This window comes from Malaclemys terrapin, chromosome 13 (genome assembly GCF_027887155.1).
Source record: "Malaclemys terrapin pileata isolate rMalTer1 chromosome 13, rMalTer1.hap1, whole genome shotgun sequence".
Lineage (NCBI taxonomy): Eukaryota > Metazoa > Chordata > Testudines > Emydidae > Malaclemys > Malaclemys terrapin.
Genome location: NC_071517.1, coordinates 6,166,155 through 6,394,535, shown reverse-complemented (window position 1 = coordinate 6,394,535; position 228,381 = coordinate 6,166,155). Strand labels below are relative to the sequence as shown.

Sequence of the window (228,381 nt, the reverse complement as noted above, 5' to 3'; positions counted from 1 at the left end):
TGGCACCTCAGTTGTTAAAGGCAGGTAAGCCTTTACTTGTGTTATCAGTGGATTTTCGTTTCCACCAATTTTGAAATAATCAATCCACACAGGATATTCATTACATCTCTGCTTTCATTATATTTTTAAAGTTTGGCACATATTTGATGACAATCACTAGGGATAAAACTATGGAAAAGGCCAAAAGACTTCAGTGGGGCCAAGATTTCACCCTAAATCTTAAATGGATAAATATTTCTTTTTCAAATGACAATATTTTTAAAAATTAAATGTTTGTTTGTTTGTATTTAAATACTATGACACAGGCACCAGAATTTCTCCCTCTACATAAAAAGAAAGTGTATTTCCAGACTCCATTTTCAAAGAGTTTTAGTTTGAAATATTTAAAGGAGGTGTAAAGGTACCTTATTCCACTAACACAGGGAGTGCCACAGAATGCAGAAAACATGGCTGAGAAATGGTGAGCGAAAGCAGAAAAATGACTTGTGCCCCAGTTGACTCTTTCTATGCAGGCACAATGTATTTAACTCCATTTTATTTTTGGAAATAAAGAGAAAGTGTGTGTGTGTGTGTGGGGGGGGGGTGTGTGTGACCAGACAGCAAATGTGAAAAATTGGGCCGGGGGTGGGGGGTAATAGGAGCCTATATAAGAAAAAGACCCAAAATTGGGATTGTCCATCTGGTCACCCTATGTGTATGAGAGACTGAGTGAAGGGAAATCTTGTAAGGATTAAGTGGTTTATGCATAGGGAAGGTAACCATGGATGACAAATTCACTAGAACCTCTATTCCCATGTGTAACATGAATATTCTCCTCAGCCAGGATTTTCAGGCTGAGAGGGTTTGAACGTTGGGGAAGAAGTTTGATTTTAAATGTCTCACTGAAAGAGAGCAAAATGCTTCCTCTCAAAAGGCTGTATGCAGTACAGTTGTAAGCCCTGTTGGTCCCAGGATATTAGAGAGACAAGGTGGGTGAGGTAATATCACAGAAGTTGGTCCAATAAAAGATACTTCCTCACCCACCTTGTCCCCTCACACAAAGAACATGCTTTAAACCAACAACACTAATCACTCTGCTTTCAAATGACTCTCCAGATGAGTGAGACTTTGTAGATCTGCTGGAGGTGCAGGGCTAAAGATTTCTCCAATACCCAGTAGCAGAAGAGCCGTTTCTGGTTCTGTCTGCGTGGGTCATAGGCAGCAGGAAAAAATATCGCTCCCTTTTGTTGTGTCTGCCCGCAGCCACCTGAGTGCTGCCGGCAAACAGCTGCACGTGTGCAGACGAATTGCTCTGGAGTGGGCTGGAAAGCAATCGGCTCCACCCACGGGGATAGCAGTCAGACTGGGGCGGGAGGGGCAGGGCCTCTCGCTCACACACGTGTCACGGGCTGTGCAGCGGGGAAGATTAAACATGGCAGGCTGCTCTCTGTACACCAGTGAGTGCACCAATCTTTATTTTGGCTGTGTGGGGTGTTTGATTTTGCTGGTGGTGGTGTGCCAGCCTCTTTAAACCTGTTTGCATTATAGAATTTAGTGGCATGAACTGTGAACCTTGTTTTGTATCTGGGAGGGGGCATAATGTGGCCTAGGAGCAGATGCGGCCTGTGTATCTTTGTACAGTAATGTGTTTGGGGCTGCCAGATCTCTGAAGGTGCAGAGGAGAGCAGAACGGAAGCTGTGGTTATAGTTGATAAACTCACTGTGCGTGTGTGTGTGTGTGTGTGTGTGTGAAGGTAAGGGGAGGATGGGGGAGATTCGTAAGCATATCTCATGGTTGATGGATATTTATTTGTGATGATATACACCTCTACCCCGATAGAACGCTGTCCTCGGGAGCCAAAAAATCTTACCGCATTATAGGTGAAACCGTGTTATATTGAACTTGCTTTGATCCACCGGAGTGTGAAGCCCCATCCCCCCGGAGCACTGCTTTACCGCGTGATATCCAAATTTGTATTATATCGAGGTAGAGGTGTATGTGTAATTGAGGTGGAATCCAGATCCTGCCTTGTAAGACACGGCTGCGCTAGTGTGGGGAGGGGGTGCAGAGAGTGGCTTCTCTCCCATTCCCACACACCCGTTGAGCAGCAGGGCAGGAAACCCACTCAGGATGTAGGCCCTATTAATGCACCATCCTGGACACCGCTATCTTACAGAGGTGTAATCTGCTGCTTCAGTGAGTGTTGCCAGGTGCCCCGCTCCTTGTACCTATGCTGCAGTGTGCAGCAAGAGCTGCGTATTGCTTCTTCTCAGAGAAGCAGTAAGGTGTGCCCCACTCTACATTCACCCTGGCACTTCATGAGCCAGCCTGCCCTGCACTGTTAAGATGACAGAGGAGGCCCCTTATGTGAGGCCAGCACTGTCATACCCCTGAGCATGGCTCAAGATAGAGAGGGCAGGATTTGGCTTTAGGCCTTGTCCACACAGGGGACTTATTCTGGAATAAGGTAGGGTGTGAATTCAAAGCACAGTCTGGAATAGATATCCACTACTACAGTCGATTTCCTGTTGTAGACAAACCCTTAGATGTGACCCTTATATGTCTGGCCAGTTGCCAGTGCAGCGCATGGTGTCTTAAAGGATATATAGGGAAAAAAAATCCAGCAACAGAAACCTACTGGGGAAGGATTTCTGTGATTTGGACCAAATGCTGCAATCTTTATCCAGGCAAAATCTTAATTGACTAGTGGGATTGACTTCTTAATTGACTTCTCCTGAGTGAGGATGTCAGGGTCAGGTCTTGTGATGGTTTGCAGGATTTACCTTATTATTACTTTGCATCTTATCAGTATGTTCATTCATCTCTCTGGGTGCACATTATTCACTAAGGTTGAACACCCTGTTAAACTGTCCTTCTTTATAATGTGTAAATGAGGCCTGAAACAACCCTCCTCTCTGGTCTCTTAGTTCCGGTCTTGTCTACTCTGGTCAGTTGGATGACAGGTTCATTATGACATCAGATACCAAGAAAGCGACATCTAATGGGGAATTGTTAATTTTTTATTTTTTTGGTGTCCGGACATGACATTACTAATATTTTGATGGGGGAAAAAAATGTAAAACCTCATCTTTCAGGCCTTATTTATATATCATACAGGATACAAACACTTTTTTTTTCCCTTCTGCAAGTTACCTTATGTAACTTCCTTTATCTGAAGATATATGGATGACATTGGACCCAATGAACCAGACAACTGCAAGAGAGGTTATTTTATAGTCATGGTTGAAAGAAACAAATTGTATAAATGAACTAACTTAACTTGCAGATATAGTGTCCGAGTCTCCGTCTTGCACCTTTAGTAATTTGGACCAGTGCAAAGTGGATGTAAAATGTTACCAAATAAGAATGGTTGTGTTTTTACCCCACTTTGCTCTGGTTTAAATGACTACATACAGAACAAAAGAGAATCTGCCCCATGTGATCAAATGGAATTACTTTAAATTGAGGTGTGTGTGGGGGGGGAAGTTAACTCAGGAAAAAAAATGTTGGGGGGGAGGGATAACTCAGTGGTTTGAGCATTGCCCTGCTAAACCTAGGGTTGTGAGTTCAAGCCTTGAGAGGGCCATTTAGGGATCTGGGGCAAAAATCTTTCAGGTATGGTATTTAGTTGGGGTTGGTCCTGCTTTGAGCAGGGGGTTGGACTAGATGACCTCCTGAGGTCTCTTCCAACCCTGATATTTTCAGATTCTATAGTGGAAGTCACCAGATGGCAGTTACCGTTTAACAAGTTCTTTTTCTTAGCAAATGTGCAATCTCTGATATAGTTTTGTGATGCACGTTCTTTTTGGGGACTCTGTTGCAAATAGCATGTTTACTGTCTAGCTTAATCTAAACAGTTCATTCTTGTGGCAGAGTTGCTTCCTGAAAACTGGCCATTGGTGTTGAAACTGGGATTTTTGAAAGAGGTTTGCCTGCATGCTGTTTGTGATCACCCTTTGTTCCAGGACTGATGTTTTATTTATACTATATACAAGTCACACTAAGAAAGGGCCACTGATTTCTCCTCCAGTGAATAAATAGTACTTACTGCCCACTTTCATGCTATGAGCTAGTAATTAAATAGGGAGTTGTGAGAGGGAATGGGGAGAATTGGATTAAATTAATATAAGAACCAGGCTTTTGCAGAGGAGAAAGTTAATGCCTCAGGAAGTGTTATGGCCCTGTGCAATTTAGTTTTACTTTTGAGGCACCAGGCAGTTGCTTTGTAATATAACACACATTCTTCTCTATTCACTGAGACAGTATAATAATTACATGATTGCTTAGATATGATGATGATGATGTTCCTCAAATGTGTATATGTTATCAAAGCACACTTACCTGTCAGAATGATGCACTGATTATAGCCCAGAGTACAGTGGTACAAATTTTACAAGAGCACCAGTTCTCATTTCAGGTCAGTGTTAATCCACCCTCTTACACGCAACCAATATAAAAGAATTCACGGTTGCTCAATCCACTGGGTAAACACGGTCCTTCAATCTCAGCAAGCTGCATGTGATAGCAATGCACTCCTGAAAGCCTTTCTAAAGAGGGAATCATAATAATCAAGCCTTTTATTCACAAGGCTGTGTGTTACTTTTTGCGAGGTTACTACAGGACAACTAGAAGCACAGCACTGGAGATCTGGAAATTAAAGGGGCAAAAAGTGTTTTGTTTTTCAAAAAACTTTATTGTAAAACTCAGTATTTTATATCACTTCCAGACTTCACTAAATACATTACAGAACAAACCAGCAAATCCTGTTTTGAACGCGTTAAAGCCTGCTTTTGGGGGTCTTTTGTGCGCATATGCATGCGAACATACACGTGCCTGCTCATGCTATGGACAAACAGAAACTTATTGTGCAGCCATTTATAGACATTATTATTGAATCTGTATTGGAAATCCTTGTAAAAAAGTGACAGTAGAACCTCGTTAATCTGCAGAACAGGTAGTTTTCTCACACACACAACCTGGCAGCCTCTCCCACTTCTAAACAAGTTTATAATAGCAAAGTGCTGTAGTGAGGTCTCATATTACTAAGACTTCATTAAATTTTACAATTATATTCTACAGTACATTTACCAGCATGCCAGAAACATTAGCATAAATTAAAAATAAACATTTACAAAAATAAATACAGTTTTGTGAGGTGGTATTGTGTTTGTTCACTTACCCGCTAACTCACAAAATCTAGTCATGTACAGTGGATCTTCCAGTCAGTCATTCATGCAATTTAGCGAGGTTCTGCTGTACATGATAAAGTGCTGAAGGCATATTAAAAAACAAAAAACAAACAAAAAAACCAACAACTGCAGCATAGTCTCACTAGTTCTCAGGCAGTAACAATGGATTGCTATAGCCACTTTGCTGCAGGAATGTGTTTTTTTTGGACATCTAAGACAGTTTAAACAAAGACACCTTCCTAAAGAGAGGAGTTTTATACAGATTGTCCCACATTTCTATGGCTGATAAAATACACAGCCATGTTAGCATAGCAGTTAATATACAGTGCCACTTCCACTTCAATACAGAAACTTGTCAAGATGTATGCGTACTAAGAACCAAACAAACTTTTTACTTGTCCCCCTGAGTTGCCGAGTGGCATAATAATGCATAAAGGAATCTACCAAAATAAGAGTGAGTGAACAGCCAGTTTGTTGTCTTTCAGAATTCCCTTCTTTACAGGTAATAAAACAGGAAACACAATAAGGACCCAATTCTGCTGTCACTGAAGTGAGTGGCAAAAAACTCACTGACTTCAGTGGGAACAAGGTAGGGCCCAGTGTGATGATTTTCTTTCCATTGTAGAAGACCAGTTATTTGATGCCTACAGAAGAGGAAGAACACACTGATTGTATTCTAATAATGTAAATGGTTACTGGTAATGGCCAAGTGCCTTTACTATTTAATATTAGCTGTACTGACTTTATTCATGTTAATTCAGTAGTGCTGCAAAGATTCCTTTCTGTGCAGCTGTGGTAAGTGAAAGTTACAGGTCTGTTTAGGAGCTAATCCTACAGGACCAGATCCCCAGCTAGTGTTATTCAGTGGAGCTATGTCAGTTTACACCAACTGAGGCTATGACCTACACAGTCTATTAAAAGATGGATAGTATCTCGCATTCAGTCTACCACAGAATTATTTTAAGAGCCCAGTTGTCTAAGACCACCATAGTAAAATCAGGCAGCATTCACAACAACTTGTGATTTTTCAAAACAAAACTGAGTTTACAAGATAAGCATTGAAAGGATTGATGCAAAGAGGTAAAAAGGTTTTCTGCTGAATCGAGATACTTTCTCTCTCCAATTCAAAGTATTTATCTGATAGCCTTTAACAATCCTAGAATAACTTAAAAAAATAATAAATACTGGTTTAAATTAAAGACAGTACATCTTGCTAGCAACAGGAAACTATTCTTAGGATGCTAGTTTGTAGAGAAATAACTTTATAGTGAAATAGCTGCAGTAATAACTGGCCATAAAAATAAGTGGTAACCTCCAACTTCCCAGCATTTACAAAATTCAAGTTAACTAAAAACCAATTTACCAATAATTCTACTTTAGCCTACCCTACTGCCCCCATATCTTCTTACGATGATCTGAAACAAGAGTCCATGTTCTTCTGATGGAAAACTCAAGAGTTCAAATTATGTTTATTTATTAAATAAATTATTCTGCATTATTTATTCTGTTGATTGAATAAGATGTACAGTTTGGGAAGCCTGCCAGGCAATCAAAGATTGTAACCTAATAGATTTAGTTGTAGGGGTCACTTCTGATTTTCTTTCATACAACTTTGTTTTCCCACTTAAGAGCAGTAGAACTTTTAGGTGTCACGTATTAGGAAAGCAGAAATGTGAATCACATCTCTTCATGTGAGACAGGAGTATTCTTATGTAGCTAGCCATGCATGGCCATCTCTCATATGGAACCTACCATTGCTGGTTTAAAAAAATAAAAGCAATCTTTCCAAAATAATAGTTGTTGATGGCAATTTTTTCACATTAAAATGTTGCATTCCCTTTGAAGTATAGTTTTAGAACATGGAGCAGAGCTGACTTGTTTTCCCCAGATTTAACACAGAGTGTACTGGATTTATAAGGACCGGATTTTTTATGCTATGCTGTCACAGCTTCTTACTGAATCATCTGTTTTTCCAAGATCCGTTTCAATAAAGTCATCTGGTATGTCTTGTAAAGCTTCCGATACATTTTCTTCTAAGCCCTGCTTCTGACCTTGACACAGTACGGTCTTGCATGGTCTTACTAAGGACAGGAACACAGCACCCAGTACCATGCCAGCAGCACAGGAGTAGAATGCTGATCTGTAGTTCTGTGTCACGTCCACTAGCACACCTATGGAGGAAGCATTTTAAATCCATTAAAAATCAAAATAATATCTCACACATCATTTTCCTGCCCATCCCATTACCTCAAAACTACCACCCCTCCCAACTTTTCGATATAGTTGCCACTGTATTTGTAGGATATTGCAACTTGAAGATACAGGTACTGGTAATCAGCTAACCAACCATTACAGGTACCTTTTTAAGCCTTAAAATATCAAGGGTCAACTTAATACATATTTAACTGACATCTGCCAATACAGGCCTGACTTATTTTGCAGGGGGTCTGGCTAGAAGGCACTGTATAGATGAGTCATTTTCATGGGTATATTTCATTAAAACCTAGAAAGAATGCCAGTTTTAGGATTCTAACTGGAACAGGGTAGCAGTGCTGTATTTTCCTTCCTTCAGGCTCTTCTATAGAGGATGCCTCATCTCCAAGACACTGCCGTCCTGCCTGGCAGCAACTTTCTTCCAGCTCAAGAGGGTTGGATGGGACATTGCTTGGAGACTTCCACTATTTTTCCTAATTCAGTCAGAAAGGTTGTTCTAAAGAGGTATAAGGTATTCTTGCCTTCCCATCCAGGCACAGGATCCTAACCCATTGCAACATGGTTATTAGGAAGAGGCCTCAATAATAATAGTAGCTGATTGCAGCTATTCAAAACGGTACATAGTTTAAAGTTACCTGCAAGGGGTGGTCCAGCCAACCCAGCTAAACTTTGAATGAAGACATATACTCCAGCTGCAGAAGCCATCCTGTCAATACCAGCCACGTCCTCTTCGGCTAACATTGGAATGTGTGTGCCCGCTACAGTTCCAAGCATGAACCCAAAAAATATGCTACATATCAGCAATCCCCAAAATCCATAGGCAAGAGGGAAGGCAAACAGAGCTATGGAGAGCAGAATGACACATATGAGTTCAATGTAAATCTTGCGGATAGGCTTCTTGTTGAGAACCCAACCGGCACTAATTCTTCCAAAGACTTCAGCAATGGCCATTGCAGACAATATGTATGCAGAACGATCCTTATCGATACCAAGACTGATGCTGAGAGGAATGATGTAGAGTGACGGAGCAAAGAATCCCAGAGTAGCAAATAGACCAAAAAGTGCGTAACAAATAAAGCCGTGGTCTTTCATCACAGAGAAGTCCAGTAGTTGGATTTTTGGTTCTTTCAGGGAGCTGCTAGCTTCATCAAGCATCTGTATGGTTTCCTTTGGTTCTTCACTTTTCAGCTCTGCTTTGGTGTTTCCAGGCACACTGCTGAGTGAGGTAGATACTTCTACTCCTGAGTCAATTGAATCTATTGAGGTGCGTGTTTGCTTATTTTCAAGCATGTACTTAGTCTCTGTATGCGCTTCTGTTGGTAATACTTTCACTTCTTCCTGTGCTTGGATAATAATAGGTCGCAGCAGTGATCCACAGATAACAATGCCTAACTGTAGCACCCCAACAATCAGGAGACTGTATCGCCAACCAATCTGCTCCTTCAAAGAGGTGATAGCTGGGGAAATGGGGAGCAGAGAAGAAATTATAAAACAATAACAGGAAGCCTTCAAAATTTAAAACAAAGCAAACAAACATACACATTAAAAAAATAATCAAAGTTATTGGGTCAAACTCTGCTCCATCTAAAGTCAGTAGGGTCCTAAGTGTCTCAAATTAGGCACCTAAAAATTAGTGGCCACTTTTGAAAGTACAGCTTACTCGAGATCACTCACTGGCTCCAAGTCAGAATTCCAGAGTCCCAGTTTTAGGCTCAGTCTACATTGGCTAGTATTTAGAGTCTGACCTGTAGTAACTATGGGCTTTCCCCTCTCTTCTCTGGTAAACAGTCTTTTCAGACATTTCTTAACTGGCGTGGGCTGGCAGCAGGGCCAGCTCCAGGGTTTTTGCCGCCCCAAGCGGGAAAAAGAAAAAAAAAAAAGCCACGATCGGTGCGTCATTCTTCGGCGGCAATTCAGTGGCAGGTCCTTCCCTCCGAGAGGGACTGAGGGACTCGCCGCTGACTTGCTGCCGAAGAGCCGGACATGCCGCCCCTGCTTGCTGTGCTGGTGCCTGGAGCCAGCCCTGGCTGGCAGGCACTTTGCCCAGCAGGGAGCAAGTAGGTATTATTTTTAATGAGTGTGCGTGAACTCAGTTTTAAAGTTTCCTTTCCTTTCTGACCCCATCCTGAAGCCAGTTAGTAAGGGGGAAGTTTTTTCTCTATTCAAACTGTGTGCTGGTGCTTACATACAAGCCTTTCATTACAAGGGTTTCTTTAGCTGAAAATGAGTATTTTGCATTAACTGAAGGCAGACCACACCAGCAGACTGCATCAGTAGAGAAATGGCAGGTTTCTTCTACTGGCACTTTTCAGAATAGCTAAATGACAGGAAGCAAAGATGATGGGGAGTGGGTTTCCAGAAAGTACGGTACTAGGAAAGAACTTCCTCTTCTTATGGAATTCTAGGAAGGCCTCATACAATTCACTCTCCCAAGACCTTGGGGTTGGGTTTCACATGACACATACTCTGAAAGATTAGTGAAGATAGAGATTGAGGGTGACTCCAGTTACAGCCCATGCTATAAAGTAGCCATGGTAACTACCCTGCCTTATTTTTAGCTTGCCAGAGCTGTACAGAGAACCTACCAGATGGGGTATCAGTGTAGTTTACCCTGTTCGGCCAGCAGAGACTGAGACTAAAAAGCCAAGCCTCTCCCCCAACATTGATTTTTTTTCTTGCCAATAATAACAGAGGGGCAGATTGATCCCCTATGACCTAACACCATGCAGGAGATAGGTTTTCTTCTGCATTCTTAGGCAGAGGAAGGCAGCAGAAGGCTAGGGACAGTTGTCCAAGAGACCTTGTGTCTCCTTGTAGCTCTGGGTTCCTGGCACATCCCCACGAACTCCAATTTCAGTGAAAGTTAATAAGACATGTTATTGTCTTGTGACCAGAATAATTAGGATCTAAACTTAATCCTATGCAGGAGACAGGCATTTAAGCTGTTTTCTCCAAAAATTCCACGGGGACTAATTTTGAAGTCCTTACTCAGGCAGTGTCTTCAAAAGGACTTGTACCCTCGTAAGGACAGCACTGGCCCAGAAACTACAAGTGTCAATGAAATCAATATAGTTGTGATTAAGGCGTCAGCTTATGTAAGAATCAGGCTCTCATTTGGTCGGTAGGAGGATCACACAATGTATTGCTTACGTACACTTGTGTTTACAATATTTTGGTCTTATATACCTGGCGCAAAAGAGAAGACAGCAAAACATTCTCCTGTGGATGCCACTGCAGTGACCAGTGAACGCCGTTTGTCAAAATACTGTGACAAAATGGTGACAGTCGGGAGGAAAGACAGACAGTATCCCAAGCCTGTGAATAAATGCCAAAAATTGTCATGACAATGAGGTGGTGAAATTGTGGGATCAATTCTGCCAACTAAGTAATTCACCTAGGGTAAAATAGAATGACCTAGCATAGCCAAAACCCACTAGATCCTGCTTCCTACTCCCAAATAACTAGGAATTTCCAAAGATCATTTATTTAGTTACTAGTTTGTCTGTGGTGCTCATCACCCTGGTGTCAGAGCACTTCATGGACAATAGCTTTATCTTTAAAACACCCTGGCCATGTTGGCAAGTATCATTATCCCCAATTTACAGATGGAGAACTGAGCTACATAGAGTCAAAGGCTCAATTCTGGCAAGGTGCTGTGCACCTTCAGCTTCCACTGAAGTCATAGGTATGCCCCCTCTACCAACTCTATGGCTGTGAAAAACGTGTCATGGACCGTGAAATCTGGTCATGTGTGTGCTTCTACCCTGTACTATACAGATTTCATGGGGGAGACCCGCATTTCTAAAACTGAGGGTCCTGACCCAAAAGAGTCCTGACCAAAAACGGAGACTCCTGCGGGGGTGGGTGGGGACTGTATTGCCACCCTTACTTCTACGCTGCCTTCAGAGCTGGGTGGCCGGAGAGCGGCAGCTGCTGACCAAGGGCCCAGCTCTGCAGGCGACAGCACAGAAGTAAGGGTGGCAATATCATACCAGGCCATCCTTACTTCTGCGCTGCTGCTGGCGGCGGCTCTGCCTTCAGAGCTGGGCTCCCAGCCAGCAACCGCCGCTCTCCAGCTGCCCAGCTCTGAAGGTAGCGATGCCATCAGCAGCAGCACAGAAGTAATGATAGCAGTACCACAACCTCCTTCTACAAGAACCTTGTGACCCCTCCCTCGGCCCCACAACTCCTTTTTGGGTCAGGACCCCTACGATTACAACACAGGGGAATTTCGGATTTAAATAGCTGAAATCATGAAATTTATGATTTTTAAAATCCTAGGACCATGAAATTGACCAGTTTTGACCGTGAATTTGGTAGGGTCCTAGTCATAGGGAATTGACCGTCGTCAGCACATCTACAGGATCATTTGACAATTTTCAGGATCAAGCCCCAGGTGACCTGGCCTAGGTCACAGAGGAAGTGTGAGGCAGAGGCCGGAAAACAAACCCAGCTCTCCAGAGTCTCAGTTCAGTGACTTAAGCACAAGCTCCTCCTTCCTCTCTGGAAAGGGAAATAATTTCACAAGAGCCTGGAATGGGACTCTTCACAGCAAGGCAAGTGACTTTGGTGTGATAACAATACTCAGAAATCTTCCAGAAGATTTCATGTGCTCTTTGCAAAGCTAAGTAGTGGCTTTTATACACACACAAAAACGGAATTATTTTATATATCAAGTGTACACACGGGCTTTGGAAAATATAGACATTGATGCCTATGAGATCTTAAAATGCAATTCGCCCCCTTGACATCCCCTTTCCCCCTCCCCCTCAAAAAACCCCAAAACAAAACAGGGCAAGAGTTTTGTGGGAGAGTTTGAAAAGAAATCAGTTTTGAAGTGGTTGACACAGGCAGTCTTTGTGAAAGAAAGGGGTTTTAAGGAGAAATATGAAGAGGAGATGGTTTGTTGAATGAGAAATGGGAGATGGTTCCAAGTGTAGGTGGCAGCTTGAAAAACAACCAACAAGAAACAGCCGGCAAAAGATGAAAGGAACAGCAAGGAAGCAGGATTGGGAGGAGCATAAGGAGTAAGACGAAGAGTCATTTAAAAAAAAAAAAAAAAAAAAAAATTAATCCAGTTTAGAATAACGGAATCCTAAGTTGTGTTTGCGGGAAACTTCACCAGTAGACGGAGTATCTGAGAGATGTGGAAGTAACTCACCAGAAATTAGGCCAATTGTGATATACATCTCGACAACTGTGCGTGCAAAGGAGGCTGTGACCATTCCAATACTGATCAGTATACCTCCGACCATCACCACAAGACCGTGACCAAAACGGTTACTCAGGACTGTAGACAAGGGAGCTGCATTGGGGGGACAAAAGTGCATAAAGCATGACAGTAATTTGTAAAACTCCTGTCGTCTCGGATCCCTTCTCCCCATTTTCTCCTCCTTTTATCCCTCTAGTCACGCTGGCGCTCTTCTTTGCTCCATGTCAGTCTACTCCCACACCCCTGCTACTCTATGCGCCCTTCCCCAAGCATTTTATACCCAGCGAGAGATCTTGCAGCCTGAAATAAATACTGTAGCTGAAATCTTGGCCCCGCTGAAGTCAAAACTCCCACTTCAATGGGCCACAATGTCACCTTTCGTGCTTTTATAGCACTTACCAGCTGTATATGGCAAGTCACTTTACAAAACTACAAAAGTTTGGTGCTCATCATTATCCATCCCCCAGGTTTACGGAAACGGAGATGCCGAGAAGTTAAATGACTTGTCCAAGCTCACAAAAGCAGAGACATGTATAGAGCCCAGTTCATCCCAGGCCCTGTCTGTGGTGGTTCAGATTGAGAATGCAGAAGTGAGTTGTGGATGTAGCAGAGAGGAAGAAAGGGAACTGATGAGTAGAGTGGGGGATGGGATGTTGAATGACTTACCTGCTCGTTTCCTTGCTCTTCATGGTTTGTGATAGTGGGATATGCAGGTTGTCAACCATAGATAGCTCAGAGGAGGGGGGAGTATATATACCAAGTGTGATGTGAATGTGTGTAAGTCCCAGTATTTATATGGGTGCACCAATGACATGAACACAGACCCTGAATAATTTTCAGTTCAAACTGAAGATGTACTGTGCACTTACCTGTAAAAGTTAGTACAAACACACATATTGAAATTATCCACGATATCCTGCTGTTGGTTTCATCAAAGCTTTCCATCAAATCAGTAAAGAAGACTCCAAATGATTTTATAATACCGTATGTAAGTGCTTCCACAACAAAGAAAGCAAAAGCAACAGTCCATCCCCATCCTCCATCAGGCACTTTAGTATAAACATTTGGGGTGGTACACGACATTTTTATAGCTTTGACAGTCATTCTTAATCTGGAATAGAGGGAAAAAATAAGACATCTTTTTAAATTCATTTTTTACAAAGTCTAATAATTGCAACATCACAGAAAAATATTGGGGAGGAGAGTCGCTTTCTCGCTCTGAGATTAAACACAGGGGACTCAGGTAGAAGTTTCTCTTTTCTAGGATGAGATAGGAGTGGGCCCTTTGAATCAAGAACCAGAAACTCATCACTCAGCATCAGGACAAGCGGTCCCAATCAGCAAAACTAGAGATTAAAAGCAGTCATCTGAGTTAAATGCAGATGGGATACAATTCAGGAAAAAATCCATAGGCGAGCTCCAGAGGGCTCATGAAATGAGACAGACTTCGGAGCAATGCCCCACCAATCACGTTTTTCTAACTTGCTGACGTTGAACAAAAAGGAAAGCAGTAGAGGGAGGATGAGACTTCCATCCTGCACTTCCTCAAGGACCTCTTCGCTGTCTCAGCCCAAAGCTTCAACACAGCTCCACATGGTTTTTGCAGAGCTGGTTAGTTACGTAAATCAGCTAGAGGCTATTTTTTTCCTGTGGCTTTTAAAACCATGAAATGCTTTCCTGAGCACACATAGTGGCTGCTAAGATTCCAGGAAAGAGAGTGGAGTGGCTTGTATCATCAAAGACATAAAGACAGGGGGAAAAACCCTCTGTTTCCTTCACCTCTTCCAGCTTGGTGGTTTGAGCATTAGCCTGCTAAACGTAGGGTTGTGAGTTCAATCCTCAAGGGGGGCTATTTGGGGTAAAATCAGTACTTGGTCCTGCTAGTGAGGGCAAGTGGCTGGACTTGATGAGCTTTCAGGGTCCCTTCTGATTCTATGAGATCGGTACATCTCCATGTATTTGGAGGTGGGTTCAGCCCCTAGTGGTTCTTGGGGCTAGGAAACATTGGTCTACTTCTGAAGCTTTTTTCCCCTGGTAAGAAGGATTTGTTAGGATCAGTTTGTCTGATGCTGAGGGAGTTAAAGGTTCTGCAAAACAGAAAGACCAAATTGCTTCAGCATGATGGACTGAACTTACAGCAATAATAAAGGAGGGCACTGAACACACTATAAAGGAAAACCACGTGTCCCCTTACCACAAGGCTCAGTCATGATGACATGCCGGAGATTGCTGTTTAGTGCTCAGTGAAACACCCAATCATGCATCCAGTGACTTCACGCTCACCACTAATCCCATCTGCAGGCTAGGACTGGCATACACATGTCAAATAAGTCCTATTGTTAACAACACTGCATGGTTTTCTGGAGTGTTTTAATACCATACAGGATATTAAGTTAGGCCCAAATCAGCCTGGTGTAACTCTGTTGACATCAGTGGAGTTACACCAGGGATAAATGTGGCCCATTAGCTTTTAAAAGTACTGAAATACTATGTCAAAAAACAAATGGACAGAAAAAGACCCCAAAACCCACACAACCCAGGGTTAATCTTAGTCTCCAATAGTGTTTTCTGAAAACTGGCCTTGTAGTGGGTGTGACAGCACCAATATGAGTCATGGAGTCCCTGTTGCCAGCTAACCAGAGTAGGTCAAGACTCCATTTTATTTTGTAAGTCTTCAATATACACAAGTGCAAAGGGTCACTTCTCTTTCTGGGGTTCCCACTAAAAACCAAGGCCCTATGTCAGAACAATCATCCCACTAGCTGAGGAGGGCTAAGACCTGTGCTTCTGAGTACGCTGGGCAGAGAGGTATGAGAGATGTCATGGTCTACACTAGGGGATGGCCCTGTCACACACCTGCTGTGTGACCTTGGGCAAGTCACCTTCTCTCTCTATGCCTATTTCCCTTCCCACCCTTTCTCTGTCTTTTCTAGTTAGGGCTTGTCTCTACTATGGAGGCTACAGCACTGTAGCTATGCCTCTGTAACCCCATAGTGTAGATGCATGCTACAGTGACGGAAGCGGGTTTTCCATCATGGTAGGATCTCTACCTAGGTTGATGGAAGCATTCTTCTGTTAACCTAGCTCAGGGGTGGGCAAACTACTGCCCGGGGGCCTCCTCCAGCCTTCCAGACATTTTAATCTGTCCCTCGAGTTCCCGTCGGGAAGCGGTGTCCGGGGCTTGCCCTGCTCTGGCGCTCCAGCCGGGGAGCAGTGTCCGGGGCTTGTCCCACTCTGCACGGCTCCTGGAAGCAGCAGCATGTCCCCTCTCTGGCTCCTACGCATAGGGGCAGCCAGGGGGCTCTGCACGCTGCCCCCGCAGCTCCCATTGGCCAGGAACCGTGACCAATGGGAGCTGCAAGGGTGGAATCTGTGGATGGGGCAACTTGCCTGGCCGCGCCTCCGTGTAGGAGCTGGATGGGGGACATGCCGCTGCTTCTGGGAGTTGCTTGAGGCAAGTGCCGCCCGGAGCCTGCACTCCCAAACCCCTGCCCCATCCCTGATCCCCCTCCTGCCCTCAAACCCCTCAGTCCCAGTCCAGAGCACTCTTTTGCACCCCCAACCCCTCATCCCCAGCCCAGAGCCTGCAGCCCCAGCTGGAGCCCTCACCCCTTCCCGCACCCCAGCCCCCAATTTTGTGAGCATTCACGGCCCGCCATACAATTTCCATACCCAGATGTGGCCCTCGGGCCAAAAAAGTTTGCCCACCCCTGACCTAGCTGCATCTACCACCGGGGTTAGGAGCAATGAAGCTATGTCAATTTAGGCCTTAAGTATAGACAATGCATTAAATTGTAAATTCTCTCTTATTAGGCTCTCTCTTACTATGTACCTCTTACTGTATAGTGCTCAGAACAATGGGACCCAAAACACTAGCACTAACCTTGGATCTTGAACTATTCCCAGCTGGGTGCTTTATCCCTGCTCTGCTATTCCCAGCCCCTAAATCTTTACACAATAATGTTTTCCTTCCCCCATTTTCTACCTGAGTTGCTTTAAAACATCCAGAAAGATTCCTTGGGCTTTTCCCAAATGAATCTGTTAGGCTGAAATTAGCATTCAAGACCTAAGTTTAGAATTCAAGGATGAATTTCAAATAGAGATACTGACACACCCTTTAAGTGTAACAGAAATCTGTATGTATGGCATACTCTTTGCTAGACTGTGGGCTTATTCATTAAAAGCCGTTCCATTCGATCATGTCAATACTCATTCAGGACATGCTCTTAGGTATATTAAAATGTACTTCAAGATTCCTTACGGAAAGGATAGAAAAAGCTGCCGCAGGGCATTTGACACAGGTCCCTAACCAATTTACAAGTTCTCGTTTTTTGACGATGCTTAAGAATTTACAGTTTTGCCCCTTGAAACGAGTCCCATAGGGATAACACGGACTCCTGGAAACTGAAGAGTAAACCTGGGCTAGGAGGCATGTTGTCTACACAAATTGTAACTTTTCCTACTTGGCTGAAGAGACTGCAGTAGGGCATGTTTGTGCTGAAAGACTTGGCAACTTAAAGAAAATGACCTGCCTTCTTTGGTTAAGCACAAAGGGTCAAATCCATTCATGTTGTAACTCAACAAGTACACAATAGTGACTGTACACACAAAGACCAAATTCCTTACAGCTACCTAGAAATGGCAATTAAAAATGATGTATTTCTAGCTTTCTGAACAGAAGACAGTCCGTGCCCAGCGTAATTCACAATTAGGGAAACTCTCATAGGGATTGTGTATTTCAGAGATGCTATAGCAAGTCTCTTGTGGAAAGTGTCTTTCACCTTGATGCTGTGTTGAATGAACATTGATATGTTATTGTTTTTTGTAAAGGTATTGTACAAAGTTACTGTATATATTTCTCCGATCATACTGCTGTTCTCATTATTTAAATCCAGCCAGAGAAAACTGGTTGAAGTTACTTGTTCTCAGAGGGCACTATATCAAATAACAGCAGCATCCTAAACCTTCTATAAAACAGGGATTGGGAATAGGAACTGAAAATGAATCTTAATAACTTAGGGCAAACTTCTGCTGTCTAGCCACACGGTGGAATAGAATGCTGGCGTTCCACTCTTCCCCCTTCAGTAGAACACTTGGATCCACCTGGCAGGTTTTACCAATATTGTGTCCTCCCAAAGCATGCAGAACCCTCCCTGCTCCGGATCTCCATGCTGCTTCATCTGCTCTCCAAAGGCACTGGGGACCCTCTCCAAAGTAGACATGATTCAACAAAGCATTGGATGATGTGTTCCCGTCCATTCAACATTTAAAGCCCATGCTGATGTCCTACTGACCTCCGTGAGATTAAAACACACTTCAATGCTTTGCTGACTAAGAATTGGGTTGAGCGCGTGCTTAGCTTTATGGCTCTACTTTGCTGATTTGGAACTTGCCCTCACCAGAAAGCAGATCATTAGCGTCCAAATATCGCTCCAAAGTTTGTTTGAAAGAATCTTGATCCCTCAGCAGTGGGGGCACTAGGAATACAGACCGGTGTGCAAATCTGGGGCACTACACATGTCATAAATAATGGAAGAAATGAGTGAGAGACACTAAAAGAAAAAAGAACAGAAGTACTTGTGGCACCTTAGAGACCAACAAATTTATTTATTTGAGCATAAGCTTTCGTGGGCTACTAATTTGTTAGTCTCCAAGGTGCCGCAAGGACTCCTGTTCCTTTTGCGGATACAGACTAACTCGGCTGCTACTCTGAAACTAAAAGAAAAGCAGTTTTGAAATATACAACCAAGTTCCTTTAAAAAAAAATAAATCTATAGATCACGAAGGACCGCAGCAAAAATTATCTGGGTGCAAAAATAAATTAAATTAATTAATTTAAAAAAAAAAAAAAAAAAAAAGCGCTCCTGGTTCCTAAAAGTGAGGTAGGGAAATGTAGTGCGGGGGGCGATTTTCGGCATCACTTTCTGAAGGTTTAAGCAGTTACCAGGGGGCCTGCGGCAGCGCTGGCGAGGGGCGCCAGCTGTTCCCTGGTCACGGATGCTCCTGGTTACAGGAATAAAGAACGGCCACAAGGCAACAAACTTTGAAGCATAAATCTCACTTACCGGGTTTGCTGCTGCTGGGAGGAGGGCAGGCGGGACCCCCCCACGACACAGCGGGGTGCAGGCGAGCTCAGCAGCGGATCGGCAGCATGGTGAGGGAGCAGGGGGCTGGCTGGAGCAGGAGCCCCCCAAGGCGGGGAAGGGGCTGGGGAGGGCAGCCGGGCAGGGACCCCTGTGCAGGGGAGGGGCTGTGGCTGGAGAAGGGGAGGGGGAGAGAGGCGCTAGCCCCACTCGGAGCAGGGCTAGGGTCTGTGCCCGGCTGCTGCCCCCCCCCGGCCGGGCTGCCCCCCCCAGCGCCTTGCTCCGGCGGCTGCCCGTCCCCTTCTCCTGCCCGGGCGGCGGCTGCTGTCCCCCCTCTGCTCACTTCCCAGCTTTATATAGACCGGCTCGAGCCGGTCTCTGCCGGCGGACCCGGCGCGCGCGGCAGCGCCATGTGCGCGCCGGGCCCGGCTCGCAGCAGCCGCTCCAGCCCGGCGTGCGCTGCAGGGAGGGGGGCGCGGGGGTGCGCGCTGGGGAGGCGGGGCTGCCGCCCAGAGCCAGTGTGCGAGCTGCGGGGGGGTGGGGGGGAGAGTGCATCCTCGTCCTGGGGCTGCCGCTGTCACCCCCAATACCCCACACCCAAGGGGGTGACCCTCCCCTGAAACCTTGACTCTGCTCCCCCCCCCACCAACAGGTGTCCTGCCTCTGCGGTGCACGCCCCAGGGTGTCCCTCTCCTCCCCCCAGTACCCCTCCCCACAATCCCCGCGATCCTTTGCATTCCCCCCCTCCTCTTTAAGGACTAGCCCGGACCTGGCAGAGGTGATGGCCCCTGGGCCCCCCGCCCTGGCCCAAGCCAGGGGATGCTCTCCCGCCGGGGCTCGGCCGGGCCACCCAAGCGAACGGCAGAGGCGCAGCCGGCCTTCAAAACCAACCTCGCCAGAAGAGGGGCTGCGAGAAAGGCTGCGTTTCCTGCTCCTTCCCATAGCCCCGATGAGGCCATTATTATTGGGACTGGGCCCCGCTGGCTTGCTTAGGGGAGGGGGGCGGCCGTGCATTTCACCGGCCCGCGACTGGGATGCAGGCACCTGCTGGACTCAACCTTCAGCCTCCTACAAGCTGGAGTCCAGAGGCCGCTCCGGGGAGACGTGGCCACACATTCCCCGTAGACCCCCGAAAGAAACCCGACAGGATTCCCGGCTGGCCCCCAGCCACGCTCCTAGCGCTACCGCCGGTTGATGCCCGGCTGGGACCCGTGTGCGCTGTACCCTGCGATGTGATTTCAGCACCAGGCACCCCCGAGCAAAGGCGCCCGCTGCAGACAAAGCAGCCCGCCCGCCGCTGCAAAGGGGTCGCGGCAGGGGAGGAGGGGGCTGCTCGCGCCCCCCGTGCTAGGTGTCTCCTCCCCCCCCTCCCCCCCGCCGGCGGCCCCGCGCTCCCCGGGGAGAGGAAACCCTGGAAGCGCCGCCTCGCGCTCGGGTCCCCGGCGGGCGCGAGCCCGACCGCAGCAGCAGCAGCATCCTCCGGCTCGGTGGCGCGAGCGCGTCCCAGGTTCAAGCTCGTGCAGCTGCCACGGACTGGAGCTGGTCCGGGCAGAACAGGTTTCTGCCAGTTTGGGTGTGTGTGTGTGTGTGTGTGTGTGTGGCGGCTGGGTGTGAGACTGACTCCCCGCCGGAAGCGGAGCGCTGCTTGCTGCAATGGGCCGTGACGATGGCTGCAGGCGCCGGCCGGCGTTGCCTGGCAGAAGCATCCCCCCGAGGGAAGAGCCAAGCGCCTGGGGCGCCCCCGGAGTCAGCAGTGCGCAACCGGCACCCCTGAACCTGCCGGAGCCGGCTCCGTTGGAGTTGGGTGGTGTTTTTTCTGAATTGTGTGGGCAGGAAGGCTGGGGATGAACCACGCTCCTGCCGCTTCTCCTTGTTCGGCAACAAACCCGGCCGTGCCCGATTGTTATGCAAATTTCCCCGCTTTGCTCCCTGACTCCCAATTCCGGGCTGGAAAAAAAAAAAGATATTTTATTCGCCTGCCCGGGCCGAAACTACAATCATTCGCCTTCTGCGGCGGGGTGGGGGGGAGGTGGGGGTGTAAATCTTACTGCGTGGAAAAGAGGGGGTGATTTTGCTAATGCTGACGCGCTTTTAAGTGTGGAGGAACCGGAAGAGAAAGGGTTAACTTGTCACCCGTGCTGCGTTTAAGGGACTCGGTCTGTAGGCAGAGTCGCGTTTTATTTAGCGTGTAGCCAAAACGGATTGACGAATGGGAGCGATTCTTGGCTTTGTGGGGCGCTCAGTTCATCCTGCAGCCTCCCATTCAGCCGGTCAAGTCCTGCACCGTTTTGGAGGGTCAGTGTTGCATCCTGTTTGTTTAGAGAAGGGCCCTTCCTCTCTGTGTGGAAAGGAGACAGAAGGGAGAAGTGTGTAAAGCAAAGGAAGCAATGGGTCCCCCCCTCCACACACACACACACACACACACACACACACTCTCTCTCTCTCTCTCTCTCTCTCTGTTTGCAGCCTTAGGTACTGCTGGCATTCCACTAAAGCACTGCTTGCTTTGAGACAGCTGCAGCCAACATTTTCTTTAATTCCCAAATACACTTGGCATGTGCAGTTTAGAAAGACATGCAAGACAGGACCCTATGGATCGTGCGTGTGACAGTGCAAAACAGCAGTCCCGGCCTGCCATAAGGCAGCAGAACTGGAGGAGGGAATGTGGTAAGCTGCTCTTTTAATAATAACGCTTAGCCCCTGCAAGTGCTGCATCTTCCCAGGACTATACAGTCACTCATTAATTATTTTTAACCACTATTTTGGGCGGCCAACCGGAGCCTGAGAAGGAGCCAGAGTTTACCAATGTACATTGCCAAAGAGCCACAGTAATATGTCAACAGCCCCACATCAGCTCCCCTCATTCCAACCTGCAGCGCCTCCTGCCCGCCAGCAGCCCCACCAATCAGTGCCTCCTGCTCCCTCCCCATGCCTCTCGCCCGCCTGTTACGTGGTACTCAGGAGGCTCTGGTGGGGAGGGGGGAAGAGCGAGGGCATGGCAGGCTCTGAAGAAGGGGTGGAGTGGGGGCAGGGCCTGGTGCAGAGCAGGGGGTTGAGCACTGAGCACTCACCTTCACATTGGAAAGTTAGCATCTATCGCTCCAGCCCTGGAGTCAGTGCCTCTGCAAGGAGCTGCATATTAACCTATGAAGAGCCGCGTGCGGTTCCGGAGCCACAGGTTGGCCATCCCTGGACTATTTCCTTTCCTTTTTAGTGCCACAATAATGGTAGGTCTCTTTTTGCAGCCTTAACAAACAAACTAAAAGCCTGAGTGCGGATTTCACTTTTAAACACTATAAAAAATAGTTAATTGTTAATTGTTTTAAAGCTTTCCCTTGGTTTTCATGTAAAAAAAAAAAGTGATCTGGTCATAAAATAGGTAGGACAGCCCATCTTACAAATAGTATTGTTTGTTTGTTTGTTTGTGTTATTGTAGCTCTTTGGAGCCCTAGTCATGGAGCAAGACCCTCTTGTGCGAGGTGCTGTACAAACACAGAACAAACTGTCCCAAAGAGCTTAGCTGCTTTGAACTTTAAACAGGATGTGGACACGACGGAAACATGTTTGTTGGTCTCAGTCCAGTTGCCCAAAGAACCATCTGACAGGTGCACTGGTCATGAACTTAGATGATACCCTCAAAGCAGAGTCAAAAGGTTGAATGGACCATTGAGACTGAGACACATTGCTGGGTGTAACCCTCACCCTGCTACGGCCCAAACGTGGATACAGCGTGTGACAAAGACCCAAATGAAGAATGCAACAAAATTATCCATGTAAGAAACATAAAATGCCTCATGGTTCCTTCTGTGGAGCTGTAGCTCCCAAACTTTTTCATGCTGTGACCTCCTTTGGGCTCACGTCAGATAACGTGACCTCGAGGGGTCTGAGAGGTGATGGTGGGGTTTGAGAATTAAAGGCTTGAAAAACAGGTTCTGCCCCTGGCGGAGCGGGGGGTTTGCAGAGCGAGCCCACCTTGTGCTCACCTGGGAATGGTAGCTCCTGTCCCGCAGGGGCTGGCTGTGCGTGGGTCCCCATTCTGGGCATTGCAACCTGGTCCCTGCTGTGTGGGTTTGTGTCACAGCACCACGCAGGTTTGGCCTGGCCCCTCTAATTTGAGTGAGTGGCGTTGTGAGTCCGTGCACCATGAGCAAGGCCGTAACACCTGGAACAGGGAGTTGAGCCCAGCCAGCCCTGCAAGACGGGAGCCTCTTCAACTGGGACATATTCTGGTTTTCTTACATTTTCTTTTTTTTCCTCTTTTTTTAACATCTCGCCATCCCCTGGCACCCTTTTGCAACCCTTTCTAGGAGTCGCAACACACAGGTTGGGAAATGCTACTGTAGAGTAAATAACTCTGTAACCTCAGCTCCACGGTTCTTTATTCCATAATTTTCAGAATAAAGTGAGGGGAAACCACATTTTTGTGGAATGAGGGTAACCTTGGGACTAAAATGTGAGACTTTCCTCCAAACCAGGATCATTGGCAGGTATGTTGCTGAGCCGTATGAGGAGACATGCACTGATTCTACTTATGTTGGTTCTACTTGTTCTGTGGCTAAACAGAATGCTTGAATCCTAGCAGCTGCCCGGTCTGGCATCTTGTGCCAGCATTCAGATTTTGCTTTCTAAGTTAACTTGGTTGATGATGTGATGAGCTTTCCTGACTCAAAAAGGTCCATTCTTTGGAGTCTGTCTCCAAAGAAGTTTGTGTTTCAGGCTGTTATTTAGCTTCTGGAAAAAGAACCTTTTGGGCTTGAAAAATTATTGGTAGCCCCAGTTAAAAGAGTCACATTATGTACCTTGTGAACCCATGGAGGTATTCGGTGCTTTGTTCTCTAAGTGCACCTACTGTGTACTTGATAAAATCAGATTCTGGTTCTTCTCTTTTTTTTAATTTCAACATCCCTCTACACACATGCATTTTTTGTGAACTTAAAGCAGGGCTCGTGTTCTGGATTCTTGAGCCTTGCACCATTAATCCTTGCTGTTTGTGTTTAAATTCACTGACTCTTGCCCACTTGTAACAGATTTAATTTTTTTATTAAAGCTAATGTTAAAAAAATCATATAATACATAGGTTGTCTGTACATCTGGGTCTAGTGCTTAGATTATCCACAAATACATCTGCATCTGAAGTGAGGTTCTTACCCACGAAAGCTTATGCTCCCAATACTTCTGTTAGTCTCAAAGGTGCCACAGGACCCTCTGTTGCTTTTCACAAATACAAAGTTTGTTTTTAAAAGTCATATGATACATAGAGTACAGCAATAACCCAAATTTAGGTGAATAGATTTAACAGTACAGTTTAGGTATTAGAATCTGAATACTCGGGTATCATTCTGAAAAGTGCACAGAGATTTGGTTGTGGAAAGCAAAATATATCAATGAGTGGAGATTGTCCCTCAGTAATTGAGAATTAGGTAGGTTGTCCCTTTAGAAAATACAATCCATGAGGAAAGTATTTCAGTGACTTTCCTGATCGCGCTTCTCATCAGCACGCCAGCTCATCCCTCCTGGTATTGCCGATGTCCGGTGATGTGTTCTATGTAGATGTCCCTCGACCACCTGATGACGTCCGACACCATGAGTTGCCGCATCAGCTGAGCATAGCGTTGACCAATTCCGCATTCTCTCAGCTCTCACTCGTTACTGGGGTCCCATGCGCCCAAGGCTCCGACAGTCAGTCCGTGTGTCTGAACCTGGTAACTCTTAGCTCTCAAGGTTTCGGCCAAAGGGGCGTATTTCTCCATCTTTCGAGTTTGGTGATCGTGGAAGGCCGGGGTCCTGTTCTTGAAGGGCACTGTGACGTCTACCATGATGATCTTCTTCCAGTCCTCATTGGTGATGACGATGACCGGTTGCAATTGGCTGTCGGTTCTGGGGATGGTGGAGTTTATGGCAACCTTCCCCAGGGGTGGCGGGACGGGTCTGGCCAGGCGATCTTGAATGGCGTTGGGTCGCAGCTGCCAGGCTCTGAAATGGGGCTTGCAGCTACACAGGACGTGGGGTAGGAGTACTTCATTCAGACCACAATGGGGTATAAAACCATATCTTGTTTGCTCTGCTGTACTTATGGACTGTGGAAACTTGCCACATTGCCATGGTAATATAAAACTATAACACACAAATAACTCTGCCTAGTTCAAATGGGACTCAGAAGAACTTTAAGGAATCTGGTTTATAAACTTTCAAAAATTAGGAAATAAATCAAGATCTTTGTTCAGTTCTTAAGTCATTCTGCTCATTTCATCTCATATGGCATGTATAATTTCTCAGTGGGTAAAGGCCTCCGGAGTCCCTGTCACCCAGATCGGGGGTAGTAAATGATCTCTCTCTCTCACACACACACACACACATACACACACACACACACACAGAGGTATATGTTATTGAGAAACAATCTGAGCCTTCTTTAACTTCAGTTGGCAACTCAGGGAACTCCCCTTAACTTTCAATTGGCAACTAACTCTCATTGACTTCAAAGAGCATAGCCTCTGAAGACATCAGCATATGTCCCATCCTCTGTAATTCCGCTTTACTAAAAACCTTTGTGTGAAAAGGACCTTTCTGAAGAGTTCATGGCCCTATCCTCCACCCATTCACCCTGTTGGTTACAGTGCAAGTAGTTTTGAGGCAGTGGAAAAGATGTGTGGCTCCAGATGAGAAAATAACATGCTAGTGTTCTTAGAATAAAGAACAAAGAAAGAATATAGGGCTACCACCTTTCCTTTGGGCAAAGCTTGAATGTAGCCCTGTCCTTGTCTGGCCTCTCGGTTGATTGAACTCTTCCTTGCTCATCCATCTGTCCTTTTCCACACACGTCTGCCTTCCTCCTCCGCCCCCCATTTCTGCTCATTTCCTTTGCTCTCCTTAATAGTTTTCCTCCCACTTTATTTTGCAGAGTGTTATTCATGGAACTGTTCACACTTTGCAGGTTGTTGCATACTGTGTATTTGTAGCTGTGTCAGTCCCTCTCACCAACTGGAGGTGCTCCAATAAAAGATTATTGTCTCACCCTCCTTGTCTCACACTTCACGGAGGGCAATGAGGGAAAACAAGGAGGCATTGGCAAGGGAGATGTGCAGTTTTGGGTGAGGTCTGAGGATGATGGAGAGAAGGAAGGCTGTACCAGATTGCAGCAGCTGTAGCGGGGCAGGCTCTTGCACCAGCTGTGGTGAGAGATAGTGCACAATGTGATGTAGGAGAAACAGGAAGGGGAGGTGAGAGAGAGAGGTGGTCTTTTGAGCAGGCTGGAGAAGCTTCTTGGGTAATTTTGAAGGCAGGTGAGCAAATAAAATGAATTGGATGCTGACGTGGCCGGGGAGGCAGTTGAGTTGTTTGGAGATGGGGGTGTTGTGGGAAGGTGGGCAACAGCGTTCAGCACTGGCTGGTGTCTGGCAAAAGGGCAGTTCATTTACGACCGTGAGGTGTCTTTGGCTCCTAGTCCTTCCTCGCCTGGTTCATCCCACCCAACCCAGCTCCTCCTCTCCACTCTGAATTCCCTCCCGGGGATCCTCTAGTTCCCCCTGTGGTGGGGAGCGCTCCTACCGCGTCACCAGTTCAGCACCTCACTCTACGGTTTGCCCATGTGCTTCAGGCCAGTCAAAGGGCCTGCTCAGCCCCAGGGTTCCCACACAATGGCTTGGAAACCAGGGGACTCGGGCTAAGGAATACACGCTACCTCTCTGATTTAAACTTCCTTTGGGGCTACTGACCCACATTCGCTCCACATGTGCCCTGCGGTCTGAGGTTTAGTAGTGGAGATGGTCAGTCGCTGAGGCCTTTGGGACTGACATCGGGGGACTCACCGAGCAGGTTCAGAAAAGCCTCTCTCTGTGCTTTAAACGGGCAGATTCTTCCATAGCTGGCTGATCAGGCGCCCAGTTCAAAGGGGTCACGTTGTCGGGTTGGTGGGTTCTGGCTGACAGCTCCATTCTCCAGGCCAGTCTGGAATTGTGTAGAGATTAGCTCACCGGGGCCCAAAGACTCATTCTCTCCAGAGCAGACTGAAGACAATTTAATGGATACAGTTTTCTATACAGGTAAAAAAATAAAGACCATACAGACATTTCCTGCTCTCCCCTCTGGCTATGCCCAGCCTGCTTGGATTTACTTTACGGTGGGCATTAATTAGTCACATCACAGCATAGCTTCTCTTCTGAGGGGGGGATACTTGAAATGACCTCACTATTAAAATAGTGTTCAAGAACCATTTATTGCAGTGTAGGCCTGGTTTGTGGGCGGCATTTCTCTCTCCTAGTAGAAACTGAAGGATGCTGCATAAAGACATCTTTATAATTTCCGCCTTTTTAAAGCCTTCTGATGCCTTGCCACTGAATTGTGCAGGGATGGACAAGCTCAGCAGTGGCTTTAGGCTTCCATACACTCAGCGTGTTACAGTGGCAACCGTACAGCGGCCGCCCCGTGTGCTTAAACATGCAGTCTTCAGATATGCAACCTCAGGCAGGCTGGTGTGCAAACATCCGGCATACGGCAGTTAAAGAAAGAATTATGTTCAAACAATGCGGAGTGACGTATTTTTAGATAGTCAAGGAAATCTCAAGCTCGGATAGCCAGCTGCAGCACCCAGAATTCAGTAACTGTCCTGGTCTCGTTTTGAAGAGAGTGGAGTTTCGGTCCTCTGGAAGTCCTGCAGTGGTTCTTAGGAGTCACTGTGGCAGGTGAATTTGCTGCTGGGTTGCAGAGGGGAGGGATAGCTCAGTGGTTTGCGCATTGGCCTGCTAAACCCAGGGTTGTGAGTTTACTCCTTGAGGGGGCCACTTAGGGATTGGGGCAAAATCAGTACTTGGTTCTGCTAGTGAAGGCAGGGGGCTGGACTCAATTACCTGTCCCTTCCAGTTCTAGGAGATAGATAGAATATCTTTATTTATTTTGAACTGGCGAGACACCCCTCCCCTCTCTTGCCTCTGAACAATTGTTTTCTCAGCCGGGGGCTCTGATTCAACAAAGCACATAAGCATGTGCTTGAGTGTACCCAAACCTACTAAGCAAAGCACTGAAGCCCGTGCTTAAATCCCATTGAAGGCAATGGGAAAAGCACATGCTGTAGTACTTTGCTGAATATGGAGTTTGCATGACTCGTTGTTGGTCAGGATGACAGGGCAGGGAAAACTTGGCATAGCTTATCTGCCACGTGGGCAGGTCTAGGTTTCTTTGTACTTTGTTCCACATCTCCGTTAATGGCCTTTGAGGGTTTATGTGCTCTGCAACTGGGAGCAAGTCTCCCATCTGGGGTGGATAGACACGTGCTAGCTCCGCTCAAGCTAGTGCACTAAAAATGGCAGTGTGGACTTTGTGTCATGGGCTGGCTGCCTGAGAACATCCCCAGAGGGCTCTGAACTCGGGTGGCTAGCTCCCGCTGCCACCTGTGCCACAACGGCCACATGACTATTTTGAGCTCGTTAGCTCCATCATAGCTAGTGCCTTTCTGCCTACCGCAGCTATGGGCATGTTCCCAGCTGCAGTGTAGACATACCCTGAGAGCTCAGAGGATCAAGCAATTTGATCAGACACGAATGCACAGACGTAGGCCTCAAATGACCTTTTCCTTTTCAATTAGAGAGAAGACAGTGTTCTTTGAAAATGGTTCGGATTGTTTGTGTTAGCCATGTTATACCCGCTTACCTCCCTACAATAAATCGAAACATCCGGCCAAAGTTCAGGCTCCCTCTCGGATGGCTGGCGGCGCAGTTAGTTTGGTCAGGCAGGGGTGTGGCATTGTATTATTGTGGTAGGTCACTCATGCTAGAGATGTGCCAGGCAAAGCCGTAAGCTCTTTTATTAGCAGGAAGTATCCAACCAGCAGGGTTTGTTTTTCATATATACCATTTTAAAAGATACCTTGCTTGGGCATTTTCAGCTAGGAGTGCCAGCGCACGTTTTGCACCCTTATGGCACAAAAGGACACTTTTTCACAGGCTGTTACTCTGAAATGAAGATTAGGCTCTTTCTCATGATGGTCAGTTTTACTTTGCTTGCTTACCTTACTGTGCTATTAGACTGGGAAGACTGGTGTGCATGTGGCGAGGATGTAATGTGCATGGAGAGTTTCTGCAAAGCAGGTAGACAGCATGGCCCCCATCCTACAAGTTACTCTATGCAGATCGAGAGGTAACAGAGTCCCGCACTGGGCCTCACTAGGCCCATTGATGTGAATGGCGAGCATATACGGGTGCTGGGTTCTCGTGTATGGAGTGACCTGCAGGATCAGGTCCTAAGATCCTAGAAGTTTGAGATGGTAAATACGAGACTATTGAATGGACAAGGCAAGATACAGTGCCCCGATAGAGGATGGATCCATTTAAACTGATAGCATACTTGATCTCATTCTGAAGGCTGAGAAGATGTGAGTTGTTTGGAGGCCAGGAAAAATGTCAGAGGTCAAGGTGATGAGCTATTGCTTCTGGGATGGGGGAGCATAGCCTGGCTGCAGCCTTCTGGGTCAGCTGGGGCTGGATAAATCAGGGGCCCAAATGACCTTTCCCTCAACTGAATCTAAAGCTGAAAAAGTTTAGATAAGGGGCATCCTCCCTGCTCCTCCCACTCCGTCTCCTTGACCTCAAACAGGATCTCCACACTTTGCTCCATGACATCCCCTTTCCATCATGATGACTTCTCCCAGGAGGCTTCCTGGCCTCTTTCCCTTTCAGAGCCACCCCATCAGACACTCCTCTACACCCCCAGACTGCAGGGATTGGAAATAATGGGGTCTCAGTCTGTCTGCATCTTCTGAATAGCCTTGCTTTGTGTGTCAAATCAGAATGTCAGTGTGATTTGTTTTCCGGTGTGTTTAGTAGGGCTTTCTGAACAGCTTTGAACAAACTACATTTCTTGGTTCAGTCCTTTTACAATAGTATCAGTGTGCTCTTCCCCTCTGATGAGTACAGGCACTGTTTCCAATAAGGACTCCAATATAGTTTAAGAATTGGGTATGGTAGAAGAGGCGATTTGCGAGTGTGACCAGGTTTCCCATGGACTTTTAAAAAAGTGGTTACAAAATCCTCAAGCTATCTAAAAAAAACGCCCATTTAAAAAAAACCTGACTGTAGCAGTTTTGAAGGGTGTTAGAACCTGCATTGGAGACCAGAGCCTTCTGTCCGTAGAACAGGTCTATCCACAGCAGCCTTGGTGTCAACTTCCCCCAGCACTGAGCTGCCAATGTGCCACCCTGCTCTGTAGGGAACACCCTTGGAAGGGACCATGGGTGAAAGGGGAGTCAAGAAGGGACAGGATTCCGCTGTCAGCTGCTTCCGTGTAAATCTAGAGTCACTGTACTTAAGTTAGTGGAATACTCCACATTTACGCCAGTGTAAACGAGATCAGAATCAGTTGTTTTTTTGTGTAGTGGACACTTGCCCATTATTGGGAATTGGAAGAGGGACACCAGCTTATTTCATCTCGACCCACAACCAGCCTGCACAGGCTAATAACTTTCAGTCGCTGCTGCTTTGAACCCCAATCTTCCAAACACGCAGGCCAGGTTTACACTAGATACTTTTCCCGGGATAATAATGTCGATTAGGATGTGATTCTCTACAGCGTTTGTAAAATGGCAAAAAACTCTAGTGTAGATACAGTAATACTGACAAAAAAAGTCCTTTTGCTGGGATAGCTTATTTTGTTTGGGGAATGGCATAAGCTGTATTGGCAAAAGAATTTTTCTGCTGGTATGAGCTGTGTCTCCACTAGGAGGGTTTGCTAGTACAATACAGTACCAGCGTAGCTATACCAGCAAAGCCTTTCTAGTGTAGACATGTTTCTGGGGTCACGGGATTACATGAGAATGTCAGCTTTCTTTTTTTGTTTTTAAATAAAAGCATAAGTCTCTAGCCCTCGTCACCTTTGTCCAGCTTGTCCTTGTCCATCCCTCCACGAATGCAAGTCGACACCACACCATTCTATTTCATTGCGAGCATGTTCTTTCCATTTTTGGCCAAAGAGTTTTATCATGAGACCGGCCCAGCGCATTTTCGGTCTGCCCAGCGGTCGCTTGTGATCTCTGGGGATCCAGTCACTGATGCGGGTTGTCCACTTATTGTCTTGCCTGCAGACTACATGACCTGTCCATCTCTGCTTTGCGTCGTACATTGCCTGAACTACATCCGTCACCTCTGTATGCCTTCTGATCTCATTCGGTATATGATCACGGAGTGTTGGTGTGGGGGTGAACGGGGTTTGACAGCGAAATACGGTGGAGCATATTCTCTGGCAGGTTTTACCAAGCCGAGAAGGTGTCAAGCTAGCGTCCAGGGTAGTACGGAGTCCGACTGTACCTCTTTTACTCTAGGGTAGCCCGGCCAAAGTGGAGGGGTACCGCAGCTACAGGGCACAAGGGCTGGCACCCCGAATGCACTGCAGCAAAATTCTCCTGCCAAACAAGCCACATAAAAGCAGAATAAACCAGGAAACCGAGCACACTCATGCGTCGGCCTGACCATCGCTCACAACTTGGGGTAGCACAGGACAAAAACCAGAAAATGGCTAAATAGTCCAACAATTTGTTGCAAGTCACAACACAAGCCTAGCCCTCATGCTTGTGGAAAAAGCTTGAAAAAGTGATCCCTAAAAGCTCAAAATCCAGAAAGCAAATAATAAGAACCCCTTCTCCCCATTTATTAATTTTTAAAATCTTGTGATTTCAAAGCCCGTCTCAAGATTCTGGAACGCTTGGTGTTTGCACTTGGAGGTTACGCCATGGGGAACTGTTCATAGTAGCAAATGCGACACCTGATAGTGTTTGCTGGATCAATCCCTTGGGCTGGATTGGAACCAGAGTCATCTTATGAAAAGATTATAAGAATTGGTTTATTTTATTCCGGGAATATTTTTTTTTCAATGAAAGTTGGCAAACTTTATGGGATGTTTCTCTATGTACACAAGGCAATATTTAAAGAGGTCTGCAGTGTACGGCAGCTTTCACCTGAGAAAAGAAAGTATCCTATCCCTACTTATTTCAGAGGCTTCCCTTTTCATTAGGAGAAAAAAAAGTACTAACTAAAACAACCAATCCAGCATTGAACTTTCATCAATGGAGAAACTTTCATCATCGGAGAAACGTTCATCAACGGAGCCCTGCAGGAAACAATTTGGGCTCATTCATTCAAAACCTTCTTTCTGAAGGAATTCTGCCCCCATAAGTCTGTTTCACTACAATGGGAATTCTGTCTGGAAACGAAGGAAATTTAGTACCAATCTAATCTAGCTCTCTGTCTGATATAGGTTCTTTTTGGTAGTGTAATACATGAGGGAATGACTGTGGTTTTGTGGTTAATGCACACACATGGAAGTCAGGACTCCTGAGGTCTATTCTTGGCTCAGGCAGTGGCTTGTGTGTGATCCTGGACAAATCACTTAGACTGTCTGTGCATCTGGAGGGCTGTTCTGTACCTCACACACTTCATTAGTGAATGTCTGTAAAGAGCTTTGAGAGCCTCAGATGAAAGGTGTTAAATAACTTCACAAGGTTATATTTATTATGATGATTTTTTATTACAAGTGAGAAGACTAAAGAAAGATGCTGATCTGAACTGAAGCCCTAAGACTTTTAAAACTTAATAATGAATTTGACTGGGAAATTATGACTTATTTCCCACTGCCAACTGCTGAATTCTTGACCTACACGTGGTGTTTGTTTTGTTTTCTCTCGTTTTACCCTGCATCTCATGGTCCTTTTGTTTTTTATTATTCATTTATTTACTCTTCCTTTGAGTTTATCTAGGTCATTCTTAATTTTGTTGCCCTCCTCAGTTGTGTTGACTGACCCTCAAGTTTTGTATTATCAGCTGCACATTCTTTTCTCAAGGGCATTGATACACAACTGGAAACATCTGTCATAATACTGGCCCTAGCTGGACTAAGCTAGCTTGCTCCGTCTGCTTCAAGCCGCTGATACTCAGTGCTCTCTGCATTTGATATTAAAGCCAGTTCTTTGCCCATTCGAATGTCTCATCCTCGGATATCATTCTTATTGTCCTTGCAGATTAAGCTTGTGCTGATGGTTTTGTATAATTAGCCTGAAGGCTTGTAAATTATATGAGCTTCCTGCCACCTCATTTCTTGTTACTGTCTCATGAAATTCACACCGATTTCTTAGGCATCAGCTCCTTTTTTGTAAATCTTGGCTGATTAGTTTAGTTAAATCGTAACTTTCAACATGTTCCCCAACTATAACTCTGGGCAGTTTCTCTAGACAGCCCTACAGGCATTTGGTCCCTTAGTTCTGCCTTACATGCCTTCCTATAGCCACCTTGGACCAAATCTGCCCCCAGCTACCACCCTGCAAGCACACTGATTTCCGTGACGGTCCATCAGCACACAGCCACTACATCAGCTTCTCTCCAGCCTCTCCTGCCCTGCCCTGTATTTCTGAGACCAACACTGCTCTCCGGGCACTAGATTCTGACACCCTTACTCATATAGAGAACTCCTTGAGTTCAACAGGACTACTCTTGGGATAAGCTGCTATTCCAGATGAGGAAGCGTGTCATGTTCTGGTTCAGTATGAGGAGTGGGCCTATGCAGTGTAAATAAGGTTTAATTTTTAAAATTGAGTTTTACTAAGTGACCTTAGTCCTTGTAAATTATTAAAAAATGTGGAAAGTCTGCACATAAATCCTATCTGCCTGTTTGCAGTCTGCAATGCAGATTAATAACACCCCATGACATAAGAACATAAGAATCGCCATACTGGGTCAGACCAATGGTCCATCTATCCCAGAATCCTGTCTTCCAACAGTGACCAGTACCAGATATTCAGAGGGAATGAACAGAACAGGGCAATTAACAAGTGATCTATCCCCTGTCTTCCAGTCCCAGCTACTAGCAGTCAGATGTTTAGAAATACCCAGATAATGGGGTTGCGTTCCTGACCATCTTGGCTAATAGCCATTGATGGACCTATCCTGCAGGAACTTATCTAATTCTTTTTTGGACGCATGACCTCATGCTCAAAGATCAAATCTGAGATCACATTGCAAATCTAGGCAAAATTACTTCTCCAGTGATCTTTAATTCATAATTGTATAAGAAGTCAGGCTTGATTGTTTATACAATCAGAGTCTGTAGGTTTGATATGGGGTGATTAGGGAAAATGGGCACGGCCTTTGTTTCCAGGCATTGGAGTAGTTATCAGTTGAGTTACAGCAACCTTAAATTTGACAGCAAAATTGCAACTGCTGTGTTTGAAAAGCAAAGGAAATGTCTTGCAATAGAAAAACAATTCTTATGCTCACTAGGATTAGGGTCTAAAAGCTTAACTCTTTCCAGTGCTAATTGTCTCTTGTTTTTCTTGCACAGGAACATTTGCTGTAATGTAAAGGTGTCCCCCTTATGGAATTCAAAGAACAGTTCGACATCATTTAACGTCAACTTTTGTCTAGTCTTTTGAAGAATGGGCATCATCACTTTACAAGGCCAAATAGAGAATTCTCCTGTAAACACCAGTAATCTAAATTGCAGACTTCCTGGGACTAAGTAATTTATAAAATTGGATGCCGTACGGACAATTTGTAATCAGGATAAAGAAGCTTGGGAAAAACAAGTAAACCGTTTTTATATATTGATAAGACGTTATTTTAATTGCATATTTAGCAAAACCCCACAATTATTAAATGACAATATGATTATTGTGACTTCCTACAAGATCTCACTTAGCATGTCAGCTGTTTGCAAATGGAAAAGAGAGAGGAAGATTATGGTTCAGTCGATCTCCAAAGGATCAAAAGTCAATACCGCAGTTTTGTAACTCGTCTCTTCAGCACCATCCAAAGATGTGAAATTTGCTTCGCTGCAGAATCCTAGGGCTGCTTTGGGTGGCAATAAACAACTGACTCACGTCTGAGGAAAGCACGACAATGGGAGTTCTCAAATGAGCGTGCGGCAGGAATAGGCCACCACCACCTACTCACTCACACTAAAGGTCTCCAGGAGGCGTTCTCCTGACACCATGGAGATTCTGTTCCTGAAAATGCTTTTGCTGCTGGCTGGCTGTTTAGTTGGGCTCTTCTATCACCTCTCAGATCTTTGGGTGGGTGAGAAGAGAACAGTTCAGAACAAGCCGAATTTCATAGTCATTTTGGCAGATGATGTTGGATGGGGGGACCTTGGGGCCAACTGGGCAGAAACCAAGGACACTCCTAATTTGGATCAGATGGCTGCAGAAGGAATGAGGTAAGCCTCAAAGAGGCGTCTGTCTATTTCTGAGTCTTCCATTTACCTGTTGTGTGATACCAAATGGCAGGTGGGCAACAGGAAAATGGACAGAGGTTCTCACTAGTTCTTAACAACAACAGTAAGTGCCAGTGTATCCTGTCTGAGATCCATGTGAGAAACATGCTCTGGACTACCTGTGGTCAAATTCATCCCTATGCTGAGACACTCCCTCCCTCCACCCCCACGGAGGGATGTGCGTTACTTACATCACATATGCCCTCAAAATAGCAAGAGCAGGGATCTAGCGCCACCAATGGGGTGTGGCTGGGCAGGACACTGTGGGGGCCCTGCCTGCTACAGTGGCCTGTAGGATGAAGGTCCAAAAGATACTGCACCTGCCTCAGAATTAGGCAGATTCCCCATGAGTTGGTTGGAGGGGAGGGGAGGGTGGTTAAAGTCCAGGAAGCTGAATCAGGAGCTCTGGGCTCTATTCCCAGCTCTGGGTGACCTTGGGCAGTATCTTTGTCCATCCCGTGCCTCAGTTTCCCTCTCAGCAAGATAGGGATAATAATGCTCCCTTACCTCACACAGAGGTTGCAAGGCTGAGCTTTAAGGCTGGCATTTTCCAAGGGGCCTTGGTGGGTTTGGAGATGGGAACCTAGCTTCCATAGGCCTCATTGACAGTTCCAGCTTTAGTGTCTGTTAAACCACTGAGATCTCCAAAAGAAGGGGTGATACAAGTGCACAGTATCCTTCTTATTTATGGCATTGGTCTGCAGGCAGCAGCAAGCCCAAAAGGTGCAGGTGGTGACCCAAGAAAGAGTTCCTGAACAAGCATTAGGACTGCCTTGGAAAACTTGCCCAGATGCACAGGAAATCAGTGAACATAGCATCACTGTTTAGAACTCTGGTTGTTTGCAACGTGTTTGTTCTTCATGCTGTCTGTGGTTAACTTCAGCCAGTGTGGCAGAGAACCTGGGTTCTGACAACCTAGGAACAGCTGATAGACAAATATTTGCATGAACTAATTGCCTAGTAGTAAAGACTTTTCTTCATTTCAGCAAATATTTAGAAGCAGGTCCTGGTTCAAATAAACGAGTCTTGTCTTTAAGGACATGGATAAATACAAATTATGGTAATCGCGGAGGAAATCATACCATGTCTTTTTGTGTAGAACCCAGAGAGAAATCTCAGCTGGAAAATGATTTTAATATTCCTTTTAACCGGGATATACAATGCATTGTAACAATAACCCTGAGCATCTACATAGAGCTTTACATTTTCAACGTTGTTCCTAAACATTAACTATTTAATATGTGGCCAGGATTAGGTTACAAGAATGCACAATTTATTCTCTTGCCAGTTTATTAACTCCTGTTTTAGAAAAGTTATTGTAGTGGTGTTGTGGTCGTCCCGCTCCCTGTGGGTCACTTCACTAGGAATTGGCATCATGGCCCTTCCAGCCTTTGTAACAGGGTGGGACCCCAAATAGTCAATAGGGATTAGACCCTCAGGCAGGGCTGGGCTAATGAGTAGTCTGTAGGCTCAGGCCTGTAATCAGGCAGCACAATGAAGCAGTCTATGAGCTCTAACCCTTAGGCAGGGGAGAGCTAGCAAGCACTCTATGGTGGGGAGTCTGCCACCCCAGGGGTAGGGGGGCAGAAGCCCGCCCGCCTACACTGCATCCCAGCCCAGGGCACTAACACTGGCGGGGTGTCCTGCCACTGGGTCAGCAGGGGTCCTCCCGCAACACGCTGACTGGCTGGTAAGCCACAACACCACCAAACTGAAGTCTGGTTTCCCTGGGCTACTTTCTACCAGAGTTCCAGATCGGGCTCCGTGGTCTCAGCATCCTCCGCTTCATCGGGGTACTCAGCTGCCGGCAGTCCCACTGGCTCCTTCCCGGCTTCGGTCCTCTCCAGGGCCAAGGTGCACTTGGCTTGGCCGCAGGGTCAGCGGGCTGCAGCCAGCACGGCACGTTTGTCTCCTTCTCTGGCTCGGCTAGGGGCTCCGCCTTTTGTACTTCTTGCCCCGCCTCTCAACTTTCGGTGGGAGGGTCAAGCCTGGCCTGACTCCGCCCACCCGGGCAGAGAGAGTAGTTCCTCCTCCTCTGGCATGGAGAGAGGCCACACCGCTTCACTACTGTTATAAAACCGCATATTTCAAGGTTTAAATCACCCACTCTCATTATTTAGGGATTAGGGTGAGACCTTCATGGGGGCATTTCACATCTTCCTATTGTAGGGTCCTTGTGCCCTCCTCTGGAGCATCTGGTTCTGCCCCTGGTTGGGACAGGATTCTGAACTCTGTGGACAATTCCAGTCTAGCTCCTATATGAGATAGAAAAAGCCTCCTAGATCAGGTACTGTAGTTCTGTAGTTCGCCTCCCTTCTCCCCAGCACTGCTAGATTGTTCCCTGGGATATATTTTCTAGTGCTTTGTCCTTTTGAGGTTCTTACCTAGGATTTCAGTCCCGCTGGGTATTTGGCAGTTGGTGCATGGAACTGTGCGGAGCTGGGGCTGCTCAGAGAATGATTTCCTAGAATTAGATGGAGAAACCTGACTGATGGAGCGGGTGTGAGGTTAAACAGAAGTGGGACAACCACCTCAGATCAAGGCAGGCTGAGGAGAAGTGCTGGCTGTGTGAGAAAGGCCTCAGAAAACTGTATCAGGTCCTTGGTACAGGGGGAAGTTGGTTCTAGCGGTGGGGAATCGACAATAGAATTTAAGGAATTGACCCAGCTGTGTATTCCAGACAAGACAAGTGTCTCACAATGCTGTTGTGGGTGTGAGGAGAATGGTCTGACTGTGAAGATACAAAGTAGGGAAGTGGTGGGCCTGATATTTAAGGACTGAAATGTCCAGGGCCAGCCTGAAAAACGCATCTGCACTTGTGCATCTGATTGCTTGTGCCTCGCTAGGAACCCCCTCCCTTCCCCTTGGGCGAGAGCTGTGCCCACATCACCGCCAGGCTGGGTCACAGCACTTCCCTGTCTTTGAATGGAGAACCAAGAGAGAGGCTCCAGCTGGTACCCAATGCAGCTGCCCACTTCCTCTAGAGTATAAGTTGTGGTGAGCACATCAAGTCCACTTCTGCCACCAGGTCGGGGCATTGGTCCTCCTCTTCAAAGCAGTTAATGGAGCAGCTCCCCACTGCATTAGAGAGCACAGTTCCATCGATGAACTGCCGAGACAGTTGCCCTCCTTTGGAACAATGCAGATCATGAAACGCGTGAAAGCCAGTGACAAATCCGTCTCATTTGAAGGGCTCTGGTTATGGATGAATCTGGAGTCGGATGGGCTTTAGGGAACTCTGTAGAACCTTCCCACTTGATAAAAGTGTCTCCACCATATAATCACAGTGATGTTCCCAGCATCAAACGCTCCCTGTTCCAGCTTCTTCCACCAACCACACTCTACTCCCAGCACAGTTTACTGTGCCCGAAGAGGGAGAAGAGCAAGAGACACCATGACATCCACTCAGGGCTTCACTGTTCCCAACTTCCTATGTGCAGAAGATGCTTAAACGCTAAGGGAATGGGTGGCAGTTTGAAACCCATATAGCTTCAGGGTAGTTTGAAGAACTCAGCTATCTTCAGGCAGCTGGGCAGCTCACTGGCCGCTAACATGTACAATATGGTCATTTGCACTTGTGGCAAGTGAATGGCAATCCCGCGTATGTTTGGTTGCTGCCCTGGGCTCCTCGGACAAAGCCCAGCATGTGGGAGCATGTCAGTTTTTGCCAGCTAGCGGGGGTCATTTTTGCAGCTTTTTGTCAGACGTTCCAATCACAAATCCTAAGGTACGTTCCGCCTCTCTCTCTTCTAGATTTGTGGATTTTCATTCTGCTGCATCCACTTGCTCCCCATCCCGTGCCTCCCTGCTCACAGGAAGGCTCGGCATTCGCAATGGAGTGACCCACAACTTTGCTGTCACGTCAGTGGGTGGCCTCCCCCTCAATGAGACTACGTTAGCTGAGGTTCTGAAGGAAGCAGGATACATCACTGCGGTAATAGGTAATGAATGCATTGCAGAAAGCTCACTACTGTTCTGGTTTGCAGGTTATCCTGTAGATAATGGTAGATGGGGCTTGGGGCATAGGTGCTGGAACAGAGGTGCTGGGGGTGGCAGCCCCTGGCTTGAAGTGGTTTCCATTATACACAGTTTGGTTCAATGGCTCTCAGTTTCCCCCTCTATAAAGATTGTTCCAACACCCCTGCTCAAGGGACACAGGATGGACCATGGAGCTAATTCGTTGGCTCAGATCCAACCCACGCAGGGAATGGCTGCAAGTGATTATTACCACTTAGGTTGTACACTCTTGGGGGTGGGGACTGTGTCTGTCTCTGTGGTCTGTGCAGCATCTTGCACACCTGACCTTGCTGGGGGCTTTGGAGTGCTACTGTAATAGAAGCATTAAATAACGGTGGAAGCTGTTCAGTGGCGGGAGCTTGAGCATCACGTCTATGTCATGAGAAACATCATCTCATTTGGCACTAAATGACTAGCTCCCTTGCTGGCAGTCACAGCAGCTAAGACAAACCTTGAAATAGGCCATGAAGACTGACTCTTCATTCACCTCTAGGATTGGTCCCTTCTGGGTTAGCGTTGAGGCATGTTGGCAGAACGGTTCAAGCTGCCCCTGGACTATTCGGCCAATATATATTCTCCAGTGCACTTTCTGCATCTATCTATCTATCTATCTATTTCTTCAATATTGTGAAAATATATACAGGCGCCCATCCTCCGCTTGGGAGTCTTTTCCCTACATTGAAACCCATGCATTCATTAAAGAGGAACTTAAAGGATAATTTTTTTCTGACTTTTCACTTTTTCTCCCTCTCTTTTTGCAGTTCTATGATGTTTTTTAAAAATTGCCTTTTTAAATGTGGGTGTTTACATCATGATGTGAACTAAACTTTTGGCTCCCTCCAGAATTTCAATGTGTGAATTGTTTAACTTTAGAAGAGTGTTTTTTTCCTACATATAGTAACTTTTAATCGAAATATTAACATGCCGAACAGTTCTGTGCCCACAGACCCAAATATTCCTTGATATAATACCCTGTGCTAGCATGAAAAGCTATGTTATGTGTTGTGTCCATGGTTTCGAACTCCCTACTGCAAGCATATGGAGCGCTGTCCCAACTTCCAAGGGAGTCATTCTAGTGTATCAGATCAGTCATCTGTGGATAATGCGTAAAACACACTTTCATTCAGAGCCGTTAAAATGCAATGAAAGAAAGTCACAAAACCCAAGAAATTCAGTTAGTTATATGTAGATTTTGCCATTTCTTTACATTGACTTACATGCAAAATCATTCTTTGACTTCAAAGGATGTTTTGCATGCAAAATTACGGCTGGATATGGTCCAGAATAGCTAAAGCTTCATAATTAAACTGTTGGTGATCATGTTGGGCCAAATTGTGGCAGAGCCTAAGAATATAGTGCTTGATCTTTGAAAACACATATGTGGCAGTTCAGAGGAGGAAGCCAAGAATGGATCATTCAGAACCTCTTAGAATGTCTTGTCTTTGAAAACTGAATGTCTGGCAGAACCGTGGTAAGGGCTTAAGGATGAGCGAGACTCGAGAAAACGTAACAATTGTTTTATGAAATTCCTCTGAGATCGAACACCTTTATGGAATGGAACCCTTGGCAAAGTGGCACGCTTTAAACGGGACCTGCAAAGACAGCGACTCTTGTTGCTGGATTAAAACGTCAGGCCCTGGACACTGTATGTAATTACTAGTACCTACACAGTTTTCCTTCTGAAACGACTTCCTATTGCTTCCATGCAGGTAAATGGCACCTCGGGCACAGCGGCCTCTATCATCCCAACTTTCGTGGTAAGATTTTGTTGTAAAACCCAGCAAGTGTTTTTGTTTCCCACCGTCCCTTTCTCTTTTTAAACCCATTCTTCTCCTTCCTGGTAACTGCCCTCAGAGAGGGAGGAGCAAGCGAGGAGCAGGCTCCTCTGTCAGTCCCCCTGTAGGTCATTAGTCTGAGGGATACTGCAGGAGGCCATGCGCTGCTCTGTCCGCAGCCAGAGGAGTTCTGCTGCACAGGAGACTCTGCAACCCCTGCCCACTCCCACAACAGCAGAAGGGGTTGGTGGGGTGGCCAGTGACTTGAATTCCCTGTGGAAGGAGTAGCTCTAGTTATTGGGTGGGAATGCCCGTTGCCCAGCTCCCATGGGCTTGCAGAGAGGGGGCGCAGTCTATGAGGTGTGAATTCCTTTTGGTAGCCGAGGTGGAGTAGGGGATATGTGTGCTCTGGATCTCCCTGTGTTTAAGTTCACACCCAGGGCTGCTCCCACAGGGGTTGGTAGAGTTATCTCTGGGGTGGAGTTGACCCAAGTCTTCACTTGGAGGAAAGTCCAGCATTACTGTCAATTTATCTTTAGAATAGAGTCCCTCTTATTGTGCTATTTACTCGGTCCAGCCCTCCATTAACTCAATATTGGAGCCCTTTAAAAAGAGGACCATGTTGGGAAAAAACCCACAGGAAAGTACAAACGATGAAGTCTCAATGGATCCTCGTCCTGTTATAAAATGAGCTAGATCCCCGAACCTTCAGTCAGACCCCCATGGAGCCCCATGGGCGTGAGCATTCACCTGCATGGTTCAGGGGGCTACGCCGCTGTTTTGCCTAGAACCGACCCCGTTCCCATCCTTGAGTTTGTAAACTCAGCGGGAGCAACTGTGTAAACAGTGGATAACAGGCAAACGGCCATAGCAGGCCGCCGCGGACACACTCACGCGCTCGTTTGGATCCCAGGTTTTGACTGTTACTTCGGGATCCCCTACAGTCACGACATGGGTTGTACTGACACCCCAGGCTACAACCTCCCTCCCTGTCCGGCATGCCCTCGACACTCTGCAGCCACAAGGTACAGCTTCTCCGGTGGGGTGGAATGGAGTCTGGGCTTTGATGGGAGCGGGGGTGATCAAAGGCATCTCCCTTGTGCTAAATGTCAGAGCTGAATGGAAAACGTTTTCTCATGGATCCCAGGAACAGAGAAATTGGCAGGGGTTGTAAAGGTGAAGGGTTTGGAATGAATGTTCGCCGGGGTCTCCTCTCCCCTTGCTCTGCCCCAGAGGGGACCATCCCCTCTCACCCTGCAGTGTGTATAAAACACAGCAGGTTTGGGGGGCCAGACTGGTCCCCTGGATCCCTTTCACTCTCCTCCTCTGGCATCACAGCACTGCTCCCCCAGGCCAAGGAAACCCTGAGGAACCTGTCAATGCTCCTTCATGCACCAGCCAGAGGAGGTAACCAGAGAGCAAGACGAGGGGCCCTGGCCGGCTCCTGCTGAAGTCAGAGACCAAACGGGGTCCATGGGAGGGAAGTGGTTAAGACACTTGTCTGTGACACAGGAGATCTGGGCTCAGTTCCTGGCTCTGCCCCAGACACTGCCCCCCGCCCCGATCTTGGGTAAGTCTCTCAGTCTGTCTGTGCCTCAGTTCCCATTGTTGAGACCATAAGCTCTCCAGGGACTGTCCCTTACTGAGTGTCCATCCAGCAAGGGGCCCTGAGCTAGGCTGGAGCCTCCCGGTGGTAACAAAAATGTGTTCGCTCTCCCACAATGGGAGGGGATAGTGAGGGGCTGGGTTCAGATCCCCTCCAGGTCTGTCTGTCTCACATGTGCGGCCAAACCCGAGAGAGATGAGGCTTGATTTCTGGTGCAAGGGAAATAACTGAGACTGGGCCACATTGCGAATGGACCCCACTGAGGTCAGGGCACAAGCAGGCCTGCTTCCTTCATTCAGAAAGCCTCCCTTGTGACTAACGGGGTCTCTTGGTTTCTCTCCAGCAGCCATGGGAGAGATTGTTACACCAAGGTGGCTCTTCCTCTCTTTGAAAACATCACCATCATCCAACAGCCTGTGAACCTCGCTGGCTTGGCTGCAGAGTATGCAGAAAAAGCAACTCAGTTCATCCAGCGCGCAAGGTAAGGCTGCTCCCCAAGACACCCCTTTGCAGCTCTCTCTCTGCGGAGTTTGGGGCAATGTCCAAATATTGGTAGCATCCTGCTACTGCTACCAGTTACTCTGTTAGCTCAAGTGGCCGAGGTCTGCAGGGTCGGTCTAAACATCCGAACCCTGCTGACGGCCTGCGGAGCGGTAAGTAAGATTTCACATGGTGGAACTGCAGTTTTTGTAGTTCACTTTTTTAAACCCCTAGGTAATTGCACACGAAAAACAAAATTAAAATAACGTTATGGTTGCAAAGTCAAGCACTCATAGGTTAGGATATGCCCAAAATAGGATTGTCTGTGCAACCTTAATTTGATCCCCTTGTGCATGTGCATTATGATACAGTCTTTAATAACACGGTCACATACTAATTTTTTCCCTCAGGATCCTTCCTCATTCAGTGCCCAGGGTGGACACTGCTCTGGGGATGGATCAGGGCTGTGTAGGGAAGCAGACTGTCCGGTGTTGGACCCCTGCCTCGTTGGTAGCAGAAGTTGGAAGGTGTGTAGCGAATGAGGCATATTGTAGGAAGAGAAAAAATAGTCTCATGATTAATGTAGCTGAACGTTGCCCTGGAGAACTGGATTCTATCCCTGCCTCTGCTACAGAGTTCCTGTGTGATGCTGGGCAAGCCGCTCACACCAGACTTTTCATAGGCGGTCACTAACCGTGTGTTCCTCATTTTATGGCTGGCGGACTTGAGAGCCTGTGAAAATAAATTGTGTAATGCATGGGAAGCATTCACATACTCTAGAAGAGCCCATTATTGATGCTATCTTCAGAGCAGGGTTTGAACGGCGTTCAGTAAATGAGCCATATGGAGCGATGCGGATAAAATAAAATATTGAATAACTGCTCAGTCCGGGGGCACTGTCCATCCTGTGCACTGACCGAGGCAGGGGTCCGGTGGAAAAAATAGTGTGTGACCACGTAATTAAAGCCTGTATCATTATGCGTATGCACAAGGGGCTTGAATTAAGCTTGCCTAGGCAATCTGAATTCTGGCATTTCCTAACTTTAGAGTCTTTGACTTGGCAACTGTAATATTCTTTTAATAGAGTTGTTGTTACTCCCGAGGGAATTCTGTGCCAGAAAATTAAAAATTATGCGAACAATATTTTAAAATTCTGCAACATTCTGCAAATTGTATTTGTCAGTAAATAACTGTGGCTCCAGCATGGCAGTGGGGAGCACAGGCCACTGGCTGCATTGAGGTGGGAGATCACCCTGAAGCCCCCACCTCCCCCAGTACTCAGCAGTGAGGCTGCACCTGACCCTGACACAGTGCAAGGGCTGGGCCTGCCCCAGAAACACCCCGGGGCCCTGTCCCTCTGCATCAGGTGCACCAGGTGTGGGTGGGCCGGCTCAGCCCAGCAGGATCCAAGTGTGGAGGGGCTTAGTGTGGGGGGGATCCAGGTGTGGGGTGAGAGGTTTTTGTGTGGGGCAGTCTGGATGCAGGCGGCTCAGTGGGAGATCTGGATGAACAGGGGCTCGTTGGGGGGTTCTGGGTGCAGGGGCAGTGGGACTCTGCTGGGGATCCAGGTGAAGGTGGATGGGACTCAGCAGAGGGGGGTCTGGGGAGATGGAGCTCGGTGGGGGGGTCTGGCTGTGGGGGGGTCCAAGTGCTGGAAGAGTGTGGCTAGATGGGGTGAGGGTCCAGGTGCAGCTGGTTGGGGATCAGTGGGGTGGGGGGGCTCGGCGGGAGGGTCCAGGTGTAGGGGGTTAGGGCTTGTCAGGGTGCAGGTTTGATGGGCCTTCTTAAGGGGGGAGCCCCAGCTGCTGCCGAGAGGATGCCACATGCCGGGCTCCTACTTCCCCCTTCGATTCCCCTATCCCCCTTCTTCCCCATCTCATCCCACTGCCCCATGCCCCACCCCCCTCCCTTCACGCCCACATTCCCCTCCCCCTGCCCTATTCCACCCCCTTTCCTTCCCCACCACCCCGTCACCCCCCTTCCCTCCTGGCACTCACTGTTGCCCAGGAAACGGGAAGGCTCCCAGCACACAGAAGGGAAGCACGACTGGCTCTAGGACCCAGGAGGTGGTGTTCAGCTGCAGAGTCAGCAGCGCCTAGAGGCAGCCTCCTTCAGGTGGGCAGCTCTGCGCTCGCAGAGATGGTGGGAGGGAGGGGCATGTAACCCCATGTGCCCCCCCCCATGCCTCACCTCTGTTTGGTGGGGCAATCCCCCCCAAACTGCACCCATGGTCGCCCCCCCCCCCCTCCCCCACGTGGCTTCCCTTTGCTTCCCTGCCGTTTTCGGCAGGGAAGCACGGGAATTCTGCGGAGGTCTGTGTGCGCGCAGTCATGCAGAATCCCCCCAGGGGGATGTTGTGTGTATAATTTCCTAGGTTTTTGAAACAGCAAATGGCATCATGTGAAATCATACGGCTCCCTAGATGGGTAATCAGCAGGGTTACAATCAGATGCACGGCACAGTCCTTTGCCACTTGAGCTAACGGACTAACCGACGGCAGCAGTAGGTTGTCCTCCACTATGGGGGATGGGGCACACCCTTTGCCACCTGGTTTCGCAGCGGTTTGCTGCCAGCAGAGGAATAGTGGAGACTCAGGAATCTTGGGTTCCATTCCAGGTTCTGGAGGGGAGTTTGTTTAGTCGTCACAGACTTTGCCGTTCTGACCCAGCTTGACCCTTTCTGCCCTCTGGTATTTCTGAGAGCTGAGTTTGGCATAGCCATGGGAACTGAGTTTGCATTTCTGTTGCTGATGCCAGACTAGTTGATGATACCATCTCACTGTCCCAGAGTTAACAGGAGCGTAGCAGTGAGAGTTTGCAGGACTGGAGTCTTAGGCCCAGATCCCCAGAGGTATTTAGGATCCTAACTCTTATTGAAATATGGGAGTTAGCCACCAACGTACCTATGTGAAACTGAACCTTAGTGTGTCATCAGAGTGAGCGGACCTCCCTCTGAATATGGACAGGGAGTGGATCTGTGGAGTAGAAAATTTCTGTGGAGTCACTTTTCAAAGCACTCTTCAAGGGGGAAAAGGCGGCTAGCCATGAAAGAATGCTCTGCAGGGCTCGTAGTAAAAGTGCTGCTGTCTTCAGGGCATCTCCTGTGCAGGGGCCATGTGTGCTTACAGGTAAGATTTTTTGGAAAGGTCCAGTCTTTTAATCTGTCTTTACGTAACAGACATATTGAGGGCCAGGCTGCATTCTGAGAGCACGGGGGGCTTAGCCACACGTGCTATGAAATCAACATTAACTGGGGAAGCACAGGAAAGGGAAGGTTGTTACTGGACCAAATACTGCAGTTCTTAAGGCCCGATTCTGTTCCCCTCCCAAAATTCCCATTGGTGTCATTCAGAGTGAGGTTCTCCTCAGTTCCCACATAAGCAAAGCTCCCAGTGAGTGCAGTGCGGGTTCATAGAAATTAGAGGTGGAACGGGCCTTTGTAGAGTCCATCCTGCAGGGGCTAGCGCAGGGCTTTGTCCAGGCCAACCAACGTCAACATTCCCCTCGGGTCTCTCCAAAGAGCTGAGGGCACCTCACAGGATCAGGCCCTGAAAGACTCCTGCAAGTGGCCTGATCCCCTTAGGAGCCCAGTCCTCAGTCTGTTAGATCTCCCCACTAGGACATGGCTTAGTGAGGTCTCCCTTTTTTCACCGCACCCCTCTGCCCTCACCGCCTCCCAGGCAAGTCCCACAGCCCAGTGGAGATGCTGGGCCAGGGTCACCTATATGCTCTGACTACTTTGAGCCACTCCAGTGATCAAAGAAGCCTCATTTAACCAGCCAGGAGCGATGGGTTTACAGCTACTTTGAGGCCCTGGAGAGGAGTTCACTGGTGAAGGTGGCCCTGGGCTAAGGTGCTCTCCAGAGGAAGAGAGCTGCGCTTTTGTCCTAGTTAACAGAACCCCATTCTGAGACCCAGCAAAGGATGAGAGATGTAACAGGGGAGACTGCAGGCAGGAGAGAAGGAAGCTACCAGCAGGAGTTAACCAGACACAGCTGCCCTGCTTTCCCTCTGGGAGAAGAGCGGGCATCTCATGCATTGGGAGCCACTGATGGTGAACAGGTGGCTCCTATTCCCCCTAATTAAAGGGGCCCTCCAGAAGGAGATGGGTGGGGGAGAGAGACCAGGGGAAATGTTTATCAGGCTGGGTGAGAGAGGGGAGCAGTCTATTGCTGTGTGTTTGTGCTGGGGGGGAGGATATGTTGTTTGCAGAGCAGGCTCTGTGAAAAGGGAAGTTTTTCTTTTGAGATGCAAAAGCCTGGTGTGATTCTCAGAGTTTAATCCAGCCCAAACTGTGGGGCTTCTGCAGAGCTCTGGGTTGCAGGAGAATTCCTCTTGGGAGGAGTGATGGCTCCCAGCACTAAATAGCTGCCTCATATCTGCGATAAGGGCTGTTGTTTGTATCTGGTAGGACTCTGTTGGGGGGGGAGAGTGTGGCTGATGGAGCATCTTTTGAAAGGGGGCAGTGTATAGCGTGTGGGCTGGGTGGACCACGGGCAGGACCCAGCTCCTCCCCACAGTATCGATAGAGTCTAGAACTACAGCAGGGCTAGATTCACATAGTGTTTGAACTCCCGTCTCTCTCCCACTCAGGCATCTGTGCAGGGCTGGTGACAGCTGAACTGCAGGGTCCCATGCTGCTGCCAGTGTAAGTGAGCTTGGCTCAAGGCCCCTAAGTGGGGGGCTGAGAAGGCCCGTACCATTCACTGATCTCAGAACATAGAGTTAGGGCCTGATTCTCTGTTGCGATAAGGCCCCTTTGCCCTGCTTGGATACTATAAAGGTGCTTTAAAGATGTAAGCAGCCCCCTGAGAATCTCCCTTCAACGGGGAGCCTCCCTGGCTGGTGTGTAATTAGTGAAAGGGCTGTAAACCAGCTCTGTTTCCCAATCCCTGGCGCAGGGAGAATCATAGATTATCAGGGCTGGAAGGGACCTCAGGAGGTTCTAGTCCAGCCCGCTGCTCAAAGCAGGACCAATCCCCAACTAAATCATCCCAGCCAGGGCTTTGTCAAGCCCGACCTTAAAAACCTCTAAGGAAGGAGATTCCACCACCTCCCTAGGTAACCCATTCCAGTGCTTCACCACCCTCCTAGTGAAAAAGTGTTTCTTAATATCCAACCTAGACCTCCCCCACTGTAACTTGAGACCATTGCTCCTTGTTCTGTCATCTGCCACCACTGAAAACAGTCTAGATCCATCCCCTTTGGATCCCCCTTTCAGGTAGTTGAAAGCAGCTATCAAATCTCCCCTCACTTTTCTCTTCTGCAGACTAAAGAATCCCAGTTCCCTCAGCCTCTCCTCATAAGTCATGTGCTCCAGCCCCCTGATCATTTTTGTTGAATGTCAGGGATGTAGCTAGAGTATGCTGCTCTGTGGCTGGAATACATTACGCTATGGCTTATCTCTGCTTCACAGGGGCCATGGGAAACAGAACATGAGTTGGAGCAGCCCTGGGACTGCTCTAGCTTATATCCGAGGCCAGACAGGACTCTGCGTGGCCCCCGGATATGGAGTATGTAAAGGTGGCTTAAAGCTATCCCTTGGGGCAGCCCACTCCATACCCGTGAGTAACTGAGAATCAGGCCCAGAGTTTTCTGAGAAGAAGAGGGGGATTTTTGATCCTTTGACACTCACATAAGAAGAACCAAAACAGGACTTAGAAATGACATCCCACTTCCTGACCTGAGCTTGGAAAACCAAACTGAGCAATTCCCAGCATCACCAGGCCTTTAACAGGGGGCAAGGACATGAGGAGCAAACTCCAGATTATCAGAGCTGTTGGAGTGCAAGAGCAAGCCCAGCTTGTCAGGGGTTAAATGCTATATTTGGGGGGCATTTAAGCTCTGCCCATGGACTGTGCTTTTGAAATCACTTGTTTGCTGTCAAGCTGACAGCCCTTGAGAAGGGAACTTTTTTCTTCTCCCTTCAGCTGGGACAGCGTACTGGGATGTGGGAAGATTGATGATGTAGACGAAAAGGATACCAGTGTCTGCTGGGACAGATATATATATATTTAGCAGCGTATTGTCTAGCCAGCCAAGATCAATGGATGCAGAGGTGTCTTCAGTGGCCTAGTAGTTTGCAAAACACATGATTGAAATGTGAATTTGGGGTTCACATTCCTTTGCTTCTTTCTGAAAAATGATCTAGGAGCGATGCTAGAGAGTGCACTCTCCTTGAAAGCATTTGCACTGGTCTTTGAAATCATTCCTTGCCCTGGCAGCTCACAGGGTCGTAGATCTAGAAAACCACATCCTTCTGATTACCATCTTGGTTTTTCTCCTTCCTTACTCCAGTTGCTAAAATCATTTGCAACTCCTAGTTCATAGCCTACATGCTATTCACAGATAAAACAGGAGTGACCAGGAGCATGGCTGTGTCCCGAGCCGAGTGTAAAACCAGCCTCTCTTCCCAGGCTTTCCCATGACCGCACTCTCCATCCCATCAGCTCAGTCCCCAAACACAAACTGCAGCCCTGCTTCGTGGTGCCTGCTGGGGAAAAGAGAGGGAAAGCCAGCATCTCTTCTGTAATGGGAGGGGCTCAGGTATGATAGCGACAGAAGCCGGAGAGGTACCTAGATCAGAGTCACTTCCACTTTGCTGGGTCTGGATGTGCCCAAGCTGTAGGACAGTGGAGGGTCTGACCCTAAAGCTTTATACCATTTTAAGTGGGATAAAACATTGGCTTCTAATGCTGGTGGTTCTGGTGACAGTGGCAGCTGAACTCATATTTGGAATTCAAGCAGAAACCCCCCCTCCATCCAGATGGATTGTAATTTGGATGCTGTGACTTTAAGGTCCACTTTGAAATGAAATGAATGGAGATATCCCATCTCCTAGAACTGGAAGGGCCCTTGAAAGGTCATTGAGTCCAGCCCCCTGCCTTCACTAGCAGGACCAGGTACTGATTTTGCCCCAGATCCCCAAGTGGCCCCCTCAAGGATTGAACTCACAACCCTGGGTTTAGCAGGCCAATGCTCAAACCATTGAGCTATCCCTCCCCCCTTTATCCTGGCTTGTTAGGGTTAAGGTAACAGAAAGCCAGGCTTCCTCCATTTCCTAAGGTATTTAGAGCGTTTCTTTCTTGCCGTGGTGACTTGTGAGAAACTAAGCCTTAAAACCAGCACTGACCCAGGACTGACTATCGCAAGTCCCAAGGCAAAGATCAGAGTCGCTCCCGGTTCCTATTGTCCATCAGTTTTCCACTGTCACTTTTACAGACCAGCTTTCTGCATGGTGTGAGGCTGGGCAGATGCTAAGTAGTCATCAAACAGACACGGCTGCAGAGCCTAATTCAAAAGAGCACTCGAGTGCGGAGTTCAGCTGTGTGTGGCAGATCTCATCTTTCTCCCACTGAACCAAAGGGAGTCTGGCCATTGACTTCAGTCAGAGCAGGGTGTGGCCTTCTACAGGGATTGGAAAGGGGATTTATGCCACGTGCAGCTAGCCCCTTTCTGTGTAGTGAGACCCAGAGCGTTCTGGTCCTGGTAGCATGGGCTGGCCCTGAATCTGATTCTCTTCATACCGGATCAGCTGCTGGGGCAGGATTAAACACCCCTGAGTCAGAGCTGGAGGCTAGGTTCCTCTGTATCCTGCCAGGGCACGAGGAGAAAGCAAATCTGTGTCCCAGAAGCTATGGAACTGCTGGCTGCAGTTGATACTGCCCCACAAGCTGCCAGTGTCTCTGGGGATGAAAAAGGGGATCCTAAAACCATCCCACTGCCCTTGAACAAGCTGACATGGCTGGCGTCCTATTGATGTGCACCAAGAAGAGCCTGTCGGTTCAGCGCTAGGCCTGCCTCACTCGTCAGTGACAAACTCTGAGCCTGAACTCTGACCAGCCTCAGATTGTGTTATCTAAACCAGGGAGTGGTGGTATTGACGCACCTTAAACCTGTATTTTCCAGGGCAGTTTCTGCCCTGAGTTACCTCTGTGCTAATCTGTTTTTTATCTATCACCTTGGTACCCAGCCCTCATTGGAATCCTGGCGTGAGAGTAACTAGAATCTGCTACAGTACTGGTCTTGCCTTGTATCTGCACCCATTTAGGAGCACAGATACCACAAACTGGGGCTTGCTTGTGCACGTACTTAACCCCCAGCTGGTTCACATGCATCGGGGGGCCTGTGCAAAAACATGGGTGCCCTTGGGAAGGCTTGTCCCTGAATTGCTGCCCTGATCCCATGTGACTGTTTTAGAAGCAGCTGCACTGTGCATGGTCATACACACGCAGGGTTAACAGAAAAGCTTTTAAAGCAATTTCTAGCTATTTGGGGGAAATGTTTCACTATCTGCTGAGAACTGGATTAAACAGGTTGCTGTTCACGGAGGCAGAGTCCAGTTTGGCTGCTGCTGCTTAACTGTTGAATAGTTTAGTTTGCTATAGTTCTTCTTTGCCTGACTCTCTCACATTGCTAGACAATGACAGAACACGAGGTGCATCTGCTATACTTTGTTTAGCTAGATGTGTCAAGGCTGAGCAGCTCAAGGCAGTGAGATTCATCCAGGGACACAGAACCAAGGGAACGTGAGGTACAAAATCAAAGGATTTTATTCTAAAAGCCCCACCCATGAGTTATGGATTAAACGATATAAGTTTTATATATATATTTTTTTGCAGAATCATCATGGAGTGTGGATGCAAAAGGCAACCAGGATTCACAGCTGAGTGGACTGGGGATGAATCCGGTTATTTCTGGATTTCTTCCCCACCTCCTATTAGAAACATTGTACTCCTGCTGTTTGGGCCAGATCCAAACATGCTCCCTCATGCAAAACTCCCATTGCAATCAGCGGGCCAAATTATTAACATTATTATGTGTGTTGAGGTAACACCTAGAAGCCCCAGACCTGGGTGCCATTGTGCAAGGCACTGTACAAACACAGAACAAAAAGATCTGCTCCTAAGATCTTGATTTACTTCCACCACTTCCCTAGATATGAAGTCAAGGGAACCATGAACATACTTTTTGCTGAAAGGGTGAATAGTTTCGGGTGAAATTTTGCTGCAGTGTTGTCCCTGGGTTTGCAGAGATTGGCTTGAGACAGACTCTAGAAAAGCATTCAGAAAACGGGGTCCTATTGAGTAGAGTGTCCAGGTGTGGGTGTGTGAAAATGGTGGTATTCTCCTCAAATTCAATTTAGACCCCGCTCAGAGTAGCTGGGCTGGGTCTGTGAAAACGATTGGCACTGAAGCAGTTAACAACGCTGATGCTGAAATTGTCCTTACTTAACGTTTTAAAGGTTGATACCCTGTTGAAATAAAGGGACAGTTCCTATCTTTCCCCTGAGCTTTTGTTTCAGACTCTCTGCAATCTCAGGTTGCATCACACCACATAGAGAAAGTGATTTTTCCCCCCACAGCAGTAATGGCTAGAAACATACATGCATATTTTAATTAAAGCTAAATTTTGTACAGGAATGTAACAGCCCAGCAACTAAGTGCAATAGGGTGTGACACTTTGGCTGGCTCCAGCTAGGCTGTGGAATAAAAAGGCTATTCAGGGAGCTTTAGGATTGACTGATGTTTTTGCTCGATGTGGGAGACATCCTCTAGGCAAAGGAAGGAAACATAGGCCGCAGAGTCGAAATGTGCTCTGCTGGAATCATGGTAGCATCGTAATTCTTTTAAAATTTGATCAGGCTGCAATGATAAGACCCTGGTTCGGCAGCAGACTTGCAGGGCTGGGAATTAGCGAGGCAGACTGCAGTGTCCTTCGGTGACTTCCAGCCCTTTGTTTGACGCGTGCGCGCACACACACGCGTCACTGGGATGACCCAGTTCCTCCCGATCACTTGTCATCCCATCCTTCCCTTCACAGGGCCCTGCGGAAGAGCGGGCCTCTTTTGAGGAGATAAATATAGCCCGTAAACAAGAAAACAGGATGTGTCCACGGGTGATTTAAAAACAAAATTCAAGGGGGGACGATCAGCAGCCCTCCGGTTTGTTCAATAACAGGATCCTTCTCTAAACATGCCTGGTGAAAAGTTGAATGCCCGCAGTTTGCAGTTCTGAGACACCACTGTGCAGCCGACGTGGTTGTTTCCCTCTGTTTTAATCCTTTTAAATTACTTCCTGATGCAGTGGGGTCCGGATCTTACCTTGGATTTCTGCAGGGGAATGAAAACAAAGGGAAAAACAGTAGATCGCAAAGCACGTGGCAGTCCCGGTCGTACAGATGGGAAACTGAGGCACAGAGAGGCCAATGACTTGCTTATGGTGACACAGGGAGTCTGGGGTGAAGCAGGAAGTTGAACCTGGGGCTCCCAAGTCTTACGCTCGTGGCCTAACCTCGTTATCATCCTCCTTCTTAGGTGGCCCCAGAATCTCTTGAAGGGGAGGAGAGTTGAGCCTCCCTTCAAAACTCTGTAATTCCCCTCACCCTTAACTCTGCAGGCTTGGGGTCTGGTGGGGTTGGGGGGCAGAGCCGTGGGTATTCCCGCTGAGGCTGAGGTTCGCGGGGTCCTGGTGACAGAACGGCCCTCTCCTACGCAGGACTGACCATTGGAGGGAAAACTCCCACCATCACCCTAGCATGGTACAGCTCCACCAAGCGGGGGCGCTAGTGTGCAGCATCAGCCCCCATGCCGCCTAGGCTTGCTCAGAGCAGGGTAAGAGGATGTGGAGGTAGGAACAGCAGTGCCTGGCCTAGGCTAGCACTCCCGCTCTAGCTAACGCTGATAGAGCTCCGGGAGCTGCAGCCAGAGACTTCCCTCAGATTGTCTGTGCTGGCAAGGCCCTCGCTGTGGCCCCTTTGGGTCAGGTTTGTGGCATGTTGACGGGGACGGTGGAGGAAGCTTGCCTTGCGGCTGCTGAACCTGTTCTCTGGATCGCTGGGGACTGCAGGCAGCCAGGAAGGAGAACTAGGCCTGGAAGGCAGCCAAGCAGCGAGTGCATCTGACTGCCAAGAAATGAGCTTAGGAAGTGAAATCGGGGCGAGAAAACAGCCCCCGCGCTCCCGGGTTCCTCAGGCTGGGCCAGGAGCGGTGGTGGATGCAGCGGGCGCTTAGCAACTGGGGGAAAAGCAAATAAAATTCTGGGATACGTGAACAGCGCCAGGGAAAAACTGACTCTCGCCCAGTGACAGGAAAGAATGAGGCTGGGCTTGGGACTTCGTGCAGCTGCTCGACTCCAGGGCAGGTGCCGAGGCTGCTTGAACCCACCTGGGAGGCAGGTTTGCTGGTCTCTTCCTTGTGCTTCGCCTCTCACGTAGATTTTATCTGCAGAAAAGCCAGTGACCCTTTTACATCCCTCCCCCTCCCAGTCTGCTTATGTTGAAGGTGGGAGGGCAGGCGGGACTGATCCAGCCAGGGTCAGAAGCTGGCGTCTGAAGCGTGAATCCAGGCGTGCAGCCCCTGCTACACCTTCCCAGAGGCAGGTGCAGAAAGGTGGGTGAGGCCGACCCTCTGCCCTGGCCCTGTTTGGGAATCCAACGCTGCTGTCTGTGCTAGGCGCCCTCAGTCTCTGGTGCTCTGCTTGGGCCCTGCCCCATGGCATGAGAGAAAGTCTGCTTCCCCTCCATGCACCTACAGGCTGGGTGCTCGCCAGCCCTTATAAACGGGTCCTCCTCCTGGGCGTCACTGCCTGCCATGTTTATTACTGCGCCAACCGTAGCCTGCGCTTGCTCTGATTATTGGCCCTAGGCGAGTGGGGAGATTTACAGGCCTGGGGGGTGAATTACCTGACAGCTGACTGGGTGACTTTGGACTTAGCAATTTGCCTAGAACTGCCTTTGGACCGAAGGACTGGAGATGAGGGGGAGAGCCTGGCCTCTGGATAAGAAAGAGATGCTGCCTGGGGTAGCGTGTGTACTAAACCTGAGGTAGAGAGACCCCTCTGTATCACGTCTCCTATCTCGTTTGCTTGTTCCTGCAGGGGAGGGACAGATCCTGTTTCCTTCATGTGACTTCTCCTGTTAGCCCCCAGCTCCCTGTCCTATGCTCCAAGCACTTCTCCTCCCTCGCAGGGGTCCAGCACCGCCGTGCCCTGGTGCAGGCTGGATTCCCAGCTCGGAGCTCTCTCCTCCCAAGCTGCAGGTGCTGAGAGTCCTGGGAGCAAGGTGCTGAGCTCCAGGATGAGGGGCTGTGTGCGTGGTAGAAAGGGCTAAGAGTGTCGTCTTTGATTTGCCACAGCAGGTTCTGTCTAACCTTCCTCAGCTGCGAAAACGGAGGCCCATGAGGTGAAGCCACAAGGCTCCAGCTGAGTTCAAGGCCCCATTGTGCTAGGCGCTGTACAAACTCAGAGTGAGCTAGTCTCTCCCCCAGGGAGCTCACAATGGTAATAGGTAAGGCAGGCGGACGGTGGGAGGGGGAAGGGAGGCACCCAGCAGTGAAGTGACTTGCCCAAGGGTCCCCGGTGTATCTGTGACAGAGCCAGAATCGACACCAGATCTCCTGGGTAAAAGTGCAGTGCCCCACCCACTGGTGGTCTTCTGTAAAAGTTCCTTCCGCATTAGAGACTGTGGAAAACCTTTCCCCCTGGCCTGGCTGCCCAGGCTCTCCCCCCCCTCCCCCCGCCTCACACCTTTCTCATAACCAGCGTGCTAAACACATTTCCCATGTTTCCTGTCTAGTGAAAGTGGACGCCCGTTCTTCCTATACCTAGCGCTGGCCCATATGCACGTGCCCTTGGTCCTCGCTCAGCCTCCCTCCAGCTCCTCGTTCCCTGAGCCATACCGAGCCAGCCTGAGGGAGATGGATGCCCTGGTGGGACGGATAAAGGACAAAGTTGACGGCTGCGGGAAGGAAAACACATTCCTTTGGTTCACAGGTGAAGCAATAAAACCAGCTGCAGTAACAGCAGAGCATCTCGATAACTGACATTTACATACTGCTGGGATCCGCAGGCAAGGCGAGGGGTGAGCGGGAGCCACGTGCAAATGGGACGCTGTCTTAGGGACAGCCCTAGCATTGTGTTAGGGCTGAAGTGGGGCTTAATTTGGGAGAGAGGAGGACTTGTTCACAGCCTCTGCACAGGGGGTTGAATCTCATCTTCCATGAACTCTGCTCCTTTGTATTCATCTGCGCTAAACAGTATTAAAGCCACAGGCCAACCTCTGCTCTCAGTTATTCTGGTGTGAACTGGGAGCTGCGGCACCGGGGTCAGTGGAGTTTCACCGGTGTAACCGAGAGCAGGATCTCTACGGGTTGTGTTTCTTCCATTCCTATTATCCTGCCTGTCTCACGTTCCCCTGCCATTTTTGTTGAGTCCCCTTCCCTGGCCCTTCTGTCGAGCAAGGCGAACCAGCGTAGGACAGCCCTGTGTAAGCCAGAATATCGGGGGGCGACAACAGGGGTGGGGAATAAACCCCTCCTGGCCAAGTGGGCTTTCAGGGAGATGGGGAGCAATGGACAAGAGGAGCTGCAGGCACAATATGGACTGAGGAGGTTTGGTCGGTTGCATGCCCAGAGCAATACTCAAAGCTGGATTGTGGAAAATGCTGAATGGTGCCTGGCCTCAGGTGAGACCCAGGAGACACCACTGAGAGCGACACGGTTACTCTGAGGAACTGGCTCTCAGGCCCACCCTGAAACTTGGGGGACTCCTCTCCCCTTTAAAATTGGGGGTGTGGGGAATGGGGGCCAGGATCCCCAGAGAGTTTCCTCTGGATTCTCCTGTTGGTCAGGACCTGCCTGAGGTGCTGGTCCACTGGCACTCAGATACCGTGCAGATGGGGGGCTGTAAATTTGCCAGGATAGGTCAGACTCACCCGCCTTGGGGGTTGCTAGGGAGGCTGGACTCCCCCACCTGCTTTATAGGCAGGGTTTGGGCCTCACAGGCCTGTGCTGCTCTGTCAGACTCGGCGACGATCCCTTCTGTCAGGCAACTTGTTTTCCAACCGTCTCCACACCCCCCGCCCTCCCCAGGCTGCCCCACTTCAGGCGGGCGGATGAACCTGGACATCCGTGTCTACAAATTAAACCTCAAATCCCCGTTAATTAAAAAACCCAAATCCGCTCTTGCTGAGACGCCTCCCTAATGAGGATGTCTTGCTTCACTGCCATTCCGATGACAGGAACAGCTCTGCGGCTCATTAACGCCAAATTGCTCTTGTCCCCCCTCCCCCGTCTTAGACTCAGTCTCCTGAGTGGAAGTTCAGCCCCCTTGAGAAAACATGGCCCTGTTATTTGGAAATAACCTCCATTGTCAGCCGTTCAGTCAGTCCTCATTCAAGCGCCTGCCGAGGTAAAAAGCCGTCAGGTGCTGCAGAGGAGGAGAGCAGGGGATTGGTTGCCTCTTTAAAGGGCCTATGAGCTCCCCCATGGGGAGAAAATATCATCCGCAGCAGCTCCCCACTTCCCCCCAAACATCAGGGGGCTCTGTCCACCCACATTGAGAGAGGCCACCAGACAATCTGCTCCGTGGAAGCTGTGTGAGATTGGGCCATCCTCACTCAGTTTCCCAGGTGAAAATCAAAGTAACGCTTCGTTTTGATGGAGCTGATCCGAGTTTATGTCCTAGGGACGGAGGCTAGCTTCTCTCCCATGGTCTTCATGGTCTGACTCGTTCGCTGTGTTTCAGTCCAACTTGTCTGTGTCAGGCTGTTACTCACTAAGATGTTTCTCTCTCCTCCAGGAGACAACGGCCCTTGGGCTCAGAAGTGCGAGCTTGCAGGGAGCGTGGGCCCGTTCTCCGGGGCATGGCAAAGGCAACGAGGTAAACGATGAGGCTGCTCGCAAAGCTGTTAGCATCTTGGTAGCCATCACATGTGACCTGCTGGGAGCTGGGAGGGACCTGCTCCTGGAAGGCCCTTGTTCAAATCTGGCCACCAAGCAGAAGGGAGAGATAGGACACTTCCCTGCCTCTGGCAGAGTTCACTACCAGCTGTCTGGCTACTGCTGCACCAGCTCTGCCATGGATTGATTTACCTGCGGAGCTCCAATTTCTGAAGAGCAAATTTCTTGCCTTTAGAATGGACCAGCTAGTACTAAATGGCAGGTGTTTCCCCAAAATGTCACGGGGCATCTGGCTGAATTAAGGCTGGGGCCCTGGACACATGCCCATGGAGCCTCCTGGTCCCTCCCCCATGCATGGCCCTACCCCTTCTTATGGAAGCAGCAGCCTTCAGATGACTGGAGAAGTTTGCGCCTCTTGGAGCTATTGGTCTTAGGCTGTCTGCAGACTCAGGCAGGTATTGTTCACACATGGCTCATCTTTCAAGCTTTTCTCTTGTTGCACAATAGTTACAAACATAATTTTTTAACTGACAGCCCCTAGGTCTGGGCCTATAGTGTGATATACTTTAGCTTCTAGAGAGATATAAAACTATAATCTGGCCCTGACGGAGAAGGATGCTGTGAGATGCATATAAAAGGTCTTCAAGTCCACCCAGCTCTTGAGAAAAGAACAGGAGTACTTGTGGCACCTTAGAGACTAACACATTTATTTGAGCATAAGCTTTCGTGGGCTACAGCTTATGCTCAAATAAATGTGTTAATCTCTAAGGTGCCACAAGTACTCCTGTTCTTTTTGCGGATACAGACTAACACGGCTGCTACTCTGAAGCCAGCTCTTGAGGTGACCCAAGCTGAGACCTGGGCTCTGACTGTGCTGAGAATTAATTTAGAGCTTGGATTTTAATGTCCTGGAAGTGCTGAATTCCCACTGACTTCCGTAGGGGTTCAGGGTGCTCTGTGTTTCTGGAAATCAGGCCTGTAAGTGTGTGTCCTTGTAAGCCCTAAAATCTAACTGTACGGAGGTGGGGTTTTAGTATTTGCTGTCTCCAGCGGAGCCATCTGTGTGGTGGCTTTGATTATTTACACGCAAGCAGCCCAAAGTCTCCAGCATGACTCAGGCTTTTCCCGCTTCTGCTTGTGTTACGCACTGTGAATGTGTGTCGGGTTACATTTCCCCATTTGCTCCAGGACGGAAGGGGAGGGGGCAGCGGAGGGAGGCAGCATCTCTTTCCTCATCTGTTTCCTGACATCTTCCAAATATAGTAGAGGTCCGGAGGAAACTGATGTGGGATTCCGAGAAAAGGTGGCTGTGGGGCTGGCCAGCCAAACAAGGGGTACTCCCTTTTCCTGGCATCTTTTTGCAATTCTTGCTTGGTTATTTTTTTATACTTTTTTTTTCTCTCCCCTTCTCCACCTCCCAAAAATCAGCAAATCGGGATTGTATTCTCTTCTGACCTAATAAAAAAATAAATCTTTAGCAACAACCCAACACACCTATGAGCAACCAAGCCTATGATAACAACAGGCAGCCTAGCACCCACTCGCAACGCTACAAGAACAAACCAGGGCTAGCAACTCACTGCTCATAGACAACCCTACAGATCAGACCTCACAGAAAGGGGAGAAAGTCCATAAGGATATAGAAACACCTGTCAGGAGCAGTGATTTTTAAAATCCCTCTAGGTTCCTTCTTAAACTTAATGCAAAAAACGAATATTTACAGATATTTCCAAGTGCCTCTCATATCTTTGTTCTATAGCATCTCAATCCTATAGGTGCTGATCTCTATTCTATTGCCTCAGGTCTCTTTTGTGGTCTTATGCATGTGGTTTGCCTATCCGGACAACCCCAGAGTATGTGATCTGTCTGCCTGTTTTAGACTGCCGCCCATCACTGCAATACCTGAGCACCTACCATATAAAATCAGTCCCTGCTGGACTTCATGGTGTCTCTGCTACTTCTCCCTCTTTGGGCTCAAATCTCTGCTTGGGAGAGGGTGTTTGTGGGATTTTTTTGGGTAGAGGTTTAGGGGAACCAGGGAGGCTGTCCGTGTTGTGAGTGTCATTCCTGTGGTGACAAGGCTTTTTATATGGGTTGGGTGAGGCCTGAAACTAGCTGGCGAGTTTACAAAAGAACATTGGTTATTAATGAAAGCACTTTTCAAGCAACTTGGCTTTTCCTTAGGCCCTGATCCAAATCCCAGGAGTTTTTCTAGGGACTTTGATGGGCTTTAGATTAGGCCCTTCCTGAGGGAGAATAGCAATACTGCAGTCTTGGCTTTTTCCCACCCTCTTCGTGAGCTCTGCACAGCAGAATAAAAACTTTGCCTCTCCTCTGCAGCAGCCCCCAAACCTGTCTCCCCATCTCTGGCTGGTTGGACCCTTAGCTGTTACACCCTGGAAGGGCTGGTACTGTAAGGAACCCTGATGTGTCCAAGGCGATGCAGTTGACACGAGGAGGCGCTGGAGGTGTGTTGAATTTGCCATGGAAGGAAGCAGCAGACCCACCATCACCCCTCCCAGGCATATGGGGACGGTGTCCCCCGGCACGGTTCCCTCTGTTTTGTACCTCGCCTGGGAGTCGCACTGAAAGGGGGAGCAGTGCCGTTTCCCCGCTGGAAACGTCCTAGTTTTTGACCTATTGTTGGGATGGATTTGTTATTACTTGCAAGAGAATGTTCTGTACTATCTGGTGTCAAGTTTTTGTAGAAAGCATTGGCCTTTGTAATTTGATGGCATCACACAATTGTGCAACCTTTATCACTGAGAAAAATCCATGTGGATTTTTTTGTTTTGTTTTGCTTCAGCGTAGTGTTTACTACTGAAAAGGTCACCCTGAGCTTGTCAAAAGGCTGCTCTGGCTTCCTGTGTAACTAAACACACCCCAGTACGTGGTATAGGTAGCACAGCTAGTGAATATTCCTTTGACTCTCTCTTGCTGCCGGCTATGAGTCATTATGGGTTTGTATACGAATCACTTGACCTTACTGTGTCTCAGTTAACCCAGCTGTAACTTGGTACAAGCGAAACCTTATTTAAAAAATACAAGGGCCTCTTTTTATTTGGACTATGGACGGTCAAATTAAAAATCTGGGACAGAGGCTGATTTAAGCCATAGATGACTGTACATAGCACATAGTTTCATATTTGAGGTCCTTCAGAACTCTTGGGTGATACCATCTGGTCCTGGTGACTTATTTAGGCTAGAGCTCTAACCACTGGATTATATTTCCTCCCTGGCTAGAGGTAGACCCAGGTTTGTTGGGAAATGAACTAGTGGGTAATTAAGAGTAGGGGAAATTGTTTGTGATGTGGTCAGAAGGGAGTTAGTTTAAAGGTGCAGGCCTGGCAGGTATGTGTTTGTATGTATATTTCAGCAATCTGGAGGGTGCAGCTTTCATGTACTGGAGTTGTTTCCAGTTGGTACTGTACAAACACACGCATGTACACCCCGCCCCTGTAGCCAGCCCATGAGGCCTGCACATAGAAACAAAACCAAATCAGCAGTAACCGCAAGCTAAACATTTCTCTGTGTGTTAGATTCTCACACAAATCAAAGGCGTATGGAAATAGTGTTCCCCAGCTACATGTCTTGTGAAACCAGCTCTGCGATTTTTCTATTGCTCATCAAAACAGATGAGAAGTAAAAGGTACTGTTAGGAACTTTAGTCTGGAGGGGACCTCCGGGTCATCGAATCCATTTTCCAACCCCAAATCTTTGTTAAAAAGGGCAAAAGTGGGAAATCCAACTAACTTTTCTCTCTCCTCCTGCTCTAAAAAAAGAACTCTGTAAGCTTAAAACCCCCAAACGTTGGAAGGACTCAAAATGTACAGGATTAAGCCATGCATGGGTCTAGTGCTGGCCCAGGGTGAATTTCATCCTAAAGAAACTGGGGGGCTGGGAGGAAGCTACTCTTTGAATTCACTTCGCTGCAGGATTTTTTTTTTCCTGACACGGCTTCACATTTCTGATGCAATCCTCCTGCTTTGTAATTTGTTTAGTATCCGTGACTCTGAATAATTCCTTTACTTTGTATCAGGGGAGGTTTGGGTTAACAAAAAGCTCCCGTGAGAAGGGCCACTGTGAGTATACCTGTCTGTCTTCCAGGTGGGAGTGCAGCCAAGCAAACGACCTGGGAAGGGGGACATCGTGTTCCGGCGCTGGCTTATTGGCCTGGCAGGATCCCTGCAAACGTGACGAGCGCTGCACTGTTGAGGTAGGAGGACAAAACTTTTTTGTTTTCCCTAGGTGAGGTCTAATGATCTAAGCACAGGACTGGGAGCCTGCATCAGGAGGCCTGGATCTTACATAGTCTTTCTCCCAAGCAGGTAATGGGCTTTCAGGGCATGAGCTAAACTGCTGGCCTTTCTGCTTTAAACACTGGGAAGCAAACCACGATCTGTCGGCTTGGTCCTGACGGATGAGCCTTTGCTCAATGGCTCAGAGGGAGGTAGAGGAAAATCCAGGATCGCTGCCAGCGTGCCTGCGGGGGGATGTTCCTGCCTGACCTCAAGCTGGGCTGTGGATAAAACTGTGTATCGTGCGGCATTGGTGGAATCCAAGTCTTTGTCCTTCTCTTAGTGAGGGCCAGCCCGGCGAACCCTGCCAGGACAGCCTGAGGCAAAACATTCCAAGGATTAATCCCCCTTACAGGGAAGAAAGGAATTGTGATTATACACAAAAGCTGTGCTCCAACTGATCAGAGCAACTGTTTGCCTAGCCTGGTCCCCTGTCACGGAGTGGGGTGGGGGAGAGGTAGCCAGGACTGGATGCTCTAGGAAAGAGTGTAAAGCCCACATCCGCAGTTACCGAACGCATTGCAGCTCTGAGTGGGAAAGGGAGAGACTGCTGCTTTTACGTCTACCAGACCCAGTCCAGCAGGTTTGACAGCGATAACTCTAGGAAGCTGCCAGAGTTTCAGGGCGCACAGTTGTGGCTGGATTAGAGAAGGAGGGGGCTGAAGGGCACTTGCAGACTCTCAGAAATACCCAGTTCCAGATTTTTGTTGTTGTTAACGATGAAATTCTCCAGTCCCGCACAGCCCCAGGGGCGGGCAATCTAGCTTCATGCACTATCCCGTGAAACCCACTGACCATGCTGGGGGCAGCAAACAGCACTACAGTGCAACTACTCTGGTCTGGAGCCTGGGGTAACGTGGCACCCAGATCTGTGGGTTCTCGGTCACTAGACTGACATGAGCCCAGATCCATAGAGACCTGCGCGGATGCAAGATTTGTATCTGCATCTGATCCGCAATCTGCTAACATGGTCCGTGGATATCTGTGGATCTAAAGCAGATATCTGCAGATCTGCAGGACTCTACCGGTCTAGTGCCTCTAGCCTGGCCTGCATCCAGTTATCTCCTATGCACTGACGGGGAGTCAGTGTTGGACAAGGAAATTTAAGTACCACAAACTCTGAAGAGGTTTAAATAACTTCAGACCAACAAAAGGCAGGATGTTGCAAGTGAAGGGCTGACTGCTTGTCTTTGAGGAACTCCACTCACCGGCCACATCCGGTGGTGACGCACATGGTGGTGACGTAAATCAACATCTCAATAAATGGGCATTAGTGAATGTCAATCACACACTGGGGGGAAAGGGCAGGACAGTTGTAGGAAAAGTGGGAATATATACAATGATGTTGAACAAAGTGGAGCCCTGGGATTTTGTAGCCCGTCTAACGGATTGGGTACAGGGCCAAGTTATCCCGAAGCTGTGGGGTTTTATACCTGACATTCATGCCAGTTAAAGGCACACCATTGGGAGCCTTGGGGACTGAAGGTGTAGCAGAGACTACAGCAGTGCCAGCTTTCCTCCTCCTCCCCCTTCCCCAGGAGCGATTTTCCCTGGGGGTAACCGGAGAGTTTGATTTCTCAGGCTCTCTTATTTGCAGGCGCCTCTGGCCGGACTGCCGACAAGGACACTGATTCATGTCTCATCGAATGCGGGACACCCAAGTCAGCTAGGGACTGAGACCACCAGGCAGATATGAGTGGGTGATAATCTTTGTCATTACCAATCAGGAAGGGCTCTATACTGGTGACCTGCCTGTGAGGCTCTCTGACACTCACCCTCAAAACTGTGCAGGTTGTTTACTGTCCAGATTTCTTTTTCCCCGTGACATGTCAGCAATGGATTCCATCCCGTTCCCCTAGCCTGTCCTCTGATCCCTCAATAGCTTGTTTTGGAAGCAGCTTTTCGTACAGAATCTGATGCAGATAGTTTCACAGAAAGGTCACCTTTGTTTTCCCAGCGCTGCAGGGTATTTCTTTTTGCCGTCATTAAACCAATAGGAATCCACCTCCAGGAAATCTGGCAGAGATGGAGCACTCTTATCGGCTGAATTGCTGATGTGTCCTCTCTCAGGTTAGAGAGGTAGTGCAGCCTGCTGCTCTGAATTTTTGCCCCAACACGACCACTGGCTCACCCTGGGGCTTGGGCCCACACCCAAAGGCAGTCTTTTCCAGTTGTGGCCTCTGCTCTTAGGTGCCTCTCTAGGTACTTATGGGCCCCTCATCACAGGGGCATCCAAGCACATGGTAATCACTAATGGATATTATCCTCACTCACCCCTGCGAGGAAGGGCTGAGGATGTTCTCCCTATTGTACAGAGGAGAAACTGAGGCCCAGAGAGACTAAGTGACTTGCCCAAGGTCACACAGGAAGTCTGTGACTAAGCCAGGAATTGAATTGGTGTCTCCTGAGTCCCAGTCCAGGCAACTGTAAAGCCCCCAGAAGATGCAAAGCTGGTGTGTCCAGGACTTTTACTCTTCCCTGACTGCAGGAGCCCAGGGTAGGGGGCATGGTGTGGCACTTCTACCACGGCCCAGAGGGCCTGTTGCAATCGGGGGGGACATTACGAGCCCTTGTGGCTATTCTGATCTGTGCTGCAGGCTGAGCTGACACCTGTCAGGCCCAGTATAGGGTTCTCACTAGCTACACTCCCCATCAATCCCTATGCCCACCCCAGATTGGTGCAGGAATTAACTCTCCTCCCCTGCGCCTTATACTGAGACATAGTTACTCCAGCTGGAGATGTGGGTGCTTTGAACATCTGAAAACAAGGCACTCAGGGTCTCAGGCTGATGAATAAAGCAGCTCATCCAATCTGGGCATTCAGAATTAGTGGATGCTTTTGGAAATGTTGGCCTCAGTCCTTCTTCGCCACCATTTCCTCCTCCTGTTAAACCTTCTTCGCTGCACAGCGGTGTGGCCGAGATTCATTAGCTAACATCTGTGCAGCATGCCATGTATTGCTGTCCCCTGCCCTGGCAAGGGCATGGTCCCAAGGACCGTCCGGATGGGTCTTTCCCATCTCTTGTTCCTGTGATCCCAACTGGCATTGGAGAGCGTAGGTGCCACCTGAAATGATCACCCTGAAGGAAGGGAGGATGCAACACGCCAAGTCCAGGAAATGCAAGCGGCTGGCTACATTGTGAAAGAGACACGCCTGTGTAACTCCAGTCTCTCCGTCAGGGCTGCTGATGCAACCAGCACTACATGCTGCTGGGAAAGACTCCGCATGCTGTTGGGAGCAGATGGAGCGTTCCTGTGGAGTTGTGAGCGATGGATCTGAGTGCAGGGGGAAGGTGCACGGGGTGAAATGTCCAGCCCCAATTAAAGCAGTCAGGGTAAAGGCTTTGCGCCCATTGGGGAAGAAGCCAAGCAGCATTTTTGTGCGACGGGGAAACCTCTTTGTGGATGAAGGTTGCCCCTCACCCTCAAACGATGGTGATGCAGAAGGCCTTTGTGGGGTGATGTTTGGAGGCGCACGTGGAGTGTAATCTCTTAAAGAACTGATCCTGCAGCCTCTACATGCAGAGAGCTCCCATTTACGTTGATATGGGCACTTTGCTGGCATAAGCCCGGCAGGGTTGGACCCTTTATGGATTACACTGTAGAAGCGCCTTCAAATTCCTTGGGCTGGCTTCGGAATGGCCTGCACTGCGTCTGTGCTCTGTGTGGCTATCCTGGGGAGAGCAGTGCTGAGCGAGGCTTGCAGGAAGCCCAGGTCAGTGGGCAGCAGGGCACAGAGCCACGGAAAGCAAGTCAGAACTGAACAGAAACATGCCGATGCACTCTGTGTTCTTTTACACACACTGTCCTCCTGCGTGCCAGTGCAAACGTGCTGCTACTAGCTTGTTTCCACTGAAATCTGTCGTGTCTAACTGTTTTGCTTAATGATATTTAACTAGTAAAGCCTGTCGTGCCTTTGCCATTCTCCTCACTAGTCAAAAGTAGGGCCTTGAAGTAGGTCACTGGGATGAATAAGAAGCAAATTGCACCATCATTTATTACACACTCTCGGCAAAATTCTGCAGATTGAGCAAAGCTATTCTGCAGTATTTTTTGCAGGGACTGGTGTGCGTCTTGCTTAATAGCTCTGCGTTGTATCATCAGCAAAATATGGTTTGAGGTGGATTTAAAGAGCAAGGCATTGACTGTCGTGATGTCATCTAGGATCCTTCTGAGCTACTTGCTGCTCCGCTTCATTGATTTTTTTAAAATATTCATCCTGGTTCTTGCCCTACAACGAGCTGGAAGAAATACCTGTAGTGTCAGAACGTCCAGTGTTGTTCAAATAGACGTCGACCCTAAGCAGAAAGTTTGAATGGCTTTATTTACCCACAGGTCTCCTTATGAGTGGTTGCTATGTAGGCAAAAGCATCTTCCTCTTTCAGGACTGCCATGTTTTCCCAGCTTTACTTCTGAGATTCATCCTCTTGCACCACATTGGCCTTCACACAACTCTTGGAAGGTCACAAATGCACATTCACCTAGAGAGATTTGGTCTCCAGTGTACTAAATTGTCAGGCTTCTTAGCCAAGGAAGTGAGTTTTGTGTTTTGGATGTTGCCATCCCAGGGAAGGAGGTGCCATCCCTTATATTTATTGCAGGCACCTTCAAAATACCAAAGGTAACTTGACACAAGAGCTAAAGTGCAAATTGTTAACCCTTTCAGTCTCGAGCTGACCCCAGGCAGAGTTGTTGCAGTGTATTTATGCTGGTTGACCTGGCCGGGGAGTGGTTCGTGGCTGGAGTTTCGTCAACGGTCTTAGAAGCCTCTTCTTCCCTTGATATGCACGTCCAGCTCGTGTCTTTCTGGCTCAGCAGTCAGCGAACTCTGAATCCTGAGATGCCAGCTAAGAAAGAGCTCTTGTGTTCGAGCTGAAGACCTGGAACATTGACAGAAAAGATGAATTGTCATCAAAGGTTCTGTTACAGCATGAAACCTCCTGACATCTGTGATCTGCACTTCATATCTGCAGGGGATACTGGAACATGATACCCCCGGAGAACTCTGAAATCTTCATGATCAAAAGCCAGTCACAGGGGAGACTGCTCACAGGGGGATGGGGAAAGAGATTGACAGCAACAGCTGGAGCCACAGTGTCACATGGAACATAGAGCGTAGGAATAAGGGCGTTACGAACTCGAAGCTTGGCTCCCATTCAAGGCTCACCAAACTGGGTGAGCCTGAGCTGTGTTATGGAATAACCCCAGGCGTGTGTGGTTTCAAGACAGATCGCACTAGCCCTGAGTTTAGACTGTAAACTCTTTAGAGCAGAGTTTTATGAGTTTGCCCGGTACCTAGCATGATGGGGGCCTATGAGCACTCCTATGTAAATATTAAATCATCCTGCAAAGGCATTTGCCTGTGAGGCCATGAAGGTCCCTTTGCAGAATTGGAACCATGGTTAGGAGCTGTGACTGGGTGAAATGTGGTTGTTTCTAGCATGGCCAATGGGTCTGATGTGCCCCTCTCACATATCCCTCTTTTCTCCCCTTACACAATCCCTGAGTCTCTGATCATTTCCACCAGCCTGGCTGCTGTTTCCAACCCATTTTTGGCATGACAGCTTGCCATGGTTCTAAGAGGTAATGCTAAGAGCCAGATTCTGAGAGGTGCAGAGCATGTGCAGCTCGCCTGGCCAGTAGGGGAGCTGCAAGCAGGGGACAGCCTCGGGGTTGGCTCAGTGGGAGCCGTAGGCCACGTCTACACTACGGGCGTTGTGGCAGCGTAGCTACAGCACCGTGACCCCATGCAGCGATGGAAGGGGGTTTTCCGTTGGTGTAGGAACACCACCTCCCCTAGCAACTGTTGCTAGGTTGATGGAACCTTGTTGGCCTGGTGGGATTCCCCCGGGGATGAGGCCTGAGTGTTCTCTGTTTGGAGCCTGACTTATTTAACAGCCTCTTCACTTGCCTCACCCATCAGCCAGCCTCTAGGAGAGGGCGTTAGACTAAGCCTGCCTTTCTGCTCTGCTCAGCGTTGTTTGGCCGCTCGGTCTCTTAGCAGCCGGAGAAATAAGAGCTTCAAGTTCCTCTGTTTCCAACTCACGCAGCTGGGATAGTACCAGTGGGCCCAGGCCAGAAGTGCTCTCTCAGGCAAAACTCCCGTTATGGCCAGTCGTGCTCCTTGACTTCCGTGGGAGTGTTGGTTGAGTCAGGAGTTCAGGCCTGGGCCCCATAATACCCGGCAGCCTTACTGCTGCTTGGCATGGCACTTCTGCTCCAGCCCAAAGCACAATAGTAGTAATCCACCTCCCGGTGCCTCTGTGAGACAGGCACGTTGTAGGGTTGTTTTGCCTTCCTCAGGCCTGGTAAGCTAAGAAGCAGGTTCAGCTAGTTACCTGAGATCGCACGGAGTCAGCAGCAGAACTCAGAGCTCCTGCCACTGGGGTTTGTGTCTGATCAGTGGAACGTGCCCCCCGCTAATGTTTGCTTCCTAAAACAGAGGTGTTACCCGCCTGGCTCGGCCCAGCTGCCTGGAGGTCCAAGAGGCCGAAGGAGCTCTTCCCACCCTGGCAAACTCCGTCATACGTCTTAAGTGCTGTGACTGGGACAGAGACCTTTCTTCATTTCCAGCAAGCAGGGAGTTGCCATCCTGTTCAGGTGCCTTAGGCATGCAGGGGATAAGAGCCTTTCCCAGGCTGCTGTTCCAGGGCTGGGAGTTACTTGTTCTTGTATCCAATCTCCTTTAACGCCGCAAGAATAAACCCCTGAGGAGGAGAATGTGCTGATGAAAGAGGTGCTTTCATTGCTGATCCACACTGCTAGTTCACGCCAGCGATGGAAGCCCTGTGCCCCGACACTCGCAGCCTTCTTGTAACTCTTGTGGGAGCCTAGCGTAAGGGGCCTTCTCAAAGCTACTTGCGAGAGGTTTCGGAGTCAAAGGAGCACAGGCTACAGTTTTCATAGGGTCCCAAACTCCCAGCTACCATGGAAAGTCAATGGGAGTTAAGTGCCTAACTCCTTTAGCCCTTTTTAAAACCCCAAGCCCCAGTGCTTCTTACCGAAGCAGGTCATGAACACTGCTGAGTTCTTACCTGGTTGTTTTCATCTGCAGATCTTGAAGTACTTTTAAACATGAAATGTTTCTCCTCTCCTTGTGCACATGGTCCAGGGATCTCTGGGGAATGTCACTGACATCCTGTTTCCTTTATAAGGGATGGGGGGCTGCCCTGGGAGGACACATCTATCCCCAAAGTTGGTGCGTAGCTTGTTTTGACCATCGTAGATTGCCTGATGCTCACGTTCACAGGCAGCTATGGTGGCTGTCCACTCCAGAGGACGTAGGAATCATACATGGCCCTCGTGGGAGTGCATTCATATTTGTGCCAACAACTGGGAGGATTAGAAGGGAAGCAGAGCTACAGAAAGTGAGGGTTAGAGGAGGGGAAACAGAGATGCAGAGAGCTGGATTTGCCCCTGATCTCACTGGAGTTGTGCCTGCTTATGACAGTGGTGAATTTGGCCTGGAAAGTGTAAGTGACTTCCCCAAGGCTACACAAGAAGTCAGTATCAGAGCCAAGAGCTCAGGAGTTCCTGGTCCCAATCCCATGCTCAGTCCCATCCCATCAGACCATGTTCATGTACAATCAGCACGGTAAAAGCTGGCTGCAGTCCACAAACAGCAGGCAGAAACTCTCGCCCTTCCCGTTCCTGGCCTTATGGGTCTATACGGTGCAGCTCTTGGGTGGCAGGATGCCTGTTCCTCTCTGTGTGCCACACTCTTAGCAGGAGCTTAGTACGTGGAGTAACCAGGAATTAGCCCAGAGCAGTATTTTGTGGCTGAGCTGTAAACCCCTGAAAAGAGAGGATGATGGTGGAAATGCTGACGGCTTTTCGGTATAAGTGCACAAAACAGCACTGCTCTCATTTTCCAGTCTGGTTTCTATGGCTCCGGTGTGCGATGCATAAGTGAGACCACATGTTCCTAGGTTACAGGATCTGCTGTGACTGGAGTGAAAAGTGACTGAGTTAGCACTTTCCCTTCACAGGGTAACTTGGCACCTTCCGGGGGGACTTTGTAAAGGGTTATGCGGCCCTGCCACAACTGCAGTATCTCTGGCCAGCTTCCTCTTTGATGTGGACTCCCAGGTATCCGAGAACCTGGAGGCCCAAAGGATGAACTAGGGGATGAACTAGGAGTTAAGGCATGGCCTGGCACTTGGAAGCATTGGGGTTCAAATCCCACCTGATTATCGTGCGCACTGTGGTAGCACCTAGGTGCTGTACAAACACAGGACAAAAAGACCCTCCCTGCCCCAGGAAGCATCTCTGCCACAGACGCTCTATGTGACCATAGGTTTCCATCTGTGATGATAATGCTTCCTCACCTCACTTGAGTGACGTGAGGACAAATTGATCGAGGATCGTGCGGTGCTTAGATGCTACAGAGGTGAGGAGGCCCAATACGTACCTCGGGAGAAACCATGTTCCCTAGGCAGCTCCAGCCCCGTTCTACAGGGCTGCTGGGCAAAGCCCATCTTGACCCATTCTCCCATATTTTAGTAGTGAAATTGTTCAGCGTGTCCTGTTGCTGTGGGGGCACAGACCTCTGAGCTCTTTCCAGCTACTGTGTCCTTTGGCAGATTGATTTGTGTAAGACGTGCTGGCTCTTCTCATGCACACGTACTCACTAGCCTAAAAATATGCTAATCAATATGGGATATAAGGCAATTGTGTCTCCCATACAGAGCATGTACAGGGGGAGGGATAGCTCAGTGGTTTGAGGACTAGCCTACTAAACCCAGGGTTCTGAGTTCAATCCTTGAGGGGGCCAGCTAGGGCTCTGGGGCAAAAAAAATAGTTGGGGATTGGTTCTGCTCTGAGCAGGGGGTTGGACTAGATGACCTCCTGAGGTCCCTTCCAACCCTGATATTCTATGATTCAATTCTACGATTCATGCCCACAGCAAGCGGTGCCTCACGTTACCAGAGCTCTTTCATTAAACATGCAGAGGCTAGGGATTCTGGCAGGCTTCTTGGTTGGGTGCCCTTACCCACAAATGCCATTAGCTTTGGTAAGCAGCAGGATTGAACTGCAGCGCTGCCCCAGCATCCGGGCCCAGAGGGCCCCGACATTACTGTAGGCCTGGGAAGGGCTCGCTGGGGACAAGCTCAAGTTCTTTTGCTCCAAGCTCAGGGGTGTGGATGGGATTTTAATGATTTTAATTTCATGTTTTAATGAAACCTTCCTCTCTGCTCCAGCACCACAGACATTTTCCCCACCTTGGTGTCCCTGGCAAAGGCAAGCCTGCCTCCTAACAGGCGCTTTGATGGTTCAGACATGTCTGAGATTCTCTTCGGGCAGTCGCACCAAGGGCACAAGGTATGTAGTGGACTCTCTTCAACGTTCAGCTGCAGGGGGAGTTACAAACACCACTTCAGTGAGGGTTAATTGTTCCTTGTGCATGCGAGCATTACCATCGGTGCAGTCACGGTGGGAATGCTGCTGTAGACAGGCTGACGCCACTTTAACCACTGTGTCATGTGGGCATGCACTGGTACAATGGTACAAATTCTACCTTGGTCACAGCTTCCTTAGGGGTGTGGTTTTACTGGCTGGGTGCAGTGGAGTGCAGAGGGCTAGTTAGGGAATGAACAGTAGATTCATGATGCTATCTCCCAGACTCCCTTCCCAGCTCATTTTGAGGTCTTACATAAATTGGTTCTGATGGGTCTCAGGTCTGACATCACATGACAGGACTCCATATTACCAGCTGCCCAACATTACTTGGCATCATTCAAGAGAGATCTGAAGTTGAGCTAGCCTGGAATCTGAGTTGCCTGTTCACTCAAGACAAAGTGGTCTCTTCAGGGCACTGCTGAGATTGCCGGGAGCTGGAGGAAGGGTTGGAGAAGAATATCCGATGGCTTGATTTTATTTGTAGTACACAATAGTAGCACTGAGAGGTCTCAACTGAGATTCCAGGCATTATACAGACACACAGTGAGATACAGTCGCTGCCCCCAAGAGCTTATCATGTAAGTAGACAAGAGAGACCAACATGAGAGGCGATAGTGGACTTGCTTGAAGTCACACAGCGCATTAGTGGACAAGCCAGAAATAGAACCCAGGTCTCCTGGCTCCCAAGCCTGGCTACCGACTGGACCACACTCCATTAGCAGCAAGATGGCAGTTACAAATTAACCTTACCAGATTTGGAACTGCACGTTTCTGTGGGCTCCTCTGGCATTTCCCAGCTTGGCCAGAATGTCACAGACTGGATTTCATGGGGGCGGGGCAAGGCAGGGTAGAAAAGATTTTTTAAAAAGAGGAGTTAAAACTTGATTTGTAAGCTGAGCAGCTCGGTTAGCGGGAGTGTGTGGCCCATCAATGTGGCATTACGGGCCAACGTGCACCTGTCCTGCTGGACAGCACTCACCTGGCTCCATGTGTCACTGAAGTCATCGGGAGCTGCGTGTGAGTATCCGAGAACCGGAACTTGGCCCTTGACCCATTCCTTTTATGCTTTGTAGTTGACCTGTCAGATCTAGGGTTACCATATTTTGTGCCTCCAAATGGAGGACACTCCACAGGGCCCCGGCCCCGCCCCCCGCCCCGCCCCCGCCCCAACTCCGCCCCCTCCCCAAAGTCTCCGCCCCCTCCCCTGCTTCCCGCGAACACTTAATTCGCGGGAAGCCTGAAGCAGGTAAGGGGGAAGAGGTGCGGGCCAGGCTGGCCCCCCCAGCGGCTCCAGCCTGGGTCGGCTCGGGCCCTGGGGTGCCAGCCCCGGCCGACCACCCCCGGCCCGCCCAGCACTGCCGGCCGGCCCCCGGCGGCCCGGCGCACCCCCCGGCCCCGCGACCCCGGACCGGCTCCCGGCCTGGCGCACCCCCGCGGCTCCCGGCCCGGCGCACCCCCACGGCCCCGGACCGGCTCCCGGCCCGGCCCGGCGCACCCCTGCGGCTCCGCAGCCCGGCGCACCCCCCGGCCCCGCGATCCCGGCCCGGCCCCCCGGCCCGGCGCACCCCCCGGCCCCGCGATCCCGGCCCGGCCCCCCGGCCCGGCGCACCCCCGCGGCTCCGCGACCCCGGCCCCGCGGCCCGGCGCACCCCCCGGCCCCGCGATCGCGGCCCGGCCCCCCGGCCCGGCGCACCCCCTCGGCTCCGCGACCCCGGCCCGGCGCACCCCCGCGGCTCCCCGGCCCGGTGCACCCCCCGGCCCCGCGACCCCAGCCCGGCTCCCGGCCCGGCTCCACGGCCCGGCGCGGCCCCGCGGACCCCCCAGCGGCCCGGCCCAGCGCACCCCCCAGTGGCCCAGCCCCTCGGGCCCGGACCGGCTCCCGGCACCGCGCCCCCTGCTCCCCGCCCGGCCCTGCGCCGCGACCCCGGCCCGGCCCCGCACCGGCCCCGGCCAAAGAGGCCCCGGCCGAGCCCTCCATCCCTCCCTCCCGATTTTCCCGGACATGCCCGGCTTTTGGGGATTTCCCCCCGGACGGGGATTTGAGCCCCCAAAAGCCGGACATGTCCGGGAAAATCCGGACGTATGGTAACCCTAGTCAGATCTTTCTCCCTGTGCATTTTATAGCTGAGATGCAGTGACAAGAACACCATCCCGTTTGGTATTTGGGTCTCTGTAGCACTAGAATTAGAGATAAATAAAAATCCCAGGCACTTGAAGCCAGTAGCGTCTGTCTTGATTTGACAAACAGGGTCATGATTAAGCTCCAATTTGTTCTCAGCCCTGGCTTGAACAACATGCCCATTATCAATTTGTAAGTAGGGCAGCCAGTCCCGTATCCTGCAGCTTTCAGTCCACATGACAATAGGACCTATTCACAGCTCCCTAACGCATGAGAAATGCAGTTAGCAGGACAGCCATTACACGGACACATTTTCAGAGCGTTACACAAGATTTTGGCTGCAGGACTCCAATGGCCTTTAATGAGCATCCCACATCTAAAATCTTGCTCTTTGCTTTGAAAGTCTGCCCTGCTGGGAGCTTCTCAATCTGGCTCCCGGTAGGGATTTTGGATTTGCTCTCCGAGTCCATTGCGTGTTTGGTATTTAATATTTTTTATGGAACCCTTTGTTGAATCCTAAGATAAACGACGGAGGTGGGGGAGATATGGCAAAAGCCCATTTGGCTGTGTGAGTTTTGATGGACCTTATTATAATCAGTTTGTAGTGATGGCCACTGTGAAACACTACAGTTAGCAGAGCATGTCCAGTACTTAAGCAATAGTCAGGGAATTAACCATCTTGAGCGGTTCTTCGTCCAACAGTGGCTGAAAGCCTCCAGGCAATTCCAGAGAAATATAATAGTCATGATAAATGAGCATGGGCTTGGAGATCTGCTAGCAGAGCTGCCACGTTCCATCATGGGAATTTCCAAAAGTGTGGGGAGAGGAAATTGAAGGGGGCGTAAGAGGCTGCGGGTGGGTCACAAAGAAGAAATGGTAGACAGGCAGTCCATAGTGGGTCAGGGGAACCACAGACTGCAGGGCAATAGAGAATGTAGTGCTGGCTCAGGGTAGCAGTGCTGCAGGACAACAGAGAGTGCGGTGCTGGCTTGGGGGTAATACAGAGCACCCTGCTGGGTCAGGGCAGCGGCACTGGGCCTGCTGGCTACTGGGCAGTGCTACAGAGAACTGCCCGGGAATGTTGGCACCCGAAGGAATAAGTTACATTTTGACCTTAAGCCCTAGATTGTCATAACAGCAGCAAATATTGAAAGGTTGCATTGGGTACTAATGTAGTTTGACTGTTGTCTCCCGTTTACCGCCACTAGAGCTCTGATGTGCCCCATCTGTGGTTACTCACTGATTAATTACTCACTCCTGCCTCAAACCACTTGTGTTCCTGAGAGAGCCTGCGGACTCCTAGCCATTCCGGACAGGAAATTGGGATGGGCTGGGAAACTGTTGTGTTTTCAGCTCCTTTCCCTGCCTGCACAGGGCTGGCCCCTATGCTGCATTTTGCTGTGCTTTGTCCTGCCCTGTTCTGAATATCCCCATGGAGACGGAAGGCCTTGGCTATGTGGCCTTTCAAATGATCAGCTTGTGTCTTTTGACCACTCCCTTAAAGGTGAGCAGGCTTTGTAATTCTCCCCCGAGGATCATAGGGGGTGAATTAACCCTGTCAGGGCCAGACCCTCCCTGGGTTTAGGAAACTGTTTGGTTAAATGTGGGGCAAACAGTAGCTTGCTATTTCTAGGACAAGGACAACCTTTCAGCCAGTTTGGGGCTCAGCTCTCTGCCTTTTGTAACCAGGGAATGCTGTTGCCATATCCAGTGTGTTCTCTGCCTGCGAACTAGACCCTGGTGCACTCCTGAACCATAGTCCAAACCAGCAGCCCCACCAGATGTGTTTGAAGTTGCCTGGCTCTCCATCCTTCAGCCAGCTGAGACTTGAGTTGTTCCCGCCAACTTGATACCTTTGGTCTGGTGTGTGTGCTACGCCTTGCGGAGAGAGTCTGTCAAAGCAATCCAGCGCCTCGGAGCTTGTGCATTATATTCTAATAAGGGCACATCCATGGGTCAGCAATCACTTGGCCTTGTGCCTCCCAACACACTCACGCTGGGGCGCTGATTGCATTTCTGCTGTACCTCCCTGCTGAGTGCATATAGCCAAGTACTTTGCAATGAGAATCTACTCCCTTTTATCTTGTATTTGTGAGCTAGTGATAGCAAAACTGCCTTTGATGTTACAGGCTTTTCCTTGACACAAATCCTCTCTGAACCAGTTCCTTTTTTTTTTTTTTTTTTTTTTGCAGCATCTGATTTATGCACAGTTCTGGCAGCTGATTGGGGTGGTTGTTTTTATTTGGGAGGCAGTTTGCTGACTGCAATGGCTGTACATCTCCTCGCATTATCTCACTTAGCTAGCCTTTGCTTTCCACTCCAACCGCACCTGTATTCACTAGTAGTACCACCTATGCTGGCCCTGGAACTGCAGCCAGTGTCCTGTTTTGAATAAAGTTTGTTAGCAATAAAAACAAATCATACGAAATGTATCGTAAATACAAGCACTAGGCAAATAGGCTTTCTTCAGTAGATTAATGTCGAAGGAATGTTCCTGATACCTGCTCAGTAATAGAAACATACTAAGTAGTTTAGTTCAAACTTAAAATGATCAGTTTTTTTTTTAAATAATAAAGTCATGAATCACTAGATATGTAACATACCTAGTAGTAAAGCTTTGCAATTCTCTAGACTAGAGCCATTCATCAGAGGGCTTCAGTTAAGATGAGCCATTTACCTGTGCAGTAAAAATTGTAATAGACGTTTTAGAGATGAAAACAACAAGGAGTCCGGTGGCACCTTAAAGACTGACAGATTTATTTGGGCATAAGCTTTCGTGGGTAAAAAACCTCATTTCTTCAGATGCATGGAGTGAGAATTACAGATACAGGCACAGATATATGTGGCACATGAAGAGAAGGGAGTTACCTCACCTTTAGAGATGGTTAACCTGAGTATAACGATACCGGCAAACGTTTCCAGTGTAGACAAGGCCATATACTTGTAGAGCTTATTCCTCTTCCTGCATAGGAATAAGCTATACTGGTATATGGCACCTTTGTACTGATGTGATGGCATCCATGCTAGTCAGTGCACCACGTTCACGCCACCGCTATAGTTAAATCAGTACGACTTGTGTGTGTAGGCGAGACCTAATTTTAAGCATGTAAAGAGATCCACTGGTCTTGATTCTCATTTATGCTAAGGGATTGTCTGCACACTGGGGTAACGTGCTGACAGAGATGTGCTGTCTAAAACACACTAACGTGTTGCACATTAATTAGTCCATGTAGACCCTGCTGGTGCACTTTAACACAATGTTCTTTGGAACAGCACTACATTAAGCACACTAGGGAATCGTTAGTTCGCACCAGCAGGATCAATAGGGAACAATTAATGCTGTACGTTAGTGTGCTTTAGAAATCACACCCCTGTACAGCGCATTATTCCACCATGAAGACAAGCCCTAAGGCCAGTTTATGCTGTCCAGCTACGTTAAAGGGGCGTGAATGTATTATTAACTCCCACTTCAAGGCTTGTTCGTGCTAACAAAGCAGTGTACAGTGGCCTCAGTGTACGTGGTCATTTTTACAGGAAAAAAATATTTCTGATTACATTTTCTGGTTTTTTTTAACAACAAAAAACAGAACTCCAAACCTGTTTTGTTTTCTTAAACCAAAAACCAGTCCCATAAACAGTTTTGAAAAGTGAAAAGTTGTTGAAAAACGGGGGGGGTTGGTGGGAAATGTACAGGAAACACCTATGAAAACAAAGCAAACCAACGGTTTGTAACATTTCCCAGCAAAACTTGGCATTTTTTGTGTAAACCACATTATTCCTTCATTAGTAGTGGCTGTGTTCATTTATCTGGCTTTTGCCCTGATAGATAACACATGGATGTAAAATCCCAGGGCATCAAAAAAGATGACAGTTCATAAAATGGGAATAGGAATCAGGGTCCATAAATTCAACAGACATCAAAGTGATTTCAGAAAGAAGTGCTCCGTTTGGGAAGTGAACAGGACCTAAACACAAACGCCAATTGGAATTATTACTGTGGGTGGGAGAATAATGTACATTTGAATTCAGTCACGTTGTCTTGGGGAGTCTAGGAAACAGAGAATAGCTCTTGAAACCATTGCCAGATTCTCTTTTGATTGCAGGTTGGTGTGGATCCTCCACGTTTTTCATATGCATAGGGTTCTTTGAATAAAAGCCAGCCAAATGTTAGACAAATGCCATATCTGATCAGATCAGTGGTTCAACCAGTCCAGTAGCCCGTCTCTGACAGTGTTCAACCAGGTGCTTCAGAAGGCGTAGAACCTTCATAAGAAACGGATATGCAATAATATGGTCATAGGGAGAGGTCCTTCCTGGCCTCAAGCAGTTATTGGTTGGCTTATAGCCTGAAGCATGAGGGTTTAGATCCTTTATACATTCGTATAATATCTAATGAAACTGCATGATGAAGTTGGTCTAATATCTAATTCTGTTCAAATATCTGATCCTCCAAAGCTCTTTCTGCATCTTGTAGCAGTGCTTCTGACAGATTAGTTATATATTACAGTAAAAAGCATTTAACTGTGTCTGGAGATTTTTTTTAACCTTCTAATTTTCTTGGGTGAAGTTTTCTTCCCCTCCCTCTTGTGTGGCTGGATACATAATTTCTATAGTGAAGGGGAGCAGTAAATACTGTAGGTGGAAGCTCAAGCGTTGATCATGTCTGATGGGAAGAGGGGGGTTGAAGTTTTAGAGACACTATAAGATACTCCAAGGATGATATGGGCCTGACCCAGCCATCTGCTGTCAATAGGGCCATGTCTATACTATAGGGACTGGTATAAACCCATAGCTTAGCTTACCGCTTATGACAGAAGTGGTTTTTCCCTGAGTGATGGTAGCTTGCTTGACAGAAGAATGTAGCTGCATCTACACCGAGGGGAAGGACAGCATAACTACAGTGCTTTGGGGTGCGGGTTTTTCACACTCCTAAACACAGTAGCTGAGTTGAACCTTTCCCTGTTGCTGGAGCCTTTCCCTGTGGTGGGGAAAGGCTCTGGCAGTGGGACACTACACCGCTAAAAATAGCGGTGTAGACGGGGGAGCGCTGCTTGGGTGCGTAGAGAACCGTGTCAGATACGTACCTGGGTACATACCCTAAGGTTCTGGCACTCTCCTAAGCTGTTTACACTGCTGTTTATATCTGTGCTGGGGGCTGTACTCTACACAGCACTATTAGGAGTATAGGCTTGCTGCCTTATGGACTCCAGATCCTGGCCCTGAAGGGGTGGCCTTGGGTAAAGAATGTTCTGTTTGGTTGGGAAAGAAGAAAGGGCAGGGTAGATGAAAAACAGCATTTCTGTGACCTGCGCTGGCCTGAGGAGAAGGCTCAGAGTGCTGATTGGCTCCTCCTGAGGGGCTGTCACTTGTTTCCATTGTATTTTACTGAAATAGCAGCTCTTCAACAACATATTTTTCTGTCTCCCCCTCGTGCTCTTTTCTTCAGACAGGCTGGGGCCTGCAAAAGACCAGCATTAATCAGCATTCCAGAGCCTGAGCGCTAAAGCTCTCCTGGTAACAGCGTTCCAAAGGCGGCTTAGCAGAACCAGAAAGGCTGACTGTGAGGATTTGGAGCACTCGTAAGCAGTTTAATATAAAGGCTCCAATGATGGTACCCAGCCAGGCAGGATACCATGGCGATGAGGGCCACAGAAATACCTAGAGGTCATGGTAATCCCAGCTCCCGAGGCTGCTCGGAGAGCAGTGCGCTGGAAGGATGCTAGATCCTATGAGCATCTACACTTCCCCCTGCATCTCTGGGGAGATTGTTGCTTTTGTGTCGGTTCTATGATGACACCAACCGAGCTGCTAGGATAGCAGGAGCTTGTGCTGGAGGCTAGCTTCACTGCACTGCTCCTGTTTTCCCCTTCCCACCTACCTGAACCTTTTCCAACCAGCAGGTCTGGCTACTCGGGGGTTTGTGGGGGTAGGTTTGTTTTCAGCTCTGCTGCTGAGTCACTGTGTGACCTTGGGAGGTTGCTTAGCCTCACCGTGCCTCAGTTTCTCCTGTGTAAAATGTCATCAGTAATTGTTTGTCAGACACTTTGAGATCTTTGCCTGAAAGGTGCCAGATATGGGCAGAGTATACCATCTCCATGGGAGTCCTATAGGACATGAAATCAGGCCTGCCTGCTTTGAGCTCCAGTATGTGCAAACTTCTCAGCTATAGATAGTAAAAAAGAGACAGCTATTCTACCTCACTGCTACCTGCCCTGAGAACGACACACCAGCTGTAAAGCATGTTGTTTGAAGAAGCTCCCCGTTGACAATGTCGTCTCAAAGTGCCACTATGTGGTCTCCTTTCCCTTTTTTGGGACACGAGGGCAGACACCTCGCTGGTGTGTTATAGCTCTATGAACCTCTGGGATGGCTTCTCGCTCCATAAAAGCCCTTCAAGCTGGGACAATAAGGGCTTTTGCAAAGAGAAGACCAGACGTTGAGTCAAAGGGAGTTAAACACACGGAGTAGACACTGCCCAGTCAGACCCAGTCTCTGTTATATTCTCCACCTGGAACCTGCATACGAAAATGTTAAGATCCTGCTTTTTCCTCGGGGCGGGGGGGATATAGTAGCCAATCTCTGAAAATGGAAAAATGTTCTCAAGGTTAATTTTTAGTTTGAATATGGGGGCCGTGCTGCCTGCCCCACAAGCCTGAGAGTGCTGGTTCCCCACCCCCCACCCCGCCATGTTGTACGGTCCGGTGACAGCGGGAACACCTGCTAAGTAATCGGCTCGCTGATCAGCTGTGAACGTTGCTGCTAAACTTGGCGCGACAGCTGCCTCCATCTCCAGCAGATGTTTCTAATTTTTAGCCCAACGGAAACTTTATGAATCACTTCAACTCCTTCCCAGGGAGGAAACCTCTTGTGATTCATCCCCCTCTGGGACCGCGGGGTTCCAAGCGGAGATTATCTGACAGACTGACCCACCAAGCTCACGTGGCTCTGTCATTTTATTTTGCCTCCAGGGGACCATCCAGTACGGATTCAGGGTGTCATAAAGATTGAACTAGACATAATCCACCCCACCTCCCTCTCACTCCTTGTCACCTTAAACTCCCCTTAATGCGTCTCTCGGTGTTTGTGAAGGGAGACTTCCTTACAATGGAACGAGTGACTCAGTGGAGATGAACTGTGCTGTTCCAGGGCATGATTTCAGAGTACAGCCTCTGCTTCACAAGAGACATGAAGTCATTATGAACTTGTGGCTTGGTTGCTGGCCCCACAGAGCTGTAAAGGTCTCTTAGATGTCCCTGCCACTAGCTGAGCTGTCATAATAGCAGGAAGGACCAGCATGCTCCTGGTTCTCATAGAGTCAGACTGGAGAGGGTTCACAGGGAAAGTTACAGTAGAACAGAGGGTGACCAGATGTCCCGATTTTATAGGGACAATCCCCATTGTTGGGTCTTTCTTATTTCCTATTACCCCCCGCTCCCTGTCCCCATTTTTCACATTTGCTGTCTGGTCACCCTAGTAGAACATGAGCTTGTGTTTGCTAAACACATTCCATACACTAGCCCCAAATGTTCTGCTGCTTCTCTCCGAAAGGCCTTGGTACTAGACAGTCCGGTTCATGGAACGGGGCTGGTATCGGAGCAGAAAACTCAGAGTAGTTAACTTTAGTGGCATGAAACCAGGGCAGATTCTGTAGGACTGTATTGAAAACTAACAGCTGCATTGAGGCAGGGACAGAATGAGGTCGCTGTTAAAGCCGATCATGTTTTCAGCCAAGCAGGAGTGATGCAGTGGGCGCAGGTTGCCCTGTTGAGTTGCAGTTTCGATCAGGTCCAGCTACACTGCTATTGTTGGAACACAGACAAGCTCACAGTAGGTCTTTAGTGTTGTGCCATCACCTAAAGAAACAGAAGTGTGTTAGCAACCCTTCCAAGGAGCTGCTACATTCCGGCTCATCATATTCATTCTAGCATTGACACCCTGTTAATGACGAGATGGGAAAACGCGAGTGATTTGGCAAAATGGTTGATCAGATCTCTAGTGCACAATTAGTGCCCGTCAGTTGTTCATCAGGGAAGGAAATGGACTCCAAGGTCCCTGCCTCAGGGAACAGGATAGAAGAGAAAAGGCGAGAAAGGGCGAATAAAAAACATCTTAGGAACCAGACCCAGTGTCTTACCTTGGCAAGCAGATCTCTCACGGCATGACATAGGCAAGCCCTACTCTGTCACCAGGGGGTTGAAGCAAAGAAACATCAATGGCTCTTACTGTTCCATAGCAGAATTTTGCTTCCAAAGCATGCTTGATCCTCAAGACTTGCAATCTGGTGGGAAAGCAGAGTGCCTGCCTCTGCAAGCACAGGCTGGTCTCTGGGGCTGTGGCAGAGCTCAGGGCAGGAACAGATAAAATCTTACCTGGTATCCCCTAACTTGTTGCCTTCTTTTCTTCCTTTAGACATTGTTTCACCCCAATAGTGGAGCAGCTGGAAAGGACGGAGAGATAAAAGCACTACGGCTGGCACAATACAAGGCATTTTACACTACAGGTATAGTCTGTTTGAATTTAGGAAAAGCCCCTTATCCAAAGGCCTGGGTGCCCTGGGGGAGGGATTTAAAAATCCAGGCAGATTGGTACAAACAAGCACAAATCCAGGAGCCTCCCGCAAACCAGAAGATGAATCAAATCCTTGCCCCAGCCACGGGTCCCTCCCCTGCAGGCTTCGTGGCCCAGAGTTGGTGACCTTCAGGGCAGCTTCAGACCAAGGGGAGTGTGAATTCCAAAGCTGAGGATGCCTCCCAGAGAATGTGCTGACAGCAGCTTCCTCTCTCAGCCCCAGATTCAGCAAGGCCCCTCGGCACGCGGCTTCAGTGGGGCAAGCCATGTGCTTTAAGGTAGGCATATGCTGCAGTGCTTTTTTGAGTCAGGACCTGGAACGAGGGCTTTAGCTACTGCACCTCTGATGGTCACGACGACTGCTGGTGGTGACCTCTGGAGACAAAGCTGGGAAGCGGACACCCAGAGCACTTCCACAAAAGTTACAGAGGAAGGATCCTGATGTGAGAGGACAGCCAGAGGAATGACATGCTCCTCTGCAGCCCTCTGGACATGCTTAGGTTCCCTTAACCTCAGCGGGTGGATGATTAAAATGGGACCCTCACGCCAACTTCAGAACTGCACACAATTCCACTGCTCCTGTTCATAACATTTGGCTTTTTCTGAGGCATCTCTGATGTAGTATGTAGCCCCTACAGAGCAGGTGCCTTCCCTGCCAGGGTCTCTGCTTACCAGCAGCATTGGACCTCCTCATGTTCCTCTTCATTTTGTTTCCTTTATTTTTAACCTTCGGTCATTTAGCCTTCTTGTGGCTATTCTTGTGTCTCTGTGTTGCCCTGTGCTTCTTGATTCCCTTTTAGAGCAGCCCACAAGACACCTTCCTATCCTCCCCTTGCCTGTAGAGCTTGCAAAAGCTATAATTTCATAACTGGGTCAAACTCGGGTCAGCCCATGCAAACCAATGCACAACCTTGCTGGAGGGTTTCAACCACAGCTGCAGTCTCCATTGGATTTACAGGGTTTCTGAGCTATAATTACTGAAGGCTGTCATGCTAGTACTGTTTGCCAGAGATCAGCAAGCCCTAGGACTGTCACTTCATATAACATAGCTCCCTGTCCTTCCTCTGGTGCGATTCCTAAAGAGCAGGCAGTCACATTTACAGAGGTTTCCGATACAGCACCACTGCACAGTAAATGTTGCTAGGCAGGACTTTCCTTAGCCTATCACTGGAATAATCCAGGTAGATCTCAAAGCTTTTCCGTCTGCTGCTAGGTTGTTAAGCCATGTCCAGCAATGTGGTAGCGACTGTAGGTATAAGAGGTTAGACCTACACTAGAAACTCACTGATCTCCTTTGCTTGTGAGTAACTCATTTGCCATAGTTATATCAGTTAGCCTAGGACCCTGGCACCCTTTGGTAACAGAAGTACCTGCTGCATGTGTTCAGGCTGCTACATCTGCTGGAAACTAAGGACACTGCAGCAGGGATGGCTGCCAGGGGACTTCAGAGTTTTTCTCTGGGTTTCCATTCCAGGCGGGGCGAAAGCCTGTGACGGAAGCATAGGGCTAGAAGAGCATCACCAACCGCCGCTCATTTTTAATCTGGATCAAGACATTCAAGAGCAGGTGCCTCTGGACGTGAAGGCTGGCGAGTATCAGGCTGTGCTACCTGCGATAACCAGGGCTCTGACAGACTTTCTTCAGGATATTGCAACAGACAACGTCTCAACAGCGGATTACTCCCATGATCCAGCAGCGACACCCTGCTGCAATCCACAGCACATAGTTTGCCGATGTCAGGTTAGCTGCTCTAGCTGTAACAGGGAGCCGTAGACAAGAGTTTCACACTGAATCGGCTAGCAGGTCAGTCTGTGCCGTTCTAACTGTGCTGTTTGCAAATAAATCTGATGCCGTCTAGGCCAGCTCGAAGGACTAGCGTATCAGTGTGTAGCTACCGGTGGCACGGACAGCAGATGTGGTTCTCTTTGCGCAGTCTTTAGAACAGTGTAGCCACGTTGCATCCCTTTGAGACACTATGAGTGGAGTGTTCTGGAAAGATCACCTTCTCTGCTCCTGCATGAAGAGGGGATGAAGAGCTGGTAGATCTAGATCAGTAGTTCTCACACTTACCACTGTGGGCCACATCCAATACTACCTACCTGAATGGCCTGTATGGATGTCACATCGGCCACAGCTCTGTGCTGAATGGGCTGCAAGCGGCCCGCAGGTTGAGAACCACTGATCTAGATTGTGGTTGGGGGGCGGGGAGGAAGAAGGGGGAAATGTTCTTCATGGGCTTGCTAGGTGACAGAGGTGGTTCTTGGGTCAAAGCCCTTGTCTATGGTATTGCCCCCTGCCTGTACCTTGGAGGAGAATTGCTACAAAAGATGAACCTGCATGTCACTTGCCCCTCTGTGATCTGAAACTGGCCTTGAAGGGGACATGATGTGAGGGGAGAGGATGAGCCCAGGGGAGCGTAGATAGGGAGGAAGGGGGCCCAGGAAGCAGTGGATTAAACCTTTGTACATATGGCGTTGGCCTATGTAGAGGCCCTGAGATCTGTTGGAGGACACCCCCCACTATTCCTGGGGAGGTGAGGGGTAATCTTTACCCCCTCTGACAGCACACGGTGGTCACTCCTGTCTCTAGGTGGGTTTTTCCATCTAGGGTTAAACCAGTATGGGATTTACATGACACTGAGATGAAGACAGTGGCCCAGCTCTGTATCCTAGGGACAGGGGAAGTGCAGGGAGAACTGACCTCCTCCTAGAGATTTAAACAGCTGACGACAAGTAGTAAGGCCAACCCCCATCCTTGCCTCCCAGGATTTCTTACCCATATTTACAAAAGGCTCCCGCTTAGAATAATGCCCTGTACTTCCAGGGCAACTTGCGCCTCTGAGGATCTCACAGCACTTTGCCAAGATGGGCAAGTGTCAGCTCAGCTTGACAGGATTCCTCTAGCACAGCATGCTGTCCCTGCCCTGGTGTCAGGGCATTTGGGGATGGCTGGGGGGGGGGGGGGGTGAAAGGGGCGGAGCCAGAGCATGATGCCCTCCTGCAATCTCGACTACTAAAGGAGCTCCTTGGGAGCTGTTATCTACTGGCACAAGGCAGCGCAGCCCGGAGACCAACCTGGTGCCTGGCAGTTCCCTGAATGGTGCTGGAAAGCCCCAATGCTCCCTCCTTTCCCAGGCTGTTCTGGCACATCTGGGCCATTATCTCCATGTTATAAATGGGGAATCCCAGGCAAAAGTTACGTGAATCCCCCAAGGTTGCAGTAGGTTAGCGTCACAGCAGCAAACAGAGACCACAGATCACACGTCCTGGACAACGCTCCTGAAGCCAGAAGGGGTTGGGCAGGGTTGTAAGTCAGTCCAGGTTCAGCAAGAGCAGCAGCCGTCTTGAGTCTCAATTCCCGTCTCTAACAACGATGCCCTTCGCTCCCAAAATCGTATTGTTTGAAACAAACCAGTCAGCGGGCAGCTGAAGGCAACCGGCGACGATTCACAAACAGCAGAAACCAAAACTAGGAGCAGTTCCACTAATAAACCTGAATCAAGACTGACATCCGCAGGGCCCCCCAGAGAACAGCAAGAACTCCCACACCGAGCAGCCACTGACATATGACGACTTTATTACTAGTCTTCTGGTAGAGCTCAAACATAATAAATGGGGAGATTTCCCCCTAATATCACTGCAAAAATACTCTGCATGGATAAAATAGTATGTATATACTGTACAAAGACATAGTTTAATAGACTTTATACACATAAAACAGCATAAATTAGAAAAGGGAAACCGATGTATAGAAAATTCAGGTTACATACAAATTTGGTCAGGTTAGCATTTACAACGGGGTTTTAATGTCTCCTTTGTTAAATACAGCACTGTGCATGCAGTACATTTATACCACTCCCATATCCCATGTCAAACACAGGGCCAGAGGGGTGAGGTAACCACTTGAACATACTGTTGTAAAAGCAATGCAGCACCTCTGGTTATTCGCCCTGTTGTAGGCACCCACAAATCCGTTCTTCCACACTGCTGGGTTTTTCCAAACCACCTCCCAGCGCCTGTCCCGAATCCTGAGGTTGGCGTCTCATCATGACCTCTTCACTTTGCCCGGGTGACCTCCACGGCACAAGATTATCTACCAAAATCAAAACAGAACTGCCTTACTTTTCCCAGCAACAGGCCGTTAAGCAGGGTGCATCGCAGAAGGCTTTGCACACGTGCAATGGAGAAGACACCATGCAGTGTTTTACTTTCTGGTCAATGGGAGTTGTGTTTGCCCTACGTGTATAGGTTCGTGACAGTGTGTCCCTTATCCAGCTGCCATCGCATTCAGAACACAGATTAAAAACAGACAAAGCATGCAGGCTACGTGTCAGCTCTTAACTCCGGTAACAGAATACAGCAGCTTCCTCAGGACACCGGCAGGAAATACACAATGGCAAGGACTTTTAACTAGCTACTTCATACTAGCACCGCACACAAGCCACAACAAGGGGACCAAAGATCTCTGGGCAAGAACCTCACCTTCTTATGGAAAAACCTGGGGTGGGGCTGTGCTCCCCCACCCGCTACCCTCAGAAGGGTTCTTCTGCTCTATGGAGACTCCACCCAGCAGCTAATGTGTTCTGCACAGTGCACAGATGCCTGCTGGGCTAGATCATCCCCCAGCTCCTACTACAACGACCTCCATCTTGGGCTGAGTTGCAGAGACATTGAACGCTAGAAGGTGCAAAATGCCAGCCATACTTCCATAGAAGCTTCCCACCAAGAAGGAGCATTATTAACACACAGTTCCACAGAGGCACTTTTGCTCTTTGTTACCGCAGGTAGCAACTATAAAGAAATATAGCCCAAAATTCATAGTAGTGCCGAATGTCTACGTAGCAGAGTTAGTATGCTTAAAACGACGGAAGGCCAACATTGAAAACAAACACCGTGACCTAGGCAAGCACTGGTAACATGCAACACAAGCGTGGCTGCAATATTTTCACTTCGGGCGTACCAAAATATCAGTTGTTTAGACAGCTTGGAACCTGTGGTAAATAATGCTTTCGGCACCAATCCTCAGCAGTATCTCCACCTACTTTGGCATAGCAAGGCTGATCAATACAAGGCTCCCTGTTTTAATTATAGGTAAGTTCTGTTCCTTGGCAACAGGGTCCTAGCTCACTGCAAACTTACCTAGTGCATAGCTCTCACCTGCACCTGTTGCTAAGCCGTTCCTGGTTTACACAGCTGCAATGTCACCTTTATTCTGCCCTAGGGACTAAGCTACTTTGTGCTAAGCAAGGTTTGTTAACTCTCTGATGATCATGATTAGACCTTCATCCACAACTCATGCTAGTACACTGCGTCCATTACAGGAAGCTCTTTTCTAGCACTGAACTGACTCAAATGAAACCTGAAGCTAGTAAAGTAAAGACACAGGGAAATACTGACTGCAACAGGCTTTCGAACCAGCCTCTTCCTTATTGGCCATGCAGGAATACTGGGGTGTGTATTGCAATGGGCAAACATTCACCAAAGCCTCTAAGAGCCGCTCAGGAATCCAAATTGCAGCAAACAGGTGGTAGGTGGATATGGCCCATTGTAAGGATCTGTTTTCTCACTGCTATTGACCATGCTCGTTGCTGGGCATGCACACAGGAGCCATATGCTCACAGCGGCAGCAGTGTGCTTCAGCTGCCCGCCCTTTTGTACTGGCCACTCAAGTGTCATTACATCTGGAGGTAACAGAACCAAAGGTCCTGAGCATGGAAGCCATTTTAAAGGCTCCTTTTGCGTTTCAGTCCTAAGCCCTGGGTTCCATCAAATAACTGATCGCTCTGCAATCTCTAGCCGGAGTTCAGAAAACGCCTCTGACGAAATTCCCTCTTGCTATCAGGCTCCATCTTAACATTCTGGATATGAGATTCTTTGGTTCTCAGCATGTGTAGGAGAATCCAACAGAAATGTAACCGTGCGTGACACCCCTGCATTAGAGCTCTGTAGGCAGGCTTTACATTCTGCACAGATCCTCTTTCCTGTTGCATTCTGTGGGCCTTTGCAGAGATTTCTATGGCATGTATATTTCATTTCGATTGAAGCTGCTCTATAGATTTCATCCTTCTCGCTAATAAATGCTTGCTCAATCCTAAAGGACTCGTCCATAAAACCTCATGACCACACTATCGCTTTAGAACATTCAGAAAACCACCTTGTGATCATGGTGTCCTGAAGAAGCTGCAATGAATTCTGAAAGGCTACTTCGGCTATGTGGCCAAAATCACATCAGCATTAAACTCAGGTGTAAAGTGCATACATCAACAATTACTTGGGCTCCTGGAAAGCTCCTATGGAATACTGACTGCCATATAGCAGGTCACTAGCATAGGTAAGCAGAAGTCACAGCTGGAATTTGTGCAGCTGTGTGTGGCCAGAACCATGTGAACATTTAAAACTGGACCTGTACATAGAATAAATAAGGTGGGTTCATTCCTCCCCTCCCAGGATTTCTGGTCCTCCCAGCAAGTCAGCATTCTGCAGGGATCAAGTATTGACTTCAGTGCTTCCTTCTCGAGACATCAATCTTAGGGAACTATGCTGCCAGCCGTTACTGTAGTATCTGTGCTATTGATTTTATGAGGAAAATGCTAAGTCCCTAAGTGGACTTCACAGAATCAAGTCCACTCCTATCACTGAAAGTGAAATAGGTGATTAACCTTGTTCTCCAAGTCACTACCAGTTTCAATAGCTCCCAGCAACATGGGTATCATCCAAACAACTTCTAGTTGCGGTCAGATTTTAAAATCAACACAGGTCCTCGGGCTTTTTATCTCCTCCTCTCACTGAGATCTGGCCTGGCCCTTCCCTTGTTAAGTGGCACCTTTCTATTGCCAGCAACAGGCTCTGGGTCAGATCCAAGCTATGGCACCTTTAATACTAATGATTTAGTCACATTAAGCAGTGATTGAATTCAGTAGAAGGAAGAGTATTTAAAAACCAGAGGAACAACAGGATACTACTGTATGTTGCTCCTTCCACAAAATTGTGTCCAAATACAAAGCGTAATGAGTCGAGCTGGCTGGGTGGGGACAATTCCACTTTGCAACAACTCTCAAGGTTTCAGAATTTGTTTTCGTTCCAAACCCTTTCAAACATTTTCTGGAAACAGAAATGGGTTGAAATATCTGTTTTTGGATTGGAAAGATCAGGCTTGGATTCTGATCTCTAGTCAAAAGTGACCAGAATGTCCACCCTGGGACCCAGAAACCTTTCTGTTGAAAACCTCGTCGAAATCAATACATCTCCAAACATCAAAGTGTTCCAACCAGCCTTACTTATAAGCAGCACAGTGTAAGTAAATGCTGCACTAGCAACTGGAAACTTCAGCAGCAAGGAGGAAAAACGAAGTTCTAAGTCCAAATGCTTCATCTGGAAGCTCCTACTGCTAGGTCAGGGCAGAGAGGCCTGTTTTGGGAAGTAAGTCACACACGTAAGTTGTTCTGTCAAGTTAATTACATCACAAGGTTTTGACAGATCAAAGTCCATTTAATAAAGGGCCTGTTGGTGGACAGCAGGGGTTTTGGGCTGCTTTCATACAATCCAATCACAGCAGGCAAACTCACGTCAGCATATCCGCTCAGCTCCTGCTTGTTGGCACTTGCTTGTCCCTAGGACACACACTCAAGTGCAGGTTTCTTGGAAACAAGCACAGGAAGTGTGTGTGGGCTCCACTCCTTCTAGAACATTGGCTTCAGCACCCCAGGGGTCAATATGGAATGATTAAAGGGGAAACACTTCAAACTAAATACCCTGAATAGGAAGCCAATGGGGAAAAGAGAAAATGGTCATGCCAGGTTTCAAATCAATTATGTTGCAGACAACGGAATGGAACTGTATAATCCATGGCCGTGTCATGCACAGTTCTGAACTAAAGCAGTGAGTTTCATGAGTTCTGCAGCTGGCTAGCTTGCTTTTATATAGCCTTCTACAGCAGTAGATCTCAACATGCTTTAGAGTATCACTAAACCCTAAGGAGTCCGGTGGCACCTTAAAGTCTAAAAGATTTATTTGGGCATAAGCTTTCATGGGTAAAAAAACCTCACTTCTTCACTGTCCTTCAGACAGCCCACCAACCTGAAGCAAATACTCACCAGCAACTACACATCACAGAAACACTAACCCAGGAACCAATCCCTGTAGCAAACCTCATTGCCTACTCGGTCCCCAGATCTACTCTAGCGACACCATCAGAGGACCCAACCACACCATCACCTGCATGTCTACGAATGTGATATATGCCATCATGTGCCAGCAATGTACCTCTGTTATGTACATTGGCCAAACCGGACAGTCTCTACGTAAAAGAATGAATGGACACAAATCCGACATCAGGAATGGTAACATACAAAAGCTAGTAGGTGAACACTTCAACCTCCCTGGACATTCTATAACAGATTTAAAAGTAGCTATACTTGAACAAAAAAACTTCAGAAACAGACTTCAACAAGAAATAGCAGAACTAAAATTTATTTGCAAATTTAACACCATTAATTGGGCTTGAATAGGGCCTGGGAGTGGCTGGCTCATTACAGAAGCAGCTTTGCCTCTCCTGGAATTGACACCTCCTCATCTATTATTGGGAGTGGACCACATCCACCCTGATTGAATTGGCCCTGTGTTGACAGGGCCAATTCGATCAGGTTCTCCACTTGTGAGGTAACTCCCTTCTTTTCATGTCAGTATATAATGCCTGCATCTGTAACTTTCACTCTATGCATCCGAAGAAGTGAGGTTTTTACCCACGAAAGCTTATGCCCAAATAAATCTGTTAGTCTTTAAGGTGCCACTGGACTCCTTGTTGTTTTTGTGGATACAGACTAACACGGCTACCCCCTGATACTTGACACTAAACCCTAGTCAACTTTGAAAATCTCAGGACGTGACCCACAATTGGTGGCTGAGACCCTAAGGGCATGGCTACACTCGAAACTCCAAAGCGCTGCCGCCGGAGCGCTCCCGTGGCAGTGCTTTGAAGTGTGTGTGTGGTCGTGGCACCAGCGCTGGGAGAGCTCTCTCCCAACGCTGCAGGTACTCCACCTCCCCGAGGGGATTAGCTTACAGCGCTGTAACTTGCTGCGCTCAGGGGGGTGTTTTCACCCCCCTGAGCGAGAAACTTGCAGCGCTGTAAAGTGCCAGTGTAACCTTAGCCTAAGATAGTTTTTACTTGGTCCTTACTCAGGCAAAACTTCCACTGAAGATGGGTGAGGACCGAGTAAAGGGCTCAAGATTCTGTCCACGGTAAATTGCCGCAACAATTTAGTCAAGTCAAAGTGTCCTGGTGTATTAGTGTGTTACCATTATGGAGAGGCTGCTAACTACTAGAAATTATTACTGCAGGTAATCAACATCTGCCCTCTCCAGTGTTAAGCAAACAACATGGTAAGTGTTTGGATACTAGATCACAGAGCTGGAGAGACACTGCCAGGTTCAAAGTCAGTTTTTAAAAGCAAAAATGTCCTTACCTCTGGTGACTAATGCTGATGATTGTTAAAAGATTGGAAATGGATTTTAAATTCTAGTACGCTTGGCCCCATTTGGGCTGGAGGGTTGGGCTTTTTCCAGAGGCAGCGGAAACTCACTGTGAATTGGGGTCGTGGGGCAGCCGCTCAGAGGTGCTCTACATGGGGAGCAGGGGGAAGTCAAGGCCAGTGCGGGGAAGTTGAGGGGTCAGGTAAAGATTGGGGAGTGGGATGGGTGCTCTGCACAGGGAGCTACTCAGACTCAACGGTGTGTGCGCGTGGTGTGTTCCTGCCTGGATCCTGGGTCCTGCTCTCACCTGCTTCCCTCCCTACCACCCCTCATGCATGTGTGCATGGTATAGAGAACGCCCTGCCAGGGTGGAAGCACACATCAGCCTCACCCCCCACCCAATATTTCCATTGTGGAGGCGTTAGCCCCCTTTGCCCCTCTGATTCCGCAGCCCCTGGGACTTTTTGCATTTCACTCAGCTTGGGAATGAAAAGATGGCTCACTTTTACTTTTGTTCTGGTCACTTCAGGTTGCAGCTGCACCAGCCCAACGCTGGGATATGTTTGCACTGAAAATACTGCTGGGGGGTGGGGGGGGGGATAATTTTTTTGTTAAAAATGCTGCCGTCGTCGCAGTTAAAGCTATTTCTATTAATATGAGAGACGGGCTCAAGATTTAAAGGTCAGATCCAGATTCAAACTTCACCCACATTTGTAGGTGCTTAATTTCTGGGAATTTGCTTGGCCCTCTCTCTAATTAATGTTAGGATTTGTAGGCTGAACCCCCATCCCTAGCGGCCACAGCTGTGGGCATAAACTACCTGGCGGTGTCCCTGTAACATAGTTGTTATAGGCTTGATAATGGATCGGGTTAGAGAAAGGGAACATCATCTTTTCTGTGAGAAGTTAATACTTTCTTCTTAGCATGAGGGCTGTACTGCCGTTTTAGGGACTCCTAATGCTCACAGGAGGGAATTCATTCTCGTCATCGAGACGCACTGGTCCGGTTGCAAATTCGTGCTCTGGGATAACCTCTCCTCGCAGGGCACCCCCATCTTCTGAGTAACCTGTAGAAATAAAGAAAGGCAAAAGACTAAGGACAAATGAATCCAAGAAGCTCAGAGCTGAGCAGGTAGAGACACCATCTTCTCACTGCATTTGAGCTCAGAGCTGGTTTCTGCAGCAGTTTGGCAAAGTAGCCGGGGGACCGGGGGGTGTGGTCTTTGCCAGCAGTAGCCTGGGGAACAGATTCAGGCATTAGCGTCTGCAAAATAAGTTTTCTGCTTCCCACCACAGGCAAACCAAGAGGGGCTTGGATAATTTGCTGCAGTAACTTTAACAGCCATGCAGATATGAGTCATTCATACAGAAGACCTGGAAGAACTCAAAGATGTGGCATTTGTTTCTGTAGGATGCACGAAAGAAAGAGGCTTAACGAAGAAATCAGTTTCAACAGTAAACTAGATCTCATGCTATACAGACTAAGGTCCAGGGAAATGATCACGCCAGCTTGTGTTCCCAAAGAGTGAAAGAGTTTAAACTGTAATGCTTTATTACTATTTCACTGTCTTTTTGTTTCTTCAATTATGACAACCAAATAATCTAGCTTAAAGTACATTTGCATCTTGCAGCAATAAAAGAGAAGATCCTGTAAAAGGACCTTTGTAGAGGACGTATTTCTGCTCTCAGTGGATATGTGCAACTTCCACTGAATATTAACAGAAGTTGTGCCCGAGTGCATGGAGAGATGCACACCCACCCCTGCAAACTCACTCTCCCTGGCATGCATTCTGCATAAGGAAAGGAAGCAGACTGCTTGATGCTAACAAACTGCTAAGGAATCACGCTCCACGTTTTGGTAAAAGCTTGTCAGAGACTTTGGTCTTGCTGATTTATTCCCAAGAATTAGAAACCTGAAATATTGCTGTGTGTTTTTAATTAGGATTATTTCTGATCACCTTAGATCCAATGTTCTGCAAGGCAGCTGTCATGATGGAATAATTCATTTTAAACTGGGGAGGAGATGTGTTAAAGGTGACTGAGTCCATTAGAGCAAGCCCAGGTCCCTCTAATAAAAATCTTGTTCTATTGTCTAGTGTGTATGCAAATCTTGACACGAGGAAGTATAAGAGGGCAGTCACCCCCTGGACTCCTGCACCATTTTAGAGCTAGTTTCTGTACGAAGAGGCAAAGTGGTTTCAATAGAAGCTGCCGAAGAGGCAAAGTGGTTTCAACAGACTCTGTAGCGATCCCGACGCAGTACCATGGAGATCGGGCTTTTTATGAACAACCACCGTCTCAATGGTTGGACACAGATCTGACAACTATTATCAGTAACAAATTGTAATGCAAGTGAGGATAGAGCTACTGCTCTTTCCAGCGGAACTGCAGCATAATTTTGATCATTATTAATCATGCTTAGCACTTAGCTAGTGCTCCCTACTTTCAAAGCGTTGTATCACTTTGATGACCGAAAGTTAAGTAAGTATTAGCCAATTCATCATTAGGACGCCCCTGTGAAGTAGGAAAACAATATGTGGGTTTTTTTGCAGTAAACTGACGGTAATCAGTTTGTCTCACTCCTGAAAAATCAAAAGACCAGACTCTTTAGAGCCAAGAATGATTTCCTCAACATGTCACTTACTTACACTGTTTAGGGTTCTTGGACATACAGCACAGATCCCTGGCTACAAGCAAGGATGGACCACAAGTTCAGATCTGGAGAGCGTTCAAAGCTCTGAACAGGGAGAATCTATAAAGGGTGTGGTGGTTATTCCAGAGAAGGGTGGGGAAAAGACACATGGATTTACAGACCTAGGTGCTGCCACAGGGCTCAATGCTACAAATGAGTAGGGTGAGTAATATTGAATATTTATACAGTGCTTTTAATATTCAGAGCTCTTTGAAATACACTGTGTAGCTCCACAGATTTATCATTATTAAACCTCACAACACACCCGGGCCAGATTTATTTTACAGATGGTGTCATCTGACGCAAGGAGGTTAAGGGCTTGTCTACATTACCCACTGGATCGACGGGCAGTGATTGATCCAGCGGGTGGGGGGGGTTGATTTATCGCGTCTAGTCTAGATGCGATAAATCGACCACCGAGCGCTCTCCCGTTGACTCCGGTACTCCACCGGAGCGAGAGACGCAGGCAGTCAACGGGGGAGCATCAGCTGTCAATTTACCACAGTGAAGACACCGCGGTGAGTAGATCTTAGTATGCTGACTTCAGCTACGTTATTCACGTAGCTGAAGTTGCGTAACTTAGATCACCATCCCCCCCGCAGTGTAGACCAGGCCTAAGTGACTAGCTCAAGGCTACAGAGGGAGTCATTATTGGAGAGGAAATTCAAATGTAGATGTTCCCGATGCCCTCTCCTGTGCTCAGCTCACTAGAGCAACCCTCTGCCTCATGCATACATGAGCACTGGCATTTCAGAATTGGTGACCATAATAAAAAACACGGGGTGTGGGGAAGGACACCACCATGGAACTTACAACGAACTCGATTGCAATGAAAGTCCATCCTGTAGTTGGAGGCATGCAGGAGGGCCCTGAGAGACCCAAAGGGCACTGTGTGAGCATAAGGATTAGCCTGGGTGGACCTGATAGCAGGAACAGGGTGATGGTGAAGCAGAACAAAACATCCCAAGTCATTTCAATGGGCTGCAACATGGAAAGTGCAGTGCCAGGGAAGCTTCTCAGCGATGCTCTGCTGTGAAAAATTCTGACTTTGCTCCAAGAAGCTTTCACCTGGTCACCCTTGCAGAGGGGCAAGCCCAGCTCACCTGGTCACCCTTGCAGAGATGCCAGCCCCTGGGGCAAGCCCAGCTCACCTGGTCACCCTTGCAGAGATGCCAGCCCCTGGGGCAAGCCCAGCTCACCTGGTCACCCTTGCAGAGGGGCAAGCCCAGCTCACCTGGCATGGATGAAGATGAAGGCATCGTACTTGGTCGGGCTACGGTTGCTGCGTAAGACTGAGGTAATGGAGGCCGGAGGTCATTTTCTTTGTTCTCATCCGTCTTTCCCGAGCCGAGCAGGCTAATTGTTTTGAAGCAAGAGAAGGAATAAGAGTTAGGCTTGATCCTGTCCACGCCCCTCCTCTGCAGCAGTTCTAACAATGCCCCGGTACAGGTCACAGTGATGGATAATGAGCTTCTAAGTAACATACTCATCCAAAGTTTCTGTGAGAGGCCAACCTTGCTACAGAAACCTTAGGAGCTCACAGAAACAAGGAAACCAAACATGAACCTGAAACGGCCCATCTGGGGCCTGCGCTATGCATTGTCACTGATGTGTGAATTAGCCAGGCACGCTGGAGCATACGCCCCCGAGTGCACCGCGTCCCCACTCCTCTGCCTACCTCCCAGCGCTTCCCCAGTTGTTTGGCAGCGTTAGCACGCTCCGGTAGGGAGGGGGAGGAGCAGGAACATGGCATGCTCAGGGGAGGAGGTGGGGCCGGGGTGGGGATTTGGGGAAGGAGTTGGAATAGGGGCAGGGAAGGGGGGTGTGTGTGGGGCAGGGACTTTGGGGAAGGGTTGGAATGGGGGCAGGGAGGGGGCGGGGCCTCATGGAAGGGGTGGAGTGGGGGCAGGGCCAGGGGCGGGAGTGAGGGGTCGAGCACCCACAGGAAAGCGGGGAAGTCGGCACCTATGATTAAAACAATCTCACAGGAGAAGACTGCACTCTGCCAGACGGCTATTTGTGTTTATGGGAGCTCCCTGTATTGCCTTGCACTATCACTCCTCCCGGATCGGTTCTAGAGCACCAGAGGGGCAGTACTCCTGCCTCTCCGGCGCACGGACCACGTTCTCCAGCCAGAGGATCGGATTGCAGTGGATGTACTTTGGCTTTGGTGGTAGAAGATCAGGGCCTCAGAATTTCAGAGATGAACAAACCTCTCCAAAGAGGTGGGCTGCAAATGTCCCCCATCCAAAAGCAGAGCAGCTCCAGGCTGAGATTTTCGCAAAGCGGCTAGTGATTGTGAGGCCTGGATGTTGGGGTGCTCAGCTGGAGACACCTGAAGGGGCAAGAAGTGCCTAGCATCTGCCCTTTGGGCATCAGACTCCTTCAAAGAGTCTCAGGTTGAGCACCCAAAATCACTAGTCACTTTTGAATTCCTGGTGTCTCGTTTTCCTTAGGATGAAGTTTCCCTTTTTAAAGATTGGTCCTTGCATCAGCCAGGCCCAGCGGCTCAGAGCACCTGTGAGGCGCTTACCTGTGTTTCTTAATTAAGACGCACTCTCCTCCATCTTGAGGGTCTAGGTTGTAGATGTAAAGGTGTCCGTCTGATGTTGTAACTAACAGTCGTGGCAGCTTCTGAATCCTAATAAGAAATGAAGGGATGGATCTCTGTGCTAGCAGGGCACTGTGGGAGGAATGCGGAGCTGGGCGGCTCCACCAGGGGCGCTTGCCTGCCCTTCAAGTGGTAGCACATGGAATTACAGCCATGGCCAGGGTCTGACTGCTATCCTCACATACATACCTCGCACATTCCCGCTGCCCTAGATCCCCCATGATGGGCAGTGCACACCCTGCACTGGAGCAGAGAGACAAGGAGCTAAAGCCCTGCAAGTGAGGCCAGGCATGGGGCGTGCCCGACCCCATCCAACCCGGGTTACCTGTAGTGTAGACATAGCCTTAAAGGGTCCACTCACGGGTTTGCATTGGTTTAACTAACCAATGCAGATAGGTAAGTAGACAAGACCTAAGTGATCACCCAAAGTTAAGGAAGGGCTGTGCAGATGACCTAATCTGTACCTCCACCTTTGCCTGCCATATCCCTTGAGCGGACTGTCGTAGGTAACCTATGTGCAGTAAATGCACCTTCAACAAGCTAATACACCCCCCGTTCTCTGCCTGTGACACATCAGGAAACAATCCAGTTGTGTTGTGTGTCTGCAGCACCCTTTGCCAGCTGATGGGGTGAAGAGAATGCAGATGTTCCAACCTACGTGGAGAGCGTGCAGATGTTCCGTTGTCCAGAGAAGTTCAAGCGCACAGTGGCAAAGGCTCGGTCCTGGTTCATCATGTCCGACACTTGAGCAGGGAGGTAGTTGGTAGCAGCCATAAACATCTTTCCCATGTAACCACTCCAGGTGGGAGGCTCTTCTGGACGGCTGGGAATAATCAAACACCAGTCACTGAGGCTATATGCAGTAGCTACCACAACTAGCATCAACAAAACAACATAGACCAGAGCTAGTTAAAATTTACATACAAATTAAAACAACCCTACAGGCCTCTTCCTTTTGCCAGTTGAATCACAGGAGTTCCCTCAACAGTCTTTGCATAACCCCCCTTACCAAATACCCATGACTTGCTTGCACCAAGAGAAAAATGTCCTGCTGATAACTTGTGCAAACCCTCCACCCCCCATTCCCGCCAGAGAATGACTTGCAGGATTGGAGTGTTAGATATGGCCAGTAAAATGGAACCTGCTTTAATGCAGGCTTGCTAAAGCGTAATTCAAACGGACCAGCCCAGACAGAAAATCTACTCCCCCACCTTCGCTCCAGGGAGGATCATGGGAAAAAATTAACACATTACTCGCCTGTCCAAAAACCAAAACAAGTTACTTTCCATGGGCGGCGGGTGACCTGGCCACTGGGGGAGGCTAGTCCTCGGCCCCTCCCCTTGTGTCCAAGGCCCCGTCCCTCCCTCTCCCCTTCTGCCCCTGCAAGAGCCTAGAGCACCCCCACCGCAGTCCCAGTTCCAGCCCCAGCGCTGGGTGGCACGGTCACAGTGCCCCCAGCCCCGGTGCCAGGCAGACAGCGCTGCCCCAGCACCAGCTGCCAAGCCCTTGCGGGAGGCAGGCCAGCCAGCCCCAGCCCCATCCAGCCTGGGCCAGGGCAGAGCACCAGGAACTGCAGGAGGGGAGTCTGGGGTGGGGGGTGTAGCGTGGGCAGGTCATGCCAGGCTGTTTGTGGGGGCACAGCCTCCCCCAGCCTATGATACTCACCGCCCATGTTACTTTCCCTGCGTGAGTAGAGTTTTGCAAGGTTCACTTGAACAGGGGGCACTTAGAACCAAGGGCCTGTGAGGCTTTAGGGGCATGCAAAGGGGCCAGTTAGCCTGGCTAGCTCAGTTCTGGCCTGTTGTAAGTGGGTGCAACTCCTATTGACTTCAGTGGGATTCCAGTGCTTATTACTAGCCTTGAATATGGTCTGTTCTAGATGACTGGATTTGGAAGCTACCTCTTCTATAGCTATTTTCACCAGTAGATCTCCAAGTGCTTTACAGACAGTACAGCATTTACAGGTATCATTAGCTCCTGTATACAGAGGGGGAAACCGAGGCACAGAGCGATGACGTGATTTGCCCAAGGTCACCCAGCAGGCCAGTGGCAGTGCTAGGAACAGAACCCCAAGTCGCCTGAGTCCCAAACCAGTGCTCTGTCCAGTAGGCCACACTGCCCCTCCACAGCTTGATTTAAAACTGCACTGGTCCCATCAGATCTGCATGGGGAATGTGTCTCCAAGGATGGTCCTCCTGCTGGCGGGCGATGCCAGTCAGAGAGCACTATGGAGCCCGCAATGTGAGAACCCCGACCCTTATGGCAACATGCAGACAGCCTGTTGTATGGCAGGGAAGCTGTCCTCACACCGTGCTGGTCTGTACAGACAGCTTCTATGGGAACTGCAACACCAAGCCCTCTCTGCAGACCGCAGGGGAAAGGCCTCATTTGCAACCTCTGCCCTGAAGGCCGCCTCAGAGCAGATCCTCGGCGACGGATTAGCAGTGCTTTTCTATTCAGATTTAAACATTCCCCTTGCTGGGGCCGACGCTTGCAGCCAACGTGTTCCTGCAGTGGATTCATCTAGGGTACCAGCTGGGGCAGCAAGTTGTAACAAGAAGTGCCCACAGGTGGTGGAAATGCTTCCAGCAGGCAAACTCCATGAACTTGATGGCCAGCTAATCACTTTGCTGCCTGTGGTGGGACCCTTCTCCCTGCGTCCGGCCACAAGCACAGAGCAGCTCCTTAGCAACGCTGCTTGGATTTGCCATAGCAACTCCGACGTCAGCAGCATCCTGCCGAGAGGGGGGGACCTTGCTGGATACGGCCAGACACTGGCAGGGAGGGCGGGAAGCTAGAGGTGAGCCTGGGGTGCTGACATCACTTGCCAGCCAAAGGCAGGAGAGAGCAGAGAGCTCTTCCAAGCAGCAAGTCCCTCAGGCTATTAAGCCAAAAGGACAGTTTGCTGCCAGTGTTACGGAAGGAAAAGCACGAGGCCTCGTTCATGCTAACAGTGACGTGTGCTCGTTCCCCTCTGGGGCACGTGGCTTAGCTCAGAGCCTCTCACCTGTCAGTGGTATGTTCCAGTTTAAAGATGTGCACGGTCTCGGTGTTACTCGAAGCACACAGGAACTGCGAGTCCATACTGAACACGAGAGAGCTGATGTTCACGTACCTAGGGCAGAGAAAACAAAGGGCCCGTCACCAAATGGCGCACAACCAAAAGGGACACACCGCAGCAGCCACACCCGGCCATCTGTAAATCCTCTCCACTGACGGAAGAAGACGCAGAGACTGGTGATCTGGTGAGACATTTTGCCCAAGTAGGCCCTGCCTACGCTGCCAGGGAAGCCCCGTTAGCAATGTTTTAGCACGAACCATGATTTTGGCTGGAGTGGAGCCCTAGAGTGGAGACGTGGCCTTGCCCCGTTACTAGGGCAGGAGCAGCAGAAGCTCCCTAAAAGTGAGGGGGCCACTGGCACCTGAACCGCAGCCCCGCCCCCTGGGCTGCCCCTTCCCGAGGCCCCACCCCAGCATTGCCCCTTCCCCCCAAACCCCTCTTTCCCCCCCACTCGCTCCTCCCCACCCTCTCTCTCCCATCACTCGCCCTTACAGCCGGTAAAAAGTGACAAAGCCATGGCCGCCTGCCCTCCCCCGTTCCGGCGCCCCGTACTAGGGTTACAGAGGAGCGGCATGGTGCCTCTCTGGAAACTGCCAAGAGCGACAGGGCTACGTAGGCTCCTCTCCCAGCCACACAACACCGGATGACGGAAGGCAAGAGGTGGGACAGTCTTGTGGCATGAGGTGGTGCTGTCATGGGGGAGGCAAAGAGTGCTCAGAGCTGCTCTATTTACTGCCCAGAGGAAAGGGGATGCCCCTTGCTTTCACCAGCGATTTCTGAGGCCTGGTCTATGCAGATTTTGTACCAGCAGAACTATACTGGTCAGGGTACACATATAGTTATCCTGGTACAATCCCTCGTATGGATGCAGTTATCCCCGGATAAAGAGGCCTTACAGCTGTAGAGCTTATTCTTCTTTCCATACAAGAATGAGCTATGCTGGTATAGTTAAGCAGTAGGCCTTTCTAGTGTCAGCAAGGCCTTAATAGTGGAGAAGAATCCAAAGACGTGATTCAAACTTCTTCTGAGCCCGGCATTGGATGATTCAGATGCACGTTAGCTAGCTCTACAGGGCTGATTTCCTGGTGCCTTACAGGGCAAGTCTATGCTACAAAATTAAGCTGACCCAAGTCACGTTGACGTACAGCCACCGCAGTAATTAAATCGCTTTGCTCCTTGTGTCGGCGGTGCACGTCCTCGCCATGAACGCTTGCACCAATTTAACTGTCAGTGTGCGGCATTGTGGGACAGCTTCTGAAAGTCAATGTAAGCAGCCCAGTGTCTACACTGACACTGCGTCACCCTAACTACATTGACCTAAGCGCTACGCCTCTCGCGGAGATGGAGTTAAGTAAGTGGAGTGAGCGAGTTACACCAGCGGGAGCTACATTTTAGTGTGGATGCTTACAGAGTTAGGTCGATGTAAGCTGCCTTATCTTGACCTACCTGTAGCCTAGACCAGGGCACGGTCATTTACCTCTAGACAATGTGGGCATAAAACCCAACCGAATCAGAACGGGTAGCTTTTTAGCACCCACTTAGCCCAGGCAAAGTGAGAATCAGATCTCTGTAGAATGGTATAACTATTGTAACTTCATTTCTCAGGGCTAGTCTACACTACCCGCCCGGATCGGCGGGTAGAAATCGATCTCTCGGGGATCAATTTATCATGTCTCATCTAGACGGATAAATCGATCCCCGAATCGACGCGTGTACTCCACCAGCGCAGGTAGGAATAAGCACCGTCAACGGGGGAGCCATGGCGGTCGATTTGCCGCCGTCCTCACAGCGGGGTAAGTCAAATAGGATATGTCGAATTCAGCTACCTGTATAATCTCCACTTGAAAGGAAAGATTAGAGTCAATGTGTCCAGTTTGCCTCCAATTCTCTGGAATCACCCAGTTCTGCAAGCAATTGAACTGTGTCACTCAGCTCGCCAGAAGCAAAAGAACACAGCACTATCACGTTCCTATAGAAGGACAGTAACATATGCCGAAGCTGCCAAGGTCCTACATGGTCAAGAATGTCTGCAGTGAGAATGTATTTAACGTGCTGTTACTTGATCCCTTTGCATACTTGTCAACAATTTTAAGGAGTGAACCGACCTCTTCATTCCTCTTCTGAATTCGTAGAGTTTTTGCCCATCAGGTACGGAAAATACACGAATGACAGTGCCCTGTAAAAATGCAGGATAAAGGTCATGCAGAAAGCAGGGCGAACAGAAACATGCCCCTTCCTCAATGCTTTCTCTGGGGAGTTCAGAACATGCAAACGCCATTTCCACCTTCCCACCCAAGGATCGGTGCAAAGCAAAAAATCAAATCTCTTCCTCACAACTGCGTTTCTTTCATTTGTTCTCCCCCAGCTCCCTTCCTCCCCTCAATCAATACTAGAGCTTCACTGTCACGAAACAGAGACAGATACCACTTCCCATAGAACAAACAATCTAATCCAAATACTGGATTGCTCTGCGGATCTTCCGCAAACCTGCAAACCCACAAGCATTAAGGAGAGTGTTCACAGTGGGCTTTTCACTCACTTTTTCTGAAGCGCTTGCTAACTTCGATCCTGTGGAGTTGAAGGTTATTGCAGCGAGGGGCCCATCGTGGGCAGGAATTGTACAGACTGTTCTCTGTTGGTAAAAAGGTAACAGGAGTGTAAACCTCCCGCCTGCTATCTGGTGGCACATTCCATACCCAATTACACTTGATTCGTAGAGGTCCCTTAAGTGCCTTTTGAGCTTAGTGCTAAATCCAGGAGGTATCTCATGCTTCCTTCCACCTTACCCCCAGTTTTCCTCCTACCACAGCCACCATGTTACAAAAGCAAGTTTGGGCCTGATTCCAAGTACTGCCAACACTTACAATTCCTCTGGCAGTTATGGGTGCTTAGCACATCTCAAAATCAGGCCACAATGTAGTGATTGCCCTCCTACCCTTCTCCTTTGATGCTTGGCACCTGCCTGGGCAAAAGCAGCCCTGAACTCTGGGGACAGTTCATTCTCTGCAGAACTTTTAATATTACAAGACAATACCGATTCCTGGGATTTTATCCCAAGGAAACCCTGGCAAGGGAGGACCGGGGACTTGCTAATAATTCTCACTATACGCCACTCACCGAGCAGCTTAAGTTGCTCACTGGCTCTTCTCTATCTGCCCTCTAGCTCCTTTCATGATGACACATTTCTCCCGGGTCACTACATTCAGGAGGTTCATGAAGGTTGCTCTCCTTACCAAGGCACTAGTCCATGAATATACAGATCTTAAATTCAGTACTTTTGCTCTGGGCACGTGTCAGATAATTAGTTTAACTACGTGCCGTGTCCGGATGAGCAGGCGTGGAGAAGACCCCAAAGCTTAGTGGTCGATTTCTGTGCAGTATGGTTATGTGGACTTTCTTGTCTCTCGCTCTCTCTCTTTTATTAAAAGAGCTCAGGTGGGCATTTCTGTAGCGGTCTTTGTTTATCAACACAGATTATTTTCTGTCCATGGCAGTATCCACATGTCTATGCCCTGAAATCCTCTAGTCACTTCACACCTACCAAATTATTTCCGTCGTAAAACACAATCTCCCCAATAGTCGCGCTGCCAGGGTACGCCAAGTAGGAGTTGGAATGGTTGATAGAAAGTGCACATAAACCTAGCAAGGCATGAAGGCAAAGAAAAATGCTGTCAGGTATAGGGTGAGCACACACAATAAAAACGGAATGGTTACAGTCCGCAACAGAAACGCTGGATTTTCAAATCCAGAGGAGGAGTGTCCAGTCACACGCAACATATGGGCTTTCCCTAAGAGTGGGTTGGAAATCACTAGGAAATTCCTCGACTCTGGTGACACCTACTGGCACGCGACGGTAGGGCTGATAACCCTCCAAGATGCTTTTAAAGGATTCTTTCTTAGAGGTCAATATTGGGTCCAGTTTCTCCCCCTTCATCTGAATGACCACCCTTGAGAATGGAGAGAATAAATCACTTGCAACATTTCAAAGGGCTCTCTCTAGCTACGTCCTTATCCCTCACACCCACTAATGGGTTTTAGTCTCACCACCCCACTGAACAATAGAGAAGCAGCATCCCCTTTTTACAGATGGGGCACAGGGTAACTAAGTGAGTTGCCCCAGCGCACATGGGAAGTCTGTCGCTGAGCTGACAACTGAATCTAGATCTTGAGTCCCAATCTAGTGCCCCATCCACTAGACCATCTTTCCTACCCTCATGTGAGTTTCAGGGGTAGCTGAAGTAACAGGTCTTCATTTCCCTTTTGGGTGCCTACGAGCCTGTTCTCAGGGCTGGCTGCAGCGCTTGCAGGACCTTGTGCAGAGTACGCCACATGGCATGCCAGCCCATCTCACGTGCCACCTCTTGGGGGAGTGTCTGGCTGCAGGACAGGAGCCCAGATGCTTATCAGATGGTAACAGGGTTCATTCTAGGATACTGCACACTCGGCCTATGGCCCATCCCTGCCTGCTCTGCCCATGTACTGAAATGAACCTCGGTTCTTTCCAGAGCCAATGCTGTCACCTTCAAACACACACTGCAGCTGCTGTTAGAACGTAGGGGACTGCTGGCCTTGCAAGAACATGGATTTCTGATTTAGTGGGTTTGTAAAACCTAACGGAGCACTGCTAGGAAGGTGCCACATGTGGGGGGACCCTGTGGAGTTAGAGGCTATTTGAGATCCGGCCAGCTTGTGTGCTCAGCTCTCCAAACAGGAAATGCACCTCCCCCCACACACACTTCATGGGGCCGGTCATGCCAGGATACTGCCTTGGCAAATGCCCAACAGCAGTGCAGAATTAGTTCCAGCTAGTGTTTCAGATCATTGTTTATAACTGAAAAAAAGCCCCGGCGCTACAACAGCATCCAATAACCTGAGATATCCCTTTATCAATCTAGGGTATTTATACAGTGCTAGTCACTGCTCTGCCTTGGACTGAGGTGAGCTGCAGCCATATAAACTTGGCAGCAGTGGGAAAAACATTTAAAATAATACAAGGCAGCTGATAAAGCCTGAACAGTGTGATTTGGGGGGGGGTAAGAGGGGAGGAAATGAGATCAAGGATACACCAGAGACTTTTTAATAATAAATGCAGATAAAAGGCCAAAGAGACAAGGAACGAGTTCCCTCAAAAGGAAGGCCTTGGCTATCGGTCATTACCGTTTAAAGGCAACCACGGAGAATGTTCAGTGTAACCGTTTCCTGTCAGGCTGGAGATGACACAGGATCTAGAGAATTTTCAAGCTTAAGAAGCGGAGTTCTGAGTCAATCGTGCCCCGCTACAGGCCTGTCTGGAAGACTCAAACAGGAAACCAGGCCAGGGAAAGGTAAGAATACAAATATACAGAGCTGACCTCTTTAAGGCACAAAGAGCAGCCCAGCCACCGAGGTAGATGTGCAACTTGTCCGATTTCTCCTTCCTACGGTGCAGAGTATTCACACTACACAGTGAAGAGCTCCCAAACTAAGCAAACATGGGCCCAGAATCTGGGTGCCGCTCAGGATGGGCAGACGTGGCTAGCTCCTTGCTACCTCAGGGACTGTCAGACTCCAGGGATCCGTCCAGTCCTTAGCATAACTGAACAGGCTGAGGGTGCACAAAGGGGCTGCAGGAGTCAGGGGAAGACTAGTTTGACTTAAATTGAAATTGAACTGTGCTGTTAGTTTCATAAACCAGAACCCACGAAGGGGCGTTATTTGATACAGGAGAGCCTTGATGCATTTACTGGATCCACAAGGGGGAAATTGAAGCAGAGGCCAGGCCTGATGCTACAGTCCCTGAGAGAGAGGAGGGAAACAAAAATCAGAGATGGGCTGAGTTCAAGTCTCCAGGCAATATGGCTCTTCCCAGCCCAGGGAAAGTTCAACAAGAGAACAGCCTGTTGGAAGAGGCTTCCCTGTGAGAGCAGAATGTCCTGCCAGGGTCAATGTACTGCAGCCATCCCACAGCTGAGCAACTGACATCACTGGTAAAAATGCAATTGGCCTAATTACAACTCCCCACGGACACGATCTCGTAGCCTTCGAATGGATCTGAGCATCGTGAACTTCCTGCCCCTGGCCCAGATTCAGTCGGGGGCTTTGGGGGACTCGTTAACCTTCCTGCCCCAGTTTCCCCCGTCTGCAGAATAGGGCTGTATTCCCTCTCCTCCCTCGCAGTGGTGGCCAGAGAGGACTTGTTAGCAGCCTGTAAAGCTCTTGGGAGATGGAGATCACTCAGTGCGCTAAGTGCTGGTAGCACTCCAATGACCAAGGGTGGCTCCCTCGGGCACATGAAAACCACAGTCAGACTCACCCTCGCTGGGCATTTACCTGTGCTGAGGAAGCTGCCAAAACGTTACTGAGAAGGCAGCACTAATCAGATGCAACCTTCCTCTCTGTGGAACTACGGCAGGAAACGTTGTTTCACCAACACTTGGTTGCAGTGAGTTTGTGGAGAGAGTTATTGAGAGCATTTCCCCTCCAGCTCAAGGACATGGGCTATATATGGTTTGCTGTATGCGGCAAACCCTCTCTTGATGCCTTCATCAATATACTGACTGACTGCCCTGGCGTCTCAGATAATCCATGTTATCATCACGTGCTGTCGCTTTTGAAACACGACGATGACCCTTTCCGGCTACTAGAGAGCAGCAGCATGCCTGGGTGTTTGTGTCCCTTGGGGGATTTTTTTTTTAAATATCATTAAATTATATGTGAATCTTTAGTATGTTTAATCCTCAGCAAGAGACCATCTGTGAAGAGACTGAAGTAGGTCACTCTGGAGGGCCAGACGCTGTGTCCCCGGAAAGCCAAGGAGCCCGGCATTTGTTCCATGGAGATGAATTGCATCAGTGACTCGACAATGAGAGAGGCCACAATCCATCACTGTGATATCGGAACAGTGTACAGAGGTACCCACCTTAAGCAGCCACTGCAGACTACCCTCCCACCACCATAATAAATCGTTGGCTACTGGATGTAGAGCTGGATTTCCCCTAAGGAGGACAGGAGGGGATTCAGCTGAGGGAAGCTAGGTGGGTTCTGCTGCTGCCTACCCTCCCTTGAGGTTGCCACGGGCAAGGAATGGCATTAAGTTGGGGCCAGGCTCCACGGGAGCTCTTCTGGCAGACGCTGCTCAGAGAGATGAACTGAATTAGTGCAGTACCTAGGCATCCTGGCCACACCCCACTCCCCGCCCAGCACTGTACACTTTTGGGGCTGGCCCCATGCAGGTCCCTGGCAGAGGAGTAGTTGCAAGGACTTTCCACCACGGTAAACACCTCTCGGGCTGCCACAGGCCTCTGTTAGGGTCTACACTGGCCTGGAGAGAATCTGGGCCACGATTCTCCATCTATAATCAAGTGTCAAGCTACAAGACCCCATGTGGAGATGCAGAGCTATTCTGCTGACTCACCCTGGCAGCAAAAGCAACTGGGTCTCATTTGCACAGGAACACAAAAGGCTGGGAGCATCTCTGAAGTAAGACAGCTAGAAGAAAGAGCAGGGAGTCCTGAAGGGAGAAATTCTAATCTTCCCATTCAGGAAGGATCTCATAGGGTGAAGTCTAAGTATGGTCCTGCCTTAAGACTTTGTTACTTTATCTAAAAATAAAGGCAAATTCCAGAAAGGTTAAGATGTGGGAGAGGAGAGCATCAAGGCCACCTGATTGTATGGCTGAATTAAATTATACTGGGAATTTTAGAGATGCTTTTAAGTGGTTGCTTGAGACAGAACGTTATCTGCTTGAGGTCAGCTATGGAAGAGATTTTGGTGTAGGCTGGATCCTGGGGTTAGAGCAGTTAGACGTGTCAGTTATACATGCAGCCTGGATGCTGTACCTCCAAGGTCCTCAGCTAAACACCTAATACTCAGAGAACAAAATCCCTTTCCTTTTACCATAACTCATGTCAGAGTGTCGATCGTAGCCAACCCATGTTTGGGAATTTAAAGGCAGCCATGTATTATACAATCTACAACAAGGGTGTTGCAGTGAGATAAATGCAGTTAGACCGAGTCCTAGCAGTGTTGCCAGAGTCCTTCAGTGAAGTTATTTCCTCGTAACTTGGTGCAGTTCACCCATTCAGCTGTGCACCCTCTCCACCCCTGGTTCCCGCTCCCCCAGCTCTGCATTGCTGGGACAAGGCTCCTCTCACACGTACAGGTCACTGGTGATATTTACTTTCTTCAGTGCATTTCTGAATTCTCAACACTAAACTAAATGTGTTAGTAAGAATGCCGACACTGGCTTGATTTAAATTCTTACAGCGAAGTTTCAGATCTGTGGAGCTCTCTGCAGAACACCCGGCTCGTCATTAGTTTCCTTTGATCCCATCTCCTTTGCTTACCTGTTGTATTCGGAGGGGTATCCAGGATTGTCTTCAAAAGCTTCATGTCCTTAATGTTATGAATATAAATCGACTCCTCCAGGCAAACAATCAGCCTCTGCAACAACACAGTTGACAGGTACACAACCACAACTTGTTAACCCTCCCCCTACACACACCAAACATGTCAGCAGGTGCCAGTTACATTTGTCTTTCACAGCAGAGTTCACACTTTCACTCAGGCCCTTGCCATCAGAGAGAGTTACCAGGCATCTCTGAACTCCAAAATGGATCAGAGAGGCGAAGATCTTCCTCTCAAATCCCTTGCAATTGAGAAGCCCTCGGTTTTGCACCACATGACTGCAAAGAACTGCCTGCATTTGGAACCAAGATTAGACCCCCAATCTTTTTTGCCTTGATTTTATGAGAGAGCGGATTTTAAAGAGCACTTGCAAATGTACAGTGCTGTGCGAATGCTAGGGATTATCTGGGTGCAGCCTTAACCATGGGCATGAGGATGGTTTCATAACCCCACAGAGTTTCATTCCTTCCCCACCCCAACCAGGCTTTTCCTTTTAACATTTCTCTCTTTGTGGCTTCTTTAGTAGCAGGACACTTTACGATCATAAAAATTGGAGGGGAAAGAGGCTGTTAGATCCCTTCTAGTCTATTTCCTCCACAGCGTGGCATTGCTCCCTACAATACACTCACTCTAACTTTGTCCAATCAAGGGATGAGGCTCCCACCGCTTCCAAAAGACGCGCCTGCCACTCATGGGTGCCTTTTAACTTGGAATCAGGGAGCAGGAATCCATCTTCTGCTCCCCGCTCCATGGCTGTCCATGGCATAGCCAACTGCATTCAAGTTCCGACTAGGGGACACGCATTACAGAGTGGCTGATTTGCTCAGGCGGAACACTTTATCTTGGCAGTAGGATACAGTAGGATAGCTAATGTGATCTGCACCATCTCCATCTGATGGTGCTGTCCTTCCACTCACCCACCTGGCCTGAAAACACTTCCAATACTGATTGCCAGGAACACATGAATTCCTCAAAGCTGTTTCTACTGCTGTCATGATGTTAACATTAGGGCCCCGATCACTCAGCACCGTGCCTCAAAACAGTGGCACTGTAATCAGACATTTGTCCCCAATGTATTCTGCACTGATGAGTAACAGAGAGGGAGCTCTAGGCAGCTGAGGGTCTATTTTCAGAAGAACTGAGCACCTGCAGCTCCCCCCAGCATCAACAGAAATGGCAGGTACTCAGCCTCTCTGAAAATCTGGCACTAAAAGGCGAGGCCAGAACCCTTCAGACTTGGGTGTCTGCAACTATAGGTGCTTCCATCCCTTTGGCCATCAGGTCACTTATTTAAGGTCTACATATGGATCTTAGTGACTCACTTTAGACACCCACGTTTGAAAACTTTGGCCTCGGTGTGTAACTACAGGCTCAACCAACGCTACTTGAAATCAAAGCCTTCTTATAAGAGAAGCTTCTATTTTTGTTAACCACAGCAGCCAATGCTTTGTTTCCCCAAACCATTTAGGATTTCCAGGGAGGTTTACATTTAGCATAATTTCAGTGGCACTTTCCAAAAGAACAGCCCTCAACTTTATAACAGAGACTTGAAAATAAAATGTGTTAAGTGTATGGTATGCAAAGGCATCTCAAGGCTTCACAGAGTTCTACAATACAATGCTGTTGAGATACAGGTAGAGAGAAGCAGAGGGAGAGACGTGTGTGTGGTGGGGAGAATGAAAATAGGTTTTCAGATGCGAGATGGAGTGTCCGAGGGGCAGGTGACAGGAGCTGTGGACGAGAAATTTCCTGCACCAAGAGGAACAAGATCCTAGCAAAAACAAGGAGTCTGATGGCACCTTAAAGACTAACAGATTTATTTGGGCATAAGCTTTCGTGAGTAAAAACCTCACTTCTTCGGATGCATAGAGTGAAAGTGCACTCTATGCATCCGAAGAAGTGAGGTTTTTACTCACGAAAGCTTATGCCCAAATAAATCTGTTAGTCTTCAAGGTGCCACCAGACTCCTTGTTGTTTTTGTAGATACAGACTAACACGGCTACCCCCTGATACTTAAGATCCTAGCAAGGCAGACACCAGGTGAGCGGCGGGAGCAGGGAGGGAGGCCTGAACAAGTCCATGGAGAGTTTCAGACAAAAGGCCTAATTCTTCATTGCCCTGCCCCTTGAGCAGACAACACTAGCACCAAATGCAACCGGATGAGACTGGGCATGTTTGCCTTTCACTTTGCACTGGTGTAAAGCACTGCACAAGGGCCAGGTAATGGAGAGCTGGGCCCAAGGAGGGCAGGTTTGAGCGGCTGAAATGGATGAGGAGCTAGTGGAGGCGTTTGCACTTTTTGCTCAGATGCTGGGGGATGGTGCCTTAGAACTGTGTAGTAATTCCTGGGGTGAGGGAGGCGGAACCATCATCAATACAACCTACATTATGTAGAATGCATCACTTCTGTTGCTTACTGCTCCATTGCACTTTCCTCTACGCTTTCATTTAGACACCAACAAACAGACTAGTTATCTTGACCTGCACACTGAGAAGGAACGAGTGTCCTTCTGTTAAGTACATCAAAAGGATTCGGCAGCAGGACTGCAGCCAAGAAGAGATCCAAGGAAAACACAGGGAATTTTCATTAAAATACAAACACTGCTTCTCGCTAGTCAAAAGCACAAACCCCTGCTCCAGCATAAAAAAAGAAAAAATCTTGTTTTTCACCATGTGCAAGTAATAACAGGGCTGGAAATAAAGTGTTTCCATGAATCAACAGCAATTGAGAGTCTAATTCAAATGAATTCTTTGGTTTGAATAACAAAGATTTTCCACTAAGAGATCAAATCAAAAGACAAAACTGTTTGCCCAAAGAGATCTGTTCTTATTTAAACTTCCATGGCTGACAGTGATTCTCTGACTTGGATGGGTTTCACACTATGATGGACTTTCTCCAGTGCAGTATGGTTTCCATACTCAGGTCCAAGACAAGGGTTTTCAGAGTAACACAGTGAATGCATAACCTGATCTCCAGCAGATTAACTCGCAAGAGGGGATAGATTAGTCCCCTGAAGTCAGAGTTACACCACAGATAAATTTGGCCCAGGTTGTACTGATTTCATGCTGCAGTGCATGGAAATAAAATGCATTCATACTGAGGGAGCTGGGCCACCTTGTCTCCAGTATTTAGAGACATTTTTGTGCACGATCTCTCAGATATTTGGGTAAGCCTGCGATTCTGTCATACAGCATCCTGCAAACACTCTAGATGAATCTGCTTCACACATTTTTAGGAGACAAGGTGGGGGAGGCAATATCTTTCATTGGACCAACGTCTCTTGGTGAGAGAGACAAGCTTTCAAAGACAAGCTCTATGCAAGCTTGAAAGTTTGTTTCTCTCTCACCAACAGAAGTTGGTCCAACAGCAAATACCACCTCACCACCTTGTCTCCCTAATATCTGGAACCAGCATGGCTACAACACTGTATACGCATTTTAATGACAGCTGATGTGAAATAAACGGTTATGCCCAATGGCAAACATGAGAGGGTGTGCGTTATCATTCCCTAGGTATGGAAGAGCTCTCATCCCATGTGACAAGTACCCTCCCGTGCCTTCAAAACTCCCTTTTGCTTATTTCTCCTGCACTGACCTGGTACGGTCTGTTCTCCAGTGCTGGGTCATAACCATTTTGTATTGCACCCACCTGGGCTAGAGCATTAGCTTCTCAGGACAGTGACCTTATCACTAGAATAATGCAGCTCTTCCCTCAGATTCGTGTCTGACATTTACACCATCTATCTATGGTGTCTGAGCACCTCAGTCTTTAATGTATTTAACCTCATAACCCCCCTGGGAGACAGGACAGTGCGATTACGCTCAATTTATAGCTCGGGGACTAAGGCACAGGAAGACCAAGTGACTTGCCCAAGGTCACAAGCAATGAACCTGGGTCTGCCAAGTCCCAAGCTAGTGCCCTAACCACTGTACCACCCTTCCTTTCCATGGCATCCTTCTGTTCCATGAGACTGCACAGGGGAGTGAGCGCCACCAAACTGAACATTGAGCTCCTAGAACTACACTGACATTTGCAATACATAAATCAGAACTCCAACGGAAGTGATGATTTTACCAGCTACTCTTACCTGCCACAATACATTTCAGTGAAGAAATTAATTTAGTTCAAAGTTAATTACAGTATAGCACAAGCTATAGGGATCAAACAAAACTTTACTGGAAACTCAAGACAGGGCTTGCCTGTTGGAGATGCTTACTGCAGATTTCACTATTGCTAACCTAGAAACAGTTGATTATATACAATTATACAGTCTGTTTATTTTTGTATTGTAATATACTCCACTCTTTATAACCTATCGTGTATTTGGGAAGAGATTATGGAAAAAGAAGACTTTAAATCCTAAAAAATAACAACAGAGCCGCTAGGATACAGGGTAAGTGCAGTGGACATTCAAAGCTTTCCTCAGCATGACTCAGGAAACACAGTGAGGCTATGGGCTGCTAATGAATGCTATTTGAGACATTAGCCTTCAGGTGAAGCCCCACCGTTCAAATTACACTCAGGGTTGTGTTATTAACTTTGACTACGTTATCTGTGACAAAGATGCCACTGTAGGTCAGAAGCCAGAGCACGGCATTCAGGGAGAAGATGTGGTAGAAAAAGAGTTTACATGCCTTTGGAGCATGCGATTGTGTTTAATCAGAACAGCTTCGTTTAACTGTTTACTGCTAATTTATCATCTTCCAATTCAAAGCTCACCAGCAACCTTTGGCCATGACCTAGCATCCCATCCCACATGGCGTTATTGTAAGGAAATGTAGGAAGGAACGTATTTAAAACATACATTTCACTAAGGGACATGCCTGAGCCATATTCAGAGGGGATGCAAGTTATGTGTTGTTAAGTGGATGTAACTGAGTGACAGAGTCTAAGGGCTAAAGTAGTTCAAGAAGTAGATCACCTGTGGGTACCAGTGGGTGTGAAAATGCCTCTCTGACCTCTCTTTTTTGCACAGAGGAAAGTGTAAGGCTAAAGGAAAAGGAAGAACCTCACAGAAGTCAATGGAGCGAGAATGACCTAAAACCAGAGCGACGGAACGCAGAGTCGGGCCTATTGCGTTTAGACTTAGTTGACTATTATCGTATATTCATGCATGAGTAATCGATGCCCTTACCTGCCGATTCAGCCGGATGGACAGGATGTTGCTGGAATAGCTATAGTTGCAGATCTCCGTCCCTTTTTTGAAGTGATAGACGTTCATTTGCCGAGGCTTGGTGTGACTCACCACGACCACCAGGCTGCTGGAGAAGAGGCGCTCCACGATGTAAACATCCGGGATTTCATCTGCTCAGCCAAAAGAAAGTGAGGCGGCTGCTTTCATCTTGGGTCTGGCTCTTTAAGAGTCAAATCCCCCATGCATTGAGCCTAGCTCAGGAGCTGAAGGGTTTAGTGCTTAGTCATGGAGTTCTGCTTTTATTAACGATTACCCTTCCTTGGCATGGCTGCATCTAGGCCTTCTGCTGGGGGGTGCACTGGGCCCAGACAGGAAGGGGTTGATTGGTCTTTCCTTTGGGGACAGGAACCTAGTGCCTGCAATACCTGCCACAAATGACTGACCTCCCTTGGGCCCTCCAGCTGTAATTAATCAAGAGGGAACAGGATATAGAGGGGAATGAGCCCTGCCTCCCAGGTGTTGACCTTAATCCAGGGAAATACATGCCCTGGGAGGGAGCTAGAGAAGCTCCTTACAGGGGTAGAGATGAATCTGTGAGCGGACAGATCAGGACTCCCTGAGACATGGGACAAGCAGGGCATAGACTTATTTCCTGTAAGTACATGCTGCACTGTTCTGGGCTCCCTGAGGAAGGGGATGGCCTAAAGGAAAATAAGACATAGGATATTCTCTTCCTCCCCAACCCCCCAGTGGCCATGGGCCATCATGGTACTTTGGCTGACTTTCTGTAAATAGAGAACAGTGGTTCTCAAACTTTTGTACTGGTGACCGCCTTTCACACAGCAAGCCTCTGAGTGTGACCCCCACCCCATACGTTAAAAACACTTTTTAATATATTTAACATCATTATAAATGCTGGAGGCAAAGCGGGGTTTGGGGTGGAGGCTGACAGCTCGTGATCCCCCAGGTAATAACCTAGTGACCCCCTGAGGGGTCCCAGCCCCCAGTTTGAGAACCCCTGATATAGAGGGCTCTTTCTCTTACTACCACAACCCTTCCTCCCCAATACACCCAGATAACCTGGGAGAAGTTCCTCCTTTTTCACTCTAGCTGAAGGCAGCGAATATTCTACATGATCCCTGCACTGACCCACACGGAGGGCAGGCCTATGCTAGCTCCAATCTTGTTTAAATGCTATTCTTGTGCTTGACCTGGATTACAATATTTTAAGTGGGGTGTAAAAACAACAGGCAACTCTGGAGATAGCAAGGTTCTAGTATGGGCTCTCTAACTAGCATGGATCAGGATTGTCCCCCTAAAGTATGCCAGCCAGCCTAACATTGTCACTTATACCATTTGGGGGACCCTGTTACAACAGTGTAGTCTGTGACGCTATTAGGACACTCTTCCAGCTGCCAGTGTTAGTGGAACCAAACTGTGTTTCTGAAGGCTGCAGAAATCTAAGATTATAGCCCGTTTCGGGAACACTGTGAGGTTCCAGCTATGCTGTGAGACTGAAATATCTCTCTATCAGTTGGGACTACCAAGTTTCTAGGAGGTGGCCCCCAATCTGGTTGACAAAATAGTATAATTTGACATAGGCCACCCAAGGCCGTATGTAGGACTTCAAGGTCTTAAACCAAGTTGGCTGATCTATTTGGCAGATCAGCATGCATAAGGCTACATTGTGTTCTAACAAGGTTAAAGGGCTTTAGCAGAGCATCTAGGTTAGAGCATTTTTTAAATCTAACCGATAATGTAGTTTGATCTTAGCAAACAAAACTGCATTATATACAGTTTGGCAACAAAAAAGCTGCTCATCAGAGTCAAGCCCCTTGCAGATAGGGATAGCTCAGTGGTTTGAGCATTGGCCTGCTACACCCAAGGTTGTGAGCTCAATCCTTGAGGGGGCCACTTAGGGATCTGGGGCAAAAATCTGTCAAGGATGGTACTTGGTCCTGCTGTGACGGCAGGGGGCTGGACTCAATGACCTTTCAAGGTCCCTTCCAGTTCTATGAGATAGGTATATCTCCATATAAATAAGATGGGTCCCTAAAAGAGAAATCCTGGTAGCATACCTTATTCTTAATATCAAATTCAGGTAGACGGCTGAAGTTTCGTGCCTGAAACTTACTGATCCTAAAGGAAGTATTTGCATTTAAGTCGTCTTGTGTCTGCAACTCAAACTTGGTTGTATTGAGCTAACCTATAGGAACTGAGATATGAAACCAGAAAGCAAGACTGACTAGTGTCTGCTCTTCATGCAGTCTGAACAACGGAAAGCGTGAACTAACAACCTAATGGTGAAAAGTGAATTGGCTCTTAAATGCTCAGGTCTAATACCAGTGTAGGTTAAGAATGTGTTTCCAATTGACTGTTTTCTTTTTTTAACCTGACAACGTCCCTTTAAACAGAGCGGTAACTAGCACAGCTCTACTCCAATGAGGATACAGTAGAGGCAGGTACCATCTGTGCTATAGGTAGGAAAGCTAACCAAATGAATTGCTCCTTTGAGGCAGATCACAAGTGCAGTAATAAAAACTAAAGCCTATCATCCAATATCCTGCTGCCCCAAGACAAAACAGACTTACTGTTTTCATGGACTTGGTCCAACTGTTCCACAGAACTTAGGGAGAAAAGCCTGTATCCAGTTTTGGTTCCGATGGCCAGGGAGCTTCAAGAGACAAAATGTGTGCTGATTAGTTTATAGTGTACTGCTCTAATCTTGAAACCACTGAGTATCATTGAAAAATTAGTAGATCCTAATACAATGCATCATTTACAGGGAGCCACTCCCCTGGTCATATATGCAAATTTCAACCCAAAGCAGATACAACTGTCCACCCCAGTAGCTGGGGTTTTTTCTGACTGTTGGGTGCACACAACAGGGTGCCTTAATAGCAATTTGCATGTGAGGCTGATTAATTAACATTTGTAAAGCTAATGCAGAATACCTTGAGAGGATTCAATAATCCTATTTCACAGCAGGAAAAAACTAAAGTATACTGGGGCCATACCCTGCCATCTGGCTTTTAAGTGAAGTCCCTACTAACTTCCTTGATAAATTAATGATTATCAACTATATTAACTTGAGCATCATTACTAAAGCTGTGTGAGAACTTCCATACATACAAAAAATCTCCAAAGCCTGCTAGGGGGAGGGAAAGGGAATAATATACTTGTTAGGCTACCAATAAAGACTTCTAGCCAGCAGAAGCAAGACCCTTCTCTGACTCCAATGCATCTAAGATGAGAGACTGTCTTTAGATGTCTATCTAGAAATACTGGAGTTTTGGGAGGGCTGTGTAGGCCTCTCTGGTTTGCTTGCTGCCTCCAGGACACCCAGAAAGATAATGATGCACCAGAGTATGTAGAAGAGTATGTGTGCAAAGTGCTGGCTTATTCTTTCCATGCAGACTTGTTCTAGCCAGATCTTGGCTAAGGTCATTGTCAACATCTAAGTTTAAATCAGCAACCAGTTTAGAACATCACAGACCAAGGGAGAACAGTGAAGTATTTGTACAGTGTAGCCACATCAGAAGCACATCACCAACTCCATCCAAGCACTCTTTGTTCAAAGGCTTAGTAACTGGAAATGTACAATAGCAGCGCAAATGTAACAATAGAACTCATTTCTTTCAAAATCTCTGTAGAAATATTGGTATCTATACCTTCCTTGAGTACATAAATAAGGATATCTTAGCAACTGACTTTGGTCTTGTAGTAAAGGGCAAGTGAACTGGTAGAACGCAGCCCATGTCTCTTAAAGTGAAACTTCTCTTAAGTGACCACCCAAGGACCCAGTAAAAGTTGCTCTTTAGTAGACAGTCAAACCACAGGTTAAGCAAAACTGTATTTGACACTATTTAATGGAGCTAGCTACTTTATTAGAAGAATTGCCAAGAAAGCTCCCTCTTTGGGGGTGCCCCATGCAGGGACAGCTACTGGTGATTGGTACCAGACATTTACCAAGAACCAAGGCCTACCCTTGATGGCAGATATCCAGTTAACTGCAGAATAGATCATTCAGTTCTCCTGCAAGCTACAGTTCTAGCAACACGTTCCGTTTTCCATAAATACCTATGCATAAGAATACATCCACTCGTGGATTAAACCACTAGGAAAACCAACCGCCCCACTCCTGCAAAACTTGTTATGCTATTTGCAATAGGTTTGAGCTACTTAGGGAGACTCATGGTTGAGATGGATTATTAAATACTAGGAATACTGTTCACATTTTTGCCTCTTCTAAAATGTATTGGAGACTATGCTCAAGTCTAGCGGCTACAAAAGCAGACTGTTAGACCTAGGCTTTATTTCAGCCTTATATTTAACTCACTAGGTGAAGTTGGCAGAGACACTTGCTGTGCCTTGGTTTCCCTATCTGTAAATTGGAGATAGTATTCACCCTGCCTTGGAAAGCAGTGAGATCACCCATGGAAGCTTCACTTAGCATGCTACCACACAAGTCATCGTGCCAAGAAATAGTTCATAACTGAACAACTATTTAAATGCCCATTTTGCCAATAAACGTGCACTGAATGGCTCTAAGAAAAAAGCAGGGGCAAAAACTAAGGCTCACATAATCTCTATAGGTTTCAGAGTAACAGCCGTGTTAGTCTGTATCCGCAAAAAGAAGAACAGGAGTACTTGTGGCACCTTAGAGACTAACAAATTTATTAGAGCATAAGCTTTCGTGGACTACAGCCCACTTCTTCGGATGCATATAGAATGGAACATATATTGAACATATAATCTCTATAGGCATCCAGATGCTGCCATTACAGCTCTGCACAGTTAATATCAATGTAGCTCATGACCAGCCAAGCCCTGAATGCACAACAGTGACACTAAGTGAGGAAAGCACAAACTGGTAAAGCAGGAAGTGTGATGTGAGATGGGATTAAACTCCAGTGCCCTAACTATATCAGATTGCGAAGGGCACAATCATATGTTGTGTCATGTAGGCACTCACCCATACAACCATGCTTTGTGCACTGCCACAGACACATGGCCCTGGGTGTGTAACAAGTATACTGTGCAAGGAGTTCAACTTTCTATTCCCTCAGCTAGAATGTACATAATTGGGCAGCATGAGGGGCCCGATCCCACGAAATGCCTTGTCGCCAATGTGCAAGAACCTTAGGGTGCCCAGCACCTTGCACGACTGGGCCCAACACAAGAAGTGGTTTGGCTCTACAAGAAGGAAGGCTGCTTGTACTGAAAGCGAGAGGGGAGCTGAATTGGAGTGAACTTGCATGCCAACAGCCAGATATCCCCATGGGCCGAGGCTCAAACATGGGCCAGATGAATATTATTGGTACAGAAAACTTCAGCAACAGCACTGACAGCTGTGGCACAACCGACCCTTTCTATAAGCTCAGTGTTCAGGCTCTGCCGTGCTGGGGCCAACTCTTTCTCAACAGAAGAGCTGCTCCTGTGTGGGACAGAAACTGAGTTGATGGGACCCGGCACAAGCTGGAAAGCCGGAGAGGCAGCAACAATCAGCTAAAGCCCAGCCTGGTTAGTCAGACTCAAGGCTGCCAGGACCAGCTTGAATTGGCCTGGAAACCGCAGGTACATGAGCCAGCCAGGGAGACACAGCTGCCTCTTTGTTCCCGTTCCAGGGCAGCTGCCCTGCCACAGGGCCAAGCAGGGGGATCTCCCTCCCCTCCTCTGGGGACAAGTCAGGGCCAGTGCCCTAGCCCGGATGGCTCTCTTCCCCTGCCCCATTCTCTCCTTTATCCCCACCTGACTCCTGCCCTCCACCGTATCCGCTGCACGCCTCCAGCCTTCTTCCTCCCCTTCCCCCATCCCATCTCCACCGAGTCCCCTGCACGCCTCCTTCCTTCATTCTCTCTCTCTCCTTCCCCCCTTCTTCTTCCCCTCCCCATCTCTGCAAGTCCCCTGCACACCTTGGGCCTTATAGATTCATAGATTCTAGGACTGGAAGGGACCTCGAGAGGTCATCGAGTCCAGTCCCCTGCCCGCATGGCAGGACCACCTTCATTCTCTCCTTCCCCTCCTCTTCTCTCCCCCCCATCCCCTCTCCTTCCTCCCCTTTTTTTCTCCCTCCCCATCTCCACCAAGTTCCCTGCATACCTCCTTCCGTCCTTCTCTCTCTCTCCTTCCCCTCCCCATCTCTGCGAGTCCCCTGCACATCGCGGGCCTTCATTCTCTCCATCCCCTCTTCTTCTTCCTCCCTCCCCATCTCCACCAAGTCCCCTGCATTCTCTTCTTCCCCTCCTCTTCTTCCTCCTCCCCTCCCCCCTTTCCTTCTTCCTCCCCTCCCCATCCCCTCTCCTTCCTCCCCTTCTCCTTTTCTTCCTCCCTCCCCATCTCCACCGAGTCCCCTGCACTCCTCCCTCCTCTTCCCCCTTTCTTCTTCTTCCCCTCCCCATCCCCTTGCCCATCTCCACGAGTCCCCTGCACCCCTCGGGCCTTCATTCTCTGCTTCTCCTCCTCTTCCTCCTCCTCCCCTTCCCCTTTTCTTCCTCCCTCCCCATCTCCACCAAGTCCCCTGCATTCTCCCCTTCCCCCCTTTCCTTCTTCCTCCCCTCCCCCATCCCCTCTCCTTCCTCCCCTTCCCCCCTTCTTCCTCCCTCCCCATCTCCACCGCGTCCCCTGCATTCTCTCCTTCCCCTCCTCTTCTTCCTCCTTCCCTCCCCCCCTTTCCTTCTTCCTCCCCTCCCCCATCCCCTCTCCTTCCTCCCCTTCCCCTTCTTCTTCCTCTCTCCCTCCCCATCTCCACCGCCCGCCTCCCCCGGCCCGCCGGCCGCGCCTACGTGCAGTCCTGGTTGTAGGAGAAGCAGCTCAGCGCCTCGGGCCCCGCGGCTTCGGCCGGGCCGGCTCCAGCTCCAGCTCCAGCTGCGGCCTCCATGGGCGGCGCGCGGACGCCCGGGCCTCGCTCGCGCTCCGGCCTCGCTGGCTCCCCGCGGGCCCGGCCAGCCGCCACAACAACAGCTGGAGCCCCCGGCGGGCGGGGCCGCACCCGCGTGAGGCCTCCTATTGGCCAACGGGAGTTCGGACCAGCCACCCCGCCCGCCGCCGGTCTGGATTCGGCCTATCGCGTGCGTGTCTGGAGGGGGAGGGCGGGGCAAAGGAGGAACGCCCCGCCCCTTCGGCCAACAGGGCTGGCTGTGATTGGCTAGAGGAGAGGAGCGGCTGCCTATGGCCACGTGGTTGTGTTGTGGTTGCATCAGACGGGACTCCTGACAGATGTGATGTGGGGGGGAGGGGTTGGGGCAGGGAACAGCTGGAAGGGAGGGAACAGCTGGGCTGGGCCCTAACCCCTCCTGGCTGCCGGCTAGCTAAGATGAGTGCCTTGGACTGCTTGGATTATATCTATATATTAACTAAAAAGAAGAACAGGAGTACTTGTGGCACCTTAGAGACTAACAAATTTATTTCAGCATAAGCTTTCGTGGACTACAGCCCACTTCTTAATTCTGTACTTCCCCTTCCCATGCACCAAGCCTTTAGCAATTAATGTCCCAACCAAAATCGGGCCCCTCCATTGTGCTAGGCACTGTACAAACATATAGTAAGCCAGCCCAGATCTGGAAGAGCTCCTGATCTTGCAAAGACTGAAGTGTGGGCTTGACTTACTACCCTCAAATAGTCCCTCTAAAGTCAATGGGAGTAGTTGAAGTGACTAGACCCAGACAAATAAAGGGCAGGAGAAAGGGAGTAATACTTTGTTCTACATTTCGCTAAGGCACAGAGAGATCTGTGGCAGATCTGAGAAGCAAACCCAGAGCTCCTGAGTCCCAGTCCACTGCCTTAAAACAAGCTCATCCTTTCCCATCATATAAGTAATCCCTAATACTTTAAAGTCCTTGGATGAAAGGTGCTGTAGAACTGCCAAGTGTTTTGCGAACCTTGTGGCCCAAGCCCACCAGCACTCATACAATGTGAATAACTTTAGTCGAGCAACCAGTCCTTCTGAAATTGTGTAGGAATGAACCTATTCATGCCACACGTAGGTCCAAGACTATTAATTAGAAAACACCAAGAAAAAGGAAAACATGCTCCTAAATCACAAATGTTCTAAAAGTTAATATAACTAAACTAACGGTTAAGTAAACAAGTGTATTGAAACTTGAGGGCAGATCCTGCAAACCCTTAATTAGATGAGTAATCCTCATGTGAGTGCTAAAGTCAATGGGAACGCTGTATGTGTAAGGATAACATCAGAGTATTTGTTGTAGGTACGTGATCATACGGCTATAGGACATGGCTCTGATCCTGTAAAGGGATCCACAGAGTCCCACCAAAGTCAGTTGGACTCCATGTGGACATAAGTATCTACCTGGATGAATCCCTTTTCACAGGATCTAGGCCCTTGTTATAGAAATCTCTTTTGTTCCAGTATTTTAGAATTAAAGACCCACAAACATGTCAGGATTATCAGTCTCTGGCAAAGTGCGTATTTTAGGGAAAGTGTTTCTGTTAAAACAAATAGTTCCAAATTAACCCTATTTCTGAGCTCATACTGACATGGGTTTGGTCCTCAGTCCAGTGAAGTTGATGGCACATGGTTCTAATGCACAATGCAATGTGACTAAGTGATTAAGGGTATGTCTACACTAGGAACACTACAGCGGCATAGCTGCAGCCTTGCAATGTAGACACTTACCACAGTGATGATGGAAGAATTCTTCCCTCGACCTAGCAGTATCTACACTGGGGCTTAGGCAGGGGTGAAAGTAATATGAAACACTTACCGGTACAGGGGCCCGGCTTTGGGCCCCCAGAAGGGGCAGGGCCTCTGGTGGAAGAGATGGGGCCTCGGGTGAAAGGAGCGGGGCTGGAGATCAGCCTACCCCAGCCAGTCCATCCGCACTGCCTGGCCCATGCCGCTCGGGCCAGGTGATTTAAAAGGGCCTGGGGCTCCAGCTGCTGCCACAGTAGCAGTGGCCGGGAGCCCCGGGCCCTTTTAAATCACTGGCCTTGGGGCAGCTGACCCTTTTGCCCCCCATCGGTGGCCTTGCCGGTAAGGTCCTGCTGGTAGGGTCCCTACTGGCATGGCCGCCAACGGGGAGGCAAAAGGGGCCGTGTACAGGCCGGTACTGGCTTCTTATCGGTATGCCATACCAGCCCCTACCAGCCTACTTGCACCTCTGGGCTTAGGTTGACTTAATGACATCACACACAGAGTGAAATTTTTCACAGCCCTGAGAGATGTTTTAGGCTGAACTAACTTTTGTAGTCAAGTATCAAATCGGTAGCTGTGTTAGTCTGTATCCACAAAAACAATGAGGAGTCCGGTGACACCTTAAAGACTAACAGATTTATTTGGTCATAAACTTTCGCAGGTAAAAAACACTTCTTCAGATGCAGGTTTTTTTAACTTTGTAGTATAGAACTAATTTGCAAACATATCGGGGGAACAGTTGAAATTAAGAGATTTGCAGGAAAACACTTCTATTAATATTAAACCTTTTAAAAACAAAATGTAAAAGCTGGTCTTATATTACCTGCTATTGTCCATAAAGTTCAAGCAGTGCTTGTTGATGAAATATTAATGTCCAAAGAAGAGTCGAACCTGAACAGATGAACGTCATGCCTATTTTAAGGAATTTTGTCTGATTAGCCCCTATAATTGAAAGCGTGCTGTTTGGGGTAGTAATAATAAAATTACCCATAGACAGGTTTTTAAAATCCAGCCACAAGAGCAACTGAGACTTGTGTAATACAAGTTGTAACCATACTTATATTTTGCCATCCAACACTGTTGCAACAGTATTGACCAATGTTCTTTGCAACTAGCTGCCTACAGCTAGTATTTAACCTCTGTGGTGAAGACATACTATGCTCCCCTTAATGAAGGGAGTGTTGGAAAATACCACGAACTCTGAACAAACATCAAACATAGCTGAGTCAGACTTAAGGCAAGGGTTTTTGATAGATTGTTTTTGGAGATTAGGGGCTGTGTCAGAGATGCAGGGCTAACAGCGCTCTGGCCCCCTTTCTGGCCTCTGAGTGCACCCATCACCAGTGTTGAGCCTTTACCTTTCTTTGGGTGTGTAATCATACGATTCTTCCATTCTTAGACTGGGTGCTGGGCTACAGTACCCTTTGTGTCGACCATGCTCACCCAGTAGGTCTGACTGGGTATTGGTTCTTGTCATTTTGCCCTTTGGGAGCTTGTGATCAGTGGAGTAGTGACCCAAACCAGCTTTCTTTAAACAGAGCATAGGAAAAAAAGATTTTAAAACAACAAAAGGTCTACATGCATTCTTATCTAGAGTCTCCCTGTCCTCCCGATGGGGACCCCAGTAGATCTAACTTCCCTCAGGGCTCCACTCAGCAAGCTCTGGGATCTTATTCTCTAAAACTCGTCTCTGTCCTTGAAGGAGGATGTGTCTCTTTAAACCCTTTGTTAGTCTCTAAGGTGCCACAAGTACTCCTGTTCTTCTTTTAAACCCTTTGAGATTCTTAGATCCTCCTTTCCACAGGGTCCAAGCTGCTTCTGGAGAAACTGGTCTGGCATGTGACGTTGCACTCCATATGTTTTATGGAAATATGCTTATGAGTGTGACTATGATGCAACTGGAATATGCTTTATGCAAAAGGTCTCTTGTAAGGTATCATCAGGGCCGGCTCTAACTTTTTTGCTGCCCCAAGCAGCAAAAAAAAGCGACGCCCTGCTGAGCCCCCCCGCTGAGCGCCGCGCCGCGCTGCCGGAACCCCCCCCAAGCGCCGCGCCCCGCGCTGCCCCCCCGCCAAGCCCCGCGCCGCCGGAACCCCCCCGAGCGCCGTGTCCCGCACCGCCCCCCCCGCCGAGCCCCGCGCCGCCGGAGTCCGCCTCCCCCCCCCGCCGAGCGCCGCGCCGCCGGAACCCCTCCCTGAGCGCTGTGCCCTGCGCCGGCCCCCCCTGCCGAGCGCCGCGTCGCTGGAGCGCTCCCCCGCGCCCCCGCCACCCAAAGATTGGCCGCCCCTTACCAGGTGCCGCCCCAAGCATATGCTTGGTTGCCTGGTGCCTGGAGCCGGCCCTGGGTATCATAACGAAGGTTATAACCTACTGAATATATTCCTCCTATTTGTATCATTTTTGTATCTGAAGCTAGAAATATGAAGTATAACTCTGAGGTCCTCTTGTAATTATGCAAAGTGTGGGCCATTAATGGTGGTTTAGAATCTTGATGGCTCCCATTGACTAACACAATTGGTTGTTAATGGCTCTGTTTTCTTGCAAACCTTCTTGTGTATGGGGGGGGGAGGGCCTCCCTGGAAGAATGGAGGCTGGGGGTCTTACAGTGACATGTGACCATGTCACATGATACTGGAATCCATCTTAAATCTGGTACTTTTCCATTTAGAAGGAGGGATGGGGACCCAGAGAGACAAAAGATTCCCACCTTGTGCCAAAGCTATAAAAGGGGGTGGACAGGAGAAAGGGGTCCCAGTCATGAGAATACTCCTGTTTACCCCCTAAGACGTCTGCTGAAACTAACAAGGACTGTACCAGGGGAAAGGATTGGGCCCAGACTCGGAAGGAGTCTAATCTGTGAAAGAAGCGTATTGGAACATCTCTGAGGGTGAGATATTATTACCTATAATCAGTTTCTTAATGTATTAGGCTTAGAACAAAGTAAGTCACCAGGCAAAATAAAACAAAACATGCAAGTCTATCTGTTATTACTTGAAACCACGTAAATCCTACTTTTTATACTTAATAAAATCACTTTTGTTTATTAATGAACCCAGAGTAAGTGATTAATACCTGGGGGAGCAAACAGCTGTGCATATCTCTCTATCAGTGTTATAGAGGGTGGACAATTTATGAGTTTACGCTTTATACAGAGTAAAGCGGATTTATTTGGGGTTTGGATCCCATTGGGAACTGGGTGTTTGGGTGCTGGAGAGGTAACCTGCTGAGTTTTTTTCAGTTAAAGCCTGCAGCTTTGGGGGCGTGGTTCAGGCCCTGAGTCTGTGTTGCAGCAGGCTAGCATGTCTGGCTCAACAAGGCAGGGTTCTAGAGACCCAAGCTGGCAGGGAAAATGGGCTCAGAGGTAATTTCAGCATGTCAGGTGACAGTCCCAAGGGGGTCCCTGTGACCGAACCTGTCACATGGCAGGCCCAGCAGAGGGTCCCATTATATCATCAAAGTGGATGGTGCTTGTGTAGTCTGTCAAATGTTTGCTGAGGAGGGTATATATGGATCCAGCCCTTTCCTGAGTTTCCTACAATCCTGCTATTAAATTAATTCAACATACGCATACAGTAAACATTACAACAACCACAATATTCACAAATTATTACAGGCAACTTAAAATCTGTCACAGCCTGATTTCTTTGTTTCTTTCTTTCTTTGTTTCTTTCTTTCTTTGTTTCTTTCTTTCTTTGTTTCTTTCTTTCTTTCTAACAAAAGCCATGTTGAAAAATTCTGTACTATAGTTTCAACCAATTTACCTGGCTTTCAATTTAATCTTATAGGTTTATAATTGCCAGGATTGCTCCGGAGCCTTTTAAAAAGTTGACGTTACAATAGCTATGCACCAGTCACTTGGTACAGAGGCTGATTTAAACGATAGGTTACATATCAGTTAGTCATTCTGCAATTTCGTATTTGAGTTCCTTCAGAACTCTTGACTATCATCTGATCCTGGTGACTTATTACTGTTTAATTTATCAATTTGTTTCTAAACCTCCTTTACTGACACCTCAGTCTGGGATAGTTCCTCAGATTTGTCACCTAAAAAGAATGGCTCAGGTGTTGGAATGGCTCACAGCCTCTGCAATGAAGACTAATGCAAAGAAGTCCTTTAGCTTCTCTGCAATGGCCTTGTTTTCCTTGAATGCTCCTTTAGTGCCTCGATTGTCCAGTGGCCCTACTGATCGTTTGGCAGGCTTCCTGCTTCTGATGTACTTAAAAAAAATTTTGCTGTTAGTTTTTGTGGGGTTTTTTTGGTAGCTGCTCTTCAAATTCTCTTTTGGCCTGCCTAATTATACTTTTACTCTTGACTTGCCAGAGTTTATGCTCTTTTCTATTTTCCTCAGTAAGAACTGACATCCAACTTTTAAAAGCAGTCTTTTTGTCTCTAACCTCCTTTACTCTGTTTAGGCATTTTTTTGGTCCTCTGTTTTGTAATTTAGATATACATATAGTTTGAGCCTCTATTATGGTGTTTTTAAAAAACTTCCATGCAGCTTGCAGGCATTTCACTCTTGTGACTGTTCCTTTTAATTTCCATTTAACTCGCCTCCTCATTTACGCATCGTCCCCCTTTTTGAAGTTAAATGCTACTGTCGTGGGTTTCTCTGTTATTCCCCCCCCCCGCCCCCGCACACACACACCAAGGATGTTATATTTAATTATGTTATGGTTGCTATTACCAAGTGATTCAGCTATATTCTCCTCTTGGACCAGATCTTGTGCGCCATTTAGAACTAAATCAAGAATTGCCTCACCTGTTCTGGGTTCCAGGACTAGCTTCTCCAAGAAACAGGCATTAATGGTGTCTAGAAATTTAATCTCTGCATTCCATCCTGAGGTGACATGTTCCCACTCAATCTGGGGATAGTTGAACTCCCCCATTATTCGTGAGTTGTCTGTCTTCCGTAGCCTTTGCAATCTCCCTGAGTATTTCACAATCACCACAATCCATCCTGGTCAGGTGGTTGGTAGCATATTCCTACTACTATACTAGTCAAGCATGGTTGGTCTATCCATATAGAGATTCTATGTACTGTTTGATTCATTTAAGATTTTTCCTATATTTGACTATGCTTTCTTTCATATGCAGGCAACTGTGTTTGCAAATTGTTAACAGATGTGTAAGTGGTCATTGTGCACACAATCACCAGACTGATGTGTGTAGTCACCCTTAATGCATGCACAATTAAATGAATAATTTTCTGCACATAGCTGTGTATGTCTTATCCTGAAAATCAAGCCATACGTGTCTAAGATGAATGAAATGGAGAAAGCCATGAAGGCAATTCTATTGTTCAAATCTTTCAAAGTCTTAGTAACACAGTTGAAGACTTTATGTTTGCCCTAAGAGAGGTCTGATGGTGCAGGAAGGATTCAGCTACAGATGTTTACAGCGTCCCTTTATTTCTGGGATTATTTCTTAGAGGAAACATTGGCTCTCTTGCATTTTTGCTAGCTTTCTGATGACGAGTCAAGAAAAACCGTTATAGCATGTCAACATAGAAAGACCAGTCACACTAAAGAAAACACGTTATACATAGAAGTGTGGCATATATAGGTCTGATTCTCCTCCCCTTACTTTACCCTGGTGTAAATCAGAAATAACTCCATTGAAGTGAAGGGACTTAATCAGCTGCAAAATTGGTGTTATGTGAGTGGAGAAGCAGGCCCTATGCTGCTTTTTATCAAGGCATGGGGCTTGAAGCCAGTGGTGTTTGTCTCTGAATGCATCACTCCATGGGACTTTTCCTCTGCTAACACTTCACTTTGATGGCTGGGGGGAAAAACCTGTTTAGAATCTTCCCCCTTTCTGACAGCGAGTACTGCCTCAAGGGCTTACTAGACAGCAGGCTGCATTTCTAGTAGCTCCCATAAAGCTATCTTCATACTATCCTCAGTCCATCTGCAGAGATCTGACAAAACAATTAGGATTAAAACCTTATGTTTCTGCGCATAAAATGTCCCCTTTATCGACCCAGGGTTAGGAAGAAATTTCCCCTGGGGGAGGGTATTCTAGAATCGTGCAGTTTCTTGCACCTTTCTCTGAAGCATCTAGTATTGGCCACTGGCAGCTCCAGAATACTGGACAAGACAAATCCTGGGTTTGAATGGGGTGGCACTTCATGTGTTCCTACAGCTCCCATTGATTTGAGTGGGAGCTGCATATGTCGATCGAGGCCAACATACGACCCTTAGAAAATGCATATCGGGTAATCATGAAAATAATTATAAGTGCTGAAGACAGAAATTACATGGTAAATGATCGTTGGGTCCATCCTCCTGCAAGGCCAGCAGGGACCACTGTGATCTTCCCCAAAATAATTCCTGTTTGGACTAGAACATATGTTTTAGAAAAACAGCTGCCGACGGTGTAGCATCACTTTGCAGACTCTTTCATAACCAGAAGGCCACAGAGTGTGAATGGTTGCAAATGCCAGAGAAAAGTTTCTAACCATAGTATCTTATATGTCTTCACTACCGATTGGCGGGCAGAGATCGATCCAGCTGGGTTCGATTTATCGTGTCTAGTCTAGACGCGATAAATCGACTCCCAAGCGCTCTCCCGTCGACTCCTGTACTCCAGTGCCACGAGAGGTGCGGGCGGAGTCGACGGGGGAGCGGCAGCAGTCGACTCACCGTGGCGAAGACACCGCGGTAAGTCGATCTAAGTACGTCGACTTCAGCTATCTTATTCATGTAGCTGAAGTTGCGTAACTTAGATCGATCCCCCCTCCAGTGTAGACCAGGCCTTAGACTGTGGCATGGCTTCCTTGAGGAGTGCTGGGAACCCCAGCAGTAGGCAGCGCTTAATTTGTAATGGAAGCGGTGCTGGCGTTCAAGTGATTACGTACTAGGGCTCAAGCAATTTTTTTACATTCATAATCGATGCAGCAAGCCCAGATGTACTGGGGCTATGAACTGCCAAGCCTAGAGGTGCCGGGGCTCAGCTGTGGCAGTAATTAAGCACTGGCACTAGGGAAACTTAAAACTAGATTGGACAAAGCAGTAGAGAATATACCGTAGGAGCATTTTGCATTTGTTTCCAGGAGCTAGACTAAACAGGACATCAAAAGTCTCTTCCATCTCTCTGATCGCATGTGCGAGGGAAACACTCAAATGATATCAGGTATCAGAGGAGTAGCCGTGTTAGTCTGCATCTGAAGAAGTGAGGTTCTTACCCACGAAAGCTTATGCTCCCAATACTTCTGTTAGTCTCAAAGGTGCCACAGGACCCTCTGTTGCTTTTTACTCAAATGATACAAACTCTGCCATTTAAAATCAATGTATTGTTAACCTTGTAACTTCTATTCCTGTTTATGGCCCATGTTTATATAAATCGTTCCATGGCTTTGAAAAAATACCAAATCTAGAACTAAATTGGTCTTGTTCATTGTGTCTTTACCTGTATGGCCCAGATCACCAATGCTCCATCTACACCAGTGCTGCTAAACTTGGTCATGCTGGAATCTGTTCCAAAATAGACACGCTGCTGACTTAATTTTGCAACGAAAAAACAAAGAATGTTTTCAACCCATTAATATTAGACTCCAAGCAGTCATCTCTGAAAAATCTGACTGCTATTTCTTCCTCCAAAGCAACAGCTGCCTCAGAAAAGACCCCGTATGCTGGGCCAGCACAGAGTCTGAAATTGCCTCTCACCCCTGGAGGTGCCTTGTCCAGTGTAGGACAGAAGAACAGTAGCTGTATGTACCCTGCCATTGTCTGTGCTGCACCTCTTTGGTGGAGAGTTCATTCACTTTCTGGAGTAATTAAAAAAAATGACACGAAGTAATTCTCAATCCCAAATCAGAACTATATGAACTCTGCAATCAGGTAGGAAACACAGGTTTGCTACACTTTGTAAATATGACCTGAAATCTGACAAATCAGGAGGCCTGGCTGTATTGGAAAATGGATAGTTCAGGTTTGTGACAGTACAATGTGGTGATCAGTCCATGACTCGGTTGTTTGGATCCAGTGTACTGTGTATCCAATGGAGCGGATGGACAGCTTGCACAGAAGAGCTTAGTGCTGGAGTTACTGTGAGAACTGACTTGTCTCCCTAGTTTAGGAGAGTGGGCAGATTCAGACCCAGTGGAAGCAGGAGTTAAGAATGGGTGTTCAGAGCTGCACAAAGGAAGCCATTTGCAGTGCATATACCAAGCTTTATGGAGCTTATTTTACAAAACCCAGAAATGGTGTTATGTATTGGAGTGCCATCTACTGGCAATTCATATCTATAGTAGATTACATAAATACAAACCATAGAACGTACTAATAATATGAGTAACTCGACCGAATGACTAGAGTTGCAGATGCATGCAAGTGATCTGAATTTGACCCAAGGTCTCTCCGGTTAGGATTGATGATACTTCACTGAGCCCACCGATTAAAAAAGGGGTATCACTTCCAATGTAGCTATTGCTTTGACCTATTTTTTACCTCAGATATTGACCTAAACCAGATTGTGAAGCCTTTACTCCCTTTTAAAAAGAAGTTACTTGCACAAGTAATCCTTCTGAAGCTAATGTGGTTACTTGGGTGAATAATTGCTCACCAGTCTGGCCCTGTGTTTTTGTTAATTAGATTAATGTGCTAAATCTTGCAGTCCTTAATGTGGTTACTTGGGTGAATAACTTTTCACCAGTAACTGTGTTTTTGTGAATTAGATTAATGTGCTAAATCTTGCAGTCCTTATTCAGGCAAAACTCTCCTGTCTTTGAGTGAGAACCACAAGGTCACACCCAGCCATGGTGAGTACTTCCCACCTGATGCTGTTCTGGTGAAGGGTGTCTAACCCAGAATCCTTGTTTTCCTTGGTGGCTTTCTTATTCGGGTTGAAGAAATATTGCATCACTGTCAAATTCCTCTTGCTGCTTTGCTTCTGGAAGTCAACTTTCCCAATGAGCTGCAGGTTGTCTGGGTTTGTGTATGAAAACAGACAGGGGCTGCAATCATGACCATGGAGGGAAGGAAGACAATTGCAGCCGTATGTCGTTGGTCCTTGGCTTTAGCACTTGCTGAGGTGAGGGTCGTTACTCTTCTGAGATTACAGTGGTAATAATGGACCAAATCCTGATGTTCTTACTTGGTGATGGCATTGTCCTTACTCAAGCAACACTTCCGCTGGGGGACATCAATGGGAGTGTTGCCCACATAAGAATGTTAGGATTTAGCCCAATAATCGCTCCCCACCAAACGATGTCCACCTCTGTATGGGAGGGTGGTGAGCAGCCAGCATGCCAAGCAAGAGGGGAGAGGAAAGTTTCTGGCTAACAACAGCAGCGCGTACTCCCTTTTATGAAGAGCACCGTGGGCTCTCTTGTGTCCATGCTGAACAGACACATCGTCTGGTGGCTATTTTTTCTTTTAAGGTCTCCTCTAAAAGGGATCCTACCTCCACAACAAATGACATTGAATGCCATTTCTTTACCTTGCAAAGATGAAGAGCCGAGTGTGTAGGGATGCCAGAGACTCTAAGCATTCAAAACCTGACAAAGAGCCATCCCCGCCATTACAGTCCCAAGATGAACCTACCCTCCTCTCCTTTTTCTAAGAATCAAATGGACAAGACCTTCTTGGAGTGGTTGTGACAGCTTGATAGATATTTCGGAACTGATGTTTAGACCTAGACTTCTGCATCAGCTCAGCCCTATATCCTTTTGAAGATAGATAAATCATGTAGGTTTGATGAGGAGACCTTAGAAACTAAGACCCTTTGTGTTTTCTAGACACTGAGCATTCTATGATGGCTGTTTTCATAAGAGTAGGACTTTGCCCATATATCTTTGGCCAGAATTTCTCCTTCCTTGTCTAGTGAATGGCTATCTGTCTGGTGGTTGTTCTCAATCCAGGGATGGCTTCATTTCAGTGGTGGTGTGATCCCTAGATGCCAAGAGTCTGATCTTGAGGGGCGCTGGACACTTCAACTCCCATGGACTTCAAAAGGAGCCGAGGATGCTCAGCACCTGGTAGGATCAGGCCCCTCAATGTTTGAACAATGAAGACTGTACAGTGATAACATTTTTTTGTGGAAGGGGTTTGGCTGTCCAGCAAATGTCTCTGCACAGAGACTCCCACCTATGTTAGAAAAGAAAAAAGGGTGTTTTGGAAATGGCATCAAACATGTATTGTAAATAAACTTACAGCAGCAACTACTTGGTTCTCATTCAGAACCATCACACAGAGGAATGGAAGGAAGGTGGTTTTCAGCTGGATCTACACTGCAATAAAACCACCGCGGCTGGCCAGTGTCAACTGATGGGGTTCCTGGGGGTCAGACTCAAAGTTATAAAATTGCCGTGTAGATGATCAGGCTTCGGCTGGAGCCAGGGCTCTGGGACCCCTGGTGGTGGAAGGGTCCCGGCCAGAGCCTGGGCTTCAGCCCGAGCCTAAATGTCTACGCTACAATTTTATAGCCCAGCAGCACAAGCCCTGCAAGCCTGGTCAGCTGACATGGGCCAACTGTGGGTATTACTTTGTGTACGTCTACACTGCAATAAATCGGAAAGATGCAGACACTGTATTAGTGTGGGAAGGGGAATAAGCTAAAGAAATAGAGTTTAACATCAGTTGTATGGTCAGGGAAACTAAATGTGGAACACCAAAGTGGGAAGTTATCAATAAACCATTTTAAGAGTTATACTCCCTTAGAACAAAGGCAAGAGTCAGCTTCTGTTTTTAGTAGACTCTTAGGCCTGGTCTACACTTAATAATTAGATTGACCTAAGTAAATTATTCAGGGCTATGTCTTGCCCGGAGCGCTGTCGTTAGCTTGACCTAACCTCTGGTATAGAGGTGGCAACTTCAGTAGAAGAATTCTTCCATTGAGCTAGACGCTGCCTCGCAGAGAAGTGGATTAATTACACAGATGGTAAAAACCCCTTCCATTGATGTAGGAAGCACCTACAATACAGCAGCACAACTGCAGTACCTTAGACCAGCTCTACATTAAACACTGAGGGCAGGTCTACATTATAGGATTAAGTTGACCTAAGTTACGCAACTCCAGCTACATGAATAACATAGCGGGAGTCGACGTAGCTTAGGTCGACTTACTGCAGTGTCTACACCACACTGTGTCGATGAGAGACACTCTCCCGTCGACTTCCCTTACTCTTCTCGTTCTGGTGGAGTACTGGAGTCAATGGGAGAGCTATCTACAGTTGATTTAGTGGGTCTTCACTAGACCTTCTAAATCGACCCCTGGTGGATCGATCGCAGCAGTGTCGGGTAAGTGTAGACATACCCGTACTTTGGTATCATTGCATTGCTCAGGGGTGTGAAAATCCACGCCCCTGGAGTGACTTAGTTATACCGACCGTAACCCCCGGTGTAGATAGCGCTATGTTGGCGGGAGAGCATCTTGATGCAGCTGTGCCACTGTAACGCTTCTCGCGAAGGTGGAGTTATTAAGCCAACGGGAGAGCTCTCTCCTCTTGGCTTAGAGCATCTTCACCAGAAACGTTACAGTGGCACAACTGCATTGGTGCAGCCACACCGATTCAAGTTTGTAGCGTAGACCTGCCCTTAGTTGTGCCATGCTGTAAAGGCTGTAGCGTAGACATGGCGTGAGCCTGATTGATTAGATTAAAAGAAAGGTATTCCTCCTGAACTTCCCGGCGAAGTACTGAATTCTTGTGCTAACCTTATAAATTGATTTACTAACTTCTTGTCATAATTTGCGAGCCAAATAAATGGAACCATTGATCTAGTTACTGAGATTCAAATTGTAACCTTGATTTGATCATTGCATTGTGTTTTATTGGATTAGTTTAGGGAAATTAGAGATAAATTAGTTAGTATAGAACAGGCCTATGTCTCTAAGAAATTAAGCCCGTATAACTATGTCACTCAGGGGTGTGAAAAATCCACAGCCCTGAGCGACGCAGTTAAACTGACCTAAGCCCCGGCATGGACGCCACGAGGTCAATGAGAGAATTATCCCATCTCTTGGGGAGGTGGGTTACCTACTCTGCCAGGAGAATCCCTTCCATGGGCATAGGTAGCATCTTCACTGAAGCGCTGTAGCGGTGGCAGATTTTAAGTGTAGACAAGCTCATATAAATGCTTAGCTTTATATTTGTTTATTTGAATAAATCCTTAAAAAGCACACTAGACTGGTTCCTGTCTCAAAACTTCAATGTGGGGAGACAACCTATTTAGAGGTAAAGGTAAATACACTGAGTAGCTTCTGGACATGTATATTTGGTTAAAATCCTATTACCACTACCCCTTGGCCCATCCTTCTGCTTCAGAAGTACCACTACACTGAGGATTAAAAGGGTATACTTCCCTCCTGCTGCATATGGTTTGTATTCAGTCTCGGCACACAAACAAGGAGCCAGCTGTCAGTTCAAAGGCTGAGGTTTTGTTTTTGTTTTTGAAAGAGACATCTTGGAGAGTTGTAAAAATGTCTACAATGTTTGTGTCTAAGGTGGGGGAAAGTACAGAAATCACTCGAGCCTGCAGCCAGTAAAATGTTATTTGGATGCCAATCTAGACTAAGTATAGTGGATCAGATTGACTTCTTGATGTGTTTACTCCGCCACCTGTTGTTAAGAGTCAAGCACACAGGAAGAATAAATACGTGGGAAGTTTGGGGCATATAACTCTGCAGTGAAGCTGTTCTGTGAATGACATTTCCCAGAGTGCTTGCGTTCCAACTGTTAGGGAAGTTGGGATCCTTTTAGTGAAATTATTTACAGTCCACTGAAAAAACAAACCCGGGTAACTAGATCACATTTGTTTCAGGAAAATAAGTTAATGGCTGCTACACACTCTCTCGTCCCATTAAAATTGGCTTGCTTCAGTACAAACTGACAGGGTGGGAGAATCACATTTGCAGATGCTGAAGCAGCAGATGAACTGTTTGAGTTGCTTTGGGATTGTAGAAGTACGAAGTAATACAGCCCCATGTGAATTATAAAGAAGGCAAGACCTGTGGGGTGATCTAGTCCAGCCCCCTGCCCCTGGAGGACTGTTCCTTACAGGGTCTTTTTCGGATGCTTTGCAATACTGTCTTCGATCTACCTGCCATCCTGGAGTATTTCATAAAGGGCTTAAACACGTGAGCACTTATTACTGCATGTCTGCATACTCTACCCAGAGCCACTGAAATTCATGAGACTCTGTCTGAGTAGACATATGCATGATAATACCAGGAAATATTTTCAGGAGTGTTCTTATAACTAGCTTATTTTTATATATATATATATATATGCATCCGAAGAAGTGGGCTGTAGTCCACGAAAGCTTATGCTCTAATAAATTTGTTAGTCTCTAAGGTGCCACAAGTACTCCTGTTCTTTTTGTGGATACAGACTAACATGGCTGCTACTCTGAAACCTTCTTATAACTAGCTGATTTACAAGTAATACCCAGGAATTTTTTCACCCTCCACTGAATTGCAGCAATAGCAGGGGTGCAACACGGCAGCCGTTTAACAGAGCTCAGCAACAATGTACAGCATCTTAATGTAGAGGAAGGGAAGAATATTGTATCCAGCTGAAATTGCAGGAGGAGCGTTAAGCAGGCAGAATGCAACTACTCAAGCGGGATTTAGCCAGGGCACCCTGGCTTTTTCAGAAAGTGTCACGGACTCTTTGGTGACATAAAAATAAAGGTGCTCAATTTCATACCTCAAGTCGAGGATGGCACCTCCAACAGCACTATACTCCCTAGTGCTATGTCAGATCACTGGCTTTGTATTGAGTCAGAGGGGAAAAGTGCAACCACTGCTCCTTGATGTGTGTTTCTTCGAAATCCCCTATCTCAGAACTGTACTACCCCATACCTGCAGAGCTTGTGAGATCTGATAGTACTGCGGTTCAAGATGGCAAGGCCTGCAGGCACGGATGACTTACTTGAGGGGGGTTTTAACTTAGATTAAAGATTGTGCATTTCAAAGAGTTGTCTCTGCTCTCTGTGTTTTGGGCTTCCCAGTCATTTTCTTTCTCAAAGTAACATGTGGAAATGATTTTAGATCCACTGCCCAAAGCAAACTTCTCCAGTGGGACCATTTCACACAAGTGGCAGCGCGATTCAGACGCAGAAGTTGGCTTCCATATGCCATCCTTCAGGGTCCATGAATATGCATTTCAGTTCACAGTGCAGGGCACAAGGCGGTTAGAGTTGGGAATTACTTGTCACATCACACATCTACTGACATCAGTTCTCACTCTGTATCTTGACTACCCAATACATGGCTCTTTGTCACAAGACCTCAGTACAATATGAAGCAATCTATGAACGAGATGTAAGATTATTATAATATTTTGCCCTTCTACAGTGTCCTTCAACCAGTGCTCTTTGCAAACATAAACTGAGCACCACTACACATCGGTTGTGGTAGGCATTATTATAATCATCATGTAGATAGGTAAACGGAGGCACAAGAGTTAACCATGTCAAAGTTTGCACAGCAAATCAACTGTAAAGCAAAATCTCTCTTCCCTGACCTTACCTCCCATCTTGATTAATGAAACCTCTTTACCTCTGGTATCACCAACATCCACATCACCTCCACAGTATGCAAAGTACAGCTTCTTAAAGAAATACTTTTCCTGGCCTGCCAATCTGACCACATTCCCCTCATTCTCCCTCCAAATCCATGCACTGACTCTGCCTTCGTTCTCCACCACATCAATGTTAAACTTTTTGTTCTCCTTTTCCAAGGCCCTTCATAACTCTGTCCTGTCTATTTCTCTGCCCTTGTCTCTTACCATGTTGCACCACCAATGTTATTCATAATGCCCCATGTGTCTTCTTTTCCCACAACAATCTTCGCATGGAACTCCTTCCTAGAGCTGGTCTTCAAAGTCCAGACCCTCTAGTTTAAATTCTTCCTGATTGCTGCGATGATTCATATATTCCAAGGCCAGAAGGACCATTGGGATCATCTAGTCTGATCTCCTGTATCAATTCAGGCCATCAAACTTCCCCAAAACAACATCTGGATCATAACATTTAGAAAGACATTCAAGCTTGATTTAAAAATTGCTAATAATGGAGAGTCCACCGCGACCCTGGGTAAATTGTTTCAATGGTTAATTACCCTCATTGTTACAAATGTACACCTTATTTCCAGTTTGATTTTGTCTGGTTTCAACTTTCAACCATGGAATAATATTATATCTTTCTCCACTAGATTAATAATCCCATTACCAAATATTTGTTCTTGATATAGGTACTTATAAATGGTGACCAACTCACCCTTAACCTTCTCTTTAAGCTAAAAAGATTAGGGTGACCAGACAGCAAGTGTGAAAAATCAGGACAGGGGATGGGAGGTAATAAGAGAGGCATAAGAAAAAGACCCCAAAATTGGGACTGTGCCTATAAAATCGGGACATCTGGTCACCCTAAAACAGATTGAGCTCCTTCTCTACCATTATAAGGCAGGGGTCAGCAACCTTTGGCACCCGGTTCATTAGGGTAAAGCCACTGGCGGGCTGGGCCGGTTTGTTTATCTGGAGTGTCCGCAGGCACGGAATCCCGCAGCTCCCACTGGCTGCGGTTCACCGTTCCCGACCAATGGGAGCTGTGGGAAGCAGTGGGTAGCACGTCCCTTGGCCCACGCCGCTTCCCACAGCTTCCATTGACCGGGAACGGCGAACCGCGGCCAGTGGGAGCTGCGGGGCTCCGTGCCTGCCTGCCAGCAGTTTTACCCTGATGGGCTGGGTGCCAAAGGTTGCCGATCCCTGCTGTAAGGCATGTTTGCTAAACATTTTCATGGCTCTTCTCTGAACCCTCTCCAATTTTTCAACATTCTTGAATTATGTACATCAGAACTGGATGCAGTATGCCAGCACCAGTGCAAAATACAGAGGTAAAATAATCTCTTTGTTCCTACTCGAGATCTCCTTGTTTATGCATTCAGGGATTGCATTTAGCCCTTTTGGCCACAGCATTGCTCTGGAAGCTGATTATCCATCACGACCCCAAATCTTTCTCCGAGTCACTGCTTCTCGGGATAGAGTCCTTCATCCTGTAAGTATGGCCTATGTTCTTTTTCCGTATGTGTATACAATTACATTTAGTGGTATTAAAACGCATTTTGTTTGCTTGCGTCCAGTTTACCAAGCGATCCAGATCGCTTTGTGTCATATTTTATCTAACACAAGGTCGCAATAACGTCTCTCACAGTTCTTTCCCACTCGCCTCACACAATTCTCGCTTCTACAAGTCTTGCGTTATTAGGGTTACGGCTAGCCTGACTCTTGTTCACAGAAAGGACTGTTTGCATTGAAATCCCCGTCAGTTCTTGCTCTACTTTGACAGTCAGTAACTTGTCCTCTTCATTATTTACCACTCCTCCAATTTTTGTGTCATCTGCAAATTTTATCAGTGATGATTTTATGTTTTCTTTCAGGTCATTGAGAAAAATGTTTAATAGCACAGGGGTCAAGAACCAATACATGCTTCCATGATAGTATTCATCCTCTGTAGGCTTTATAGTTGCCCTCTGGTAAAAAAGGGAGACAGAGCTGGAACACAAGTTTTGTGGAAGTTTGTATCTGTTCTAGTTGTTTTATAATATACACTATAATAAACACTTCTTGTTTAAGACTTATTGTGAGTCCATGTATCAAGGGAAAGGCCAGCTTCTACTGCAGCCCCCATAAGAAGTGCATCATCATAGTTTTAATAATAGTACACCCTTCCCCCCGCCCCATGCTCCATGACTCTCATGTCTTCACTGAGTAACTGTGTCATCACATTGCTGTAACCCCATCCCTTCCTCCCCATCACCACCTTTTGGTCACTTTCCCTGTCATGTCTAAATTAGAATGTAAGCTCTTTGGGGCAGGGCACTTCTCTTTTCTGAGCTGCAAGGCACTCAACGCACCATTGGGTGCCATAAAATAATAACTAATTAAATGCTTCCCCATGGCAAAATTGTGTCCTAAATGTACACAGTGATTAACAAGGTTTCCCTGAAGCACTTGATGGTAGTAGAGGGTGTGGAGAGATCATTGGGGAGGAGAGTAGGAAAGGAGGGAGGAATGTATCTGACTAAGAGAAGTGCAGCACACTAGGGGAGCATTTGATGAATGACAAATGGGTACTTAAATTAAATTAACGGAGATATCCTATCTCCTAGAACTGAAGGGACCTAGAAAGGTCATCGAGTCCAGCCCCCTGCCTTCACTAGCAGGACCAAGTACTGATTTTGCCCCAGATCCCTAAGTGGCCCCCTCAAGGATTGAACTCACAACTCTGGGTCAAACCACTGAGCTATCCCTCCCCTGGGATAAGGCTGTTCCAAGCATTGGAGGCTGCACAGAAGAAGGAAAAAGCTGACAGCAGGAAAAAGAGATCAAAAGGTGAGTAAGAAGAGGGGGCTGGGAGGAGTTTAGGGAGTGAGGGAAGAGGAGGAAGAGAAGGAAAGGAGTAGAGGAGAATGCCAAGCAGATATCTTGTAGGACACTGAAGGTGAGGATAAGGAGCCTGATTCTGATGTATGAAAAGACAGGATACCAATGGTGGTGTGGTTGAAGAGGGTGATGTGGTCAGAAAGACAGGAAAGGAGGGTGATATTAGCAGCTGCATTTTGGACAGGCAGCAGCTGCTGTCTAAAGGGGAATCTGACGGTTTACTGTATACACATAATAGCAGAGCAAAGTGCAAAACCTGATGGGCAGAAAGACTTCAAAGTACATAAAGTACCCAGCTCTGGCTGTGGTATCTTCCCTCCATATCTCAGCTCCTCCGCGCATTGGGAATTTAGCCCCTTTCGCTGCCATGAACTACGGCTGCTACCTTTTCACCTTTGTATGGCCAAGACTCCGCTCCCAGTCTGGGTTTACCCCTTTGTCGGGCTCTTTCCCAGCAGGCTTTCTTGTGGTAGCAGGTCATTTAAATCTAAAAGAGACAACCAGCACTACACCGAAGTGACTGAGCTGCACCTGTCTGGGGCAGGCTGAATCTCCTTCCTTTACAGCTAATATTTCAGCTCCGGAGGATGTGGCACATCATCCCAGCCCCTTCAGTTCTCTCGGTAGGAGGCTGCCAGGGAGGTCAGTTTCAGTGGTGTGGGTGTGAGGAAGCTCGGAGGGAACCAGAGAGAGAGAGAAAGGGAGGAAGGACCAGTTCTACTGATCTGCAATTGGATTCATTGCTGTAAAGTTTTGCTTTCGGTTCCCTCACTTCACTGTTATTAGAGCATGACAAAAATGCAACTAATGTACGGAGGCAACTGGAGACTTGGAGTAACTCTACTGATGTTCGTGGGGTTTCACCAGGGATGAGTTTGGCTCTTGATGTCTGGCTGTAGCAGTGTCCTCTGAGTCAGCAGAATTAATAGATGGATAGATTCTAAGGCCAGAAGGGACCACTGTGATCATCTAATCTGACTTTCTGTATAACACAGGCCATTGAACTAATCCCTCCAGAAAGTCCAGCCCTCGTGCAACATTCCTAGACAACAACTAGAACAATTAGCCCCATGAGATCCTTTTAAGTCACATACACTCGCCGAGTGTACATCACCGCGTGATTCACAGTCCCTGGGAATTCATCCGATCTCCTTCAGGCTGAGACCCTGTTCTGGCACTTACCAATCTGGAAATGTGAATGTTCCACAGCCCAGTTCATTTTATGGCTGTAACCATGTTAGGGAGTGAGGGAAGAGGAGGACAAGAAGGAAAGGAGTAGAGGAGAATGCCAAGCAGATATCTTGTAGGACACTGAAGGTGAAGATAAGGAGCCTGATTCTGATGTATGAAAAGACAGGATACCAATGGTGGTGTGGTTGAAGAGGGTGATGTGGTCAGAAAGACAGGAAAGTAGGGTGATATTAGCAGCTGCATTTTGGACAGGCAGCAGCTGCTGTCTAAAGAGGAATCTGATGGTTTACAACAGTGCTAAAGCACGATTGTGGCTAGAAGGGTTCTAGCAAGATTCCCCCTTTCTCTGTCTGTAAGCCATCCTATAACTGAGCTATAGACAGTCCCCTCCACAGAGCAGGAGAGGAGCTGAGAACTGAGCTAGCAAAACCATGCTAGAAGGCCTAGCTTCACCGGAGCTAGAACCACAGTAAATGTAACCACGCTGCTCACAAGGCTGCAGCTAAAATCATTCAGCAACATCCATGCAGCACCATTTCCCCCCACAACCTCATGTCAGCGGAGTTGGCCTCTCTGTACCTACCATGCAGCACAGCCATGCTTGCAGCTGTACGTTCTGGGGGGAAACCTGGGTAGCTTTCCCATACTACCGCAGCCATTACCTAGGAAGCATCACTGACAGTGATCTAAGTTATTTCCTTCATAATACTATTGCATTATTATGTGATTATACACTTACAGAAAGGTTCACAACCACACTGCTAGGAACTGTATATGACGCATGTTGTGAACGCACTCAAGTCAAGTGCAGGCTCAGCATATTACTACCTAGTTACCAACTTGGGGTAGCGTAGTCTCTGAAGTGGGAGAGAGTATTAGCATGTGTTTATAACAGGGTTCTCAAGACCTGTTGACACTGCAAATAGGAGCAAAGCAGGGGATCTGCTTCAAGGTTTTCAAGACGTACCATGTGCCCATGGATATGTCTGAGGGTTTAGCATGGTTGTGGAGGACACTTAACATTGCATCTATGCTACAAACTAAAATCAGGTTGTAACTAGGTCCCCCGACTCTGTGTACATGAAGCTTTAAAACTCTGCTACAACAATGGTGTTGAAACACAAATGTCACTTGGATGGTTTTGACTGCAATATGGATAGACTCTAACGGAGTTTTTTCTTTCAGGTGATTTGAGAAACAGCCTTCAGAAGAGTCAGCACATGATTGGCAGGTATTTGGGAGGAATATGGAAATTTAATTCACACAGAGAAGGCTCTAAGGAATTGTATTCAAGGTGCAGCTGCATCAAAAGCTCTTAACAGAAGGGAGCTCAGATTAGCATTGCAAGGATGTCCTTACAAATCCCAGAGTATTCTGCTCCATGTATTACATACAATACTTCAGCACCTTTGATCTATGACTGCAGTATGATGGAGTGGTTTGCATCATTCCTGTAGAATACTGTCAGGCCTTGGCTACACTGTCAATTCACAGCGCTGCACTTGCTGCGCTCAGGGGTGTGAAAAAACACCCCCCCTGAGCGCAGCGAGTGCAGCGCTGTAAAGCTGCCGTGGCAGCGCTGTGAATCCGTGAGTGTAGCCAAGGCCTCAGTTTTCCTTGATAAGAGAGTGCTGCGAGACAAATTTTAGATCTTTGTTCTAGGCATGGCAGGATATGGGCTCTATTCCAAAACTGTACAAGGACATGTCCAAACAGACAGTGACGCAATGTGTCAACAGCTGAAAGCCAGAAAAATAGAACAAAGTACAGCTGTTTGCAGGGATACGTGTAAGATTTTTCAGTTTAACTAGGGAAAAAAACTATAATTAAAGCATTAAGTGGATTTGACATTCACTAATAATGCTCAACATCAATAGCACTTCACAAACACTAAGGACTCCTCACAGCTTACATAAAGAGATGGGCTTGAACTGTGACGTTCAGCTCCTGCTTGGGATCTAGCTCTGAAATTCTCCAAAGTTTGGTGGGGCCAGTTTTTCCAATTAACCTGTTACAGAGAGCTGCTTGAGTAACGAAGCTGAGAACTCCAAAGGTCAAAGGATTTGAACCAGGGAGCTGGGCTGGGCCTGTCTCTTATATCTGTAAGCAGATCTAAACTGTTTTTTTTTTTAAATGTGAGAAATAGTAAGAAAGTAAGAGAAACCTAAAAGAAACAACACTGAGGCATGTTGTCGAGGGCTTGAAAAGTGACAGTGGAAGCATTAGCAGTTTGGGATGACAAAGGTCACACGTACGTTATACTCCAATTCTTGGTGCATTTAGATTTGTAGGGCACAACATAAATGGCTTCAATAGAATTAAACGAGAGATGAATTTTCAGCCTAAACATTCTCAAGCAATTGCAGCAAAGGTAATGTTCCTATTTATATAGAAATCAGCAGACTGAGGACCAACGTTCATTTCTTATTTTCTCGGTCTTTTTCCATTACATGTGGCATGCATCAACCTACCCGAATTTTGAGAACTTGAGCAATTGCTTGGAAGCTTTAACCATACACAACTAACAAATCCAAACAGTGAATCTCAGATGATAAAGATCTGAAATTGTTTTATGAATGTTTTAAAAAGCAACTGAGACATTCATAGCAGATACTGAATCACTAATTACACCCTGCAGCTTTAAACAAGAAGATGCTAGCAGCAAGGTCGTTTCTAGCAGTAGAGTTGATGTTATTTCTAGGGTGCTCACCACCTTGGTATTTAGGCTTCCACAAAAGGATGCTTAATTCTGAGAATTCACTCCCCCTTGATACAATAGTGCCTGAATTTGTTGACTATCAGACCATGTTGCAAAGCCTAAGTATTTTTCTGGGCTTCTCCAGTGGATCCGGCCTGTGGCGATGGGTGGTGGGCCAACTGGTTGATTGGGAGACTTCTTATTTTGGAAGGTCTTGCGAGTGCATAGTCCTTTTTGGAACCAATTCTGGTACAATTTAGTGCTGTGCAGACTTCCCTACATCTCCGCAAATGCAGTTGAAGCATGACCCACCCTATGCCTGCTACATCGGAGATGAACCTATTCTGGGGTGTTTTCTCCTCTCCTCCCAGACAAAGGATGAAGCTGCTCAATTCATTTCCATTGGAACCCAATGTAGGATAAGAAAACAGGGGAGGAAGACTGTAAGGGCCCAGTGCTGATGTCCTTAGCCACCGCTTACAGACCTGGTATCCAATCTATACTTGATCCTGAGTCTGGCACCCAGCTCCCTACCTCTCAGCCTGCCAAGGCCCAAATGTGGGATGCAATCTATGACAAAGTCAAAAACGGAGACAAAATTATACATGCAGCAAATGCATAGTGGCGTAGGAGTGATTCCTTCGGTGTGAGTGATTCTGCCTAGAGCCTCAGCTACAGGAGTCTAAATTTCTGATGTTAATGATTCAGATAGGGCACTGAAGTGAGACACAGCAGACCTAGACTCCATGGCCCACGGTGTGATCTCCGGTAAGTCACTTCACAGCTACTTACCTCAGTTTACCCAGCAGTAAAGTGAGGATAACGATACCCCCTTTCTAAAGAACTTTGATTGACACTGTAATTTAATTTGACAGATGAAAAGCTGGACAATAGTGAGAAAGGCTGCCGGGGGAAACACCACAAAAGTGATGTGGGACACTGGGAACTTTGGGACTAAAATGAGTGACCTCCTTTGAATCCAGGGACCCAGAGGTACGTCAAGCCTGAACCAAGCCCTTAGGGCCTGGGCCTGGACCTGGTGCAGCCCATATCCACTCCAACCTGCTTATACTCAGCCACAAGACTCACACCTGGTGCAGGCTCAGCCAACTAATGCCCCTCACAGCCCATTCCCAGCCCTAGTTCCCAGGGCCTATATCTAACCCCGGCCCAACCCAGCCTGCCTCTAATGTCCCATGCTCAGCCCTTACTGGGCCCTCAAAACCCATACTGAGCTCAGCCCACGCCTGGTTCCCAGAGCCCGTATCTAGCCCCAGCCCAGCCTGGCTCTCATCCCCAGCCCAGCCCGTGTTTGGATCTCAGGACCTGTACCCTCGGGCCAAGTGCTTAGCCAAGGACATGGGCCCTGTGCCCAGCCTGTCCCTCGTCCCCAGCCCAGCATCTCAGGGGCTTGTGTCCAGCCCCAATCCTCATCCCAAGCCCAGTCCAGGCCCGGTCTTCACATCCCATTCCCTGTGCCTGGCCCTTGGGGCTCGTACCCAGCCCGGATCCAGGGCCCCGTGCCCAGCCCGGCCCGTGCACGGCCCTTGGGGCTCGTGCCCAGCCCGGATCCAGGGCCCTGTGCCCAGCCTGGCCATGCCAATGCATGGCCCTTGGAGCTCGTACCCAGCCCGGATCCGGGGTCCTGTGCCCAGCCCGGCCAGGCTCATGCATGGCCCTTGGGGCTCGTACCCAGTCCAGATCCATGGCCCTGTACCCAGCCCGGCCATGCCCGTGCATGGCCCTTGGGGCTCGTACCCAGCCCGGATCCGGGGCCCCGTGCCCATCCCGGCCAGGCCCGTGCATGGCCCTTGGGGCTCGTGCCCAGCCCGGATCCGGGGGCCGTGCATGGCCCTTGGGGCTCGATCCCAGCCCGGATCCGGGGCCCCGTGCCCATCCCGGCCAGGCCCGTGCATGGCCCTTGGGGCTCGTGCCCAGCCCGGATCCGGGGCCCTGTACCGAGCCCGGCCATGCCCGTGCATGGCCCTTGGGGCTCGATCCCAGCCCGGATCCGGGCCCCTGTGCCCAGCCTGGCCATGCCCGTGCATGGCCCTTGGGGCTCGTACCCAGCCCGGATCCGGGGCCCTGTGCCCAGCCCGGATCCGGGGGCCGTGCATGGCCCTTGGGGCTCGTACCCAGCCGGGATCCGGGGCCCCATGCCCAGCCCGTGCATGGCCCTTGGGGCTCGTACCCAGCCCGGATCCGGGGCCCTGTGCCCAGCCCGGATCCGGGGGCCGTGCATGGCCCTTGGGGCTCGTACCCAGCCGGGATCCGGGGCCCCATGCCCAGCCCGTGCATGGCCCTTGGGGCTCGTACCCAGCCCGGATCCGGGGCCCTGTGCCCAGCCCGGATCCGGGGGCCGTGCATGGCCCTTGGGGCTCGTACCCAGCCGGGATCCGGGGCCCCATGCCCAGCCCGTGCATGGCCCTTGGGGCTCGTACCCAGCCCGGATCCGGGGCCCCTGTGCCCAGCCCGGCCAGGCACGTGCATGGCCCTTGGGGCTCGTACCCAGCCCGGATCCGGGCCCCTGTGCCCAGCACGTGCTGGGCCCTCGTGCCCCGACCGGCCCCGGCCCGCGCCGCCCACCACGTCCCTTCCCGTGGAGCGGGCGGGCGGTAGCACCCCGGGGGAGGCTGGAGCACGAGGCGGGGCGGGGCGGGGCGCTCCTTAAAGGAGAGGAGGCGGCTGGGCAAGGCAGACCCCTGAGGGCGGGGCGGGTTGCGGAGCCTTTCCACAGGGAGCAGAGCGGGGAGGACAGAACCGGGCGCCGTGGTCCCTTTAAGCGGGAGGCGAGGAATGTGTCGGCGGCTCCTTTCAGACGCTGACGGAGCGGCGCGTCCCCTTTAAGGTTACCGGGGTGACGGCTCGCAGTGAGAGCGAGGCGCATTGACGTCAGGTTGGCAGGCGATTGGCTGAGGTCGCTGGTTTCCGGTGGGAGCCGCCGCCGCCGAGATCAACGCCGAGGCCGGAGTCCGGGTCGGGGGCACGGGGCTGAGAGAGGCCGAGGGAGCCGCCCGGACCCCGCGGTGAGTCCGGGCCCCCGGGTCCCGCCTCGCCCCGGGAGGCTGCTGGGCGGGAGCAGGCCCCGGGGAGAGGCCGCTGGCCCCCTGGGGGAGCACGTCCGGAGCGGCGGGAGGCCTGGGGCCGTGGGCGAGGAGGCGGGACGCGGGCGGGGATGCCGCGCGGGGCGGGGGCGTGGAAGGCCCGGGGGACGGGGCGCCTGGGGCCGAGGAAGCCCCCGGGGGAGGGCAGCGCACTGATGGGGGAGGGGAGGAGAAGGGGGGCGCTGGTGGCGGGGCGATCTAGGGGGTGGGGGGGGAGAGCACTGGTGGGAGGTATGACCGGGGGGGGGGCGAGGAAGGCCTGGAGTGGGGGAGGGCACTGGTGGTGGTGGGGCACCCAGGAGGTGGGGGAGGAGGGCAGGGCACTGGTGGGGCCCCCAGGAGGAGGGCACTGGGCAGGGCCTTGTTTGGGGGGGGGGGGGAGATCTGCGGGAGGCTGGGGCTGGGAGCAGTACAGCGGAGGTATGGTGTTCTGGCCTTGTCTGGGAGCATGAGAATTGGGGGAGGTTTGCTATGTGTGTTTTGCGTGGGGTGGGGGAATCTTCACCCCCTGCGTGCACGTGCAGAAAGAGGAGGTTTAAATTTATTGACCCGCACCCCTGAATGTGAATCCTGCCTTATCTGATCCCTGGGAGAGGATCCCTGCCTCCTGCAGGGAATCAGACTTGGCAGGGTTACCTTTTTCCACCTGAGTTGCAGGGACCCCAAGTTGGGGTAATTTGAAAGGAGGTTCCTTTATGTGCCGCACCGAACCCAGCCAATAAACCACAGGGCTGCCAAAGTTTTCTTTCACTGAAAGTGAGAAGGTATTATGGGAAAATGTTTAGCTTTGCAGGGTTTACATTGGATGCTTCAATAAAACGTTAAAAATCCATCACCTTTCTGAAAAGGATTTTTGCAAAGATTTTCAGTGAGACACTTCAAATTTTACTTTTTTAAATCTTTCTCCTTCAGACTGTTGCTGCTTATAAACCCAAAACTAATCTCCGAATGAGGGAATCTCCCTCACAAATGGATGAGGCTAATATTTCAGCTGCTGTTTGGGGGGATTCCCTCACCCCATGTGAGGAGCTTATTTTGTGGTTTGAATATATTCTGGTTGTTCTTCACATCAGGGTTCCATGTAGAGGCTTCAATTTTGGCACTGGAGATTGAACTAAAAATTAGAGATGGGATCAAGGTCCAAAATTTGGATCAGGATTTGTAACTCCCTGAAGTATGGGGTTGTTTAGGTTCTCATAGTAAAGTCATTGCAATTGCGTATGGTGGCTTTTTTTTTAATAAGTTTTATTGTTACAAAATGTAGAAAGTTCAAGGAAAAAATAGGGCTGGCTTGCTTGCTATGTACTCTATTGGCATTGTTTTTTCACAGTAGTCTCTTTCAGCCACTAGCGACTCATGCTTGCTGTCTATCAGCATCATGATGCTTTTTCCATAGACTCTAATTTGCGGGCTGTCATGGAGCCACAAAGTTACTCTTGGACATTTAATTAGGCTACTTATTGACCTTCAGCATGCAAGTTGTCAAAACAAAAGGGGTAACTGTAGAACTTTCAGGCAGCCTTTTCTCAGTGTAAACCACATGTGTGTGTTGCATAAACACTACAATGTAGCTGCTTCTCTACTCACTTTTGTTGAGATACCTCACAAGAATGCAACCTGTTTGAAGTGTTCTATTCCAAATTAACTTTAGTCCTCCTATAATCTCTAGTAGCACATTTCAAAGGAGCAGTAGTTAGTTATATTGACTATATTGCTGTGTTTGTCAATCTCGTGCCTCAATGGAAAAACGTGTGTAATAGAACTGTAGCACTTGGATTTTTGCAGTGACTGTTCAGATATTAAACGTGCAACTTATTTTTTGTCTAAATTTTTTTTTCCCTCCCAAAAGCAGATATTGGGATCAGCACACTTCATTATAAATTCTCTACATATCCACAGCTGTCCCTATCTGTGCCCCAGGTAACTTTCTTTACATGTGTTTTTATGTAACCTTTGAAAATGCCTTTTTATACATATTTTTACTTTTCTCTGTTAACCTTTTTTGACAGCAACTTGCATAAACAAAAATTGGATAAAGTAACACTTATGGAAATTTTTACACACTGGAAGTTATGCTGCTAATAAATCCTATTAAGATCTGGCATTGTATGTAATGTTTTGAAATCGAATAGTTCTAATTACTGTGAGCATACTTCAGAATTAAGTGTTTTAGACTAAATGTCACCCCATTTTAGTTACTTTGAAGTAAAGAGCATCTCCATTGGGCAAACATCTGTATTTCCATGGCTTCTATTAGCTGTTAATGGCTACAATTACCAGGGAGCTGACTTTTGCTGTTATCTTAAGTGTCACCATACTTCAAATATTTTTAAAACTTGCCTCTGTGGTGTGAGAGGGACTTCACTGGGGCAGGAAATCTGGGCTATAATTGACAGCCTATGCCCACATGAGTCCATGTCTTCCAGAATGCTCCGGGGGCCAGGGTTGCTGAGTTTCATTCAGCAGGGGAGCGGGGGTTGGGAGTGCGGGGGGAACCTCTGCTCCTGTTGGGCCTGTGGGAATTTCTGTGGAGCAACCCAAGGTTCCCACTTCCTCCTAGATGCCAAGTACATCACCTCTCTGCATTGCTGGGCCAGAGCACAGACTTGGGAATTGAACATTTATTTTAATTAGTAGCCCTGCAGGTAAGTTAGGGGTTTCTTAAAGCAAGATCACTGCAACAAAAGTTAATATGAAGCATAGCTAGGCAGCATGTCAGCTGGATTATCCTAGTTCTCCATGTAGTTCATATAACTTTTTTTTTCTTAAACAGCAGCAATGGCCGCCTCTAGCAGTAATACCAGTGAGGAGGAGCGTAGCCTCAGAGAATGTGAACTCTATGTCCAAAAACACAACATCCAGCAGCTTCTGAAGGACTGCATTGTACAGCTATGTACAGTCCGACCCGAGAGACCCATGGGATTCCTCAGGGAATATTTTGAAAGATTGGAGAAGGTAAAAATAAGTCTGTGGTGCCGGGGAGGAGAATACATTTATTTAGTCTCTCTCATAGTTACTTAAAATAAAGACTGAGATTCAGATTTGACCAATATTTTTTTATTAGTAGTTTAAGTTTGAAACTGAAGCAAGGTATTTGTTTGGAAAAGAAAGTGTCTTTTCTATAGCTAAATGCAAGTTGCTCACTAGTGAAAAGCATCCCTATAGCAACCAAAAGTATGCCCATATGATTGGGGGGGGGGGAGAAACTAGTAAGGAAACCGATTCAAGTTGGCTACTGAAAATAAAATCTGTCAGTTTGGTACTGGGGTCAATAGTGGGACATATGGCCTGATTTATGATGACCTAAATGATTAAATTTATTTTTATGTACAGCCCTGAAGTATTTTAGTGACGGGCATTCAACTTTTATATTGAGGCTAATTAATTTTCTATAGTGAGTTGTAGATATAATATTGATGAGGGGGGAAAAATGGTAATCCTAGCCAGACTTGTTCATTGACTTTCCTCTTGTACTTCAACTGAGACTTGTACCCATATTTCAGATAGGTAAACTTGTCTTTGCTTTCTGTCCTGAACTCAGTGTTTCTGTTAAATGGCTGGTACATTCTGTCCCAGAGGTGAGCTAAATGATTCTTGCACACACCTTGTGTGAAGTACTCTGGGCTCCTTGTGCATGGAAAACACTGTGTAAATATGATCCTCACATTCCAGTGTCCGCTTTTGAAACGAAGACTAGCCTCATTGAGTAATTCATTACGTAGTTCTTCTATCTGAACATCTTTACAGTAGCATTTTTATGTAAGGTGTGATTAAGGGCAAAACTTGGTGTAACTGATCTTTTCTACCAGCATATTTATATCTAGTACTTTTCTGTTGCTGGTTACTATCTGATATTCTGCATCTGCAAACCAATAGTCTTTGGTAAGTACTGTGGTGGCTATTGCTGTCACTTCACGTTATGTTCAGTTGCAGGCACTCTTCTCATTATTTGGATTCTGTAAATCCATATGTATGTTTTTCTCCTTATTCGAATTCATTTTTCCTAATAGTTTTTCCCCTCTGTACTTCAGTCTGTCGAATAGCGTAGGTCAAACAGCATACAAACTGTGGCATCTGCCTTATGATTCCATCATGCAGACCACTGTTTAATTATTGGATCCATCAGTGAATGCTGCAGACTTTAATACAAACTCTACTATTGGACACAATATCTGAAGAAAAACATCCCTTGTTTTGTGGCCAAGAACTGGGATAGACTTGTGTCCAACTTCCTACATTTTTAACTTGAATGTGTAGTTGTATCTTCAAGAACGGTCTCCATAAAATGCCTTTAGCAAACTACCCAACTCCTGTAAAGTTCACTGATTGTCAGTGTGGGGTTTGAGTTACTCTAATCACAAATAGATCCTAAATTCTGCATTTCAACACTTTTTAGTGTAACTATTTTGAATATTGCAAAATAATTACCTTTTATTGCATTTAGTTCACAGTATATAGCTAGAATAACTACTGGGACGTAAAAGGGGAAAAGACAAATGTTTCTGTGTAGTAGGCTAACATGCAGCGAATGCAATATTTAACCTGATAAAAGAAGTTCAAATTCCTTTTTAGTAAGACAACCGGTCCTGCTAGCTCTGTACTTAAGTGAATGTATTCGTCCATGTTGAAATAACTCAAGAAGGTTTTTTTGTTTCAAATGTAATAAGCTGTATTCACTCTGAGTCCAAACCTGTAAGAAGGTTGAAAATAATAGTCATTCAATATTTTTACATTTTCCCCTAAATGGATTTTTGTAAATTTCAGTAAAGGTCCTTTAGTACTATCAAAGATAAATCATCATATATAATGTTAACTGATTCTAGTGCAATCACTGTATTTTATTTATTTATTTATCTCTCTCATCTCAAATGAAAGCATGATATGAATTTAAACACTTTGCTTGTCTTGAAGTCTATTTTTATATGCAGACTTGTATTTAAAAAAACAAAAAAAGTACTCTTCTCTAACGAGTTTCATCCATTGGGCCCACGGATTCTAAACTTGGCCTTAGTCTAACCAGGTGTCATAACGCCTAAATAGCTATCAAATAACAGGTCAGCAAAGATTTAGTCTAGCACAGGATGTCCTCTGACATCTGTGGCTGAAGAGCACAAGTGCTAAGCACTATTATTAATCACCTTCAACTTCTGGGTGAGTGAAGAGATTTGTGAAGGAATGTGGCTTTTGGATCTTAAGTTCTGTTTTGTCAGAGATGCATCTTGACCTATCTGTTGATATACCCCCGTAACCCTGTTAAATGGGGGAAGATAGAGGCTGCTGTGGCAATATGGACAAAAAACATACTAGTAAGAAACATTACTTTAAAAATTGAGGCTAAATATATAGCTGAAGTAAAGATCACTGTTCAGCTCTTCCTTTCTGTAGTTCTATATTTTCTGATTACCTCTTCCACATGATGTATCTCTAACCATGATTCATTATTTTACATCTTAAAAAATTAGCTTCCATCTGTTTGAAAAAATCCGTGTCAAAACTTTTTATTTATTTTATTTATTTATATATATAAAATTTATTTTAAAATTCCTGCGTCCATCTTATCTATAGGAATTCAAGCCTTTCTTCCTCCTATAAAAGTAATTTGGTGAAGAATGCTTCCATATGAACGAAACTACTACACTTTAAATAAAATGTCCATGTAGTTGGTCAATGTGTGGCAGACTAAGACTTTTTGTGTGTGTTCTACTCTGCAAACATGTGACTTACTTAACACCAGTGAAGAATAATAAGTTACTAGCTACACAATGCTGTGCCTGGCCTCATACTCTGGCTTATGAGCTGTAGAAGCTTTGTGTAGATAATGCAAAGGTCACTACTACAGTCCATTAGGTAATTGTTAAAAAATGGGCATAACTGTCCATGGGGAGAAGTACACTTTTTAAAAAAAAATACTGTCAATATATAACTGTGTAATACACAAACAATTTTAATTGTCCTGTTCCCCTGTGCTGTGCCATGCTCACACTCTCCCATGCTTAGGGATTACAGGGCACTTGACACAGTGAGTGACTTATGTACAAAACACTGGCACAATGAGGTTATTTCCCTTAAATTTACCTTGCTGTTGTGGATTTAGAGGAGATCTTTAACATTCCTTGTTTAGCATTAAGCCATCAAATGCTAACTTTTTTCCCAGATGTCTAGAGTGGCATGCTGATTTGCTGGCATCCATTAGAAGTACAAATTGCACAGAAGCAACGGAGACTACTGAGTCACTTAATGAGGTTTGGGTTCAGAAGTAGTTAAAATATCTAACCATGCAGTCCAATAGTTCTGAAACTGAAAGAGTACTTCCTATAATGGCTGATTTAAAAATGTTAGTTTTGTTCCTAGATAGAACTCTACCTTCAGAATACTGTGTGTGTATATATAATAAAAAAATTTTTTATAATGTACACTCATTATACAGACTTGTATTACAATTTCTAGATATTTGGTCATGTAACAATTTTTTTTATTAACTGTTAAATGTTCTTTGCTGGACTGTCCACAGTAAAATGCTCTAAATTGACTCCACACCATCAGTTCACACAAAAAATGATGGCATTAAACAGTTAAGACCCCAGTCCTGGAAGCTGTCAGAGCAGCTTGCAAGATCAGGGTCCAAATCAGCAAATGACACCTTAATACAGGCTTAATGCATAAGTTGCCTTCACTGATAACATTGTCTTCCTCTTTTTTGAGGAATGTGACATCCCAGTAATTATATGGTTATTCTCTTGCCAGTCCCCATGCAAAACATTTCTGTCCAATATCTAGCTGCAATATATAGCCTTTATAAACTGAGGAGGAAAAGTGGAGTTTTTATGACCTATTGTTATCACAAATTGTGATTAGATTGTAAACTCTGGGGCAAGGACTGCCATTTCCTAAGTTTGTACAGGGCCTAGTACAGTGGCTTTCTGCTCTACAGTAGCACCTAAACGTCTCAACTGATATAAATGACTTAACACCTGAAACTATAAAAGGGATGCTAATTAAAATACTACTTCTGTCTGGTATAACATCTTTGATCGCTGAAAGAGAGTAATTTAGCAAGATACATTTCTACCTCTTCAGTTTTATTTAGTAAATTTGAAAGCATTTAGTGTATAGTTAGTTTCACTGTGTCCCCTGTATCATAAGTCAGTTACCCTATTGTTTGATTGGACCTTTCACATGGGAGAGAAATCATATTTTTAAAAAAGAGAATATGAATGTTGAATGACAAGATTTTGAAGGGTAATTTGTACTTTCAGTACTCCTAACTTTTAAATTTACTGGACTTCAAGTTGTGTTCCTCCTGATATGTCTATAGTATTGGAACAAACAGAGTGGACCTTGTGTCACAGATAAATAGATACAATTTAAACACAACTTTCTATGTATATTCTGAGTGTGTATGAGTATCCTTGGAAGTGGGCTGTGGAAATTGAGTGAATGTTTGCAGATGTTGTCATTATATATGCCATATAAAGGATGCTGTCAAATACTGTAGTTTTAAACCCAACCCTTATGTCATTGAACTATTTTTAACAAAACCTGAGTGTAATGGACTCTTCCCTAAAAATAGAAAGAAATAAGTTTAAATATCCCCCAGCTCTTTGAAACATCACACATTATTTCATTCACTTCCTGCTTCTCATGGAGGAAACTGACTAAGCAGACCAGTGGAGTTTCTTTGGCCAGCAAAGAAGCATAAAATGTAAAGTCGCTGTAATGTTTATCTGATTTTTCTTTCCAAAGCACTCTGGTTATACATAGCATTTAAGTGTCATTGCATGTATATCCGGAGTGGAGGATGGCAGCCAAGCAGAACTCTGCCCGGCGGTACATGGGAGGGGAGAGTTTGGTCAAGGACGTTGGATCAGAGCCTGCAATTAAAAGTGCCCTGGGATCCAGGCACAGCAGATGGTTCCTCAGTTTTTAAGGTCTTATCCCAAAGTCCTATACCAAAATGCTTGGAAAACTTAGCTGAAGCTGTCATGATTTTAAATAGTTTGGTACCACTTCTGGTTCTAGCAATATCAAATCTGCTACTTAATTCATTGTCTACACTGCAGCTAGCAGTGTGATTATTGCAGCACCGGTGTTGGCTTGAGCCAGCCACGTGAGTGGAGATCCAGGGCATCAGGCAGGCGTGGACACTCTCAGCTAGCCTGAGCCACTGCCAGTGCGGCAATGTCCACATTGCTATTTTTGGTGAGCTAGCTTGAGCTGAGCTAGTGGAAGTCTGTCTACCTGCACTAGGAATAGCGCCTCCTACTTGCAGTGTAGACATACCCTGAGTCAACTCCTTCAGTGCATATATGTTATACTTAAAGTACTACACAGGATCTTTTCAGGGAGGATAAGGCAAAGCGTCACATTTATTGGTAATACATGTATCAATCAACACTGTATCTTATGCATATGGTATATATTGCGCGCACACACACACACTCCGTCTTGTTACCAACTAGTTGCTCCCCTTAACTTCACTCCCCAGGTGAGTTAGATGGGGGAGAGGTGGAGCTGGGCTTCTGTTGATCCGGATCAATGCTCCGATGTTGACAAGACGAGACCCAGGATCCTCTACAAGACACTTCACATTTATAGCAGCTGCCCTCTCATGCAAATCTATACCAGATGCAAAATCTGTGTCAGTTGGTCATCCTTGGCGCTTCCTTCTGGGTGTTGTCTTAAGGCTGCCACATTTATTTTCAAAGAGGGTGTTTTCAAAAGAAGGTGCTCCCTTCTAACTCCCAAGACCCTCAATATGTCTGATCTTCTTTAATGAGCTCACTTGACAAGTTCTATTGTTCTTGAATCTGGCTTCCATCCCCTCTCCCACTGTTGCAGCTGTCTGGAGGTGCTTGTCTTCCATGCCTTGCTCATTCACACCTCATTCATTCAACAGGGCAATTGATTAAAAGGAGGGAGGTCTTATTCTACTCCTAGCGAAAAGACATTTTTCTTCTACCTTAACTATCCTCAGGGACTATAACATTATACCAAGGCTCAATAGAAAGTTTATATATAAGGATTTGATGCAGAGTTCCTATATCAAAGGACTTGATACAACTTTGTATGAAAATAGAGGTGTTATATGGAAAGACTTAATACAAGGTTATATGAAGAGGCATAATACAAAGTCATATGAAGATGATAGTTATGCGAAGATGCTTAATGCAGAGATTTATCTACATATAGAGGAACCAGTAGTCTGGGTGACTGACTAGCTAGATTTAACTTTATTTCAGTTCTAATAGTCTGGTGAATCTCTCACTCATTCAACTTGACAAGTGATCAGTATGGAAAATATATAACTCTTTTATAAAAAAGCTAACAAATCTGTTGCTTGGAATGTAAACCAATGGCTGGATTTATGAACACTAACATCCACCCAATAACTCATTTATGTTTCTGTTAAAATAACCTAAGGTTATTAAATACCAACTTGGTCAATGACTTGACCTTGTTTTCTAGCTGCTTCTGTAACATGGTTTTCTGGGTAACTGCTCTTCTGTCTTCGGGAAAAAAAAAAAAAAAAAAAAAAAACTCAGTCCAGGGAAAAACTACTGGGCTCACTTGTTGAATACATCCTATGCAAGCAGCAGCACTTAAAAAGCAGAGTTCCTCCATTGTGTGTTGGTTACGTCATAAGAATGGGGTGAAAGTGCCAGTTTATTTTAATAAGGGAAATAGATTTTGAATGACTCTTGTGTCTGTTAGGCTGCTGTGTTTTAAAGCAGCAGTACTGTTATAGAAGTATCTTCCCAGCTGCCATAGTATGAGATTAATAGTAGAGAGGAATCTCTTATGTTGGCAGACTGAACTGGAATATGATATGTAACTACATTTTTACCCTTGGATTATGTGACACGGAAACATCTCCTTCCTGTTTAGGAGGAAGCAAAACAGTTGTTGATTCAACAGAAATCTGGGTCACGCTCAGACTCGCGTGAGGATGAAATCTCTCCTCCTCCACCTATGAACCCTGTGGTGAAGGGCCGAAGAAGACGTGGGGCCATCAGTGCAGAAGTCTACACAGAAGAGGATGCTGCATCATATGTTAGAAAGGTGACCTACACTTTAACCATTCCCAAACCCATGCAAATCTCAGCTTTGGTCATATCTAGGTCTCTCTGTTATCCAGGGGCTATATTGCTGTCCTCTGTGAAAAGCCCTGTTTGTTGCCCCAGTGACGTTACATAAATGCATACCAAACCACTGCAGCTTTGTGCATGATTTCTGGATAGTAACCAGCTGGTGTGGCCTTGCTAACCCACATGGTAGGGCTACAAAGCAGTCATGCCGAGCCATGCATGTTGTTTACTCTGGGTTGTAGCCTGTGATGCATGGTAACAAGGCTTTGGTTTCACTTGAGCCATTCCTACTTCTGGACAAACTACATCCTGGTTCCGCTGTCTCACTCCATAAAATCTTTGGCTATGTTTTTTCTTGTTTCTGGTAGCATTTCAGTACAGTGCACCATTCTGGTGGAGCAGATTTCTTCCATCTTTTATGGGTATATTACTACTTGTTTTGAGCAAACCCAGGTCAAAACAGATCCTTGGTGTCTGGGAGAAATTGCAAACTTCAGCATGGAATTATATAGTTAACCTTAAGAGATCACGTATGCTATTCTCTTTATACTGACTCAAACAGATCTTAAAAAAAAAAATTGACAAGCTTTTCCTTTTTCTACAGCACTTGAAAGAAAAAATGAGGCCATACAAAATGTTGGCTAATGTTGTTTTATTGCAGTAATTGGATTCATTTAGTTGGCCAACTAAGTGCAAAGATTTTTTTTCTTCAACATTTGTAATCAGAGTTGCTTTGATTTTGATTATGCTCTAGGTTATTCCTAAAGATTACAAGACTATGGCTGCTTTGGCAAAAGCAATTGAGAAGAATGTGCTGTTTGCCCATCTTGATGATAACGAAAGAAGGTAGGAGCTAATCTCTTAATTTGGCTCTGCTTTGCTATCAGTATGATTTCACTGTCGCTTTTTTAAAGCTTTTAGTGTTTTAAAGAACAAACATTCTAAACAAATCACAACATGCGAAACTGAACAGCTTTATGGGATCAGTCAGTCCAGCCACATCAACAACTGGAGAGATCCTGAAGAATCTCTCTCAAATGTCAGTACTAACACCTGTGCATAGAACAGGCAACCAAACTAATGATAACTTTGAAAAATCTCTTCCAGTGACATCTTTGATGCTATGTTTCCAGTCACTTACATTGCAGGCGAGACTGTGATCCAGCAAGGTAAGTGACAATGCTTGCATTGATAACTAAACAATTTGTAGGTTGTGAGAAGATTCTGGATCTATGGGTTTGTTGTTCTGCTCTTACGGCTGTAAGAACGCTTGTTGGTAGACCTTGCTTGCTTTTTACGTGAACCACAACTTACGTTGGGGTTGGGGGTGGGGAGAGGGGAAAGGAGAGTGGAGCCACTGCAGGTAGTCCCTGTCTGTATCAGCAGCTTAAACTCTTCTGATGGTTCTAGAGTATACTGGGTGAATTTACTGGGGAGAGGTAATGCTGCTGCTCTCTTTCACAACAGCAGGTGTCCCTTTCACAGGTAGGATGAGGAAATGTGCCTGTGGCGACACATTTTTCCAGAATAAAATAGGCAATGCACTTTTTTTTAGCCCTATTGAGGCATCTTCTGGCAGGCCTGGTACTGAGGGTTAACGGATAAACCCCCAAAGTGCCTTTTTAATATTCCTCTGCCATTTTTATAAAACACGAATCACTTTACAGTTTTTTTTAACTGAATTTTGTATCTTTTTTTTTTTTTTTTTTCCCCCTTTAGGTGATGAAGGAGATAACTTCTACGTTGTCGATCAAGGAGAAATGGATGTAAGCTTTAATAATGGCTGAGATTTTAATTGTATTAACTGCAAATGTATCTATCCCTTGCAGAAATACTGGTAACATCTTGAGGCCATTCTTTGTGTGGAAATGAGAACTTATTTTTTCTCTGGCCGAACTGTTCTGTTATCCGTTCTTTCGGGATATTCCTTTAGAACAGGATCCTTCTCAAGAAAGCTTATTTTGTCTGTTACTCTTTGCTCCTTTTGAGCAGCTCTGTGGATGTGACTGCCCAACTGCGCAGAATATGGTCATCCTATATTGTGTCTGGTGGCACCTTAAAGACTAACAGATTTATTTGGGCATAAGCTTTTGTGAGTTAAAACCTCACTTCTTCGGATGCATAGAGTGAAAGTTACAGATGCAGGCATTATATACTGACACATGGAGAGCTCTCCATGCCTGCATCTGTAACTTTCACTCTATGCATCCGAAGAAGTGAGGTTTTAACTCACGAAAGCTTATGCCCAAATAAATCTGTTAGTCTTTAAGGTGCCACCAGACTCCTTGTTGTTTTTGTAGATACAGACTAACACAGCTACCCCCTGATACTTGACATCCTATATTGTGTGACTCCAAATGAACAGTGTTAATGCTGACAAAATGTTTCATGCTGTATCAGCACAGAAACAAAGGGAGAGGGAGTATTACTGGGGTAATCAATGATTTATTTATTTATTGTCAAGATCCAACTTTCTTGGTCAAGGTATAGTCAAGGTCCAGACTCCAGAGACACAAATAACAATAATGCTGATAATAAGTAAATAGGCTTTTGCAGTCCATTCAAAAGCATCTGGCCCACCTATTGACTAACTCCTGTAGTTGAGGCACAGGACTAGTAAAGACAGACCTGGGTTTTATCCAATTTTTGCCATAACCTCTTGTGATCTTTTCTCTGTTTCCCAAGCTGTAAAATTGAGTTAATACTTCACAGGTCTATCAAGTTCTGAGACTTAAGTTCACAAATCCTTGGATGAAAAATGGAACATACCTACGAAGAAGTATTGTGATAGTACATACAAAGACAGTCCTTTCCCCCAAAGTCTTTGAAATCTCAGTACAACCTGGAAATGGTGCCAAATTCATGATTAAATCTCCGGTCTTTCAGGAGTGATCTAAACTAGAATATTTCCCTGTGTAATAGTCTAAAAATATAGCACAGAATAAGAGGAAATTTTAAAGTATCTTTGTGGCCAGTTGTTTGCCCTTGTTGACCAATATGTATTTCCTTTCAGGTATACGTGAACAACGAGTGGGCAACCAACGTTGGTGAAGGTGGCAGCTTTGGAGAACTTGCCCTGATTTATGGAACACCCAGAGCAGCAACTGTCAAAGCAAAAACAAATGTGAAATTGTGGGGTATTGACAGAGACAGCTATAGAAGAATCCTTATGGCAAGTTTTTTTGAACGTATGGGTTGTGCAGTTAATTCAAGGTAGCATATTTACTAAACAGAAATGTCTTTTTGTGACCTTGAGTGATCATTCCAGTTACTCCTGGTCACTAGGCCCTCTGTCTGGGTTGGACTGCAGAGGGACTCGTATCTTGGATAAAAAGAAACTTTCTTAGGGCTGGTCTACACTGGGGGCGGGATCGATCCAAGATAAGCAACTTCAGCTACGCGAATAGCGAAGCTGAAGTCGAAGTATCTTGGATCGAATTACCTGGGGTCCAGATGGCGCGGGATTGATGGCCGTGGCTCCCCCATTGACTGCGCTACCGCCACTTGCTCTGGTGGAGTTCTGGAGTCGACGGTGAGCACATTCGGGGATCGATATATCGCATCTCGTTAAGACGCGATATATATCGCATCTCGTTAAGACGCGATATATATCGATCCCAGATAAATCGATTGCTCCCCCCCCCCCCCCCCCCCCCGGAGTGCTGCTTTACCGCGTTGTATCTGAATTCCTGTTCTGTCGGGTCGCGTTATATCTGGGTAGAGGTGTATTAAGTCTTGTTGAATTGTGTGGCCTTTTTTGTGGCTTATCTTTAACTTTAAAACTACTATAAAATAGGAGTAGAAAATAAAAGCTTATCTTGGTGTTTGTCTGGATTTTTTTTTTTTTTTTTTTTTTTACAGGGCAGTACATTAAGAAAGAGAAAGATGTATGAAGAATTCCTTAGTAAAGTATCTATATTGGGTGAGTGAGAAGGTTTCACTTTAAACTTGGATGTAATGGCGGATTGTAATGAGGTGGATACCCAGTTACCCATCTTTAGTGGTAATCTGTTAAAACCAGTTCCGTGTGTGCTGTTTTTTTGCATAATCCTAAGGCAATGTCTACACTACACTTATGTTGGTGTAACTTATATTGCTCAGGGGTGTAAATAAGCCCTCCCCCTCCCCCAAGCTACATAAGTTTCACCAGGCTAAGTGCCGGTGTGGACAGTGTTATGTCAGCGGAAGAACTTCTCTTGCCTACAAAACTGCTGCTGTTGTTGGAGTGGATTATTTAGGTCGAGAGGAGAGTTCTCTCCCATTGTCTTACAGCAGCTTTCTAGTATAGCTGCTCTAAGTTCTCTAGTGTAGCCATAGCCTAAGATCATTATTATTAAGGTCTTGATTTTTACAAATGGGTATTACCAGAGAGAATAATGTTTTGAGCATGGGAACAGATACTGCATGATGCATACTAAAAGACTTGGACTGTTGACTTTGTTTAGAATCTCTGGACAAGTGGGAGCGTCTCACTGTAGCTGATGCCTTGGAACCGGTACAATTTGAGGATGGACAGAAAATTGTGGTGCAGGGAGAACCAGGAGATGAGTTCTTTATTATCTTAGAGGTGAGTGAATGTTACTTCTGCTTAGTATGTTGAGTTACACAAAACGAAACATCGGGTTCTAAGAATTTATTTTATTCTCCTTGTGTCTGTAAAATTCTGAGAATGATGTGACTAAAACTTACACTTTTGGGTGCCCAGGCAAGGTGAATGTAAACTTGCTTTGCTGTTTTTACAAATAGCACTTCCAAGAGAGTGAGGTAGCTGGTCTAGCCCGTAAATCAACCCACTCAAGTACCTGTTGGCCAAGGGAATTGGAAACCCACCAAAAGAGGATGTCTAGGGTGTAAAACTGTTCTGGTCCTATACCTGAAAGTAGCTGTAGGTGTTCGGGTAGGTGCTATAGTGCGGGTACATGCTATAGTGCGTCTCTAGATAAGCAAGCATCTCCAGAAACTGCCTTGCTAGTTTCATAATAGATGAACCACAATATTTCTAATCACCTATTTTTTAAGTTGTCTTGATAATCCATAGTATCACCCTCCCAGACCTGCACTATTTCCCTAATTTTTTTGAATACAGAAGAATAGAACAGGAGATGGCTAGTAATGTTTGTTATTGGTTCCGTTATCTCTTGAGTGTTTCCTGCTAATCAAATTATAAGATGCCTGTAAAATAACAAAGAAGTCAGTAGGAATTCTAAGATGCATGTAAGTACCATCCTAAGGGGATTTAAAGGAGAGACCCAGAGGACCTTTGTTTTAATATGAATGGATAGTGAAATATACGTGAAGTGTGTAATGGGGCTTTTAATGGATAAGACACTTCCTGTATGACACACTGCGATGAAGCTGAGTTCTTGTGGAAGTTAAGATGTTTCACATGATATTGGCAAACTCCTTTTACTAATAACTGACTTATTAAAGGGCACAGCTGCAGTATTACAGCGGAGGTCGGAGAATGAAGAATTTGTTGAAGTGGGAAGACTGGCGCCTTCTGATTATTTTGGTGAGTTACATTGCTGCAGGTGTAATTGGCTGCACTGTTGTCATTGTGTGTCTCCATAGCTGTGTGATATCTCTTACTGTGGGTTAAGAGGGTGGTAGTAGCAGGATGGGTTTGGTTATTTGTCAATTGTTTGAGAATATCTGTTTTGATTAACTACACTGTTATAATCCTTTTGAGTACCATGTAAATGACTAAAAGCTCAGAAGCCCCTGTATTGTGGAAAGGTGGTACCATCTCCTTTAGTTCCAAGGTCTCAACCATCTTCCATTATGAAGACCTCTTTAGCCTCTGTATTTTTAGCTTAAAAATTGATACATTGATAGCAAAGGAAAATATTTAGTTGGGTAGAATATAACATTTATTGATTTATGGAAAACTATGTAAATTGATCAGCTTCAAATGAAGTCTTTCATGTACATACACATTTTCTTCAGAAGGGCTTTAATGTTTATATGTTGCATCTGTTAAGGTTGTGACGAAATATACATTTCTTTATATTTTAAGACTATATTTTGAGGGTAATGTAAAATTGGATGTTCTTAACTGTAAATTACTTTGCTTTTTGAAGGGACACTAACTTGATTGTGGGTTTTTTTTGTTTTGTTTTTTTAATATGTAGACTGACTTTTTTTTTTTTTTCGGGTCCAGCCCTCTTTAAATAGTTTTGAGTTGTGTCCGTGTTTGCTTTATTTTTAACTCCTCTGCTGAGGTTTAAAGAAATATCTTGGAATGGCTTCAGAGCAATGCCAAAATTGCACAGGCCCGCACAAAAGGAAGGGAGAGAAGAAGCCTACCTATGGCCTATTCCATTTTTCAGCTTTGCTAGTATTTTAATTAGCATTTAGCCTCTTGGAGAGCCTGAAGAACATGCAGAGGAGTAGTAATTGCAGGGTCCTCAGGCAGATGCATGAAACTGGAAGTGCAACTTACTATCAAAAAACCATTGGGGTTGAGTATATGCAGAGTAATCCGGGGGAAAATGTCTATTTCCTCAAACTCGTCACGGTAGTATTTGTAGGGGTTACTGTTGCTACATGTAGGTACAGAATATTCGGATGGAAATAGAACTGCCAAGTTGAACATGTCTCTGTTCTAGGTATTTAGGGTGTGTGATAGGTAATTGTGGTGGTACTTAACAACTGTAACAGGTTTTTGAGAGACAGCCTTTTGACTTTCTATTTTTTCTTAAATGGGAAGCTAGAGGTTTCCCAATATGGGATCTCCATTACCCCACTGCCAAAGCATATCTAAACTAAGGGAACTGTTCTCTCTCAAATTAGTAGTTATAGATTTCAGAGCTGTTTGTATTCAAATGGTGCTTTGTTCGTTTTTACGTTAAAAAGATGTCCTTTGATACCAGGTTCTACAATCTTTATGTATTGATAAGATAAACAAACAGTCATTTCTACATGTTAATAACTATGCAGGTGCATTACTGCAAACGGTTACTTTTTTGTTAACCATTCATTCACTAGAAAAATGACTCGGACCTCCTATGAATAGTGAAACCGGTACAAAAAGACAGTGCAGCAAACTGTCCTGAACACCCCAGAATATCCCCCATTTTTTTCGAATACAAGTCTACTTTCATAGACACTATTCTTGAAGCAGCTGACTTGACAATCCCTTGAATGGTTTCTAAACTGATTTCATTTTTAATACAACTCTATTCACGGATCTTTCTGATCAGTGCTAAAAACCCGGCGTTTTCTTCTCTGCACTCTTGTAGCCGTTTTAAATAGTGTGGTAGCTACAGTTCTTTTAACCGTGTTCTCCCTTTCTGTCGTCCCAGGTGAAATAGCTCTATTGATGAATCGTCCTCGTGCTGCCACAGTCGTTGCTCGTGGCCCGTTGAAATGTGTAAAGCTTGACCGACCCCGATTTGAGCGTGTCCTGGGTCCGTGCTCGGATATTCTCAAACGAAACATCCAGCAGTACAACAGCTTTGTATCCCTGTCTGTCTGAAATTTTGCTCCCTCTCAGATACATGCTTCACGAATGCAGACTGCTTTATTCCCTTGTGCAGAGCCACACGGCCACTGGCATTTGCAGCTTCCTGTCTGTTTGAAGAAAAATTGCTTTATCAAAGCATCGTTTTTATTTTAGAGCATTAGTTCTGTGCTCGCTCTAGCCCGTTAAATAGACAGAAGTCTATGGAGACTTTTGCTGTTACTGCTTCTCTCTATGCAATGTCTAGTGTCCGAGTTGGGCCATTGCTGCCTTGCTTGTGGTGACGAGCTCTCCTGGCACCCAGCCAATTGCCATAGAGTAAGGATGTAACAGTGGAAAATATTGTTTTTTACAGATACTTTCCAAATTGTTCATATTTTTAGCCTGTGGTTCTAATCTACTGTTATTTCTTTTCAAAAGAGAACTGCCCTTTTAATTGAGCTTCTGTAGATTTAAATTTTCTGGGTACTGTAATCCTCAGTTCAATACTGAGGCATCCGCTGCTAGTACAGCCACAGTTGGAAGCTAGCAGTCGCTCTGTACCCTTGTCTACTGGTTCAGGATTGCTTGGTTATGTTCTGTCAGGTTTCACGTAAAAGCTTTTAAGGTTTATAGTTCTGGTCAACTGCTGCCGATATTACTTAGTTCCCTGACTCTCACTGCAACTGATCTTTGCCTGTCTTGTTGTCAGCTGTGGATTCACCCCTCTAGATCATACCTGTTCATAACCATAGCAAAACTTTGGGTTAAACACTTCAGTCACTTGTCCTTAGACTGGCACAAGAATTGTACAACGACCCAGCTAGTGCCAAATAGAGGTTTGTGCTCCGGATGCAGTGCAGGAATTGGAAGCGTCCATTGTTTTGCCCTGTAACTTTTGCTTGCTACTTATTTCACAGTTGACTCTGTCCTTCAAAAGGTTCTTTGCTCAGTTAACTCCTTGGTACCCGGGAAACTAATTTTGTCTGTTCACAACCAGCATCAGATGCAGGGTGGAGCAGCTAGCCCAATGAGATGAATGGGGATGCTGGGGAGAATGTGAGGCAGAAAAAGTGAATGTTTTGGTTATTCCTGCTACTCTATTGTTTTAAGTATATATATATTTTTAAACCAACCAGAAGTTATTTTACCTTTTTAGTTTTCATTTTAAAGTTAGTCTGAACACACATACTGCGTCTTCTGTTTCCTGCCCAGCTTTTCAGATTCACGTGAGAAAATATTTTACATATTTTTGGAACCTGTTGCTGAGTCTTAAATGTATTTCAGTATTTACCAGCTTTGTGTTGTATTATTCTGTGCATACCAATATTACCCAACAGATTTGACTGAATTCCACAGTTCAATAATGTAGGCAACTTAAGGCTTCCTTTAAACTGTAATTTATATAAACTAGAGTAGGGTTGTATTTGGGAGTGACAGCAAGCATTTTTGTATTCATTATGCAACTGTTTCTAATGATGGATCCCTTCTTTTTTCCTTTCTGAGGTAATTGGACATGGTAGACTAGTTTCCAGGCTGGTAGACATTTTAAAAATGTCTGCTCATCAGACATAAATACAAAGTTGAGGGTATCAGGTCTTTGCGGTTTTAGGGATATATCAGAGTCCACAAATTCCCTGTGATTGGATTAATTGTAAAATGCTTACATTGTGTGAACTATTTGTTTTTCAGAAGATCTTTGAGTGGAGGATTTCTATCAGTGCTCTACAGGAGTAAACAAAACTAGTTTTCTAAAACTGTTTTCTTCAGTTTTCGGTCTAACTAGGTTTTTTCTTCATATATTTTAGTTACTTTGAAGCTTGATTTGATCCTTGTTGAAGCACCAAAAAAACAAAACAAAACCACCTATGTAAACTAGTTAGAACTCCACAAAAAAATGCACATTTTTTTATATAAGGCTTTCTAATCAAGTTTCACTATTGCATCTTTTTAGCTTGCTGTTTACTCCCTTTTGTAGTTTTACCTACAAGATTAAGATAAACCAGCTAAGTCTGAGTTAAATATTAATCACAGTTATAGCTTTACCTTTGTGTGCAATTTAAATATGTTTGAAACCACAATTTTGGCATAGTTTGCCTTAGCTAACATTCAGGGCTTTAGAAGTAATCTCTTGCTAGGTCACCTTTAGCAAATTTATGAAGTCTACTGCCCTAGAGAGCTATAGTCAACCAGAGGACCATTTTTGTATTGTTATCTGACTATATAAGTCTGATGTACTGTATGTGCTAATATATTATTATTCCTTTTGTTATAGATTGTCCTAATGGCAGGTAAAGCAATAAAAATGATTTAAATTCTTAAATGCAATCTGTCTTTTTTTCCCCCCTTGTATCTTATTTTGCTGTGGTGTTCAAGGATGAATTGTTAATCAGTTGTAGGAAGCTAAGTAGCTTAATACATTAGCTTTTTACCTCTGCAGACTTGAGTTCAAATCACAGCTTCTCACAAATGAGAATTCCCTTCACAGCAGTTACCTTGTGGTCTGTTTTTATAGCTAGCAAAGCTGTTCCTCTTGGACACATAACATCTTGATATTTTTTGGAGCCCTGACCATTCTCAGTTGTCTGACTCCCATCTGTTCACAGGTATTTGGTGCACACAACATCTAATAGAATAAATGCTTGTAAAATCTGCGTCTTGTGCCTCTTCTCCCTTCCCCTAATCTAGCTACTACTGACCTCGCTTTACCCCATTCAAGATAGCAAACTGTTGACCTGGTCTCCATTATTGGAGCTCATAAGCTTCTCTAAATTGTCCACTGTCGTCTCATACGTGACCCGAATAGAAACTTTGACTAGATGTGCATGTCTTGCTGGGCACGTGAAAAGAAATAAGAAAGGTGGGTGTGATTCTTAACTCACTCCTGCTTTACACATCAGCAGGAGTAACACCATTGACGGCTGGAGACTCACTACGGGTGAGAGGAAAATCTGGTCTGATGTGTTCAGCATCTGGGATCGGTGGAGGTGGCTTCTGGGTAATCAGCCAGGGGTGTTCCTGTCTATTTTCCCTGGTGAAATCCGCAGCTGATTGGAAGCCTTAGAGCACATTTTAAGAGCAAGGGATCAGCCCTAATTCCTCCTGATACATTTGCACTAAAATCACCAGTAGAGGGAGATCTGACTTTGGGAACATCAAGACCTGCATTGAAATAACTACACTACATTGCAAGCTAAATCTCTCAAGTCCATTTATTTTAACCCATTCTCTGCTCTACTAGAATCAATGTAAAGGAGAGTGGGGAACCCCCCACGAGTATGCAGAGCTCTTTTGAGCACTGATTGAAAACAGAGAACTAGTTAACTGCTTTATACAGAGTTGCTTTGGTAGAAAAGTGGAAACACTTGATGGAATTAAGACTCAAGCCAGGCACCTATTCTTTGGTTTCTTATCTTTATTACATTAAAATATTGGAGGAATCTTTAATAAAAGACAAAACAAAACAAATCAAACTTCCTCAAACAGAAAAACTGGGGATCGGTCTTGCTAACCCAGAGTAGGGAAGCAAAGATTTACCACTAGCTAATTGCCAGAGAATCATTGAGAGGATGTTAGCTTTGCCAAAACACTACTCCGATTACTCCAAAGGATAATTGCAGTCTGCTGAGGACCTGTTATAGTATGTTGACATATAGCCAATTTAAAAATAATTCTGGAGTTAGGTAAATTTAAAGTACAAGTCCCTTGGGGAGGGTAGGCGGGATGGGGACAGACTTGATAAGCTAGAGTTGAGGTTAATCTTCTTTTTGCACCCATTATCACTACTGAAAACTCACTGGCTTAAAATGGCAAACTTCAGCTAGCAACAAAACTATAATGTTGAGGCAGCTTGCTGAAAGCTGGTTAAGAACTCTAGTTGAAATCCATGTGTCTTGTTTGTAAAGGGTTAATGCATCAAATGCAATCTGAGTCAAAGTCTCAGCTGACAGGTGTCAAACGTTCTATCACCACACCACAGAATACAGTGGTGGTGATAATTTGGCACAAATCATTGGAAAATAACTGTCAAGTTCTCAACTGCTTTCATTAGGCTACTAAAAAAGCTCGGCTCTCTCATTCTGAACACTCAAAAAATGGAACCAGTTGGTAAAGGTTCAATTAGCAAACTATTTTTAAGCCTCCCCCGAGGGAGGCAAGGGGAAGAGGACCGCTTATCTCAGGCCTTTTGAGGAGCTGGCATGTTTTGTTTTGGTCTCCAGTTCCTACAATACTGCTTGATTGAACCCTGCAGAGGTGCTAGAGAGAATCTGTTGCTAGCTTCCACTGTGTTCTGATGGACTGCCTTACAACTGCTTAAATAAATGTTGGTTTTTAACACTGTTATTATGTGCCTACGTTAACCTGAGAGAGAGCCCCTTGCTTAGCAGCCCAGTTCTCGGCTGAGTGGATTTAACAGTGCTGCATCTTCGTCAAGCTCTTTATCTTTTGCAGAACTGCACTGCAGCGGCCTAAATAACATGAATGCTAAATGGCCTGTCCTTTACAACCCAGAGCATGATTTCTCTTCCTCCCCACCCCCATAACGCCAGCTGAAAAACTCAAATCTTTGGCTCTGTGAAGTGGGCCTTGTGACACGCAACTCACCTGGAGCTGCTTGTCATTTTCCCCAAGGCTGATGGAGGTGTTTCTGATTGCATGAATAGTAGACAGGTGGTGCCGAGCTGGCCCCATGTGCCTTCTTGACTTTAAAGTGACAGATGCTGCCCTAGCATTCTAGAGGAAATGACGCGATGAAGGCCACTTTGACTCAAAGGCATGAACTCTCTCACAGAACCTGGCCCTACTAAGCACGTTTTCCTTTCAGCATTGCTTTATTCCAGCTTCATTCTTGGATCCAGTTTTGGGGCATCTCAAGGACAGGACGCAGCTCCTGGGCAGGTACAGCGAGCCAATGCCCAGACTCTTACCAGCGGCATGCCCTGCAGCTACAGGGCAGATGCGTCTGGGCTGCTCCACTGAAGGACAGCAGCTCATGGAATGAGTGTAGTGGTCAGCCCCTGGCCTGCAAATGTACATGGCAAAAGTTTACCCCATGCACTGAAGCTTTAGTGGGGCAATCACCATAAAAGCCCAGTAAGAATCTGAGCCCTTCCAAAGAGCCTCTCCTCTCAATCCAACAGGCTGGTGTAGGTGAAAATTATCAGCAATTAAAGTTCACCTGCTGGCTCCCAGGGGCTCTTCCCTGCCCCCAAAAGAATTTAAGGCTCTAGCTGGTTGGTGTCACTCTGTCAAAAAAGGGCACTTCCACCTGCTTGGTGTCATTGGCCACAACCTTGTCTTCTCCATGTGCATCTATGCATGTCCCCACGGTCTTCAGGATGAGCCACAACCGTCTGTCCAAAGCTAAGAGGTGAGGTTCAGTGAGGACAGGTGCAAGGTGATCCAGCAGGAGGGATTCCCTCATGACATCACTGAGCCGGTACTCCGGCAGGGCCAGGAGCTGCAGGTGTAATAACGTTGTCCTCTTTATTCTGGGAAAACAAGGACTCAGGTCAGACTCTTACACCAACTCGTTGTATCCTCCCAGCAGTAAGCTGTTGTGTCAGCCCAGCAATTTGCTAGTGGACGATGGCTAGAATGGGTTTCATAAATTTTTTTTTGTCAAAGTATTTTTGACAAAGTGGTGTTTTAGATGGAAATGGACAGAGTTGCAGAACACTCAGGGCATGTCTACACTTACCTCCAGTGGGGGTCGATTTATCACATCTAGTGAAGACACGATAAATCAAGCGGTCTCCTGTTGATTCTGGGAAGCATAGGTGGAGTCGACGGGGGAGTGTCAGCATTCGACCTACCGCAGTGAAGACCCTGCGGTAAGTAGATCTAAGTACGTCAACTTCAGCTACATTATTCACCTAGCTGAAGTTGTGTAACTTAGACTGATTCTCCCCCTCCCAAGGGTAGACCAGGCCTCAGTTCCTTTAAAATATTGCAGTATGTAATGTAACAGAAGTGTAGCAATGATACGTGTTTGCGTGGCTATATGAGATTTGAGCCAAGAACCTCTAGGCACTTTACCAACCAGGAGAAGCCCTGCAAGGTAGCCAAGTACCACTCTGTCTTCTCTCTGCTTAGCTTTAGATTTTTTGAGCTAGGACAAGGAACCTCTTTTGCTATATAGCTATAAAAACACTGAGGGCAATTTGTAAGTGATAGTAACAGCAACATCTTGGACTAGAGCATAGCTTGACCTATGTGTATAAATACCTTTACCTAACTCGAGCAGGCTCTTTAGTCTAATAGACAAAGGCACATCACAAAGCTGAAGTTCGAAAAAACTCAAAGGGGAACTAAGATGTTAATGTTTAATGGTGAAGGGGACTGGACTTTGGTGCAGCTGGTTAAGGGAGCTGGTAGCTTCTCCATTAGTCATTAATTCCAGAAGGATGTCTTTAAACTTAGGCCAGAGTCTCAGCTGGGTTAAATTGGCCCTGAAATCAGTCTATTTTACTTTATCTTGAGGATCTGGCTTATGCTCTAGTGGAACCACAAGTTCTTCGGCTTCATGCGGGAATGAGTGGGTGAAATTCTCTGGCCTATGTTCTACAGGAAATCTGACTAGATCAGTGGTTCCCAAACTTTAACAGCCTGTGAACCCCTTTCACTAAAATGTCAAGTCTCGCAAGCCCCCTCCTAAAAATGAATGTTTCCAGAAATAGTCTCCTTTACCGGGGTATAAATGATAAAAACAGTGATCTTGGCTGCTTGCCCCGTGCTGTCCGGGGTCCCTAGGGACAGCTCTGTCCGCCATGAGGGATTTTTTTTCCCAAAACCCCCCTGTAACATTTCACGAACCCCAGTTTGGGAACCACTGGACTAGATGATCAGAAGGAAGCATTCTGGCCCTAAGAGGTATGACTGTCACTTTTGTGCTTTCCTAGAGAGCCATTTTATCCTCTTTAATAAAATAGAAGACACAATGGGTATGTATCCTGGCAGGTGCTTGAGTTGCTTTCTTACTCTCTGATGCAATTAGTTGGCTCCTGGAAGGTAGATCTTGTACCCACTACATTTTACAAAGGAACCAAATTAAAAATGCCCCGTGGCTGATGGAGTTGTGAAGATATTGCAGGTCTGGGCAAGCGGTGAGGTGTAGTTAATTTCAACCACCCAGAATAGAAATCCATGGGAAGGATTTACTGAAATTGTCAGACTGTAAATTAAAAGTCTCGCTAGGTGCAATAGCTGCTTTTAACATTTGACCTGGCTAATACAAGTGTAAAGAAATAGGTTAAATGTTTCCTAAAGAAAAATCACAGGGAACAGCAGCGCTCACCATGGCTCTTTAATTTAATTTTCAGCTATTGATTTACGTGAATTGATAAGGGAGTAGCTGAGAGAGGATTCAAAGAGTAAAATGTATGAGGATTTTTTAATAACTTGGAGAGGGGGAAACCAGACTGATTAACTATATCAACATTCTCCCAGGTCTTTAAAAGGCAGAGATTGTCCGAGTGTTACAGGCAGGCTTCTAAAGAATGGGGTCTGAAATTCACCTTATGCCTTTATTTGTTGATCATTTTGATGGAGATCGAGGTTTATTTTGAAGTGTGTTAGTGTTTTTTGTTGATTTAAAATTTTCACAGTTGGGCAAAATAGTGGGTGTTAAGCCTCTGTTCCCTGATTTGTATTGATTTTACCATTGAATGAAATTATGGTGGGGGCAGGTCAGACAATAATTATTGCAGTGGGTGAGGTTCAAAAAGCGAACGCTTTATAAATATTAAAACACAAATTGACACTGTCACCCGTCACAATAGACAAAGTAAACAGCCTTAACTCAAACCCTGATAATTTCTCAAGCAGCATTTTTCAGACGGTGCCTATCTGTACATTTTGATTAGTAGCGGTGGAAATATTTTTTCATTGATTTCACCATGCACATGCATGCAGAAACCAATGTGTGTGGGCACTGACTGATAAAAATCCAATTTTTCCAAGCCTATGTACAGATCAGCTACCCAACCTCTAGGGAAGAAAGTGTAACCCAGGCCTCCTTGGGTGTGGCACTCTGTCCCCCTCTAATGGCACCTAGACCAGGTAGTGATTGATGAGCCTGCAACAGCCTTGGCTAAGAGAGAGGTGTCTTTGAGCGCCTGCAGTAAGCGCCAGAGGTCCCAGGTTTGATCCTGGCCACCAACATCTGTTGGCGTTACAAAAGCATAGCTGCACTAAGGCTGTTTCAAAGAGGTGGGAGGGACACGTGGCCCCACCCGCTGCCCCAGGCACCGCCCCTGCAGCTCCCACTGGCTGCAGTTCCCCGTTCCCGGCCAATGGGAGTTGCAGGCAGGAGCAGCGCAGAGATCCCCTCCCCTCCCCTTTCTTCTCCCCCCTGCCAGGGGCTGCGCCACCCTCGGGGTGTGCTGGCCACTTCCAGGACTCAGCACGCAGGGCCGGGGCAGGCAGGGAGCCTGCCTTAGCCCCGCTGTGCTACTGGACTTTTAGCAGCCAGAGATCGCCATCGATGGTCAGAGGTTCCAGGATCGACCAGTCGATCTTGATCCACCGGTTAGTGACCACTCCGCTATAGTATCTTGCAGCATTGTAGAGCATGGTACAGTGCGGGGTAACACTATAGAATCCTATAGTTGTGTAGGGCATAATGGTATAATAATGTCTCCGCTCTCTTCCCAGACTCCCCTGGGGTAATGCAGGTGACTACCCTAGCATGACTGGCTAGCACGTACAAGTAACCAAGCTTGCCATCTCACTTACATGCAGCACTGGGAGAGCGGCGCCAGGATGGAGGTTTCATCATGGGAATGTCTTCCAAAGCTAGGGGACAAACGAAGGCAAGGGTGAACCGCTGCTACCACCAACGCCCCAGGCACAGAGCTGTGATTAGAGGGTCCGATCCTATCTGAGAAGTGTTCAGAGGAGGCACTCAACACCGGGGCTGGATCAGACCCTTGCTCCTTGGTTCATATAACAGAATGAAACAAAACTGGCCATGGGGCATGCTGGAAAGGCTGAGATGCCAGAACCTGCAGGAGCAGGGATGTTACAGGTTAGAGTGCGCTGTGCAGGGGCAGGCCGAATCCCCATTGTGCATGCCTGGGCAGTACACCCTTCATTTTGCCGGGCAACAAATTCTTCTCCCAAAGTAAATGTAGATACACATTCCAGGATGTCAGGGCAGCGATCAAGTCACTCATAGGCAGTGCTACCTGAGGCCTGGCCCCTCCCATGGCCCCAGCATCATCTGCCCTTTTGAACCACTGGACCATCTGCCTACCCCCCCCAGCTTCATTGGGCCCCACTTACGTCCCCCCAGCACAATCTGACCCCCAGCACTGTCTGCCTACTCTCAGGCCCCCTGGCACTCAGCCCCCCTTTGTGTCTCCATCTCACATTCCAGTGCCCCAAAGTCATTGCTGGGGCGTGTGCCTTACCCTCTGGCATTGTCCAGATGAATGAGGAAGCCTTCATCCCTGAACTTAGTGAACATTTCATAGTGATGACGGTCCATGTTCCCTTTGGAGAGAGAGCGAAAGAGAACCTGTTGCTCTTGCCATGCACTGAGCAGTGACTGAGTACCCCTTTGAACTGGCCAGGGGGAAAACTCTCCCGCTATGTCATTCTTCAGGCCCGCACTGAGCAAGAGTTACCTGGCTAGGGCTGGGGTATTTGTGCAACACCAGTTGTGAGTCAAGAGGCCTGGAGTTACCTGACAGTAGTAATAGTCTGCTCTCCCCTAGTACCCCCGATCCCAGGATCTCATCTCAAAGTGCTTTACCAGCAGTAATGAAATTGCCTCCCTGCTGGCTAGTGAGGTGTTTATATGACCCTCATCACCACAGTGTCTCAGAATCGATGAGATTAACTCCATTTTACAGATGGGAAAACTGAGGCACAGAGTGAGGTGAAATGAGTCACCTAAGGGGATGAACCCCAGAACTGCTAACTCCAGGATTTGTGTTTTCGCTAGGTCAGGCTCCCTTTCCTGGATCTTCCTCCTGTTAGGTGAGTGGAAGATGGACATCTGTCTATGCCAAGGGCGCTCAGGTATTATAGTGAGGAGGGCATAGAAATTCCTGGATGAAAGGATAGTGGCACCTCTTATAAACTTCTACGTCAGTTGACCTCAACCTGGCAGCCAGGATCTGATTAGTGAGACAAGACCACAAGGGGGAAGACTGCAGAGGGATGGTGGATCCTGTACTGCAAACACGAAAGCTTACCCTCCTTTGCTTGGCCCCCATCCCCGAGCTCCTGTCGCTGCCCTAGCACCGCTCACACGGGTCAGGCTGCAGCGACCTTCTCGTGCTTCTGTGCTCTCTGGCCCCACTGCGAATCAACTGCCACCCGCTGAGCAGGGGAGGGGACGCCACCAAACAGGAGAGCGACAAAATTAAGCAAGAGAAATACCCAGGGGACAATGATGGGTAGGAAAGAGAGCCAGGGAGGGGAGCTGATAAAGCAGAGATGAGCTGAGGAGACATGTACCCACCGAGGCTATTGCAAAGGCAGCTCCACTAAAGAAAGATAATGAAAACCACTGCCTTAGCCCTTGCGCCCCGGCACCTCTGGGCGCGGCAGTTCGTAGCCCCGGCACCTCTGGCGCGGCAGTTCGTAGCCCCGGCACCTCTGGGCGCGGCAGTTCGTAGCCCCGGCACCTCTGGGCTTGCTGTGTCAGTTATGAATGTAAAAAATCTGCTTGAGCCCCGGTACCTTGTTCATTACAAATTAAGCACTGCCTGTGTCCATAGGGTCACCGAGGGGCTGTGTGTTGGCTGGGCATTGTGTGCTTGCGGTATGAGAAGGGAGCCTTGAAGACAGCGAGTCTCTCAAATCTTCTCTATGGAGCAAGAGTAAGATTTGGAAAACTGGCTTCTGAGGCACTGAGTGTCCTTGAGAATTACTGGGGGGGTGAGGAGGGGGAAGGGAAGAAAGACATGAGATGAAGGGAGGAGGTGAAGGAGATGAAGGGAGGGAGCAGGAGCTCATTATTATTCTGTCCATCATACCTATCAGGAAGTCAAATATGGCCATGTCGATGATATTGAGCAGCCGGTTGCCGCTGTTGTAGGGGTAAATCTCCCTCACCGTGTTGCAGTAAAGTGGATTCACTTCCCACCTACAGGAAACAGAGGGGAAGCGTGAACGCAAGGCGGCTTCTCAAACACATCCTCCGGGAGCCACTCGAAGGCAGGGATGTGATCGCGGTTGCCCCGGCCAGCTCTGCCTTGCCACGACTCTGTGTGCCCGGAGAATGGGCAGCGTTGAGATGCCAAGGGCTGGATTCAAGGCTGGCATGGGCAGCAGCGGCTCTGCTGACGAGTGCCAGCTGCTTCCACTGGGGCTGAGTTTGGCCCACACTGCTTCTCAGTGCCCGGCACATTTAGCTGGCTACCCTGCTTGGCAGATTTGCTTGTCTCTTGGCCACAGCAGCGATATCCCCCAATCCGCACTCCCCTTCGGCTGAGTTCAAACCATCCTAATAGCAAGCAGCCAGAGAGGGGAGGGAAGAGATTCTGCACCAGGCCCAGGCATCAGGAGGTGGTAGGCTACATGCAGGCAGCCTCTGGGTCTTGGCCTCTGCTCCTCTCCCCCCGGGCACGATCACTCGCCCCCTTCTTGCTACTCCTCTGCCTCCGTCCACCGCACCGAGCTGCAGCATTTACCCACTTACTCCTCTTTTCCAGCAAACGAGTAGGACCGGATCCAGGGGTTTGGGATGGAGAGTCTCGGGGCCAGATTGAGGGACGGCAGGAAAGCGGAGAGGGATCCCTCCAGCAGGTGAGGGTTCCCACACACGGCGTACTCCGTCTTGCACATGTACGGGCACTTCGCAAAGAAACACACATTGCTGGCTATGGGAAGAACGGAGAACCAGCTAATTAATATAATGAATTGGCTACTGTATACGTGCACCACTGCCCTCTGCTGGGTGGGGTTGGAATGGCTCTGCTTTGGGTCATAGGCCCTACACTGCCACCACCCAATGGAGATTCACCTTTAACTCAGGTGCTGGAAGTGGTGTTTATGCATCAGGAAGATCTCAGTATTGCCAGGCAGTTCTGAGTGGCCATGATATTTAGCATTGTAACAGGAAGTCCTAGTGAGGGGCTACTGGTGCCTGAACCCCGCCCCCCTGTGCTGCCCCTTCTCCCCGAGCCCCTGCCCCTGCACTGCCTCTTCCAAGATTCCACCCCCTGCTCGCCCCTCTCCGCCCCCTCACCCTTACGGACAGTAAAAAGTGATGGAGCCATGACCTTCTGGTCCCCCCTGTTCTGGCACCCCCGGAGGGGGAATAAATCCTGTAGGTAAGTTGCAAATGATGGAAGCAAAACACTCTCTGGACCAGATTCTCAGCTGGTGTAAGTTGAAGTCAATGGAGCTTTTAACAATTTACATTAGCTGAAGATTTACCTCTCTACCTGTTGAAGAGACTGCAAGTCATAATGTCAGAGAGAGAGAGACGCACACACACACCACTGCCCTCTACAGGATGGAATCTGAGTGTGAGCGGTGGGTATAGGCCACCTGTTATTCCCCACTACATTTCTAACTAGCTACATAATAATGTTACATACACCAAACCACACTAACAGAACATTATTAAGGTTGCCAAGTCAAGTACTCAGAAGTTAGGAGATGCCAGATTTAGAGTTGCCTGTGCTTAATTCAGCCCCCTTGTGCATGTGCATTACAATACAGTCTTTAATTACGTGGATAGAATCCAGTTCTCCAGCCCAGCATTCCACTGCCTTAACCATGGGATCATCCTTTCTCTTCCTGTCTCATTCCCCACACACCTTCCATCTTCTGCCACAAATGAGACAGGGGCGCTAAACACAACAGCCTCATTCACTACACAGCCCTGATTCAGTGGAAGACGCTATTATCTTCAGTGGAAGAGGTATTATCATAAACATGTGTCATGCTGAGTTTGATCTCTCCAATGCAGCATCTAGCACACACTTCCTCTGGACCTTTCCTTCGTACACCTCTTTCCCCATCAGCTTGGTACTGAGGAATGTATTTGTAAAAGGAACTCGCTTCTGCACCTTCACTCACATACCGGGTGAAACGAAGAAGACGCTCTGTAGGATTTCATTCTTGGTGACCTCCAGGATGTCCTTGGTGACGTTGATCAACCTTCCAATCGTGGGCGGGACCCGTCGGAAATCCAGGATCCTGTCGCAAAAGCGAAAACGTGTCAATCAAAGGGTCCTGGAGCAGAGTCCAGGAGGTGGGGAAGGGAGATGATTTCTCAGCACATGGTAGGGCTGGGAAAGTGGTCCAGCAACTGAATCCAAACCCTGCTCCATAGAAAGGAGCTTGTTTCCATTCTGAAACCACGCTCCTTTTTAAAAGTCTGACAGCACTGCCCAATTCGCATCTTTCTTGTGTGATCTCTAGCAAATATGCAAGCCCATTTTACGCTCCAAACCAAAAGAGGTCTGAGCTGGGATTTGCCATTTTGACAGTTGGGCCTTGTAAGAGTTTGGAGACATTCTGGCTATTCCATCCAGGATCTGCTGTAATTCTAAGCATCTTTTCCTCAGCTAGTTGATCGTGTATCTATATGAGTCTGTTGTCTCTTTCAAGGGTGACTGCCAAGGGCCTGCACAATGTTGTGTTTGACACTGCAGAGATGGGCTGAACCTGTTACAGTACAGCACAGACAGTGGGAAGCTGGGAGGGGCTCGCACACACCAGGAGCCACTTAGCCTATTGTCTAAGCTGATTCATCTCACTGATCTCACTTCGGAGAATCAGCGGCCTGGGGCTGAGGGAATTTTTAATGACTCTGGGAATGGAAAACCATTGCTGATTCCTGAGTCAGTAACCACTGGACAGGATCAGAAATGCCATGATACAAACACTGAGCAATGCACTCAGCTTCCAAGAATCAAACATGAAACTGGATTTAGCTTGTCAATTAGCAATCACTTAAAAAAAAAAAAACCCAATATTTCCCTCCTATCTAGCCTCTTTCCTCTTCAGACTTCAAAGCACTTTACAAAATTGGGCAGGTGAACATAAGACCGGCCATACTGGGTTAGACCAAAGGTCCATCTCGCCCAGTATCCTGTTTTCCAACAGCGGACAGTGCCAGGTGCCCCAAAGGGAATGAACAGACAGGTATCATCAAGTGATCCAGCCCATGTTGCCCTTCCCAGTTTCTGGCAAACAGAGGCTAGGGACACCATCCCTGCCCATCTTGGCTAATAGCCATTGATGGGCCTATCCTCCATGAACTTATCTAGCTCTTCTTTGAACCCTATTATAGTCTTGGCCTTCACACCATCCTCGGGCAAGGAGTTTCACACAACACAGCGTCGACCTGTGGAAAAATACTTCCTTTTGTTTGTTTTAAACCTGCTGCCTATTAACTTCATTTGGTGACCCCTAGTTCTTGTGTTATGAGAAGGAGTAAATAACACTTCCTTATTTACTTTCTCCACACCAGTCATGATTTTATTGACCTCTATCATATCCCCCCTTAGTTGTCTCTTTTCCAAGCTGAAAAGTCCCAGTCTTATTAATCTCTCCTCATATGGCAGCCATTCCATACCCCTAATCATTTTTGTTGCCCTTTTCTGAACGTGTTGCCCTTTTCTGAACCCTGCCATAACGTGAAATCGCATATAACGCGATCACAATTTGGCCCCCGTTTAAGACATACAGTAATACAGTACCGTATGTACCAGTGGTCCCCAACGCCATGACGCCTGCCAGGCAGGGGAGAGAAGCTGCGGCCCCGTGCCTGCCGGGGATAGTGAGCACCGGTGCCCGCAGCGCTGGAGCTCTCTGTCCCCGGCAGGCGCGGGACCGCGGCTCCTCTTGAAGCCGGAGAGAAGCCGCGGCCCCGCGCCTGCTGGGGACAGAGAACAACAGGGCTGCGGGCACCGGTGCTCACTATCCCCGGCAGGCACGGGGCCGCAGCTTCTCTCCCCTGCCTGGCAGGCGTCATGGCGTTGGGGACCACTGGTACATACGGTACTGTATTACTGTATGTCTTAAACGGGGGCCAAATTGTGATCGCGTTATATGCGATTTCACGTTATGGCAGGGCCCCTTATTGCGGGGTTTGACTGTATATCTTTTTTGAGATGGGGAGATCACATCTGCACACAGTATTCAAGATGTAGGCGTATCATGGATTTATATAGAGGCAATATGATATTTTCTGTCTTATTATCTATCCCTTTCTTAACGATTCCCAACATTCTGTTAGCTTCTTTTGACTGCCGCTGCACATTGAGTAGATGTTTTCAGAGAACTATCCACAAGGACTCTAAGATCTCTTTCTTGAGTGGTAACAGCAAATTTAGACCCCATCATTTTATATGTATAGTGGGGATTATGCTTTCCAATGTGCATTACTTTGCATTTATAAACACTGAATTTCATCTGCCATTTTGTTGCCTGGGCTCCTTAAGTAGCTCTTAGCAGTCTGCTTGGGACTTAACTATCTTGAGTGGTTTTGTATCATCTGAAAATTTTGCCACCTCACTGTTTACCCCCTTTTCCAGATCGTTTATGAATATGTTGAATAGGACTGGTCCCAGTACAGACCCTTGGGGGACACCACTATTTACATCTCTCCATTCTGAAAACTGACCATTTATTCCTACCCTTTGTTCCCTTTCTTTTAATCAGTTACCAATCCATGAGAGGACCTTCCCTCTTATCCCATGACAGCTTACTTTGCTTAAGAGCCTTTGGTGAGCGACCTTGTCAAAGGCTTTCTGAAAATCTAAGTACACTATATCCACTGGTCCCCCTTGTCCACATGCTTGTTGACCCCCTCAAAGAATTCTAGTAGATTGGTGAGGCATGATTTCCCTTTACATAAACCATTTTGACTTTTCCCCAACAAATTATGTTTAGCTATGCATCTGACAATTTTGCTCTTGACTATAGTTTCAACTAGTTTGCCCAGTACTGCAGACAGGCATACCAGCCTGTAATTGCCGGGATCATCTCTGGAGCCCTTTTTAAAAATTGGTGTCACACTGGTGTCATCAGCTTTGTTTTATAGATGGTTAAACTGAGTCCCAGAGAGGTTAGATGGCATTGAGGCACAGGGAGTCTAGGTGCGTCGCTCCAGGTCACAGAGCAGTGGCAGAGCTAGAAATGCAAAGAACTCATTTCTCCTGACTCCCTAGCCCGGCGTTTGAATGATCCAGCTACAGGCCTAACAGCCAGCCTTATTCATCATTTAAGCTGGCTTTGTGAAAGGAAGAAGATGGAGTGAAAAATGTAGCAAAATTTGGCACTTCTCCCTTGTTCTTAGTGGGACCTCTCCCTCCTAAGGGAGAGGAAAACTGGCTCCTTTTCCAACGGGATTTCATTTTATGTTGTTACCTGGCGCTGGTGCAGAGCACCAGGTTATCCCCCATCAGGGTCACAGCCTGTTTCACTGTGGGCTTGCTGCAAACCGAAGTTGCACCGGTTTAATTCAAATCAATTTGAAACCCGATGTAGGTAAACTGGAGCAGCGGATGCTTTTACATACGTTTAAAACTGGTGATATCGATTTAGCCAGCACCTGTAAATGTCCTGATGGGCCCTAAACCGCTATAAGCCAAGTTTAAACCCACCTAAGAGTGTCCAGACACAAAGAGGCAACGGTTTAACTAAATTGGTACAACTTTGTGAATGTCAACCAGGCTTTACATGCCAAACGGCCCCCAGCCCTAACCGGGACAGACCACTTGGAGGGCTAAGAAGAGTGAGTCACCTCTAGGGTTAGTTAGTCTGCGCTATCTCTGCTAAGACTGCCAACTCATGGCTGCTTTTGGAATGAGGACATGTGGCTACTTGGAACTGGACTGAAACCACTGGCTCATTTTATACCAGGCTTCCAATAGACATGGGATTGAAACTGCCAAATTTGGATAGGTAACTCGGAGATGAAAGGCTCTGGCCTGTCACCCAGCCTCTATTTAATTGAACTTGACTTCCAGGAAAAGAAGGGGAGGGCTGAAAAGAAGTGTTCTGCCTTACTAGAGATCAGTGAGCACTTTGAATTCACTTTCAGAGGGACTGGAGAATTTACAGTATGAAAACAGGCCTAATGCAATTCTGCATTTCCCTCTGAAGTGGCAGCTCACGGAACAAACTCTCCTGCATTGTCAGGTGTTTGTTTCCTGTCTCAGCGAGCAAAAGTGACGCCGAATATTCTGTGTGATTAAAGGCTTGATCCCAAAAGGATCTCGGCCGCTGCAAATTCTTACTGACTTCCAGCAAGCACGTCTCAGGATCAGGGCCAAAGTGTTAATGACTAGGCACAAGGAGCCGCTGTAGCTTTTTCCCATAATGCAAAGCGGTCCCCTTTGATGGTCTTTGGAAATGGGCCTGACTCGAAAATGGAAACAAATCTGGATTTAGCAAATGGCCTTTTATCCCTTCAAACCGCAGTTAAAAACGTGGGATCCAAACACTCCCAGACGTGGAGGGGTTTGAAATCTGGATCTGGACCTAAATGCTGCAGCTCAAAAATCAAGGGCCATCGACCTCAACAGGAGTTTTGGACAAATAAAGACTCACTAAAATCTGGCTCCATCTGTGCAGCGAGAACGTACGATAACAGCTGGGATTCTAATTGTATCCCCTTTTGGCTGATGGTTTTCAGAATGGAGTCCAGCCACTCAGCTACTTTAAAGCAATATTACCCAGCCAGTGCTGCTTCCAGATCTTGCAAACCAGTGTCAGCCTCCGAGGGAAGGGTTTGCATTTCAAGAACCCTGGCTCTGTTGTAGCTGGAAGCTACTGCAAGGGAGGAAGGGGACAACGTCCGACCATTTGGAGTTTAGGGCGAGCAGAGGTTGTGATTAGCGATGGGAGAGAGAGTGGCCTGGCCAGAACAGTGAACTGGGAGTCGGGACTCCTGAGTTCTAGTCCTGCCTTTCTGTGCCTCATTTTCCCCATTCATAGCATGGAGGAAACATTTTCTTGCCTCACAGAGTCGATGCTCTGAGTTGGAATGAATTAGCGTTTGTAAAGTGCTTGGAAGTCTTTGGCTGGAAGGGGGTATAAAAAGGGAAAGACTTATTAAACCCCACGTGCTTATCGACCCTCTGTCTCATTTCCTCCTCTGACTTCCCTGCTGGGGTGGTTGCCTCAGAGAAACAAGACAGTTCACCAGTGCTACAGGCTAGCAAGCCACTGACCCATTCGCAGCAGGTAATTCATCATCCAGTCCGTCGTCATGCACGTGCCTAATCTAAAGCTTAGTGAAGTCAATAGGGGTCTTTCCTTTGACTCCATTGGGATTTGCATCCAGGCTATAGCCCCGCAGTGAAAGATGTATGAAATACTAGACTGACACTGTGCTTGACATTGGCCAAAAAGCTGCTCAAGTCATGCAATGCCCAACCCTGCTTCCTCATATCAACGCTCTTCGGCCCAGAATTTGACTTCAATGGGAGTTAGGTGCCTAAATACCCTTAAAACTCTGGCCCTTATTAACATCCATGAGAAGAAGGAGGAGGCCCATACTATGACTTGGATTCCCCCAGGCCACTGTGGGTTTTTAGACACTGAATTAATGGCTTTTCTCCCAAGGAAGCGAGAAGAGGAGTAACTCAGAAGCTCTGTGTTCTGGGCACAAGTACCTGTCGAGGTGAAAGGCAGCTATTTCCGCATTGTGCCTCTGAAAGTCAACGAAGTAGAAACAATCTTCTGGAGTCTCTTCCTCTCGTTCCTGTCTGAAAGAAATGAAGGGGTTACTAACCAGGCCAGGAGAACACGCCCGGGGAAGGATGGGAGCGACCTGGGAGCAAGGTGGGAAGTGAGCTTTACAGAAGAGCCCAATGCACCAGCAGAGACCTGCAACGCTTGTGCTAACGACATTCACCAAAGGACAAGAGCATCAGGCTACAGCCGTCATTTAAAAGACACCGGTGATGGGCCAGGAATGATTAAAAGCAACAACTGGACGGAGCAGTGCTCATATACTTATTGGAATGGCAGACACACGGAGAGAGGCAGGAGGTGGGCGGTGCTTCCGGGTGTTGTGCCTGCATTTAGACCTGGATTGGCACTCGCAGAGTCCTTGTTTACCCACAAGGCAGTATGCAGCCAGGGGCCAGGCTGCTCTGCCAACATGCCTCACTCCTCACCACCACCTCTAGCGTCTCGCTCTCCCTGTCTCTTTGATTCTTGGTCCTTCTGCTGAGACTGGCACCAAAAGACTTAGGGCACGGATTCTCAAACTGGGGGTCGGGACCCCTCAAGGGGTCACGAGGTTATTACATGGGGGGGTCGCGAGCTGTCAGCCTCCACCCCAAACCGCGCTTTGCCTCTAGCATTTATAATGGTTTTAAATACACCTCTACCCTGATATAACGCTGTCCTCCGGAGCCAAAAAATCTTACCGTGTTATAGGTGAAACTGCGTTATATCCAACTTGCTTTGATCCGCCGGAGTGCGCAGCCCCAGCCCCCCGGAGCACTGCTTTACCGCGTTCTATCTGAATACATGCTATAGCGGGTTGCGTTATATCAGGGTAGAGGTGTATATAAAAAGTGTTTTTAATGTATGGGGGGGGGGGTCGCAGTCAGAGGCTTGCTATGTGAAAGGGGTCACCAGTACAAAAGTTTGAGAACCACTGCCTTAGGGTATGTCTGCTCTGCAACTGGGAGGTGTGATTGCAGCATGTGTGGTGACAGTGGTCACTCAAGTATACACCCAGGGACCGGGGTGGGGAGGGCTAATCTGTGCAGCCACCCGTGCTGCTACAACTTCACTATTGTAGTTACTAGAGCTAGCTGAGAGCTAGGTAAATGACGTCTACCTGTGCTGCAGTCACATCTCCTGATAGCGTGTAGCCATGCCCTTGCTGTCAGCTTTGGACACCTGTCCTTTAGCAACAGGACTGAGACCAGCAGTTTATTTCCCTCAGGCCACCAAATAGCGAGCAGATAGTGATTCTGAGTTACCACCGTCTCAGTTTGTGAAACAGCACCAGCAGTTCCATATCCCCTGAGCTAATCAGTCCTCCAAGCTCATGTGTTTAACAGGAAAGCGTGCTGCAATCCAAAGCTTGCCGGCCTCATCTCCTCCCAGCAGGCGAGCCGAGACATACCTTCCTACCAGCCACAGCTGAGTGCCTTCAGAAACTACATATTTTACCTCTTGGAATTCATAGAGACAAGCCATGGGGGAAAGAGAGAGAGAGGAACCTCTATTATAAGCACATAGCTGAACTCCGAAAAGCTCGACCCGTCATTCCGAGCCAAGGCGGTGCGCAGAAAGCAATCTGAATGGAAATAAATGTAAAGGGCCAAAAGGGCTATAAATAAATGCAGAAGCAATTTAAAACTGCTATTCAACCACGATCTAGCTCCTGGAAATATACTTGGGACTTCAATAAAAAAAACAAATGAAGGAAAATAGGAATTCTATTGGGAAGCAGCAGAAATGTATCGGCCTCAACAATCTCCCGCACACACACAGACACGACAGACAGCACTGTCTTGCGTCGTCAGCAGTGTGGAGCGAATCCGGTTTTAAATATGCAATTCCAACAACAGGTGTAAGAACTTTGTGTGTTTTTCTGTGCCAGGCACACCTGTGACACAGTGGGAACAGTCAATGAGAACTAATTTTTATGGAAGCCTTTTGAGCCGTCAAGACAAGGTTTACTGAGTAAAGGAAACAAAAGATGCTAATGCAATTTCCACGTCCTTTGCCAACCTGTTTTTATTACAAAGCCAGGTTGTCAGCGTCCCATTGCTTCACCCCATCCACTCCAGCCTGGAGCTATTCACTTGCATCATGTCCTTCCCTGCTCAGGTTGTTTGCTGTCAGTGGTTATTTGCACAGATGGCTCTGCTAAAGAAGCCAGAAGTCAACTGCCTTTATTATAGCGTAGGCCACCTTGCTTAACTGCTAGGTGAGGCTGTTTTGGGAAAAAGCGACTGCAGGTGATTTAGAGCTAATACGTATGTACCCTCTCCTTACCTCATGGGTTTGAACATGGCTTTCCCAAAGTCCTGGAACCGCAGGACCAGTTTCAGATGTACACCGCTGGGCTTCACAACTTGCGTTGGGGAGGAGAATAAAACAGAGTGGGAAATTCTTGATTTGACACTGGTAAAATATTTCTTAAGTATCATTTGGTATCAGAGAAATTAATCTTTCTTCTCCACATGAGTAAATCTCCCAACTAGTCTGGATAAAATAGCTCATGTCAGCTGGTCTATTTATTGCTAATTCGCTGCTGCATCTCACCCCTATAGTTCTTGCCATGGTAATTTTCCCTGATCCTGCTCTATGCTAGGCAGACTATTTTCCTTTAGCATTTCTAGTCCTCAGTCATTTGACATTTCTTCTCTGTGATCTTGGATTTCTCCATCTTGCTTACCTTTATTGAACAATAAGCAAGAGTAAAAGTTGCTGGTGGTGCTGTGCGTACGTGCAAGTCAAAAAATCTGCAGTGGGCGTGCCGGGTGGAAGCTGGCTGCCTGGATTCTGCCTTCTAGGAAAATCTTCAACACAGCGCAGGAGCGTAAGTGGGGTTGGCCAAGGAGCCAAGGGCATGGTCTATGGTATGCCTACTCAGCTGTTCTCACCAGGCACTGAGTGCTACATGTAGCCCCCTTTGCAAGTTATTATACTCTTAGAAAAAACAGAGTGAACAGCGGGGCTGAGAGCTGGTCCCAGCCGCCATGTGGGGTGACATAAGTGTTACATTGGCGCCCACTGCAATTTAAAGTGAATTTCATGCTGGTGAAAGCTGCCCGCGGGTTTACATCCTGAGATGGTGGGCGGAGCCTACCAAAGAAACTGAAGCCCCACCCCTCATTTAAGGTTGGGGCCATAGAGCTCAGGATCTGAGTGACAAAGCTGCATAGACAGCCCTGGAGAATGGAGCTCTCTGCTTGTTCTCAGAGCAGGTACAGCCTGGGCATGGAGCAGTGTGAGCTTCCCCCATGCTGCCCTGCGAAGTTGTCTCAACCCCAACCTGGAAGGGTCCCCTCTAGGGGCCGAGGGGGTTAATGCACCTCCATGCTCACTCAGGGTTTGACTCAAAGCTCATTAAGTCAATGCAGAGACTCCCAGTGCATTCAATGAGTTTGGGAGCAGTTCCCCAATTCTTGGCCTCACTTTCTGAGACTAAAAGCAAAGGCACCAATTAATCCCACTTGTGGTCATGTGCTTCTGTGGTCTGGATCCCAGTTCCATTAGAAACAGAACTCAGGCCATCAGCTTTCTTCACACAGGCCACCAAAGAGCCAGCAGAGAGAGAAGGGCTTTAGCTCAGTACTGACCTGGTTTGGATTTGCAACGTTCACCTTTATTTTTTAAGGCATCCGTTTGCACAAAGGCTGAGGAATTACCAAATGAAGCAGGAAATGTTCATGTGGGATTCCAGGAAAATTCAGAACTATTATTTCGCCTACAAGCCTTGCATTTAACAGAAAAAAATGTCCTCTCCGTACAAGGTGTCAGGTTTGCTAAGCTATCTAGTACAAGGAGGTAAAATGAGCCGCAAGTAGCGAGGACACAAATGAATCACTTACTCTGGGTGCAGTCACAGGCTCCTAATAAAGCTTTCTCATCCTGACTGTAATCTGCAGGGAAAGAAAAAGGGATAAGAGAATCATTCACGTTGAACCTGGCCTCATGCTAGCAATTATTCACGACCCAGCCGCTGCCATTTCAAAACGGAGACGTGCCGCTGGAGATTGGAGCTGCTGGCGTTAACCAACTTGCCAAGAAGCAAATGAAATGAAGCAAGGTCTGGTGTCTGGCTCAGTACAACTCTCAGAAAAGGCAGAGTCAGAGACCGGTGTGAACCCAGCAGTCACTTCTCACAAGTGACTAGCCCCCTGGCAGCAAGAGTTCGGGTCAACTGACTCGGGCTTGTGTGTGGGTGTAAAGGTAGCAGTGTACTGCAGGGCTTCTCAACCTTTTTCTTTCTGAGGCCCTGCCACTCCATGGCCCACCTCTGCCACAACAGCTGTTTTTCTGCATATAAAAGCCAGGGCCAGCATTAGGGGGAAGCAAGTAGGGCAATTGCCTGGAGCCCCACACCACAGGGGGCCCACAAATCTAACTTGTTTAGGCTTCAGCCGCAGGTGGCGGGGCTCAGGGCCCTGGACTTCAGCACCATGTGATGGGGGTTTGGCTTTCTACCCTGGGCCCCAGCAAGTTTAATGCCGACCCTGCTTGGTGGACCCTCTGAAACCTGCTTGCGGACCCCTGGTTGAGAACCACTGGGGCTAGGACTGGAGCTTGTGCTCTGAGGCCCTCTCCCCTCATTAGGTTTCAGAGCCCAGGCCCCAGCCCGAGCCCTGAACGTTTACACTGCTCTCTTAAGCCCCGCAGCGCGAGCCAGAGTCAGCCGACCCAGACTCGCCGCCGCGGGTCTTTTGTTTGCAGTGTAGCCGCACCCTCGGGCACTTCGGAGCAGGTCGAAAAACTGAAAACCTATTTTAAAGCACGTCGACAATGTTATTGAAATTTGTCAGTTACATTTTCAATAAGGTTTTGGAGAAAGTTTTATACAAAATAAAAATAAAACCCCAAGGCTGGAAAATGGTCACTACATTTGTGTATGTGTTTATTTTTTACAAAAAATCTTTTCATTTGAAAGATTCCAACCAGTTCTATTATGGTGCCAAGTGAGCAGCCTTTCCCGACTCGAAACTCTTACCGGCACTGACAGTGTTAAAATCTTGCATGGCATGGAGGAGTTTGTTAATGGCCGGGCTGGATCGAGGGTACAGCCCATAGCGACTGATGCCCAGGTGGAATTGGAGCCAGCTTGCTTCCCGCCCAAGCTGCAGCAGCGAGTCAGGAGAAGTTAGGTTGAGCTCCTCTCTGTAAAGCTTATGTCTCCTGAAAAACATTACGTTATACGATGAAAAGGGCATGTCACTGAATGTAAATCCTTAGTGCTCCAAAACAAGCAGACTGCTGGTTTTCAAAGAGCTGGGAAAACGCTATTAACCGACAGTTCCACGTTCTACAGAGCTTTCCAGCCAGAGATAGCGAATTGCCTTACGAGAGTGGGTAAGGATTATGATCTTGATTTTACAGGTGGGGAAACCGAGGCACACAGAGAGCGCGCCTTGTCAAAGGTTGCCCAGGAAGACTGTGACAGACTTGGAACCAGAACCCAGGTCTCCTAAGTCATGTCTTAACCACGTGACCATTATATATTCCTAGTGTGGTGTTCTCTGTGCCAAACCGGAGAGGGCAAAAATATTCTTTTCATTACCTTTTTATGGTTATAGTGGGGTAGTAGCTAGGGACCCCTGTTGGCGTTCCATGCAAACTAACAGCCAGACAGCCTCTGCCTCACAATCTAGGATTTAGACAACACACAAGAGGCAAATAAACAGACAAATGGGGGAGGAAGGACGAGATGCCAGCAGAAGTTTTCATCGTTTTACAATAGCTTCCCACTTTAGCTGCTGGGGCAGCAGTCTGAAAGCTCCAGCTGGTGGGCCAAAGAGGGGGATCTTCTGCTAGTCTGTTGAATGACACTCTTTGGGGGTTGGAAGGCAGGGAGGGAAGGAGCATCCATAGAAGGGTCTTATACAGAGACGCCTGCAAAATGAACAGCAAACTGAACAAAGGCCAGGGTGCGAAGAAGCTGTGTCTGCTGAATGTTAATGGGCAAACTGGGGATAATAGGGGACGTCCCTAGCACACAGAGGTGTTGTAAGGATAAATCCATGAAAGATTGCGAGGCCCTCAGGTGCTGTAGTGATGGGGACAGTCAAGTACCTAAGAGAGTCATTTTGAAAAGGGGCAAGTTTCAGAGAATAGCATCATAGGACTGGAAGGGACCTAGAGTCTTGCACTCATGGTAGGACTAAGTATTAGACCATCCCTGACAGGTCTTTGTCTAACCTGGTCTTAAAAGCCTCCAGTGACGGGGAGATTCCACAACCTCCCTAGGCAATCTATTCCAGTGTTTAACCACCCTGACAGGAAGTTTTTCCTAATGTCCAACCTAAACCTCCCTTGCTGCAATTGAAGCCCATTGCTTCTTGTCCTGTTCTCAGAGGTTAAGGAGAACAATTTTTCTCCCTCGTCCTTGTAACAACCTTTTATGTACTTGAAAACTGTCAGTCTTCTCTTCTCCCGACTAAACAAATCCAAATTTTTCAATCTTCCCTCATAGGTCATGTTTTCTAGACCTTTAATCATTTTTGTTGTTCTTCTCTGGACTTTCTCCAATTTGTCCACATCTTTCCTGAAATGTGGCACCCAGAACTGGACAAAATACTCCAGCTGAGGCCTAATCAGGAATGTTCAGCAAATCCACCCTGAGATGGAGCACAAAGACCTAGGGAGAGCAGTGCTGGTTTAATACTGCACCACATGGTTAATAGCTTCTTCCTGAGGGGACAATCAGCAGGAAGGGGCTAGGGAGGAAGTGAATTCCCCTGAAGTGTTCTCAGCTAATTGCTCAGTCAGGGATAGGAGGACTTGGCTTCCCCTTCTCTCCCATTGAAGGAAAGAGGTTCACGTTTGCTTCCCAGAACCTACAGACCTCTCTTGGTCTGCCCAGAGTACAGGGGGTCTGTTGGAGAATGCGGGTCTCCATGGGGAGGACCTGTGCCTCGTCACTGGCTTTGAGCCCCCATAATCTCCTACCAAGTCCTGGGGAGCAGGACTCCACACTAGGGACCCCTCCTTTCCCCCACCAGCCCTTAAAGAGAATCCCAGAGACCAGAAGGAATTCTGCTTAGGGGTCAATACAACCTGCTGCTGCATCCGATTTTAAGCGGATTCCTCTCGTGGGGTGGTTGCTATGAGTGACGGGACACGTGCAAAGTTAAAATGTTTCTCTTACATTTACGGCTTGACCCCAGCCTGCCTCCTGTCTCTGGCTTGCACCCTCCCCAAAGTGTTGGTTCTGGCCCTGGGTGAGGGCTCGCTGCAGGGACAGGGCAGGAGCAGGTGTGGGGAGCTGACCACTTTCCTTCCTCTTGGAAAGAGTCTCCTCCTTGAGCAGAGAAAGGGTGTAAAATGCATAGACAGCTCCTGTGTACTCCTCTTTTACCCATCCCCCTCTCTCATGACCCTTTGTCATTGATACAGGACAGTCACTTGCCCAGTAACTTCACTGCGTTTGTCCATGCAAACTACAGATTAGTGCCTAGGCTAATCATTGATCCAGGTGGCATTCAACAGCTTAAGCCTGAAACGTAAGTAACCCCGGACTTTTTGATCTGGGTCAGCATACGCCAAGGCAAGGCCAGTGACACCGTGGCATGCTGCTTTCCTCGGTCCCGGCAGGAAAAATGAACATTTCACATTTTCACTAGAAATCCTGCCAGGCCATAAAAGCAGGAGAGCCAACCTTTGCTAAGTAAACAAGTGAGGAGAGAAGGGGAAAAGTAGGCTGGTGAAAAACCCCAAATGGGTCCCTCTTACAGCAGCCAGGCTCAGGAATATGAGGGGCCTTTAACTAGAGTCAATGGGGAACTAGCCAAGGTGGGTGGGGGCAAAGGGAAAAGTCCTGGAGTGTGGTGCTTTGTTTCTGGTTAGTATTTTCATCGACAGGGCTCAAGTGCTTGGCAAAGGAGGGTACGAATGTACAAGGGACGATTAGTTTGGATGCCTGCCTTCTATTTCTACCTTTCTGCTCTGTGATTCCAGCTCATCTAGCCATCTAATCTTAGGGTTTTATACTGTTCACCAGCACCATAGTCTCTGAATCCCCCAAACACCATAGGCAATTTGTGGCTCAATTTTCCCATCTATAAAATGGGGGTAATTGTTCCTCCCTCTCAGGGGTGTTGTGAAGCTGAATGCTGCCAGGTTAGTAAAGTCTTTCAAGGCCCTCAGCTGGAACACCCCCTATCACAGTGACATATTATTAATGGAGTCTATTTCTAAGTCAAGTGAAGAACAACAGGATAAAGTGTGTGGCAGTCAGTCTGTTCTGGCACTGTGCAAGCCCAGAAAGAGGCCAAATGATGGTGATGAATATGTGCTGGTGTGCTGGAAAAATGACGCAAGTGCTCTTCATCTCATTTTAGACCTGCAGTCCTAGCATCCTTTTCACCCAATTGGCAGATGTTTCTGCTGCAGCTTGTCTGGAAGCGTTGCCTGCAGGGGGGTGATTACGTCACACAAGAGCTCCCCAATGTGCCAGTGAGATGGTTGCTCTTTCACAAAGGCTGGTTAGTCAGAGAAAGTTGGAGATACAGGGCCAGATTGTGAGCAGCTGAGGTCAATCAGGATCGTTCCCCTCGCTGCAGGGCTGGTTAAACCCGCTGAAGCTCTGGCCTGGAATGAGACGGTCTCAAGTACTTGACCTTGCCTGGTGAGGAGGGTCCAAGTGGGAAGGTCCCAGAGGCTGCTCTTGGGGTCATTCGGTAACTGGACAGGCAGCTGGACTCAGATGTAACAGAGGCTGTTGGCTTGGCTGGTACCACAGAGGTGCCCCCAAGAAAATGTGTTCCAATGGCACCAGAAACGGAGGCAGCCCCACCAAGCTCCATTGTTATTGCAGAGGAGAGCGAGCCCTTCTCTAAGGAGACCAAATGCAGTCAGTCACGCCCTCGCTCCTTGGGGCTGGTGTCTGCGCTGTGCCCTGGGATCTGAATGGTGCAGTGTCAGAAATTACCTGCACCGATCAGCTGATTTAAAGCTGTTATTAACCCAGACAAAGGAGAAGTGGTGACATGTATTTGCAGTAACTAACGCTTATTACTGCCTGAACTGGGACCAAACCCAGCCTGGCTGCTCCAGGATTGGGGGAGTGCAAAGGTAGTTGGGGTGCTGTGTTAAACGTAGCTCAGACAGATCTCAGGATCTGGCCCTAGGGCCCTACTACACAATGCTAGGCCTTACAATTTCCCCTGGAACGCAGCGGGATTTCGGATGAGTTACACAGAGCTCTGTATGAAACTTTCTTAAGGGCCAGATCTGTACCTCAGGGCTTGGGTAATTGGTGTTTGTTTTCGTGTTGGTTGCATGCTTTTTAAAGGATGAGAAGGCATTTAGGAGGCCAAAATAACATAAGATCGGGGCCTTCCATGACGGTGGACTCCAGGTCAGGACTTAGGGAGACCCTGAGAGGTGATGGTAGGCAGCCCAGTCTAGAGATATCAACCAAACTGGGTCATGTCTGAGTCCAGAAGCCGCAGTGAAAGAATCTTTTTATATTAATTACAATCAAACCCTGTCTCTTTTATTCCATGTGAACCACCACCGTTTTTTTTTTTCACGGTGTTTAAGGTCCTAGATAGTAGAAAAGTTCATATCAATGTAAAGTGTTAATGTAGTGCTGTGAAAGACCGTGACAGTACCAGCTTTCACATTATTTCTGCCCGATACATGGTGACTCTATGAAGCAATTTGACAGCACTACATTGATTTAATGGTATAAAAGACAATTACCGGAACCTGGACCCTCCTTGGTAAGTAGAGCGGAACAGCACTCCTGGTTCCATAGCAAAACTTGGGGGGAGGGGGTCGGGGGGGGGGGAATCGCTCTCTTTCATTAGCATTTTGCAAACCGTTTGCAACATTTGCAGCTTTGGGCCAATCCTTGCTAAACTGCAGTGAAATTAACTGGCTAGTGGAGGGACATTCAGCACATATCCATTGGAAGAGGGAGCACTGGCGGTTCAGCAGAGCCCCGGACAGCATATAAGAGTCCTGATAAAGGGAACGCAGCCTCCCCGGCCCAGTTTGCATTGAAGTGCCAGGGTAGATCAATGAAAGAAGCTGCTGATAACAAGTGGTTCATTAACAGAGAAGGGGACCGGCTGGGACTGAACACTCTACAAGAGGAAAGCGCCAAGTTAATCCAGGCCTTTAACAAAACACACACTGTTGGGCAACACAAAAGCTGAAAAGAAACTTGCCTCTGACAAGGAGCTTTATTTTCTGGATGCCCAAGGTAAAGAAAATTAAAAGCATCGAAGCAACGGAGGTCGAATGCCGGAGTTGGCATTGTTCAAACTGATTGGAACAAAGGACACGCCGTGGGAGAGGGAACCCAGAAGGCTCTCGCTGTATGTGGGGCTGCACTCACTGATCTACACCTGGCAACCACTGTGCGGCCCCCCGGCTGTGCACTCAGACTCGATGGCACCTGCAGAGCTCAGCCAGGCTGATCCTGACCTCAGCTGTGGCCGAAAGGTGTGGAGATTACGGGGATTAAGGATGAGAAGGGACATCAGGAGCTGCTCCTTTTCCCTAAACTGTAACTAAAGAATTCACTAGGGGGCCACTGCTGGATACACATGGTGCAGCACCGTGCAAAGAGGTTGGTGTTTTCCACTGGGCCCTGAGGAATTGAGTATGCTGGAGTAGATGGACCAATGGTCTGGCCTGGCCTGGCAAATTCTCGGGACCACACGCCGCCTTCTTTTGTGCGCGCATCTCCCAGTAACATCATCACTCCACTGCTCTCCTCCAGCCTTCCCACCCGCATCAGCTGGGTTCTGTGTACCTCCTGGAGCAGGATTCAGCTCGGAGTTTCTCAAAGGCACATCTGTGCGGCTTTCTGCCATGCAATGCTCAAAGCCCCACGTGCTCCGTAGCAAGTTGGACTGACATTCTGGAGCAACTGGTGGCGATTCACCCTGGGAATAAATGTGAACATTTCCCGGCCTCTCAATCCAGCACTTTAGAAGAGTCGAATACAGAGGAAGTGTTAAATCAGGGCACTTGGAACGGGGCTGGGACCTGTAATTCTGCTTTGGGAGGTGGTTGATGATAGTATGGGGCTCACCCCTTCCCTGCCTCCCTCCAACGGTCACAAGGTCACAGACGATAGGAGTTTGGAAGTTTCTGGAGCACACAACCGTGGCACCAAACAGACAAGGGGACTGGTGAATGCTGACATTGCCCACCGGTTAGGCACCGCACAATGGAAGCCATTTGCAGAGCATAACAACAACTTTATTGAACCCACTAACTTACAGGCAGTGCTGTATATTCCTATGTGCTAGCAGGTGAGATTTTCCCCCCCCATTACCAACTTCAGTTATACAGACGTCTCTCTTTTAGCGAGCAGTCCTGTAACACCCCCTGCTTAGGCGGGGCCAGACGGATAAGCTGACTTCCTACCCGGGGCATAAACTAAATGGATAACATGCTCTACCTTGGTTGCATTACAGAATCAATGGACAGGTCACACCTAGTATAAAAAGCCCCTTTCCAGAAACTGCCTGGTCTGAGCCCAAATGTACAGTCCATTTGCCGTTTAGTGCCCCAGGAGGGAGGCGGGTGTGAGTTAATTCAGCCTGAGCATGGTCTCAGAATGCGTCCCATGTTTATGAGAACCATATATTTTATTTCAAAGTGACTGAGGAATAATCAATACACACTCCCCCAAAAGAATAAGAGACAAAGCTAAGTCAAACAAGGGCAAGCGACTGCCTGGGCAGCACGGATTCGCTCCTGGCTGGGTAATAAATAAACGTCATAACCAAAGGCAAACTACAAGCATTTCTTCACCACAAACAAAATAAGCTGCAAAGCGAAGCGGGTAGACTTATTACCAAATAGTAGGCGCTGTGCCCCGGGTTAGAAGGCACCAGAATAATGCGAGTGTTGCTGTAAGCAGCCAGCATTTAGTGTTATGGGCTTTTGTTGGTGATGTAGGGTGTCATCAAATCAGCTACGTGATCTGATTCTGTTTAAAGTTCCCACAATGCACTTGCTCCGGGAACATCCATCTTAGTTTCAAATTTCTAATATATTCCCGACACGTTGCCCGGCTTTTAAAAATGTAATCTCTCTGCTGAGCACAATAGAGATTTGCATGGCTCCAGAACCTGTGCAGGTTAGATATAGTTCCTATATAGACCCTACATCTCAGACATGCACATATCTGCCATAATAGCTAAATTGGTGTTCACTCTGAGCATCTAACTTGCAGCCTACTGTTGCTGTTAAGGTGCTGATACAACAAGATAGTGTCTTGGTTGAGATTATTCCCAAAGCAAATTCCAAATCAATATCCAGTCACAGGAACGGCAGCATAACCTGATAATGCTTAAATGCTTTTTACTTAGTTACCCTCAACTATATTTCTCCCGCTTTTGTTGTGACTAAGTACAGCCACCTCACTGCCTTGAGCTCCCGGTTTGCTCAGCCATGTAAACATACTGTGCAAAGGTATTAAAAAGCACAGCTCCTGGTTTGTTCTGCACAATCGCAACACTGCAGGCTGTTTGCAAAGGGTAAGTGCCAGGCACGTCAGTGGTAAAAACTAAACGGTGCTCAAGCATTTCCAAGGTGCCTCTTCACACCTTGACTTCAATGGGCACTGGAGATGCTCAACACCCCTGCAAATCAGGTCTTAAGTGTCTCAAACTGGGCATCACATAATGGAGGTATTCAAATGAGAGGCCACTTATGAAAATGTGGGTTTAAGTGACATGCCCGAGGGCAGCAGTGGAGAATCCGGGACTCTTAGAAACTAGCATTGCTAAGTAAATATTTATTTATATCACTACAGTATAGTTCACTGACCTGCATAGCTCTGGACTTGTCTGTTAACTTGCACAGAAAATGCTTCAGGCTGCTTCTCTAGTCTAATCAGGTTCTGCCACGCTCATCCTCGTGATATCTGAGCACCTGCCAATAAGGCACTGAGCGATGTGACTAGCATATGCCAGATGTTGTTTGCCACTTGAAAAAAATAAAGACGGTCTCACCAGCACACTGCCGAGTTTCCAGTCTGAAGAGTACTGTGCTGTGCCATGGTTAATGCCTCTCTTTGAGAATCTTTTTTCTACTTAAGATACATATCTGGCCCTCATTACCATGGTCTCTGGAGTCTGGCAATCTTGCCCAGTGTGATAGGAAAGTGGCATGATCACCAGTTTATAGAGGGGAAACTGAGGCACACAGCACCTCAGGCTCAGATTTCTAAAGGTATTTAGGTGTTGCTGTGCTCAGCATTACAAGGCCTAACTGATTCAGGAGCCTAAATCTCCTTTTCAAAAGGGATTTAGGTTCTTCTGTGCCAAAATCCCATCAACCCTCAATGGGATTTAGGCTCCAAAGTGCTAAAGCTCTTTTGCAAATGAGCTTTAGCTTCCTAAATCAGTTAGGCCTTGGAACACCTAAACACCTTCAGAAATCTAGCCTAAGTGACTTGGCCACACAGGAAGTGTGTGGACTTGACCCCAGGTCTCACAAGTCTGATGCTAATGCCCTAACCACTGGACCAGACTTCCTCTCACGTCTGTTTTCTGTTCTTTAAACTTGAGATCTAGTTTACACCAATAATGACAGGTTTCAGAGTAGCAGCCGTGTTAGTCTGTATCCGCAAAAAGAACAGGAGGACTTGTGGCACCTTAGTCTCTAAGGTGCCACAAGTCCTCCTGTTCTTTTTACACCAATAGTTGCGCCAATTGCCCCTGAGTTTCTTTCTCATCCATTCTCAGCTTAGCATTCTGCCAGTGCTGTCTTCAGCATATTTTCTCATCTCTACTGACACGTGGTCAGTCTCCAGTGTTGCTCACACCAGCGTAAATCCAAGATACTCCCTAGACTTCAACAAAGTTAAATTCTGGAATGAATGAGATCGGAATCAAACGATGTCTCTTGCATGTGTTTATCTGGAGGAACGCGAGCCTGATTTTCCACTGCAATGCAATGCTCCGTCGTTACATCAGTGCAATGCTGAAGTATTGAAGTGGAGAATCAGGCCCAGGATAGGGATGAGGGCAGCACATAGCCCACAACTATGTACATACGTAGGTGTGTGTTTACAAGAAGTGATATACAATGACATGGAGTGGTAACCCGTATGCAGCGCCAAGGAGAAAGACTGGAAACTCTGGGAGTTCCTTTTATTTCAGTTCACTATAGAACAATGTCAGCCCTGGTGTTATAGGGGACATGCTCTGTGACCTTTCGTGCAGTGTCTGTGCACAAGGAGCAACATATTTTCCCCCAAAGCCTCTTCAGCAGAACTTGGTGGTTGACACTTCAGGAACCGCTTTACAAGTAAACCAGGGCAGAAATATGTTGATCTCTGCTGAAGTGAATTTAAATCCAACAGCAAAGTGATCCCTGGTACAAGAGCCTCAAGATCAAGCTACACACTGCACATCCTGGCGTTTACATGGCTGCTCCGTGAAGTGTCCTTTATACCAGCAGCGTCCACAGCTGCAGGAAAAGCGCGTGCAATGCAGTTCCAGCCTCCCTTCGCCCCAAAACGTTTCTCAACAAAAGAAAATGCATTGAGTATCCACCAGGGGGGAGAAAATAGGATCCTTCCCTCATCCCCTAATCAACACGTCACTTAACACTTGGTAAAGCAACCCCCATCCTTTCATGTATTTATACCTGCTCCTGTAGCTTTTACTTCATACATCTGATGAAGTGGGTTCTAGCCCACGAAAGCTTATGCACAAATACATTTGTTAGTCTCTAAGGTGCCTGAAGGACTCCTCGTTTTGTTTTTTACTTACACTAATGTTTTGCTGTGGTTTGTTACGTGATCAAGGTTGTTCTCATGTTCAAAGCATTTAATCTGTGTCAGGAAAATAATCCACATGTGGCTAGGTTTCCATCTCAAACAGAATCCGGGGGGAGCAATCGGTGCATGGCACATTTCTTTATGACCCCCTTCCCTCCCCCGTTTCCTACCCACTCCCTAGGCATCTTGGGTGAGCTCTTCAGCTGGTGTAAAATGACTTCAGTGGGACTATACCTGCTGTTGATCCCGTTTTCACAGCTTGCTTTTCCTTACTCTGGAAAGATCTCGGCCAGTCAAGGAGATAATGGGCTGGGGATCTATTCAGTCAACAGGCTGATTTACAAAGAGTGTCCGTGTCCCGCTATGGCTCTTTGAGGAGAATGCACTGTGGTTTGCAACACCTACACCTAGAGAAGAGCAGATGCCCTGCCTCCAACACCAGACCTCAGGCCTGGGAGGCGGTGGAGAAGCGCGCAAGGGCTGGAGGCTTTCTGAAAGGCAAATGTTTTTAAAGTATGGTGACAGGTTTCCGAGTAGCAGCCGTGTTAGTCTGTATCAGCAAAAAGAACGCGGCGTCCTTGTGGCACCTTAGAGACTAACACATTTATTTGGGCATAAGCTTTTGTGGGCTATAACCCACTTCATCAGATGCATGGAGTGGAAAATACAGTAGCAGGTATGTTTATACATAGCACATGAAAAGATGGGAGTTGCCTTACCAGGACAAAAAAAACCCCTTCAAAAACAGACTCCAACGAGAAACTGCAGAACTGGAATTAATTTGCAAACTGGACATCATCAAATTAGGCCTGAATAAATACTGGGAGTGGATGGGTCATTACAAAAATGAATTTCCCCATACTAATTTCCCCCTACTGTTACTCACACCTTCTTGTCAACTGTTTGAAATGGGCCACCCTCATTACCACTACAAAAGTGATTTTTCCTCCCTTGGTATCCTACTGTCAATTGAATTGTCTCGTTAGCACTCACCCCCCCCCACTTGGTAAGGCAAGTCCCATCTTTTCATGTACTATGTATAAATATACCTGCTACTGTATTTTCCACTCCATGCATCTGATGAAGTGGGTTCTAGCCCACGAAAGCTGATGCCCAAATAAATTTGTTAGTTTCTAAGGTGCCACAAGGACTCGTCGTCGTTTTTAAAGCAGTGATTTGAAGAGGGTGCTTGGGGGACAAGGACTGGGGAGTTGGTGGTGAGACTAGGGTGCAACATGAACATGTGAGGACTGTCCTTTGGTTCTGTGTTTGTACAGCGCCTAGCGCAACGGGGTCCTGGTCCGTGCCTTGGGCTCCTATGGTAATACACATGATAAATAATAAGCCAAGTGTGAGATGGGGATGTGTCGGAGCAGTATGGAGACGTGAGCGGGGAAGACATCGGAAGGGAGAGGCGGAGTAGAAGGAAATGAGCACAGATAGAGACATAGTTGAGATTAGGCAGGGCCTGGAAGGATAAGGATAAGGTGCCTGCGTATGAAACAGCAAAAGGCCAGAGCCGGTGAAGGGAGCCAAGCACTAACTCTTGATTTCTGCAGTTCTCCCCTGGAGCTCAGACCCCAGCCCCTAGCATTGCCCAGGGCCCACACTCACAAGGCATCACTGCCTGAAGTGAGCGTGTGCTGAGACAACAGTGATGGCAATACACAGGGGAAGGCCGATATTACCCGAAGCACCGTGGGAGAGATGCCCCGCTACAACATCATTGACCAAGGGGCTCAAAGTCAGCACTGACCTATACCTCCAGCAGAACTCCGGGGTATACAGTACCTGAGATGCCATTCAATGCCACATGTTGCCATCAGGGTGAAAGGCTGTGTTGCATCTCACCCAACTGGTGACATCTCCTTGTATCTAATGCGCTGCACACCATGCAGGAATTTAAAACACAGGAAAAGGAAAAGGCTTACTGTAAGCCTAGAACAAAAAGTGAAAGCAATGAACGCTCCACTAGGTGAACTGATCCATCCCTCTGCCAACACAAGACTCTCCCCTACAGGGTATTTTCTACTCCTTTGTCCTGTCTAATGTTATGTCTCAGACCTATGTAGGTGCATATATGGCCCTCAGCACTGTTGTATAGGAGTGTGATTCAGCAGGACTTCTGCTGCCTGAGTGATTATTCCAGTGTCTAATGTCTGCACTAACGTCCAGAGACTTACAGATGTCTGCACATAACAGCAGAGTTGGCTGGAAAACACACTCAAAAAAACCTCTATGACTCTTTGGTTCCATTTTTCATCAACATTGAAATGTTCTGATCAGCTCTGACTGCAGCACAACCCCAGTATGATAGATCTGATGTGCAAACAGGAGGGACTTCTTTAAGAAGCTGGCATCTTTTGAAACATCATTCACACTGCCTAGCTCAAAGCATTGTTGTGGCACTTATGAAAGAATCTGGGACCGGGCATAAAGTTACTTGCAAAGCAAGCAAGAGATAGTATTTGCACAAAGAGACTGGGCTTGAAATGTTCAAGACTGGTGAATTCCCAGAATTGTAAAGGTTTTTAGAGGTTGCTGCACTCAGCATTGCAATGCCTACCTGATTTAGGTGCCTACATCTCACTTCCACTTAGGAATCTAAATATCATCTACTGTCAATGGGATATTGGCTCCTAAATGCCTAAATCCCTTTTGAAAATGAGATTTAGTCTCCTAAGTCCGTTAGGTGCTGCAACATTGAGCCTAAATGCCTGAATTAAATTAGTTAATGCCTAAATACCTTTAAAAATCGGAGCCTGTGTTCTCAGTTATTTATCTAGTTAGTCGCTTTAACAATTGATGCCTTGCATGACTTCTACAGGTTCAGGTGTTTGCTTGTTTTTGGTTTGTTCCCCCCTCCCCTGATTTTACACCTAATGAACACTGAATGTTTTTATTTATATGGTCTGTCCATCTTGTGCATGTATTTATATATATGTTTTCTTTTGTTATGGGTTTACATTTTATATAACAACAATAAAATAAAGTAACAAAATCTGAGCCTAACTGATTTAGGACCCTATGTGCCTTTGTCAAAAGTGACTTAGTGGGATTGTCAAATGTGCCTAACTGAGTTAGGTGTCTAAGTGCCATTGGTTTTTAATAGGAGTTAGGTGTCTAACATATTTATGTACTGCTGTGTTCTCACTCTTAGGCATGTCCTCAAACGTATTTAGGTGCCTAACTCCCATTGAAATCAATGGGTGCTTAAATAACTTTGAGGATCTGGGCCTTAGGAACCTAAATCTTATTGAAAAGTAATGGGCCTTCAGAAGCTAAGTGCCTAAATCACTTTTGAAAATGGGACTAAGGCTCCAAAATTGCATAGGTGCTTTTGAAAAATTTCACTCTATGTATGCAAGCCAAGTGCGTTTGCCAAAGGTAGCAAGCCCAGGTGAGTCAATAGTGGTGGAGGTGACAGGACTGGTGTGCATACCTGGGTCATCTGTTAGGCTGAGGTTCTGTGACTGTGGGTCTATGATAGGGTTACCATATTTCAACACTGAAAAAAGAGGACATTCCACGGGGCCCCCGGCCCCGCCCCAACTCCACCCCTTCCCACCCCCATTCCAACCCCTTCCCCAAAGTCCCCGCCCCAACTCCGCCCCCTCCCCTGAGTACCCCGCATTCCCCCTCCGCCCCCCGGGCTCCGGCTGCTGCTGCGCTGGGGAAGTTGCTTCGGCCCCCGCTGCAGTGGAGAGTGGCGGGAGCCAGGAAAGTTGGAGCTCAGGGAGGAGGCGGCTGTGTGCTCAGATGATGTCCGCCGCCTCTGTGCCTGGCAGATCGGCAGATCGCGGGAGTTGTAAGTTTTGCTGCAGCCACTCGCACTCGGGGTCCCCTTACCATGCCTCCCTATTTTCCCGGACATGTTTGGCTTTTTGGAAATTCCTCCCGGACGGGGATTTGAGGACCAAAAAGCTGGGCATATCAGGGAAAATCCGGATGTATGGTAACCCTAGTCTATGGACCCATGCGATCACTAATGCTAGGATTACCATATTTAAACATTAAAAAAAAGAGGACACTCCAAGGGGCCCTGGCCCCGCCCCTTCCCCACCCAACTCCGCCCCTTCCCCAAAGTCCCCGCCCCAACTCCGCCCCCTCCCCTGAGCGCCCCGCATTCCCCCTCCTCCCTCCCAGCCACGCGAAACAGCTACCCGAGTGCTACCGGCTTCACGGTTTGCTGGGCAGCCCCCAGACCTCCAGACCCTGCGCCCCCGGCCAGGCGCTTCCCCTCCCGGGCTCCGGCTGTGCTGGGGAAACGCCCGGCCGGGGGTGCAGGGTCTGGAGGTCTGGGGGCTGCCCGGCAAACCGTGAAGCCGGTAGCGCTGGGGCAGCTCGGCTCTTCAGCTACACAGACCTTGGGGGAGCAGCAGCCGTCGCCGCGGGGGAATCCGCCTGCAGTTCGCAGCCTGCCGGAGCCGCTCTAAGGTAAGCAGGGGACTGGGGCAGGGATACCGGCAAAACAAAGCTGGGAGTATTTTCCTGGACATGTTTGGCTTTTTGGCAATTCCCCCCGGACGGGGATTTGAGGATCAAAAAGCCGGACATTTCCCGGACAATCCGGACATATGATAACCCTACTAATGCAGCAGGAGGCTGTGTTTGCAATGGAACTGTAGGCCTGACAACTACCTGAGGCCGGGGGCTGGACTGACTAGAGCAGATGAGGAAGATTGCACAGAAGCTAAGAAACTCTCAAACTCGCCACTCAAAGGCGGGGCTATAAACTGTCATTCTGGGCGTGATCTTGGGCCCAATTCAGCCTGACTCCCATTTAGGGTGACCAGATGAGGGGAATGAAATATCAGGACACATGGGGTTGAGGGGTGCCCGCCAGCAGAGCAAAAAAACCCCCAGAGACCTGCCGGCTGAGCAAAAAAAAAATCTGAGTCCTGCCGGTGGATATTGGAACAAAATCGGGACGTCTGGTCACCCTACTCCCATTGACCTACAGAAAACAAATGCTTTTGTGACTCTAATCTCTGGCCCAGGACCAGTTAGTTGTTGTAATGTGCAGGATTGGGACTCTATCTGTACAACTGATGAATTCTGTGTGAGGTTATGAACCCTATAGCTCTGGGTCAGGCTGCACACCGGTTGCCTCTAGGATGGGTTGAAAATTCCAAAGGCTGGTGACAAAAGAATAACAATAGAGGGGATTTGGCTCTTAAGTACCCAATTGTTGGGTACTAGTTCACTCTTGACAAAGGACTGATCCCTGTCCAGAAGAACTGGTTTGGCAGGGACCAAGTCACCCTGGTAACAAAGTCACCTGAGAGGGGTTTGTGTTCATATGGGGAACCTGGCAAGGGTGTCACCTGACATGGGAGGGTAGGGGGGCTGAAGATTTTAAAAGGGTAGAGGCTGATCTGCTAACTTGGGGGTCCATATTCTCCAGTCCAGAAGGGCGAGGTTGCAGCCTGATATGGGCAGGGCCCTCCTGCCCTATTCCTGATGCCAGAGTGCCCGGAGGCCAATCCAAGAGACTCAGACACCAGCCCGAAGAGTGGTGAGGAAACTGAGGCAGGGCCATGCGTTTAGTGTTTATAGTTTTGTATGACCTGTACTCTTCTGTGCTTTAAATATAAAAGAGCATAAAGATGTTAGACTGGGCAAACCGTGTGTGTGCTGACTGCTTCACAACCACTGCTTGCCCCTGAGGGAGTTCAGCTGTAAACCAGAAGCTTCGCACCGTTGGGGTGGAGTTCTGGACGAGGGGTGTGGTTAAGTACTGGGGAGTCTGAAAGGTCAGTGCTGCACCCAGAGGGGCTAGGTGGTTGGAGAACAAGTTCCAACACCCTGAGAGTGCACGCCAGGGACCCCAAGAATGAGGCAGCAGCTAGATGCCATTCAAGCTCCAGGAGCTCGAAACACCCCATGGAACCAGAGCGCCAAGGTTTGGATTCCCCTCACAGCAGACCTAGTGGGTGGAAGGAAGCGGTGCTTGCTAGGATCTATGTAGTAGTGTGTGAAGATTTTTAAAACACGGTTGCAAGGGTTTATGCTTTTGCTCTTAAAGTGTAATGGAGGAGCAGGTCTGGTCTTGGGTATAAATTAGATAGCAAGCATGAATTATGAGCAGCTTCGGAGCCTGTGTGTCTCCAGCACAGGAACTGTTAATTAAACTGAACTGGGTATGGTTTTGTGATAAGGATAACCATTCACTGAGCATTAGCTAAAGCAATTGACCCCCTTTCTTATTTGATCTTCTTTGGGCTGAACATCTTAGGACTGGGTAGCATGACATAATAAGCGGCATTTCTCTAGGGAACATCTAGGAACGATTTTCACTCCCCAGCTGAGTGGTTCCCATTTAAGCCATCTGACTGGCGTTCTCCAGAATACCAGGTCTCCCCTTAGCTGCTTCCAGAAACTGGTCTCCTGCCCCACGAGAAATATTGAGACTGAAATTTTTTCTCATCCTGAAGCAGGCCCCAAAATTGAAACCTCAACATTTTCCAAGAACTGATAGTTTGGAAAAAAAAATCCCCTTGGGCCACTCGAAGCATTTTGTCTCAGTTTTGACCTTTCAACGTTTTTAACTTTTATGTTTTAGTATCAATAAACTAAAATTTCAAACTGAAAAGTCTTTTCCAACAAGAAAACAAAATGTTTCATTTAGACAATGTTGCACCAGGGCATTTTAACCAGTTCAAAACTCTTTTGTCTCTCCAACAATGTTTCAAATTTTGTATTTTTGGCAAACCTGCCCCTTTCCTGGGAGCTGTTTCGGTGTCGATGAATCAGCATTTTCCGACGTAAAAATGGTTTGTTGGGAAATTCCCCACCAGCTCTCCTCACGTGCTCACTCAACTCCTTCCCTGTACTTTCTCCTTCCCCAATTCCTTGCTCTTCCTGCCCACACCCCCTCTTTCCTCTCTTCTGCCTCACAAACTGCTGTACACAGCACGCAGCGCAGACGGCTGCCAGTTTACTCCCCCTGCCTTTCTCTGCACAACTGTCACTTCTGAAAGCCTGCCCGGATGCGTTGCTGCAATTCCTTTCCAGCGAGGGCCAGGCTTTCTTGCTGTGACAGCAAGTGGGTGGGTGGAGGGGGAGGGCAGTAGCTTCCAATAGTCCAGAAAAACAGCGGGCCACAGGAAAATGGTTGGGGCTGCAGTGATAACAAAGAGGTGGCTTCCTCAGTCTTCTGAGACGGGACCCAGAGCCTAGCATGAACGAACACAGCATGAGAGAAAAGGTGTGTTGATGCAGCATCACATGGTGTATTGTCATATACCGTGGCAAGGGGCACTATTACAGGAAAGTGTGCCATGCAAGGACAAAAGGACAAATTCAGCGCCAACATATGTGGGCACTCCTCCGATTAACTTCCCTGGGACTTGCACCCGCTGGGGCTGGAATTGGGTATCTCGGAGGGAGGGAATGTGGTCTAATGGTTAGAACAAGGGAGTGCTTCTTGAGAAGTATCATCAATGAGCACACCAGGCATTAGGATGACCAGATGTCCGGATTTTATAGGGATAGTCCCAATTTTTGGGTCTTTTTCTTATATAGGCTCCTATTACTCCCCACCCCGTCCCGATTTTTCACATTTGTTGTCTGGTCACCCTACCGGGCATTATTTCCCGCTCTGCCACTGACTTGGTCATTTTGCCTCTTACTGCCTCAGTTTGCCTGTGTGTAAACTGAGCAGAAGGACCATCAAAGGGAAGCGGGAGGCATTGTTAACTAATGTCTCTGAAGTGCTTTGAGATCCGTAGGGAATCTCCGCTGGAGCAGTCCCATCACACCGTTAGGATTCTGCTCAAGCACCATCTTAGTTTGTTTTCTGTATTAATCTCTGGAGTCAAATTTGTGTAGCCGCCTGTTATTTTTATTTGATGCTGTTTAAACGACGACTCGGAAGGGCGAAACGGGCACCGCTCTGTCACTAGCTAGGAGCGCTACAAGCATTCATACGTTTGCTCTCTGCTGCTGAATATTGTTATAACAATGCACCTGGGCTTCACTCCCACTGAAGTCAATGGGTCTGTTGCCAGTGACTCCAGCAGGACAGCAGGATTGGGCCCTTATGGTAAGTGACAGGCTTGTTTATCTCCACTGTTACCTCCCAGTGGTTATATTGATGTACAGTTTGCAGTGCTGGGCCAGAGCAAGGTCACAAGCTCCCACTGATCTTCTGGATCCAAGATCATTGCTTGGTAAAAAAAAAAGTCTGAAATTGTGACACATAAACTGCATGGTTTAGAGCGCATGCTCCAAATAGATATGCAAGCAGGTCTGTGAGGACGATTTTGGCTGCTGTGCCAACATATGTCCCGTAGAAAAGTCAAGCAGAAAAAGTGACCCTGTGGTTTAAAGGTTGCAGATAAGTAGCTAAACAAGCACAATCACCGCATTTACAAAGGTTACCGTCTCAGCGCACTTTGGCACACAGCCCCCTCTCTGACACACATTTGTTTTGGACGGTGACTGGGTTTTTTTAGAAGAGACAATTACTTATTTTCATCGCTAGGGCCATATCCGGATCCCTGCTCCACAGACTCTGTCCTAGAGAAATAAAAGGGAATTCATAGAACTAGGCCTCGTCCAAGCCAGAGTCGTTTTTGTTTCAAGCACAGCTAGGAACCTAATTGTCCTGCTTGCTAAGGATGCAGCTGTAGTGCGTTCAGCTCTCTGGGACTGTTGATGGGCTAGGAGGGTGGGGAAGCTCTTCTGGGAGTCAGGAGACCTGGGTCAGAGCATTCCCTGCTTTGCCACAGCCTGGCCTGTCTGATCTTGGGCAAGATGTTTACGACTTGGTTTTCAAAGGCCTTGAGCACCCGCAGTTAGTGGGAGCTGGAGGCATTCAGCCCCTTTGAAAAATCAGCTTCAACCATGCCCTCTGCAAAACAGGGATGATGATAATAAAACTCATCTCCTCCAGCCCAGCTGTGTTGCGAGGCTACATGAATGGGCCAGATCACCCCTCCCAGGGAAAAACCCTAGGCAGGAGCTGGGGGAAAGGAAGCGGAGGAGTTTGCCTGTAAATGTGGAGGCTCCTCCTACTCCCAACCTTATGGATCACAGGAATCTGTGAGAGGGGAACCCTTTTCCACCTAGGGCCACATCCAGGCCTCTCCTCCATCATGGACCATCCATGCAGCCTGACTCCTCCGTCCTGCCCTGGAATCTTTCCCCACTGTTCCTGTTCTGGAGGATCTCTAAAGGAGGGGCTGCTCACGTCTTTCCCACACTCTGGCTAGTGGCTAGGTGTTTTCTGGTGGGTATACAGCAACCGTGCTCCCGCCCATGGGTCAGCCAAGGCACCCAGCACCAGTGTGGTTGTCCTTCTGGTGCTGCAGATCCCAGGGTCGGTCCCCACTGCCACCCTTTGATAGGGGCCATTACAGGCCTTGGGGCCACATGAGGTATGGACCACAATCCAAGCCTATAAATCAAAAGCCCTGAAAATGAGTTAACTTGTCTAGCAGATTCAGCCCAGCCTCGCTCACCACGGACAGCGCTTGGCTGTCACCCACCTGCCCAAGTAAGCCTGGGCCAGCACTGTGGTTTTTTTGCCTCAAGAAATCAGCCCAGAGAAGTTAGAGAAGAGCCACCCAGACAGAGAGATGATCTCACAGGCTGCCTGGAGAAAGGAAACCTTGGGACATGCCCTCACAGCAAAGTTGGAGAATGGTCCTGCAGGAAGCCACCCATCCGGCATCACAGAGAACAGTGAAGCCAGCTGTGCAATGGGCCAGGGGAGGTCTCCATCTGGCCTGACACTTCTCAGAGGGTGGGCTCTGCCTGAGAGGAGGGTGAACATAGGTCCGCAGTGAAGATGGGGGCATCCCGCAGACAGTCACTGGGGACAGGGTGGCAGGGACCGAGGGAGCTGAGAAGCCTGGAGATCTGGAGAGACCCACCGGAGAGCAAAGCAGATGCCCCCAGGAAGCAAGACACACAGTGTAGGTGTGTGGGGGAGCCTAGCTACACAGGCAGGGAATGGGGGCCGGGTGGGTAGCCGCCAGGAGCGGTGGGATTGGGGTGAGCTGGGGCAGGGGAGAAGCAGCAGCCTGGCACTGGGGGTGGGAAGGAACCCGGCTTGGGAGGGGGACACCCAGGGGTGGGGGGTAGGAGGCTGTCCGGGACGAGCTAGGTGGGGACCCGGGCGGGACGCACCTGTTCCAGCGGACCATCTTCCGGCGATAGTAGCTCACCGCCTCCTGCCGGCTGAGCAGCGACTCCTCCGGCCCCCGCGGCGGCTGCTCCGGGGCGCGGTAGAGCGGGTGGGCGAAGAGCCGCCGCAGCTTGGAGCCCCCAGCGCTGCGCGCCCGGGCGCTCGGGGAGGCGGCCGCCGGCGAAGGGGGCAGCGCGGGGCGCGGCGCCCAGCGGCAGGGGCAGCCCGGCTCGGCCCCCGCCAGCTGCCGCCGCACTTCGGGCCAGAGGTGGAAGTAGAGATCGGCGCTGAGCAGCGCCCCGAGCAGCAGCAGGATGAGCAGCCGGTGCCGCCGGATCCAGGGCATGGCCGGCGGAGCCCAGCGAGGGACCGGGCTAGGGCGCACGGGAAGGGGGCGAGTGGCAGCGCAGAGGCGGCTCGGAGGCTGGGATGGAGGGGTCCGGGCTGGCGGCTCGGCAGCAGCAGGTGAGCGCCCGGCGAGTGTCTCTGGTTCACACCCGGACCCGCCGCGACCAGCCGGAGCGCTGGAGTCCAGCCCGCTGCCGGAGCCGCGCAGCCCGCACCTTGCCAAAGCCCCCCCCGGGCAGCGGTGCCCAGAGCGCGTGTGGCTCCGCTCCAGGGGGAGGTATTAGGCGCTAACCACCCCCTCCACTCAGCCCTGATCACCTGCCAGCTCGCACTGCAGCAGGACAGACGCGCCCATCCCGAGCGCCCACTCAAGCCCAAACCCCTCCGTGGGATGCTGCGGAAATGCCCTGGAGCGAGGTGCGCGTCAGAGGTGATGAGCTCGCCAGGCGTCCGGGAGCACAGGGATGGGCCCCTCTCGTGTTCATACAGGAGTAGGAGCGGGCCTCCAGGCACTGCCTTTCACCCCGGAGGTGCCACGGGATCCACTCAAGGCTGGAACGAACTACACTAGTCCCTGCAGCCCCAGCTCCCGGGGTCACTGCATTGCCACTCTCAGGACCTGCTGTCCTTTGCCCATCCTTTCTGGCAGGGTTTACACACCCTGCAGTCTATAGGAATCATTTCATCGTCCACGATAAGGCAGCCACCGCTGAGGCGGGAGGGGGTAGTTGCTTAAGGTACTTCATGCTTCAAAGACTTAAGCCCCAGCTTGAAGTTAAACAAATAATTGTTTTTTTCAGGATGGGGGCCTCAGAGCGCACAGCAGGACTGCACAAGTATTGAGGCTAGGCACGGAGGAGGAAGGCTGGGAGGGATTTGTCTCTCACTTAAGACCGGTCTACATTAGGGAAATTTACCCATGCAGACTGCTGCACGGGTATAAAAAGGGGCTTGGACTTGGACGGGTTGTAATTCCACTAGCTTCATCCTGGTTACTCCTGATTTTGGCCCTGGTTCAGAAAAGCACATAATCGTTTATGTAAAGGGACTTGTTTCAATAGGGCTGTAACAGGTGCTTATAGGTAATCACAGGTGTAATTGCTCTTCCTGGCTAGGGCTTGGTTTTTGGGTCAGGCCCTGACATTGGAGTAGGTGAGGTCAGGGAATCGGAGTCACCCCATTCAGCTGAAGCTGCAGGTGGAATTTAGGTAAGCAGAAGGCAAGGGTCACACTTAGTCAGGCTTGGGCATTACGTGCTGCTCAGAAGGTAGGTTTGGGGTTACTTTAAAGGATTTTGCTATAACTCTAAATTCAAACCGTTCAATAAACAAAACAATTTGTTGTTTGGATTTAACGTTACCTCTGCAGCCTGCAGAAGCCAAAAGGTGCAGCAATTGACAAGAGCAGAAGCTGTGCCCGTCTCCATAAGGCTAAATGAGGAGAGGGCCCTGCTGGAACCTGGCTAGTGAGTCCACTATGGTTGAGAAGCACCTTACTTAACCCTGAGGCCACAGAAGTGAACTAGACGAGGGACTGAATATAAACAAAAGGGCGAGTGACAAGGCCGAGCTACTTTCATTGTTCCAGCTGAATGAACAAAAAATTAACAGCAGAAAGGGGGAAGGGAACATTATATTTTTTGAGCAGACAAACTGACAAGTTTTATTTTTCACAAAGCTAAGGGATTTTTGTTTTATGTGTGCATTGGCCTGGTCCACAGGTGGGAGACACTGCTGTCAATGGAGCTACCACATGAGAATCTGCATCATAATTTTTAACCCCTACTCTACCATATAGAGGGGAAAGATACATTGCAAAGAGGCTTCAGGAATTCTCATCTCAGATTTTCCATGCCTGGGTTTTAGGGTGTGTTGTACCTGAAAGCTCTGATTCTCTACCCTAGCCCTATATGCTGTCAAAACCCAGATGGGGAGGAGGAATGGGGAATCTACCAATGTAGGGGTCCTAGTGCAACCTTACACTGCCTTCATGTGCTGCCCCAGCATTCTGGGGATAGAAGTTGGAACGCTATATGTTCTGGCTGTGCTGTACTGGAAAAGTGGCCCATAGACAGCTATTCAAGGCTGGTGTAATTTAGAGTAACCCCTTGACTGCTCTAAGTTGTGCCTGGGCTAGGAATTCAGAGGGCACAAAGCTGTCTATCTCTTCACTTCACCTGTACTGTGCTGTGTTACTCAGGTGGTGTATCACCGAACTAAGGCTGGTAATTCAAAATTGGGAGGCCAGATTGTGATCTCAGTGACACTGGTGTAACTCCACTGACTTTGACAGAGTTACTGAGGATCTACACCAGTGTTATAGCTGTCAGAATCCACTCCACACACTGTACATGGAATGAAAATGCAGCCCCAGGCCTCCCATCCCAATAAAAACACCCTTTATTTGTATGCAGGTAGTGGAGGAAATTCTGGTCCTTTCTATTTTTTCCTTCTACGCTTCTGGGAAGATTTATACTCAAGACGTGTGCCCTGATTTATCCTGACACCTATTTCCTAACTACTCCATCAAACGTGATCCATTCATACAGTTACCAGAGGCTGTCTGTCCCCCAGCATGCTGTGGGGAGATGCACAACCCTCGGTCTCCTACACAGCATAGAGCACTTTCTGCTTTGGAAACAGGCATAAGTGAAATGAACATTCCACACACAAAGCTTCCATTTCTCCTCTATTCTCTTGTTCTTTGGAAGACCTGGGCCATTTTACACTCTTTCCAAAGAAGAGATCCTTTGCTCTGCTCTCTCTTTTATTCACGATCTAAAGAGGTTCGAGTTATTTGAAGAGGATTTGCTTTAAAGTTCTGTGATTATCAAATATTTTTTCTAGAATTCAGCATTTTCTTCAGGAAAAGCTATATACAGATTTTGAAGAATATTGTCAAGCAAGGGCACCAACTAGGAGTGAAATTAGTTCTTGTGAAAACACAGGATTGCTAGTGCTAGTCACAGTGGAGGTAAAGGCTATAGCAGTGTTTCTCAAACTGGGGTCACCGCTTGTGTAGGGAAAGCCACTAGTGGGCCGGGCCGGTTTGTTTACCTGCCCCATCCGCAGGTCAGGCCGATCGCAGCTCCCACTGGCTGCGGTTCGCTGCTCCGGGCCAATGGGAACTGCTGAAGTGGCGCGGGCCGAGGGACGTGCGAACTGCGGCCAGTGGGAGCCGCGATTGGCCGGACCTGCGGACGGGGCAGGTAAAGAAACCGGCCCGGCCCGCCAGGGGCTTTCCCTACACAAGCGGCGACCCCAGTTTGAGAAACACTGGGCTATACAATCTAATGGCACTGACAAAACAACTTGTGTGTGATCTGCCACAATCCTGGTCCTCTTACACTGAGACCAAGTATCAGAGAGGTAGCCAAGTTAGTCTGTATCTGTTAGTCTCCATGCATCTGAGGAAGTAGGTTTTTTATCCACGAAAGCTTATGCCCAAATAAATCTGTTAGTCTTTAAGGTGCCACCGGACTCCTCGTGACTACAGTGAGACCATCAGCTGGCCCTGAGCATGCAGCAGCCTTGGGCCCTCTTGGGAGTAAGATGAAACCATTAAACTCGGTTTCACTTATGATCTAAACTAGTTTTGACCCCAGGTAACCACAGGCACAATAGTTGGGTTTTCATCTCTATTTTAAAGATTGTCAGTCACTGCTTCTATCCAGGCCCCTGTGTCTTGCCATGCTAAATTAACACTTGCAGAGTGATTGACTGAGAGGGGGCCCTGCTTTCGAAGGTGTTGGTGTAGGGTCTGCTTCAAAGCTTGCTAACATCAACGGAAAGACTCATTGACTTCAGTGAGCTTTGGATCAGGCCTTTAGTGTTTCCAAGGAAAGAGAACCTGGCAGTGGTGTAGAAGACCTTGATTTATATTTTCTAGATCATAAGGACAGTCTATGATGGGGCCAGGGGTACGTTATGGAGGCTTCTCTAGCCTAGACAAATTAAAAGGGAATCACATAGGCAGAGAACAGATTGATGGTAACTCTAGAACAACAGCTGAAGTAGCCTGTAGTGTACAAATCTGTCCAAGTATCATTGGCTACTCAGAGTGTTCTGGTCATGCCGAGTCTGTTGACATCAGTAGAAGATGAGGGGATCACCACCTCCCAAGATCAGCCCCTCTGCCAGTTTCTTATTTCCCTAAATTGATTTCATACTAAGCCAGCTGTAAGTTTCTGCGATTCCCAAGAGGTATTGTAAAAGAAGGGCTTAATCAAACCATTCCAGGACAAGCTGGATTCCAGAAAACCTGAATGAGTCTCAACAGCAAAACATGGCTCGGGGATTTACGGTATTTAAAAGGCACTTACTGACTCACTCTGATCTAAGGAGCAACTTGTGACTAAATGCCATCCAAACACCAGAGTTAACAATGGATTCATTTTTAATTCTCAGTGCTATTGCCCCATTACTAATCTCTCCATGGGCCCAGTGTTAAATCTTTTCTCTTTCACGCACTAATTCTAAACAATTACATCAGCAGAACATTAGCTGGGGTCGCGTTTTTAGCTTTTTTTATCCTCAAGGTGGAGATCATATTTTTGTAATTAGTCTAATTAAAAATGAACAACAACAAAAATCTCAGTCCCTATTAAGCTGGAGTAAACCAACACACTGCAGTCTCTCTCAGCGCTTCCTCTGCCATTTAGATATTGCCAATCAGTAAAACCCTGGAATGCAAAATTACTGTTCAGGCTATTGTTCAGAACATTTCAACAATGCACGCATAATACTAGCTTTACCTGGATTTTTGCAAACAAAGCCTTTTGTTCAGCATTGTTTGCCTGGTAAGCTGTAAAGACCAATATGTTTAGCATACATCTGCATATGCATTGCCTTAGCAGATGAATGCAAATAAAAAAACAGCAGGCATTACCTAGCTATAGGTTTTTTACAGCACCCATCACCATAGTATCTAAGCAATTCCTGGGGAAATTAAATCCATGAAACAAAGTCCCCACTGAATTTCATGGAGTCGCTACTCTTTTCCCTTGCCTGTTCAGGGCCGGTGCAAGGATGTTTCGCGCCCTAGGCGAAACTGCAACCTTGCACCCTCCCTCCTCCCTGAGCCCTGAGGCAGCTCCCCGCCCTGAGGAACCCCCCCCCCACGCGGCAGCTCCCTCCCCCCTCCGCCCTGAGGCCCCCCCCCGTGGCAGCTCCCCTCCGCCCGGGGAGCCGTGCGACAGCTCCCCACCCCAGCTCAGCTCTGCTCCGCCTCCTCTCCGAGCGCGCGGTCGCTGCTCCACTTCTCCCACCTCCCAGGCTTGTGGCGCCAATCAGCTGTTTGGCGCTGCAAGCCTGGGAGGGAGAGAAGCAGAGCGGGGCGGTGTGCTCAGGGGAGGAGACGGAGCAGAGGTGAGCTGGGGCGGGGAGTTTCCCTGCGTGCCGCTCCCTCCCCTTTCTTGCTGCAGGCAGCCCTCCCCGCGTCACCCAACCCCAGCTCCCTCCGCCTAAATGCCTAAATGAAAGATCTGGCCGCGGCGGTCTCCGCCAAAGAAAATGCTAGTGCAATAGGTTGCACTGGCCCTGTCCCTGTTATACAGGCTCTGTAGAGATCGTTGTGCTCAGGAAGTAGAATGTACAAAAGCTGGTTTCTAGCTACATTTCAATGAACTTGTCTACTAAGGCCCCACCCCTGCAGACACTTAGGCTTAACTTCAGGATGGCCATTCACATGCTTAAAGTAAAGCACGTGTATAAGGGTGGAGGGGTTGGGCAAACGTTATAATAATGTTTATCTTATCGCCTCCATGTTCCACACCAAACAGTAACACCCCACTCAAAGGAAGCCAGGGCACATGCAACAGAGCTTACTCAGGCAAAACTGTCCATTGACTTCCGTGTCGCTATATCTTGGCCCAATCCTACATCTATCCAACTTGGTGGGAATTTTGCCATTGACTTTAATGGAATCAGGATCAGGCCCTTCCCTTCTCTCTCATGTGCTGTATTATATAAAATAGTTCAACATGACCTGAAGACAATGGGAGATTTGCTTAAGTAACTGCCAGGACTGCGAGACATGGCTCCCAGGGTGGAAAGCAGAGTTTTATGTCCAACTCTACTTAGGAAAGCACCTAAGCACACGCTTAACTTTAAGCATGAACTTAGATCACCTTGTCTTCAAGTGAAGCTGCATGTACCATCCTTCCATTTAGCTCAGTGGTTTGAGCATTGGCCTACTAAACCCAGGGTTGTGAGTTCAATCCTTGAGGGGGCCACTTAGGGATCTGGGGCAAAATCAGTACTTGGTCCTGCTAGTGAAGGCAGGGGGCTGGACTCGATGACCTTTCAAGGTCCCTTCCAGTTCTAGGAGATGGGATATCTCCATTAAACTTAAACTTAAACTTAAGTGCTCAAAATGGCTGGTCGTGTTCCTAAAATTAAACGGTAAAGCCTGATTTTATAGGAAAGTGACAGATCTTTACAAAAATCCCAGTATCCTTTAGAATTAGCAGTTAATTGGCCTTATTTCTATTTCAAGCCAGAAAAAGGCTCCCCCCGCTACAGACCACTGCTTTGGGGAAACATCCCCATTCAGATGACGTCTCTAACCAGCTTTAAAGCCATTGTAAATAACGTCTTGCGCTGAGATGGCCTCTCTTCGGTATTTCAGAGAGCAACTAACAAGTCATTGCTAAAGTCATAGTAAAAAAACCTTTTCCTCCCTCTCCCCCCCCCCACCCCAGATACATAACTCAAAACAAAATACTTGGGAGCTATAAATATGCAATTTGAATTATTTTATGCACTATCGGTTGAAAAATCACCTTCTTCCGAGATGGCACATGTTTGCCAAAATGCAAATGCTTCTGGAAGAAATGCACCCAACACACCAGTTTTCTTCTTTTTCCTCTTTATTAGGAATGGTATAAAAATTACACAGGTCTGAGCGAGTAGATTATCGAGTTTGTAAAAAGAAGAAAGAAACGGTAACGATCCCTCTTCTATCTGTCTGCATCATTCATACCTGGGATAAAACCCCAGGGCCACCATATCAGCATTACAAAGCAAATATAAATGGGAAATCAAGGGACACAGTTCTGCATTTGCCGTTTAACGATCATAATCTATCTAAGCAGGACACACTTTATGGTCAATAAACTATCTAACAACCACCATCCAAATCAGCTTTCCCTGCTTAATCATCCAAACAAACTGCTAGGAACCTGAACTGCTTTTCCAACATGTTCTGCCCCCAGTTTGTAGACGGAGGGGTGGATTCTATCTTCCACTGTCAAACCCCTATGTCCTTCCCCTACACAATACCTTTTCCCTTTGCAATCATGCAGGGCTTTGACTTTTCCTTCCCTACAAGCCAGAGGAGATTTGACCACTTTAAACACTGAGAGCTGGGAGTGGCAGCCACTTACTCCAGTAGTAAATTTGGCTCCAAATGTGATTTTAGGCTATTTCACTTACAGAAAAATTCTCATCCCTGCCTGGAGCTGGTGCAAACCAGAGGAAGGAAATCCACTCAGCACTCTCATCCTTCCCCAGGGGCTAAGCTGTTTGCTGGAGTCAACTGCTGTGTTTCATTAAGATGTTTTAGTGCATAGCCTTGGAGGTCAAAGCCTGATTCTTCTTCTGAATCTTGGACTATAAAATGAATGAGTAATGTCAATGTCATGGCTGCATTTTCTGCCGGGGTCAGTGGCTCTTCCACCCCAGGTTGTTTCCTTGGCCCCTTTGCTTTCCCAGTCAGCCAGAGATGTGGCCCAGGAAAGGTGCAGACACAGCAATAGAAAGCAGCTGATGGAGTCTTGGGGGCATAGCCAAGCAAGGGAGAAAAAGGCATGAGAGTGGGACTGACCTTGACACCGACGTATAGCATTTACACAGGACCTTCCCTTTTCAAAGCACTGAACCCCATTCTGCGGCCACTGATGTCAGTGGGAGTTTTGCTCCTGATTTTAGCAGGAGCAGGTCCATTAACCCGCCCGTCATCTCTGGGAAGTAGGTGCAGATGGGGAAATTGAGGCACAGAGAGGCGAAGTGAGTCACTCAAGGCCACACAGACAAGAGAACCTAGGAGTGCTGACTTCCGGTCCCCTTGCTCTAACAGCTGCACTAGCTGGTAAAATGTAACACTGTTGAAAAAAGAAAATATTCCAGAACAAAATAAAACTGTGAAATGAAGATCATGTGCTTGATTCAGCCTGTAAGGACTGGCAAAAAACAGAGGAAATATGTTAAAACATAGGCCAAAAAACAGCAGTTCAAACCTGACTGGGACAGACCAAGCATTTCCAAAGGCATTCCCAACATGCAGCTCAAAGGGTTAAATCATTCCCTGTTTCCCTGGGTCTATGATGTAGATTTTTGTCTGCTTTCAATGCTTTTCTCATTCAAATGAGCACGCAGCCAAGTTTTCATCCACTGTCATAATAGTTCTTGCCACACCCCTCGTGTTCTCAACGTGATTTGAGTGAGTCTGATGGCTTTGGGGAACTTGGCTTGCACGGGCTCTCAGCTTCCCAGGAGGTTCCTGAAACTCCTCTTCAGTGTTGGGCTGGGCTCCTCTTTGCCATTCTTCCTTTGGAGTGACCTTTTAGACTGTAATTAGAGGTCAGGAAATAAAACTGCTGGCGTGGGTTCCGCCTGTGACATCAGATACTAAACAACTGCCTCCAACCAAGGTATTTGGCAGCTAGGGGGAAAGCAGATTTAGCACAGATGTGTCCGCTGCTCCTTTTTGACCACTTTGGTAAAGGGTCATTCTCATCACCTGCCCTCCTTTAAGGAGAAGGACAGATAATCACACATCACCACCTCTTCCTGGGAAGAAAGCACATTTTACCACTGACCTAGAAAAAGAATGCAACAGGCTGGGTGTATTAGCGAGGAGCGTCTCTTCGTTGTGTTGCTTTCTAAAATCATCTCGTTCTTCGACGAGTGTGATCCAAAAGCTAATACTTAAAAGCTTTCAATAGTGTATAACCAGCCAGCTGCTGCCCTATAAACTGTGTGGTAAACAGATCCGTGGTGCTGGGATTGCTAGCCGTCTCTGGTTCTGATAACGCAGGGAGGGCAGGAGGCACGGCTCCTTCCTTATTATTCCTCACTGTTTGCCAGGGTGCCCGGAGCGATCAGAGTGGACGTGCAAGATATTTTCTCCCGTTTAAGGCCTGGTCTACCCACAGTTTTTGACCAGCATAACTATGGCAGAGAGGGGCGTGATTTTTACAGACACAGTTATACTGGCCCAACCTCTAGCGCAGACGCCACGTGGTGCTTTAGAGCTGTTTTCCCTTCCCATACTGGACTAAGCTACACCAATATTTATACTGGCGCATTTATACTGTGTACTGTTTTAGCTACGGTGATGTAGTCCAAGCAGTACAACGTGTGAGTGTAGACGAAGCCTTAGGGCTGGGCTACACTGAAAACTTACACTGGCCTAGCGCAGTCCCTCAGGGCTGTGAAATCCACACCCCTGAGAGACGCAGCTCTGCTGATCTAACTCCCGGTGTGGACAGCGCTAGGTTGACAGAAGAATTCTTCCACCGACCTCTTGGGGAGGTGGATTACCTTCGCCTATGGCAGGACCTCTCCTGTCCGCACAGGTAGTGTCTTCGCTGAAGTGTTATTATGGAGCAGCCGCAGCATTTTAAGTGCGGACAAGCCCTTAGTTCCTGTTGCTTTCTGAGCTGTTATACAGAGATTTCGGTGTTCTTGGCTGGAGGGGGGTGTTGGGCTGTTCCTCTGCACTAATTAGGATTGGTTATGCATCAGAGAGAAAGAGGTGTGGTTGGAGTACAAAACTAGGAGACAAGAAATCCTGAGTTGTAAGCCAGGATAGGACACTGATTCCTTGCACATCCTTGCAGGAAAGGGCTGTACGGTTCGTTTAGATGATGTTTACAAAGTGCTTTGAGGCGTTCAGTATCATCTTTACATCTGCTCACCAGGTTTGTGTTGGGTAGAAAAAGTGGTTGAGGTTGGATTGGAGTTAGCTAACGTGATTTAACCAACCCCTACCTAACCTCGATCACTTTTTCAAATCTAGACTATTCCCTAGAGTCATAGGCACCTCTACAAACCAACATTTGTCAATAGTATTTACACCCGCAAAAACGCTATTCAAATAAAGTTACTCAGTTTGCAAAGTCAAGCACCAGGAAAAGTCAGATTTACAGCCTGTATGCGTGCTCCACGCTTGGTTGTTTTGGGAAGTTGTCTTGCAACTTTATCTCCTGCCTTGGGACAAGTGGACACCTTCCCTGGACAGACAGACAGTTCCCCTGACTTTCTTTGCAAAAGATAGACATTGTATGGTACCCTCCAGAATACCGCAAGTTTCCTCTGGAATTTCAGTTGCAAACAACTGAACATTTGATAGGCTTGGTGGGCAGGGCTATGCTGCACTGAATCAGCTGTTTCAAGATTTCATGTTCAATATGGGTAGTCATTGCTGCTCCATGGATACGTGGCTGGCACAGGGGATTGGTAATGGAATAAGTCAGCCTTTCCGTTCCTGGCCAGGTCTGCAAGGACAGCAAACTGTTACCTAGGACAGCAGGCAGGTGGCAAAAGGAGCTGGTGGATCTCTCTCCTGGCTCAGAGGACGAATACCCAGTTCACAAAAGCCACCACCATCCAGACTAACTGACACCTCCTTGGCAGGATCAGTTGAGAGACTAAGGATTGGAAGGATCCAGGAGACTGAGCTACTGTCCCACTGCAGGTCAGAGTAGAAGCATCTTGGGCTGGGGAGGGCAGAAGTGGCCCTGCTGCTGTCTGTCCTACACCTACAGTCCGTTTTCTAGGGCTGACAATCAGGCATCTTTCATGAGCAATAAGGGCCCTATCGTTTTCCCAATGAGGACACAGGGAATCGAGCCATTCTTTAAAACAGGAGCAGAATTGGGCTTAAAATACTTCCCCTCCTCTCTTCTCCTTTATTTTCTTCCTTCTTTGGAGGGTTTGTGGGAGAGTTGAGCAGCATCCGCACACCGTGTTATGGGACACGTGATATGTCACAGTTTTGAGAGCATAACCAAGCATCCGTGTGCCAGCAGAGCGGAACGCTAGCGGTTATCACCACAGCACTAATTATCATAACATTGCACATTCAGGTAGCTCTTAGTATTCGGGGTTAGATTTAAGCGGAGGAAAATTTGCCTCCGTTAACAAGCATTGTTCAAAGGTACATGCGGTGGGAGGGTTCTATTAGCTGGCCCTGTGTGATGACCTCAAGCAAAGAAAACCTTTTGCCTGGAACAATATATTTATGTGGCTATTTTAACCCTGCCCACGTAGATGATTTACACTGATCAAAGTTGAATAGTCAAAGGTCTGGGTCCAAGGCTGCAAAGCCTGGGAACGTGGAATGACAAAACTGACTGTGTTCAGAGTTGTGCCTTGTAACTGGAGGATTCATAAATATGCATGCAACCAGATCATCTGTCACTTTTCTGATTTCTTCGCTACTCTTTTGATTTGCAGGAGTCCTATAGCTTGTGCCACGCACTTCGAAATGACAACAATTTTTGGAAAGCCGGAGGAGGCAACGTGCTCTGGAAGAGATGAGCTACCCTTTTTTCTGCTTTTAATAGATGATGTTTTGGTGGGCTATATTTAAGCTCTACTGAGAGGTACATCATTTTGCGTAATATAAGCATCATGAAATTACAGGATTCTCCAGGTTCTGCAGATGTAGCCATTGCTATAAAACTACCTATTAGCCAATAAACACAGCTATCCCTAGGGCTTCCCCTACTTCTTAATAAATTGGGCATTCCCTGCAACTCCTCAGTTGTCTGTGACTTGATCCCCTGGAAAGGGCAGTCCTGATTTACAAACCCAAACTTCTGTTTTCCTGATGCAGACAAACTATGGGTTTTAGCTGCATGCATCCCCAGTTGCCACCCATCCCAGGTTGATAATGGCTGGAAGTGACTCCTGGAGCTGGGCAAATTTTTTGGCTGAAACTTTTTTCAGCGAAAAATGCAGATTTGGTGACACCAAAACAATGCACAAATTTGTCTAAATTTTTGCCAAATTATTTCAGTTGGGAAAAAAAACCCTCTGAAAATATTGAAACGTTGTTCTGACATTTTCCAAACAAAACATTGATTTTTTGGGTTCAAAATAACTTTTTATTTAGCAACTTCCTTTTTTTTTTTAGAAAAATGTAAAATGCAAACAATTGCTCAAAATCCAAATGAAACATTTTGTTCCAGGTCAAACAAAATGTTTCATTCAACCTGACATGATTTTTGTTGGTCTTTTCAATTTGCCAAAAATTTCAGTTTTTTGGGATCAACCTGAAATAGTTGTTTGATAGTCTAAGGCTTTGTCTACACACTAGATTTGTACTATTCTAACTATACTTGTATATTTAAAGCAATACAACCCACTTTGTGCCTCGTTTTCCCCATCTCTAAAACAGGGAGACGACACTGACCTCCTTTTTAAAATGCTTCGAGATCTATTGCTGAAAAGCACCATGTAACAGCTAGGTGTTATTAATTAGTTAATTATTATTATACTGGTATTTTTGTGCTTACCTATATAGTCATTCCAGTATGGGAGGGGGAAAAAACATCCACACTAGGGGTTGTGCCAGTATAACTATAGTGGTAAAACATGACATCCTTCACCAAGATCATAGTTATCCAAGGAAAGCTGGTCTTTAGGAGCAAATTTCTATGCCACAAAGCCCACCCAAACTGGTAGTAGTTGGCAGACTCACCAGAGGCAGCAAGGACTGAATGTACTGTGGAACTCCTCTGTCAATAGCTCAGTGGTTTGAGCATTGGCCTGCTAAACCCAGGGTTGTGAGTTCAATCCTTGAGGGGGCCACTTGGGGATCTAGGACAAAAATCAGTACTTGGTCCTGCTAGTGAAGGCAGGGGGCTGGACTCGATGACCTTTCAAGGTCCCTTCCAGTTCTAGGAGATGGGATATCTCCATTTATTATTATAGCTGGAACTGGTTTATACTGTGGAAACATGGGCAGAATGTGGTGGATCAATGCCCATGTGGCTGCTACAGCCAGATTTGGGCTGGGCACCGTAACCCTATTCTTTGGTGTTGACTTCAGCGGAAGGAGAGGTCAGGCTACGGCACCGGCTAAGACCCTGTTGCGGATGGTTTGGGAGCAGTGAGATAGGATTTTGACTCTAAACGAATAGCAGCTGCGAACATGTGATCCGTCCTTATATGGGCAAGTGGGCTAAAAGTGTCCACTGGAGCTGTGTAATCTAACTGTGCCCACAAGCTGCCACAGGGAATGTAACAAGGGGAGTTTTGTTTTGGATTTCGACCTGACTCACCATAAACGTTTCTACAGGGAAACTCTCAGAATGCCTAGTCTGGACATCTGGTTTTATTAAAAAGTGACCCTGTTTTGTATTGTGTTGGAGTTCTGACAAGCTGATGCCGGGTTATAAACAATTTTTTTCCCCCCTTCCTCTAGTTTTGATAGCTGGCTCCTCAGGCTTGGTAGCCGTGCTTGAAGGAGAGATCTTAAATCTGACAGGAGACTAGAACCCGTATTCCCATTTCACACTCCAGAATCCTAAAAGAAGCTGCTCCTTTAACTTCTGCATACTGCAAACTCTCTCTGACCAGAGAAGGGCTGTGGTGTGGGAATAGCCAGCGGGTGCCCAAGTGACAGAGGGAGATCTGTGCACAATTTTTGCAGCAAAATATGAAATTCATCTGCTTCTGTGTTTTGTCACAAATGCAAAACTCACACCCTGGGTTCAAGTGGCTTTGCTAAGGTCCCCCCGCCTTTTGAAAGAACTGGGCTTAGTTATGGGAGAACCTGGGACGGTTTATTTAGTTTTGCACTGAAATCACATGACCTTTGCAGTTTTCCTAAGGTGTTGCCATGTCTCCCGCCTGCACGTGCAACCATTGTTAAAGGGCAAAGAAGGGCGGAGGTCTGGCATAACTGTTTGCATGCAAATTTGTGGGAACAAATTTTGTAGGTTCAAATTACCCCTGGCAAAGGGAGGCCATTACATCAGAAAAATTGGCCCTGATTGTTGCACCTGATTTTCCTGGTGTTAAGAGAACCAGGTTGTGCCTTGAGTAGGAACTTTATCCTCCTCTTGAAGCTAGGGACTGAGTTTAATGCATTTTAAAAAAATTCAAGCAGAACCAGGCCTTCACATCCAACCAAGTGTTTTACAAATTGATATATCTCCAGCCCAGTTTTAACACCATTGGATGTGCACCAGCTTTGCTGAAACAAGCAGTAAAATCTTTCTAAAGAAACTAACCTTCAAAGGGAAAACAAAATGTACCAGAACATCAAAACGGCTATTTATATATAACACAACAACTCCGGCCCCTTTCTAAACACTTCATTGGCCTCTGGTCCCCATGGCAAACCCAGTTACCGGGGTGCTCTTGAATCAGAAAGTGAATTCTGACGTCTCTTTCATCTAGTCAAGAGCCCTAAAAAATAATGCTGTTGAATAGATATTGATCCCACTAGCTCTGTCACTCACGCCTTACCGCTGGAAATTATTATTGTGGTAGAACCTTGTTAATCTACAATCAAAACGGAGAGAGGTGCCACTCTTCTCTGCAAAGATTTCATAGCAGATGCTGTTGGGAAGAAGGTGTCATTATTTTTTGTTTTAAAAAGTCCCACTTTTAACTTTTAACTGGTGTGCAATGAAATATTATTATTTGTATGGCAGTAGTGGGCAAGAGCCTATGTCATGGAGCGTTGTACAGCCACACAACAAAGTGATGGATCTGCAAAACTAATTTAAACTAAACTGCAGCCGTCAGAATGAATCAGTCACATGCCACGTTCTCAGTCCAGTTCCTAGGGGCCAGGTGCCCATCTCCCTCCCCCCCCAAAAAGCATCATATTCAACCCAATTGGCCCCCGGGTTGCCTGTCTAAGAAGACAGACTGAGGATTTATTGGGCCAAGGAGCCTAAGCCCTCCTCTTACACCAGGGTAGTATGGAGGTGGGGGGTTGGGTGGACGGGGATTTGAGGCCTATCATCAGAGCAGTATGTGGGAGAAGCTGCAGTATTGCTGTTGGTTAGCTTTTATAGCAATGCCCATTCATAGAGCTCACAGCGCTTGACAAAAATGGGTCATTATCATTGTGACAGATGGGGAAACTGAGGCACAGAGCGGAGACGTGACTTGCCCGACATCACACAACACGTCACTGGTAGAACTAGACATAGAACCTAGGTCTCTGGACTCCCATTCAAGGCCAGTCCTGCTCTATCGCTAGGCAACATTGTCACTCTTCCTTGTCTGTGCTGTGCCTGCTTCTCTGGAGAAACAGGAATTCAGTCGCTGTCAATCTAGCACTTTCCACTAGCACTAAATAATAAATAAATAAATAAACAAACCCCACACTAAATAATTAAACAGGTTATATTATAGGACAATCAGCTATTTGTTAGTCATTTACTGTCAGAGATGAAAACTGGGGGGAGTGGAAACCAGGTATTTCTGGTTTTGTTATTTGTGTGTGCATGCGTGCATGAAATTTAATTAAAACACATGCTAAAAAAGTAAGAGATTATAAATATGATCAGTGAAATCAAGCTGTGGTAAACTTCCCTTACTGCATAGCTTTCACTGGAAAAAGTTGCCTTGTAAAGCACGAGTAAGGTAGGGAAAAAAGCCCAGTACATGGTTTTAGGCAGGAACAGGTATTGAATACAGCTTTCATTTGTCTGTGTTCTATTAGCATCTGTTCACCTTGCACTCTGGCCCTGACCCTTCCACCCAAGTCTCTTAGATTGTCTCTGAAACTAAGCAATTCTGGTCCCCAAAATTCTGATGGAGGCTGTGTCAAGGACATGACTGAATGGCCGCACTGAAATCCACACTCAATGCATGAGTCTTGTCCAAGATCCATTAAGATGTTGATGCCCAGGCACATTTTTTGGAATGTTCTACTTGCTCAATACCATGCAGTCGATACATCCATTCTCCCATTTAAAATGTAATGTGAGTTCACATGATAGCACACCATCCCTCATAACCCCCATCAGCAACGACAGAGCCCTTAGAATTTATAAAACAGGCATATGATCTTGGTATTATAAAGAGAAACCGCCTGATGAGTTGAGATCTATCATCTGAGCCTTTGAAGATCATGACTTATGAATGAAGATGAAGAGCAATCACTTATTGCTGGGTTTGGTGGACATATTTTCTGGTCTCCGTCTGCCACGTACACACTATCTACAAAGGGAAAGATAGAAGATCCGTTTGTTTGACTTGCATGGGATGGGGTGGATTTGAAATGTCATTGACCTCTTGAGCAACAATCATAGAATATCAGGGTTGGAAGGGATCTCAGGAGGTCATCTAGTCCAAACCCCTGCTCAAAGCAGGACCAATCCCCAACTAAATCATCCCAGCCAGGGCTTTGTCAAGCCTGACCTTAAAACCCTCTAAGGAAGGAGATTCCACCACCTCCCTAGGTAACCCATTCCAGTGCTTCACCACCCTCCTAGTGAAAAAGTTTTTCCCAATATCCAAAAAAAGTTTTTCCTAATATCCAAGCTGGAGACTGGCTCAACTTGCATTTCATTTATGAAGAGCTGACTTAGAAGATAGCAAAAAATAGCCTTTAGCTACTAGAACATGTGCGAAAGAGGAAGGAAAAATCGATTTGTATTTTAAAGATAGAATAAGGGCAGCCTTCTCTCTCAAAATGGCGTTGGTTTGAGTATATGATTTCTTTAATCAGTATTTAGTTTGTTAATTACTTTTATTGGCAGTTAACCACCTTACGGTCTTAGTAGAACATCTGTTCCGTGATTAGAAAAAAAAATATGCCTCAACTCTTGCTGAGTGCAATTATTTTTGGATGCAAGTGGAAGGCTTCAGAATCATTAACAAGATAAAATGCTAATTGTTTGTAGAGTGTTTTTTAGTTACTTTTAAATAGTAAGAGAAGCCCCATTTATTTATTATTATTATTTTGGGTTGCTATGAGACACTGTAGTAAAAAGAAACTGGTAACGTCAGTGGTGTAGAGAGCACATGTAGCTTTGTAACTAGACGATAAACCGGATCCCGGGAGGAAGCGGGCAAGAGAAACTCCCACTGAAGTCACTAGGAGTTTGCAGTGCTCAGAACCTACTAATAAGAGCTTGTATATCAATCATTTCCTTAATGAGAATGCTGAGGGCTAGTACAGGGATGTCAAAGCACTTTACTCAAAGGATGAGCATTATTTAACAGAGGAAGAAGATGAAAGGCCTTGTCTTATGTCAGTGCCGGGAATAGAATTGCAGTCTTCTCTCAGCCTACTCACCACCCACTGGACCACAACTCTCTTCTCAAGGATCCCTGCACTTCAGGTGGCTGTTCTTGCTGCTTCTATTAGTGGCTTTGAAAGCAAACAAGACACCTCTGCCCAAACTAGAAACATACAGTATATCCTTATGAGCCAAACGGCATCTTAGCAGTAGAAAATCAACAGCATGTCATGTGGAAGGGTCCCATATATGCTGGGCCACACTGGTTGACTCCATTCTGCGAGCAAGAACGGTGCTCTGAATTACAAAGAGGAAACTGGACTGTGATGGATGTTGTTTGTTATTGTGGTTGCACATCTCGTTCTGGTGAGAACCATGCACAGTATACATTTGTAAATGTTAGCAGCAAGCTAAAGCAAGCCTATCGAACCAGGTAATGATGGATGGTCTTGGTTGAGAGTGGGAACTTCCTTTCCTTATTTGAGAATAGCCCAGCGCAATCTGACACATAGTGGCCTTGGAGCCCTTCAGATGTTATTACTGGAACCAAGAAGAGAGACCGTAACCCTGACTGCATACAATTATACAGCAGGCCAGGTGTCTGCCCCTCAACAGATGGCAAATGAGCGTAAGGGGTGGAGGTCAAGAGTTGGCCTACTGGTCACGCTCCAAAAAAGGTAAGATGGAGAACAGACCTGGAAGCCGACCATAACCACCACAGAAAGGTGGTAGGGGACTTGTGTGTTCTTATGGAAGAGCACCGTTGGGCCCCGCCAGCCAAGATGACCAGGGTTGGCGAATTGTCAGACCTGCCTTGTTTCCTAGACAGTGGGCTCAGGGAAGGGAGATTTTTGGGGTCCGGAACTAAACATTTTGGAACTTCAAACAAAGGTTGCTATCCAGCCTGGTTCTACGGAAGGAGGTTCAGGGCATGAGCAAGGCATCCAAATGTTGAGTTAAATCCCCCCGCCTCCAAACCTTCCCTGGAAATGCCCCCCTGCCTGCCGATGCATGTTCTGCTTCTCCCTGATTCCAGTTGCTTTGTGAGGTTTATTGAGGACATTCACTCCTTTCTCACACATACACTCAATCTTTTTCTCTGCCATGGTCACAGAAAGCCAGGGTCACCTTAACTTTAGCAGAAAGTCAACAATAACCCGCTCTTTGGGCCATGACCTAACTGACCCTGCCTCCATGGGGAAACCGACCAGCGTCATTCTTGCAGCAGGCCATTCTGCAATAGCTCCCTCTGTGGACACTCTATTCTGGAATAAAAGGGACTTTTATTCTGGACTAGAGTGCACATACTGGGAGCTATTCCAGAATGGTTTATTCTGCAACCGCTATCCCAGTCAATTTCCCAGGTACACAAGTGTCATGTCCCCGTGTAATCAAAATCCACCACAGCTGCCTACGGGCACCTTTCACTTTGCTGCCATCAAAAGGGCTTGAAGAATTCAGACTTTAACTTTTTTTCCACTGTGCTCTTTGTTTACTTCCCTTGTTGGATGTCACCAGTGCGGTTGACAAATATTTTCTCCCTTTGGCAAGCGGAGCTGTCAGTAACTAACCTTGTGTGTGTGCGTGTGATGCCATGAGAAAAAAAATCAGGAAATACTTTGAACATGGGAACTCACTGTTAAAGGAGAGTAACCGTCCTGGCATGCCAGAGTGGATGCCACGTGCCAGGGTCTGCAGCAGTACACACTGAAAAGACAGGTAAAGGCAGTGACTTGCTCCTAACATCAACAAGGTGGAAAAGTAACTAGGGAAGAGATACAATACCTATATTGTACTAACAGAACGGGAGCATGCTGCCACACACCAACTGCATTTTTTGCATCTTTGCATTAGTTTGGAAGGTGCATGTACCACTATACTCTAAAATCATACGCGCATGTTTTTGGATCAGATGAGGGGCAGCCAATTAAAGGTAGAATTGTGGTTTTAATGTCTTTAGTGCAACCTACTAAAGGGATTAAAGCCGTAACTCCTCTTAAATGTCTGTCTGTGAAAATTCTTATTCACTTCAATTTTCATCCCTGCTTCTTGATTCTCTACACAGGCACTTTAACTGAGAGATGATCTTGGCTCCGGTCTCGCTCCCAGCCCTGGCTCCCGACCGTGGCTCCTGGGGGCAGGTGCGGACAGATGCCATTACGGGTTAGGGTGTTGTGACTTAAAAAGTTTGGGGACCACTAGTCTATGGGCTTGTCTACACATAAAACACCACAGCTACACCACTGCAGCACTTCAGAGTAGACATGACCTACGCTAATGGGAGGGGGTCTCCCGTGGGCGTGGGTACTTCACCTCCCTGAAAGGCAGTAGCTGGGTTGATGGAAGAATTCTTCTGTCGACCTACCCGGGGACTTAGGTCAGCTTAATAACGGTGCTCAGGGGTGCGGATATTTCACACTCTTGACCGACGTATTTAAATCGACCTAATTTTCTAGCATAGACCAGGGCTGAATCTCTTACAGCTGCATTAAGATTCTGGTTGTGGCACAGTCAAATAACAAGCTCCCTCCAGAACCCCGGAGAAAAGTAGTTCAAGCAAAGCAGAGGCTGGCGTGGGCTGACCCGCTCTGCTAACGAACAGCTAAAGTCTAAAAAGTCCCTTAGACCTGACAAAACAAATAGCCCGCAGCAAGATTAAATGAGAGCAGCTCTGACCTTTCATACGCTGGCCAGCAACAAAGTTCAGAAAAGTGGCCTGGCAGGGATCATTGCTCTGTCTTTTCTAGGCAATGGCAGTTTTAGTTTTTCTCTTAAATCAACAGCGTGTCAAACGGAATGTAGCCCCCCGAGACCCAAACCAGCAGCATGTCCATCAGCAGAGAAAAGGAAGAAATGAACGCTCTTCCAGGCAGAGGAAACTGGGCAAAGGTTTACGTGCTGCCTTCTTATTGTTTTCCTGGAGAGTTCTTTGGTCCTGTGGTTGCAGAAAGGTCAAAATCCACAGCAGGATGAAACAAAACAAAACAAAACGAAGTGGAGTACGTGGGCAAAGGGATGTGGCTTTTGTTGTTCACAAGCTTCTTTTCAAATGACATGATTCACTCGAGGTCATTTTTCTGCAGAGAGCAGCTAAATGATGGAACCTGGCTAGTGCCCCAAGTCCAAGCTTGTATGCTGTAAGGAGCACGTATCTGGCTCTGCACTGACATGTGACTCCTCTACACCTCACTTCAGTGCTGTGCAATCAAAAAGCCACAACATGTGACCTTTCTACAGCACCTTCCAGTGAGGAGCTCAAAATCTCTTATGAACAATAGCTAATTTTCTTGTTATATTTCAATAGCACCAACAGGCCCCCACTCAAGACTGGAGCTCTATTGTGCTTGGAGCTGTACAAACACATAACAGAGAAAGCCTTTTCCCCAAAGAGCTTGACCGGGCATAGGAAGTATGACTATTCTCATTGTACAGATGTGGAACTGAGACACAGAAAGATTAAGTGACTTACCCTAGCTCACATAGGAAGTCTACAGCAGACCTGGG

General features: G+C 47.4%; 5 protein-coding genes and 1 long non-coding RNA gene across 14 annotated transcripts; 3 read left to right on the top strand and 3 right to left on the bottom strand.

Annotated features, from left to right (window-relative positions):
* Window positions 1–1,380: 1,380 nt before the first annotated feature.
* On the top strand, window positions 1,381–95,217 carry ARSG (arylsulfatase G). 6 transcript variants are annotated; one of them, XM_054047182.1, is made up of 13 exons: window positions 1,381–1,436; window positions 33,994–34,866; window positions 38,677–38,864; window positions 40,650–40,697; window positions 41,629–41,740; window positions 42,665–42,802; window positions 55,374–55,570; window positions 57,377–57,457; window positions 61,585–61,693; window positions 70,976–71,096; window positions 81,703–81,793; window positions 83,336–83,664; window positions 92,627–92,714. In XM_054047182.1, the coding sequence occupies exons 2-12, from the start codon at window positions 34,643–34,645 to the stop codon at window positions 83,632–83,634; spliced, it is 1,608 nt and encodes a 535-aa protein (XP_053903157.1). In that variant the 5' UTR covers window positions 1,381–1,436; window positions 33,994–34,642; the 3' UTR covers window positions 83,635–83,664; window positions 92,627–92,714. The 6 variants fall into 6 exon arrangements, with proteins under 6 accessions (XP_053903157.1, XP_053903159.1, XP_053903160.1 ...); XM_054047184.1 differs by lacking the exons at window positions 83,336–83,664; window positions 92,627–92,714 and adding an exon at window positions 93,427–95,217; XM_054047185.1 differs by lacking the exon at window positions 83,336–83,664 and having other exon boundaries at window positions 92,627–93,422.
* Window positions 3,635–18,870, bottom strand: SLC16A6 (solute carrier family 16 member 6). Its single transcript, XM_054047188.1, has 6 exons — window positions 18,661–18,870; window positions 13,465–13,706; window positions 12,545–12,688; window positions 10,570–10,698; window positions 8,019–8,840; window positions 3,635–7,340 (listed from the first exon to the last, which is right to left on the bottom strand). Exons 2-6 carry the CDS (start codon window positions 13,697–13,699, stop codon window positions 7,099–7,101), a joined length of 1,572 nt encoding a protein of 523 aa, XP_053903163.1. The 5' UTR covers window positions 13,700–13,706; window positions 18,661–18,870; the 3' UTR covers window positions 3,635–7,098.
* On the bottom strand, window positions 85,418–120,101 carry WIPI1 (WD repeat domain, phosphoinositide interacting 1). Of its 2 annotated transcripts, none has more exons than XR_008446926.1 (13): window positions 120,000–120,101; window positions 115,806–115,888; window positions 113,215–113,384; window positions 108,019–108,115; window positions 103,236–103,333; window positions 102,234–102,326; window positions 101,800–101,870; window positions 99,641–99,748; window positions 97,292–97,456; window positions 96,556–96,663; window positions 95,257–95,378; window positions 89,138–92,397; window positions 85,418–85,953 (listed from the first exon to the last, which is right to left on the bottom strand). XR_008446926.1 is itself a non-coding variant. In XM_054047187.1 (13 exons), the coding sequence occupies exons 1-13, from the start codon at window positions 120,092–120,094 to the stop codon at window positions 85,906–85,908; spliced, it is 1,359 nt and encodes a 452-aa protein (XP_053903162.1). In that variant the 5' UTR covers window positions 120,095–120,101; the 3' UTR covers window positions 85,418–85,905. The 2 variants fall into 2 exon arrangements, 1 of the variants encoding a protein (XP_053903162.1); XM_054047187.1 differs by having other exon boundaries at window positions 92,297–92,397.
* Window positions 120,102–146,041: 25,940 nt separating this feature from the next.
* On the top strand, window positions 146,042–166,096 carry PRKAR1A (protein kinase cAMP-dependent type I regulatory subunit alpha). Of its 3 annotated transcripts, none has more exons than XM_054047634.1 (12): window positions 146,042–146,169; window positions 148,100–148,167; window positions 149,024–149,202; window positions 156,133–156,306; window positions 157,087–157,178; window positions 157,440–157,501; window positions 158,052–158,098; window positions 159,346–159,504; window positions 160,194–160,254; window positions 160,778–160,899; window positions 161,763–161,844; window positions 163,637–166,096. In XM_054047634.1, the coding sequence occupies exons 3-12, from the start codon at window positions 149,026–149,028 to the stop codon at window positions 163,807–163,809; spliced, it is 1,149 nt and encodes a 382-aa protein (XP_053903609.1). In that variant the 5' UTR covers window positions 146,042–146,169; window positions 148,100–148,167; window positions 149,024–149,025; the 3' UTR covers window positions 163,810–166,096. The 3 variants fall into 3 exon arrangements, with proteins under 3 accessions (XP_053903609.1, XP_053903607.1, XP_053903608.1); XM_054047632.1 differs by having other exon boundaries at window positions 146,043–146,169; window positions 149,021–149,202; XM_054047633.1 differs by having other exon boundaries at window positions 146,043–146,169; window positions 148,097–148,167; window positions 149,021–149,202.
* A 1,072-nt stretch (window positions 166,097–167,168) lies between these two features.
* On the bottom strand, window positions 167,169–207,816 carry FAM20A (FAM20A golgi associated secretory pathway pseudokinase). Its single transcript, XM_054047631.1, has 11 exons — window positions 207,314–207,816; window positions 187,415–187,599; window positions 186,279–186,329; window positions 184,717–184,795; window positions 182,367–182,459; window positions 176,819–176,934; window positions 175,427–175,607; window positions 174,762–174,871; window positions 173,187–173,268; window positions 172,510–172,569; window positions 167,169–169,265 (listed from the first exon to the last, which is right to left on the bottom strand). Exons 1-11 carry the CDS (start codon window positions 207,655–207,657, stop codon window positions 169,001–169,003), a joined length of 1,566 nt encoding a protein of 521 aa, XP_053903606.1. The 5' UTR covers window positions 207,658–207,816; the 3' UTR covers window positions 167,169–169,000.
* Window positions 207,817–207,999: 183 nt separating this feature from the next.
* Window positions 208,000–219,420, top strand: LOC128847902 (uncharacterized). Its single transcript, XR_008446961.1, has 2 exons — window positions 208,000–208,089; window positions 219,119–219,420. It is a non-coding gene; the product is annotated as an uncharacterized LOC128847902 (long non-coding RNA).
* The last annotated feature ends 8,961 nt before the right edge of the window (window positions 219,421–228,381 follow it).

Excerpts from the sequence above, each read along its gene's own strand:
- SLC16A6 (XM_054047188.1), bottom strand. The coding sequence starts at position 13,699 with ATGACTGTCAAAGCTATAAAAATGTCGTGTACCACCCCAAATGTTTAT. Across the intron at positions 10,699-12,544 it reads CACAATTGGCCTAATTTCTG|GCTTGGGATACTGTCTGTCT; the intron begins GTGAGTTACTTC and ends ATTTATTCACAG. Across the intron at positions 7,341-8,018 it reads GGCTGGACCACCCCTTGCAG|GTGTGCTAGTGGACGTGACA; the intron begins GTAACTTTAAAC and ends CTTCCTCCATAG.
- ARSG (XM_054047182.1), top strand. The coding sequence starts at position 34,643 with ATGGAGATTCTGTTCCTGAAAATGCTTTTGCTGCTGGCTGGCTGTTTA. Across the intron at positions 34,867-38,676 it reads ATGGCTGCAGAAGGAATGAG|ATTTGTGGATTTTCATTCTG; the intron begins GTAAGCCTCAAA and ends TCTCTCTTCTAG. Across the intron at positions 57,458-61,584 it reads GGCATGGCAAAGGCAACGAG|GTGGGAGTGCAGCCAAGCAA; the intron begins GTAAACGATGAG and ends TCTGTCTTCCAG.
- WIPI1 (XM_054047187.1), bottom strand. The coding sequence starts at position 120,094 with ATGGAGGCCGCAGCTGGAGCTGGAGCTGGAGCCGGCCCGGCCGAAGCC. Across the intron at positions 96,664-97,291 it reads AACATCTGCACGCTCTCCAC|GATTCAGAAGCTGCCACGAC; the intron begins GTAGGTTGGAAC and ends ATTTCTTATTAG. Across the intron at positions 85,954-92,296 it reads ACGAGAATGAATTCCCTCCT|ATAATCTTGTGCCGTGGAGG; the intron begins GTGAGCATTAGG and ends TGATTTTGGTAG.
- PRKAR1A (XM_054047634.1), top strand. The coding sequence starts at position 149,026 with ATGGCCGCCTCTAGCAGTAATACCAGTGAGGAGGAGCGTAGCCTCAGA. Across the intron at positions 149,203-156,132 it reads ATTTTGAAAGATTGGAGAAG|GAGGAAGCAAAACAGTTGTT; the intron begins GTAAAAATAAGT and ends CTTCCTGTTTAG. Across the intron at positions 157,179-157,439 it reads CTTGATGATAACGAAAGAAG|TGACATCTTTGATGCTATGT; the intron begins GTAGGAGCTAAT and ends AATCTCTTCCAG.
- FAM20A (XM_054047631.1), bottom strand. The coding sequence starts at position 207,657 with ATGCCCTGGATCCGGCGGCACCGGCTGCTCATCCTGCTGCTGCTCGGG. Across the intron at positions 186,330-187,414 it reads TTTTAACACTGTCAGTGCCG|ATTACAGTCAGGATGAGAAA; the intron begins GTAAGAGTTTCG and ends CTTTCCCTGCAG. Across the intron at positions 172,570-173,186 it reads CATCTGGACAATGCCAGAGG|CTTTGGAAGACATTCCCATG; the intron begins GTAAGGCACACG and ends TTTGTCCCCTAG.